The 276,954-nt window shown below is 42.8% G+C and overlaps 7 protein-coding genes and 1 pseudogene across 20 annotated transcripts; 3 read left to right on the top strand and 5 right to left on the bottom strand.

Annotated features, from left to right (window-relative positions):
- The first annotated feature begins 20,932 nt into the window (after window positions 1–20,932).
- On the top strand, window positions 20,933–78,207 carry LOC123994814 (calpain-5-like). The gene is made up of 12 exons (XM_046297827.1): window positions 20,933–21,515; window positions 43,824–43,955; window positions 55,538–55,746; window positions 58,768–58,960; window positions 73,267–73,460; window positions 74,709–74,786; window positions 75,095–75,290; window positions 75,468–75,590; window positions 75,682–75,878; window positions 76,342–76,463; window positions 77,453–77,589; window positions 77,786–78,207. Exons 1-12 carry the CDS (start codon window positions 21,249–21,251, stop codon window positions 77,966–77,968), a joined length of 2,031 nt encoding a protein of 676 aa, XP_046153783.1. The 5' UTR covers window positions 20,933–21,248; the 3' UTR covers window positions 77,969–78,207.
- On the bottom strand, window positions 51,731–52,636 carry LOC123994823 (annotated as a pseudogene).
- Window positions 78,208–86,647: 8,440 nt separating the features above from the next.
- LOC124012624 (unconventional myosin-VIIa-like) lies at window positions 86,648–178,154 on the top strand. Of its 4 annotated transcripts, XM_046326462.1 has the most exons (51): window positions 86,648–86,930; window positions 96,250–96,318; window positions 114,685–114,798; window positions 115,174–115,326; window positions 116,268–116,285; window positions 116,914–117,098; window positions 117,630–117,751; window positions 118,599–118,741; window positions 121,516–121,629; window positions 122,060–122,213; window positions 123,276–123,352; window positions 123,476–123,595; window positions 123,838–123,980; window positions 124,442–124,652; window positions 125,195–125,330; window positions 127,511–127,617; window positions 128,114–128,155; window positions 130,195–130,332; window positions 130,582–130,740; window positions 130,921–131,013; window positions 131,186–131,280; window positions 131,704–131,788; window positions 132,041–132,259; window positions 132,613–132,810; window positions 133,064–133,183; window positions 133,388–133,594; window positions 143,514–143,693; window positions 145,435–145,533; window positions 145,868–145,995; window positions 146,319–146,445; window positions 146,699–146,818; window positions 147,204–147,377; window positions 147,526–147,753; window positions 148,070–148,240; window positions 148,611–148,728; window positions 148,875–149,001; window positions 151,044–151,213; window positions 153,793–153,986; window positions 154,553–154,677; window positions 154,831–154,988; window positions 155,391–155,544; window positions 155,842–155,997; window positions 157,931–158,036; window positions 158,190–158,303; window positions 171,919–172,006; window positions 172,639–172,745; window positions 172,826–173,011; window positions 174,208–174,324; window positions 174,766–174,849; window positions 174,968–175,087; window positions 176,434–178,154. In XM_046326462.1, the coding sequence occupies exons 2-51, from the start codon at window positions 96,301–96,303 to the stop codon at window positions 176,524–176,526; spliced, it is 6,615 nt and encodes a 2,204-aa protein (XP_046182418.1). In that variant the 5' UTR covers window positions 86,648–86,930; window positions 96,250–96,300; the 3' UTR covers window positions 176,527–178,154. The 4 variants fall into 4 exon arrangements, with proteins under 4 accessions (XP_046182418.1, XP_046182426.1, XP_046182434.1 ...); XM_046326470.1 differs by lacking the exon at window positions 116,268–116,285; XM_046326478.1 differs by lacking the exon at window positions 128,114–128,155.
- An 11-nt stretch (window positions 178,155–178,165) lies between these two features.
- Window positions 178,166–212,768, bottom strand: LOC124012646 (glycerophosphodiester phosphodiesterase domain-containing protein 5-like). Of its 5 annotated transcripts, none has more exons than XM_046326498.1 (16): window positions 212,370–212,768; window positions 208,666–208,835; window positions 207,284–207,387; window positions 202,417–202,510; window positions 199,485–199,544; window positions 199,014–199,112; window positions 198,829–198,922; window positions 194,274–194,419; window positions 193,738–193,820; window positions 188,560–188,710; window positions 187,986–188,210; window positions 187,332–187,489; window positions 187,064–187,211; window positions 186,202–186,284; window positions 185,940–186,019; window positions 178,166–182,390 (listed from the first exon to the last, which is right to left on the bottom strand). In XM_046326498.1, the coding sequence occupies exons 2-16, from the start codon at window positions 208,831–208,833 to the stop codon at window positions 182,314–182,316; spliced, it is 1,770 nt and encodes a 589-aa protein (XP_046182454.1). In that variant the 5' UTR covers window positions 208,834–208,835; window positions 212,370–212,768; the 3' UTR covers window positions 178,166–182,313. The 5 variants fall into 5 exon arrangements, with proteins under 5 accessions (XP_046182454.1, XP_046182463.1, XP_046182473.1 ...); XM_046326507.1 differs by having other exon boundaries at window positions 199,101–199,112; XM_046326517.1 differs by lacking the exon at window positions 199,014–199,112.
- Window positions 212,769–228,720: 15,952 nt separating this feature from the next.
- Window positions 228,721–231,299, top strand: LOC124012609 (aquaporin-11-like). Its single transcript, XM_046326427.1, has 3 exons — window positions 228,721–229,435; window positions 229,739–229,855; window positions 230,656–231,299. The coding sequence occupies exons 1-3, from the start codon at window positions 228,841–228,843 to the stop codon at window positions 230,760–230,762; spliced, it is 819 nt and encodes a 272-aa protein (XP_046182383.1). The 5' UTR covers window positions 228,721–228,840; the 3' UTR covers window positions 230,763–231,299.
- Window positions 231,300–236,346: 5,047 nt separating this feature from the next.
- LOC124012613 (methylosome subunit pICln-like) lies at window positions 236,347–246,174 on the bottom strand. 2 transcript variants are annotated; one of them, XM_046326442.1, is made up of 7 exons: window positions 245,628–246,174; window positions 245,347–245,483; window positions 241,598–241,714; window positions 241,257–241,361; window positions 240,536–240,715; window positions 237,629–237,683; window positions 236,347–236,687 (listed from the first exon to the last, which is right to left on the bottom strand). In XM_046326442.1, coding segments are annotated over exons 1-7 (759 nt in total). In that variant the 5' UTR covers window positions 245,792–246,174; the 3' UTR covers window positions 236,347–236,686. The 2 variants fall into 2 exon arrangements, with proteins under 2 accessions (XP_046182398.1, XP_046182407.1); XM_046326451.1 differs by having other exon boundaries at window positions 240,573–240,715; window positions 245,628–246,030.
- Window positions 246,175–246,701: 527 nt separating this feature from the next.
- LOC124012604 (remodeling and spacing factor 1-like) lies at window positions 246,702–262,783 on the bottom strand. The gene is made up of 17 exons (XM_046326412.1): window positions 262,406–262,783; window positions 260,296–260,387; window positions 260,015–260,107; window positions 259,456–259,661; window positions 259,145–259,263; window positions 256,634–258,940; window positions 254,502–256,069; window positions 254,014–254,280; window positions 253,545–253,649; window positions 253,324–253,403; window positions 253,164–253,218; window positions 252,857–252,966; window positions 252,662–252,729; window positions 252,042–252,267; window positions 251,544–251,758; window positions 251,002–251,187; window positions 246,702–250,789 (listed from the first exon to the last, which is right to left on the bottom strand). The coding sequence occupies exons 1-17, from the start codon at window positions 262,557–262,559 to the stop codon at window positions 250,278–250,280; spliced, it is 6,363 nt and encodes a 2,120-aa protein (XP_046182368.1). The 5' UTR covers window positions 262,560–262,783; the 3' UTR covers window positions 246,702–250,277.
- Window positions 262,784–270,726: 7,943 nt separating this feature from the next.
- LOC124012592 (40S ribosomal protein S3) lies at window positions 270,727–275,598 on the bottom strand. Of its 6 annotated transcripts, XR_006834745.1 has the most exons (10): window positions 275,525–275,598; window positions 274,696–274,826; window positions 274,080–274,173; window positions 273,693–273,787; window positions 272,994–273,181; window positions 272,332–272,569; window positions 271,933–272,022; window positions 271,559–271,605; window positions 271,118–271,213; window positions 270,727–270,798 (listed from the first exon to the last, which is right to left on the bottom strand). XR_006834745.1 is itself a non-coding variant. In XM_046326377.1 (6 exons), the coding sequence occupies exons 1-6, from the start codon at window positions 275,552–275,554 to the stop codon at window positions 272,370–272,372; spliced, it is 738 nt and encodes a 245-aa protein (XP_046182333.1). In that variant the 5' UTR covers window positions 275,555–275,598; the 3' UTR covers window positions 272,071–272,369. The 6 variants fall into 6 exon arrangements, 1 of the variants encoding a protein (XP_046182333.1); XR_006834747.1 differs by having other exon boundaries at window positions 271,559–272,067; XR_006834743.1 differs by having other exon boundaries at window positions 271,559–272,022.
- Window positions 275,599–276,954: the final 1,356 nt, after the last annotated feature.

The raw sequence follows: 276,954 nt of genomic DNA, 5'->3' as shown, positions 1-276,954 counted from the left end.
AGCTCCGCCTGCTGCTCCTCGTAGGCTCCTCCCTGGCGTGCGCGAGAGGAGACCGAGATCCGCAAGCGGTTCAGAGGGGGGGTGCGTCGCGCAGGCAGGACCGAGGAGGAATCACCACAGCCCCGGCCGGGACTGCCAGACCCGACCCGCTGGATCCCTGGAGGAACGGAGAGAACACGTCGCCCAAGGGAGAGGAGCTCTGTTCAGGTAACAGTGGAAAACAACACCGCCTCAGTCGCATTAGGGACCTCAGGTGCCGCTGTTGTAATCCGCGCAAACGCGTTGACGGCTGTGTGGTGATGAGGAGACTGCGACTGGTTGGAAAGAAAATACAGTAGGTTAGGCATGCGAGCTGCTGTCGCGACGTGTGTTGTCCTTAAAGCACGGGAGACACGCGAGACATGATCATATTTACGCCTCGCCGAGCCACATTCAGTTCACTAAGCGTTCCGCTCGAGGGGGCAATTTGACCGGTCGCGTGTTGTGGGCTACCGCGCGTGACGGAAGCAGTGCATGATGTGCTTACCAGCCAGGGTTTGCGCTGCCCACAATAGGCGACAGAATAACAACATATTATCCCATAAATAATAGCCAATCTCTCTTGTTGAAGTAGCCTACTGCAACCGTGATTTCTAGCTACAATTTGTCATTGCTGCTGTAAAACCCTATTTTCTTATTTATGCCATCCAGCAGGGTTCGCGCCGGAGTGGCGCTTTATTTGACAATCGAGTTATTTCGGAAGATTGCATTGCTAGCTTGCTACTCCGGAGATGCGAACACCCACGCGCATCCCGTCGTCTCCCTTAGCTACCAGGAGCAGCTGCTCCCAAATTATAAACGTATTGTTATAATGTTAATGGTCTACACCGATAATCTCAAACCGGAACAGTTACATACAGATTTGAGTAAATGCCCTACTGTTATTGGCAGATTTATATCAATGGCCAGATCTAACGCAGAACACCAACAGTACTTTGAAAAATAAGAAATATCTACTATAAACCTGACTTTCTGAAATTGTCATATGCTAGCCATTTGTCAAACCATATGTCATCTGACAGGTGTTGAATAACATACAACTAACTCCCTTGCTGATTCTTATATGTAGGTCTATGTGAAACCATATGTCATCTGACAGGTGTTGAATAACATACAACTAACTCCCTTGCTGATTCTTATATGTAGGTCTATGTGAAACCATATACTGGATGAAAGCGCTATCTCATGTAAGTATCCAATCTTTCCAATAATGCACTCTTTTACTCATGAATCATATAGGCAAGCCTTTTAGTTACAGACAATTATGATGCCTTAGTTACAAGGTAATCCCATGGCTGGTGGTTTAGGAGTGACTGTTGAGGAAACAGAACGTTCAGATAGAAATGTGTTATGTAGAGCATAAATGATTGTCTTTCAGATTGAAATAGGGAACCATGTCTGCTCGATTCATTCTTTTTCTATCTGCAACCTTCAGAGCATTTAACATCACTGAATAAAACCCTGGTGTCAGATGCATGGATTGGCCAGCTAGTGGCTGGCTAAAGGATACTGCAGAGAGGAAGAAAGAATGGCATGATGCTGCTGGCTGGGATAGCCCTCCTCATAACACATTCATGGAGAGGGAGGGGCGAGGGGGAAGGCCCTGCCTGCCTGTGGTGCACCCCTCCACCAGCCAACCAGTGCAGATATCCTATTAGTTGTTTTATTTATTTCTCTCTGCGCTACCACAGTCAGGGATGGAAAGAGAGATTCCCCTATTTCTATCTCTCTGTACATTACCACACCACCAAAGAGAAAGAGGGGGATCTCCCTTCCCATTTCTCTTGCTCTCTCTCGTCCCACCCCTCTGTCTGTCTTTTTCGGACTTGATGTTCTAGTAGTCTATCAAATTAACCCTTGCAACGAGAAACTATATATGTGCGTTTTTAATTTTCACAGGATTACTGATTCTTTTGTATCAGGAGTTTATTGTAAAATAGAAATGTTCTGTACATGTCAGTTCATAGTTGTATCTAATATCACAATTCTGAATGATTCATTTTGACAACTCAAAATATCAAGCGTATGGGACGATTTGCCAGAAGATGATTCTGCGATAATTGGCTTTAAAGTTCAATCTTGTATTCTCTTTAATTTAACAACATGATTTGGGGTATTTAGACTACTATGGTAGAGCACATGGAACAGAACAAGGCTATGCTAATGACTACACTTAGACAAAAATGCAGATAGAATCTTATAGTCCCAAGCTCTCTGTCATCACCAACATTTCCAAAACGGAGATAGGACTATGCGGTTTTTCTTTGCAAAAACAAGATGGTACTTTGAAAAAAGTGTTTCTGCATGAAGGTTAAATATAATAAATAAATTATAGTATTATAGTATAGGCCTAGTCCAGTTTGGAGGGATTTAGATGTTTTTTTTTCATCTAGTTCTCAAATCAAATTTGATTTGTCACATACACATGGTTAGCAAGATGTTAATGCGAGTGTAGCGAAATGCTTGTGCTTCTAATTCCGACAATGCAGTAATAACCAACGAGTAATCTAACCTAACAATTTCACAACAGCTACATTATACTAACAAGGGTAACAGGATGAAGAATATGTACATAAAGATATATGAAGTCCTTTGTACAGCTGTGTGTCATCTGCATAGCAGTGAAAGTTAAGATTATGTTTTTGAATGACATCCACAAGAGGTAAAATATATAGTGAAAACAATAGTGGTCCTAAAACGGAACCTTGGAACACCGAAATGTATAGTTGATTTTTCAGAGGACAAACTATTCACAGAGATTTGATACACTGCCGATTTTGCAGGTTTTCCTACTTACAAAGCATGTAGAGGTCTGTCATTTTTATCATAGGTGCACTTCAAATGTGAGAGACGGAATCTAAAACAAAAATCCAGAAAATCACATTGTATGATTTTTAAGTAATTAATTTGCATTTTATTGCATGACATAAGTATTTGATACATCAGAAAAGCAGAACTTAATATTTGGTATAGAAACCTTTGTTTGCAATTACAGAGATCATACGATTCCTGTAGTTCTTGACCAGGTTTGCACAAGCTGCAGCAGGGATTTTGAACCACTCCTCCATACAGACCTTCTCCAGGTCCTTCAGGTTTTGGGGCTGTCGCTGGGCAATACGGACTTTCAGCTCCCTCCAAAGATTTTCTACATACATGGCCCCATCCATCCTCCCCTCCATACGGTGCAGTCATCCTGTCACCTTTGCAGAAAAGCATCCCCAAAGAATGATGTTTCCACCTCAATGCTTCACGGTTGGGATGGTGTTCTTGGGGTTGTACTCATCTTTCTTCTTCCTCCAAACACGGCGAGTGGAGTTTAGACCGTCAGGGTAGCCTAATGGTTCGAGCGTTGGACTAGTAACCGAAAGGTTGCAAATTCATATCCCGAGCTGACAAGGTACAAATCTGTTGTTCTGCCCCTGAACAGGCAGTTAACCCACTGTTCCTAGGCCGTCATTGAAAATAAGAATTTGTTCTTAACTGACTTGCCTAGTTAAATAATGGTAAAAAGACCAAAAAGCTCTATTTTTGTCTCATCAGACCACATGACCCTCTCCCATTCCTCCTCTGGATCATCCAGATGGTCATTGGCAAATTTCAGACGGGCCTGGACATGCCTGGCTTGAGCAAGGGGACCTTGCGTGCGCTGCAGGATTTTAATCCATGACGGCGTAGTGTGTCACTAATGGTTTTCTTTGGGACTGTGGTTCCAGCTCTCTTCAGGTCATTGACCAGGTCTTGCCGTGTAGTTCTGGGCTGATCACTCACCTTCCTCATGATCATTGATGCCACACAAGGTGAGATCTTGCATGGAGCCCCAGACCGAGGGTGATCGGCCGTCATCGTGAACATCTTCCATTTTCTAATAATTGCGCCAACAGTTGTTGCCTTCTCACCAAGCTGCTTGCCTATTGTCCTGTAGCCCATCCCAGCCTTGTGCAGGTCTACAATTTTATCCCTTATGTCCTTACATAGCTCTCTGGTCTTGGCCATTGTGGAGAGGTTGGAGTCTGTTTGAGTGTGTGGACAGGTGTCTTTTATACAGGTAACGAGTTCAAACAGGTAATGAGTGGAGAACAAGAGGGCTTCTTAAAGAAAAACTAACAGTTCTGTGAGAGCCGGAATTCTTACTGGTTGGTAGGTGATCAAATACTTATGTCATGCAATAAAATGCAAATTAATTACTTAAAAATCATACAATGTGATTTTCTGGATTTTTGTTTTAGATTCCATCTCTCACAGTTGAAGTGTACCTATGATAAAAAATTGACAGACCTCTACATGCTTTGTAAGTAGGAAAACCTGCAAAATCGCCAGTGTATCAAATATTTGTTCTCCCCACTGTACATATGAGATGAGTAATGTAGGGTATGTAAACATTATATCAAGTGGCATTGTTTAAAGTGGCTAGTGATACATTTTTTACATGTATGGCAGCAGCCACTCAATGTTAGTGGTGGCTGTTTAACAGTCTGAATGCCTTGAGATGGAAGCTGTTTTTCAGTCTCTCGGTCCCTGCTTTGATGCACCTGTACTGACCTTGCATTCTGGATGATAGCGGGGTGAACAGGCAGTGGCGCGGGCGGTTGTTGTCCTTGATGATCTTTATGGCCTTCCTGTGACATCGGGTGGTGTAGGTGTTCTGGAGGGCAGGTAGTTTTCCCCCAGTGATGAGTTGTGCAGACCTCACTACCCTCTGGAAAGCCTTACGGTTGTGGGCGGAGCAGTTGCCGTACCAGGTGGTGATACAGCCCGACAGGATGCTCTCCATTGTGCATCTGTAAAAGTTTGTGTGCTTTTGGCTACATGCCAAATTTCTTCAGCCTCCTGAGGTTGAAGAGGTGCTGCTGTTGTACTGTCTTCACCACACTGTCTGTGTGGGTGGACCAATATCAGTTTGTCCGTGATGTGTACACCGAGGAACTTAAAACTTAGTACCTTCTCCACCACTGTCCCGTCAATGTAGATAGGAGGGTGCTCCCTCTGCTGTTTCCTGAAGTCCACAATCATCGCCTTTGTTTTGTTGACATTGAGTGTGAGGTTATTTTCCTGACACCACTCTCCTAGGACCCTCACCTGCTCCCTGTAAGCCGTCTCGTCGTTGTTGGTAATCAAGCCTACCACTGTAGTGTCGTCTGCAAACTTGATGAATGAGTTGGAGGCGTGCATGTCCACGCAGCCGAGGGTGAACAGGGAGTACAGGAGAGGGCTCAAAACGCACCCTTGTGGGGCCCCAGTGTTGAGGATCAGCGGGGTGGAGATGTTGTTACCTACCCTCACCACCTGGGTGAGGCCCGACAGGAAGTCCAGGACCCAGTTGCACAGGGGGGGGTCTCGAGCTTGATGACGAGTTTGGAAGATACTATGGTGTTAAATGCTGAGCTGTAGTTGATGAACAGCATTCTCACATAGGTATTCCTCTTGTCCAGATGGGTTAGGGCAGTGTGCAGTGTGGTTGTGATTGCGTCGTCTGTGGACCTATTGAGGCGGTAAGCAAATTGGAGTGGGTCTAGGGTGTCAGGTAGGGTGGAGGTGATATGGTCCTTGACTAGTCTCTCCAAGCACTTTATGACGACGGAAGTGAGTGCTATGGGGTGGTAGTCGTTTAGCTCAGTTACCTTAGCTTTCTTGGGAACAGGAACAATGGTGGCCCTCTTGAAGCATGTGAGAACAGCAGACTGTGATAAGGATTGATTTAATATGTCCGTAATCACACCAGCCATCTGGTCTGCGCATGCTCTGAGGACGTGGCTGGGGATGCCGTCTGGGCCTGCAGCCTTGCGAGGGTTAACACGTTTAAATGTTTTACTTACGTTGGCTGCAGTGAAGAAGAGGCCGCAGGTTTTGGTAGCGGGCCGTGTCAGTGGCATTGTATTGTCCTCAAAGCGAGCAAAGAAGTTGTTTAGTCTGTCTGGAAGCAAGACATCCTGGTCCGCGACGGGGCTGGTTTTCTTTTTGTAATCTGTGATTGACTGTAGACCCTGCCACATACCTCTCGTGCCTGAGCCGTTGAATTGTGACTCCATAATGACGCTTTGCTTGTTTGATTGCCTTGCGGAGGGAATAGCTACACTGTTTGTATTTGGTCATGTTTCCGGTCACCTTGCCCTGGTTAAAAGCAGTGGTTCGCGCTTTCAGTTTCGAGCAAATGCTGCCATCAATCCATGGTTTCTGGTTGGGGAATGTTTTAATAGTTGAAGTGGGTACGACATCGCCAATGCACTTGCTAATGAACTCGCTCACCGAATCAGCGTATTCGTCAATGTTGTTTGACGCAATGCAGCGTGGAATCAGGTTGGTCGGACCAGCGTTAAACAGATCTGAGAGCGGGATCTTCCTGTTTTAGTTTCTGTCTATAGGCTGGAAGAAGCAAGAAAATGGAGTTGTGGTCAGCTTTTCTGAAAGGAGGGCGGGGGAGGGCCTTATATGCGTCGCGGAAGTTAGAATAACAATGATCCAGGGTTTTACCAGCCCTGGTAGCACAATCGATATGCTGATAGAATTTAGGGAGTCTAGTTTTCAGATTAGCCTTGTTAAAATCTTCAGCTACAATGGAGCAGTTCTAAATCTGTTCTAAAATTGTTAAAATCACATGCGCCATACACAACAGGTTACAACAGGTTACCTTACAGTGAAATGTTTAATTACAAGCCCTTAAAACCTCTATAGTTGAGCTAATGTAGGCTAATGTGATTAGCATTAGGTTGTAAGGAACCCCAAAAAATCCCAGGACATAGACATATCTGATATGGGCAGAAAGCTTAAAAACTTGTTAGTCTAACTGCACTGTTCAATTTACAGTAGGTATTACAGTGAAATAATACCAATCTATTGTTTGAGGAGAGTGCACAATTATGAACTTGAAAATGTATGAATAAACCAATTAGGCACATTTGGGCAGTCTTGATACAACAGTTTAAAAATACATTCAATGGTTCAGTCTAAAACTGTGCACATTCACTGGAATAATACATTAGGGCCTTTCTCTAGCCTTCAAAAGATGAAGGTACAATTATTTTTTTAAACGCATGTTTTTCTCTTAGTATCTTTTTACCAGATCTAATGTATTATTCTCCTACATTCATTTCACATTTCCACACACTTCAAAGTGTTTTCTTTCAAATGATATCAAGAACATGCATATTCTTGCTTCAGGTCCTGAGCTACAGGCATTTAGATTTGGGTGTCATTTAAGCGGAAACTTGAAAAAAGGGGAAAATCCTTTAAGAAAAATAAACTGTATTCTGGGTAGGCATTTGATTAGCTGTTCAGAAGTCTTATGGCTTGGGGGTAGAAACTGTAACCTCTCTGGGATATGTGGAATGCTAGCGTCCCACCTGGCCAAAAGCCAGGGAAAATGCAGAGCGCCAAATTCAAATAAATTACTATAAAAAATCTAACTTTCATTAAATCAAACATGCAAGATAGCAAATTAATGCTACACTTGTTGTGAATCCAGCCCAACATTTCAGATTTCAAAAAGGCTTTTCGGCGAAAGCAAACGATGCTATTATCTGAGGATAGCACCTCCCTAAACAAAGAGAGAAACCATATTTCAACCCTGCAGGCGCGACACAAAACGCAGAAGTACAAATATAATTCATGCCTTACCTTTGACAAGCTTCTTTTGTTGGCACTCCAATATGTCCCATAAACATCACAAATGGTCCTTTTGTTCGATTAATTAAGTCGGTATATATCTAAAATGTCAATTTATTTGGTGTACTTGATCCAGAAAAACACCGGTTCCAACTTGTGTAACGTGACTACAAAATATCTCAAAAGATACCTGTAAACTTTGCCAAAACATTTCAAACTACTTTTGTAACACAACTTATATTAGGTATTAGGTATTTTTTAACGTAAATAATCGATACAATTGAAGACTGGATGATCTGTGTTCAATACAGGAGGAAAACAAACTGTAGCTAGCTTTCTGGTCACGCGCCTCTATCTAACAGTACACTTCAAGTGACCCTCGTTCAAGATGACCATACTTCTTCATTACACAAAGGAAAAACCTCAACCAATTTCTATAGACTGTTGAAATCCAGTGCAAGCGATAGGAACTGCAAGAAGGTCCCTGAGAAATCGTGATTCCCAATGAAACCCATTGAAAAGAGAGTGATCTCAAAAACAAAATCTAAATGGTTTGTCCTCGGGGTTTTGCCTGCTAAATAAGTTATGTTATACTCACAGACATGATTCAAACAGTTTTAGAAACTTCAGTGTTTTCTATCCAAATCTACTAATAATATGCATATCTTCTCTTCTGGGGATGAGTAGCAGGCAGTGGATTTTGGGCATGCATTTCATTCGGACGTGAAAATACTGCCCCGTCACCAAGAAGTTAAGAAACCTTTTGGACCTAGACTTGGCACTCCTGTACCGCCTGCCGTGCGGTAGCAGAGAGAACAGCCTATGACTAGGGTGGAGTCTTTGACAATATTTAGGGCCTTCCTCTGGGCCATACGCATTACTCTCTAATGCCTTGTGGTCAGAGGCCGAACAGTTGCCATATCAAGCAGAGATGCAACCAGTCCGGATGCTCTCGATAGTGCAGCTGTAGAACTTTTTGAGGATCTGAGGACCCATGCCAAATCATTTCAGTCTCCTGAGGGGGAATAGGTTTTGTCGTGCCCTCTCCACGACTGTCTTGGTGTGTTGAACTATGATAGTTTGTTGGTGTTGTGGACACCAAGAACTTGAAGCTCTCGACCTGCTCCACTGCAGCCCCATTAATATTGGTGGCATGCTCATTCCTCCTTTTCCTGTTGTCCACAATCATCTCCTTTGTCTTGGTCACTTTGAGAGGTTGTTATCCTGGCACCACACAGCCAGGTCTCTGACCTGCTCCCTATAGGCTGTCTCATACTTGTCGGTGATCAGTCCTACCACTGTTGTATCGTCTGCAAACATAATGATTGGTGTCGGAGTCGTGCCTGGCCATGCAGTCATGAGTGAACAAGGAGTACAGGAGGGGACTGAGTACACAACCCTGAGGGGCCCCGTGTTGAGGATCAGTGTGGCGGATGTGTTGTTACCTAACCTTACCACCTAGGGGTGGTCCGTCAAGAAGTCCTGAATCCAGTTACAGAGGGAGGTGTTTAGTCCCAGGTTCCTTAGCTTAGTGATGAGCTTTGAGGGCACTATGGTGTTGAACGCTGAGCTGTAGTCAATGAATAGCATTCTCATGTAGGTGTTCATTTTGTCCAGGTGGGAAAGGGCAGTGTGGAGTGCAATAGAGATTGCATGATTTGTTGGGGCGGTATGCAAATTGGAGTGGGTCTAGGGTTTCTGAGATAATGTTGTTGATGTGTGCCATGAGCAGCCTTTCAAAGCACTTCATGGCTACAGACGTGAGTGCTTTGGGTCGATAGTGATTTAGTTAGGTTACCTTAGTGTTCTTGGGACTATGGTGGTCTGCTTGAAACATGTTGGTATTACAGACTCAGACAGGGACAGGTTGAAAATGTCAGTGTAGGCACTTGCCCGTTTGTCAGCGCATGCTCGGAGTGCACGTCCTGGTAATCCGTCTGGCCCTGCGGCCTTGTGAATGTTGACCTGTTTTAAGGTCTTACTCACATCGGCTAAAGAGAGTGGGATCACAGTCGTCCGGAACAGCTGATGCTCTCATGCATGCGTCTGTGTTGCTTACCTTGTGCGAGCATAGAAGTAATTTAGCTCGTCTGGAAGTCTCATGTCACTGGGCAGCTAGCAGCTGTGCCTCCCTTTTGTAGTCTGTAATAGGTTGCAAGCCCTGCCACATCCGACGAGCGTCGGAGCCGGTGTAGTATGATTCAATCTTAGTCCTGTATTGACGCTTTGCCTGTTTGATGGTTCGTCGGAGGGCATAGCAGGATTTCTTATAAGCATCCCGCTTCTTGAAAGCAGCAGCTCTACCCTTTAGCTCAGTGCGGCCTACCTGTAATCCATGGATTCTGGTTCGGGTATGTACGTACAGTCACTGTGGGGACGATGTCCTTGATGCACTTATTGATGAAGCCAGTAAATGATGTGGTATACTACTCAATGTCATCAGAAGAATCCTGAAACATATTCCAGTTTGTGCTAGCAAAACAGTCCTTTAGCTTAGCATCTGTGTCATCTGAACACTTATTTATTGACCGAGTCACTGGTGCTTCCTGCTTTAGTTTTAGCTTGTAAGCACGAATCAGGAGGATATAATTATGGTCAGATTTGCCAAATGGAGGGCGATGGAGAGCTTTGTATGCGTCACTGTGTGTGATCTTGAGTTTATTTTCTCCTCTGGTTGCACATTTAACATGCTGATAGAAATTTGGTAAAACAGATTTAAGTTTCCCTGCATTAAAGTCCCTGGCCACTAGGAACATCACCTCGGGATAAGTGTTTTCCTGTTTGCTTATGGCTTTACACAGCTCATTGAGTGTGGTTTTAGTGCCAGCATACATATGTGGGAGTAAATAGTCAGCTACGGAAAATAGTGTGGTCTACAGCTTATCATGAGATACTCTACCTCAGGCGAGGAAAACCTCGAGACTTCCTTAATATTAGATTTTGTGCACCAGCTGTTGTTTACAAATATACACAGACCGCCAACCCTGGTCTTAATGGAGGTGGCTGTTCTATCTTGCCAATGCAGCGTTGACCCCGCCAGCTGAATGTCATTCATTTCGTCGTTCAGCCACAACTCATGAAACATAAGTTATTACAGTTTTTAATGTCCCTTTGGTAGGTAATTTGGGATCGTAACTCGTCTATTTTGATATTCAATGATTGTACGTTGGCTAATAGGACTTATGGTAGAGGCAGTTTACCCACTCGCCGTTGGATCCTTACAAGGAACCCTGACTTACGTCCCCGATATCTCCGTCTCTTTGATGGGGATGTGGGCCTTGTCATGTGTCTGAAGTAAATCCTTTGTGTCCGACTCGTTAAAGAAAAATCTTTGTCCAGTATGAGGTGAGTAATTGCAGTCCTGATATCTAGAAGCCCGTTTGGTCGTACAGAAACATTATGTACAAAATAAGTTACAAATAACGCAAAAAGCACAATTGGCTGCAGTTTTACGGTCTCCTAACCATTTCCTCCGGTGCCATGGGAATGTTTTGACAATGTTGAAACTGGTGATGTATGTTGCGGGACAGAAAATAGGCTTGTGGGCTAGCAGACTAAAGAGGTTCATTGTAGCTTGGCTAGGTAAGGGACTTCGCTGCATGGTCTGTGTATCTTTATTACAAGGTTCTGTAATATTACTGCAAACCAGTAACTTTCATATTTTTAAACAAATGTCTTTCTCATAATAGTCTCGCCATGAAGGTGATCATCACTGAGGGGAGAGGATGTAGTAGGCATGGTACTGTCTGACACTGTACTGCTGGTATGCATCTGATTTGAGCCAACAGATAAATGAGATGGATTGGAATAATAATGCAGGTAGAGTAGCTTCCAGTCTTTACCAAAATATTACAGGTGATATTTTGTGGTGTTGGAGACTGTCTTGCTTAGATGTGGAGAGGGAGGAGTGTGAAGGAGAGAGGGATTTTCACTCTATAGCTGAATGTTCCAATATCCTCTTGTATATGTATTCTAAGAGCTCAGTGGGTCTGGGCAACTTAACCTTGCTCCTCCACAGTCTGAAGACTTGATTCGAAACAACCCCTGCTGAATGTTGACCAAAATCTTCCCAAGGCTGATTCATTATGTTTACTGGTCATTGCAGTGTAAGACATGTCTTTATCGAACTCTGCAGCAGTGGTAGACGCTAATAGAAACCGATCAGATCATTTTCTTAGGACCTTACACACGTTGAACAGCTTTGATTTGAAACTCATGACTAGAGAGTTTTTGAAGGCTCTTGTTTGAAAGACTATGTGAAGATACAATAAAAACGTGTGGACTTCACATGGTGATGGGAACACTGATAAGGAAATATCTTTCAGCTGAGAAAGAATGCCACCTACAAACTGGCTGACCTTAACGAGTATATCAGATCTTCTCCTTCCAGCTGTGGAGGAGCAAGGTTCATTTGACGTCTCACCTCACATGAGTTCTGGATCATTGAATTACTTCTCAGTTTCTAGTGATCATAAGAGCATCCCCTCTTTTAGCCCAGAGAAGTTGGATTTGTTGCTGGCACCCCTTCATAGAGTTTCTTCATCACTGGAACTTGGCAAGTGAAGTTCACTGGATGGTGTTGGAACTAGATGCCTGCATACAATCATTAGCTTGTGCACTAGTTACGTTACTGATGGACTTAACCAGGAATCCACTCACTGTTTGTGTGGCATTTCTCTTGATGTCTTCACTAGATATTGTTTTGATAGACAGATTGGTCAAAGATACTTTGGCCTTACTGGATAATGTCACTGGGACTTCGAGCTGACAACCATGACTTTACTTGGTGATGGGACTCTGGAGAAATTAGTCTCTAAAATATTGTCTGCTCTCATGTTTGCTTATCAGGGCCTCAAGCTCTTCAACCATGCGATATCCACCCCAAAAATGATCATCTCAGTGAACGGTTGAGTTTCTAATTATAGTCATTTCAGCAAAATAACAGATTGCTGTTCTATTATGCACCTGAATGTTTCCTTTTTTTGTACAATTTTCTTATAACATTTGAGTTTACAATACAACACATACGAACGACAATATCACACAAAGGTCAATTAAATTACATCTGCCCAGACCCACATGTGCACACCCCCATCTCCAGTGCCTGCATCCCTCTCTGCCACATGGCCTCAAACTGCACCCTTTTGTTTCTCTCCGCCGCTCACGTACTTTGAACATTTAGATAATAATACATTTGTCCTTTCCATTGTGTTAATGACAGAGGATTGGTTGATTAAAAAAAAAAAAAATGATGTGAAAAGTATCGTCCAACCAATCGGGTATTTAACTGCACCCTCGTATGCCATGTCTTGAAATATGCAGACAGACGGATTCAAAGTAAATTGACATTGTATTACTTCTCACACCCAACTTTTTAACTCCACCCATAACTTTTGGACTATATAACATTCCCAGAAGGCATGGATTATAGAGTCATTGTTAGTTTTACACTTAAGATATGACTCTGCCGTTGTGCTGTAGAATTTGTGAATTTTGTCTCTTGTCTAATACATTCTATACGTGAGCTTATACTGGGTTAAGCGTATATATTTTAGTGAACTGTAATTTGGTTATGTTCCAACATTCCCTCAGTCTTGTGCCAATATCCATTATTTTTAAGTCTTGGTTCTAATAGTAGACAGTTGGATAAACTCTCTGCAAGGTTTCTTATAGCTTACCTATCATTTGAATATACTTTTCTGATTGAAATAGGATTCCCTCAAGATTGCTGTGATGTCCAAAGATTTCGAATCAAAATTGTGATATATAACTTTTAAGTTGCTTGTTTTTAAAAATATCTGCATTGGTCAATCCAAAATAGCTTTTTAATGCTTTCATGGAAATAAGTATTTCCTATTACCAAGTCATTTACCCTTTTTATGCCTTTAGTTTTCCATGTGAATTCTGAAAAGCTAACCAAGGATTGTTCCATAGGGGGTTTTAGGGAGGGATATTGGTTCTTGTAGAATACGTCAAATGTTCAATGTTATAGTGTTCTTAACTTTGAAGTTGATAATGTTCTTAGCTTTATCCTTTGAAAAAACATAAAAAGAGAATGTGCATAAAGCGTTTTCAAAATGTACCCATTGTTCCTCTTTAGTGCATGTAACACTAATACAATTGCAAGTCTGGAAGGTTAAAACCACCCTCAGACATAGGAAGATGTAAAACTTTATTTTTTGTTTGATGATTTTTATTTGCCCATATAAAGTCTTATGACCGTTTATACTTCTTTTAAAGAATGTTTTTGGTGGGGTAATTGGTCTTACCTAGAATAATTATAGAAACTTTGGGAGCCATGCCATTCTTAAGGGATGCATTCTACCTGTTAGATTTATGGGAAGATTTGTTCACATTGTTGAGTAATGGGATTGCTGTAGATCAAGGAGTATTCTCTTATTCTTATTGCCATTATTATTATTTTTTTTCTCACGTTAATTTTATATCCTGAGATTTTAGAGTATTCTGAAAATAGTTTTAGCTGGGGTGCATTGAGGTTTCAATATTGGTCAGGTATATCAAGAGATTGTCTGCAAATAAGTTGACTTTATGTTCCCCCATACTGATACCTGTTTATATTTGGATCCTGTCTAATTCTTTCTGCAAGCGCTTCAATTTCACCTGAACATTTTCCACTGACGTTTATAGAAAACGTGTTGATTAATTCATTATTAAGAAATGATTCAGATGTGATGTTTAATGCAATTACAAGGTAAAATAACTTGAATGCTTCAGATGACGAGGTCACTCAGAACACAGACGGGCAGATGTGGAGACTGGGAGAAGTTAGGATCAGAAGAGAAAGATCTGAGCATTCATAATAGCAGGATCTAACCATATGTTCTAGTCTCATTTAAGGAGTGAATAAATATCCACAAGTAACTGGGGATTCAATGACTAGATCAGTGACTAGATCTATCTCTAATTCACACACACACAACTAGAACATATTTCCAGAAGTATATGTGTGCTTGTTTAGGTGTCTAAAAGTATTTTATGCTAGTGGAAGAAGTAAGCACATTAATGATTTGCTCCATTAGAAGTGTCTGCCAGAAGGCTATCCAGTAAAACAAACACTTATTACAAAGTAAAGATAATGATAATGATACGAATATTGTTAAATAGAAACATGTTTAGTATGCCTAACATTAGCCTATAGACCTGTTATTCAGATTCATCAACTTCTCTCCAATCAATTACATTTAGGCTTTAGGCCTATTAGCTGTTGATTGCAGCTCAACCATATACATGTCCGTGTAAGTTCTTGAACCTGATCTCCGAGCTCCAGCCATCTACCCATTTGTGCTTGTGTAGTGTGGGAGAGAGTAGGCGTGTGCCAGCATGGGGGTTTTCCACTGCAGTCACGATCGAGACCCCTCTGCACCATCTGTGTCACATTCGGCCTCCAACTGCAACCTCATCATTTCCACAGGTATTCAGCTGATAAAAGTAATCAGTGAGTCTGAATTTAATCAGTTGCCTTCATCAATATTAGGGGTAGGCTATTTATTTCATTATGACAATATCAAATGTAGGTTTATCCATCAGTGAATAGGCTATTGATGGCAGCTGTTGGTGATGGTCTCTATGTGAAGTAGATTTTTAGCAGATGTGAACACCTCTAAAAAGCTAAATTAAAATAAATAAAAATTGTGATTAAGCATCGACAATTTTTTCCAAAGGTCTGTATACTGTAGGTCAGGATCCATATTTATCAAGCATCTCAGAGTAGGAGTGCAGATCTAGGATCAGGTTCCCCCTGTGCATGTAGTCTTTATTATTGTGATATAAAAGCCAAAACTGACCCTGAACCAGCACTCTTACTCTGAGACGCTTGATGCACATGGCTATTGGAAAGGTTCACAGCTCTGAGGGCATAAGCCCTATGAGTCTGAAGGCTGTGGGTGCATCCTAAATGTCTCCCTATTCCCGATATAGTGTACCTTTTATTGACCAGAGCCCATAGGGACTCTATAGAGAATAGGGTGCTGCTTAAGATGCACACTGAGTCCATAATTGTCCATTCATATTATGAATAAATGGAGGGAAGCAGAGTGTGGGTATGAATCATTCACTGGTTTACGGTCAGATCTAGAAGTTGGGAGCTTTGATTGACAGCTCAGGTGTTGTGCAGCTTATTCAGGTGTTGTACAGCTTGTTTTTCGTAATTTTTGCAAATGTATTAAATGATATACATGAATATCTAATTGACATAAGCATTCACACTCCTGAGTCAATACAGAGAATTCAGAAAGTATTCAGACCCCTAGACTTTTTGCACATTATGTTATATAACATGCTTATTGTAAAATGTATTATTGTTTTTTTCCCTCATCAATCTATACACAACACACCATAATGACACAGTAAATGCCAAGAGTGTGCAAAGCTGCCATGCAGGCAAAGGGTGGCTATTTGAAGAATCTCAAATCTCAAATATATTTAGATTTGTTTAACTTTTTTTGGTTACTACATGATTCCATATGTGTTATTTCATAGTGTTGATGTCTTCACTATTATTCTACAATGTAGAAAATAGAAAAAAAGTAAAGAAAAACCCTTGAATGAGTAGGTGTTCTAAAACCTTTTACCGGTAGTGTGTATAAAATATTACATGACATTACATTTCATAACATTTTACCAAATGCATTTTGTGTGTTCCCTCAGGCCACTACACCACTATCACATATTTACAATACAACATCCATGTGTAAGTGTGTGTGTTGAATGCGTGTCTTATCGCGTCTGTGCCTGTGTGTCTCTTCACAGTCCCCGCTGTTCCATAAGGTTTTTCATATCTAATTTTACTGCTGACATCAGTTGTGGAGTAGAGTTCCATGTAGTCATGGCTCTATGTAGTACTGTGCACCTCCCATAGTCTATTCTGGACTTGGGGACTGTGAAGACCTCTTGTGGCCATGTCTTGTGGGGTGCATGGGTGTCCAAACGGTGTGCTGGTAGTTTAAACGGACACCTTGGTGCATTCAGCATTTCAACACTGCTTACAAAAACAAGTAGTGATGAAGTCAATCTCTCCTCCACTTTGAGCTATGAGATATTTACATGCATATTATTGTTAGCTCTCCGTGTACATTTAAGGGCCAGAACAGTAGTCCAGGTGCGACAAAACTAGAGCCTAGTTGATAATGATGTTAAAATGGCAGAGCAGCTCTGTATTATGGACAGGCTTCTCCCAATTTGACCTACTGTTGTATCAACATGTTTTGACCATGACAGTTTACAATCCATGGTTACTCCAAGCAGTTTAGTCACCTCAACTCAATTTCCACATGATTTATTACAAGATTTAGTTGATGTTTAGGGTTTAGTGAATTATTTGTCCCAAATACAATGCTTTTAGTTTTTAAAATATTTAGGACTAACTTATTCCTTCCCTGCCATTCATTTTGAAACTAACTCCAGCTTTTTGTTAAGTGTTGCAGTCATTTCAATCGCTGTAGTAGCTGACTTATATACCTGTAGACACATTTGCTTTACTCAAGGCCAGTGGCATGTCATTAGTAAAGATAGAAAAAGTAAGGGGTCTAGACCTGATTCCACCTGGATTATGTTGGAGAGGCTTCCATTAAAAAACACCCTCTGTGTTCTGTTAGTCACGTAACTCTTAATCCACAATATAGCTTTGTTTAGGGTTGTAAAGCCATAAGAATACGTTTTTCCATCAGCAGATTGATCTATAATGTCAAAAGTCACACTGAAGTCTAATTTAAAAAACAGCCCCCACAATCTTGTTTATGCACCTGGATTGCACAACATTTGCCCATTTATCCTATAAAAAATTCAAGCTCTGTCAAATTGGTTGTTGATCATTGCTAGACAACCATTTTTCAGGTCTTGCAATACATTTTCAAGTAGATTTAAGCCAAAATTTTAACTCAACCATTCGTGAACATTAATTGTCTTCTTGGTAAGCAAGTGTAGATTTGACCTTTTGAAGGTTATTGTCCTGCTGAAAGGTGAATTCATCTCCTAGCGTTTGGAGAAAAGCAGACTGAATCAGGTTTTCCTCTAGGATTTTGCATGTAATTAGCTCCATTCCGTTTATTTTTTGTCCAGAAAAATGTCCCGGTCCTTAACAATTACAAGCATAACAATAACATGATGCAGCCACCACTACTACTACCAACAGGATGGATGTTTTTGAAATATTTGTATTCTGTACAGGCCTCCTTCTTTTCACTGTCAGTTAGGTTAGTAATTGTGGAGTAACTACAATGTTGTTGATCCACCCTCAGTTATCTCCCATCACAGCCATTAAACTGTAACTGTTTTAAAGTCACCATTGGCCTCATGGTGAAATCCCTGAGCGGTTTCGTGATTTGTTATAATTGATACCCGATCCAAAGTGTAATGAATAACTTCACCATGCTCAAAGGGATATTCACTGTACGCTTTTTTTACCCATCAACTTAAAGGTGCCTTTGAGGCATTGGAAAACCTCCCTGGTCTTTGTGGTTGAATCTGTGTTTGAAATTCACTGCTCGACTGATGGATCTTACAGATAATTGTACGTGTGGGGTACAGAGATGAAGTAATCATTCACAAAACATGTTAAACACAATTATTGCACACAGAGTGAGTCTATGCAGTTTATCCTGAACAAAAAAATAAACTCAACATTTAACGTGCTGGTGCCATATTTCATCAAATAAAAGATCCCTGAAATGGTCCATATGGACAAAAAGCTTATTTCTCTCATTTTGTGCACAAATGTGTTTACCTCCCTGTTAGTGATTATTTCTCCTTTACCAAGATAACATTTTTTTTTAAATGGAACCTTTAACTAGGCAAGTCAGTTAAGAACAAATTCTTATTTACAATGACGGCCTACCTTGGGTAAACTGCCTTGTTCTGCCTTGTTCAGGGGCAGAATGACAGATTTTTACCTTGTCAGCTTAGGGATTCGATTTAGCAACCTTTGGGATACTGGCCCAACGCTCTAAACACTAGGCTACCTGCCACCCCAAAATAATGCCGCCAAGATAATATATCCACCTGACAGGTGTGGCATATCAAGAAGCTGATTAAACAGCATGATCATTACAAAGGTGCACCTTGTGTTGGTTACGATAAAAGGCCACTAAAATGCCACAGAGGTCTCAAGTTTTAATGGAGCATGCAATTGGCACGCTGACTGCAGGAATGTCCGCCAGAGCTGTTGCAAGATAATTGAATGTTCATTTCTCTACCATAAGCCGCCCCCCAACATCGTATTAGACAATTTGGCAGTACGTCCAACCGGCCTCACAACCGCAGAACACTTGTAACCTCTGTGGTGGCAATTCTAACCAAAAGGAGAGAGACTGTATTCTTCAAAACAACTTTTATGAAAAGATTTGCAAAAATGGTGCAGTTAACTATACACTTCAACAGTTGTGCAGTTTAAGGCCCAACGAACAGTGTCGGCTCTCAACTTTTAGAGAGAAGTACATCCTTTTTGTATACATGACAGTCAGCAGATAGTGTGTAAAAGACAATTAGTTGTCTGTGCAGATTTCGGATGGCTTCAGGGTTCAACCGTTAAACTGCATTCACAACAGTAAACACTATAATATGCTCCTTTCTGCAAGTTTCCATACGTGTGACTTCCTGTACGTAGTAAACCCATGGGATGTCACATGCTATGGTCGCATCCAAACGGATCTGGGCTATATGCCCAGTCTTATGACTAAGTCACACAAAGACAAGTTTGTGTCAGGTTGGAAAAAACACTAGCATATAATAAGACACTGTTCTTTAAGCAGTAAAACACGGGATAGCATGACTAATTGTGTAATTTTCCACGCCACCTCGCAAGCCCAGGACTTCCACATCCGGCTTCTTCACCTGCAGGATCATCTGAGACTGAGATCTTCTGGCTGCACCCCTGCCAAGTCATGTGAAATCCATAGATTAGGGCCTAATGAATTGATTTGAGTTGACTGATTTCCTAAAATGAACTGTAATTCAGTAAAATCTTTGACATTGTTGCTTATTGCGTTTACATTTTTCTTCAGTATATTATGTGAGATGTTAAGCAAATTTTTACTCTATAGGCAGATGTGTGTAGGCTACTGTAGTTAAAATGTCCAAATGTCTAGCCTAAATCTGCATTATTAAATTGGGTTAAATTTAAAATAATTCCTTATTCCTCTGGGAGATTATGTATTCATCCCTTGATATGAAAGGCTTACTTCACTCATCAAAGTTAATATGATTTTAAAACCTTTTTAGAGATTTGATTTGGCATTCCTCCATTTTCTATTTTTCTGTGATCATTTCCTGTGATCTCATGTCTCCGGAGACCACTTCAAGATCAGCACAAGAAAATGCCGTAAAGCTTTTTTATTATGGAAAAAGGATTTGGTTGATTGACTTGACATTTTGACGGCCTGTATTTCCTTTGATTAAATGTTGTATTTAATTTTTTATGAAACGCTGACTTTTTCTTGTGCTGCTGTTGCATTTACAAGCCCTTGTCAGAAAAGAGAAGTTGAAAGAAGACAGGTCAGACTGAGCTTAGAGTACTGTAGGGTGAAGTTGACCCTAGACGCTGATCTCGGGTAAGTGTTTAGCATTTTCTCCACTAATGGTTAAGGTTAAGATAAGGGGATGGGAAGCTGATCCTACATCTGTGCCTAGGTTAAACTTCACCCTGGAGCGAGGTTCAAAGCTAAAAACCATAAGGATGGGGAAAAATAAACTGGATGGTCTATGTGCTTCTGTATTCAACTTCCATTATTCTTATCGTGTCTCATTTTATATTGCTGTTGGTGTTTCTGGATGACTTTTGGCTGGTATTGAAGTGTGCGGTGTGTTTGGTTGACAGTTTGCCTCTAAAAGGCTTCTGGCATCTATCTTTTCCATGCTCCTGTAGTGAACGATCTGTCTGCAGTTCAGTTCTGCCAGTGTATTCCTGGGACATTTGAGATTGAATCGACATCAGACAGACAATGTTACGTGATTTTAAAGAGAAGTAGCCTAACTACCCTCACCTCACCTCTCCACACACACATACACACACTCCTCCTCTTCCCTTTCTGGCCCTCTATAAGATCTCATTACATATCCTGCTCCCAATTCAAAAGAGCAGTGTGCCTTATTTAACCGAGTTGCTATGCAGAAATTCATCCCATTGGTTTATTTCCCAATGGCCTTTAGATTGTCTTTGTAGGATTAAGCGCGATTAAAAAAAATAAAGAAACCACCTGTGTAGCTAACAGATAAGCCTTTTGATTAATCATCTCATTCTATACAAGCCTGTTGGAACTGTATGTACTCTGTAGGCAATTTGGTAGCCATTTTGTTGTGTCATTGGCCAGTAGCAAATCTGAAGTGTCAAATTAACCTTGAAGAGAACATCCTGCTTCGTCTCCATGGTGATTTGTTGAGTCCTTGATCTCCTGTCACATCGTATGGCGAGGTCCTCAACAGCTCGTTGCGCTGGGACAACAAGTAGAATAGCTTGTTTCCTCAACAGCTCTGTCTATCTATCTATGTTTATTTTCTGCTATTATGGACTCTTGTATCACAACTTTTGATACATGTGTGTGTGTGTATTTGTCCTTAGTGTAGCCTACCCAAAAGGTAAAATGTAATAACATTGACACATGCTAATCTTCAAGGATATAAGAGACCTGTTGGTAGGAGACCAATTCCAGGTCACTAACAGAGCCCCCTGTCTCCTGCGTGTGGTCCCTACGGGCTGTAGGATGTTCTCGTCTGTGAAAGCCTTCGAGGGGCAGCAGTACTCCACCCTGAAGAGGCAGTGCCTTGCCAGCGGCCTGCTGTTCGAGGACCTGCGCTTCCCCGCAGTGGATGACACCCTCTTTTACCAGGGCAACAGGATCGGACGTGTGCACTGGAAGAGACCCCGGGTGAGTGAGCTACTTCTACTACTACTACAACTTCTTCCACTACCATACAACTTTTTTTTTAAGACTGCTGAAGCAAGCACACCATTTTTCTTTCGAAAATGTATTCATGGTTTATTTGGACAGAGACATAAACACCTTTTCAATACGTTGCACTATAGTGTGTATAGCTCATGCACATTTTCTACACCTGTCCCTAGATGATCTTTTCTCCTCACGTTTACACTTACATATCCTTTTCACACTACTGAGGCGGGCTGTGTTGGGCTGGCATGGTCAGCAAATGTTGTGCTATTTAGGTTCATGCTTGGTAGACTGGAGCTAAACACACACACACTCACTTCCTGTGTAAAACCACAGACTATGAAGAAGGAGAAGATAGTAGCCAAAATATCGAAATGTATATTGTTTTTTGGGATTTTTATTGATTGATACAGGGTATAAGTAGACTGAGATGGGGACATAGAGAAGATGGACACAACACCGAAAATGGCACAGTCGTGGATCGAACCCCTGCCTCCCGGGGAAATTTGTAATCAAGGGACAGCAGCACTACCACTAGACAAATATATTTCATGTTAAATCATGTTATTTTATAAGGACCCCTAGTCCCATATTGGGCACCTCTGTAGTCCTTAACGGGAGCTGCATTTTTTACCATATAATTTGCTGAACAGCTTCACTCACTCAGAATAGCAAAGTGTGTGTGTGTGTGTGTGTGTGTGTGTGTGTGTGTGTGTGTGTGTGTGTGTGTGTGTGTGTGTGTGTGTGTGTGTGTGTGTGTGTGTGTGTGTGTGTGTGTGTGTGTGTGTGTGTGTGTGTGTGTGTGTGTGGAGAGATGTGGAGTCAGATGTTCCCACGGGGGGACCAAACCAACACCAGCTAAAAAAAACAACAAGCTAAGCTGGTGCCTAGGGCCAGACAAAGTGTTAGGAAGTGTCCAAGTCAATTATCCCTCCCTCTCTCCTCCTTCCCAAACCCCTCTCCTCTCTTTCCGCCCAGAGTGCCGCTCATTCCAGAGTCCCAGAGCAGCTAGCTAGACATGAGAAGTGTGGTGCGGCAGGCAGCATTCATTACGGTGATATCTGGGTCACACAGATGGCCTGTTTGGGTCTATGTGGCGATGTCAGCCTGTCATTTTACAGCGTTTTGGTGGTTGGCGTGGGGTCGCTTAATGACTCAGCAGAGAGACATGGAGAATTGAAAGGTGGAAGGAGGAGAGCTATTTCCACCTCAATCTCTCTGACACAGGATATTCCAATTTCTTTCTCTCACTTTTTATGGTGATTGTTTGTAAGTGAGGACTTGGTGGACTGTATATTCTTTAGGTTAGGTTTTACTTTATGTGTTCGCTCCCGTGTGCTGGTTAGGGCACAGATGACAGACATGTATCAAATCAAATTGTATTGTCACATACACATGTTTAGCAGATCTTATTGCGGGTGCAGCGAAATGCTTGTGTTTCTAGCTACAACAGCGCAGTAATATCTAACAAGTAATATCTAACAAATTTCAAAACCACACACACAATTCACACAAATCTAAAGTAAATGAATGGAATTAAGAATATATAAATATTTGGACGAGCAATGTCAGAGTGGCATTGACTAAAATACAGTAGAATAGAATACAGTACATATATATGAAATGAGTAATGCAAAATATGTAAACATTATTTTAGGTAGGATTCCAGTTGAGGTGGTTTAATAACGCCGAAGATGCACAGGCACGGAACAGCACCACACAGTGTATGGAGGGTCTAAGGCACTTAGTGTTCTGAAAACCTGCCTCAACCAAAGAGAGAGTGTGTGTGTGTGTGTGTGTGTGTGTGTGTGTGTGTGTGTGTGTGTGTGTGTGTGTGTGTGTGTGTGTGTGTGTGTGTGTGTGTGTGTGTGTGTGTGTGTGTGTGTGTGTGTGTGTGTGTGTGTGTGTGGTCTGCAAGTAAAGAGATAAATAAATATACAATAGTGACTGACAGAATACAATCTCCAATTCACATCTCTTATAAACAATATGCAATGCTATAACATGCCTATGATGACTTAATGCTATACAGGACCATACAGCGCAATTAAAGTGATTCTGACTGTATTCATTTGAGATCAAAGGGGTGCTGCCACACTACAAAGCATAGCACCATCCTCTTCAGTACAGGGCTACAACTGCACAATGAATTTGAATAGCTCTAAACAGTGAAATACGATGTAATACCCATGTGTTAATGTACCATGAACCTACATTACCATTCAAAACTTTGGACACACCTACTTACTTCGTTATTTTTACTATGTTCTACATTGTAGAATAATAGTGAAGACATCAAAACTATGAGATAACACACATGGAATCATGTAGTAACCAAAAAAGTGTTAAACAAATCAAATTTGAGATTCTTCCAGGAAGCCACCCTTTGCCTTGTTGACAACGTTGCACACTCTTGGCATCATCTCAACCAGCTTCATGAGGTAGTCACCTGGAATGCATTTCAATTAACAGGTGTGCCTTGTTAAAAGTTCATTTGTGGAATTGATTTCCTTCTTAATGCATTTGTTGTGACACAAGGTATGGGTGGTTAACTGAAGATATCCCAATTTGGTGAAAGACCAAGTCCATATTATGGAAAGAACAGCTCAAATAAGCTAAAATTAAACAACAGTCCATCATTACTCTAAGACATGAGGTGCAGTCAACACAGAAATATTTCAAGAACTTTCAAGAAGTTTCTTCAAGGGCAGTCGCAGAAACCATTAAGCTCTATAATGAAACTAGCTCTCATGAGAACCGCCACAGGAAAGGAAGACCCAGAGTTACCTCTGCTGCAGAGGATAAGTTCATTAGAGTTACCAGCCTCGGAAATTGCAGCCCAAATAAAAGCTTCACAGAGTTCAAGTAACAGACACATCTCAACATCAACTGTTCAGAGGAGACTGTGTGAATCAGGCCTTCATGGTCTAATTGCTGCAAAGAAACTTGCTTGGGCCAAGAAACACGACCGGTGGAAATCTGTCCTTTGGTCTGATGAGTCCAAATTTGAGATTTTTGGTTCCAACCACCATGTCTTTGTGAGACGCAGAGTAGGTGAATGGATGATCTCCACATGTGTGGTCCCCACAGTGAAGCATGGAGGAGATGGTATGATGGTGTGGGGGCTTTGCTGGTGACACTGTCAGTGATTTATTTAGAATTCAAGGCAAACTTAACCAGAATGGCTACAACAGCATGCTGCAGCGATACGCCATCCCATCTGGTTTGTGCTTAATGGGACTCATCATTTGTTTTTCAACAGGACAATGATCCAACACACCTACATGCTGTGAAGGGCTATTTAACCAAGAAAGAGAGTGATGGAGTGCTGTGTCAGATGACCTGGCCTCCACAATCACCCAACCTCAACCCAATTGAGATGTTTGGGATGAGTTGGACTGCAGAATGAATGAAAAGCAGCCAACAAGTGCCCAGCATATGTGGGAACTCCTTCAAGACTGTTGGAAAACTCTTTTTTGGTTACTACATGATTCCTTATGTTTCATTTAATAGTTTTGATATCTTCACTATTATTCTACAATGTAAAAGAAATAGAAAAAATCCTTGAATTAGTAGGTGTGTCAACTTCTGACTGTTACTATAAACAATTACAGGGCATATAAACAACGCACTGGGGGACATTATCCTATACAAATAGTTAAATGTCCGAAATGATATGACAACCAAAATAGAGCTAGGCAGCTCACAATAGCTAGCTCGCAGTAGAAACTACTACTATGACGTTATCGTCGTAGAGTGCATCTTCAGATATTAACACCTAAAAGATACTGTATAATATATTTACATACATGTCAACAAAGATGCACACTGGCCTTGGCTCACACAATGATCGCTAACTGGTGAGAACACAAGGATGGCTTGAACTTTCTCTCAATTTACATTTCTCAAGTTGATCTTCTTCTCTGAGCTGGCAATCGCCCAGCATGCTCTGCTCCACTTCCCTCGCGGGCAGAGCTACAGCTCTGATGTGATGAACTAACATTACTGATATGATTTAACTGCAATTACTTCACAGCCTTTTGTACATTGCTTTCCTTTGATGGTTTTTATGCTTTTTTGTGTTTCTCGTTCTCCCAGGTCAATTTCAGTTGAGGTATTTCAGTATTGAGGTATTCTAGTTGAAGTATTTCAGTATGCAGGTGTTTCAGTATTGAGGTATTCCAGTTGAAGTATTTCAGTATGGAGGCATTTTAGTATGCAGTATGCATTTCAGTTGCAGTATTGAGGTATTTCAGGCAAGATGCTACAGCTCAGCCTTTACACCATAGTACCCTCCAAGCTCATCATTAAGCTCGGGGCCCAGGATCTGAACCCCGCCCTGTACAACTGGGTCTTGGATTTCCTTATGGGCCACCCCCTGGTGGTGAAGGTAGGAAACAACACCTCCACTACACTGATCCTCAAGACGGGCCCCTTGTGTACTCCCTGTATACCCATGACTGTGTGACCACGCACGCTTCTAGCTCAATCATCAAGTTTGCAGACGACACAACAGTGGTAGGCCAGATTACCAACAATGACGAGACAGCCTAGGTGAGGGCCCTGACAGAGTGGTGCCAGGAAAATAACCTCTCCCTCAACATCAACAAAATTAAGAAGCTGATGGTGGACTTTGGGAGACAGCAGAGGGAGCACGCCTCCATCCACATTGACGGGGCTGCAGTGGGGAAGGTGAAAAGCTTCAAATTTCTCGGCGTACACTTCACTGACAATCTGAAATGGTCCACCCACACAGACAGAGTGCTGAAGAAGGTGCAACAGCGCCTCTTCAACCTCAGGAGGCCGAAGAAATGCACCATTGAGAGCATCATGTCGGGCTGTATCGCCGCCTAGTACGGCAACTGCACCGTCCGCGACCGCAGGGCTCTCCAGAGGGTGTTGCGGTCTGCCCAACGCATCACCAGAGTACCCTGCCTGACATCTACAGCACCTGGTGTCATAGAAAGGCCAAGAAGATTATCAAGGACCTCAGCCAGTCAAGCCACGGCCTGTTCACCCCGGTTTCATCCAGAAGACGATGTCAATACAGGTGCATCAAAGCTGGGACCGAGAGACTGAAAAACAGCTTCTATCTGAAGGCCATCAGACTGTTAAATAGCCATCACTAGCCAGCCTCCACCCAGTACTCTGTCACTAGCCGGCTACCATCCGGTTACTCATCCCTGCACCTTAGAGGCTTCTGCCCTATGTACATAGACATGGAACACTGGTCACTTTATAATGTTTACATACTGTTTTACCCATTTCATATGTGTATATATATACTGTATTCTCGTCAAGGCTCATCCTATTCAACTATTGCTGTACATATACTATTCTATCCTACGTATTCTTCAGATACTTATTATATGCTTATTATAGCAAGTACAGTCTGCATGTGTAGGTGCTTATTGAGGTGTCCCGATATCTTTTCCATCTGTTCAGTTATCTGGTTTTAATATCCATTCTAGAATACCCTTCTAACCAATCAGAAACTAGTATTCAACAATGCAGTGGTATAAATATATTTATGCTCCAGACTCTGACATTGCTCGTCCTAATATTTCTGTATTTCTTCATTCCGTTCTTTCACTTTTAGATTTGTGTGTATTGTTGTGCATTGTTAGATATTACTGCACTGTTGGAGCTAGGAACACAAGCATTTCGCCACACCCGCAAAAACATCTGCTAAATACTGTATGTGATACGACCAATAACATTTTATTTGATTTGAATGGTCTGAAATAGGCCTTCCTCAATATTAAAATACCTATCATTATTGAGGAAGGCCTATTTCAGGCAATTTGAGTCATAATTTCACTTGAGGTATTGATGTTTTAATGTGTAACAGACAGAAGAGGTGGGTTCTTGTCACGCCCTGAACATAGAGAGTCTTTTTATTCTCTATTTTGGTTAGGTCGGGGTGTGACTAGGGTGGGTGATCTAGTGTGTTAATATCTATGTTGGCCTGGTATGGTTCCTAATCAGAGGCAGCTGTTTATCATTGTATTTAGGCAGCCTTTTCCCCATTGTGCTTTGTGAGATCTTGTTTTTGTGTAGTACCTGTGAGCACTGCATTTGCTTCACGTTTCATTGTTCTGTATTGTTTTAGTGAGTTTCATTTATTTAACATGTGGAAGTCTACGCACGCTGCGCCTTGGTCCGTTGATTCTTACAACAACGTTCGTGACACTTCTAGTGAGTTAGATATTAGAGTACACAGTGTTTAGTGCTTCGCTTGTTTAAATAGCACTTGGGTATGTTTATGGCTGCAAGTCAAGACAGAGCAGGCAGGCATAAATAAGGGGCGCTATAAAATTCTCCCCATCTCTCTCACTCTCTCTCTCTTTCTCCTTCTCTCTTTCTCTTTCTCTTTCACTCTCTCTCTCTCTCTCTCTCTTAGCTCTGTACCTCTCTCTCTCTCTCTCTCTCTCTCTCTCTCTCTCTCTCTCTCTCTCTCTCTCTCTCTCTCATTAGCTCTGTACCTCTCTCTCTCTCTCATTAGCTCTGTACCTCTCTCTCTCTCTCTCTCTCTCTCTCTCTCTCTCTCTCTCTCTCTCTCTCTCTCTCTCTCTCTCTCTCTCTCTCTCTCTCTCTCTCTCTCTCTCTCTCTCTCTTAGCTCTGTACTCTCTCTCTCTCTCTCATTAGCTCTGTACCTCTCTCTCTCTCTTAGCTCTCTCTCTCTCTCTCTCTCTCTCTCTCTCTCTCTCTCTCTCTCTCTCTCTCTCTCTCTCTCTCTCTCTCTCTCTCTCTCTCTCTCATTAGCTCTCTCTCTCTCTCTCTCTCTCTCATTAGCTCTGTACCTATCACCCTGTCTTTCTTTCTCCTGCCATCCCTGTCAGCCTTCTCTCCCTACTACAACCACTCCTTGGCCTCCAGATTAGTTGTGGTTATTTATGACATGACTGACAAGCAATAAAATGTCAGTGCCCATTTGGAAAGTATTCAGACCCCTTGACTTTTTCCACATTTTTTTGTTACGGCCTTATTCTAAAACGGATTAAATATGTTTTTTTCTCTCATCAATCCACACAAAATAGCCCATAATGACAGAGTAAAAACAGGTTTAAGATTTGTTTTGCAAAAATAATACAATTAAAAAATGAAATACCTTATTTACATACGTTTTCAGACCATTTGCTATGAGACTGAATATTGAGCTCAAGGTGCATCCTGTTTCCATTGATCATCCTTTAGATGGTTCTAAAACTTGATTGGAGTCCATCTGTGGTAAATACAATTGATTGGACATGATTTGAAAAGGCACACACCTGTCTATTTAAGGTCCCATGGTTGACAGTGCATGTCAGAGGGATAATCAAACCATGAAGTCAAAGGAATTCTCTGTAGAGCTCCGTGAAAGGAGTGTGTTGAGACTCAGATCTGGGGAAAGGTACCAAAAAAATGATACTGCATTAAAGGTCCCCAAGAACCTCCATCATTCTTAAATGGAAGAAGTTTGAAACCACCAAGACTCTTCCTGGAGCTGACCGCCCGGCCAAACTGAGCAATCGGGGATAAGGGCCTTTGTCAGGGAGATGACCAAGAACATGATGGTCACTCTGACAGAGCTCCATTGTTCCTCTGTGGAGATGGGAGAACCTTCCAGAAGGACAACCATCTCTGCAGCCCCCCACCAATCAGGCCTTTATGGTAGAGTGGCCAGATGGAAAACCACTTAGTAAAAGGCATATGACAGCCCACTTGGAGTTTGCCAAAAGGCACCTAAAGGACTCTCAGACCATGAGAAACAAGATTCTCTGGTCTGATGAATCCAAGATTGAACTATTTGGCCTGAATGCCAAGCGTCACATCTGGAGGAAACCTGGAACCATCCCTACGGCGAAGCATGGTGGTGGCAAAAATCATGCTGTGTGGATGTTTTTAGCGGCAGGGACTGGGAGACTAGTCAGGATCGAGGGAAAGATGAATGGCGCAAAGTACAGAGAGATCCTTGATGAAAACCTGCTCAGATCCCTCAGAACCTCAGACTGGGGCGAAGGTTCCGCTTCCAACAGGACAATGACACCAAGCACACAGCAAAGACAACGCAGGAGTGGCTTCGGGACAAGTCTCTGAATGTCCTTGACTGGCCCAGCCAGAGCCCGTACTTGAACCCGATCGAACATCTCTGGAGAGACCTGAAAATAGCTGTTCAGCGACGCTCCCCATCCAACCTGACAGAGCTTGAGAGGATTTTCAAAGAAGAATTGGAGAAACTTCCCAAATACAGGTGTGCCAAGCTTGTAGTGTCATACCCAAGAAGACTTGAGGCTGTAATCACTGCCAAAGGTACTTCAACAAAGTATTGAGTAAAGTACTGAGTTCAGTTTTTTTATTTCTAAAAACCTGCTTTTGCTTTGTCATTATGGGGTATAGATTGATGAGGGGGACATTTAAAAAATATATATATTTTGGATAAGCCTGCAACGTAACAAAATGTGGGGAAAAATCAAGGTGTCTGAATATTTTCCGAATGCACTGTATCTGTTTATCTGGGATAGCTTTGCTGTCCACCCAAGCCAAACCCATCTGGACTAAATGAGCTCCCCAATCAGTATGGCAGTTTGGTTGGTGTTTTCTGACCGTCAGTTGTATCGACTAGCCTGGTGCTAGGACTCTGGCGGCTGGGTGGCAACTGATTTGGTCACAGATGTAGGCATACTATGACGTGTTATGGCAGGTCTTCAGTATAAGGTAAATGATTTGGTTAACTAGCATTAGCCAGCGTTAGCCATGACACCATTATTTCTTACCCTGTAGGGAGACAGATGGATCAATAGGCTATTTATTTTACAGCCTAGCCAATCCACCCAGCAGATATTGGGAGTGAATATTGGAAATGAAAAGAGTGTGTGTGCGTTTGCGACTTTGTAAAATGGCCCTCTTAAGCTTTAGGCAGAGGGGGAAAATGGCAGAGAGAGAAAGGTGGGATGGACAGTGACAGATCAATATGCACAGTTCCAGTCAAAAGTTACACCTATTTTCTTTATTTTTGCTATTTTCTACATTGTAGAATAATAGTGAAGACATCAAAACTATGAAATAAAACATATGGAATCATGTAGTAACCAAAAAAGTGTTAAACGATTCTTCAAAGTAGCCACCCTTTGCCTTGATGACAGCTTTGCAAACTCTTGGCATTCTCTCAACCAGCTTCACCTGGAATGCTTTTCCAACATTCTTGAAGGAGTTCCCACATATGCTGAGTACTTGTTGGCTACTTTTCCTTCACTCTGCAGTACAACTCATCCCAAACCATCTCAATTGGTTTGAGGTTGGGTGATTGTGGAGGCCAGGTCATCTGATGCAATACTCCATCACTCTCTTTCTTGGTCAAATAGCCCTTACACAGCCTGGAGGTGTGTTGGGTCATTGTCCTGTTGAAAAACAAATGATAGTCCCTCTAAGCGCAAACAAAATGGGATGGCGTATTGCTGCAGCATGCTGTACTAGCCATTCTGGTTAAGTTTGCCTTGAATTATAAATACATTACTGACAGTGTCACCAGCAAAACCCCCACACCATAATACCTTCTCCACCATGCTTCACGGTGGGAAACACAAATGCAGAGATCATCCGTTCAGCTACTCTGCGTCTCACAAAGACGGGTTGGAACCAAAGGTCTCAAATTTGGACTCATCAGACCAAAGGACAGTTTTCCACCGGTCTAATGTCCATTGCTCGTGTGACTTGGCCCAAGCAAGTCTCTTATTATTATTGGCGTCCTTTAGTACTGGTTTCTTTGCTGCAATTTGACCATGAAGGCCTGATTCACACAGTCTCCTTAGGCTGGTAACTCTAATGAACTTATCCTCTGCAGCAGAGGTAACTGGGTATTCCTTTCCTGTTACGGTCCTCATAAGAGCCAGTTTCATCATAGCGCTTGATGGTTTCTGCGACTGCACTTGAAGAAACTTTATTAAAGTTATTTTCAAACCTCATTAGAGGTAACTCTGTGAGTTGTTCTTTCCATAATATGGACTTGGTCGTTTACCAAATAGGGCAATCTTCTGTTTACCATCACTAACTTGTCATAACACAACTGATTGGCTCATTACGAAGGAAAGACACGAACTTTTAACACGGCACACCTGTTAATTTAAATTAATTCCAGGTGACTACCTCATGAATGTGGTTGAAAAAATGCCAAGAGTGTGCAAAGGGTGGTTACTTTGAAGAATCTCAAAAAGGAAATAATTTTTCCGTATGTGTTATTTCGTAGTTTTGATGTCTTCGTCATTTTTCCACAATGTAGAAAATAGTTTTTTTAAAATAAAAAAACTAGAATGAGTAGGTGTGTCCAAACTTTTGACTGGTATTGTACAGCTGAAGTCGGTAGTTTACATTCACCTTAGCCAAATACATTTAAACTCAGTTTTTCACAATTCCCTGTCTTAGGTCAGTTAGGATCACAACGTTTTATTTTAAGAATGTGAAATGCCAGAATGATAGAAGAGAGAATGATTTATTTCAGCTTTTATTTCTTTCATCACATTTCCAGTGAGTCAGAAGTTTACATTAGTATTTGGTAGCATTGCCTTTAAATTGTTTAACTTGGGTCAAATGTTTCGAGTAGCCTTCCACAAGCTTCCCACAATAAGTTGGGTGAATTTTGTCTCATTCCTCCTGACAGAGCTGGTGTAACTGAGTCAGGTTGTAGGCCTCCTTGCTCGCACATGCTTTTTCAGTTCTGCCCACAAATGTTCTATGGGATAGAGGTCAGGGCTTTGTGATGGCCACTCCAATACCTTGACTTTGTTATCCTTAAGCCATTTTGCCACAACTTTGGAAGTATGCTTGGGGTCATTGTCCATTTGGAAGACCCATTTGCGACCAAGTTTTAACTTCTTGACTGATGTCTTGAGATGTTGCTTCAATATATCCACATAATTTTCCTTCCACATGTATCCATCTATTTTGTGAAGTGCACCAGTCTCTTCTGCAGCAAAGCATCCCCACAACATGATACTGCCACCCCCGTGCTTCACGTTTGTTATAGTGTTCTTCGGCTTGCAAGCCTCCCCCTTTTTCCTCCAAACATAATGATGGTCATTATGGCCAAACAGTTCTATTTTGGTTTCATTAGATCAGAATACATTTCTCCCAACAGTACGATCATTGTCCCCATGTGCAGTTGCAAGCCATAGTCTTGTCTTTTTTATGGCGGTTTTTGAGCAGTGGCTTCCTCCTTGCTGAGCGGCCTTTCTGGTTTCTGAGCGGCTGACTCGTTTAACTGTGGCTATAACTACTTTTGTAGCTGTTTCCCCCAGCATCTTCACAAGGTCCTTTGATGTTGTTCTGAGATTGATTTGCACTTTTCGCACCAAAGTACATTCATCTGTAGGAGACAGAACACGTCTTCTTCCTGAGCGGTATGAAGACTGCGTGGTCCCATGGTGTTTATACTTGCCTACTATTGTTTATACAGATGAACTTGGTTCCTTCAGGTGTTTGGAAATTGCTCCCAATGATGAACCAGACTTCTGGAGGTCCACAATTTATTTTCTGCGGCCTTGGCTGATTTCTTTAGATTTTCCAATGATGTCGAGCAAAGAGGCACTGAGTTTGAAGGTAGGCCTTGAAATACATCCACAGGTTCATCTCCAATTGACTCAAATGATGTCAATTAGCCAATCACAAACTTCTAAAGTCATTACATAATTTTCTGGAATTTTCCAAGCTGTTTAAAGGCACAGTCAACTTAGTGTATGTAAACTTGTGATGCAATGAATTTTATACGTGAAATCATCTATCTGTGAACAATTGTTGGAAAAATTACTTGTGTCATGTTTTAAGTAGATGTCCTAACCAACTTGCCAAAACTATAGTTTGTTAACAAGAAATTTGTGGAGTGATTGAAAAACAAGTTTTAATGACTCTAACCTAAGTGTACGTAAACTTCCGACTACAACTGTATGTTGAACGAGAGCTGTGATTTGAAATATTCATTCTGCTCACGTAATCTGATTGCACGTGCACTCACATGCAAGCAAGCCAGCAAGCAAGCCCGGACACACAAACACACACACTAATTGCACATGGACACTTCCATAGTGGCCTTTGAGTAATAGGAGCGGTGCAGAGGCGAATGGGATATTGAAGAGGTCTCCAGGGGACTCTGCAGTGGCAGTGCAGTGGTGGGCTTCTCCTCTCCGCTGACCAAAAGTTGGCTTTGCAGCAACCTGCTTTTGTCGGCACTAGCAAATTACTGACCTTGGGCGTGGTGTGTGTGTGTGTCCTCCTTGGACACACACACACATGCACACATACAAACTGTATTCAGACTAAATGTTTCATCGCTGATGAAATGTGCATGTCTGCCCAATTCCATCTGTCTCCATGTTCTTCCACTGCCGGCCACTGGTGCTTCCTCTCCTCACCATATTTGGTGGGGGGTGGAACTTCAAACCGGAAGGTTCAGATTCATACATCTGGTGAAACATATGGCTCCTTGTTCTATCTGTGGTTATACTGCATCTAAAGTTAATCTGATGACATCACAATGATGACAAAAGGTTTTCCTACTCATTATTTGCCTCCTTTAGAAATGATGTCGTATTTCCAAGCCACTATAACGCACTTTCAACTAAATCTTCATCAACTCCAATTAACAATGCATTGAGTAAAACATTGACTCAGGAGTCAATAGATCTTACATAATAATATTGTGAGGAAACATGCAACCCATGAACACCTGGAGGTTTTTGTTGCTGTTGTTGTTTGCTTGTCTTCACTCTGATTTATTTTCCTTTCTTTTTGAATGGCTTCACTGTATTGTGGATGGATGATGACTGTGTACTTGGTGGACATAGAACTGCATCTCCCATAAATCACCTCTCCGATTCCCCCTTTAACTGTGTGTGTGTGTGTGTGAGACTTTGTCAAATTACCCTGTGCTGTGTGTTAGGCTTTAGGCAGAGGGGGGAAATGGCAGAGAGAGAGAAGTTGGATGGACGGAGACAGATCCATATGTATGTAGACTGAGAAATATGATTTGAAATATTCATTCTGCTCACGTAATCTGATTGCACGTGCATTTGCATGTATGCAAGCCAGCAAGCAAGCCTGTACACACAAACACACACGCACACACTAATTGCACATTGACACTTCCATAGTGGCCTTTGAGTAATAGGAGCGGTGCTGAGGCGGATGGGATATTGAAGAGGTCTCCAGGGGACTCTGCAGTGGCAGTGCAGTGGTGGGCTTCTCCTCTCCGCTGACAAAAAGTTGGCTTTTGCAGCAACCTGCTTTCGTCTGCATCAAAAAATGACTGACCTTGGGCGTGGTGTGTATCCTCTGGACACAGATATACACACACATGCACACATTGGGGTACCAGTACAATATGGAATCATGTATTAACCAAAAACAAATCAAAATATATTTGAGATTCTTCAAATAGTCATCCTTTGCCTTGATGACTCTTGGCATTCTCTCAACCAGCTTCACCTGGCAGCAATTCGACCATGAAGGCTTGATTCACACAGTCTCCTCTGAACAGTTGATGTTGATGTGTCTGTTACTTGAACTCTGTGAAGCATTTATTTGGAGCAAAGGGTGGCTACTTTGAATAATCTCAAATATAACATATATTTTGATTTAACATGTTTTTGTTTACTGCATGATTCCATATGTCTTATTTCATATTTTTGATGTCTTCACTATTATTCTACAAAGTAGAAAAAGAAAGAAAGAAAGAAAAACCCTGTTATGAATAGGTGTGTCCAAACATTTCACTGGTATTGTACATGCATATATTGCACACACATTCTCTCTCTCTCTCACCCCAAACATATGCATGCAGGGCGGCAGGTAGCCTAGTGGTTAGAGCGTTGAACTAGTAACCGAAAGGTTGCAAGATCATAAAAGGTCCAAATCCGTCGTTCTGCTACTGAACAAGGCAGTTAACACACTGTTCCTAGGCCGTCATTGAAAATAAGAATTTGTTCTTAACTGACTTGCCTAGTTAAATAAAGGTAAAAAATTTTAAATGCATCCACTGCGCACATTTTTTAAATTAATTGTGTTAATTATGTCAAATGAAGAGGCTCCCTAATAGCTCCAGCTGAGTAACGACTGAGCATCTCCATCGACCCTCTCTTAGGTAAGTGGGTGTGTTGTGTTTGTGTGTTTGGTTAACACGTCTCCCTAGGCTGGTTTAATTTACAGTACGGGGTGGAGATGGGGCTCATTAAAGCGGCCAGTTCTCGCTATCTTCTCAGTCCATCTCTCCCATCTCTCTCTCACACACGCCGACACGTCAGAGTACAAATAGCCTCACGTAAACATTGGACTGTATTTACGACCTCTTATCTAAACCCATTTCAGTACAGTTGGATTGGACAAAATAGAGACCCCGCACACTGTCGAAAAAATAAATAGATCCAAAACTGAGGCTTGAATGCAAAATGTTTATTGAAACATCATAGTGCCCAAAGAATATTGCATAATGAAAGAAAGTGCATAAATTAAAGATGATAACAAAACAAAACACAACATTTCGGCCTCAGGCTATCACCAGTGTAAAAGATATTTGTATTGAAATGACGATTCGCAAGCAAACTACAAGCATGTTGGCCGGCAGGCAATGAGGTTTGTGGATAAGAAGATCAATAGACTTTCATATTACAGCAGAATTATCAGACTATGTTTAAGATACATTGCTAGCACATTGTTATAGACATTTCTGTCATTGGCAGACACGACTGTTTATGTGAATAAGGTCTATGGTGTGGAAATTGTAGTCTTTCCCTCCGGTTGGGGCAGTGAGGCGGTCACCTCCCTGGAGCTCCAGTGCAATCTACCAATGGGCTGATCTATTGGGCGGGGGAGTGAGAGGGTGGGGGGGGGGGGGGGGGGGTATTTTATACATGGTCTGGGGTAATCTACCTTTGGCCTAATGAGCAGGAACCCAGGCTTCATCAAGAAATTGGAAATACAGACAATGTCATCCTACAAGAAACATGGTATTGAGGAGACTGACCCACTGGTTTCCCTCTAGGTTACAGAGAGCTGTCAGTCCCATCCACCAAACTACCAGGTGTGAATAGACTCAGGGAGTAGGCTCATTTGGTATAGAGCAGATCTAACCCACTCTATTAATTTAGTCAAAACAGGAACATTTTACATCTGTCTAGAAATGTATAAGGAAATTATCTCAACAGAGAAAAATGTACTCATGTATGCTACCTATATCCATGCAATAGAATTCCTATACTTTAACGATGACAGCTTCTCCATCCTAGAGCGGGAGAGAAACAATTTCCAGGCCCAGGGACATGTCCTAGTCTGTGTCGACCTAAATGCCAGAACTGGACAAGAACCTGACACTTTTAGCACATGGGGGAACCTAACAGCATCCCCTCCCAAATATGCCCCCCTAGACACAACTATGACAAAACAACCAACAGAAACGGGTCACAACTCCTGCAGCTCTGTCACTCGCTAGGTCTGTACTCAATGGTAGGCTTCGAGGGGATTCTTTAAGGTAGGTACACTTACAGATCATCCCTTGGCGGCAGTACTGTAGATTACTTTATCACTGACCTCAACACAGAGTCTCCCATAGAGTGTTCACAGTCAGCCCACTGAAACCCTTATCAGATCACAGCAACATCAGTCTACTTGAACAGAGCAATACTCTATCATGAGGCATCAAAGCCAAAGGAACTACATAATATTAAGAAATGCTATAGATGGAAGGAATGTAGTGTGGAATCCCTTTTGGACAACTTCCTGGGTAAAACATTTCACTGTAATAGTGAAGGTGTAAACTAGACAGTAGAAAACCTAAACAGTATATTTGACCTCTCATCTTCCATATCAAATTTTAAAAATTCAAGCAGACAACCTAAGAAAATGAACAACAATGACAAATAATTTGATGAAGAATGCAAAACCGAAGAAAGAAATTAAGAAACCTATCCAACCAAAAAACATAGTGATCCAGAAAATCTGAACCTACGCCTTCACTATGGTGAATCACTAAAACAATACAGAAATACACTACGGAAAAAGAAGGAACAGCACGTCAGAAGTCAGCTCAATGTAATTGAAGAATCCATAGAATCTAACCACTTCTGAAAATTGGAACACTCTAAACAAACATGAAGAGTTACCTATCCAAAATGGAGATGTATGGATAAACCACTTTTCCAATCTTTTTGGCTCTATAACAAAGAATAAATAGCATAAACATATATACATGATCAAATACAAATCTTAGAATCAACTATTAAACACTATCAGAACCCACTGGATTCTCCAATTCCATTGAATGAACTACAGAACAAAATACAAACCTTCTAACCCAAAAAGGCCTGTGGTGTTGATGGTATCCGAAATTAAATGATAAAATATACACATTCCAATTGGCTATACTTCAACTTTTTAACATCATCCTCAGCTCTGGCATCTTCCCCAATATTTGGACCAAGGACTGAACACCCCAATCCACAAAAGTAGAGACATATTCACCCCAATAACTATCGTGGAATATGCGTCAACAGCAATCTTGGGAAAATCCTCTGCATTATCATTAACAGCAGACTTGTACATTTCCTCAATGAAAACAATGTACTGTGCGAATGCCAAATTATTTTTATACCAAATTACCGTACGACATACCACGTATTCACCCTGCGCACCGTAATTGATAAAGGCAAAGTCTTCTCATGCTAAGTTGATTTCAAAAAAGCTTTTGACTCAATTTGGCATGAGGGTCTGCTACACAAATTGATGGAAAGCAGTGTTGGGGGAAAAACATATGACATTATAAAATCCATGTACACAAACAACTAGTGTGTGGTTAAAATTGGAGAAAAAAAAATTCCTCAGGGCCGTGGAGTGAGACAGGGATGCAGCTTGAGCCCCACCCACTTCAACGTGTGTGTGTGTGTGTGTGTGTGTGTGTGTGTGTGTGTATATATATATATATATATATATGAAGACAAAAAAAATATGTTGTTCCAAAAAAAGGTCCAGTTGCCAGGACCACAAATACAAATTCCATCTAGACACTGTTGCCCTAGAGCACACAACAAACTATACATACAGTACCAGTCAACAGTTTGGACACACAATTTCTTTCCTTTTTAATGAGTTTGAGCAAATCAGTTTTGTTGTGACAAAGTAAGGGTGGTATACAGACTATAGCCCTATTGGGTAAGATACCAAGTCCATATTATGGCAAGAACAGCTCAAATAAGCAAAGAGAAATGACAGTCCATCATTACTTTAAGGCATGAAGGTCAGTCAATATGGAACATTTTAAGATCCCACTGTTACCTCTACTGCAGAGTATAAATTCATTAGAGTTAACTGCACCTCAGATTGTAACTTTGCGGACGACACTACAGTGGTAGGCTTGATTACCAACAACAATGAGACGGCCTACAGGGAGGAGGTGAGGGCCCTCGGAGTGTGGTGTCAGGAAAATAACCTCACACTCAACGTCAACAAAACAAAGGAGATGATTGTGGACTCCACATCGACGGGATAGTAGTGGAGAGGGTAGTAAGTTTTAAGTTCCTCGGCGTACACATCACGGACTAACTTAATTGGTCCACCCACCCAGACAGCTTTGTGAAGAAGGCGCATCAGCGCCTCTTCTACCTCAGGAGGCTGAAGAAATTTGGCTTTTCACCAAAAGCACTCACAAACTTTTACAGATGCACAATCGAGAGCATCATGTCGGACTGTATCACCGCCTGGTACGGCAACTGCTCCGCCCACAACCGTAAGGCTTTCCAGAGGGTAGTGAGGTCTGCACAACGCATCACCGGGGGCAAACTACCTGCCCTCCAGGACACCTACACCACCCGATGTCACAGGAAGGCCATAAAGATCATTAAGGACAACAACCACCCGAGCCACTGCCTGTTAACATTGAGTGGCTGCTGCCAGCATACTGACTCAACTCCAGCCACTTTAATAATGGAAATTGATGTAAAAAATGTATCACTAGCCACTTTAAACAATGCCACTTAATATAATGTTTACATACCCTACATTACTCATCTCATATGTATATGTACAGTGCCTTGCGAAAGTATTCGGCCCCCTTGAACTTTGTGACCTTTTGCCACATTTCAGGCTTCAAACATAAAGATATAAAACTGTATTTTTTTTGTGAAGAATCATCAACAAGTGGGACACAATCATGAAGTGGAACGACATTTATTGGATATTTCAAAACTTTAACAAATCAAAAACTGAAAAATTGTGCGTGCAAAATTATTCAGCCCCTTTACTTTCAGTGCAGCAAACTCTCTCCAGAAGTTCAGTGAGGATCTCTGAAAAATCCAATATTGACCTAAATGACTAATGATGATAAATACAATCCACCTGTGTGTAATCAAGTCTCTGTATAAATGCACCTGCACTGTGATAGTCTCAGAGGTCTGTTAAAAGCACAGAGAGCATCATGAAGAACAAGGAACACACCAGGCAGGCCTGAGATACTGTTGTGAAGAAGTTTAAAGCCGGATTTGGATACAAAAATATTTCCCAAGCTTTAAACATCCCAAGGAGCACTGTGCAAGCGATAATATTGAAATGGAAGGAGTATCAGACCACTGCAAATCTACCAAGACCTAGCTGTCCCTCTAAACTTTCAGCTAATACAAGGAGAAGACTGATCAGAGATGCAGCCAAGAGGCCCATGATCACTCTGGATGAACTGCAGAGATCTACAGCTGAGGTGGGAGACTCTGTCCATAGGACAACAATCAGTTGTATATTGCACAAAGCTGGCCTTTATGGAAGAGTGGCAAGAAGAAAGCCATTTCATAAAAAGTGTCGTTTAAAGTTTGCCACAAGCCACCTGGGAGACACACCAAACATGTGGAAGAAGGTGCTCTGGTCAGATGTCAGAACTGAAAACTGCTGTTCACAAATGCTCTCCATCCAACCTCACTGAGCTCGAGCTGTTTTGCAAGGAGGAATGGGAAAAAATGTCAGTCTCTCGATGTGCAAAACTGATAGAGACACATACCCCAAGCGACTTACAGCTGTAATCGCAGCAAAAGGTGGCGCTACAAAGTATTAACTTAAGGGGGCTGAATAATTTTGTACGCCCAATTCTTCAGTTTTTGATTTGTTAAAAAAGTTTGAAATATCCAATAAATGTCGTTCCACTTCATGATTGTGTCCCACTTGTTGATGATTCTTCACAAAAAAATACAGTTTTATATCTTTGTTTGAAGCCTGAAATGTGGCAAAAGGTCGCAAAGTTCAAGGGGGCCGAATACTTTCGCAAGGCACTGTATATACTGTACTCTGTATCATCTACTGCATCTTGCCATCTTTATGTAATACATGTCACTAGCCACTTTAAACTATGCCACTTATGTTTACATACATTACTCATCTCATATGTATATACTGTACTCGATACCATCTACTGCATCTTGCCTATGCCGTTCTGTACCATCACTCATTCATATATCTTTATGTACATATTCTTTATCCCTTTACACTTGTGTGTGTATAAGGTAGTAGTTGTTAGGAATTGTTAGGTTAGATTACTCGTTGGTCGGAACTAGAAGCACAAGCATTTCACTACACACTCGCATTAACATCTGCTAACCATGTGTATGTGACAAATAAAATGTGATTTTATTTGAAATAAATGCTTCACAGAGTTCAAGTAACAGACACATCTCAACATCAGCTGTTCAGAGGAGACTGTGTAAATCAGGCTTTCATGGTCGAATTGCGGCAAATAAACCACTACTAAAGGACACCAATAAGAAGAGAATTGCTTGGGCCAAGAAACACGAGCAGTGGACATTAGACCGTTGGAAATGTGTCCTTTGGTCTGATGAGTCCAAATTACATTATACCGGTGGAAATTTGTCCTTTGGTCTGATGAGTCCAAATTACATTATACCGGTGGAAATTTGTCCTTTGGTCTGATGAGTCCAAATTATATTATACCGGTGGAAATTTGTCCTTTGGTCTGATGAGTCCAAATTATATTATACCGGTGGAAATTTGTCCTTTGGTCTGATGAGTCCAAATTTGGATCCAGCTAAAAATACTTGAATCAATTATAGAACCCATTGCTTTTAATGGTTGTGAGGTCTGGGGTCCACTCCCCAAACAAGAATTCACAAAATGGGGCAAACACCAAATTGAGACTGCATACAGAATTCTGCTAAAATATCCCCTGTCTACAACGTAAAACACCAAATAATGCATGCAGAGCAGAATTAGGCCGATACCCGTTCATGATCAACATCCAGAAAGGAGACGTTTAAATTCTACAACCACCTAAAAGGAAGTGATTCCCAACCTTTCCATACCAAAGCCATCACCTACAGAGAAATTAACCTGGAGAAGAGTCCCCTAATCAAGCTGGTCCACAAACACAAAACAGACCCCACAGGACAGGACAGCAACACAATTAGACCCAACCAAATCATGACAAAACAAAAGATCATTATAATGCACATTGGAACAAATTAACAAAAAACTAGCAAACTAGAATTATATTTGGCCCTAAATAGAGACTACACAGTGGCAGAATACCTGACCACTCTGACTGACCAAAAAATAATGAAAGCTTTGACTATGTACAGACTCAATGAGCATAGCCTTGTTATTGTGAGAGGCCGCCATAGGCAGACCTGGTTCTCAAGGGAAGACAGGCTATGTGCACACTGCCTACAAAATGAGGTGGAAACTGAGGTGCACTTCCTAACCTCCTGCCAAATGTATGACCATATGAGAGACACATATTTCCCTCAGATTACACAGATCCTCAAAGAATTTGAAAACGAGTCAAGTTTTGATAAACTCCCATGTGTGAGAGAGAGAGAGAGAGAGAGAGAGAGAGAGAGAGAGAGAGAGAGAGAGAAGAGAGAGAGAGAGAGAGAGAGAGAGAGAGAGAGAGAGAGAGAGAGAGAGAGAGAGAGAGAGAGAGAGAGAGAGAGAGAGAGAGAGAGAGAGAGAGAGAGAGAGAGAGAGAGAGAGAGAGAGAGAGAGAGAGAGAGAGAGAGACGTCAGCAGGATGGCACCAGGATGGCAGGTTCGCACACTGTTGGTGGGGAGCAACACACACACTGGCTGAAAATAACACTTGTCTCACACCTGGAGGGTGTGAAACCACACATCCCACCCAAAGGGAGAGGTAGATAATAACACACTCCAAATGGTACCATGCCCCCTATATAGTTTACTACGTCAGACCAGAGCTCTAACGACCCTGTTCAAAAGTAGTGAACTATATAGGGGATATCGCTCCACGTCATTCCTGCAGTCTTCCATCCATCACTATTGACTGCAGATCACTATTGGGATCCTCTAAGGAATCTTAGTAACCTGCATCTCCATACTCAGGTCTTCTCTGCTTCAGTCACTCCTGCATTAGCTGGGTCTCCAGGAACCACATTAAGAGAGATATTTGCTAGTTAATACTTACCAGTATGGCTTAACGGTATGCTCTACAACCATGCAACTGTTGTTATCACAGCTAAAGCAGAACCAGTCTGGCACCTTGGGTTAGTTTTAATTCTGTCTGTTGGTCTGTCTTTTGTAGCTCTATGTGGGTTAGTTTAAGTGCTGTCTGTCTGTGTTGTAGGGCTGGGGTAGTTGTAGCTCTATGTGGAGTAGTTGTAGTGCTGTCTGTGTGAAGAGGTTGTTCGAGTGGGGCTCAGGTTAGCACGGCCCAGATGAAGCCATGACCCTGTAGATCCTCCTCTTGCTTCACCCATAAATCACCACAACACCTCCCAGACCTGACCCTTGTCAGGGGCTGGGTGCTCTCTGTCTCTCCTCCCTCACTCTTTCTCTCTTTCCCTCCTTGTCTGTCTGTCTGTATGTCTGTCTCTCTCTCAACTTCATTCGCTCAATCCATGGTACTCTCTCTCTCTCTCCTGTCTGCGTCGGTAAAGGCATGTTGTGTGTGAAGGATAGAAGTGGAGCGTGCCTCATCTAAATCCCCGTTGATTAGGAGCAGTAATTAAAGAGTCCCGGGCCATGCCTGGCCTGGCAACTCACTAAACCTATCTGTCTCTCTCTCTCTCTTTCTCTCTTTCTCTCTCACTCTCTCTCTCTCTCTCTCTCTCTCTCTTTCTTTCTTTCTTTCTTTCTTTCTCTCTTTCTACCCATATATTTTTTGGTCCCTAGGCCTCATGTAACCTTTCTATTTCTCCTTCCTTCCTTCCTTCCTTCCTTCCTTCCTTCCTTCCTTCCTTCCTTCCTTCCTTCCTTCCTTCCTTCCTTCCTTCCTTCCTTCCTTCCTTCCCTCTCTCTCATTCTCTTCTGTCTCTGTGTAGGAGCTCTGTGAGGACCCTCACCTGTTTGTGGATGGGATCAGTGCGCACGACCTGCACCAGGGCCAGCTGGGAAACTGCTGGTTTGTGGCGGCGTGCTCCAGCCTGGCCTCCAGAGAGTCCCTGTGGTCCAAAGTAAGTGTGGGCGTGGAGGGCTGTGTGTGTATGTGCGTGTGTGCCATGACTGTACCCCACGTACGAGTGTACCCATTAGGCCAGATTACCTGGTGAAGAAGGGGTAAACAGGGGAAAGCGCATCTTACCAGAGGCATCATTAGGCCACATCAACACCTCTCTAGAACACTCTCAGCAGAGTTGGAGTACTCTACCAAGTATCATAGTAGACTTTGCTGGTCTACTCTGTTGTGTTACAATAATGAATGTGCGGGTATCTAGCATTCTTTCATGACATCTTTTTTTAAATATTATTAATATAATATTTTTTATTATTTTTTTGTCATTCAAAATACACTGCTCAAAAAAATAAAGGGAACACTAAAATAACACATCCTAGATCTGAATGAATGAAATATTCTTATCAAATACTTTTTTCTTTACATAGTTGAATGTGCTGACAACAAAATCACACAAAAATTATCAATGGAAATCAAATTTATCAACCCATGGAGGTCTGGATTTGGAGTCACACTCAAAATTAAAGTGGAAAACCACACTACAGGCTGATCCAACATTGATGTAATGTCCTTAAAACAAGTCAAAATGAGGCTCAGTAGTGTGTGTGGCCTCCACGTGCCTGTATGACCTCCCTACAACGCCTGGGCATGCTCCTGATGAGGTGGCGGATGGTCTCCTGAGGGATCTCCTCCCAGACCTGGACTAAAGCATCCGCCAACTCCTGGACAGTCTGGTGCAACGTGGTGTTGGTGGATGGAGCGAGACATGATGTCCCAGATGTGCTCAATTGGATTTAGGTCTGGGGAACGGGTGGGCCAGTCCATAGCATCAATGCCTTCCTCTTGCAGGAACTGCTGACACACTCCAGCCACATGAGGTCTTGCATTAGGAGGAACCCAGGGCCAACTGCACCAGCATATAGTCTCACAGGGAGTCTGAGGATCTCATCTCGGTATTTAATGGCAGTCAGGCTACCTCTGGCGAGCACATGGAGGGCTGTGTGGCCCCCCAAAGAAATGACACCCCACACCATAACTGACCCACCGCCAAACCGGTCATGCTGGAGGATGTTGCAGGCAGCAGAACGTTCTCCACAGCGTCTCCAGACTCTGTCACGTCTGTCACGTGCTTAGTGTGAACCTGCTTTCATCTGTGAAGAGCACAGGGCGCCAGTGGCGAATTTGCTAATCTTGGTGTTCTCTGGCAAATGAAAAAAGTCCTGCACGGTGTTGGGCTGTAAGCACAACCCCCACCTGTGGACGTTGTGCCCTCATACCACCCTCATGGAGTCTGTTTCTGACCATTTGAGCAGACACATGCACATTTGTGGCCTGCTGGAGGTCATTTTGCAGGGCTCTGGCAGTGCTCCTCCTGCTCCTTCTTGCACAACGGCAGAGGTTATCGTTCCTGCTGCTGGGTTGTTGCCCTCCTAAGTTCTACTCCACGTCTCCTGATGTACTGGCCTGTCTCCTGGTAGCGCCCTTCCATTCTATGGACACCACGCTGACAGACACAGCAAACCTTCTTGCCACAGCTCGCATTGATGTGCCATCCTGGATGAGCTGCACTACCTGAGCCACTTGTGTGGGTTGTAGACTCCGTCTCATGCTACCACTAGAGTGAAAGCACCGCCAGCATTCAAAAGTGACCAAAGCATCAGCCAGGAAGCATGGGAACTGAGAATTGGTCTGTGGTCACCACCTGCAGAACCACTCCTTTATTGGGGGTGTCTTGCTAATTGCCTATAATTTCCACCTGTTGTCTATTCCATTTGCACAACAGCATGTGAAATGTATTGTCAATCAGTGTTGCTTCCTAAGTGGACAGTTTGAGTTCACAGAAGTGTGGATGACTTGGAGTAACATTGTGTTGTTTAAGTGTTCCCTTTATTTTCTTGAGCAGTGTATATGTAAGGCGTGAAGATATTTCAACTTAGTATTGGCCATATGGTCTATAGTTCAGAGAATGTCAAAATAATAATGCTTATCAATAAGAACCATGAACTGTAGCCTTTGAAGACATTTAATCAACTGACATATTTGTCAATAAAAAATTACTGACATGAAAGATTCGGCTGGGACAAAAATTATGGATGAAGTGATTTGTGCTTGTGGACATTATTACATTACCTGAGCTCCGCTTGTAAAAACGTATCCTGTCCAAATAGGGCTTATGCTTTGTTATAAGACATTATGAAGGCTTTTACGTGTTAATAACAACTTAAGCCCTTAGCCCTATTTGGATGGGATTTTTATTGTGGGAGTTCAGGTAATTTAATTATGTGCACAAGCACCAATCACTGTATCCGTAATTTTAGTCCCATCTGAATCTGCAATTCCGCCACATTTAAGGTCCCCAAGAACACAGTGCCCTCCATCATTCTTAAATGGAAGAAGTTTGGAACCATCAAGACTCTTTCTAGAGCTGACCGCCCGGCCAAACTGAGCAATCGGGGAAAAGGGCTTTGTCAGGGAGGTGACCAAGAACACGATGGTCACTCTGACAGAGCTCCATAGTTCCTCTGTGGAGATGGGAGAACCTTCCAGAAGGACAACCATCTCTGCAGCCCCCCACCAATCAGGCCTTTATGGTAGCGTGGCCTCAGTAAAAAGCATATGACAGTCCGCTTGGAGTTTGCCAAAAGGCACCTAAAGGACTCTCAGACCATGAGAAACAAGATTCTCTGGTCTGATGAATCCAAGATTGAACTCTTTGGCCTGAATGCCAAGCGTCACATCTGGAGGAAACCTGGCACCATCCCTACAGTGAAGCATGGTGGTGGCAGCATCATGCTGTGGGGATGATTTTTAGCGACAGGGACTGAGAAACTAGTCCGGATCGAGGGAAAGATGAACGGAGCAAAGTACAGAGAGATCCTTGATGAAAACCTGCTCCAGATCTCTCAGAACCTCAGACTGGGGCGAAGGTTCAGCTTCCAACAGGACAACGATCCCAAGCACACAGCCAAGACAATGCAGGAGTGGCTTCGGGACAAGTCTCTGAATGTCCTTGACTGGCCCAGCTAGAGCCCGGACTTGAACCCGGTCAAACATCTCTGGAGAGACCCGAAAAAAGCTGTTCAGCGACTCTCCCCATCTAACCTGACAGAGGTTCAGAGGATCTGCAGAGAAGATTTGGAGAAACTTCCCAAATACAAGTGTGCCAAGCTTGTAGTGTCATTCCCAAGAAGACTTGAGGCTGTAATCACTGCCAAAGGTACTTCAACAAAGTACTGAGTAAAGTGTCTGAATACTTATGTAAATGTGATATTTCAGTGTTTTATTTCTAAAAAACAGCTTTTGCTTTGTCATTAGGGGATATAGATTGAAGAAGGGGAAAAACCACTTGATATATTTTAGGATAAGCTTGTAACGTAACAAAATGTGGGAAAAATCAAGGTGTCTGAATATTTTCCGAATGCACTGTATCTGTTGTCCTCCCAAGCCAAATCCATCTGGACTAAATGAGCTCCCCGATCGGTATGGCAGTTTGATTGGTCTTTTCTGACTGTCAGTTGTGTCGTCAAACGTGGTGCTAGGACTCTGGCGGCTGGGCGACGACTGATTTGGTCACAGAGGTAGGCCTACTATGACATGTTGTGGCAGCTCTTCAGTATAAGGTAAATTATTTGGTTATTAATTAGCATTAACCAGCGTTAGCCATGACACCATTATTTCTTACCTTGTAGGGAGACCGATGGATCAATAGGCTATTTATTTTACAGGCTAGCCAATCCACCCAGCAGATATTGGGAGTGAATATTGGAAATGAAAAGAGTGTGTGTGTGTTTGCGTTTGTGACTTTGTAAAATGGCCCTCTTAAGCTTTAAGGGGGAAAATGGCAGAGAGAGAAAGGTGGGCTGGACAGAGACAGATCAATATGCACAGTTCCAGTCAAAAGTCTGGACACACCTACTCATTCAAGGTGTTCTACATTGTAGAATAATAGTGAAGACACCAAAACTATGAAATAACACACATGGAATCATGTAGTAACCAAAAAAGTTAAACAATTCTTCAAAGTTGCAATACTCCATCACTCTCTTTCTTGGTCAAATAGCACTTACACAGCCTGAAGTTGTGTGTTGAGTCATTGTCCTGTTGAAAAACAAATGATAGACCTAGTAAGCGCAAACCAAATGACATATTGACTGACCTTCATGTCTTAAAGTAATGGTGGACTGTCATTTCTCTTTGCATATTTGAGATGTTCTTGCCATGATATGGACTTGGTCTTTTACCAAATAGGGCAATCTGCTGTTTACCACCACTACCTTCGTCACAACACAACTGATTGACTCAAACGCATTAAGAAGGAAAGTTCCACAAATTAACTTTTAACAAGGCACACTTGTTAATTGAAATTAATTCCAGGTGTCTACCATGAATGTGGAATGAATGTGGAGAGAATGCCAAGAGTGTGCAAAGCTGTCATCAAGTCAAAGGGTGGCTACTTTGAAGAATCTCAAATATTAAATCATTTTGATTAACACTTTTTGGGGTTCTACATGATTCCATATGTGGCATTTCCTAGTTTTGATGTCTTTGTTATTATTCTACAATGTAGAAAATAGTAAAAATAAAGAAAAACCTTGGAATGAGTAGGTGTGTCCAAACGTTTGGCTGGTATTGTACAGTTGAAGTCGGTAGTTTACATACACCAAATACTTTTAAACTCAGTTTTTCACAATTCCTGACATTTAATCCAAGTAAACATTCCCTGTCTTAGGTCAGTTAGGATCACCATTTTATTTTAAGAATGTGAAATGTCAGAATAATAGAAGAGAGAATGATTTATTTAAGCTTTTATTTATTTCATCACATTTCCAGTGAGTCAGAAGTTTACATACACTCAATTAGTATTTGGTAGCATTGCCTTTAAATTGTTTAACTTGGGTCAACTTGGTTTCGGGTAGCCTTCCACAAGCTTTCCACAATAAGTTGGTTGGATTTTGTCCCATTCCCCCTGACAGAGCTGGTGTAACTAAGTCAGGTTTGTAGGCCTCCTTGCTCGCACATGCTTTTTCAGTTCTTCCCTCAAATTTTCTATGGGGTTGAAGTCAGAGCTTTGTGATGGCCACTCCAATACCTTGACTTTGTTGTCCTTAAGCCATTTTGCCACAACTTTGGAAGTATGCTTGGTATCATTGTCCATTTGGAAGACCCATTTGTGACCAAGTTTTAACTTCCTGACTGATGTAATGAGATGTTGCTTCAATATATCCACATAGTTTTCCTTCCACATGAAGCCATCTATTTTGTGAAGTGCACCATTCTGCCACCACTGTGCTTCACGTTTGGGATGGTGTTCTTCGGCTTGCAAGCCTCCCCCATTTTCCTCCAAACATAACGATGGTTATTATGGCCAAACAGTTCTATTTTTGTTTCATTAGACTAGGGGACATTTCTCCAAAAAGTATGATCTTTGTCTCCATGCGCAGTTGCAAACCAGACTTGTGGAGTTCTACAATTATTTTCTGAGGTCTTGGTTATTTTCTTTTGATTTATAAGTGAAATAATCCGTCTGTAAACAATTTTTGTAAAAAGTATTTGTGTCATGCACAAAGTAGATGTCCTAACAGACTTGACAAAAATATAGTTTGTTAACAAGAAATTTGTTGAGTGGTTGAAAAACACGTTTTAATGACTCCAACCTAAGTGTATGTAAACTTCCGACTTCAACTCTACATTATTATTTGGACTTTCTCCTTGGCCATTAGGCCAATATTAGGCATTTTAAATATATTCACGCCTAGAAGAGCCTCCATGCGTCCTATGGGAGACCTAGTCTGTAGGTCGGATTCCCAGACAATATTTGTAAGCGTGTTCCATCCAGAAGAACTTTGATTTGTGGATCACAGACCTTGTGTGTGTGTGTGTGTGTGTGTGTGTGTGTGTGTGTGTGTGTGTGTGTGTGTGTGTGTGTGTGTGTGTGTGTGTGTGTGTGTGTGTGTGTGTGTGTGTGTGTGTGTGTGTGTGTGTGTGTGTGTGTGTGTGTGTGTGTGTGTGCGTGTGCGTGAACCATGGCAGTCTGAATGTGATGGAAGCAGTGCATTGATGGTTTAGTGACACCTGGCATGGTGCAGCGATGCATACAACAACTAAGAGGTAGATCCCCCAGGATCCTGGTATGTGCACAGGCCTAGCTAATTAGTGTTGGTGCGGTGTGTGTGTGTGAGAGGCAACTGTAAGTATGAGAGGGAAAAAGTATGACTGTGAGCTGATATTATTGAATAAGGAAGAGAAGGACAGTGGAGACGCGATCAGATTGATAATTACACACTTAAGACTGCAGGCCATTCGCTTAATTGAGACTCAAGAGACTGTCACTGTACTCTGCTGCTACTGCATTTCAGTTCCACATTGTCATTACTGACAGAAGGAATGGAGATGAGATTTATTTTGGAGAAAAGTAGTCAACTGCAAAGAGTGAGACATTCGATCTAACTGGTGGGTAGTGATTTCAGGCATTCATTTGTGCCTCTGTGATGAGTGGGTGGATGAGTGGATGAGTGGGTGTGGGTGCAGCCCATCTCTCTCTCTCTCTCTCTCTTTCTTTCTGTCTCTCTCCTACATATTCTCTCTCTCCCTTCCCCTCCATCTCTTGCTCTCCACTACCTGTCTTTATCTCTGTGGAGGCTTCCCCCCCCCCCCCCCCGTGCTCGTTTGTCATCCGGGCAGGGGCCAGACGGAGATGGATGAGGTAATAGGAAGCCAGTCTGGGTCTTGTTCATTAGGGCACACCAGAGCACCAAATAAATTGCACCAGAAAACCAAAACCAAAGCGTTTCTTCTTAGACGAGTTTTGGCTGTTTTCTGGCTGTTTCCTTCCATTTGTTGTGTAATTAATAGGACCCTGTTGTCCGCTAGGGTATTATGTTTGTGCTGCCACACTACAGTACAGCATCCCATTATGTTTGTGCTGCCACACTACAGTACAGCATCCCATTATGTTTGTGCTGCCACACTACAGTACAGCATCCCATTATGTTTGTGCTGCCACACTACAGTACAGCATCCCTCTCTGCTGCCTGCCACATCAGGTGGGAGGAGAACGACTCCACACACAGCCGGAACCCCCCTCAAGGTCAGGTCATCTGTGACGAGCCTGCTCTTTTGTCAGACGGCAGTAGAGAACATGAAATTCGATAGTACACACATGCAAACAGACAGTCGTGCACACATTCACACAATCACAGCGCACACACACACACAATTTGTAATAGAAAAACATCAGAGCTGACGTTGTATTGCTAGTCTGTTAGGAATGCCACGGAGAGAATCGTTGTGTCTTTTGTTAAGATTTATTCAGATCAGTAATCCATTTCAACAGCACATAATTGACCTACAAGTAGTCATTCTCTAATTAGTTGCTTTAGTCATTTTATGGTATCAAACAAACATTACAAGTAATGAATAATCACATCTCTAGACTCGACTGACTCTACAGTATGGCTCTAAACGCTGTATCCTTCATAGTAATTTCAACATCAGACATTAAAATGCTCTGTTGTTTTGATCAGATACATATACCTGAATCTCTATGGAAAACCTACCTAAAGTAGACAGTAGAAAAGGACTTATTGCAATCCAAAACAAGGTTCCGTTACGTTTTCATGCTGGTCGTACCATGTTAAAACGGAAGACAGGGAAAAAAAGAGATGGATGAGAGTTGAAGGAAGGAAGCAATTGAGACAAGGGAGTGGTGGTGTTGAGGTGTTATCCTTCTTCCACCCCAGAGGACGTGAAGGGTTGTGGTCCCTCTGGTCGCTCGGTTTATGTGTCCTTTCCCCTGTGCTTGCAAGTACCAACTACTGCAGGCCACATTCAATCGGCCATTTGTCTCACAGGCCGCCAAATTGTGACCCCTGCCCTAACCCGAACTTTACTTCCTAATTAAGGAGAAATGTTATACTGTATTTAGAAAATGACAGTGTGAAGTTTGAAAGGAAAAACTAAATTGTGCTCCGACAAGGAAGGATGGTAATGGAAAAACATGATGAAAGACAAAAAAAAGAAAGCACTTGCTCATAATGCCAGATGACTAAAGAAAACATTTCCAAAATGGCTGCCTTGTACCTTGCCTTCCCGCCGCTATTTCCTCCTGCAGTCTTCACTTCTGGCCCACCTGGAAACTGATTCAAAGACGTCGGGACCAACACCCTCCTCAAACGCCAGCAGGAAGTACATTGTCTTCCTCACCTTTTCTCAATCAGCGATCCGCTCACCAAACTCCTGGCCGTCGGCCTCATAGTGGTGCACAGGCGTGTCGTCGCCATAGTCCTTGGCTCGCCAGAACACCCCCGCTGGGTCCAGTAGCTGGCGGTTCATCAAGTGGGTGAGGTCAGGCGTCCAGAGCTGCGAGGTGGCAATCACAGTGAGGCGGCCCGGACGTGCCAGCCACACGCCCCAGGGGTGAAGTGCAAAGCATGCAGGGAGAAGTCTAGGTGGTAAACGGCCATGTGGGGTCGGAGGAGACGCTCACCGTCCTGCCGCTTTCCGCCGCGCTGCTGCAGAGACTGGACCCTCTGGCGCATCACCTCGGTCAGATGGAGGTCGGGCTGGTTTGGGAAGCCATGTTGGTTTGGGTTCAAGAGGTCGAGCTTCAAGAGGTTGATGGTTCGAAAAGTGGGTGAAGGCTCGATCATGCTTTGACTGGCTGAGTCCTCTCACTCGCTCAGGAATCCCCTCTATCTCTCACTCTCTCTTTGTCACGTTCTCAGCATCTTTGTCTCACTCTTTCTCTCTCTCTCTCTCTTCTTTTCTTCCTCTCTCGCCGGTCAGTTAATGTGTCAGTTAGTGTGTCAGTTAACCAGTTAGTGTGTCAGTTAGTGTGTCAGTTAGTGTGTCAGTTAACCAGTTAGTGTGTCAGTTAGTGTGTCAGTTAACCAGTTAGTGTGTCAGTTAACCAGTTAGTGTGTCAGTTAACCAGTTAGTGTGTCAGTTAGTGTGTCAGTTAACCAGTTAGTGTGTCAGTTAGTGTGTCAGTTAACCAGTTAGTGTGTCAGTTGGTGTGTCAACTAGTCAGTTAGTGTGTGGAAGACTCTCGCACATGGCTTTAATACCCTCAGACGGGTGGTGGGTCTTGCCGTCTTGGTGTTCTTATTTGGCAAGATGAGCATTAGACACTAGGCAACTGGAGCTAATGACGTCTGCGGAGGATAATTTGAGATTTCCCTTGTGGAAACCAGAGACAGTTGTGTAGTTGTCACATATTTATCTCACATTTGTGCCATCGTTGTGCTTGGCTAGTGGAGGCCTGCCTCGCTCACTACATACTGTATTCTGCTAAGTATGACCGAAATCTGCTATATTTGGTGTGTCTGCCAAGTGACCCGTGGAGGGCTGGTGTCACAGGAATGGAATGGTATCAAACTGGAATGGAATGTGGTTGATACCTTTCCGTTCATTCGATTACAGCCATTACAATAAGCCAAGTCCTCTGAAATCTCCCACCACCAGCCTCCACTGCTCATAACACAAGGGGACGCATGCCTTCAACTTCAGATTGAAATGTATCAGGTAGAACAGATATATGATTGTCTGTCAGATAGAAACTGTGTTAAACATTGTATTTCTATCTGCTATGTTCAAAACATTTCCCCCCTGGGCCGTATTCATTAGCCGCAGAACAGACTGAAATAGGGAGAGACTACCTGAAATTGTCCATCAAGATGCGCTCATTTTAATTTTCTATTGCCAAATGTTTTGCTACAGTGTGCACTATTAAATATGGACCAGGTGATGGGGTAGCTCTGTGTGTCTGGTCTGATGGGCACCACTGCCTGAAAATTGTGTTATGGGATGGGAGGAGGGGACTGCAGGGGTGGATGGAGCTGCTGTTTCTGGCCACTCCATCCTTCGCAGAGTAGAGTTATTATAGAGCTTTATTGTGTTCTGGATGAAAGCCAAGATGGATATTCCTCTCTCTCTCTCTCTCTCTCTCTCTCTCTCTCTCTCTCTCTCTCTCTCTCTCTCTCTCTCTCTCTCTCTCTCTCTCTCTCGCTCTCTCTCTCGTTCTCTCTCTCTCTTTCTCTTCTCTCTCGTTCTCTCTCGTTCTCTCTTTCTCTCTCGTTCTCTCTTTCTCTCTCGTTCTCTCTCGTTCTCTCTCGTTCTCTCTTTCTCTCGTTCTCTCTCTCTCTCTCTCTCTCTCTCTCTCTCTCTCTCTCTCTCTCTCTCTCTCTCTCTCTCTCTCACTGTCGTTCTCTCTCTCTCTTACCTTCCCTTGCTCTCTCTCTCTTACCTTCCCTTGCTCTCTCTCTCTCTCTCTCTCTCTCTCTCTCTCTCTCACTGTCGTTCTCTCTCTCTCTTACCTTCCCTTGCTCTCTCTCTCTTACCTTCCCTTGCTCTCTCTCTCTCTCTCTCTCTCTCTCTCTCTCTCTCTCTCTCTCTCTCTCTCTCTCTCTCTCTCTCTCTCTCTCTCTCTCTCTCTCTCTCTCTCTCTCTCTCTCTCTCTCTCCAGGCCAAAGTCAGAGAAAAAGGAGCCAGAGAGAGCAAGGGGGGGGGGGTAGCTCCCACATGACTCGGGGTTTCCATGGTGCAGTGCTGTTTCTTTTATCCTCTCTTCTTAAAGGAGCCGCTACTACACACACACAAACACACACAGAAAAGCCTCTCAATCAGCAGAAGGAAGGGTCCATCGGAACCACACAGCTAGAACCTACCTACCGACCAGGGCTCTTAGTCCACCACTCCCCAGCATGCATCTCCAAGTACAGTGTAACTGATGTATGCAGACGCCTTAAGTGTGACCTTATTTGTGCCATACACCCCACCGCAGTCTGATGGGGAGCCACTGGGAAGGGGATGACTGGCAGGTAGTTCCATGCAGCTCGAATCGTTCCCCAGCCGTGTGTCCTGTTCCACCTGTTCTCGCTCTGGATTTATGCTAGCCAGAGCCCTGGTGATAAATTACATTAAATGTTCCCCTAAACCTCCGGAACGCATCGGCCGGCCTAGAGGGGACCAGGTGGGGGCACGAGGTATGCTGCAGCGGGGATGACAGCCTCACTCACAAGAGGGTGTGTATTTATGAGTTCGGCCGACACACAACTTGTAGGTTTGGCTTTCATAATATAACCAACACTCTCTTTTTCCTCCCTCTACTCATCTTGCATTTCCTCCACCCCTCTCCTCCCTCTCTTACCTTTCCCACACCCTTCACCCCTCTTCTCCCTCTCCCACGCCCCCTCTCCTCCCACTCCCACTCCCTCTCCCCCCCTCCACCCTCTCCTCCCCCTCCTACTTTTCCACACCCTCCACCCATCTCCTCCCACTCCCCCCTCCACCCCTCTCCTCCCTCTCCTACATTCCACCAACTCTCCTCCCTCTCCCACTCCCCCATCACCCCTCTCCTCCCTCTCCCACTCCACCCTCCACCCCTCTCCTCCCTCTCCTACTTTCCCACACCCTCCACCTCTCTCCTCCCTCTCCCACTCCACCATCCACCCCCTCCTCCCGTTGCCCACCCTTTCCCTCCCTCATTCCCAACCTCTTATCCCTCCACCTACACCTTCTCCGACCTCCTCCACTCCGTCCTCTCCACCCCCCCACACTTTCCCCTCCAACCTGCCCTCCCTTCAGGTCATCCCAGACTGGAAGGAGCAGGAGTGGGACACAGAGACGCCTGAGTCATATGCCGGAATCTTCCACTTCCGCTTCTGGCGCTTTGGCGAGTGGGTGGACGTGGTGATTGACGACCGGCTGCCCACGGTGGACAACCAGCTGGTCTACTGCCACTCAGATGACAGTAACGAGTTCTGGAGCGCACTGGTGGAGAAGGCCTATGCGAAGTTAGTCAATCAATCAATCAGTCAATGGCTTTATTGTACAAATTGGGAAATGTGTGGTACTGTCTTGGAGAAAAATGTATTATTCAATCCATGTGTCCATCAATCTATATATTGTCCCAATTTGGGAATATGATGTAAAGTCTGGGTTAAAAACAACAACATTAAAATGAAATGAACACCTATGGGACAGGGATAAAGAGAGAGTACTGTAGCAGCCCTGAGGGAATGTCATCTAATTAAAGATATGATGCTATGTTTAAGTCTCCCAATATTTGAGGTATGCAGAAAAAATCTTTAGAACGAAGACGCACTCACTCAATGTAATAAATATTTCCAATTGGTAACACTTTACTTAACGCCTGTAGGTTCAATGCTTTATAACATGTTATAAGCATGTCTTATAATAAGACCTAGTAATCTATTATGTACTTCTATCAATATTTTGACTGATTCAAAAGATGTACTATTCACTGTCCTTTTGATTAAGATGTAGAGTCACATATTAAGATTTGAAGTCAACTAAGGCTGCATTTACACTGGCAGCCCAATTCTGATCTTTTACCAATAATTGGGCAGAATATCAGAATGGGAATGCTGTTTAAGAATCTAGGCTCCTTTGTCATCCAGATGTCAACTGTGCATTGTAGACAACATTGATAGACGGATATTTGACTTCAGATGAAGAGCATGGCCCTTCCAACGCCAGGATTGGGGCGGCAGGGTAGCCTAGTGGTTAGAGCATTGGACTAGTAATCGAAAGGTTGCAAGTTCAAACCCCTGGGCTGACAAGGTACAAATCTGTCGTTCTGCCCCTGAACAGGCAGTTAACCCACTGTTCCTAAGCCATTAACCCACTGTTCCTAATAAGATTTTGTTCTTAACTGACTTGCCTAGTTAAATAAAGGTTTAAAAAAAAATTGTGGGTTTCGATTGTGGGTTCGATTCCCGGGGCCACCCATACGTAAAATTCATGTCGCATGACTAAATTTCATTAGATTAAAGTTTCTGCTAAATGGAATATATTATTTTTTATACTGAACAAAAATATAAACACAACATGTAAAGGTCCCATGTTTCATGAGCTGAAATAAAAGATCCCAGAAATGTTCCATATGCACAAAAACATATTTCTCTAAAATGTTTTGCACAAATTTGTTTACACACCTGCTAGTGAGCATTTCTCCTTTGCCAAGATAATCCATCCACCTAACAGGAGTGGCATATCAAGAATCTGCTTTAAACAGCATGATCATTACCTTGTGCTGGGGACAATAAAAGGCCACTCAAATATGTGCAGTTTTGTCACACTACACAATGCCACAGATGTCTCAAGTTTTGAGGGAGTGTGCAATTAGCATGCTGACTGCAGGATTATCCACCAGAGCTGTTGCCAGATAATTGTATATAATTTATCTACCATAAGCCGCCTCAATTCGTTGTTTTAGAGAATTTGGCAGTATGCCCAACCGGCCACACAACCGTAGACCACGTGTAACCACGCCAGCCCAGGACCTCCACATCCGGCTTCTTCACCTCCAGGATCGTCTGCACCCAGCCACCCAGACAGCTGATGAAACTGTGGGTTTGCACAACCTAAGAATTTCTGCACAAACTGTCTGAAACCGTCTCAGGGAAGATCATCTGCGTGCTTGTCATCCTCACCATGGTCTTGACCTGACTGCAGTTTGGCATCGTAACCAACTTCAGTGGGCAAATGCTCACCTTCGATGACCACTGGCACATTGAAGAAGTCTGCTCTTTACGGATGAATCCCGGTTTCAACTGTACCAGGCAGATGGCAGACAGCGTGTATGGCGTTGTGTGGTCAAGCGGTATGCTGATGTCAATATTGTGAACAGAGTGACCCATTATGGTATGGGCGGTCATAAACTATGGACAACGAACACAATTGCATTTTATCTATGGCAATTTGAATGCACAGAGATACTGTGATGAAATCCTGAGGCCCGTTGCTGTGCCATTCATCCGCCGCCATCACCTCATGTTTCAGCATGATAATGCAAGGCTCCATGTCGCAAGGATCTGTACACAATTCCTGGAAGCTGAAAATGTCCCAGTTCTTCCATGGCCTGCATACCCACCAGACATGTCTGTGCTTCTACACCTGCATTGCTTGCTGTTTGGGGTTTTAGGCTGGTTTCTGTACAGCATTTTGTGATTGAGCACCTTCGTTTGGGATGCTCTGGATTGACAGCGTGTTTCAGTTCCTGACAATATCCAGCAACTTTGCACAGCCATTGAAGAGGAGTGGGACAACATTCCACAGGCCACAATCAATAACTATGCAATGGAATAACTATGCAATGGAGATGCATGAGGCAAATGGTGGTCACACTAGATACTGGGTGTTTCTTTGTTGTTGTATTTTACCCCCATTTTCATGATATCCAATTGCGATCCAATTACAATATTTTCTCATTGCTGCAACTCCCCAACGGGCTCGGGAGAGGCGAAAGTCGAGTCATGCATCCTCCGAAACATGACCTGCCAAACCGCCCTTCTTAACACCCGCCCGCTTAACCAGGAAACAAGTCGCACCAATGTGTCGGAGGAAACTTCAACTGATGACCGAAGTCTGCAGGCGCCCGGCCCGCCACAAGGAGTCGCAAGAGCGCGATGAGGCAAGTAAAGCCCCCCGGCCAAACCCTCCCCTAACCAGGACGACGCTGGGCCAATTGTGCTCTGACCTATGGGACTCTCGGTCATGGATAGTTGTGACACAGCCTGTGATTGAAAGCGGGTCAGTAGTGACGATGCAGTGCCTTAGACTGCTGTGCCACTTGAGATCCACACTTCTATGTTTTTTTAAGGTATCTGTGACCAACAGATGCATATCTGTATTCTCAGTCATGTGAAATCTATAGATTAGGTCCTAATGAATTTATTTCTATTGACTGATTTCCTTATATGAACTGTAACTCAACAAAATATTTGTTGCATTTATATTTTTGTTCAGTGTATTTGAATTCATTCATTAAATTCCTCCTCCCGTCCCTGCAGAGTATACGGCTGCTACGAGGCCCTGGACGGTGGGAATACGGCGGATGCACTGGTTGACTTCACAGGGGGTGTGTCGGAGCCTATGGACCTGCTGGAGGGCCAGATGGCCACGGACGAGGTGGCCCGCAACCAGCTGTTTGAGAGGGTACTGAAGGTCCACAACCGGGATGGCCTCATCAGCTGTTCCATCCGGGTGAGTGATAGAGGAATTCTAAATTCCTTTATGTTTTAATTGCCAAAACCAATTTCGCACTCATTTCTAATTCATTAATGAGGTGTAAGTTCATTAATTATGCATGAAGTAGATCGAGACCAGTCTTAAAAGCCAGGTAAGAGCGTTTAATTCCAGAGAGTACTAACTACATACACAGATTTCCACAGGTTTTAAACTCAAAATGACATCATCAGTTTCCCACGATAGCCCCGTTGTTTTTTGTTTAGGTCCGGAGATGCTTTCTACTCCCCTCATAAACCAGACATTCCAATCTGTCTAAAAGATATACTTTTCTCCCACCAATGGAACATAACCCAAACATTCTTATCTTGTCTGAAAAGCTATATCATCATCTCTACCCCTAAACTTCCCAAGAGGCACAGACAATTAATTTTCAGTAACAGCTTAACCAAGAACTCATAATAGTATTAGAATAAATGGTTCTAATTAATCATGTATACATAATATATAATAATAATAATAATAATAATAATATATATGCCATTTAGCAGACGCTTTTATCCAAAGCGACTTACAGTCATGTGTGCATACATTCTACGTATGGGTGGTCCCGGGAATCGAACCCATTACCCTGGCGTTACAAGCGCCATGCTCTACCAACTGAGCTACAGAAGGACATAATTAATCATTTCAAATATAATTTCCTCTAACAGTGAGTCAGTCGGGAAGATCTGGTCGTCACCTGCTTTCATACCCACAAAGTCATAAATAAGCTCATTTCTACAATTTATCTTCTTAAAATTTTATTTCAAACCTAACCGTAACCCTAACCATACTGCTAAACTTATTAAACTAAGATCAAAACGTTTTTTAAATGATGCCAATTTTTACTTTGTGGTTGTGGAATCTGACTTTGTGGCAATAGAAGCTAGTGGAAACCGGAAGATCTGGACTAGACAGACATTTTGTATCATCGTGAGGGGGGTGCAAGGGGGTCATATCAAATTTGATGTGTCACATGTGCCAAATACAACAGGTGTAGGTAGACCTTACAGTGAAATGCTTACTTACAAGCGCTTAAAACCTTTTGTGACTAGGGGGCAGTATTTTCATTTTTGGATAAAAAATGTTCCCGTTTTAAAAGGGATATTTTGTCAGGACAAGATGCTCGACTATGCATATAATTGACAGCTTTGGATAGAAAACTCTCTGACGTTTCCAAAACTGCAAAGATATTGTCTGTGAGTGCAAGAGAACTGATGTTACAGGCGAATCCCAGGTAAAAATCCAATCAGGAAGTGCCCCATTTTTGAAAGCGCTGCATGCCAATGACTCCTTATATGGCTGTGAATGGGCTACGAATGAGCTTACGCTTTCTACGTATTCCCCAAGGTGTCTACAGCATTTTGACGTCTTTTTACGCATTTATGTTGAAGAATGGCTGTAAGGGACCACATTGAACAAGTGGTCACATGATGGCTCCCGCAGAAAATCTTGCGTAAAGTACAGAAGTAACCATTTTTCCAATTGCTTCTAATGAGAAACCAATTGTCCCGACAGATATATTATCGAATAGATATGTGAAAAACACCTTGAGGATTGATTCTAAACGACGTTTGCCATGTTTCTGTTGATATTATGGAGCTAATTTGGAAAAAAGTTTGGCGTTGTAGTGAAAATGTTGCCTGCTGCTAGCAGGGCATAATGCTATGCTAGGCTATGATAAACTTACACAAATGCTTGTCTAGCGTTGGCTGTAAAGCATATTTTGAAAATCTGAGATGACAGTGTGATTAACAAAAGGCTAAGCTGTGTCTCAATATATTTAATTTGCGATTTTCATGAATAGGAAGATTTTCCAGGGATATTTATGACCGCTGCGTTATGCTAATTAGTTTGAGGCGGTGATTACGCTCCCGGATCCGGGTTTGAGAGTCGCAAGATTAACCAACAATGCAGTTTTATGAAAAAAAGTGTTAAGAAAGTATTTACTAAATAAACTGAAGTAAACAATAAATAAAATGACAAATTAAAAAAATAAGAAAATAGAAAAATAACAAATAGTTAAAGAGCAACAATAAAATAACAGTAACGAGGGGGCACCAGTACAGAGTCAATGTGTGGTGGCTCAGGTTAGTCAGTTATGCAATCACAGTCATGTTCAGTACAAAACTTTAAGAAAATGCTTTGAAACAGGGAGGTACTACAATACCTGTACATTTTGTTTTCCATTGCAAAACGTGTTGCTGCATTGTGGGTTAATACAGCCCTGCTATTTAGGGGAAAAATAGTTTTGCAGTTGCAATATTTGGCAATCGTCATGATAATGTGCCATCCCGTCTATTTCAAAAGTTATAGTTAGTGTATCTTTGCAAGAGGAAAATGATCCATCTAACCATCCTATACTTTACTGATGATACTTAATTTGTGTGAGTGTGTACAGTATACAGGAACAGTCTCTTTATTGTCCCAATCAGGAAATGTGTGGAAAACAACATCAATAAAATCTAAGGAACACATTGGGGTAGGGTTACAGTCAGAATTATGGATTAACATGGGTAATCGGGATCCAGGGACTGTCCCTGGAACATTCTTCACATGTCCAGAAAAATGTAATGTCAGTTACAAAGTTTTTCCCCAATGTCGAACTAATGCAATTCCACAAAATACACAACATGCGCAGCATCAGATGAGCAAAAAATTCAATAGCTAATTATCCAAACAAAGCCGACTTCACACAAAGTCACCACATCTGGGGGGCGACAGGTAGCGTAGTGGTTAGAGCGTTGGACTAGTAACCGTAAGGTTGCAAGTTCAAATCCCTGAGCTGATAAGGTACAAATATGTCATTCTCCCCCTGAACAGGCAGTTAACCCACTGTTCCTAGGCTCTCATTGAAAATAAGAATTTGTTCTTAACTGACTTGCCTAGTTAAATAAATCCTGACTCCTGTCTCGCGTGAACATTCCTGAATGTAATCAATAGGTTGCATTATCAATGCACGTCTCTTGCTTATGCAAATCAAAATACAGCTCTATTCTCAAAATACAGCTCGACAACTCTCTGCTGTCTCATACTTGCTGCCCATATGAGAGCTTCACTAGAGAATGTGTGATCAACAAACGGTATGGATATTTTTAAAACAGAGTTTGTCCCCGTTAACTTCTTATGGCTGCAGGGGCACTATTGAGTAGCTTGGATGAAAGGTGCCCAGAGTAAATAGCCTGCTCCTCAGGCCCAGTTTCTAATATATGCATATTATTATTAGTATTGGATAGAAAACACTCTGAAGTTTCTAAAACTGTTTGAATGATGTCTGTTAGTATAACTCATATGGCAGGCAAAATCCTGAGAAGAAATCCAAACAGGAAGTGGGAAATCTGAGGTTGGTCGATTTTCAACCAAGCCCCTATTGAATACACAGTGGGGTGTTGGTTATGTTGCACTTCCTAAGGCTTCCACTAGGCTTCAACCGTCTTTAGAATCTTGAATGAGGCTTCTACTGGGATTTGGAGCCAGATGGGAGCTGTTTGAGTCAGTGGTCTGGCAGAGAGCCAGGTCCTGGTCACACGCATTTCACAGGTCCTTCTGTAGCTCAGTTGGTAGAGCATGGCGCTTGTAACGCCAGGGTAGTGGGTTCGATCCCCGGGACCACCCATACGTAGAATGTATGCACACATGACTGTAAGTCGCTTTGGATAAAAGCGTCTGCTAAATGGCATATATTATTATTATTATTACATGATAGCCACCTGCGTTCCATGGCTTTTCTACAGACAATGGAATTCTTTGGTTGGAACGTTATTGAATATTTATGAGAACAACATCCTAAAGATTGATTCTATACTTAGTTTGAAATGTTTCTTCGACCTGTAATATAACTTTTTGTAGTTTTCGTCCGACATTCGGCTGGACCTGCACGAGCATTTGGATTTGCATACTAAACTCGCTAACAAAAGTAGCTACTTGGACATAAATAATGGACATTATTGAACAAAACAAACATTTATTGTGGAACTAGGATTCCTGGGAGTGCATTCTGATGAAGATGATCAAAGGTAAGGGAATATTTATAATGTTATTTCTGATTTCTGTTGACTCCAACATGGCGGATAAAAAAAAATTCTGAGCGCCGTCTCAGATTATTGCATGGTTTGGCTTTTTCCGTTTTCCGTTTTTTTTTTTAATCTCAGTTTTGGAAACGTCAGAGTGTTTTCTTTCCAAAGCTGTCACTTGTATGCATAGTCGAGCATCTTTTCGTGACAAAATATCTTGTTTAAAAACGGGAACGGTTTTTTATCCAAAAATTAAAAGAGCGCCCTCTATATCCAAGAAGTCAAGGAGAGGTATTTCCATGTCTAACAATTGTATTTATCAAAATGTATTTCTGCAAAAGGATGTGGCTCTCTGCAATATCACCGGATGTTTTTGGAACTAGTGAACGCAACGCGCCAATGTATACTGAGATTTTTTATATAAATATGAACTTTATAAAAAAAACATACATGTATTGTGTAACATGAAGTCCTATGAGTGTCATCTAATGAAGATCATCAAAGGTTAGTGATTCATTTTATCTCTATTTGTGCTTTTTGTGACTCCTCTCTTTTGCTGGAAAAATGGCAGAATTTTTCTGTGAGTTGGTGATGACCTAACATAATCGTTTGTGGTGCTTTCGCTGTAAAGCCTATTTGAAATCGGACACTGTGGTGGGATTAACACCAAGATTACCTTTAAAACGGTATAAGATCATTTCGAATTTGGCGCCCTGCACTTTCACTGGCTGTTATATCGATATCGATATCAATCCTAAAAAGTTTTAAGATACCTTGATATTTAAACTATTTCCACAAATTCCACTCTTCATCTCCCCGTAATTCATGAGCTGATCTGCTATCCATACAATCAACTTGATGTTGACAAATATAGTATATTTTCTGTCATTCGTTGGAGGTTATCTAGCAAGCTTAGCAACTTGATTTAATGCCATTACAAAGTTTGTATGATTCGACAACGCTATACTCGTGGTGTGCTCTGTGGGTCCTGAGCGCACTATGTGTCAATATAGCTTACTGAAATGCGCTGAATTGATTGAGGAATATGATAACGCTCTGAATTTATGAACGTCCTGTTTTGCAATTCACAACAATGTCATTGGAGATCAAATATTACTGCATCATTACTAAATATTAGTTTAATTTGCTCTGAAATCTTTACATAGTGAGGCAGCCAATCTGATAAAATGGCGTGGTGCCCCTTTAAACGATTTAAAAGTGTCACTTTGCGGTATTTTCCGGGACTCTTGTTCCTTGTATTGAAACTTGGTTAATTTTCTGGAAAATATGAATCCAAATCAATGTAGGGTATGTAAACATATAAAAGTGGCATTGTTTAAAGTGGCTAGTGATACATGTATTACATAAAGATGGCAAGATGCAGTAGATGGTATAGAGTACAGTATATACATATGAGAAGAGTAATGTAGGGTATGTAAACATTATATTAAGTGGCATTGTTTAAAGTGGCTAGTGATACATTTTTACATCAATTCTTCCATTATTAATGTGGCTGGAGTTTAGTCAGTATGTTGGCAGCAGCCACTCAATGTTAGTGGTGGCTGTCTAACAGTCTGATGGCCTTGAGATAGGAGCTGTTTTTCAGTCTCTTGGTCTCTGCTTTGATGCACCTTTACTGACCTCGCCTTCTGGATGATAGCGGGGTGAACAGGCAGTGGCTCGGGTGGTTGTTGTCCTTGATGATCTTTATGGCCTTCCTGTGATATCGAGTGGTGTAGCTGTCCTAGAGGGCATGTAGTTTGCCCCCGGTGATGCGTTGTGCAGACCTCACTACCCTCTGGAGAGCCTTACGGTTGTGGGCGGTGATACAGGCGGTGATACAGCCCGACAGGATGCTCTCGATTGTGCATCTGTAAAAGTTTGTGAGTGCTTTTGGTGACAAGCCGAACTTATTCAGCCTCCTGAGGTTGAAGAGGTGCTGCTGCGTCTACTTCACCACGCTGTCTGTGTGGGTGGACCAATTCAGTTTGTCGGTGATGTGTACGCCGAGGAACTTAAAACTTACTTTCCTCTCCACTACTGTCCCGTCGATGTGGATAGGTGGGTGCTTCCTCTGCTGTTTCCTGAAGTCCACAATCATCTCCTTTGTTTTATTGACATTGGGTGTGAGGTTATTTTCCCGACACCAGACTCAGAGGCCCCTCACCTCCTCCCTGTAGGCCGTCTCGTCGTTGTTGGTAATCAAGCCTACCACTGTAGTGTCGTCTGCAAACTTGATGATTGAGTTGGAGGCGTGCATGGCCACGCAGTCGTGGGTAAACAGGGAGTACAGGAGAGGGCTCAGAACGCACAATTGGGGGGCTCCAGTGATGAGGATCAGCGGGGTGGAGATGTTGTTACCTACCCTCACCACCTGGGGGCGGCCCGTCAGGAAGTCCAGTAGCCAGTTGCACAGGGTGGGGTCTCGAGCTTGATGATGAGTTTGGAGGGTACTATGGTGTTAAATGCTGAGCTGTAGTCGATGAACAGCATTCTCACATAGGTGTTCCTCTTGTCCAGATGGGTTAGGGCAGTGTGCAGTGTGGTTGCGATTGCATCGTCTGTGGACCTATTGGGGTGGTAAGCAAATTGGAGTGGGTCTTGACTAGTCTCTCAAAGCACTTCATGATGACGTGAGTGCTACGGGGCAGTAGTCGTTTAGCTCAGTTACCTTACCTTTCTTGGGAACAGGAACAATGGTGGCCCTCTTGAAGCATGTGGGAACAGCAAACTGGGATAATGATTGATTGAATATGTAACATGTTAACACGTTTAAATGTTTTACTCACGTCGGCTGAAGTGAAGGAGAGTCTGCAGGTTTTGGCAGTGGGCCGTGTCAGTGGCACTGTATTGTCCTCAAAGCAAGCAAAGAAGTTGTTTAGGCTGTCTGGGAGCAAGACATCCTGGTCCGCGACAGGGCTGGTTTTCTTTTTGTAATCTGTGATTGACTGTAGACCCTGACACATACCGCTTGTGTCTGAGCCGTTGAATTGCGACTCTACTTTGTCTCTATACCGACGCTTAGCTTGTTTGATTGCCTTGCGGAGGGAATAGCTACACTGTTTGAATTCGGTCATGTTTCCGGTCACCTTGCCCTGGTTAAAAGCAGTGGTTCGCACTTTCAGTTTCGAGCGAATGCTGCCATCAATCCACGGTTTCTGGTTTGGGAATGTTTCAATAGTTGCTGTGGGTACGACATCGCCGATGCACTTGCTAATAAACTCGCTCACCGAATCAGCATATTCGGAACATATCCCAATCCACGTGATCGAAGCAATCTTGAAGTGTGGAATCAGATTGGTTGGACCAGCGTTGAATAGGCTGGGAGCAACAAAATGGAGTTGTGGTCAGCTTTTCCGAAAGGAGGGCGGGAGAGGGCCTTATATGAGCCGCGGAAGTTAAAATAACAATGATCCAGGGTTTTACCAGCCCTGGTAGCACAATCGATATGCTGATAGAATTTAGGGAGTCTTGTTTTCAGATTAGCCTTGTTAAAATCCTCAGCTACAATGAATGCAGCCTCAGGATATGTGGTTTCCAGTTTACATAGGGTCAAATAAAGTTAGTTCAGGACCGTCGATGTGTCTGCTTGGGGGGAATATATGCGGCTGTGAATATAATCGAAGAGAATTCTCTTGGTAGATAAATGCGGTCGACATTTGATTGTGAAGAATTCTAAGTCAGGTGAACAGAAGGACTTGAGTTCCTGTATGTTGTTATGATCACACCACGTCTCGTTAATCATAAAGCATACGCCCCTGCCCCTCTTCTTACCAGAAAGATGCTTGTTTCTGTCGGCGTGATGCGTGAAGAAACCAGCTGGCGGAACCGACTCCGATAGCCTGTCTCAAGTGAGCCATGTTTCCATGGAGCAAAGAACGTTACAGTTTCCTATGTCTCTCTAGAATGCTAACCTTGCTCGGATTTCATCAACCTTGTTGTCAAGAGACTGGACATTGGCGAGTACTATGCTCGGGAGTGGGCGCGATGTGCCCGTCTCCGGAACCTGACCAGAAGACCGCTTCGTCTGCCCCTTTTACGGCGACGTTGTTTTGGTTCGCCAGCTGGGATCCGATCTATTGTCCTGGGTGGTGGGCAAAACACAGGATCCACTTCGGGAAAGTCATATTATTGATCATAATGATGGTGAGTTGACGTTGCTGTTTAATCCAGTAGTGCCTCCCGACTGTATGTAATAAAACCTAAGATTACCTGGGGTACCAATGTAAGAAAAAACATGTAAAAAAAACAAAATACTGCATAGTTTCCTAGGAATGCGAAGCGAGGTGGCTATCTCTGTCGGCGCCGGAGGTTCAGAGTGGCGAGGTAATTACGATATAGCAATTAAACACTGGAGTGATAGATGTGCAGAAGATGAATGTGCAAGTAGAGATACTGGGGTGCAAAAGAGCAAAATAAATAAATAAATACAGTGTGTGAATGAGGTAGTTGGATGGGCTATTTACAGATGGGCTATTTACAGATGGGCTATGTACAGGTGCAGTGATCTGTGAGCTGCTCTGACAGCTGGTGCTTAAAGTTAGTGAGGGAGATAAGAGTCTCCAGCTTCAGCGATTTTTGCAGTTCGTTCCAGTCATTGGCAGCAGAGAACTGGAACGAAGGGCGGCCAAAGGAGGAATTGTCTTTGGGGGTGACCAGTGAGATACACCTGCTGGAGCTAGTGCTGCGGGTAGGTGCTGCTATGGTGACCAGTGAACTGAGATAAGGCAGTGCTTTACCTAGCAAAGACTTGTAGATGACCTGGAGCCAGTGGGCTTGCCGACGAGTATGAAGCGAGGGCCAGCCACGGAAGGAGAGTTGTAGTGTCCAAAGAAGGGCCAGAAGTATACAGAATGGTGTCGTCTGCGTAGAGGTGGATCAGAGAATCACCAGCAGCAAGAGCAACATCATTGATGTATACAGAGAAGAGAGTCGGCCAATGAATTGAACCCTGTGGCACCCCCATAGAGATTGCAAGAGGTCCGGACAACATGCCCTCCGATTTGACACACTGAACTCTATCAGAGAAGTAGTTGGTGAACCAGGCGAGGCAGTCATTTGAGAAACCAAGGCTGTTGAGTCTGCCGATAAGAATGTGCTGATTGACAGAGTTGAAAGCCTTGGCCAGGTCGATGAATATGGCTGCACAGTATTGTCTGTTATTGATGGCAGTTATGATATCGTTTAGGACCTTGAGTGTGGCTGAGGTGCACCCATGACCAGCTCGGAAGCCAGATTGCATAGCGGAGAAGGTACGGTGGAATCCGAAATGGTGGGTGATCTGTTTGTTAACTTGGCTTTCGACGACCTTAGAAAGGCAAGGTAAGATATGGTCCTTCTGTAGCTCAGTTGGTAGAGCATGGCGCTTGTAACGCCAGGGTAGTGGGTTTGATTCCCGGGACCACCCATACGTAGAATGTATGCACACATGACTGTAAGTCGCTTTGGATAAAAGCGTCTGCTAAATGGCATATATTATTATTATTATTATAGATATAGGTCTGTAGCAGTTTGGGTCTAGAGTGTCTCCCCCTTTGAAGAGGGGGATGTCCGTGGCATCTTTCCAATCTTTGGGGATCTCAGACGATCTGCTTGTTGTTTATCTCTCTCTTTGTATGCCACCATATAGGTCCACCCCTGCACTAGAACTTATTTACAGTCCAGCATTGTGTGATTCCGAGTCAAGTACTCTAGCTCAACTGGGAGAGATAAGTGTTTTATATTCCTGATTTTTCATGAGGATCTATTCGACGAACGGCCCCGACAGCGCTGAAAGCCAACGTCTTTAATTCCTTGGATGTGATACGTCTGGTGGCTATCGTTTGGTTATTGTTGTTAACGTCCTGGCAAAGTTACAAAGTTATATAAAAATGCTAGACTCTATTCACAGGATTTTTGTTGTGAGGAGGTCTGATTTAGGAATACAACAAAGGCATCTTAAAAGCCACTCTCATGCATCTCTCTCCCCAGACTCAAAGCCTAATTGCTTTTTGTCTCAACCCCCCCCCCCCCCCCCATTGTTTTCTATAAACTGGGTTTGAAAAATAATTTGTGTGGTTGGGAATTCTTGAAGAACATATTCCACAGAACTGATGGCCTAGACAGAATAGGTCTATCACACCTGGGTCAAAATATTATTCGTATTCTGGGATAGTCCCAAAAGTGTAAACCACCGTCAATTGTCATCGACAAGCTAAAGAAATGTCTCAAATACTGTACTCAGGCCTTCTGATTGCCCTTTTTCCTCCAAATCCCATATCGATATCATATCAGGGTTTGTAAAAGACATTGATTGCAACTGTGTGAATGTTCACTTTTCTGTTCACTCCCATTGCTCTGTGAAGTCCAGACAACTGCTTGCAGATTTCCCATTGGGCAAGGTATGAATGTTCCCTTTGGGCAAGGTATGAATGCTCCCATTGGGCAAGGTATGAATGTTCCCATTGGGCAAGTTATGAATGTTCCCATTGGGCAAGGTATGAATGTTCCCATTGGGCAAGGTATGAATGTTCCCATTGGGCAAGGTATGAATGTTCCCATTGGGCAAGGTATGAATGTTCCCATTGTATACAATGGGAAGCCCATCCACAGTTGATGGCCCATCTGCAGACAATTAAGAACGCTTAAAGTGACAATCAGTCTCCTTTTCATCTAATTTAACACCTTTACTTAATAAAAGGCACATCTCAATAGGTATTCAAGATAAGTCATGACATGGCACAGGTGTGGGGGTGGGCCTTTCCTCTTTTGTTCTCTATTCAAATCAAATGTTATTTGTCACATGCGGCGAGGTAGAGCTTACCGAATACACCTCCGCTGTCTTCAACCAGGATCTCAGCGATCACTGCCTCATTGCCTGTATCCGCCACGGAGCCGCAGTCAAACGACCACCCCTCATCACTGTCAAACGCTCCCTAAAACACTTCTGTGAGCAGGCCTTTCTAATCGACCTGGCCCGGGTATCCTGGAAGGACATTGACCTCATCCCGTCAGTTGAGGATGCCTGGTCATTCTTTAAAAGTAACTTCCTCACCATTTTAGATAAGCATGCTCCGTTCAAAAAATGCAGAACCAAGAACAGATACAGCCCTTGGTTCACTCCAGACCTGACTGCCCTCGACCAGCACAAAAACATCCTGTGGCGGACTGCAATAGCATCGAATATTCCCCGTGATATGCAACTGTTCAGGGAAGTCAGGAACCAATACACGCAGTGAGTCAGGAAAGCTAAGGCCAGCTTCTTCAGGCAGAAGTTTGCATCCTGTAGCTCCAACTCCAAAAAGTTCTGGAAAACTGTGAAGTCCATGGAGAACAAGAGCACCTCCTCCCAGCTGCCCACTGCACTGAGGCTAGGTAACACGGTCTCCACCGATAAATCCATGATTATCGAAAACTTCAATAAGCATTTCTCAACGGCTGGCCATGCCTTCCGCCTGGCTACTCCAACCTCGGCCAACAGCTCCGCCCCCCCCCGCAGCTCCTCGCCCAAGCCTCTCCAGGTTCTCCTTTACCCAAATCCAGATAGCAGATGTTCTGAAAGAGCTGCAAAACCTGGACCCGTACAAATCAGCTGGGCTTGACAATTTGGACCCTCTATTTCTCAAACTATCTGCCGCCATTGTCGCAACCCCTATTACCAGCATGTTCAACCTCTCTTTCATATCGTCTGAGATCCCCAAGGATTGGAAAGCTGCTGCAGTCATCCCCCTCTTCAAAGGGGGAGACACCCTGGACCCAAACTGTTATAGACCTATATCCATCCTGCCCTGCCTATCTAAGGTCTTCGAAAGCCAAGTCAACAAACAGGTCACTGACCATCTCGAATCCCACCGTACGTTCTCCGCTGTGCAATCTGGTTTCCGAGCCGGTCACGGGTGCACCTCAGCCACACTCAAGGTACTGAACGATATCATAACCGCCATCGATAAAAGACAGTACTGTGCAGCCGTCTTCATCGACCTTGCCAAGGCTTTCGACTCACCATATTCTTATCGGCAGACTCAATAGCCTCGGTTTTTCGGATGACTGCCTTGCCTGGTTCACCAATTACTTTGCAGACAGAGTTCAGTGTGTCAAATCGGAGGGCATGCTGTCTGGTCCTCTGGCAGTCTCTATGGGGGTGCCACAGGGTTCAATTCTCGGGCCGACTCTTTTCTCTGTATATATCAATGATGTTGCTCTTGCTGCGGGCGATTCCCTGATCCACCTCTACGCAGACGACACCATTCTATATACTTTCGGCCCGTCATTGGACACTGTGCTATCTAACCTCCAAACGAGCTTCAATGCCATACAGCACTCCTTCCGTGGCCTCCAACTGCTCTTAAACGCGAGTAAAACCAAATGCATGCTTTTCAACCGATCGCTGCCTGCACCCGCATGCCCGACTAGCATCACCACCCTGGATGGTTCCGACCTTGAATATGTGGACATCTATAAGTACCTAGGTGTCTGGCTAGACTGCAAACTCTCCTTCCAGACTCACATCAAACATCTCCAATCGAAAATCAAATCAAGAGTCTGCTTTCTATTCCGCAACAAAGCCTCCTTCACTCACGCCGCCAAGCTTACCCTAGTAAAACTGACTATCCTACCGATCCTCGACTTCGGCGATGTCATCTACAAAATTGCTTCCAACACTCTACTCAGCAAACTGGATGCAGTCTATCACAGTGCCATCCGTTTTGTCACTAAAGCACCTTATACCACCCACCACTGCGACTTGTATGCTCTAGTCGGCTGGCCCTCACTACATATTCGTCGCCAGACCCACTGGCTCCAGGTCATCTACAAGTCCATGCTAGGTAAAGCTCCGCCTTATCTCAGTTCACTGGTCACGATGGCAACACCCATCCGTAGCACGCGCTCCAGCAGGTGTATCTCGCTGATCATCCCTAAAGGCAACACCTCATTTGGCCGCCTTTCGTTCCAGTACTCTGCTGCCAGTGACTGGAACGAACTTCAAAAATCGCTGAAGTTGGAGACTTTTATCTCCCTCACCAACTTCAAACATCAGCTATCCGAGCAGCTAACCGATCGCTGCAGCTGTACATAGTCTATTGGTAAATAGCCCACCCATTTTCACCTACCTCATTCCCATACTGTTTTTATACTGTTTTTTATTTATTTACTTCTCTGCTCTTTTGCACACCAATATCTCTACCTGTACATGACCATCTGATCATTTATCACTCCAGTGTTAATCTGCAAAATTGTAATTATTCGCCTACCTCCTCATGCCTTTTGCACACATTGTATATAGACTGCCCCTTTTTTCTACTGTGTTATTGACTTGTTAATTGTTTACTCCATGTGTAACTCTGTGTTGTCTGTTCACACTGCTATGCTTTATCTTGGCCAGGTCGCAGTTGCAAATGAGAACTTGTTCTCAACTAGCCTACCTGGTTAAATAAAGGTGAAAAAAAATGACTTGGGGATAGAAGCTGTTAAGCTTCTCTGTTGTTCCTAAAGCAAGGGGAAGGCCGGTGACATCACAGATTTCCATCAGACCAATTCCTTGAATGCCCTACTCCTTGAAGTTTGCAGTTTTGTCTAAAAAACATTATTTTGCTCAGAACATTTTTTTTACCCTTTAGTGTACTTCACTGTATTTATACTTGGGATATCGCTTTTAACAGTAAAAGCAAAACAATCGCGAGTCCCCAGGGTTGTATTCATTAGGCACCAAATGGAAGAAAATGTACAAAAATGGGGAGGGACTACCAGACCTCGCCCGAAACTATACGCAATTGTTTTGTTTTCCGTTGCAAAATGTTTTGCTGCGTTGTGCACTTATGAATACGACCCTGCTTTCCCTAATTTCCTTCCTGTCTTCTCTCTCCTCATTTTTTCCTTCTCTCTCCTTAGTAGTTGTTCCCTCGCTGTCGTTGCATCACACCGTTTGTGAAACAGGCTCATTACTCAGGGCCTTTTGCTTAATTATAATTGAATGATCAAATAGCACAGGGACAGCACCGGCCGCTTGCGATGCAAGTTCAATCCAAACAAACCAACACTCAGTTCAACTTCTTTGGGCTTTATTCCTTAGGCATAAAACAGACCAAAACTGTCTGAAACAGCTGGACTTGTCCAATAAGAAATGTACATTTTAATTCTCTGTCGAAAAGACATTTGAAAATGTTTTTCTATCGCACTCCCTAATAAACACAACCCTTGTCACAACTTTGAGCTGTGTTCTGTGTATGAAATGTGCTGAACAAGTAAATAAATAATAATTAATTAATGAATTGACTATTAATTGTCTCATAGGCAACCACTGTGGAGGACATGGAGGCGCGGCTGGACTGCGGCCTGGTTAAAGGTCACGCATACGCGGTGACGGATGTGAAGAAGGTGCGTCTGGGCCAGGGCCTGCTGGCCTTCTTCAAGTCAGAGAAGCTCAACATGATCCGCATGAGGAACCCATGGGGAGAGAAGGAGTGGAGCGGGCCCTGGAGTGACAGGTAAATACACAATACTGTCCCCTTTAGGCCTGAAGGTGGTACTACACAACCATAGAATTAGCATGAGTAGAATGGGTATCCCAATTCATTCTAATTCTCATTCTAATTCTATGTACACATCATTCGTTAATTTTGGTACAGCGCATCAACTCATCTGATTATCAGCTGTCAAACACACCTGGGTACGGAAAGACGATTCTATTCTTCAATGGTGTGCAGTGAATTCTACTAGACGAAAAGCATTTTTTTATGACATCTTGACATTTAAAGCATACTCAATATTTGAAATTTCAAATACTATAAAACTTTTTTCGCATTCCCAAAATGCCCACTATTTAGAACACTAGGTACGGGTATTCGAACACGGACAGAGAATAGGCCATCTGCAAGACATTTCAAGTGTAATTTACTATCCCACCTATAGAGTCAGACAGTCTGGCTGAGACAGTCTGTGCGTAATGGAAGCTTCTCTTCAGAGAGCCTTTACTGCATCGGAAAGACTAGACCATGTAGGAGTATTGAGGTGGAAAGAGAGGTGTTCTCCCTCCACTGAAATGGGGAATGCTTTGTGTGTGTGTGTCAGTGTATGTGTGTATACTTCTTGCTTCTTGTGTCACAGACGCACACTCAAACATGTAAGCTGCACGCACACACTGACACACACCCTAACCTCTCCCCGGAGGAGAATGGAGGAGATTGAAATGAACATGATGTGATAGGATGGGGAGAAGACGAGCATCTCTCTTTCTCCTTCTGTTATGTCCTATTGTTTGTCGCTAGGTTGTGTGACACAGCAGAGATTGTAGGGCTCGCTCATGAAGACAACTGAATTATTGACTAGGTAAAGGAGAGAGATGTTAGTTCCTAAGGGGAAGTGACTGAGTGGTGATATTAAAGGAGTCGTCTCCCTTCATTCATGCAGTCACAATAATGAATAAATCATTTATCTGGGGTTTGATCAAAACTGGAGTTGAAGATTCCATTTCACTGTTTGATGAGGAAGTTGTCACATAAGTTGTGGCACTGGCAGGGATTTGAAAGAAACAAATAAAAATGTATTTTCACATGCACACAGGCGTTCACACACTCTAAGACATACACATGGTGCTGAATTTAGCAATTGAGATTATGTCGTTATCTGTCTCAGTGGTGCTCAATCTCCAATCAAATGTTTATCCCAGTGGTTCTCTGTCATTTCCTGTATGTCGTGCTGTCTAACATGAGGTAATTTCCTGTCTGTGCTCCCAGCTCAGATGAGTGGAAGAAGGTGAGCAAGAGTGAGAGAGAGAAGCTGGGTGTCACCGTGCAGGACGACGGAGAGTTTTGGTGAGGGGAACCACAATACACACAATACACAATACACACACACACACACACACACACACACACACACACACACACACACACACACACACACACACACACACACACACACACACACACACACACACACACACACACACACACACACACACACACACACACACACACACAATTTAACTATTAGTGGCCATTTCCCACACACAGATTTATCCTAGTCTCAGACTAAAAAGCACGCTCAGCGCTATGCTTAATCTGGATCCGGGAAACTAGCCATAGATCGTAAATATATCCTCCCTCCCTTTCCATCCCAGGATGACGTTTGATGACTTCTGCCAGTACTTCACAGACCTGATCCTGTGCCGCCTCATCAACACCTCCTACCTGAGCATCCACAAGACCTGGGAGGAGGAGGTGATGAGGGGCTCATGGGTCCCCCGCCAAGATCCCCTGAGGAACCGCTCTGGGGGCTGCATCAACCACAAGGCTACCTTCCTGCAGAACCCACAGGTGGGGTGCATGGGGGTGGATGGAAGTGGGGAGAGTGTGGGTGGATGGTATGAGGTTGGATGGGAGGGTGTGTGTACTGTGTACTGTGCCTTTGCATGTTTAAAATGTAAATGTACTGTATTTGATTGGAAGAGTGTTTGGATCAGTGTGTTTATGTGTGTTTGTCTCTCTCTGCAGTTTGTGTTTGATGTGAAGAAGGTAGAGGACGAGGTGTTGATCGCCCTGCAGCAGAAGGAGAGGAGAGCCACCACCAAAGAGGGCAAAGGAGATAACCTGGCCATAGGCTTTGACATTCACCGGGTACATACATACATACGCACGCACGCACTCACTCCACATGAATGTTTAATTGAACCTTTTGCCTCTTGTTATGTACCCTCCCATCCTCTAGGTGGAACTGAACAGAAAGTACCGCATGCACATGTCCCAGCAGAAAGTGGCGGGCTCCATCTACATCAACTCGCGCTGCGTCTTCCTCAGGAAGGAGCTCAAAGAGGGTCGCTACGTCATCATCCCCACGACTTTTGACCCCAGGCAGCAGGGTGACTTCCTGTTGCGGGTCTTCACCGACGTGCCTTCAGACTGCAAGTAAACCAGCCGGCCGACATGCAGCCCCACCCCCACCCCCCTGACCTCCTGACCATTACAAAGGGATAGCCAACATTAAAGGGATAGTTCACTGGGATTGTTAAATTAAATCGAACAGTATTATTTTTTTCTATGATTGCTTAATTTGAATCAGTTGAAACTGATAAAAAATATTTTTAAAATTATAGAAACGTATCAAATGTAACTGGTGTGCATGTTAAAGGGATAGTTCAATTTTTAAACTTTTTTCGTATTTTAAGACTTCAAGAAAGTGAACTTTCCCTTTAACATGCACACTAGTTGAATTTGAATATTTCTGTCAAATAATATTTGCTTTTTGATCAATTTAAACTGATTCTCTAAGTGGACCCAATACTTTTTTTTCACGTAATTTGTCATCCACTGCCATTGTACTCATCTAAATTAATAACACCCATATTCACTTTCTTTCCTTCCCCCACAGAGAGTTGAACCTAGACGAGCCCCCCCAGACGTGTTGGACGGGCATGTGTGGTTACCCCCAGCTGGTCACCCAGGTCCACGTTCTGAGTGCAGAGGGACTCCAGGGCCAGGACTCTAATGGGGGTAAGCTAGTAAGGTTACTGTAGGAAATAGTAGGCCTATAGTAAAGTAAGATATGTATGTATGTATGCACCCATGTGGTTGGGAGGTTTTGGGAGCTGACATGCATATACCCTTTTCACATTACTGGGCCGAGCTATATTAGGGGTAACTTGAGTTTTAGTGTCTTTTGTTATTGTGTGTATGGGTTTATGTGTGTGTGCCACAGATTGCATTTCAAAGTAATGCAAGGCCTAAACTTTTCTGGTCATACACAGAGCTGCACTGTCTCAATCCCAACAAGAAGAGGCACCTGGCCAAAACAGGAGGTACTTCAGCACCACCTAGTGGCTAGGGGTTTAGCTACAACTAGACATAATGCACAGTTAGTCCAATAGGCTTTGGCTCAGCCCAGAAACAACCCCTAACCCCTAGCTTCATGTAGATCTGAGAGGATTGGATAGGTATAAGCAATTTGGTAGTAGTTCTTCCTAGCACTCTGATAGGTCTAGGAAGATTTTTTGTCACATGGCTGAAACTTATGCCCTCACTTTCAGATCTACACAAGTACATATAGTCTTCAATAGTTCCCCCTCCCCATATCCTCTACCTACTTACTAGCGCAAGCAACTAAAACCCTTTTCCACCTACCTGTCAGAGACCTGTCTGATTACTGGTTGGTCTGATGGCCAGAGAAGGGTGGCACGTAGCCTAGCGGTTAGAGTATTGGGCCAGTAACCAAAAGGTCACTGGTTTGAATACACGAGCCGACAAGGTGAAAATTGTGTCGATGTGCCCTTCAGCAAGGTGCTTAACCCTAATTCTCTCCAGGGTATAACACATTTCACCTATCCGGTGTAAGGGACAATACAACAACATATTATTGATTAATTGATTGATTGATTGATTGATTTATTAGACTAGACCTAGAGTTGGTTTTGTCCTGCAAAATTGAGTACATTGACACGGTGATTGACAGCTGTCCCGCTTCCCTCCCTCCCTGTCCTTCCTAGCCTCTGACCCGTACGTCATCATCACCTGTGAGGGGGAGCGGGTGCGCTCACCGGTGCACAAGGACACACGGAGCCCCAACTTCGACGTCAAAGGCCTGTTCTACCGCAAGAAGCCAAAGGAAGGCATCCACATTGAGGTGAGCACAGACGGAGGAGAGGAACTTTTCCTTGTCTGTCCGTCTTTGTGTTCATATGTATCCCTCTATCTCTTGAATCTGTTTTGTTCAAACCTTTTTTTGTATCACTGTTTTCCTATGCTCTCTCTCTCTTTCTCTTTGTTCTCTTTCAAATCCCCCTCTCTTTCCCCTCTACATTTGGGCCATACCATAATAGATCTACAATAAGAATGTGATTGTGGATACCTTCCTGGGTCAGGTGACCCTGTCCAGTGACCCGAACGACCGGCAGGTGCAGCACACGCTCCACCTGCGCGACAAGGGCAATCGACAAGACAACGACCTCCCAGGCACAGTCACCGTGCGCCTCATCACCTGCACCACACTCATCAACATATGACGTCCCTTCCGTCTCCGCTCTCGCCATGGAATGTCGGAGCTTTACCTTTGACCTTTGTCATCATGGCAACCTTTTGCCTCCCCCTCCCCTCCCCACCACTAAACCAAGCATGGCAATTAACCTGTTAACCCTGGGATCTAGCTCCACCTGACCCAGGGCTCCCCTAAACATATACAGACACAGCTTGGTGTCTTTTTTCTCTTTCTCTTTCTCTCTCTCTCTCTCGCTCTCTTTCTCTCACACACACACACACACACACACACACACACACACACACACACACACACACACACACACACACACACACACACACACACACACACACACACACACACACACACACACACACACACACACACACACACACACACACACACACACACACACACAGTGTCTGAATACCTGTACTTGCATTCTAAATAGTAGGTAAATAGTAGTAGTATGCGAAAATATAAAGTTTCATAGTATTTGACAAACAGTATGCTTTAAAACTTAGTGTGCTTTAATTGCCAGGATGCCATACTGATTTCATTTTTTCATCTAGTATAATTTGCTGCACACTATTGAGGCAGAGAAGCATAATTTCAGACCCACGTGTGATTGACAACAGCTGATAATAATCTATTCATCAGAAAAGAGGACGGGCTGTACCAAAATGAACGAATAGCGGGAACTAACTGATTAGATGACGCATTCTCAGTGTGGGTGAGTCTAGTATGCTGATATGTTCCTTACTGCATACATATACTAAACAGTACATTCTTAATAGTATGTAGCATGATTAGCACACAGTATTTAGTTTTAGTAAGTAGTAGACAAGACAGATTTCAGAAACAACCACACACTCCTATCTCTCTACATGCCTTCAACTCTCCCACACACACACACATACCTTTTAACATGCGCCTGCACTCCCCAGTGTCACTAAGGGCTATGCATCGCCTTAAGGCTGAGTGGGTCTCTTTAGGACCCTGTGTCTTTTTAGGACCAGCCATATGTTGGGTGGGAGGGGGTCATGGTATTGGGTGGTATACTGGGACCCCTCTATCCATCCTATTCGCTGAGTGTTTTTTACTCTGTCTCTTGACTGATGTCGCAGCCCCATTGTAGTCCCAGAAAGACCATATCATCAGCCGTTACTGTTTCTTCCATCAGTAACTGGGTGTCATTTGGGATGCAACCTCTGTCTATCATCCACTTTCTATAGTCCCCACAAAACAAGCCAACTACCAAGAAAGTGACGCCAAAAGCACCGATGACCTCCCGTGTGGGGGCTGCTGGTGTTTATGTGAGTGTAGCCTTGCCTCCTCCCCCTTCCATCCCATCCATCCCCCTTTCCTCCTCCCACTCCCCTCGGACTACGCTTCGAGTTTAGCATGGCTAAAAAAGACTGCCTGCATTGCACACACACACACACACACACACACACACACACACACACACACACACACACACACACACACACACACACACACACACACACACACACACACACACACACACACACACACACACACACACACACACACACACACACACACACACACACATAGCTTAGCTGTGGAGCTCCGCCTGCCATAATCAAGTGCTTTACGGGACCAAAGACAGATCAGGCTTTCCCTTCTCTCTCTCTCTCTTGCCGGCGCCAGTCGCCACTGTGCCACGTCAATCGGTCTTCTCTATGGCAACGCCACTGCCTGACACTTCCTGAGTCCAGGGACTCCTGTCATGTGACCTGGGCTCTCGACTTGTGGGCCTTTGAATCATGTGACCCAAGAAACAGTAGCTGTTGTCCCTCTGTCTGCGTAAATCAGTTGTGTGTGTGGAGGGGGGGGGGGTGAGTGTGGGTTGGGTGTGCATGTTTGCGAACATACATTTATACGTGTGTTATGTCTGTGCCCTTGGACACATCATGCACCTCACTTAGTTCTGACTGGCTCACGGGCTTGGCTGGATATAGGGATGAGTGGAAGAAGAGAGAGAGCGAAGGACGGAGAGAAGAGCGGGAGGAAATCCGTCTGTCGACTCCTGCCATAAACAACCTGTGCCATAGCCTTGATCCTGGCTCTGACTCCGTTATGATTCTATACTGTTCCAGAAAGAAACACAGACATTTTGGATTAGCATCACTGTAAACTCAGTGCTATTTGAAATGGTAGTTTGAAAAGTGTGGCTTTTTGTCTTGCCAAGACTGAGAGAGACTATGTCTTCATACAGAACCATCACTGGTACAAACAGTTAGCATATCTTCTCATGTAGGTCATGTCGTGCTCTTTTGACCTGCTTTCCACAGGCTAATTATCTCAATCTTTGACAGTGGCAAGCGTTGGAGATAAAAGAGATGCGCTATGTTGTCATGTTGAGTATCTTTTCAAAAGTGTTATATGATTGCGGAGACTTTTGGGGAACAGGATCTGATAGTATGTCTGTGTACGTCTTTTTAAAATAATTGATTGTTTACAGCATCGTCGAGAGGATCGGTCAAGAAACAACGACAGATCAGTTGTGAATCATTCCCAAGACATTTCTTTGTTGAATGTAATGCGGAGAGCATCGACCAATCTCTCTGTTTATCAAACCATCAAGCCCTTTTACTTGTTTACTTGTGTTTTTTCCAGCGCCTTTTTTTCATTACTTGAACAACAATGGCATTTGTACATTTTTCAAAACTTTTATTGTCACATTTGTTTAATTATACTGAACAAAAATATAAACGCAAAATGCAATATAGTTCATATAAGAAAATCAGTCAACTTAAATCATTGGAGTCTGGTGGCGGGAGCTATACGAGGACGGACACATTGAAATGGAATGAATGAAATGGAGTCAAACATGTGGTTTCCATATGTTTGATGTGTTTGATACCGTTTCATTTATTCTATAGGAGCCCGTCCTCCTATAGCTCCTCCCACCAGCCTCCACTAATTTAAATACATTAATTAGGCCCTAATCTATGGAGTTCACATCTTTGCAGGGACGCAGCCATTGGTGCTCCTGGGAGGGCATAGGCCCATCCACTTAGGAGCCAGGCCCACCCACTGGGGAGTCCACAAAAGGGCTTTATTACAGACAGAAATACTCCTCAGTTTCATCAGCTGTCTGGGTGACTGGTCTCAGACGATCTCGCAGGTGAAGAAGCCAGGAGGTCCTGGGCAGGTGTACACGTGGTCTGTGGTTGTGTTGCAGGTTGGACGTACTGCCAAATTCTCTAAAACGATATTGGAGGAGGCTTATGGTTGAGAAATTAATATTAAATTATCTGGCAACATCTCTAGGGAACATTCCTGCAGTCAGCATACCAATTGTACGCTCCCTTAAAACTCGAGACATCTGTGGCATTGTGTTGTGTGACAAAACTTCACATTTTAGAGTGGCCTTTTATTGTCCCAAGCACAAGTTTCACCTGTGTAATGATCATGCTGTTTAATCAGCTTCTTGATATGCCACACCTGTCAAGTGGAAGGATTATCTGGGCAAAGGAGAAATGCTCACTAACAGGGATGTAAACAAATTTGTGCACACAATTTGAGAGAAATAAGCTTGGAACATTTCTGGGATCTTTTATTTCAGCTCATGAAACATGGGAGCAACACTTTACATGTTACGTTTAGATTTGTATTCAGTATAATGAATGTGTCTTAGATTGTTTTTAATCATATGTCTTTAATCATATGTCCGTGTCCTTGTATTGTTCTTCTATTGTTACTATTCCATACTTCTTTATTCTTTCTTTCTTCAATGTGGGAAACAAACGGTATTGTAAGAATCAGCATGTTTACACTATCGCACATCATATCAGAATCACATCAAGAGGTTTGAAATGGTCCCTTTACAGGTACTAATCAGTGACACCCACCATTCATGATGATATAAGCTTTTAGTATTAATGATCATTTGTAAGTTCAAATGACGAAAGCGCTATTTAAATGCTGTGTGACATATGTCCTTCTATTGTGTTGAGTTGCAGACTAAGGCAGAAAGACAGGTGGTTGTTTAAAAAACATTGGGTAGTGGTATGATAGATGGTTTTCGCTAATGGTTTAATTAAATTTGACAGGTATAATACTTTATTACTTGTTATAAGCGCTATGAATCTTTTAGTTTATAATTTCTTGTTATATAAGGCTTAAAATAGATTATGTCTCTATGAAGGACATTTTCAAGTTACTCATATTGACTGTAATTTATTCAGGATAATTTTGAGATGATAATAACAAGACATTATAGATGCTTATGACAAGTGTTACAATGCATTATAACCATGTTATAACGCATGACGAGGCTGTATGGAAGTTGAATTTCTTATTGTTTCCCTCAAAGTTTGGCTTTATTGTTAGCAATCAATCAATAGATAATCAATTTTAATGATATCACAATCCATTTCTTAACTCATGAAACCAAACACCCCTTCGTTTTAGGCTAAAAATATGCTTTCCCTCATGGGTGTGGGAGTGGTGTGCTCCTCTCGGTCTGATGAGGTCATTTCTGGGCAATATTTCTTCCATTTAGGGGATGCTTTTTGACTCAAGATCCCCCCTAGAGGTCAACGTTCTGTACAGTCTCTTTAAGTAATGTGTTACAGAGAGTCTAAAGCTATGGACTGTATATCATGGTAGAGAGAGGTAGAGGTAACAGTGATAGAGTGCCATAGAGCAGATGCAGGTGTGGCAGGATTAAAAGACATTGTGCCAAGCCAAGTAGATTAGTCTTTCATGGTAGGGGAAGGAGAGGTTTTCGTGCCAAAAGGGGAATGGTTAGTTGGCTGTTGCCACGATGTGGCAACGTGTGCCCATTCAGCCAGACTGGCACTCGGTTCTACTCGAATCAGGGGCACCAGTGGTGGGCAAGTTTGCAGCAGCAGCCATTTTGGTTATTTGTAAAACTCAGTTTCACAACATTGTTGTGCACCCCACATACAAACAATGTCTGAAGTTGGCTAATTAACCCAAGTCCCTATCATCAGCTAATGCTGTATTGCAAGTTCTGTTCTGACCATATCTGAACCATTTCAGGCCTCAGGACCAAGGGGTTGTATCACATAGGGTAGACCATTGCTGGTCTTTTTAACTCATGTGAAGTATGTGCCACATATGTGCCAAAATAGAACTGAGGAAAAAGACTGTTGTACTGTAGAGATGTGTTTTGATGCTTAGAGTTCTACTGTAAATGAACTTTGTTTGCTACACTGGTGGACGTACAAGTAGCTATTTCAACATTGTGAGACTTTTCAGACCTTTTACTTTCCAATATGCTTTATTTTGTGTCTTTGACAAAAATGTATGATGTTTGTGATCTCATTGCATTCTTATCATTTGCCAAAAGCAACAGTCACTCAAGGTACAATTGGTTTACCCTGGGTGGGCGGAGTTTCAATTCACTGATCTGGTTGCCTGATTAGCATTGTTGTATGGGTTTTCTGGTGGCCCATGCCAAATGTAAAAAGTACAAAAAACACATCAGAACATTCAGAACTTTGGCCAGTTTTATATCAAGCCAATAACACCGACGCATGTAGCAAACGACTTCAAATCAGCTCACACAGTTTGATTTTCAAAGATAATATATTTTTATTCAAAGTGTTGTAAACATTGTTACTACTTTGATGCAGCTTATGTTGCATAATTGCATGTATTTGACAGATTCTGAACATTTGAATTCAGCATTCTAAACAGTATGTACTGTATATGAAAGTGGCAGCAACCAAAGTGTTTGTCCACTACTGTGACAGATGTAGATATATTGTGACGAACACGAACACCCTATCACCGAACCCAATAACAATATCACATGTTAAGGATAGGATCATTACACTACTCCTTCCATTTCAGAAAACATGTCCCCTTCTGCACTATCACAAGGTCTGCGTCTTACAGGACAACGTTTCGAAGGCCATGAGCACTATCCCACTTCTGACACCAGTTTGATAAACTTGGAAGTAGTGCTAAGTCCCTAGCGGGCTGTAAACTCTGAGTTTAAAGACAAGCACCCAATCCACAATCACAATAGGGATATCCCAGTTGGGAGGGATTGTACAATATATTCCAGACATTTATTTCAGAGGTAAGAGCATAATAGAGACATTTAAGGCAATATTCCGTGACAATACTTGTAAGATGGATACTTATCTAGTTACGTTTTTAAACAAACAACGTTTCATCATTGTTGGACGTGGACAACCTGAAAAATGTGAGGAATACCGAAAACGTATGATTGCAGAGTCTTTGTGTGTTCACGATTTATTTTGATTTTGTGTTTTTATCAAAGCCTGCGTAATGGCAAAACAGTACTTTATATGTTTCAGTTGAACACATACGTCAACATGGTGCAATGATTTACATAGGTTAGCTCGTTTAGCTATCCTTGGAGCTGCCTTGAGCTCGTTTGCCTGCATACTGCTGCATGTTAAGGACATTGGTCATGAAACTTCATTAACAGTTGTGCCAGGTGTTACATCATCTTTACGATAGCATAATGTATACTGTATGACATTGCTGACTCAAATTTACCAAGACAAGTGACACCTGTGTTCTTATCATTGGCGGCCATGTTTTCCAATATGGAGTCTGATGCGTTTGACAAATGAGCTTGTGATTCTCTTGTACTTTTCTGCCAATGTTTATTAATTTGAGACTAGAATATACTGCATGGTGAAACTTACAGAAGATACTATGGTCTTTATAACAAGTGTCTTTTATTATCAATATTTTGTACTCTTGCTAATTTTATATATCCACTTAAACTTGTGTTCTCTACGCTTATATGTTTACTAATAGCTAGACATCGAAAGGCTGTATCTTATGTACTGTATGCTTGTCTGTGTGTCTTTTTTTGTTACCGTATGCGTTTGTTCGATTTGATTCTCAGTTACACTGCGGTTATTTTCTAGTTATTTTACAGTGATCTGGAAATTATTTATTTTCATTTTGTATTTTATGTCAACTTGTGGCATGACTTTCAAATAAAAGATGAAACCTTATTGCTTTTCAATTTGATCTGTCAGAAATGTATGCCAATGTGTGGTCCAGGTTTGGGATCAATTCCATTTGAATTCATTCAATTCAGGAAGTAAAAGTAATTCAGTTCACTTCCTAAATGGAAATTGAATTGACCCCAACCCTGGTGTAGTTGTCTGTCTCGTTATACAGTTACACTCCCCTCCGTATTTATTTGAACAGTGACGCTATCACTCACTCATCATTATACATGATTAATTCATGACCATTCATAATCATGGTAGTATCCAAGTTCATTTAGAACTGTTCAGAAACACCTTGTATTCTAATTTACAATAAAAGTGACACAATAGATTATTCACTATTCAGTTCCTATTGGGCAAAACATTAACCATAACACAATTGTGTGCTAGGAATATGGGACCAAATACTCAACTTTTGACTGCTTTAATACTATAAGTGAATTTGTCCAAATACATATGAAGAAAAAAACGTATTCAATTGGGAGGACTATAATATAATAATAATAATATTAGATACATAAAGTGCATTTATTTCTAAACGGTAAAACAGATACATATGAAATACCCTCAAATAAAAGGTGACATTCTGCCCTGTCGCCTCATTTGATGCTGGAGTCTAGAGCCAAATGTACAAATGTTAGCTTCACTGTCCTATATACAGAGGGGAATGTACTAGTTACATAAACATTTCACTGCATCTGCTACACCATCTGCTACACCATCTCCTACACCATCTGCTACACCATCTGCTACACCATCTGCTACACCATCTGCTACACCATCTGCTACACCATCTCCTATACCATCTGCTACACCATCTGCTACACCATCTGCTACACCATCTGCTACACCATCTGCTACACCATCTCCTACACCATCTCCTACACCATCTCCTACACCATCTCCTACACCATCTGCTACACCATCTCCTACACCATCTCCTACACCATCTGCTACACCATCTGCTACACCATCTCCTACACCATCTGCTACACCATCTCCTACACCATCTCCTACACCATCTGCTACACCATCTGCTACACCATCTCCTACACCATCTCCTACACCATCTGCTACACCATCTCCTACACCATCTGCTACACCATCTCCTACACCATCTGCTACACCATCTCCTACACCATCTGCTACACCATCTGCTACACCATCTCCCACACCATCTGCTACACCATCTGCTACACCATCTGCTACACCATCTGCTACACCATCTGCTACACCATCTCCTACACCATCTCCTACACCATCTGCTACACCATGTGCTAAACTTTGTACATGATCAATACATTTTGATTTGACTTTAGTTAAGCTGCTGTTTTAGAACAAGACCTTCAGTCTTCACATGGCATCATCACTTGCCACATACACATAGTCCCCATATGTACCCTATTCATAGGCCTGGTGGGATTACACAACTGTGTTAACCCTCCTCCTTCTCATGCATAAATATTACAGTACAATGTTTACATTTTTTGTGGGACAATAGGTGCAGGCCCTGACTAGTCCGGCACCACCTGCCACCCCATGACCTCTCAGTCCCCCTCCTCCCCCCCCTTCCTCCCTCCCCCTCCAAGTGGCTGGTCACTGTGGCTGTGTGGCGCACGTAACCTGCCTCCCTGCTAATAGGGATCAGCGGACTGACTGAATGATGAATGAGAGATCGAGAGAGAGAGAGGCTGTAGTCACTCCTCTACTGAACGCCAGGCAGCAACAGGTACCTTAGAGAGAAAGAAAGAAGAAGAGGAGGGGCAGAGCATGTGAGAGAGAGAGAGGACAAAAAGGGACAGAGACCGCAGCAAGTGGAAAGAGTGAGAGAGATTTTCTTTTGTTCATCCTGCTTCTTTACACCTTTCCGTCAATTCACCTGCTACCTGGCTGTTGCCAGTTACCTGGACTTACCAGAGTGGAAGAGCGAGGGACAAGGAAAGAGGGAAAAAGCGAGGAGACAGGAGAACCCGAGTGTCTTGAGTGGTAAGTAAGGAAGTAAATAAAGTAAAGAAAAGCAGTTGGTTGGTCAGGGCGGAGGGCTTAGCTGGCCCAGGGCTCAGTGTTGCTGCCTCTCCTCGGGCATTAGTTACCCAAAGCCTCTTACGGCTCACTCAGCGCTCACAGCCAGCACACCCCCACTGCATGCTCCCTTCGTGCCAGTCCTCAAAGGGGACCATTTATAATCTCACTTAAAGAAACAGAACGTGACTCTTTCTGTGTGTGTACCTTCAGATTTGTGTGTGTGTATATTGCCAGAATGTGTATTTAAGTGGATCTGTACCTTTTTTGAATAAACCAAGTTGGTAAATATGATTATATCAACTTAGTAAAGTACAACCTGAAATTATCATGAGTAAGAATGGAAAGTGAAGTTTGCACTTAAAGTATCAAAGTTCTAGATTTCCATGTGCGCATCGTTTTTAAGGAGAACATCTGCCACTGATCAGAGAATATTGGTGTTCACAGGGTGCTTGGAAGTCTTTTATGACCTGGTCTTGATATTGTCATCAGAGAAGCTGTTTTTCTGGTTGGTTATTAGTCCACCTACATGAGTCTTCAGCCTCCCAGGTCACCGTCTGTGCGTTTTCTTCCTGGCCTGGGTCATAGTGAGTGTAGTTGGTGAGATGCAATAATAGCTCAGGCAATGGGCCATGCTCAGGCTATTCTCCCCTTCCTATCTGGGTCGTATTCACTAGGAACCAAACAGAAGCAAACGGGCCTAAATGATTGTTTTCTTTTTCCGTTGCAAACATTTTGATGTGGTGTGCACTAATGAATATGACCCTACACTGGCCTCAACTGTTCCTGGGTCATAGTGACTCTACTTGGGTAGAATCTTCTTCCCAGATCAGAGAACAGGAAGACTACTAACCAAACTGAAGTGTAGTTCGGATTCAGCTGAAATGGCTGAATGGTAATGATGATAATATTTGTATTTTAGTAGCTTCATTGAATTAGCCCCCATTGTTCAGGGAATCTGCTGGAAATAATACCTAGCTAACCATTTCAAGAGTTTCAAAGTCACAGTCACGTACCACCTTGGTCCTAAACCTGTTGAGGAAGGATACTGTTAACAATCATAAGAATTATGTTTTGAATCATCATGAGCTTCTGAACATTTGACAAAACTACCCAGGTTACAAACAAGCTCGGATGTCTTTCTCAGGACTGTTGATGTTGAACCAAATAATATGGCCAATTTTGTACCTGCTGGGTAGGGGGTTGAGGATCATCTGAAACATCTGCTCCTCTACTTCATATAGCTCTACATATTGTACATAGATTTGACATACACACACACACACACACACACACACACACACACACACACACACACACACACACACACACACACACACACACACACACACACACACACACACACACACACACACACACACACACACACACACACACACACACACACACACACACACACAGACAGATCCATACAGTACATACTGCAGGACCAAAGTGTGGACTCTCTAATGCCCAAAGGCTCAACAGCTAATCTGAGAGTACAGTATGTTGTGTTCATATCCTATAATGCTGCTCTCAGAGGCAACTCGGTATATACAGTATGTTGTGTTCATATCCTATAATGCTGCTCTCAGAGGCAACTCGGTATATACAGTATGTTGTGTTCATATCCTATAATGCTGCTCTCAGAGGCAACTCGGTATATACAGTATGTTGTGTTCATATCCTATAATGCTGCTCTCAGAGGCAACTCGGTATATACAGTATGTTGTGTTCATATCCTATAATGCTGCTCTCAGAGGCAACTCGGTATATACAGTATGTTGTGTTCATATCCTATAATGCTGCTCTCAGAGGCAACTCGGTATATACAGTATGTTGTGTTCATATCCTATAATGCTGCTCTCAGAGGCAACTCGGTATATACAGTATGTCAATAATGAGTCACAGCTATTATAAAACGGCTATTTTGAAACAGGGTCTGCCGTAAGTTTTTGAAACAGCTAGTTTGTTTTTAGGTCCATAAAGATTCAGCATTTTCACTGAACAATGTAGGCTAAACCAACAAAGCCACATTTGTTCCACTTAGTCATAATCATTCAGCTATTTCAACTGGATCCCAGTTTGGTTCGTTTTCCTGTCCTCTGATATGGGAAGGACTAGAGTCACTGGGTATGACCAAAATTAGTTTTAGAGCTAGGTTAGAACAAAAGTCTGAGTAACCATACACAATACACCCATATAGTTCTCCAGAACCAGGGCTGGTGTCCATTGTGTTAACAAATATAGTCAGAAAGACAAACCAGCCTACAAGAGAAATAGATTAAGCTCCTACCATATTGCTGATGGCTATTGAATACTTTCAGATCGGCAAAGGTAGAGGCTAGGCCAGTATCGGTGCATTGACTGAGATTTTATTTCATATTACTGGCACAAACCAAAACAAATTGGGAATATTGTCGATTTGTGCAAAAAGAGGTTTGTAAACCAATACTGCTACAATTGTGACTGACTATACAGTAGTTTGTTAATATTTCTGCTTTTAGCATAGAAAAAATGATGCCATATACTGTAAGTATTAGCGACTGTATTCACAAAGCATCTCAGAGTAAGGGTTTAGATAATTAATTTTATTGATCAACACTCCTATTCTGAGGTGCTTTGTGGATATGGTATAAAGTACTTTTTGGTAGTTTTATGGGGTATCTGTGCTTTACTATTAATATTTTTGACTATTTTTTTTACTTCACTACATTCCTAAAGAAAATTGTGTACTTATTACTCCATACATTTTTCTTGACACCCAAAAGTACTCGTTACATTTTGAATGATTAGCAGGACAAGAAAATGGTCTATTTCACACACTAATCAAGAGAATATCCCTACTGCCTCTTATCTGGCGGACTCACGAAACACAAATCATTTGTTTGTAAATTATGTCTGAGGGGTGGCGCATGCCCCTGGCTATCCGAACATTTTTAAAACAAGTGTGTTATCTGGTTTGCTTAATATAAGGAATGTGAAATTATTTTACTTTTACTTTTGATATTTAAGTATAGTTTAACAATTGCATTTACTTTTGATACTTAAGTATATTTATACCAAATATTTTTTGACTTTTACTGGGTGACTTTCACTTTTACTTGAGTCATTTTCTATGAAGGTATCTTCACTCAAGTATGACAATTGGGTACCTTTTCCACCACTGGACTCGGGCCCTGATCCTAGATCAGCACTCCTACTCTGTGACGCTTCATGAATATGGGTCCAAAGAGGAAAGGAAGTACCTTTTGACACCCAGTAGCTGTCTTTCTGCCTGACACTGTAGTTGGGAAGGGTGAGAGCCTTATTTTTGGGCCCCGTGCTGGAATGGGTTGCCAGATTGTCCCCCTGTGGTGCTAGATAAGAGGCTCTGTTTTAGCATGAGTGTGGTGTGAGGAGCAGTACTTCCATCCAGATGGACTATAAAGCTGTTGATACAGAGGCAAAGGGCCACTATACAGTCTCCTCCATATGTATTCCGACAATGAAGCATACACATTTTTGGGGGGCTCTATACTGTAGCATTTTAGGTAGAATGTGTCATATTAGACGACACTTCAGAATATCACCTTTTATTTTAGGGAATTTTCCTACATATCTGTTTTACCATTTAGAAATGAAAGCACTTTATGTGTCTTGTTCCCCCATTTGAAGAAGTCATAAGTATTTGGACAAATTCACTTATAGTGTATTAAAGTAGTCAAAGTTAAATATTTGGTCCCATATTCCTTGCATGCAATGACTAAATCAAGCTTGTGATTCATGATGTTTGTTAATCATGGCATTATCAGGATTCATTTAGAAGTGTTCAGAAACATCTTATTACTCCAGTCATCATTCACCATTCAGTTACTATCGGGCAAAACATAACCCAAATACAACCAAAGCAAACTGCAAATGCGTCCAACAAGTTTGTAGAGTCACAAGATTGAGTAGTCATTACGTGCAAGAAATATGGGACCAAAACTAAACTTTTTAAGTGCTTTCATTGCTGAACAGTAAAACAGATATGTATGAAGAAAAAAATGACATTCTGTACTGTCGCCTCATATGAAACATTTGATCTCAAATCCAAAATGCTGGAGTATAGAGACTCATTTAAACTGTTAGCTTCACTGTCCAAATACTTATGGAGGGGAGGGTATCTAATCCTTTATTTGGATCGGATATTTTGAAATCCTCTCAAACAAATCAACCCCCAGACTTCTTACCCCCTCCTCTCTTCTTACCCCCTCCTCTCTTCTTACCCCCTCCTCTCTTCTTCCCCCTCCTCTCTTCTTCCCCCTCCTCTCTTCTTCCCCCTCCTCTCTTCTTACCCCTCCTCTCTTCTTACCCCCTCCTCTCTTCTTCCCCCTCCTCTCTTCTTCCCCCTCCTCTCTTCTTACCCCTCCTCTCTTCTTCCCCCCTCCTCTCTTCTTCCCCCTCCTCTCTTCTTACCCCCTCCTCTCTTCTTCCCCCTCCTCTCTTCTTCCCCCTCCTCTCTTCTTACCCCCTCCTCTCTTCTTACCCCTCCTCTCTTTGTACCCCCTCCTCTCTTCTTACCCCTCCTCTCTTCTTACCCCCTCCTCTCTTCTTACCCTCCTCCCCTCTTTTCCTCCTTCCCTCATTTACCTGACAACATGACGCTGCACTTATCCCAGCTGTGACTAGTCTGGACACTAATATCAAGTGTAAAGATGTCCAATGAAATGGTGCCACATATGAGGATAAACATAACCCAAAAGACTCATTTAAAATGTTAGCTTTACTGTCCAAATACATATAGATGGGAGTGTATGTCATCCTTTTTATGGATCTGCTACATTTTGCATGTTGTTTTGCAATTAAATATTTGAGTTGCATTCAATGTAGCTGTATTCAAAGCACAGCAGATCCGTACAGTATATCATTAAGCCCAATGTTAATCTACTTATTGGGCAGCAAATGGGAGGAGTCACTGGTAAACTGTACCATATGTTCCTTATGTGACAACACTCTCCTGTCACATGTAGGGAGGATGTTTCTGTTCTCCCGGTTCACCCGGTTGGCTCCGAGATCTGAGTGAAACAGATAGTTAGCAATATGTTGATGACCTAGCCTTCAGCATAGGCTACAGAGTTATGCCATATTGCTTTCCCCTATCTAGTCCTACATGAGCAGTAGACATGAAAAAGGGTAGGACCTAGGGGAAGGAGGTACAGAAATGGATCCAGGCCATGCCCCCTGTGTCCTGCTGTATGTTAGCCTATGGAGACAAAATGGCTACTGTTATTATGGATGGCTACTGTTACAAAGTCTATGATCCAAAGGCAGCCCAATGAGATCTGCCGTCAGGGAGGATATGATTCAGCAGCCAATATTAAATGATGGTTTGTATAAGCCCAGAGATTAGCCCCAGGAATCTAAATAAACCCTTAAAGGGACATTTCACAATTTATCAATTTTGTATTTATCATCTCAAGCACCAGCCCAACATACCTTCACTCATGACGCTAAAATTAACCCAGCTGTAAAGATGTCCAATAAAATGGTGTCCTATATGAGGAGAAGTATTTAGCCTACACACAGTGCTCTGTGTGAGGATCATTATTTGTACTGATATTACACAAAAGCAAGATGAGACATTTTATATAATATAGAGCATTCGGAAATGTATTCAGACCTCTTGACTTTTTCCACATGTTATGTTACAGCTTTATTCTAAAATTGATGAAAAACATTTTTTTCTCATTAATCTACACACATAACGACAAAGCAAAAAAAGTCATTTTTGAAATGTTTCCAAAATTATAAAAAATAAAACACAGAAATACCACATTTACATAAGTATTCAGACATTTTACTCAGTACTTTGTTGAAACACCTTTGGCAGCAATTACAGCCTTGTCTTATTGGGTATGACGCCACAAGCTTGGCACACCTGTATTTGGAGAGTTTCTCCCATTTCTCTCTGCAGATCCTCTCAAGCTCTGTTAGGTTGGATGGTGAGCTTCGCTGCACAGCTATTTTCAGGTCTCTGTTCGATCGGGCTCTGGCTGGGCCATTCAAGGACATTCAGAGACTTGTCCTAAAGCCACTCCTGCGTTGTCTGGGCTGTGTGCTTAGGGTCATTGTTCTGTTGGAAGTTGAACCTTCTCTATGTACTTTGCTCCATTCATCTTTCCCTCGATCCTGACTACTCTCCCAGTCCCTGCCGCTGAAAAACATCCCCACAGCATGATGCTGCCACCACCATGCTTCACCGTAAGGATGGTGCCAGGGTTCCTCTTGACAAGATGCTTGGCATTCGGGCCAAAGAGTTCAATCTTGGTTTCATCTGACCAGAGAATCTTGTTTCTCATAGTCTGAGAATTTTTATGTGTCTTTTGGCAAACTCCAAGCGGGTTGTCATGTGCCTTTTTACTGAGGAGTGGCTTCCGTCTGGCCACTCTAACATAAAGGCCTGATTGGTGGAGTGCTGCAGAGATGGTTGTCCTTCTGGAAAGTTCTCCCATCTCCACAGAGGAACTCTAGAGCTCTGTCAGTGTGACCATTGGGTTTGTGGTCACCTCCCTGACCAAGGTCCTTCTCCCCCGATTGCTCAGCTCTAGGAAGAGTCTTGGTGGATCTAAACTTCTTCCATTTAAGAATGATGGAGGCCACTGTGTTCTTGGGGACCTTTAATGCTGCAAAAAAACATTGGTACACTTCCCCAGATCTGTGCCTCGACACAATCCTGTCTCGGAGCTCTACAGATAATTCCTTTGACCTCATGGCTTGGTTTTTGCTCTGACATGCACTGTCAACTGTCGGACCTTATATAGACAGGACTGTGCCTTTCCAAATCAGGTCCAATCAATTTAATATACCACAGGTGGACTCCAATCAATTGAATTTACCACAGGTGGACTCCAAGTTGTAGAAACATCTCAAGGATGATTAATTAATGGAAAAAGGATGCCCCTGAGCTCCGTTTTTAGTCTCATAACGAAGGGTCTGAATACTTGTAAATAAAGTATTTCTCTTTTTAAATTTGTAATAATTTAGAAAAACCTTTAAAAACCTGTTTTCACTTTGTCATTATAAGGTAATGTGTGTAGATTGCTGATGGGAAAAAAGTTATCAATTTTAAAACAAGACTGTAACTCAACAAAATGTGGAAAAAGTCAAGGGGTCTGAATACTTTACGAAGGCACTGTAAGTACCTGTACAGGTCATTTTGGGTCGGCAGGTAGCCTAGTGGTTTGAGTGTTGGGCCAGTAACCAAAGGATGCTAGATCGAATCCCCGAGCTGACAAGGTAAAAATCTGTCGTTATGCCCCTGAACAAGGCAGTTAACCCACTGTTCCTGGGCCATCATTGTAAACAAGAATTTGTTCTTAACTGACTTGCCTTGTTAAATAAAGTTTAAAAAATAAATGGTAATTACAGTTAAATTAATGGTTCCTTATGGCACAGTTGCTTCAGTGCAATTTTAGAGACACATACAGTACTTGATGTTTAATGTATATGTTTTGTGTAACCTATACATTCTTAAGGAGTTTCATTATGCGTTGCATAGATATACCCCCCCCCCCGGTCTCTCTCTCTCTCCTCATTTTCTCTTGTGCAGCTGGCTATGATCATTGTGGGCAAGTTATTTTGTAGTGGTCTCCCTAGCAGCAGCTGACACTGGGAATGACATGCCCAGAATACCCATGGTCCAAAGTCAAAGCATCTTAGAGTATGAATGCTCATTTATGATCTGGGCCTGTAACCACAAAACATCTCAGAGTAGGAGCACTGATCTCAGATCAGTTTATCCTTTTAGATAATAATGAATAATATTATATGGACACATACTAGATCAGCACTCTGAGATGCTTTGCGGATAAGGCCCCAGGTCCATATAACAATTTTGATTCTGATCTAAAAGGCTAAATTGATCCTAGATGAGAACTCTTACTCTGAGATGCTTTATGAATACTGACCCACAGCTACTGTACTTTAATCATGTCAATGTGTCTCTAGCCTGGTTCCAGATCTGGTTGCAGATCAGTTTTACATGCCAATGCACATAAGAGTTGGCTATACAGCACAAACGGATCTTAGACCAGGCAAATGTGTCTCTACATTGGATATCAAAGTAAACACTTGCATTCTGCTGCCTCATATTTATTGTGATTGGTTGAAATGTATTTTTGGATAATCCACTGCAGATTTTGTTATATTCGTTGATTATTTCTTAGTGGGTGTGTCATTCCTACTTTGTCAGACCCATAGTAACTACAACTGGAGAAAGTTAGTACTTCTACTAGGGTCTTGAAAGGTTAGTCAGAGACTTTGTTGTGTGTGTGCGCATGTGTGATAGTCAGTAACGGGGGAGCTAACTGTAGTCATGGAGATTTGAAATAAGACAGCCTGATCAAACTCTCTCAGCCAGAGCTTAATTTCATTAGACCATTTATTTGTGGATTACAATGGTGGTGAGTGTTTGTTGGTTTATTGTGTGTGGCGTATGTATGTGTGAGATCAGGGAACTGTCTTCGTTCCAATTCTCTCCCCTTCTCCATGACGTGCACTTGGTCACTCATGGATTTAAAGTTCAAAGGTGGAAGATATATATCCCTCTAGCCCATGGAGGCAACAATACAATGCTTTTAAATCCATGATTAGGAGTGAACGAGTGCACATTTAAGAGAAGGGAAGTGAATCGGACAAGAGCACAGGTCTAAAAGCCCCTGTGCAAATCAGTCCAGAAACATCTGCAAAAGTCACAGTCTGAAATGGCACCCTATTCTCTATATAATGTTCTACCTTATGGGCTCGGGCCAAAGGTAATGCACTATATGGGGAATAGGGTGCCATGCCATTTCGGATATACCCACACTACACATTAGATCCAATGACAACTGCTTTGGGGGACATTCTGATTTACAGTAATGCCTTTAATCTCACAAAGTAATGGAGACTCTGAAAACAAGCTTATGTGTGTATCCTCACTCTCCGGGGGTAGAAATGTTTATCATTTTATACACATTAATTCCACCTAATTAAAGTGGGATTCCTCTTGGCTCAGACAGTATGAGGTCTGGTCCACCAGTCACCAATGGACTCAGCTTTAAGCCATCTGTCCAGCGAAAACCACGGTATAGAGAGAACCCCTGTGGTGAATCTTTACCATTAGTAAGACTGTGCCGGATGTTGGTCTAGTGGTCAACACAGCCGCTGCATATGCCCCCCAACAGTGGTAGTTTGAATCCCTGTTGGGCCAGTTTCTGAGTGTGCAAATATGTATGTTTGATATGTTCTGTATGTCTAATAGGACTTTTCTCTATTCCAGGAGCCTCACATGGTGACTTCTAATGTCCTGGAATAAACCAGAAGCTGAACCATGGTCATTCTGCAACAGGTAGAATACTTGATTTCTCACTTCTTCTCTCTCTCTCTCTCTCACACACACACGCACGCACGCACGCACGCACACACACACACACACACACACACACACCCTGTGCAAGTCAGACACAATTTAAATGCTAATAAGATAGGGGCTATGGTGTGTTATCAGCTGGACCACCAGAGGACACAGTGACACGTAGCATGAGATAACATGCACCCTCATTCTCCGATCATCAACCCCCCCCCACACTATCAATATATTTTCATCTGGGCCCATGGTTCTGGAGAAGCTTTGTGGGGCTTTGAAGGTCACTTCATCTGGGTTTTTAAAGGGATAGTTCATCGATTACATTTTTGGGGTATGGAGTGGGTAGTTTAACAAAAATAAAGTGTGAATTGCAGTCACTTCTTGTCCATAGACTGATTTCAAGGTAAGGAAACAAATATATAAATATGTAAAATCTCTAAACTATCCCTTTAAGGAGTACCTCAATGTCAAGAGACTAGTCATGAATCATGCATCTCATTCCATCAGCAAGGCATCTGTGTTGTCAGACTAGTAAAGCCTCTGTAATGCCTGAGTCTAGACAGGGAGGGATAGTGACATGGACGTTTCACCTCAACCTGAATTAGAAATGGATACTTTTTTCTTGCTGAAGTTTTTGAGTGCTAACTGCATCCTTTTCTAACAAAGCTGGTACCTGGGTTTTGGGTTGTCAAAATCATTCTTATTGCACTTCAATGCACATTTGATTTAATTTACTGAATGAAACGATGATTACAATTTTGGAAAAGAAAGTTGACTCCATATAAACTTGTTTTTGTGTAGAGCAAAACTCATACTTTTGACTTTTTTTGATTGGTTCAGTCCTAAATATGTTGTTGTTGTCCGGTTTATTGCATATATATGTGGTTAGGTGGTTTGTGAGAGATTGAATAACAGCACGGTCAAAGTGTGTCCAGCGTGTTAGAACAAAACAAAAACAACATGGCAGCTTAACACTGGGAAGTGACAAAGCCCATTCTCTGGCTGGGCTGACTTCCTGAATCTCACCTTGATTGACAGCAAGGATTTCCAATAGGCTCCTCCTCTTATAAAGATCTGTTTACTTTGACTCCCCAACATTGGAGTAATTACTGATTTTGGCAAGGCAGGTTTATAAAGTGGCGTAGGCCTTGTTTTCACCGGTCATCATTTAGAGTCGTGATAACAAGGACAGAAGAAGGGAATGATGCATTTTCTTAATATTCAAACATTCTTGAAATAGCACCACCTCCTAGCAACAAGTGACAAGTTACATCACTTCCTATAAAGTCTGCAGTTGGACGAGGCTAAGCCTACATCAACCTAATTCCCCTTATTGGATGGACTGGCAGCCTTCAAAGTAGCCAACTTATTTCATGCATAACAATATGTGCCTTTTTTATATCGATTGAACATCACATTTTTAATTGTTTTAGGAAGTGCACAGAACATAGTTTTAATGTAATAAAAATACTATTGTGTCAGGAGGAATTATGAAGTGTATTAATTGTGAATTCTGCTCCACTAGTATAATTATCTTGACCTTAGACCCGACTGTAGTCTTTTGGCAGAGTGAGATTTTATTGCATTACTATTGTGTTTGAGAAAGAAGATGAGTAGGCGGCCAGTACGTTGCAATAAACTTTAGTGAACTATTAACATAATATATTTTCCAAAGAGTACATATAGGAGCAGTCAGCATAGCATACCAGGACGCACAACTGCAACGCATTTCGACTATTAGAGTTATCCTCAGGCAGCTGCAATTTAGGGGCCTACCTTCCTACTGCCCTCATTACTATTGTTGCAATGTAATTCCTGCCAAGTTTGTACTTCAGCAAACACAAATAAAGCTGGTTTGAAATGCATTTTCAATTTTCAAGTATATTGATGGCAGGTCCAGGGTGTAACGTGAGTCTTTAAAAAAATAAGCACATCACGTCCTGGACCTAATGGACAATATATTGAAATCATGTGCTTAACATATTGGAATGGCAAATGTAATGTACTACTAGTAAGTAAGAAAGTGGTAACACTTCATTTTATGGGGTCCTTATTACATGTGTAATTACACTAACAAGCATTGTCGTTAATTGTAATAACTCATAGTTAGACTGTAACAACATGTAACCGGTGGTAATTGCAGTCTGTAATTACAGAAGTGTAACAACAAATGTTTGTTACCATGCTTCTTACAAACGGGCAAGCTCCCACTAAATTCACAAATTTAGTGTTTTGGTTCTTCTCAGCACATCCAATTCAATACAAACTATCACAAGGTAATAATCTCTTGTGGACAGATGCACTGGGTGTCCCGAGATTACATAGGCTCTAATGAGTAGGCAGTCATTTTAAATAAGAATTTGTTAGGGGCTAGGCCCCTTTTTTCTCAATTTCTGCCTGAATGACATGCCCAAAGTAAACTGTGTGTTGCTCAGGCCCTGAAGCCAGGATATGCATATAATTGGTACAATTGGAAAGAAAACACTTTGAAGTTTGTATAAATGTTTAAATAGTGTAGGAGAATATAACACAGTAGATATTGTAATAGAAAATCCAAAGAAAAATCAAACAGATTTTTTTTTTGAGAGACCATCCTCTTAGAAATGCAAGTATAAGGTCATAATGAAAATTAGCTCCCTGTGTGCAATTCCTTTAGCTTCCACAGGGTGTCAACAGTCTATGTTTCAGGTTTGTAACTTCAAAAACAAATAAGAAATATCAGCTTTAGTCTTGGAAATTCATGTTTGTGCGCGCCATGAAGACAGGACACACCTGCTAAAATCAGTTTCCTACTTCCTTCTGTAAGAAATATTATAGTTTGATTACATTTTAGGGTATCTGAGGAGTAAATAGAAACATATTTTCACTTGTTGAAACAAAGTTTAGGGGTAGATTTTCGGATTCCTTTTTCTGCATGTTGTATGAGTGGATTACTCAAATCAATGTCGCCAACAGACTTTTTGGAATATAAAGAAGTATTTTATCTAACAAAACAACACTACGTGTTATAACTGGGACCCTTTGGATGACAATTTAGAGGAAGTTTTTCAAAAGTAAATGAATATTTAATCGTTATTTGTGAATGTATGAAACCTGTGCCGGTGGAAAAATATATTGATGTGGGGCGCTGTCCTCAAACAATCGCATGGCATGTTTTCACTTTAAATGCTACTATCAATCATACAGTGCAGTTAGATTAACAATAATTTAAGCCTTCAGAAGATATAAGACACTTATATCCTCTATAGGCTAAGGGGCGGTATTTTGACATCCGGATGAAAAGCATGCCCAAAGTAAACTACCTGCTACTCAGGCCCAGAAGCTAGGATATGCATATTATTAGTAGATTTGGATAGAAAACACTCTGGTTTCTAAAACTGTTTGAATGTTGTCTGTGAGTTTAACATAACTTATTTGGCAGGTGAAACCCCCGAGGACAAACCATCCAGGAAAAAACATTTGAGGTCACTCTCTTTTCAATGGCCGTTGCTTGCAGTTCCTATCGCTTCCACTGGATGTCAACAGTCTTTAGAAATTGGTTGATGTTTTTCCTTTGTGTAATGAAGAAGTAGCCCTGTTCAGAAAGAGGGTCGAGTGAAGTGTACTGTTTGTTAGAGGTGCGTGACCTGACAGCACTCTCCACTTTGTTTTCGTCCGGTATTGAACGCAGTTTATGCCTTCTTACATTTTTTGATTATTTACGTAAAAAAATACCTACAGTTGTATTAGGAAAGTTGTTTGAAATGTTTGGACAAAGATTACAGGTAATTTATGAGATATTTTGTAGTCATGTTGCGCGAGTTGGAACCGGTGTTTTTCTGGATCAAACGCACCAAATAAATGGACATTTTGAATATATAACGACGGAATGAATCGAACAAAAGGACCATTTGTGATGTTTATGGGACATATTGGAGTGCCAACAGAAGAAGCTCGTCAAAGGTAAGGCATGAATTATATCTTTATTTCTGAGTTTCGTGTCGCGCCTGGTTGATGGTTATGATTGTCTGTGTTTGTTTGTTGGGGTGCTATCCTCAGATAATCGCAGGGTTTGCTTTCGCCGTAAAAGCCTTTTTGAAATCTGACACGTTGGCTGGATTAACAACAAGTGTAGTTGTTAATTTAATTTGAATTTGGCGCTCTGCCATTTCACCGGATGTTGTCAAATCGATCCTGCTAAAGGGATTTGATCCCTAAGAAGATACATGTTCCCGAAATGTTTAAAATCCATCATTTTTATGATTATTTATTTGAAATGCGCGCCCTCCAGTTTCACCGGAAGTTGTCCCGCTAGCAAGACGCCCAAATGGGAACTGACTTGCCTAGTTAAATCAAATAAAATATTATTTTTTTAACCTTTATTTAACTAGGCAAGTCAGTTAAGAACAAATTCTTATTTTCAATGACGGCCTAATAATAATCATTACCTACCTATGAATGCGCACTTCAACCTCACTGATTGGGGTCTTCCATACGAGTGTCATCTTCAAGTGGGTGTCATCCTCAAGTGGGAGGATAAACAAAGTACACCACAGAGTACATGTACAATTTGCATAAATTGTAAAAACTTGATTACTAGGTGTTACACAGGATTAAATTATTTAAAATCAAGTGTATCTTGAGGGGTACTTACTTGTCATTAATGTGTACTTCAATAGTACATTACCCATCCTGACAACCTGACCCTAATTGCAAAGCTTCTGAAAGCACCATCCAAGTGAGAGAAAAAAACACACTAGTACACTACAGAGTACATGTAATATCTGCATAAGTACAATGTAATTACTAGGTGTTACACAGGATTAAGCGAGTTCAAATTAAGTGTATCTTGAGGCGTACTTAATTGTAATTGTGTACCTATAAAGTGGGTTACCCATCCTGACAATATGATCATCAGCTAATAAAAGTGCCATCTAAGTGAGAAGATAAACACACTAATACATCACAGAGTACATATCTGTAATTGTAACACAGGAGTTTGCTATTTAAAGTTGTGTAACTTTAAATTTACCTATGAGTAATTTCAATATAATTACTAACAGCTCATTATCAAGTGGAAATAGCTACAAACAAAAGATGAGCTTTTCTTTTAGTCAACTTTATTGCAACATGTAAAAAGGACTTACACTTCTTACACAATTACAACCATTTTTATAGTTACATTAATAATGTGATTACTTAGATTAAACAAAGATATAGGCTTATTCAATAACGTAAAAATAACTATTCTAGTGCTGGTGAGTACTAGTCTAGACAGCCAATTTAGAAAAACATGATTCTCTTTTTCTTCCCTTTTAACATTACAAGTAGCAATGGAAATCTGTAAGCATCAACTCTGTAAGCATTTTCTCCACCCTGGAGCAGACAAGGTAAGGACAAAGATTCAGCAGGAGGCAGGCAGGTAGAGGTGCAAATGAGTGTTGGATTTATTTACACAGTACTGGTGTTTCAAAGATGACGCTGATATTTACAAATATAAATACAAAGTTCTGACTTCAAAATGTCAGCATTCAAAAGAAAAGGCCTCTCATCAAAATTCTATGCATTTTCAGCCATTCCTGAACCTGAGACCAGAAACAGGCTACCTGAGGGCAATACCAAAATAAATGATCTGTTGATTCAGTTTCCTCACAACAAAATCTGCAGAGCTTCGATGATTTTATGCCCCAAATATTCAACATTTTGTTGGTGGCAATAATTCTGTATAATAATTTTAGCTGAAAAGCACGAAGTCTTGAATCTTGCGTTGTTTTATATATCAACTCATACTTTTATAAATCAACTCGGTACATCAAAAATCTCTTCCCAACTATTTTGTCATCTGTGTGGCACAATTGTCAACATCCTGGTCCTCAAATGAAACTGGTATACTTTCCTATTTATACTATTTTTATTCCTCTGCCGGTTTTGATCCTTTATATTGGGCAGACAGACCAGTTCCCTAACTCCTCCCGCTGCCACCTGCCTCTTCCATTTTTGGGGTAATGCTGTAATCTTGGATTGAGCAGACCTTTCCGTACAATTCTGATAACTCCATGAAGGACATAACTCTACCATTCCAATTTACAATATAATTTAAGAACAAAATACCCTTTTCAAACATCTTTCCCATAAATACAGGTATTTTATCAACCAACACATTTGAGTTCAGCCATAATATTTATTGTAATATTTGTTCTATCTTTTCAGGGGGATGAATTTGAAATTGTAGCCAGCTCTGCAATGTTTGCAATGCGGACTTAATATAAAACTTGAGTCATCGGCATACATGGACACCTTTGTTTTTAAGCCTTGGATTTCTAATCCTCTAATGTTGTTATTGGATTTGATTTTAATAGCTAGCATTTAGATGGTGTCACGACTTCCACCGAAGGTGGTTCCTCTCCCTGTTCGGGCGGTGCTCGGGGGTCGGCGTTGCCGGCCTACTAGCCGTAACCGATCAGACATCTCTGCTCTCCTGTGCTTGACTCCTTCACCTACCTCTAAACACAATCACATAACAGATGGCCATAACGAATAGATATGGTGACAGTGGACACCCTTGTTTAACTCCTCTTGACAATTCAAAACTCTCTGAGAAGTATCCGTTATTTACCATGGCCTTATTTCTATTACAGCATATTGGCTGACTGCCATTCATATTTCATTCACCCAGCTCGATAGGTTTAGGCTACGACATGATACTCAAATTTCCCTATACCCATCATGAAGTTGCTACAACCTAGGCTACGAATTAACCTTTCTAGCGCAGGGGTTCCGCTAGCGGAACAACATTCCCCTCGACAACATTCCGCTGAAAAGGCAGCGTGGGAAATTCAAAAATATTTTTTTGAAATATGTAACTTTCACACATTAACAAGTCCAATACAGCAAATGAAAGATAAACGTCTTGTTAATCTACCCATCGTGTCCGATTTCAAAAATGCTTTACAGCTAAAGCACAACATATGATTGTTAGATCACCGCCAAGTTGAAAAAACACACAGCCATTTTTCCAGCCAAAGATAGGAGTCACAAAAAGCAGAAATATAGATAAAATTAATCACTAACCTTTGATGATCTTCATCAGATGACACTCATAGGACATCATGTTACACAACAAATGTATGTTTTGTTCGATAATGTGCATATTTATACCCAAATATCTCAGTTTACATTGGCGCCTTACGTGCAGTAATGTTTTGATCCCAAAACATCCGGTGATTTTGCAGAAATATCCATAATAAACATTGATAAAAGATACTAGTGTTATTCATATAATTAAAGATAGACTTCTCCTTAATGCAACCGCTGTGTCAGATAATAAATATTCACTTACCTTTGATGATCTTCATCAGAAGGCACTCCCAGGAATCGCAGTTCGACAATAAATGACGGATTTGTTCCATAAAGTTCCATCATTTATGTCCAAATAGCCACTTGTTGTTAGCGTGTTCAGCCCAGTAATCCATCTTCATGAGGCGCAAGCACTTCATCCAGACAAAAACATTCCATTACAGTCCTTTAGAAACAAACGATGTATGGAATCAATCGTTAGGATGTTTTTAACATAAAACATCAATAATGTTCCAACCAGAGAAGTTCTTTGTCTTCAGAAAAGCACTGGAACGACAGGTAACTCTGTCGGGAGCGTCATGAGACCAATGCTGTCTTCCAGACGACTGACTCAAAGAGGTCTCATGAGCCCCTCCTTTATAGTAGAATCCTCAAACCAGTTTCTAAAGACGGTTGACATCTAGTGGAAGCCCTAGGAAGTGCAACCTCATCCATATCTCAATGTGTATTCGGTAGGCCAAGCTTTGAACAACTACAAACCTTTTTGGTTTTCTTAGGTTTTCGCCTGCCATATGAGTTCTGTTATCCTCACAGACATCATTCAAACAGTTTTAGAAACTTCAGAGTGTTTTCTATTAAATGGTAATACTAATATGCATATATTAGCATCTGGGACAGAGTAGGACGCAGTTCACTCTGGGAACGCTATTCATCCAAAAGTGAAAATGCTGCCCCCTATCCCAAAAAGGTTCAAGTTTACAACATAGGTGCACAGGTCGAGAGGAAAGTTTTAGTAATCAAGGTGACAGACACACTCTTGCCAGACACGCTCTTGCCTGCATCTAGCTGACCTAGGGTGTAATCATTAGTTCAAACCGTTGCAAACAAGAGTTTCTATTGGAGAAATTCAGGTATGTTTATCCCTGTTTCATTTGCTACTGCTTAAGAAACGTTTTTCAACATAATCGGCAGAATGAATACACCCCTGATCACCCACACATAGTTCACTTTCATAGCAGCCACATACAAACAGCATAATCACTTTACTTGTTGTATAATTAATTCTAGCATCCACACGGAATCAGGAATCAAGGTAAGACCCAGAGGCAGACACATCAAATTGACAATGGTTTAATATTCCAACAGGGGCAGGCAATAGACAGTACAAGGCAGGCAGAGGTCAGTAAACCAGAGGTGGGGCAATGGTACCAGAGGGCAGGCAGGCTCAGGATCAGGATAAGTGGTCAGGTAGGCGGGCACAGAGTCAGGACAGACAGGGGTCAAAACCAGGAGGCAAAAAAAGAGAGACTGGGAAAAGCAGGAGCTGAGAACAAAAACTCTGGTTGACTTGACAAACAAGATGAACTGGCAACGGACAAACAGAGATCACATGTATAAATACACAGGGGATAATGGGGAAGATGGGCGACTCCTGGAGGGGGGTGGAGACAATCACAAGGAAAGGTGAAACAGATCAGGGTGTGACACACAGCCTGCCATCATTTACTTTGAACTGGACTGTGTGTTTACAGGCAGTTGCAACAGTATGAGTTTAGATCATTAGAAAGCCATTTCCAAAAGCCACAAAATACTTCTGAATGGATTTCTGCAAACATGTAAATACTTACATAAGTAAAAATGTAAATACTTACATATGTAAAAATGTCAATATTTACATTTTGGAACTTTACAGTCCTATGGATCAAACAACCATGTTTTTTTTATTTGTTCAATGTTTGAAACATGGTGTCCTAGTAGTAGCCTAAGCAGAGAGCTCCTGTATTTTCTGGTGGTTTTGACCCACATATTTGCAGATGGACTGGCAAGCTAGCTGGCTTGTTGTTTTTGTTTGAATGATGCATCTGGACACTACCAGCTTTTTTATTTCAACTGGCTGCTAGTTCCTGATCTTTTGAAACCATCAATTGAGGTGTTACCTAAAGTTTGAGAGGAATGGGAGATGCAGTAGAGGAATGCAGTGCTGAGGCAGAGGGCTCGTAGTGAGGATGACTGGCTAATACTCTGAACTGTGTGTGGTGAGCTTTCCTGGTGCCCAGAGCTGCTGATGCATCACCCAAGTGGGTGCTACACATTGTGAAGGAGGAGAAGCCCAGAGGTTACACGATTCAGGCTGGTTCCCAGAGTAGCCCTCTACATGATCGTCACTAGACTCTTCATCAATGTTCTCCCTGACCACCTTCTTCTGATAAAGCCATGAACTATCCCGCTTCATATTTGGAGGATGCACTCAAAGACTTGTCCTCAATTGGTTGACCTATCTGTAGTCATAGTGATGTAATACTTGTTTGTTTTTTGCTTTTGAAGTGCTTTGAGAGTCTTATGAAAAGCGCTATAAAAATGTAATTATTATTATTATTAACCATGAAAAGGTAGGCTATCGCACCCTCAGTTGCCTTTATACATCAACAAGATCAACAACTAATGTTGGCCAGAGCGAGATGAGCTAAAATCCAATGAGGGAACAGTTGATAAACCCTCTCAAACTTTTTCATCTAGTTGCCATCAAAATTGCACTGATAAACGATGGGGAATAGTAGCCTGCTGGCCTTTTTGCAGCTTGCCTGCTAATGGATGCTTTTCCTAACCCACATTTTGACAACTGAATGTAAACTTGCATCCTGCCTGCCCGTCTATTTGATTGATGCTAAATTAATTTGATTGACAAGTAACGTACTCACCTCATTCCGTACAAATGTGCACAACCGCAACATTCAAATGAGGCCACAAAGAAAGCTAATGGGACTGTAGCGACTGTGTTGACGTCAAAATCGGGGGTGTGAACTAGGTTTCTATTCAAGCGTTGATCGACATGGTAATGACTCTATAGTATTGGAGAAAAGTTGAAAAAACGGACACTCCGTTACATCTTGACGTGTCATGTCGTAATGTACAGCACGCATAAAGCAAGTATTTCTGTCTTACAATCTCTTAACACCAGGTGTAGCACTTCTATCATCCTTTAAAAACAAGAAATGGACAGTGACGGGGGTAAGGGGGGATACCTAGTCATTTTTTGCGTCATCATTGCATGCGACCATCATTCTCAAAGCCGCTGTTTACTTCTAAGATCACTTTAGCACCGCCCTAAAAACCCGATTCAAATTCGGCACAAACCTTCAAATAGGCACATTATATAAACTCTTTATAGTGTTTTATTTACATTGTCGAGGCAGTAAGGTGATAAGTTGGACAGATCGAGTGAAAAAAAGCAATTTTCCTACACAACATCTCTCCTTCTCACTATAGCGCATTAGTTTCGCTTCCCCACCTGCCATTTTTAAAAAGACCGGACGGGGCTCATTGCCTGCTTGAAATATGCAGAAACGGGCAGTGTTTAGGTCATGTAATTGATTCTGTTGGAAAGGGGAGAAAATGTGCTTTACAATTTTATTGACATTACAGTTGATCTGGAAGTATTATGTTTTTGGGGCGCTAAAATAAGGGCAATTGTACGGACCAAGGTGATGTACGAGTTTACGTGAGTTTACGTTAAGAGATATGCTGACAGTCATTCAAGTTCAGCATAACTAGCTAGCAAAGTGATTCACATTTCTTACTAGTTAACCAAATGACACCTGCCTCTCTAGCTGTAGCCACAGAAAAACAATATGGGTGGGAAAAGTCATCCACTCAACCTCTCCTTCGTACAATGACAACATCCTCCCATCAGCTAGCTAGCTAACGTTAGGCTCAGTGATTTTGTCTTGTTAAATAAATAGCTACATAAATAGATAAGCGAGCTTATTAACCATGTTATGACTGGCAATTGATCATAGCCTTTGCTAGTTTGGTTGTATTGACACTCCCACTCTTGGTTACATTCGTCTGTTTTTTTCCAAAATATTGAGTCAAAACTGAAACAGTGCATCCCGAATGGCTGGAGGAAACAAATGTATCAGGCCAGCTGTGATGTACAACCTGATAGCAATATTTGTTGGACTACCAATAAATGTATTGGTGAATTATATGAGTCATGCATTGAACTGCATCCATCTATTCTGCCAACAATGTCATCCTTTCAAATAGAACCTATTTTTAAACAATCTCATGAAGTTGGTTTTGTAGCATGAACTGAGAGTTTGATAGTTTTTACTGATATTATGATATTGTCTGTTTACTTCATATCTGCAAAGTAGTTAAAACGCTATCAGTTCCACTTTAAATGGACGATAGGTAGCCTAGTGATTAGAGCATTGGGCTAGTAACCGAAAGGTTGCAAGATCAAATCCCCGAGCTGACAAGGTCAAAATCTGTCGTTCAGCCTCTGAACAAGGCAGTTAACCCACTGTTCCTAGGCCGTCATTGAAAATAAGAATTTGTTCTTAATTGACTTGCCTAGTTAAATAAGGGTAAAATAAATACAAAATATTATAATAAACCACAAGTGTTGCTCGGTTTGTGAATTCTCCAAACAATGTTTCCACTTGGAAAATTAGAATAGTATGAATGTATATTATAATTTTCTGTAACCAAACATTCTAAATTAATGGGGGAATATGTTGTAATTACAGTAACTCCACTGATAAACATTGACAAACAATTTACACAATGAAGCAAATAGTGTGCACGAATTGGCAGGAGTCAGTGGTAGTAGTGGAGAGAGATGTACAGCGCGTCTTGGCCACACATCCCTCCCCTTATTTGTGGTCTCTGCATTTGAAATTAAGCTCAAGACACGTTCGTTCCACATAAACAGCAACCTCATAAACATTGTCAGGACGTAGCAGTCGTCTCTTCAACTGAAATCATCACGGTTCAGTACTTCTGCTCACCCCCCTTAAACGCACACAGTACCCAAACTAATGGCAGAATGGCACATCAAATCAAATTGTATTTGTCACATACACATGGTTAGCAGATGTTAATGTGAGTGTAGCGAAATGCTTATGCTTCTAGTTCCAACAATGCAGTAATAACCAACGAGTAATCTAACCTAACAATTCCACAACTACTATCTTATACACACAAGTGTAAAGGGATAAAGAATATGTACATAAAGATATATGAATGAGTGATGGTACAGAACGGCATAGGCAAGATGCAGTAGATGGTATCGAGTACAGTATATACATATGAGATGAGTAACGTAGGGTATGTATACATAAAAGTGGCATAGTTTAAAGTAGCTAGTGATGCATGTATTAAGTATGTAAAGATGGCAAGATGCAGGTGATGATATAGAGTACAGTATATACATATACATATGAGATGAGTAATGTAGGGTATGTAAACATTATATTAAGTGGCATTGTTTAAAGTGGCTAGTGATACATTACATTACATCAATTTCCATTATTAAAGTGGCTGGAGTTGAGTCAGTATGTTGACAGGAGCCACTCAATGTTAGTGGTGGCTGTTTAACAGTCTGATGGCCTTTGAGATAGAAGCTGTTTTTCAGTCTCTCGGTCCCTGCTTTGATGCACCTGTACTGACCTCGCCTTCTGGATGATAGCGGGGTGACAGGCAGTGGCTCGGGTGGTTGTTGTCCTTGATGGAGGGCAGGTAGTTTGCCCCCGGTGATGCGGTGTGCAGACCTCACTACCCTCTGGAGAGCCTTACGGTTGTGGGCGGAGCAGTTGCCGTACCAGGCGGTGATACAGCCCGACAGGATGCTCTCGATTGTGCATCTGTAGAAGTTTGTGAGTGTTTTTGGTGACAAGCCGAATTTCTTCAGCTCCCTGAGGTTGAAGAGGCGCTGCTGTGTGGGTGGACAAATTCAGTTTGTCCGTGATGTCTACGCCGAGGAACATAAAACTTACTACCCTACTACTGTCCCGTCGATGTGGATAGGGGGGTGCTCCCTCTGCTGTTTCCTGAAGTCCACAATCATCTCCTTTGTTTTGTTGACGTTGAGTGTGAGGTTATTTTCCTGACACCACACTCCGAGGGCCCTCACCTCCTCCCTGTAGGCCGCCTCGTCGTTGTTGCTATTCAAGCCTACCACTGCAGTTTCGTCCGCAAACTTGATGATTGAGTTGGAGGCGTGCATGGCCATGCAGTCATGGGTGAACAGGGAGTACAGGAGAGGGCACAGAACGCACCATTGTGGGGCCCCAGTGTTGAGGATCAACCTGGGGGCGGCCCGTCAGGAAGTCCAGTACCCAGTTGCACAGGGCGGGGTCGAGACCCAGGGTTTGGAGGGTACTATGGTTTTAAATGCTGAGCTGTAGTCGATGAACAGCATTCTCACATAGGTATTCCTCTTGTCCAGATGGGTTAGGGCAGTGTGCAGTGTGGTTGCGATTGCGTCGTCTGTTGACCTATTGGGGTGGTAAGCAAATTGGAGTGGGTCTAGGGTGTCAGGTAGGGTAGAGGTGATATGGTCCTTGACTAGTCTCTCAAAGCACTTCATGATGACGGAAGTGAGTGCTATGGGGCGGTAGTCGTTTAGCTCAGTTACCTTAGCTTTCTTGGGAACAGGAACAATGGTGGTCCTCTTGAAGCACGTGGGAACAGCAGACTGGGATAAGGATTGATTGAATATGTCTGTAAACACACCAGCCAGCTGGTCTGCGCATGCTCTGAGGATGCGGCTGGGGATGCAGTCTGGGCCTGCAGCCTTGCGAGGGTTAACACTTTTAAATGTTTTACTCACGTCGGCTGAAGTGAAGGAGAGTCCGCAGGTTTTGGTAGTGGGCCGTGTCAATGGCACTGTATTGTCCTCAAAGCGAGCAAAGAAGTTATTTTGTTTGTCTGGGAGCAAGACATCCTGGTCCGCGACGGGGCTAGTTTTCTTTTTGTAATCCGTGATTGACTGTAGACCCTGCCACATACCTCTTGTGTCTGAGCCGTTGAATTGCAACTCTAATTTGTCTCTATACTGCGCTTAGCTTGTTTGATTGCCTTGCGGAGGAAATAGCTACACTGTTTGTATTTAGGTCATGTTTCCGGTCACCTTGCCCTGGTTAAAAGCAGTGGTTTGCGCTTTCAGTTTGCGCGAATGCTGCCATCAGTCCACGGTTTCTGGTTTGGGAACGAGCACTGACTACATGATACATACTGTATTGACCAACATCTTATGTCCATTTGTTAAATGTAGATTGGCGGAGAAAATAAAGGAAAATCCAGTGGAGGCTCCTAAGAGGAGGAAGGGGCAGACCATCCTCCTCAGTGTATTTCAGATAAATGTAAATTGTTCCACATTAAAAAAAGTTATCATTTTTAGATAAAACTATACTAAATATATTCACGTCACCAAATAATTTGTTAAAACGCACTGTTTTGCAATGAAGGTCTACAGTAGCCTCAGCAGCACTCTTTGGGGTAGCACCATGGTGTAGCCAGAGGACCGCTAGTTTCCGTCCTCCTCTGGGTACATTGAGTTCAATACAAAACCTAGGAAGCTCATGGTTCTCACCCCCTTCCATAGACTTACACAGTAATTATGACGACTTCCGGAGGGCATCCTCCAACCTATCAGAGCTCTTGCAGCATGAACTGACATGTTGTCCACCCAATCAAAGGATCAGAGAATAAAGAAAGTACTGAAAGCATAAGTTACAGCTAGCTAGCAGTGCAGTGCATAAAACGTGGTGCGTAATTGACTCAAAGAGAGAGAAAGACAATAGTTGAACAGTTTTGATCAAATTAATTTCTTAAATTAAATTGAAGAGAAAGCTAGCTATATTTCTTTAATCTTTCACTTTCACTTACTTAGCTAGCTAATGAAGCTCAAACAACCAGCTCAACCAGAGAGGTATGCTATGTTAGCTAGCTGGCTAAGGCTATCCAACACTAGAACTCTTCCAAGTCAAAGTAAGCTTTCGGTTTTATTAATTTATTGACACCGGGGCTCGCCGGTGTAAACTGCTTGCTGTACACTGTACTGCATGATTGTAGTGGGTTTACTAACGCGTTAGTTCTAGTAGCCATGTTGACTATGACGTTAGCTAATATGGAAACAGTGATGTAGGCTGTGTGTAGCGTTTATGGTATGAAGGTTTGGCTTGGAAAGATTTTTTCACCTTGTCACAGCCAGCTGTTATGTTGTGCACTGAAGTCCACAAGCGAAGGGAGAAGGTGAGAGGAGGAGAGTGTGTAGATGTGAGAATTAATTATACAACAAGTAAAATGATCATGCTGTTTGTATGTGGCTGCTCTGAAAGAGATCTGTGTGTGCGGGTGATTAGGGGTGTATTCATTCTGTCGATTATGTTGAAAAAAAAATCTTAAATGGAAGCACATGAAACATGGATAAACATACCTGAATTTCTCCAATAGAAACTCTCGTTTGCAACGGTTTGGACTAATGATTACACCCTAGGTCAGCTAGATGCAGGCAAGAGTGTGCAAGGTGGTTTTGAATGTATCACTCTCTGTCACCTTGATTACTAAAACTTTCCTCTCGACCTGTGCACCTACGTTGTAAACTTTAATTTGTAGGTTGTAGCAACCTCATGATAGGTATAGGGAAATTTGAGTGTCATGTAGTAGCCTAAACCTATCGAGCTAGGTGAATGAAATATGAATGACAGTCATCCAGTATGCTGTAATAGAAATAAGGCCATGCTCATAAAATGGCCTTTGTTGAAGCAGGTAAGGGAGCATTCTCTCCCGGACAATGCACAGTGGACACCAGGGTGGTTTCCAGACCTTTGCGGTGCAGTCATTTTCTCTCCAAGCCTACGGAAAGGGTCAGAGCACATGTTCTCCTCTCCAGGCTCCGGAGAGAGCTCTGTCATAGTCAATTTAGTGCGAGTCAATGTCAGAATGAAAACCTCTCACACGCCATCATAGGGAAGACACTCCTGCAGAGTGCGCCCATAGGAACCGCAGAGGAGCAAGAAGGAGACAGTTCGGCCTCCAACACGGTGTCCTCACCAGGGCCCGACTGGTAAACTGGACCCCACACTTATAAATCCAAATCAAACATTACAAGCGGAGGTTTATCATGTTATTCACTTAGTCTTCCACAAATATGAGAAATGCTTTTTCCTGATTTTTATGGGAACCCAAAGGAGTCATACCTAACCGCCCCAGTGGCTTTCCATAGCTTCCTTAAACACACCACGACGCACTCTGTCCATTGTGTTGACACAGCGCAGTGGAGATACAGATTTCTTTTTGCACCAACCTGTCACTCAGTCATTTGAACTTTTTTGCTATTTTTATATAGGGACCTAAAACTAAGGTGGCACAAGTCTCAACTGAGGGGGCTAAGACCCCTTTAGCCCCCTCGTGGAGCCGGGTACATCTTGAAGTCTGAGACCTTGTGGGAATCTGTATTAGAGAAAAAGTATATAGCTATAACTATTTACATTACCCTATACTAGTTATCATCATGATTTCTATAGTTTAGGCCTGTTATCTAGCTAGTTGTTGTCTTGTCCAGCTAACAATAATAGTGCTTGCTAACACTAAGTTAGCTAGTGTTTAGCTACATTGAAAAGGAACTAATATTCTTCATAGTCTGTTGACACAAGTGGCTAGCTAGCTAGATAACGTTAACATGCTGGATGTTTCTCATGTAATACCCTTGAGGTATGGATACCTTGAGGACAAGGTTCAGGGAAGATAAGACCATCGAGCCCAGCTAACATTAGCTAGCATGCAAAACATACTTTCTATCTCCTGTGTTGATGTTTTTGTCTTGTTCACAATACTCTTTCATGGCAGTCTCTCATGTCTGCACACTGACCTTCTCGACATGTTCTTTGCGCACTGTCACATGATGTTAGTCTCAACAAACCCCTCTGAGTGTATTGTGCAGACGGGTAGATGTTGACATGATGCCTTAATTTCTGTGATAAATAAATCATTTCACTGATCCAACAGTGGAACCCTTGCAAGGTTACATGATGGAATAACAGTTTGTCCTATGAACATGTCATGTTTTGTCTTATATTGTCTTCTCATTTTGCTTTCCCTTCTGTTCGTTTTCCCCCTGCTGGTCTTTTTAGGTTCGTTCCCTTTTTTCTCTCTCCCTCCCTCTCTCTCTTCTCTCTATCGTTCCGTTCCTGCTCCCAGCTGTTCCTATTCCCCTAATCAATCATCTAATCTTTTCACACCTGTTCCGTATCTTGCCCTCTGATTAGAGTCCCTATTTCTCCCCTTGTCTTCCGTTTCTGTCCTGTCGGATCCTTGTATATTGTTCACCGTGCTGTGTCTTTGTCTCGCCCTGTCGTGTCTTGTTTCCCTCAGATGCTGCGTGTGAGCAGGTGTCTGAGTCTGCTACGGTCGGTGCCTTCCCGAGGCAACCTACAGTTTATGGTCGAGTCTCCAGTCTGTCCTCGTCACTACGAGTGGAATTAGTTTTTTATGCTTTGTTTTCTGCTCCGATTTGTCTAGGAGTATTGCCTATTTCCTTTACTGGAATAAAGACTCTGTTTTCGCCAAGTCGCTTTTGGGTCCTCATTCACCTGCATAACAGAACATTTTAAGTGCATTTATAAACCATTATTTAACCAAGATTAATAGGCTTACAATTTGTCAAGCATGAATGACTATCTCACAATTTTAACCATAACTGTTTATTAATGTGTCTAATAATGTTTAATTTATGGTTAAGTAAATGCATGGTTCATTTATTTAACAATTGAAAGTATTTTTTGATGTCAACCATTTGTGAACTCGTTCATGCCATCGGGCCTGGGCATCAGACTCCAGAGCCCTTTATTACAGAATTGTGTCAATGAGGTGGTCGGTTTTATTAAATTAACTAACACTTTTCACGTGGTTTGTGCAGGCTGAAATGTGCAGGCTGAAATATGGTGCGTTGGGATATGGTTGGGAAGCTATTGGAAACTTTAACATTTTTAACAAGCATGGTAACAAGCATTTGTTGTTACACCTCTGTAATTAGACTGTAGTTACCTCCAGTAACATGTTGTTATTACAGTTTAACTATGTATTATTACAATTAATTACAATACTTGATACAGGGTCATTCCATATGGAATTACACTGTAATAAGGCCCCTTAAAATTAAACATTATCGAGAAAATCTTTGTATGGGACTGCAGCTCTTGAAAGAAAACTAGCACATTAACTTGCTGAAGGAGTTTTCTGAGAATTCCTTCCTGATTGCTGATTGTGTTTGTGGTTGCTTTCTAGGGGGACTATGTCTGGTTGGACCTTAAGACGGGCCGGGAGTTCGATGTCCCAGTGGGAGCCGTGCTTAAGCTCTGTGACTCGGGACAGATCCAGGTGCTGGATGACGAGGGGAGGGTAAGTCCACTCGAGATGAGACGTTGACAGGACGTTGACACTACTTTGACAAGACGACGAGACATTAACAAGATTTTGATGAACAAGACTTTGGCCCTGTTCAAATGCATCCCTCCTTCCTCCCGTCCTTCAAGTAATCATTACATGACATTATTGGTAAAAGCAATGCCATGGAAAGCTTGCCTACACCTATCCATTCATGTTTTTATCAGTGATTACTTAATGGAAGGAAGAAAGCAAGGAAGGGGAAGGAAAGGAGGATGCATTCAAACAGGGCCTTAAGCTTACTCTAACAAGCCCACATGGACGCACAGTAGCCTACGACACCATAGTTCCTCAATGGCTGTGACTGTACTGTAACTGTTCTCCCATCAGGAGCACTGGATCTCACCCCAGAATGCCACCAACATTAAGCCCATGCACCCCACCTCCATCCACGGTGTGGAGGATATGATCCGCCTGGGAGACCTCAACGAGGCTGGCATCCTGCGGAACTTGCTCATCCGCTACAACGAGCGTGTCATCTATGTGAGTCCCCCCCTGCAATACTGGCTGCTCGCTTTGGTACCACTACAAGACCATCATTTTCAGTGGTGTAAAGTACTTATGTAAAAATACTTTAAAGTACTACTTAAGTATTTGAAAATGGTCCAATTCACAAATGTATCAAGAGAACATCCCTGGTCATCCGTATTGCCTCTGATCTGGTGGACTCACTAAACACAAATGCTTCATTTGTAAATTGAGTATGCCCCTGACTGTCCGCAAAAAAAATATATAAAGTTATGACATCTGGTTTGCCTAATAAAAGAAATATGAAATGATTTATGCTTTTACTTTTACTTTTGATATTTAAGTATATTTTTGCAATTACTATACACTTACTTTTGATACTTAAGTATACTTGAAACCAAATACTTTTAGACCTTTACTCAAGTAATATTTTACTGGATGATTTCTAATTTTACTTGAGTAATTTTATATCTTTACAATTGTATGACAAATGGATACTTTTCCACCATTGATAATTTTACAGCATAGTGACCTTGTTTAGTGACATGTAGCTCATGTTGTTGATTGACTGTTATAGGGTTTTCCTTGTCTGTGTGGTTATTTTACTTACTTTCTTGGTTATACTGGCATGTTAGTTCCCTTGGCCTCCACAACCCCCCCAACACCACTGGTTCCTTATCTTCCCTGCCTGGCTGTGGCTCAATAGTTTGAACCAGCTTCTTCTCCTCATATCCTTTCCTCAGTATCACTGCTCTGGCAGGACACATGATGGAAACGTGTTCAGTCTGTTGTGATATATGTGGTACAGGTGGTTAAGGAAGCTGTTATAGAGTATTGAGACCAAGCCCCTGTATGTCCTCCCCAGTCGGTCCCTCATCAACTTGTGCCTGTTTTGTGCTTTTTCCTTATACCTCTTTCCTCTCCCTCTTCATCCCCCTCCCTATCTCTCTGTATAGACAAATTGTGGGGGAAGGGTGAGTACAAACTACAGAGACAAGCATGCTCTTTCCTATTTATTTTTTTAAAAGCTGAAAAGGAACATGCTAACAAGCTAGCCCATGACATTAATGCTAGCACTTCTACTACTTTCATTTTCTTTGCTGTCACTGAATGAATGGCTATATATAATCTCTGCTAGGCTGAAGGCCAAGCTCTGCTTCGTGCTTAACCTTTGATCCAGCTTGTTACATGTGCTTTGACCATCAAAGCGGAAATGTTCAACACACGTGAACTTTTAGAACACACCACAGCTTTGGCCTGCAGGCTTGGAAGTACAACAAATCATGGGTTATTATGACTGATTATTATGTTTAGATTATGCACAATTAAGGGGACTTTCAATCTCAACTTCCAATGATTTTGTAGTTCTGAATTGAAATGATCAATCTTCATCAGGTTCACAATACATTATCTCAGTGATCACGAACCTAGTGACTAGCCTAATCACAAAGAAAGTGACAAATTGTGCTATCGCTAGCAACAAAACATGCTAAAACTAGCGACAAATCAAGTTATCGCCAAATCCTCAGGGAGAACATGGTTGCCCTCATCTTGGCATGAACCTTGACCATTTCACCTTTTGACTTTTACCTCTCCCTGCAGACTTACACAGGGTCGATTCTGGTGGCGGTAAACCCTTACCAGCTGCTGCCCATCTACACTCCAGACCAGATCCGCCTGTACACCAATAAGAAGATTGGGGAGATGCCACCTCACATCTTTGCCATAGCAGACAACTGCTACTTCAACATGCAGAGGAACAACAAGGACCAGTGCTGCATCATCAGGTTAGTGTATTTGTGTGTGCGTGTGTGCGTGCGTGCGTGTGTGTGTGTGTGTGTGTGTGTGTGTGTGTGTGTGTGTGTGTGTGTGTGTGTGTGTGTGTGTGTGTGTGTGTGTGTGTGTGTGTGTGTGTGTGTGAGTGTGAGTGTGAGTGTGCGCATTTGGGTTTCACTATTTAAGTGAGCATGTGTTTGAGTTGCTGTATTTACGTGTGCGTGCGTGTCTGTCTGTCTGTCTGTCTGTCTGTCTGTCTGTCTGTCTGTCTGTCTGTCTGTCTGTCTGTCTGTCTGTCTGTCTGTCTGTCTGTCTGTCTGTCTGTCTGTCTGTCTGTCTGTCTGTCTGTCTGTCTGTCTGTCTGTCTGTCTGTCTGTCTGTCTGTCTGTCTGTCTGTCTGTCTGTCTGTCTGTCTGTCTGTCTGTCTGTCTGTCTGTCTGTCTGTCTGTCTGTCTGTCTGTCTGTCTGTCTGTCTGTCTGTCTGTCTGTCTGTCTGTCTGCTTCTATACATAAAATATTGCATCTCCTCCTGTGTTCCTCAGTGGTGAGTCTGGGGCAGGTAAGACAGAGAGCACCAAGTTGATCCTGCAGTTCCTGGCAGCCATCAGTGGACAACATTCCTGGATTGAGCAACAGGTCCTGGAGGCCAACCCCATACTGGAAGGTCAGACTCAACATTGAGATGAGACACTAGAATGGGCTATGGCAGCCATCTTGGTCAAATTCCAAACCAGTTTAATTGAAAACATTTCCTGACCAAGATGGCCGTCTTATAGTTATGTTTCCATAGATGCCAATGTCCATACCAGTATTCTATTGAATTTTGTGAGACTAACCACAGTATATCCACACTGATGAAATGTAATAGCTAGGGTGCTTGCTGACTGTCGCTGCATTAGCCAACTTGCCCTCATGTTACTTGGCAAGGCAAATGTGGTGTTGTGTAGAATACAGAGATACTGTACACTTGCTCCAAGCTACCTCAGGGGCAGGTTTGTTTAAAAAAAAATGTAGGCTAGAATCACAGAAGCTGTGTAGGAAAAGCTGAACTTGGGATGCATTCTTCAAAGAGTCCTTAAAACACAGATTCATGACTTGCGTTCTTTCCCTGGAAGAAGTACAGGGGTGAAGGAAACACCCTCCAGGCCAAGAGTAGTGATCTGACAATTTGGTGTACAGCTTAAGTCAGGCAGGGCATTCATTCACCTCTCTATGCCAAGCTGGCATTAACACCTGGTGTGACCCGGAAATAACATAACAATTGGGCCTCCTATCCATGTCTAAAGCCTCATTTGCCCGTTCTGAAGTTTCCGTCTGTGTATTCTACATGTGGACTGTATTAGCTATGTCTCTCTAAGCTAATGTGACTATCTGACCAGGGTTGGAAACCCTGGTGTACTGCATGCCACAATACTCTTCAGGTCTCAGGCAAGGTGATTCATCATGTGAGCATTGTTCACTGAACTGCATCTGTTACACTAAGTCTGGACTTTAATCTTTCATCCCTGCAGCATTCGGGAATGCTAAGACCATCCGGAATGACAACTCCAGTCGCTTTGGGAAATACATCGACATCCACTTTAACAAGAGAGGTGCAATCGAGGGGGCAAAGATAGAACAGTATCTTCTGGAGAAGTCCCGAGTCTGCAGACAGGTAAGAGTCCAGTGGGAGGGGCTATAGGGTTTGCAGACAGGTAAGGGTCCAGGGGGGAGGGGCTATAGGGTTTGCAGACAGGTAAGGGTCCAGGGGGAGGGGCTATAGGGTTTGCAGACAGGTAAGGGCCAGGGGGAGGGGCTACAGGGTATGCAGACAGGTAAGGGTCCAGGGAGAGGGGCTATAGGGTTTGCAGACAGGTAAGGGTCCAGGGGGAGGGGCTATAGGGTTTGCAGACAGGTAAGGGTCCAGGGGGAGGGGCTATAGGGTTTGCAGACAGGTAAGGGTCCAGGGGGAGGGGCTATAGGGTTTGCAGACAGGTAAGGGTCCAGGGGGAGGGGCTATAGGGTTTGCAGACAGGTAAGGGTCCAGGGGGAGGGGCTATAGGGTTTGCAGACAGGTAAGGGTCCAGGGGGAGGGGCTATAGGGTTTGCAGACAGGTAAGGGTCCAGGGAGAGGGGCTATAGGGTTTGCAGACAGGTAAGGGTCCAGGGGGAGGGGCTATAGGGTTTGCAGACAGGTAAGGGTCCAGGGGGAGGGGCTATAGGGTTTGCAGACGGGTACGGGTCCAGGGAGAGGGGCTATAGGGTTTGCAGACAGGTACGGGTCCAGGGAGAGGGGCTATAGCGTCTGCAGACAGGTAGGGGTCCAGGGGAGGGGCTATAGGGTATGCAGACAGGTAAGGGTCCAGGGGGAGGGGCTATAGGGTTTGCAGACAGGTACGGGTCCAGGGAGAGGGGCTATAGCGTCTGCAGACAGGTAAGGGTCCAGGGGAGGGGCTATAAGGTCCAGTGGGAGGGGCTATAGGGTTTGCAGACAGGTATGGGTCCAGGGGGAGGGGGCTATAGGGTCTGCAGACAGGTAAGGGTCCAGGGAGAGGGGCTATAGGGTCTGCAGACAGGTAAGGGTCCAGGGGGAGGGCTATAGGGTCTGCAGACAGGTACGGGTCCAGGGAGAGGGGCTATAGGGTCTGCAGACAGGTATGGGTCCAGGGGGAGGGGCTATAGGGTCCAGTGAGAGGGTCTATAGGGTTTGCAGACAGGTATGGGTCCAGGGGGGAGGGGCTATAGGATCTGCAGACAGGTACGGGTCCAGGGAGAGGGGCTATAGGGTCTGTAGACAAGTAAGGGTCCAGTGGGAGGGGCTATAGGGTTTGCAGACAGGTAAGGGTCCAGTGGGAGGGGCTATAGGGTTTGCAGACAGGTACGGGTCCAGGGAGAGGGGCTATAGGGTCTGCAGACAGGTAAGGGTCCAGGGAGAGGGGCTATAGGGTCTGCAGACAGGTAAGGGTCCAGGGAGAGGGGCTATAGGGTCTGCAGACAGGTACGGGTCATGGGAGAGGGGCTATAGGGTCTGCAGACAGGTAAGGATCCAGGGAGAGGGGCTATAGGGTCTGCAGACAGGTACGGGTCCAGGGGGAGGGGCTATAGGGTCCAGTGGGAGGGGCTATAGGGTTTGCAGACAGGTATGGGTCCAGGGGGGAGGGGCTATAGGGTCTGCAGACAGGTACGGGTCCAGGGAGAGGGGCTATAGGGTCTGCAGACAGGTACGGGTCCAGGGAGAGGGGCTATAGGGTCTGCAGACAGGTACGGGTCCAGGGAGAGGGGCTATAGGGTCTGCAGACAGGTAAGGGTCCAGGGGGAGGGGCTATAGGGTCCAGTGGGAGCGGCTATAGGGTTTGCAGACAGGTATGGGTCCAGGGGGGAGGGGCTATAGGGTCTGCAGACAGGTACGGGTCCAGGGAGAGGGGCTATAGTGTCTGCAGACAGGTAAGGGTCCAGGGGAAGGGCTGTAGGGTCTGCAGACAGGTAAGGGTCCAGGGGGAGGGCTATAGGGTCTGCAGACAGGTACGGGTCCAGGGGAGGGGCTATAGGGTCTGCAGACAGGTAAGGGTCCAGGGGAGGGGCTATAGGGTCCAGTGGGAGGGGCTATAGGGTTTGCAGACAGGTATGGGTCCAGGGAGAGGGGCTATAGGGTCTGCAGACAGGTAAGGGTCCAGGGAGAAGGGCTATAGGGTTTGCAGACAGGTAAGGGTCCAGGGGGAGGGGCTATAGGGTTTGCAGACAGGTACGGGTCCAGGGAGAGGGGCTATAGCGTCTGCAGACAGGTAAGGGTCCAGGGGAGGGGCTATAGGGTTTGCAGACAGGTACGGGTCCAGGGAGAAGGGCTATAGGGTTTGCAGACAGGTAAGGGTCCAGGGGGAGGGGCTATAGGGTTTGCAGACAGGTACGGGTCCAGGGAGAGGGGCTATAGCGTCTGCAGACAGGTAAGGGTCCAGGGGGAGGGGCTATAGGGTCTGCAGACAGGTACAGGTACAGGGATAGGGGCTATAGGGTCTGCAGACAGGTAAGGGTCCAGGGGAGGGGCTATAGGGTCTGCAGACAGGTAAGGGTCCAGGGGAGGGGCTATAGGGTTTGCAGACAGGTAAGGGTCCAGGGGAGGGGCTATAGGGTCCAGTGGGAGGGGCTATAGGGTTTGCAGACAGGTATGGGTCCAGGGGAGGGGCTATAGGGTCTGCAGACAGGTACGGGTACAGGGATAGGGGCTATAGGGTCTGCAGACAGGTAAGGGTCCAGGGGGAGGGGCTATAGGGTCTGCAGACAGGTAAGGGTCCAGGGGGAGGGGCTATAGGGTCCGGGGGGAGGGGCTATAGAGTGGAATAGAACAGTACATACTGGAGAAGTCTTGAGTTTGCAGACAGTTTCCCGTTTTGACAGTTTTCTTTTGTTTTGGACCCTATGAACTCGACCCTGCTGTGTCATTCTCTCCTCCAGGCTGCGGATGAGAGGAACTATCACATCTTCTACTGTATGTTGCGGGGCATGGCCCCAGAGCTGAAGACCAAGCTGGGCCTGGGCCTAGCCACTGACTACTCCTACCTCACCATGGTGAGTAGTGGGTGTGAGCGGGGGGTGTGTGCAGCTCCTATTGTATATGTGTATACCGGTGTGTGTGTGTGTGTGCGTGCATATGTTTATGTATATAACTCACAGTATATATCAAATCCAATGTTATTTGTCACGTACACAGTTTACAGCAGGTATAAAAGGTGCAGCAAAATGCTCATGTACTAAATCCCTCAATATTGCAGTACAATAACCAATATCAATAATAAAGAGTTGAATAAAAAATAATGGCCATGATGACCTAAAGGATTCCTCCAGCATCCTGTTGGCCATGAAGGTGCTGATGTTCACAGAGACAGAGAACTGGGAGATCTCCAAACTACTGGCGTCCATCCTGCGCATGGGCAATAATGAATGTACTATACAGTATAGATAATGAATGGCTATACATTATGTGTATGTCCCTCTCTAGGGGAACTGTACAAAATGTGATGGACGTGATGACCTTAAAGATTACTCCAGCATCCTGTCGGCCATGAAGGTGCTGATGTTCACAGAGACAGAGAACTGGGAGATCTCCAAACTACTGGCGGCCATCCTGCACATGGGCAACCTGCGCTACGAGGGTGGGCAGAGGTGGCCATTTTGGAAAGAGAGTGTTGGCGCACAATACAATGCCTTCAAACTCGACACAGGAGCTGGGCAACTATATATATAAAAAGCTTATGTTCATGCACTGTTTGCTGCTCCCACAAGTCATCTTTTAAATATTGAAAGTGTTATAAAAGATCACTTGTGGGAGCAGCAAAAGTGAGGGGATTTTACCCTTGAGGAAGTTGTTAATCCCTGTCTTGTTCTCACTTGAATTTGGTTCCAGGTTTACAGAGGGGTAGTCTTCCAAAACTGACACAAAAATGCACTTGGATAATTGACTTACATAATTGACTTGGAGGGTTTAATTCCAAAACGCTATATATCCATTTTCAGAAATGTTGGTAAATTAGATTGCTTAAAGAAATGATGAAAGAGATTGGTGTTTTTCCACTAACTAATCATGGCATAGGGATGTTCAATGACAGACATGTATTTGTTCAAATCTATCACTTGATGGTTTCAATTCAGAGAGACAAATGATCAGGTTTTGTTGCAAAACACTATATATCCGCCTCACTCACAGATGAATAAGTAGTACTGCTAAGTTTTACATAGCGAAATGTGATAAATAACTACATTTGTAATAAAGAACTGTACAAATGATACATTTGTGTAATCAATCAAATGTGTTTATTTTTTATGAATCAATACAATAATATAAGATCCTTATGTAAAATATTTACAATTTAGTCGTTTAGCGGATGCTCTTATTCAGAGCAACTTACAGTAAGTGCACTCATGTTAAGATAGTTAGGTGAGACAACCACAAATCACAGTGAAATATACAGGAGACGAACATTACATTCCAGCTAAACAAGGGATATATCGCGTTTTACAACTAAAACCCATTTTAATACACATCTGAAATGTAGAAATAAGAAATCTGAAAACAGTAATATTTTACACAAACATGAAGGTACCCATAAGAAATCATTTGGGATGAAAAAATACAGATGTGGTGGATATAGCGTTTTGGAACAAAACTCTTGACTCTCCCCCTTTTCTCCCCCTTGCAAACACATACACTCCAACAGCCCATACCTATGACAACCTGGATGCCTGTGTGGTGGTGCAATCTCCAGACCTGTCCACTGCTGCATCTCTGATGGAAGTGGGTAGTAGTAACTTACCTGTACACCATCTCTGTGCTGGGCTTGTGATGTAGAGTTCATCACAGTGTCTGAGTATTGTGTTGTTGTACTCTACTACAGTATGTTGTTGTATTGTTATGTAGGTGGACCCTAAGGACGTGATGTCATGTCTGACCACACGTACCCTTATCACCCGGGGCGAGAGTGTGTCCACTCCCCTCAGCATGGAACAGGGCCTGGACGTCAGAAACGCCTTCGTCAAGGTCAGGACCCTCACACACACGCATGCAATGGAACACATACACATTTTAGTATCAAAGTGAGAACATACACACACTCTCACACACAATACTAAATCTGTTCCTTCACAGAAGGTTAATGTTCCCTCCTGTCTAATGAAAACTGTCTCTCCCAAAGTATCTATGGGAGCTTGTTTGTGTAGACACACTCACACACACAACAACAACACACACATGGCAAATGAAAATCGTCCCTCCTGTCCCAGGGTATCTATGGGAGGTTGTTTGTGTGGATCGTGGACAAGATCAACGCGGCCATCTTTAGACCTTCGTCCTGTGAGAGTAAGATCGTAAGGAGGTCCATCGGCCTGCTTGACATCTTCGGCTTTGAGAACTTTACTGTCAACAGGTGGGTCCTCTCACTGACCCAAGCTTTAGGGATGTTGTAGTCATTTGTTTCAAATTCTAAAGTCTAACAGCTTTGTTGTCCATTTAGGGTACATTAGAACTGAACATGACATGACATACCATGACATAATCATAATCATAATCATCTCTGTTGAAAAATTGGGTGACAATAGTATGTGTCCGACTAATGTCAGACTAAAGTCGACAGCCTCTTTATTTGATTTGGCGGTTGACATGCTTTTTACCAGTATAGCTGAACTTGATTGTCTGTCCAGTGACCAGCTCTGGCTACATTCCTTCCCTGTTGCTTCGAGAAGCTGTGCATCAATTTTTCCAACGATAACCACACACAACCTCACACACACTGACACGTTTTACTATCAAAAGTGAGGACGCACACACACCCCTAAATGAACTGGCTGCAGAATGACCCGCTCTCGCTATGTTCCTTCTTCCCTGAAGCTTTGAGCAGCTGTGCATCAACTTTGCCAATGAGAACCTGCAGCAGTTCTTTGTGAGGCATGTGTTCAAGCTGGAGCAGGAGGAGTACAACCTGGAGGACATCAACTGGCAACATATCGAGTTCACCGACAACCAGGATGCTCTGGATATGATCGCCAATAAACCCATGAACATCATATCTCTCATAGATGAAGAGAGCAAGTTCCCCAAGGTACAGTACCTATATGGCACCTTACAATTGTCGGTCAATTCATATGCATATTGAGTTTAGGTATTGTAAGAGGGGGTGGACAATCACAGGCACTATAAAGTTTTTTTTTAAACCATGTAACAAGGTACCGATTTTGTGACAGATTATCGCTAGGAGTCATGCAGAGAGGATTGTCGTATTGCATAGCAAGACCACGGTGCAACTAAACATTGAAATTGTAACCTGATTATGACTTTGTCCTTGAATGGGTTATAAAGTGCTATTGAATTGTATTTGTTTGTGGTCACAAACTTTAAGGGTGCGTCCGAGATAGCACCCTAATCCTTAGCACCCTAATAATATAATATATACCATTTACCAATCACTTTTATCCAAAGCAGCTTACATGCATACATTTTACGTACGGGTGGTCCTGGGAATCAAACCCACTATCCTGATGTTGCAAGCGCCATGCTCTACCAACTGAACTACATAGGACCATATAGGGAAGAGGTTATCATTTCAGACACAGCCTAAATGTTTTTTCTGTCTGTGTCTCTCAGGGAACAGACGCCACCATGTTGTATAAACTCAACTCTCAGCACAAACTCAACACCAACTACCACCCTCCTAAGAACACCTACATGACCCAGTTTGGCATCCAGCACTTTGCTGGGGTGGTCCATTACGAGACCAGAGGTAAGCCTATTCTAAGGCATTGGCTTCATACTCAACCCAATGCTTACATGTATACCTCTAAGTCATTGCAATTATATAAGAAAGTCACCAATGCTCCATGTAGTAGGATTTGGTTGGTTCATGGTCAGAAGAAAAAGTATTGAATTCCAGCAAATCTACTAGTTGGTCAAATGCTCAATATCAAATCAAACCCTAGCCCCTACACCATAGAAAAGATCTGCCAGGTGTAACCCCTAGGATCTGTCAGGAGGAACTCCTAGCCCCTATACCATAGAAGTGATCTGCCGGGTGTAATCCATAGCCCCTATACCATAGAAAGGATATGCCAGATGTAACCCATAGCCCCTATACCATAGAAGTGATATGCCAGGTGTAATCCATAGCCCCTATACCATAGAAAGGATATGCCAGGTGTAACCCATAGCCCCTATACTATAGAAAGGATATGCCAGGTGTAACCCATAGCCCCTATACTATAGAAAGGATATGCCAGGTGTAACCCATAGCCCCTATACTATAGAAAGGATATGCCAGGTGTAACCCATAGCCCCTATACTATAGAAAGGATCTGCCAGGTGTAACCCATAGCCCCTATACTATAGAAAGGATATGCCAGGTGTAACCCATAGCCCCTATACTATAGAAAGGATATGCCAGGTGTAACCCATAGCCCCTATACTATAGAAAGGATATGCCAGGTGTAACCCATAGCCCCTATACTATAGAAAGGATATGCCAGGTGTAACCCATAGCCCCTATACTATAGAAAGGATATGCCAGGTGTAACCCATAGCCCCTATACTATAGAAATAATATGCCAGGTGTAACCCATAGCCCCTATACTATAGAAAGGATATGCCTGGTGTAACCCATAGCCCCTATACTATAGAAAGGATATGCCAGGTAAAACCCATAGCCCCTATACTATAGAAAGGATATGCCAGGTGTAACCCATAGCCCCTATACTATAGAAAGGATATGCCAGGTGTAACCCATAGCCCCTATACTATAGAAAGGAGGTGTAACCCATAGCCCCTATACTATAGAAAGGATATGCCAGGTGTAACCCATAGCCCCTATACTATAGAAAGGATATGCCAGGTGTAACCCATAGCCCCTATACTATAGAAAGGATATGCCAGGTGTAACCCATAGCCCCTATACTATAGAAAGGATATGCCAGGTGTAACCCATAGCCCCTATACTATAGAAAGGATATGCCAGGTGTAACCCATAGCCCCTATACTATAGAAAGGATATGCCAGGTGTAACCCATAGCCCCTATACTATAGAAAGGATATGCCAGGTGTAACCCATAGCCCCTATACTATAGAAAGGATATGCCAGGTGTAACCCATAGCCCCTATACTATAGAAAGGATATGCCAGGTGTAACCCATAGCCCCTATACTATAGAAAGGATATGCCAGGTGTAACCCATAGCCCCTATACTATAGAAAGGATATGCCAGGTGTAACCCATAGCCCCTATACTATAGAAAGGATATGCCAGGTGTAACCCATAGCCCCTATACTATAGAAAGGATATGCCAGGTGTAACCCATAGCCCCTATACTATAGAAAGGATATGCCAGGTGTAACCCATAGCCCCTATACTATAGAAAGGATATGCCAGGTGTAACCCATAGCCCCTATACTATAGAAAGGATATGCCAGGTGTAACCCATAGCCCCTATACTATAGAAAGGATATGCCAGGTGTAACCCATAGCCCCTATACTATAGAAAGGATATGCCAGGTGTAACCCATAGCCCATATACTATAGAAAGGATCTGCCAGGTGTAACCCATAGCCCCTATACTATAGAAAGGATATGCCAGGTGTAACCCATAGCCCCTATACTATAGAAATGATATGCCAGGTGTAACCCATAGCCCTTATACTATAGAAAGGATATGCCAGGTGTAACCCATAGCCCCTATACTATAGAAAGGGTATGCCAGGTGTAACCCATAGCCCCTATACTATAGAAAGGGTATGCCAGGTGTAATCCACAGCCCCTATACCATAGAAAGGGTATGCCAGGTGTAAGCAATGTGGTAATAGCTCCCCCTCGCCCTCCGATAGACTCCATGTACAGTTTCTCCACAACTGCATAGGTAAGGGGTCGGACTAGGGGTTGTTTTGGAATTGGGCATTACTGACCCCTGTGTTCTTTCAGGCTTCTTGGAGAAGAATCGTGACAGCCTCCATACTGACATCATCCAGCTGGTACATTCCTCCAAGAACAAGTTCATCAAGCAGATCTTCCAGGCTGATGTCGCCATGGTGAGAGATAACGTGTCTGGTGGTCGCATAGTGATAATGTTATGATGACTCCTTCAATGTATTTTCCCCACTCACTCCGCCAGGCTGTGTCCACTAAGCAAGAGGGAGAAAGGCTAAGAATAGGCCATGAAAGCAAATGGTGGAATTCCAGACAAGGTTTCGACCATAGAATACAATAACTAGAATGTGCCTCCCCAGTTAAGTCAATGTGTCTGTAGTGGTTAGACCGGTGGCCATTTTATAAGTCTACACACTTCTTTCTCGATGGTAATGACATATTTTGTGGCCCATAGTCATGGGCTTCCTGTTTCCCAGTGATGATGTCATCAAGCTATCACTCTCGATTCTTTCTCTTCTTTACTATTCTTCTTTCACATACTGTAGCATTAGGCATGGCTAATACCACCACTCCCTTCTCTTCGTCTCTCAATCTTCCTCTGTCATTCTCTCCATTTCTCTCTTTGTGGTTGTGTTCTATGGTTCTGTCTGGCCTCAGTTTCTTTGTGGCTATCTGCCGCCCACCACTCCTCCTCCAAAGGTAAACAACGGCCATTCCTACTGTGGTAAAACCCAGATCCCACTGCTGCCACCAATGTCAAACCTTATGTAGCTTGTGCTTACCCCAAAACCCCCTCCATCCATCCATCCTCTGTGGAACTCAAACCTTTCTGTCCCTCTTTCTTTTCAGTCTTCACCCCAGTGGTCCTAATATTAAAACAGTGATTCTCAAATATTTTATCCTGTGGCCACCTCATTTGACACTGCGACCAAGCATGAACTGGCCACATCCCGCCAGGGGGTCCTGACCGACTATTTGAGAAACACTGTTATTTAAAGTGGCATTTAGAGTTTACACCTACATTTAAACAATCTGTAGGATTCCCTGCTGTAAAATGTTCATTTAAATGTATGGTATACTGTATAAAGTACTCATTCAAGGGTTTTTCTTTATTTTACTATTTTTTACATTGTAGAATAAAGGTGAAGACATGAAATAACACATATGGAATCATGTAGTAACCAAAAAAAGTGTTAAACAAATCAAAATATATTTTATATTTGAGATTCTTCAAAGTAGCCACCCTTTGCTTTGATGACAGCTTTGCACACTCTTAGCATTCTCTCAACCAGCTTCATGAGGTAGTCACCTGGAATACATTTCAATTAACAGGTGTGCCTTCTTAAAAGTTAATTTGTGGAATTTCTTTCCTTCTTAATATATTTGAGCCAATCAGTTGTGTTGTGACAAGGTAGGGTTGGTATACAGAAGATAGCCCTATTTGGTAAAGACCAAGTCCATATTATGGCAAAAACAGGACAAATAAGCAAAGAGAAACAACAGTCCATTACTTTAAGACATGAAGGTCAGTCAATGTGGGAAAACTTCAAGAAATTTGAATTTTTCTTCAAGTGGAGTCGCAAAAACCATCAAGCACTATGATGAAGCTGGCTTTCATGGGGACTGCTACAGGAAAAGAGGACCCAGAGTTACCTCTGCTGCAGAGGATAAGTTCATTAGAGTTACCTTCATCTCAGATTGCAGCCCAAATAAATTATTTCCAGAGTTCAAGTAACAGACACATATCAACATCAACTGTTCAAAGGAGACTGTGTGAATCAGGCCTTCATGGTCAAATTGCTGCAGAGAAACCACTACAAAAGGACACCAATAATAATGCAATGGACATTAGACCGGTGGAAATCTGGGGGGGAAGATGGGCGACACCTGGAGAGGGGTGGAGAGAAGCACAAAGACAGGTGAAACAGATCAGGGTGTGACAGTAGGAGGAGGTGTGATGGTGTGGGGGTGCTTTTCTGGTGACACTGTCAGTGATTTATTTAGAATTCAAGGCACACTTAACCAGCATGGCTACCACAGCATTCTGCAGCAATACGCCATCCCATCTGGCTTGCGCTTAGTGGGACTTTCATTTGTTTTTCAACAGGACAATGATACAAAACACCCATCCAGTCTGTATAAGGGCTATTTGAACAAGAAGGAGAGTGATGAAGTGCTGAAGTAGATGACCTGGCTTCCATAATCCCCCGACCTCAACCCAATTGAGATGGTTTGGGATGATTTGGACCACAGAGTGAAGGAAAAGCAGCCAACAAGTGCTCAGCATATGTGGGAACTCCTTCAAGACTGTTGGAAAAGTATTCATCATGAAGCTGGTTGAGAGAAAGCCAAGAGTGTGCAAAGCTTTCATCAAGGCAAAGGGAGGCTACTTTGAAGAATCTCAAATATAAAATATATTTTGATTTGTTTTTGGTTACTACATGATTCCATGTGTTATTTCATAGTTTGATGTCTTCACTACTATTCTACATTTTAGAAAATAGTACAAATAAAGAAGAACATTGAATGAGTAGGTGTGTCCAAACTTTTGACTGGTACTGTAAATGTGTGTGTGTGTGTGTGTGTGTGTGTGTGTGTGTGTGTGTGTGTGTGTGTGTGTGTGTGTGTGTGTGTGTGTGTGTGTGTGTGTGTGTGTGTGTGTGTGTGTGTGTGTGTGTGTGTGTGTGTGTGTGTGTGTGTGTGTGTGTGTGTGTGTGTGTGTGTGTGTGTTTTGGCAGGGTGTGGAGACTAGGAAGCGTTCCCCTACTCTGAGCAGCCAGTTCAAGCGTTCTCTGGAGCTGCTGATGAGAACACTCAATGCGTGTCAGCCTTTCTTCGTCCGCTGCATCAAACCCAACGAGCTCAAGAAACCCATGGTGAGTCCAACCTGAGGAACGTACTAGCATGAAATATTGTGTTTATGTGTGCGTGTGCTTGTGTGTACCTGCCTGTGTGTGTACCTGCCTTTGTGTGTACCTGCCTGTGTGTGTACATGCCTGTGTGTGTACATGCCTGTTTATCTGTGTGTGTGTTCGCATCCATGCTTGTGTGTGTAACGATGTTCGTTTACCATTCTCTTACGGCTGTTCACTTTGTTAACTCTGCCCGTCTGTCTGTCCATCTAGCTGTTTGACAGGGAGCTGTGTGTGCGTCAGCTGAGGTACTCTGGGATGATGGAGACCATTCGTATCAGGCGCGCCGGTTACCCCATCAGATACACCTTCGGAGAGTTTGTAGACCGCTACCGCGTACTCATGCCCGGAGTCAAACCTGCAAACAGACAGGTGAGCAGAGCTGGACCCTGTTCATTAGGCACCGTGAGCAGAGAAAGAAACCAGACTGAAACAGGGAGGGCCTCCTGGACTTGTCCAATAAGAAAATGATATTACTATGTTCTGTTACTCTACTTCAGGATGGCTATTGGTTGAGAGATGTGTCATTCAACCCCCGCTGTTTTCTCATAGGAGGACCTGAGAGGGACATGTCAGAAGATAGTGGAGGCAGTTCTTGGACGAGATGATGACTGGCAGATTGGGAAGACCAAGATCTTTCTCAAGGTGTCTGGATTTTATAGATTGCAAATCGACATGCTTATCTGGTTGATAAACAACATATTTTCACCTACATTATTACACAAATTACATATTACGATAAAACAATGCTCTCCCTCTTGCCTCTCACCCCTATCCTCTCTCTCTATGTCGCTCCTCCCCTCCCTCTCCATTTCAGGACCACCATGACATGCAGCTGGAGATAGAGAGGGACAAGGCCATCACCGACAAGGTCATCCTTATTCAAAAGGCTGTAAGAGGAATGAAGGAGAGGTGAGAAAGAAGGGGAGAGAGGGGAGGTTTGAGAGTGAAGGGTATAGAGAGACAGAGGGAGAGGCGGAGAGATGGAGGGGTGGGGGACAAGGGGGAAAGGACAGAGGGGAGTGAGGGAGGAGGAGAAGAAGAGGGGAACAATGGAGGAACAGAGGGTTAGGAGGGGGAGAGGGGACAGGCGGTGGGGGTGGAGAGCAGAAGTGGTGCAGTGAAGGATCCTCTTCAAGTTTATTTTGTATATCCATATTTTATGGAATAAAAAAAATAAAAAAAACTTTCTTCCTAATAGTTCTAATTCAGATACTGCCGTTGAATTGACTGGACATGTTAATGCACATCTGTATGTTGTGGTTGAGCACTACAGAATGCTATCATATGTTTTTATATGCACCTCTCCCTCTCTCACCCCTGTGTGTTTTCCAGGACTAACTTCCTGAGGGTGAGGAGGTCAGTGACACTCATTCAGAAAACATGGCGTGGCTATCGGTGCAGGAAGGACTACAGTGCAGTGAGTTCCTCTATCTCCATGGTTACTGACATTTCACAATCATCCATTTCCTGAACGGTTCACTTGGACGTATCCCTGGCAAGGAATGACATTCATTCCCTCATCGGACGTTCCTTAAAAGCATGTTCCATAATTGCTGAGTTATGTGTTGTAGTTATGTTGCTATAACATTATTGTTGTGTTATATTGGTGTAGTTATGTTGTTAGAACATTATATCTGTGTTCTATTGGTGTTTGGTGTCTCCTATCCAGATGAGGGTGGGCTTCCTGCGCCTCCAAGCCCTCTATAGGTCAAGGAAACTCTTTGTCACCTACCGATTGGCCAAAACGCGCGTCACCCAAATACAGGCCCGTTGCCGTGGTTTCATGGTGAGGCGGTCCTTTTGGCGGCAGCTGCATGCGGTGATCACCATCCAGGCATATGCCCGGGGCATGATCGCGCGGAGGGTTACCCAGAGACTCAGGGCAGAGGTAAGATATTACAATACTCACATGCATACTAATACACACAGAGGTAGACACACACACAGCAAATCAACAGGGCTAAAGTAAAGCGAGTGGGGCAAAATATAAGACTCATACTGTATGTCCTGTAGTGTAACAGCAGAAACGCAGTGACTGAAAACACACAGATATCTTTAGGTTATTGTACTTTCATGAACTCAAGGCTATTTTATCTAAGCTCCTTTGCTTCTGCTTTTTCAATTTACTGAATATTTTGTTACCTGTTTACTTCCTGTTACATTACTTTGACATCTAGGAATATTTAAAAACATTTAAGAGATATTGTAAGTAATTAAACAACTCTCTTGCCCCTTTCTCAGCACCGGCGGCGTAAAGAAGCGGAGGGCCAGCGTCTGGCTGAGGAGGAGCGCCTGATGAATCAGATGACGGCGCGGCGGGCGCGGGCTGAGGCCGAGAGGAGTCACCAGGAGCGCCTGGCCGAGCTGACCCGTCAGGAGGAGCAGAGGGAGAAGGAGGCACGGGAGGAGGCACGACGGAAGAAGGAGCTGGTGGAACAGGTATCTGAAGCAGCTAATTGGTTACTTAGAGGTGAATCTTAACTTCTACTTTAGACAAATGTTCACTTATTCATCCATTGGTGTCAATGAGCGAAAATTAGTAGTGTGACTGTAGTGTGACAATGACCATAGATGTGGCAAGACAGCACAAACAGGTCAATCTGGGACCAGGCTACACATACTGGAGCTACCTTGTGTTATATGTTTGATATTGTCCATTGTTTGTCTTAATAACTCAAACTCAACACAACAGGTGGAGCGGGAGAGGCAGCAGCCAGTGGACCACTCAGACATGGTGGACCAGATGTTTGGCTTCCTGGGGAACACAGGGGCACTGCCCAACCTGGAGGGACAGGGGCCGGCCGGCTTCGAGGTGAGTAGGGGTGTGTGTGTGCCTTGGTGTATAGGCTATGTCTGTGTGTGTGCGTGGGTGGGTGGGTGCCTGTCTGCCTGCCTCCATGCATGCCTCTATGTCTCTGTGCCTGCTTCACTCCCTCCATGCATGCCTCTGCGCCTGCTTCACTCCCTCCGTGCATGCCTCTGTGTCTCTGTGCCTACTTACATGGGTGTGTTATAGGACCTGGAGGTGGCTCCGCGGGCCGAGGGGGAGGAGGAAGACTTGGACGAGGCTCTCCCTCTGCCTGACGATGAGGAAGAAGACCTGTCGGAGTACAAGTTCTCTAAGTTTGCCGCCACCTACTTCCAGGGCACCACCACACACACCTATGTGCGGCGCCCGCTCAAACAGCCGCTGCTCTTCCACGAGGACGAGGGCGACCAGCTGGTGAGTTGACCTAACTTTTGACCTATCGTGTGTTTTCGCCGTTGGGGTCCTGAGTTTCTCATTCAACATTAACACAACCCCACAAAAGCTACCCCCCTTACAAATTAATTATTAATATCCCCCAGAATTAGCATGTTTTACATTTCCTGCACAAATCTTCATGGAATTACACAATCAATTTCAGACACTTTTAGATAAGTTAACTTTCTGGGACAAAATACAATCTGAGATCTACAGCTCAGATTCTTTTGAAACATGACCTAAAAAACGTAAACCCATGAAACATTAACCAATTAAAAACTGTTCTGTAGCAATGAGGTTTGAGCATTAGGCTATAGACCTGATACATAATCACTGCATGTTGGCTTTGCTTGAATTGCCCTGCCAATGTTGTTGTTCCAGACCATTTTGAAATTATATTTGAAATGATATCAAATTTTATTCGTCACATACACATGTTTAGCAGATGTTATAGCGGGTGTAGCGAAATGCTTGAGCTTCTTGTGCAGCTAACAAGTAATATCTAAGAATTGCACAACATATACACACAAATCTAAGTGAAGAAATGGAATTAAGAATATATAAATATTTGGACGAGCAATGTCAGAGCGGCATAGACTATGATACAGTAGAATAGTATAGAATACAGTATATACATATGAGATGAGTATTTCAAGATATGTTAACATTATTAAAGTGAGATTATTAATGTGACTAGTGTTCCATTTATTAAAGTGGCCAATGGTTTCAAGTCTGTGTGTATAGGCAGCAGCCTCTCTGTGCTAGTGATGGCTATTTAACTGTCTGATGGCCTTGAGATAGAAGCTGTTTTTCAGTCTCTCGGTCCCTGCTTTGATGCACCTGTACTGACCTCACCTTATGGATGATAGCGGGGTGAACAGGCAGTGGCTTGGGTGGTTGTTGTCCTTGATGATCTTTATAGCCTTCCTGTGACACCGGGTGCTGTAGGTTTCTTGGAGGGCAGGTAGTTTTCCCCCGGTGAAGAGTTGTGCAGACTGCACCACCCTCTGGAGAGCCCTGCGGTTGTGGGCTGTGCAGTTGCCATACCAGGTGGTGATACAGCCCAACAGAATGCTCTCAATTGTGCATCTGTAAAAGTTTGTGAGTATTTTAGGTGACAAGCCGAATTTCTTCAGCCTCCTGAGGTTCTTCACCACACTGTCTGTGTGGGTGGACCATTTCAGTTTGTACGGGTTTGTGTACGCCAAGGAACTTAAAACTTTCCACCTTCTCCACTGCTGTCCCGTTGATGTGGATAGGGAGTGCTCCCTCTGCTGTTTCCTGAAGTCCTCCTTTGTTTTGTTGACGTTGAGTGAGAGGTTGTTTTCCTGGCACCACATTCCCAGAGCCCGCACCTCCTCCCTATAGGCTGTCTCGCTGTTGTTGGTAATCAAGCCTACTGCTGCTGTGTCATCTGCAATATTGATGATTGAGTTGGAGGCGGGCTTGGCCACAAATTCATGGGTGAACAGGAAGTACAGGAGGGGGCTGAGCACACACCCTTGTGGAGCCCCAGTGTTGAGGAACAGCGAAGTGGAGGTATTGTTTCCTACCTTCACCACCTGGGGGCAGTCCGTCAGGATGTCCAGGACCCAATTGCACAGGGCAAGGTTCAGACCCAGAGCCTCGAGCTTAATGATGAGCTTGGAGTGCACTATGGTGTTGAATGGTGAGCTGTAGTCAATGATCAGCATTCTTACATAGGTATTCCTCTTGTCCAGATGGGATAGGGCAGTGTGCAGTGTGATGGCGATTACATCGTCTGTGGACCTGTTGGGGCTTTAAGCGAATTGAAGTGGGTCTAGGGTGACATGTAAGGTGATATAATCCTTGAATAGTCTCTCAAAGCATTTCATGATGACAGAAGTGTGCGCTACAGGGCAATAATCATTTAGTTCAGTTACCAATTCTTTGGTACAGCAACAATGGTGGCCATCTTGAAGCATGTGGGGACAGCAGACTGGGATAGTGAGCGATTGAATATGTCCATAAAAACACCAGCCAGCTGGTCTGCTGATGCTCTGAGGATGCAGCTAGGGATGCCGTCTAGATTAACACGTTTAAATGTCTTACTCACGTCGGCCTCAGAGAAGGAGAGCCCACATTCCTTAGTAGTGGGCTGCGTCAGTGGCACTGTGTTATCCTCAAAGTGGGCAAAGAAGGTGTCCAGAAGCAAGACATCGGTGTCCGCGACGTGGCTGGTTTTCCTTTTGTAGACCGGGATTGCCACATGCGTCTTGTGTCTGAGCCGTTGAATTGCAACTCCACCTTGTCTCTATACTGATGTTTTGCCTGTTTGATCACACTTGTAATAGATCATGTGTTGTATTACTTGTGAGGCACAGCAGAGTGAGCATAATATATATATTTTTTTTTACTGGACTGATAGCCTGCATCTGATGGTCAGTCTCAGGGGAGGGAGCAGCGTGAGGCCGCCTCTAACCTGACTCACCTTCCCTCCTCTTTCCCTCCCTCTGCTGAGAAAAGGGGACACAGTCTTCCAGCTGGTGGCACTGCATTATTTCAGACTCATGCACCAATTCATGTTGTTACTCCTATGATCAGAGAAAAGTAAATATTCCATGATTTTAAAAAAAAGACACAACCTGCAAATAATAACAACGCAAGCTTATTGAAACCCTGCAGTACTGGTTGTTGCAGCCAGTGTGAGTGGAAGTAGGGAGAAAGTGCATTTTTTGGCTTTATAAAAGTGTTGAACAAGGTGTTGACAGTGCTGAATAACAACTTGAACTTACTGATAACAACAGCTCTTTGCTGTGTTCGTTTAGTCTCTCTCTAGTCATGGTTTTGAAATCTTAAATGATCACTTTGCTGTGTTCGTTTAGTCTCTCTGTAGTCATGGTTTTGAAATCTTAAATGATCACTTTGCTGTGTTCGTTTAGTCTCTCTCTAGTCATGGTTTTGAAATCTTAAATGATCACTTTGCTGTGTTCGTTTTAAATGATCACTTTGCTGTGTTCGTTTAGTCTCTCTCTAGTCATGGTTTTGAAATCTTAAATGATCACTTTGCTGTGTTCGTTTAGTCTCTCTCTAGTCATGGTTTTGAAATCTTAAATGATCACTTTGCTGTGTTCGTTTAGTCTCTCTCTAGTCATGGTTTTGAAATCTTAAATGATCACTTTGCTGTGTTCGTTTAGTCTCTCTCTAGTCATGGTTTTGAAATCTTAAATGATCACTTTGCTGTGTTCGTTTAGTCTCTCTCTAGTCATGGTTTTGAAATCTTAAATGATCACTTTGCTGTGCATTCGAGGATTCTTTTTACAGCCTATGATAGGGGTGTCAAACTCATTCCATGGAGGATCTAGTGTCTGCAGGTTTTTGTTTTTTCCTTTTAATTAAGTCCTAGAAAACCAGATGTGGGGAGTTCCTAACGAATTAGTGACCTTAATTCATCAGTCAAGTACATGGGAGGAGCAAAAACCTGCAGACACTCGGCCCTCTGTGGAATGAGTTTTACACGTGGTCTATGGCGCTAGAAAACTGTGTAGTCACGGTGATCTAAGCCATCTTATTGTCTGGCGATAGGCCTATAAATGCACTTTGATTTGCTCTATGGGCCTGCCGGATAGACAGAGTTCTAGCATCAGACATATGAAATGGTTGAAAATGGGAACACTTTGCATTCCCGTTGCTAGAGCTGCTCAATCAAGTGCACCTACCACCAACAGTGCAAAACAAATAAAGAAAAATAAGAACGCAAGGCTTTATCGTTGGGTTTTTTACAGAAATGTTTGGTGATTGACTAGGAATGCCTTTGAGATCGATCAACCGCTTGGTGACCACTGTTTAAGATGATTTGGGCGGGAAAGAAGTGGAGGGCGCTCAACGAATGTGAGTCGAGATGCGACCAAAGAATTAGATTATCATTGAAAATGCGCAACACTTGCTCACCTTTAAAAACTCATAGTTTAATTTAAAGTGGAACTGACAGCGTTTTTAGCAACATTAAATCTTATTCAAATACACCCCCAGAAAGATGACCTCGTTTTACATTTTCTGACAAGCTAGCACTTGTCAGAAAATTCATAGAATGTTTGGGAATGATGTAGAGTAAGGCATTTGTGAAAATTCTGTAGCAATATAGAGTGGGTAAGCAGCCGTGCTTTTGGACAATTAATAGAAACTGCACTAATTAACATTTTATAAAAACATCAGTCTTGTCCAGGACCAGAGTCTATGCAGACCGGTGCCATAGCCAATCAGAGCTACAGTAGGCGATATGCTAATAAGCCATTCGCCACACAGGCCTGCCATCATTCACTTTAAACTGGACTGTGTTTTTACAGGCAGTAGCAACAGCACGACTTTAGAATGCATTCGCCAAAAGCCACAAAATACACCTGAATGGATTTCTGCAGACATTTGGGAACTTCACAGTCCTATTGTTCAAACAATCATGAAAAGGTAGGCTCTCTCTCCCTCAGTTGCCTAATCACATCAAAAAGATCAACAACTAAGGCTATCCATACTGAGATTAGCTAAAAATCCAACCAGGGAACATTAGATAAACCCTCTCAAACCTTTTCAGCTAGTTGGCCGTCAAAATTGCACTGATAAAAGATGGGGAATAGTAGCCGACTCATCCTTCTGCAGCTTGCCTGATAATGCATGCTTGACCCAACCCACGTTCTGACAACTGAATGGGAACCTGCCAGCCCGCACATTTGATCAATGCAAAATACATTTGATTGACAACTAAGAGATATGCTAACTGTGGATAAATCGTTCAAGTTCAGCATAGCTAACTAGCTAGGAAAGAGATTCACATTTCTTGCTAACTAACCAAATGACACCTGCATCTTTAGCTGTAGCCACCAAAAAAGCTATTTGAGGGGAAAAAGTTGGTCACTCACCCACTCCTCCAATGACATCATGATATCGTCCCAGCAGCTAGCTTGCTAACATTAGTTCCCAGCAGCTAGCTAGCTAACATTAGACTCCGTGTTTTTAGCATGCTAAATAAATAGCTAACTACATAAATAGATACGCTAGCCCAGGGGTGTCAAACTCGATCAGAGCAGGGGCCATATAAAAAAATCACATAGAGGCCAGACATAGCCTATTTGTTTTTATAAAATAACACGCCACTGCGACGCAAACTGGCCATTGTTCTGTTAGAAAAAATATAGCCCTTTATATTATCCGCCTACATAGGATTCTGTGTATAGCATTTTAACATTAAAACATTAAAACAAAATAAGATCTTTGTCCAGCTGCTATGCTATGTGTGTCCGATGCGAAATGGCTAGCTAGTTAGCGGTGGTGCGCGCTGGTAGCGTTTCAATCGGTGACGTCACTCACTCTGAGACCTTGAAGTAGTGGTTCCCCTTGTGGCTTTTGTGGAGCGATGGGTAATGATGCTTCGAGGGTGACTGTTGATGTGTGCAGAGCGTCCCTGGTTCGCGCCCAGGTCGGGCGAGGGGACGGACGTAAAGTCTATATTGTTACACTTGCAGATGTGCATAATATGCTGTGACCCTGGTCATAAGTATTTAGTAACTCCAAATAGCTATAGGTTGTTGTACCATTTAGACCTAAAACATATTTGACATTTTCTGCACATCAAATCAAATGGTATTGGTCACATACACATGGTTAGCAGATGTTATTGCGAGTGCAGCAAAATGCTTATGCTTCTAAATCCAACAGTGCAGCAGTATCTAACAGGTATATCTAACAATTCCACAACAAAACCTAATGCACACAATCTAATAAAGGAATGGGATAAGAATATATAAATATAAAATATATGGATGAGCAGTTACAGAGCAGCTAAAATGCAACAGATAGTATAGAATAGATAGTGTAGTGTACATGTAGCGTGGTTCATTCAGGGGTTGTGTACTTTTAAATAGGACACTGCCAAAACTGGAGGTCTGCTAGTTGAATTATTTTTATTTGCCTTGCACACGAAGAGACAACACACATTATGTTAACCCTTGGCGCAGTCCTAGCTCTCAGGCACCTTGCTAGCCGAAGGTCAGGCAAAAGAGCGCCAAAAGGAGATAACAGGTGCTGCGTGCACACATTCAATGCACAACAGCACAACATACAACACAAGTAAAATGATACGGAACATAATTCGGACAAAATAAAAGACATACCTGCACACCAAGAGACAACGCACATTATGTTAACCCTTGACCCAGTCCTAGCTCTCAGGCACCTGCGCAAGCACATGGACACTCACTCAAACACTGTCCCAAGTACTCACAAATTACAATAGATACCCTAGTTAGCGAGCTTTGTGAAACTTGTTAACATAAATATTTTTATTATCCACATTGTAACAAACTTATGGTTGCATAACAGTACATTGTGTAACATTATGACGGTTTTATATTAAACCATTTGGGAGCCAAGGACAACATACCTTGCTAGCCGAAGGTCCGGCAAAAGAGAACAATAAGGGGGTATGGAAATACAGATAACCCGCGATGGGACAAACCAAAACATACTCAACTTTTACAATCACATGTATGTACAATATTTGTTTGTTCACCAAAGAAAAACATTAGCTATGCAGCTGTAATTCAATTTAAAAATACTCTGAATTATTATTATTATTATCAAATGATTAACATCCCCTCTTGACCTGGCCTATTTGAATTGGTCCTTGTGTGCAACTTGGTGCATAATCTAGTGGAACAACATCACACTGCTACATACAGTATATAAATATTGTAGTATCTGGGATCTACATCTGTTTATATGAGTTACTGTGCTGTTACTAAGCAGTAATGCATTACGGCAGTGCTACGTTACTACACCTAATAGGAAATGCACATGCACACTGGGGAGCCGGGAACTGTAGAGCACGAGGGGTTTTGACTAAACGAAAACTAACTGTACTCCCGTCTCCTGCCTGGTCATTTCTCCACAACACAAATATTACACATATGAGATATGTAAACATTCTTGTAGTGCCATTATTAAAGTGACCAGTGTTCCATTTATTAAAGTGGCCAATGATGGTTCTTTAACAATCTGTATATCACGGATGACTTGTCTGGTTGAATGCACTAATTTTTTGCACTCATGTACTCATTATTTTTGTAATTGAGTAGCCAACCGAGACTACTGCTCCAACCTAGACTACTGCTCCAACCTAGACTACTGCTCCAAACTAGACAACTGCTCCAAACTAGACTACTGCTCCAAACTAGACTACTGCTCCAACCTAGACTACTGCTCCAACCTAGACTACTGCTCCAACCTAGACTACTGCTCCAAACTAGACAACTGCTCCAACCTAGACTACTGCTCCAAACTAGACTACTGCTCCAACCTAGACTACTGCTCCAACCTAGACTACTGCTCCAACCTAGACTACTGCTCCAAACTAGACTACTGCTCCAAACTAGAATACTGCTCCAACCTAGAATACTGCTCCAAACTAGACTACTGCTCCAAACTAGACTACTGCTCCAAACTAGACTACTGCTCCAAACTAGACTACTGCTCCAACCTAGACTATTGCTCCAACCTAGAATACTGCTCCAACCTAGAATACTGCTCCAAACTAGACTACTGCTCCAAACTAGACTACTGCTCCAAACTAGACTACTGCTCCAAACTAGACAACTGCTCCAACCTAGACTACTGCTCCAAACTAGACTACTGCTCCAACCTAGACTACTGCTCCAACCTAGACTACTGCTCCAACCTAGACTACTGCTCCAAACTAGACTACTGCTCCAAACTAGACTACTGCTCCAAACTAGACAACTGCTCCAACCTAGACTACTGCTCCAAACTAGACTACTGCTCCAACCTAGACTACTGCTCCAACCTAGACTACTGCTCCAACCTAGACTACTGCTCCAAACTAGACTACTGCTCCAAACTAGACAACTGCTCCAACCTAGACTACTGCTCCAAACTAGACAACTGCTCCAACCTAGACTACTGCTCCAAACTAGACTACTGCTCCAACCTAGACTATTGCTCCAACCTAGACTATTGCTCCAACCTAGACTACTGCTCCAAACTAGACTACTGCTCCAAACTAGACTACTGCTCCAAACTAGTCTACTGCTCCAAACTAGACTACTTCTCCAACCTAGACTACTGCTCCAACCTAGACTACTGCTCCAAACTAGACTACTGCTCCAAACTAGACTACTGCTCCAAACTAGACTACTGCTCCAACCTAGACTACTGCTCCAACCTAGACTACTGCTCCAAACTAGACTACTGCTCCAACCTAGACTACTGCTCCAACCTAGACTACTGCTCCAAACTAGACTACTGCTCCAAACTAGACTACTGCTCCAAACTAGTCTACTGCTCCAAACTAGACTACTTCTCCAACCTAGACTACTGCTCCAACCTAGACTACTGCTCCAAACTAGACTACTGCTCCAAACTAGACTACTGCTCCAAACTAGACTACTGCTCCAACCTAGACTACTGCTCCAACCTAGACTACTGCTCCAAACTAGACTACTGCTCCAACCTAGACTACTGCTCCAACCTAGACTACTGCTCCAAACTAGACTACTGCTCCAAACTAGACCACTGCTCCGAACTAGACTACTGCTCCAACCTAGACTACTGCTCCAACCTAGACTACTGCTCCAAACTAGACCACTGCTCCGAACTAGACTACTGCTCCAAACTAGACTACTGCTCCAAACTAGACAACTGCTCAAATGTTGCTTTAGTAGTCCTACATGTTTCTCCTTGCATGTTGTTTTGTTGCAAATTTTGATTTTTGGTTGTTCATTGTCAAGCTTCAAAAACCGAAGCCAGGCTGCAATATTTTAGTAGCCTAGCTCGGACTGTGGAATGTGTCTGTACACTTTCACTGCGAGCACAATCAGGCTGTAATTTCATAAAGTAAATTCCTCAAATGTGAACTCATTTATACTCGCTTGTGGGTCCTACTCGGCCGGCAAGCCTTGTGTTTGACACATGTGCGCTAGCTTATTAGCCACGTTATGACTGACTTGTGATCATTATCCTTGCTAGTTTGATTGTATTGACATTCCTGGCCTTAGTTACAAGTCATCCATTCTTGTTCAACATATTGAGTCATTGAAACTGAAACAGTGCATCCAGAATGGATGGAGACAGCAAACAATGCACCAGACCAGTTGTGATTTACAACCTGATAGCAATATTGTTTTAACTACCAAGAAATATATTGGTGAATTATATTAATCATTCATTGAACTGCGTCCATCTATTCTGCCAACAATGCCTTACTGTATGTCATGGAATTTGAGTCCATATAACCTATTTTTAACACCTCTTATAAAGTTGGTTTTGAAGCATAAATTAGGCTCCTGTTGAGCAGCGGTCTAAGGCACTGCATCTCAGTGCTAGAGGTGTCACTACAGACCCTGGTTCCATCCCGGGCTGTAATCACAACCCGCCGTCCCATAGGGCGGCTCACAATTGGCCCAGTGTCGTCCGGGTTAGGGGAGGGTTTGGCTGGGGTAGGCCATCATTGTAAAATAAGAATTTGTTCTTAACTGACTTGCCTAGTTAAATAAAAAAATGAAAAGATAAAACGCTGTCACTTCCACTAAAGCTTCACATTTCGTCCCTCAATGGCCTTCTGATGAAGGCCGTTGATGAACGAAACATCAAGCTTTTTTCAAATACTTTGCTTAAGTAAAACTATTTGTTTTTAATGGCCAGTAAGTGTTGAGCCTTTTCCTTTTCAAAGATGATTTGGCAGAAAATTAAGAACATGCTAATTTGGGGGATATCAAATTGTTTTTTGGACAAGCATACTAATGTTAGCATGTGACCGCAGCCGGGGAAACAAAACCAAAGATTGCTGTCTGTTTTAGTCGAAAGACTGCTTACTGGAAATCAATATGTAATTTATCAACTTGGGCGAACAACCCCCCCCCCCCTCCCTCAGGCCGCGCTGGCAGTGTGGGTCACAGTCCTGAGGTTCATGGGGGACCTGCCTGAGCCCAAGTACCACATCGCCATCATTGACGGCTCTGAGAAAATACCTGTCATGACCAAGATCTACGAGACGCTGGGCAAGAGGACCTACAAGAGAGAACTACAGGAGCTCCAGACTGTGGAGGGAGAGGTGAGGGAAGGGAGAGAGGGAGGGGAGAGAGGAAGAAAAAGGTCCTACAAGAGAGAGCTGCAGGAGCTCCAGACTGTGGAGGGAGAGGTGAGGGAAGGGAGAGAGGGAGGGGAGAGAGGAAGAAAAAGGTCCTACAAGAGAGAGCTGCAGGAGCTCCAGACTGTGGAGGGAGAGGTGAGGGAAGGGAGAGAGGGAGGGGAGAGAGGAAGAAATAGGTCCTACAAGAGAGAGCTGCAGGAGCTCCAGACTGTGGAGGGAGAGGTGAGGGAAGGGAGAGAGGAAGAAAGAGGTCCTACAAGAGAGAGCTGCAGGAGCTCCAGACTGTGGAGGGAGAGGTGAGGGTAAGGAGAGAGGGAGGGGAGAGAGGAAGAAATAGGTCCTACAAGAGAGAGCTGCAGGAGCTCCAGACTGTGGAGGGAGAGGTGAGGGTAAGGAGAGAGGGAGGGGAGAGAGGAAGAAAGAGGTCCTACAAGAGAGAGCTGCAGGAGCTCGAGACTGTGGAGGGAGAGGTGAGGGAAGGAAGAGAGGGAGGGGAGAGAGGAAGAAATAGATCCTACAAGAGAGAGCTGCAGGAGCTCCAGACTGTGGAGGGAGAGGTGAGGGAAGGGAGAGAGGGAAGGGAGAGAGGAAGAAATAGGTCCTACAAGAGAGAGCTGCAGGAGCTCCAGACTGTGGAGGGAGAGGTGAGGGAAGGGAGAGAGGGAGGGAGGGGAGAGAGGAAGAAAGAGGTCCTACAAGAGAGCGCTGTAGGAGCTCCAGACTGTGGAGGGAGAGGTGAGGGGGAGCTCTGGAGTGACGTAGGTACAGATCCAGGATCAACTTCCCCTCCCCCAAACCTCGGTGAGAGAGGGGAGTAGAGAGAAGGGAAGGGATAGAATGTAGGTGGGAAGAGCAGGGGAGAAAGGGAGGACCTGAGAGGATGTGGAGTTGAGGAGTAGTAAAGTGTGCTTTTGAGGTATTCAGAGTAAAATGGGACAGAGAAGATGTGACTTGGAGGGAGAACGTATAGGAAGTGTTTGAAGTCTAATTTATACAATAACACAAATACGCAACATACGAACGCAATTAGCCACGTAAAATGGCGTAGTTGTGTTGCTAATTGCATTCTTGTATTGTGTACTTGTGTAAAGTAAAATTAGGCCTAAGTCAGTGTTTCTCAATCCTGGTCCTGGGGACCTATAGGTGTGTCCATTTTTGTTTTTGCCCTCGCACTCAGACACCCGATTCAACTTATCAAGCCTTTGACTATTGGAGTCAGGTACGTTAGTGCTACTGCAAAAAAAAAAAAAACTATGTACCCCTTTGTGTCCCCAGGACCAGGGTTTGAGAAACACTGGCCTAAGGGAGCAGTTAAGGAGATTAGAAGGAGGGTGTTGGTAGAATGTTTAGATTTTTTGTGTATGCCATCCAGGACACAGACAGACGGACAGACCAGACAGACAGACAGACAGACAGACAGACAGACAGACAGACAGACAGACAGACAGACAGACAGACAGACAGACAGACAGACAGACAGACAGACAGACAGACAGACAGACCAGACCAGACCAGACCAGACCAGACCAGACCAGACCAGACCAGACCAGACCAGACCAGACCAGACAGACAGACAGACAGACAGACAGACAGACAGACAGACAGACAGACAGACAGACAGACCAGACCAGACCAGACCAGACCAGACCAGACCAGACCAGACAACATAAAGCTCATCTACACCCCTCTCTCCCTCTTACAGAACAGCTCCATTGAAGGTGGTGGTGGGCAGAAGAAGAACAGTGTGAGACACAAGCTGGTCTCTCTCACCCTGAAGAGGAAGTCCAAAATCACTGAGGAGGTTTGTGTCTCATTATAGCGATCATCATAATATACAGTATATCATAATAATATATATCAGATAGCGGCATCATGCTACCACCAACTGAGCCACACAATCCCAAAAATAGTTGGTTAGACCAACATTTGTCTTACTGCTTATGGATATGCCCATGCTAATATTTGACAGATTATATGGGTCATCTGATTTGTTATAGGAGTGTTCAGAATCTCTGGCCACCCCTGTAATTCAAACCCCGATGCCAACTCAGCATTTACCAATACCAATAACATACAGAATGGAAGGAATCACCAATGACATGACTGTTCCCAATTGGCCTCGCCTCATCCTCTAGGTGACCCGGCGTTTGACTGACGGCGATTACAGCCTACAGGGGAACAGCATGCTGGAGGACCGTCCCACATCCAACCTGGAGAAGCTGCACTTCATCATTGGCAACGGCATCCTAAGGCCTGCCCTCAGGTGACCTACAACCCTTTGATTTATTCCACCAAATACTCAGAAAGACTCTTTCGCTTTCTCAATCTGTCCTCTCCATGCTCCCCTCCTTCATTTATGATCTGAGCTTCCACCATTTTGTTTTCACCCATCACAAAAAAACTATTTAAGTAATGTATTGGACTTGTATTCTGAGTGGTATGCTCGTTTGGATATGGGGACACTAAACATCATCAGTATGTGTCCTGGTTCTGACTTACTACTTATGGTCCGTGTGATTGGCTTGTGGTTTTTGCTGCTCATGATCTGATGGTGGCTGTGATTGGTTGGCTGTTGTCCTTCACCAGAGATGAGATCTACTGTCAGATCTGCAAGCAGCTGACCCAGAACCCATCTAAGAGTAGCCATGCCCGTGGCTGGATCCTGCTCTCTCTCTGCGCTGGCTGCTTCGCTCCCTCTGAGAAGTTTGTCAAAGTAAGATCCTCGTCTTTTTGATACACATGTGTGCAAACACATGCACACTTACACACACGCACATACACACACACTTACAAACACACATACACACACCACTCAAATCTGTCTTGGCCAATTTCTGTTGAATTCAAAGTGGATCCACTGAATATGCCCCAGAATGTCTCATTGATATTAACTTTACCCCCTGACACTCTCCCCCCTCGCTCTCCCTCTCTCTCTCCCCCCTCCACCCTTCCTTTCTTTCTTTCAGTATTTGCGTACATTCATGATCAGTGGTCCGCCGGGCTACGCTCCATACTGCGAGGAGAGGTTGAGGAGGACCTTTGTGAATCGCACCAGGACCCAGCCGCCATCTTGGCTCGAGCTGCAGGTACGCAGAGATCTACGATAATTGAACCATGGGGGAAGTTCTAAACCTGATTATTAGGGACAAAACTGACCTTAAATCAGTGTCTAGGCCTCTAGGGGAAGCTTCTTTCCAGTCACGTGTCTGCCGTTATTCCTCCTCCATCATATTCTGCTTTCGACTGCTATGACGTCTTGGCCCGAGACCTAAATACAGATAATACCTTCGGGGAGGGGCACAGATTTTTTGTTAATCCAAATCAATTTGCATGCCAGAAAAAGGGCAGTTATTATCAGATATACAGTCTAGGTCATTTTTACATACTTTCTATCTCGTATCTTCTATCTTAGACTTTCAAGTGTAGCCTGGAGTTGTTTTTTAGTCCAAAATAATCATCCCTCGCTTTCAGGCCACTAAGTCGAAGAAGCCCATCATGTTACCGGTAACCTTCATGGATGGTACCACTAAGACCCTGCTGACCGACTCAGCCACCACGGCCAGCGAGCTGTGTAATGCCCTGGCAGACAAAATCAGCCTCCAAGACCGCTTCGGTTTCTCCCTCTACATCGCCCTGTTCGATAAGGTACTTGACTGGACCTCACACATATGTATGCATGCAGCCACGCATTCACTCACTCACTCACTCTCGCTCATTCATACATACACACACGGTCACAAACCTGTTTGAGAAGCTATCGAGGCCAATGTCAAATGTCAATCCATCCCCCCAGGTATCCTCATTGGGGAGCAGCAGCGACCATGTGATGGATGCCGTGTCGCAGTGTGAGCAGTACGCCAAGGAGCAGGGAGCCCAGGAGAGGAATGCACCCTGGCGCCTGTTCTTCAGGAAAGAGATCTTCACTCCCTGGCACAATCCTGGCGAAGACAGCGTGGCCACCAACCTCATCTACCAGCAGACTGTCCGTGGGGTCAAGTTCGGCGAGTACCGCTGCGAGAGGGTTAGTGGGGCATAAGGGCAGAGGGATGAAGGCATGTATGAGGAGAGAGATTAACGTGGGGTTCAGATTTAGGGAATTTCAGAACTATAGTTATTTTTAGTCTCTTGATCTATTTTCCACTAGTCCTCTGTGCTAGGTTGATGAATTTACGTGAGATGGCGTTTTTATGTGAATTTCATTTCATCCTGATGTACAATATGAAAGCACATTCATGCCTAATGTTTTTGTCAAATATAAAAGTATTAAAGCTCCTTCCCCTTCTCTCCCACTCCATCTACCCAATCTCCCTTTCTCAATTTCCCTCTCTCTCGCTCAGGATGAGGATCTGGCGGAACTGGCATCCCAGCAGTACTACATAGACTATGGCTCTGGGATTCTCCAGGAGCGCCTCCTCAACCTCATCCCATCCTACATCCCTGACCGCGAAATCAGCTCTGCCAAGACCAATGACAAGTGGGCCCAGCTAGTTGTCGCCGCCCACAAAAAGGTATGTGTACCCCAAGGATCAGTTTCAGCGCCTTTCACTTTCGGACCCAAAATCAGTTTCAGTGCCTGTCTCGTGCTCTTTGTCCTATGAACTATTTATCATTATATTCAGGGATGTAGTGGAGGATAAACATGCATAAATGCTGTTTCCACAGCTTTGTCTTTAGTGAATAGCATTTAAGCATCTACTGAGCAAAATTACAGTTTCTGAATACGCTTTTATGTTAACCGCCACCTGTCATCTCAATCGGCATTCAGTGTTTACCCACCTTTGTTTTTTACCACTACAACGACTATACTGTCTTATGAACAGTACACACCCTCACACACACAGTTCTCAAACAGTCTCACTAACACCTCCACTCCCCAAGGGAGTCTACACCCAGAAGAGGTTGGACCCTCAGAGGGTCAAGGAAGATGTGGTTGACTTTGCTCGTTTCAAGTGGCCTTTACTCTTCTCACGCTTCTACGAGGCCTTCAAATTTTCAGGTAAGTCTACTGTTGATATTTATGGTCAATGTACTGCAATGGATGTAACACTAATGATATTTCTGAAGAAGACCTGTATCGTATCCATAATATCATGACTAAATGTAGGTTGAAATGACCTCTAAGTCACTTTTTGAACCCGTCAGGGCCCAGCCTGCCTAAGAATGACGTCATTGTGGCGGTGAACTGGACCGGGGTCTACTTTGTGGATGAGCAGGAGCAGGTCCTTTTGGAACTCTCTTTCCCAGAGATCACTGCTGTGTCCAGTAGCAGGTAATGCTGCTACGATTCCTCTCTCCCAATAGACTGTAGTCATTATTTGTCAATTATAATTAGATATGTTTTCATTCACCTGGTTGTTCATTGATATCTTGTAATTATTTAAAACATCATTCAATACTTTTTATAGTTTTTCCACAGTTGTAATGTACACAGCAACTGAATATATATATATTTATGTATTTATTGTGGCAGACCAGGGGGTTTCATGTAGATGTTTACACAGATCAGACATTGACACACCTCAGTTAAAGGTGTTTATTTTAAAAAATAAAGAAAAAAGGAACAGGTCTCCTCCAGGAGACCTCTTCCGGGTTACCGCCTTCTGGGCTCTGGGGAATGCTGTCTCCTCTGGGGTAGAACGCTGAGCCCCTCAATTATAGCAGACTTTGAGTAAGTCTATCTGGTAGCAACCTCTCACTACCTACAACCCTCCTCTGGTTGTTTACCAGGTGCGGTTGGTTCCGGCGCCCCTCGGACCCCAACTTCGGGTCCGTAGACACGGGGTTGGCAACCGCTTGCTTCCGGGCCGCGTGCAACGGTCTGTCCCGCTCTCGTCGGTCACCGGCGTTTGTACGAGCGCTACCACACTCCCGGAATCCAACAGAGTGTGGGGGTCATGACCAGCGACTTTCACCAGGACCGTGGGTGCTGGTCGTTCGCTGTGGGCCCAACAGAAGATGACATAGTTTACTCCTACGCCCAGCTCATCTTCTGGGCCAGCTGATGGCATCAACTCTTCTCGACCCGGGCAACTCCATGTGAGGTGTCCACGGGGGCCACACTCAAATCACCTCCTTTGGTCTCCGTCCACCTAAGGTTGACTGCAGCAGGTGGACTCTGCCTTGGCTGTCTCTATTTGGGTCTGCAGTCCTTTAGCCCGGCTGACTGTCAGATTGGGGAGTACGTGGTGGGGTTGTCCTTTCGTCCCCACTGACGGCTCTCAGACTCGACCTCTGTTCCCTTCAGCAGGGCCTCAGTATTCTGGTGCATCGCCACGGCTCCCAAGAGGTCGTCCAAGGTCTGGGGCATACGTAGGATTGCCGCCCTCTTCATGTCGTGAGGTAGCGCCCGTCAGAAGCGATCCATGACCACTTTGTCAATAATGAGGAGGGTGGCTACGTTTGTTAGGAGCCAGTTGGAGTTAGCCGCCTGTTCGGTGTTGAGGTCATAATATGCCGTTTGAGCATCTCCAGACAGGAACGGGGCCAGTAGACTTGCCAACTTCACGTTGGGCCATCCTTCCCGAAGTGCTGTCCGTTTGTGCAGAAGTAGGTCTCGATGTCATCAACCTCCATTAGCTTGATGTGACTCGGTCTGCGTTTCTCCTCACAGCTTGCATACATTCTTTAGACGCTGTCCTTCCAATGTTGGTTCCTGCATGTCCTGTTGTGCTTGTTGGGCCCAAACAAACTGAGCTATCAACTCATCCATGCTGATACTGCGTAAATGTCAACCCTGGTCTGACCACATTGTCAGATTGCCCGCATTCTCCACCACTTGTGGAATACCAAGGAGTTTGATCTAGACATTTACACAGATCCGACACGGAGACAAGTGTGATATCTCAGTTTCAAGGGTGTTTATTTAAAACAACAAAGAAAAAGAAAAGGAACAGGTCTCCTCCAGGAGACCTCTTCCGGGTTACCGCCTTCTGGGCTCCGGGGAATGCTGTCTCCTCTGGGGTAGAACGCCGAGCCCCTCAATTATAGCAGACTGTGAGTAAGTCTATCTGGTAGCAACCTCTCACGACCTACAACCCTCCCGTGTGTTGCCCTCCGGGCAGCTTTATGGGCCCCATACAGCTGGTGAGCAATCAGGCCTTGATTACTCACCAGCCTCAATCAACCCCAATTAGTCCTGGCCTGGCACGTCCAGCAGAGGGAGACACGTGATGAGTCTCCCCCTGGTGGCTTGTCCGTGGTACACCACAATATATACACATGTAAAGACCTAAATAAGATATAAAATATATATCAAATTATATTTTAATTGTGACATCGTTTTGATATTGTAAGAATCATTTCCCTTGACAGAGGTGGTAAGCTCCAGGGCCAGAGCTTCTCGCTGGCCACCATCAAAGGAGACGAGTACACGTTCACCTCCAATAATGCCGAGGACATACGCGACCTCGTCGTGACCTTCCTGGAGGGCCTCAGGAAGAGGTCAAAGTTTGTGGTGGCGCTGCTGGACTGCCCCAACCCCGGTAAGTAACCTACTAGCTCTTATTAACTTTATCTTATTAGGTTAATGAACAGTGGCAATGGACATTGGTCCACATTGGCAACACTTTTCAATTAAGAACAGGTAATGTCTTCCAAGTATGGTAAATGACTGTGATCTTGTAGGTGTTTTGTTATACAGGCCACCATATGAGAAGCAACTCTGTGTCATTTTTTGCAATGTATGTCTCTTTTTCAACGAGGGAATGACTCCATTTCATGTTTTATCTTCTAAACCACAGCAGTGAAAAAAAGCTATATTAATTGTGTTGTAATCGTGTGTTGATATTGATGTTTTAGGGTAGAATCTGCTCTAACCCGCTGTATTTTTATATATATACAGTACCAGTCAAAAGTTTTAGAACACCTACTAATTCAAAGGCTTTTCTTTATTTTTACTATTTTCTACATTGTAGAATAAAGTTGAAGACATCAAAACTATGAAATAAAACACATGGAATCATGTAGTAACCAAAAAAGTGTTAAACGATTCTTCAAAGTAGCCACTCTTTGCCTTGATGACAGCTTTGCACACTCTTGGCATTCTCTCAACCGGCTTCATGAGGTAACCTGGAATGCATTTCAATTAACAGGTGTGCCTTCTTAAAAGTTCATTTGTGGAATTTCTTTCCTTCTAAATGCGTTTGAGCCAATCAGTTGTGTTGTGACAAGGTAGGGGGGGTATTCAGAAGATAGAGCTATTTGGTAAAAGACCATGTCAATATTATGGCAAGAACCGCTTAAATAAGCAAAGAGAAATGACTGTCCATCCTTATTTAAGACATGAAGGTCAGTCAATATGGAAAATGTCAAGAACTTTGAAAGTTTCTTCAAGTGCAGTCGCAATAACAATCAAGTGCTATGATGAAACTGGTTCTCATGAGTACCGCCACAGGAAAGGAAGACCCAGAGTTGCCTCTGCTGCAGAGTTCATTAGATTTACCAGCCCCAGAAATTGCAGCCCAAATTAATCCTTCCCAGAGTTATTTTGTCTGGAGTCCAAATTAGAGATTTTTGGTTCCAACCGTCGTGTCTTTGTGAGATGTGGTGTGGGTGAATGGATGATCGCCGCATGTGTATTTCCCACCGTAAAGCATGGATGAGTAGGTGTTATGGTGTGTGGGTGCTTTGCTGGTGACACCGTCTGTGATTTATTTAGAATTCAAGGCACATTTAACCAGCATGGCTACCACAGTATTCTGCAGCGACACGCCATCCCATTTGGTTTGGGCTTAGTGGGACTATAATTGTTGAGTTGATTAGTTGGACCGGGGAGTGAAGGAAAACCTGCCAACAAGTGCTCAGCATATGTGGGAACTCCTTCAAGACAGTTGGAAAAGCATTTCAGGTGAAGCTGGTTGAGAGAATGCCAAGAGTGTGCAAAGCTGTCATCTAGGCAAATGGTGGCTATTTGAAGAATCTCAAATATAACATATATTTTGATTTGTTTAACACTTTTTGGTTACTACACGATTCCATATGTTATTTCATAGTTTTGATGTCTTCTCAAAATAAAGAAAAACCCTTGAATGAGTAGGTGTTCTAAAACCTTTGACCAGTAATGTATATATATTTTGTATTCTTTTTTTTATTTTACCCCCTTTTTCTCCCCAATTTCGATCTTGTCTCATCACTGCAACTCCCCAATGGGCTTGGAAGGCAAAGGTCGAGTCATGTGTCCTCCAAAACTTGACCCGTAAAACCATGCTTCTTAACACCCGCCCGCTTAACCCAGAAGCCAGCTGCATAAATGTGTCGAAGGAAACACCGTTCACCTGACGACCGAGGTCAGCCTGCAGGCGCCCGGTCGGCCTGCAGGCGCCCGGCCTGCCACAAGTAGTCGCCAGAACACGATGAGCAAAGTAAAGCCTCCCGGCCAAACGCTCCCCTAACCCGGGTGATGCTGGGCCAATTGTGTACCACCCTATAGGATTCACGGGTCTGAAGTGATGCCTCTAGCACTACAAGGCAGTGCCTTAGAGTGCTGCGCCACTTGGGAGCCCCTAACCTGCTATGTTTTACCATTTAATGGACTGTTTTTAACTTTGGAATTGGCTTATTGACCATTTTATACAACGGTTGCGTTTTATTCTGAATGCTGATTGGTTAAAACCGCATTACAGCCGCTGTCTATCCACAAGTTACCACTGGCTAAATCTATGACATTAAAATGCCTATTTACTCTGGGCCATCTGATTGCGCAATCCACTGTCTCATCAGCCCAGCCAGTCAATTTCTTAACTTGATCTCCACTATAAAAACCATCTCGACATTACCTCAGATTTCTTTTAAACTAAGATTTAGTTTTAAACAGCAGAGACTTGTATAATCTTTGCTGTCTGTCTCTCTGACTTTTGCAACATTGTTTCAGTATTCAAATTCGATCTCGAGCTGTCCACTAGTCATGAATGTGTGTCTTGCATTTACCATTGTAGATAAATCTAACTTTTATAACTCCCGCACACGCAATACCTCCTTAAGTTGTATTTACCAACCACCACACATGAAAGTTCCATCACAGGAGACATTAAGGTACATTGAATTGAATGTTGTGCTCCTGTAGCGGGCGGCGAGGACTCCACCTTCCTCAGTTTTTCCAAGGGCGACCTGATCCTATTGGACGAGCACTGTGGCGAGCAGGTCATGACCTCAGGGTGGGCCCACGGGGTCAATGACAGGACCAAGCAACAGGGGGACTTCCCGGCCGACTGTGTCTACGTCCTGCCCACCATAACCCGGCCGCAGTATGACATCGTAGTGAGTGACCTCATAGGGTTACAAAATTCTCTGTACATTTCCAAAGTTCCAGGATCTTTTAGAAACTACGGTCATTAATGGGTAATTTTGGAAATCTATGGAATCTTGAAGAATTTATACCACAGTATGACAATATGGTGGTGGTGATGATGTTGATGATGTCCTCAGGCATTCATGCTTCATACTGTCTTTACTGCTCTCATTCTGTAGTTTACTAAAGTTCTTTTTTTGTGACTGTATGTCTTTCTTTCTCTCTCCCCTCTCCCAACGTGTCTCTTTCATCCTCTCTACTCCCTTCCCTCTCCATTTCCCCTCCCTTTTCTCTCTCTCACTCTCTCCCTCTCTCGTTTTCTTCCTTCACTCTCTCATTCTCCTACTTCCTTACCTCTACATCTCTCTTCCTCCCTCCCTCCCTCCCTCCCTCCCTCCCTCCCTCCCTCCCTCCCTCCCTCCTCCCTCCCTCCCTCCCTCCCTCCCTCCCTCCCCTCCCTCACTCCCTCCCTCCCTCACTCCCTCCCTCCCTCCCTCCCTCCCTCCCTCCCTCCCTCCCTCTCTCTCTCTGCTAGGCTCTGGTGACTATGACTCCAGACCAGAGAAGAGAGTCCATAAACCTGTCCCAGCTGGCCCTTGCTGAGAGTGAGGACAAGGTCAAGCCCTACACCCTAGAGGAGTTCTCCTATGATTACTTCAGGTAGCCACTCACTCACTCACTCACACACACACGCACGCACGCATGCACGCACGCACGCACGCACACACATTCTGTTCCACTCATCCCTCTCTGTTCCCTTCATCCATCTTCCCCCATCCCTTCTTCCTATCCACCCCTACTCCACCCATCCAGATCCCCTCCCAAGAGCACTCTGAGCAGGGTAATGATCACTAAGGGCCGCGGGAAGGAGCGTCTGTGGTGCTGCGCCAGGGAGCCCCTCAAACAGCCCCTACTGAAGAAGGTGCTGGCCCACGAGGAGCTCTCCCAGGAGGCTCAACTGGCCTTCATCGATATCTTTACTGTCTTGCAGCCATTGTGTATAAATTACTTTTTCACGCTTCATGTCCAAATAATCTTAAAGTAACTTTATTTTGAACACTGTAGGATGATTTAAACATAAAATGCGAAATATGCTAATATCAGGGATATGAACTTGCATAGATTTTTTTACAAAAATGCAAAATAAAACAAAGCATGGACTGCTGTCTTACTTTAGCCATAGATTACTTATGGGTAAGGAAACTATTGTGTAATTTGGGTAAACAATCACTTTAAATGTTATGCCAACTTCAACATGTCAAATTTAGCATTATGTATATTATGTTGTACTGCATCATAGAATTATGTCTGTGTTTAACGTGCGTAGTCTTGAGGTTAATGTCTGGTCATGGTCCTTGACCACTCCCCTGCACCCTTGTTGAAGTATATGGGTGACTACCCATCCAAGAGAGCGCGTTCGGTCAACGAGCTGACCGACCAGATCTTTGAGGGAGCGCTGAAGGCAGAGCCACTCAAAGATGAGATCTACTGTCAGATCCTCAAACAGCTCACTGAGAATCACATCAAGTATGTCTGAGACTACAGTCGACATACACATCTACATTCCCAGGGAAGTTGTGGTCATATGGGGATTGACCATGTTGTGCTGTGTGTTTGCGATTTTGTGTGTGTGTGTGTGTGTGTTTGCGATTTTGTGTGTGTGTGTGTGTGTGTGTGTGTGTGTGTGTGTGTGTGTGTGTGTGTGTGTGTGTGTGTGTGTGTGTGTGTGTGTGTGTGTGTGTGTGTGTGCGTGCGTGCGTGCGTGCGTGCGTGCGTGCGTGCGTGCGTGCGTGCGTGCGTGCGCGTGCGCGTGTGTGTGTGCAGGTACAGCGAGGAGAAGGGCTGGGAGCTGCTGTGGCTGTGTGCAGGTCTTTTCCCCCCCAGTAACATTCTGCTACCCCACGTCCAGAAGTTCCTCCAGGCCAAGAAGCACCACCCCCTCGCCCCTGACTGCATGCAGAGACTCCAGAAGGCATTACGGTAGCTAACCCACTTGTAAAGGGTATTTACTTTAAGTGTTCCGCCATTACGTTTTTTACCATTTGGGTATAAGTATTTTTGCCATTTACAGTGGGGCAAAAAAGTATTTAGTCAGCCACCAATTGTGCACGTTCTCCCACTTAAAAAGTTGAGAGAGGCCTATAATTTTCATCATAGGTACACTTCAACTATGACAGACAAAATGAGAAAAAAAATCCAGAAAATCACATTGTATGATTTTTAATGAATTTATTTGCAAATTATGGTGGAAAATAAGTATTTGGTCAATAACAAAAGTTTATCTCAATACTTTGTTATATACCCTTTGTTGGCAATGACAGAGGTCAAACGTTTTCTGTAAGTCTTCACAAGGTTTTCACACACTGTTGCTGGTATTTTGGCCCATTCCTCCATGCAGATCTCCTCTAGAGCAGTGATGATTTGGGGCTGTTGCTGGGCAACACAGACTTTGAACTCCCTCCAAAGATTTTCAATGGAGTTGAGATCTGGAGACTGGTTAGGCCACTCCAGGACCTTGAAATGCTTCTTGCGAAGCCACTGCTTCGTTGCCCAGGCGGTGTGTCTGAAAGACCCAGCCACGTTTCATCTTCAATGCCCTTGCTGACGGAAGGAGGTTTTCACTCAAAATCTCACGATACATGGCCCCATTCATTCTTTCCTTTACACGGATCAGTCGTCCTGGTCCCTTTGCAGAAAAACAGCCCCAAAGCATGATGTTTCCACCTCCATTCTTCACAGTAGGTATGGTGTTCTTTGGATGCAACTCAGCATTCTTTGTCCTCCAAACACGACGAGTTGAGTTTTTACCAAAAAGTTATATTTTGGTTTCATCTGACCATGACATTCTCCCAATCTTCTTCTGGATCATCCAAATGCTCTCTAGCAAACTTCAGATGGGCCTGGACATGTACTGGCTTAAGCAGGGGGACACGTCTGGCACTGCAGGATTTGAGTCCCTGGCGGCGTAGTGTGTTGCTGATGGTAGGCTTTGTTACTTTGGTCCCAGCTCTCTGCAGGTCATTCACCCCGTGTGGTTCTGGGATTTTTGCTCACTGTTCTTGTTATCAATTTGACCCCACGGGGTGAGATCTTGTGTGGAGCCCCAGATCAAGGGAGATTATCAGTGGTCTTGTATGTCTTCCATTTCCTAATAATTGCTCCCACAGTTGATTTCTTCAAACCAAGCTGCTTACCAATTGCAGATTCAGTCTTCCCAGCATGGTGCAGGTCTACAATTTTGTTTCTGGTGTCCTTTGACAGCTCTTTGGTCTTGGCCATAGTGGAGTTTGGAGTGTGACTGTTTGAGGTTGTGGACAGGTGTCTTTTATACTGATAACAAGTTCAAACAGGTGCCATAATACAGGTAAAGAGTGGAGGACAGAGGAGCCTCTTAAAGAAGAAGTTGCAGGTCTGTGAGAGCCAGAAATCTTGCTTGTTTGTAGGTGACCAAATACATATTTTCCACCATAATTTGCAAATAAATTCATAAAAAATCCTACAATGTGATTTTTCTCATTTTGTCTGTCATAGTTGAAGTGTACCTATGGTGAAAATTACAGGCCTCTCTCATCTTTTTAAGTGGGAGAACTTGCACAATTCATGGCTGACTAAATACTTTTTTGCCCCACTGTATAAGAGTTTCTCAGCCATGTAAACAGAGAAAATAAATGCTGACATTTAGGCAATAGGGCTGAATCCTAATTTGAGATCCATGCCAGATTTAGGCAAACGTTTGAGTTACTTGTGTGGATTCAGGTCCTAACCAGAGATCCACCCTAGATCCGTGCCTCCTTACTCATATTCCTTCCTTTGTCTATCTCTTGTCTTCCCCTGGGTGAAATAACAGTCCAACAGTAATTGTAGTATGATGTACTACAGTACCCATAATGTTCTGTACCCATAATGCTCACAGTAATGGATCCAGGAAGTACCCACCTCACCTGGTGGAGGTGGAGGCCATCCAGCACAAGACCACACAAATCTTTCACAAAGTGTACTTCCCCGATGACACAGACGAGGTGAGAGGTCATTACAAAGTAGCAATGGCTCGTTGAGGCCCAAAACGTTGAGTCAAAGGGTCAAACCAGCACACACGCTGACATTAAAATCTGGAACATTTTATGTGGTCACTTTATAGCAAATTGTGTAAATATGACAGTTTTCCCCCACAGGCTTTCGAAGTGGAGTCGAGTACCAAGGCCAAAGATTTCTGTCTGAACATCTCAGGCAGACTGCTCCTCAAGTCCTCCGAGGGCTTCAGCCTGTTTGTCAAGATCACTGACAAGGTATAGTACACTTCTAGGATATGGTTTCAATGAGGTCATTAGGACATGCTTTGTGACGTCATGGTCAAGTTGTATACTGGTTGTTAAAGGATGTCTTTTAAACATGACATATTAAACTGGTTGTAATCTGCTTATATGACCAGATAACAACCAAAATATGACATATTTCCCTGAATTGTTTATGACTTCATGAAAAAAGACTTCACCTGGTTGTAATCCGATCGTATCTGGTTGTATGATGTCTCTGAGAAAAGTACAATTTTACACACAAATAGTGGTACCCATAAGTACTCATTTCTGATGAAAAAACACAAATGTGAAAAATTGGTGGATATACAGATGTAGGATGTTAATTTCAGCTAGTTTGCGACAGCAGGAAAATAATCCTGCAGCAACAGGAAATGTAAATTATTAGGTGGATTAAAATTAATGGACATTTTTGTAGGGGTTGATACATTTTTCGTAAGGGAAAATCAAGTCTGAAATTTCAAAGTGGAAATTACAAATCAAATCAAATGTATTTATGAGGTCCTTTTTACATCCGCCGATGTCACAAAGTGCTATACAGAAACCCACCCTAAAACCCCAAACATCAAGCAATGCAGATGTAAACTCCCTAGAAAGGCAGGAACCTAGGAAGAAACCTAGAGAGGAAACAGGCTCTGAGGGGTGGCCAGTCCTCTTCTGGTTGTGCCGGGTGGAGATTATAACAGTACATGGCCAAGATGTTCAAACGTTCATAGTAATAATAATCACAGTGGTTGTAGAGGGTGCAACAGGTCAGCACCACTTTAAATTGAATCCGCTTGGTCTGGGCATCTCTCATAGGGAGGAGCGTATGTGGTACTATTATGTTTGTTACCTCCATGCCCCCCCCCCATACGGCCTTCAGGTCCTTACAAGTTCCATTAAATGCACCTATAAGGTGGTTATATATAAGCCCTGTAGTATGTGGTAATTTGCATAGGATTTCTGTCTTAATGCTTATATCGGAATGTCCTGGGAATTTGTTGTTGTTTAATTCTACCTTAAGCCAACAATCTATTCGATGGAGATACATCCAAAAGTATTGTTTCTTTAAAGTATACTTGGACCTTAACTCTTCATAAGAGGTAGAAGTGTTTTCTTGATAGAGACAACCAATGTTCTTTTTTCCCCTTTCTATACCAATCTTTCCAGAAAGCCATGTGTCCCCCTATTTTCAATTTAGGGTTGTTCCATAACGAAGCATAGCTTATCAAGAAAGGTAAAGATCTTGCTCTCTCTCATGAATCTGGCTCCATATATTTTTAGTATGGGACATTATTGGATCCTGGAGTCCCACCTTTTGTTGACTCAAATAATCTGATGCTCTGAATGGGACATTAAATTCCTCTTCCATGTCCCTCCCAGCACTTAAACTGGAGATGGATTTTGTTCAATAGTGGGTCTATATTTTCAGAAATCATGTTCTCTAGACCAGGATGTAACGCCATCCCCGGGTACCTCAAGTTTTTAGGGACCCATTGAAACCTCCAGGTGAGGAGGTAATTTCTCAGACAATGTTATGATAGAGGCATTACTTCAGATGTGGTCCAGTTGACTTTATAGCTCGATATCTCTGAGAATGCATTTACAAGGTCCAGTAAAGGCAGTATGGAGAGTTGGGGGTCTGATATTAATAGTAATATGTCGTCTGCATAATGCAGTAGTTTATTCCACCATATGAATCCCTTTGATTGACTGATGCAGTCTAATGGCTTCGGCTAATGGTTCTAATGCTATAATAAATAGGAGGGGCGAGAGACAGTCACCTTGTTTCGTGCCTCGTCCCACAGAAAATGGAGATGATCGTAGTCCGTTAGTGACTACTGGATGTGGGGTCGTTGTACAGAAGTGTAATAATATTCTGAAAGCCCTGTCCGAAACCATTAGTATTTCTAGTATAATGCAGGTCGTCCCAGCCCACCCTATCAAAGGCTTTCTCTGCGTCTGGGGAGAAGGCTGCCACTGAAGTATCCAAATCTATCAATTCCTCCAAACTAATAGGTCTGTCGAGCCAGTTCCTGTCTTCCTCTGCTTGTTTAGGAAGGTTCAGATTCTGAAAGAATGCCTCTGCTTTCTACGTATCTAAAGGACCATCTGAAGTAGAAAGTTCCTGATAGAAGTCTCTAAATATATTGTTTATTTCTTTATGATTGGCAATCACCTTGCCTGTCTCATTTCTGATTCCACCTACACTTTAAGGTCTGTTTCAATTTGAACCATTTTCTGTTTATCTCGTTTGATAATAGTAGCTGATTGTTGTATCATTACTCCGCGTATGTAATCTTTAAAAGCTTCCCAGACATGTACCTGTTTCACACTATTGTTGTTTGTTTCAAAGAATATCGTAATGTGTGTTTTAAGGAATTATTCTCCTATTCCAACAGTCAGATCATTGGGTGCATGATCTGTCATAGCTATCGTGCCCACATTGCAAGCACCCACTTTATCTATGAGAGAGTGTGAGATCAGAATGTAGTCAATGCGTGAATAAACAGTGTGCCTATTTGAAAAGAATGTGTAATCGCAAGCGGTTCGATTGATATCATAAAGACCTTTACACAGTGTAAAGGTCCTTTACAGTCTTTACACAGAGTTTTAATTGCTTCTTGAGTTTGAGGCCCTGGTTAGACCAGTTTTGCATTTCTCTAAAAAAGCATCAGGGACCTGATTATAATCCCCTCCCTAGTACCAGAGGAAAATCACAGACATCTAGTATTATTATAAGTCTTGGGTCCTCTTCATTTGGAGCATAAATATTTCTGAATATTATATTTTGTCCTGAAATCTTTACAAGTAAAATCAAGATTCATCTATCTTTGTCCTTAGCTCTTTGTCCATTTGAATCAAATCAAATCAAATGTATTTATTTATTTTTTCAAATTCAAATCAAATCAAATGTATTTATATAGCCCTTCGTACATCAGCTGATATCTCAAAGTGCTGTACAGAAACCCAGCCTAAAACCCCAAACAGCAAGCAATGCAGGTGTAGAAGCACGGTGGCTAGGAAAAACTCCCTAGAAAGGCCAAAACCTAGGAAGAAACCTAGAGAGGAACCAGGCTATGTGGGGTGGCCAGACCTCTTCTGGCTGTGCCGGGTAGAGATTATAACAGAACATGGCCAAGATGTTCAAATGTTCATAAATGACCAGCATGGTCGAATAATAATAAGGCAGAACAGTTGAAACTGGAGCAGCAGCACAGTCAGGTGGACTGGGGACAGCAAGGAGTGTCATCATGTCAGGTAGTCCTGGGGCATGGTCCTAGGGCTCAGGTCCTCCGAGAGAGAAAAAGAAAGAGAGAATTAGATAGAGCATATGTGGGGTGGACAGTCCTCTTCTGGCTGTGCCGGGTGGAGATTATAACAGAACATGGCCAAGATGTTCAAATGTTCATAAATGACCAGCATGGTCAAATAATAATAAGGCAGAACAGTTGAAACTGGAGCAGCAGCACAGCAAGGAGTCATCATGTCAGGTAGTCCTGGGGCATGGTCCTAGGCCTCAGGTCCTCCGAGAGAGAGAAAGAGAGAAGGAGAGAATTAGAGAACGCACACTTAGATTCACACAGGACACCGAATAGGACAGGAGAAGTACTCCAGATATAACAAACTGACCCTAGCCCCCCGAAACATAAACTACTGCAGCATAAATACTGGAGGCTGAGACAGGAGGGGTCAGGAGACACTGTGGCCCCATCCGAGGACACCCCCGGACAGGGCCAAACAGGAAGGATATAACCCCACCCACTTTGCCAAAGCACAGCCCCCACACCACTAGAGGGATATCTTCAACCACCAACTTACCATCCTGAATATAGCCCACAAAGATCTCCGCCATGGCACAACACAAGGGGCGGTGCCAACCCAGACAGGATGACCACATCAGTGAATCAACCCACTCAGGTGACGCACCCCTTCCAGGGACGGCATGAGAGAGCCCCAGTAAGCCAGTGACTCAGCCCCTGTAATAGGGTTAGAGGCAGAGAATCCCAGTGGAAAGAGGGGAACCGGCCAGGCAGAGACAGCAAGGGCGGTTCGTTGCTCCAGAGCCTTTCCGTTCACCTTCCCACTCCTGGGCTAGACTACACTCAATCATATGACCCACTGAAGAGATGAGTCTTCAGTAAGGACTTGAAGGTTGAGACCGAGTTTGCGTCTCTGACATGGGTAGGCAGACCGTTCCATAAAAATGGAGCTCTATAGGAGAAAGCCCTGCCTCCAGCTGTTTGCTTAGAAATTCTAGGTACAATTAGGAGGCCTGCGTCTTGTGACTGTAGTGTACGTGTAGGTATGTACGGCAGGACCAAATCAGAGAGATAGGTAGGAGCAAGCCCATGTAATGCTTTGTAGGTTAGCAGTAAAACCTTGAAATCAGCCCTTGCTTTGACAGGAAGCCAGTGTAGAGAGGCTAGCACTGGAGTAATATGATCAAATTTTTTGGTTCTAGTCAGGATTCTAGCAGCCGTATTTAGCACCAACTGAAGTTTATTTAGTGCTTTATCCGGGTAGCCGGAAAGTAGAGCATTGCAGTAGTCTAACCTAGAAGTAACAAAAGCATGGATTAATTTTTCTGCATCATTTTTGGACAGAACGTTTCTGATTTGTGCAATGTTACGTAGATGGAAAAACGCTGTCCTTGAAATGGTCTTGATATGTTCTTCAAAAGAGAGATCAGGGTCCAGAGTAACGCCGAGGTCCTTCACAGTTTTATTTGAGACGACTGTACAACCATTAAGATTAATTGTCAGATTCAACAGAAGATCTCTTTGTTTCTTGGGACCTAGAACAAGCATCTCTGTTTTGTCCGAGTTTAAAAGTAGAAAGTTTGCAGCCATCCACTTCCTTATGACTGAAACACATGCTTCTAGCAAGGGCAATTTTGGGGCTTCACCATGTTTCATTGAAATGTACAGCTGTGTGTCATCCGCATAGCAGTGAAAGTTAACATTATGTTTTCGAATAACATCCCCAAGAGGTAAAATATATAGTGAAAACAATTGTGGTCCTAAAACGGAACCTTGAGGAACACCGAAATTTACAGTTGATTTGTCAGAGGACAAACCATTCACAGAGACAAACTGATATCTTTCCGACAGATAAGATCTAAACCAGGCCAGAACTTGTCCGTGTAGACCAATTTGGGTTTCCAATCTCTCCAAACTTGAACTTGTATACCTTTGGAAAATAGAATAGAGACACCTCTTTTTGGGGGGTTGAATGTATTATGGTAAGCACTACCCGCCCATCTGTCTCCCACCCTAGGAGCATCCTTTTCAAGTAGGTGGGTCTCTTGGAGCATAATCACGTCTGAGTGTTTTTGTTTAAGATAATTCAATAACTTATGTCTTTTTAAATATGAACCTAGTCTGTTCACATTCCACGACGTAACTTTAATCACATTGGTCGTTATATCTGAAAGGTTGTAAATATATTATTACCACAACATAAACATAACTAGTGTTAGAATATTTTAAATCAATGCATTTCTGATAGGCACTGCTTAGCGGATCAATGAAAGTGAACAACTGGTAGTACCCCTGGTAGTACCCCTGGTAGTACCCCCCACCTCGAACACTGAACTTTCCATGTAACAAATATGTCATAAACACCCCCCAACCACGCAAGATACAAAAAAATTCACATATAAAATAAAAATCTCCCTCCCCCAAACCAGGCCTTCATCCGTGTAAAGTGTCCCGAGTGCTGACGATCCAACTAGAATTAGCACGTTTTACCAACGCCAAATATAGGCATGACCATATACATTTTGAAATGACAGATATGACATGTCATAGAGATTACATCAAAACATAGAACATAAAAGGCTGATCATTACCCCTTGGGGAACCTGTACCGTTAACACGATAAGTCATAATGATCAAATAAAATAAGCTGACTAACACTTTAGCTTGTGTCCATCACTCATGGCACGAACACGCCTGTTGTGGTCTATATTGACCCACTATTGCTGTTATTAGAATGAAAACGTAAAATAATATATATCATAAATATGATATACTTGGACTATAGTCCTGCTTAATCTAGTACTATAATGATGTCAGCTGTAAACCAGAAAGACAAATTATAGGCAGCATTTGTAGTATAAACACTCGATGAGACTGTTACTCACAACATGGGAAGTTCTATCGCCTTAGAGAAAAATGTTAGTCCATCTGTGATGAACCATTGCCACCATGTGGAACTTCCATAGCCATACCACGCTATTCAATTTGTTTTGCTTCTCAAAGTAACCAGGAACACGGCAGGATATTGCAAAGAGTATTTCAGTCCCCGTTTCATGCACCTACTGTATGCCTCACCTCCGTGAACGCATTTCTCTTGTCTTGAACCTCTTTGGAAAAGTCAGGGGAAAACTCCACCATTGAAAAGTCCTAAGCTTTTTGGCTCTGAGCCGGACCTTCTCCCTGTCAGTATATCGTAAGAATTTCACCAGGATAGGCCGGGGGTTGCGTGGGGCTGTTCCTGGGTTCAGTGTCCGATGTGTTCTCTCGATGGGCATGCTGTTTAACACCCTCCAGTGTGTTATCAAATAGGTTGCGTAAAATGTCTTTCACACAATCTTCCGTATTTATGTGGATTTTGGGAACCCCTCTAATCCGAAATGTGTTTCTCCGACTGTAATTTTCCTGTTTTTTGATCAGTCTCCATTTTTTCAACAGTGTTGTTTAGGTGGTTGTTCTTGTCCTCCAAGGTTGATATCCTCTCTTCTGCGTGTGTAACTTGGTTGTCGAGTGTGTCCACCTTTGATTTCAGTGCACCCACTGTATGTTTTATTTCAGCCAAATCTTAGCCCACTTTCGCAATTTTCTCTTCTAAATTTTTGCTCATTTTGCGAATCTCATTTGGAACTGGGTCATCAGGTTGTTCTTCTCCGCCATTTTCCTTGCTAGCTGCAGGTAGAGACGACATTTGTGGTTTTTGTTGTGACTGCTTATGTGTGTTTCTAAGTTGTTTTTCCATGTAACCGATATTTTGGACAATTAGTTAACAAAATGTGTAACTAGGCGTTGAATAATTAGTTAAAATATAGTTGGAGCTACACAGACTCTATAGTTAGCTGCTGCTCCTCGCCACATTTTTTTATAATAACTGTCACGAACCGGCTCAAAGCCCGTAACAAAAGGGAGACAACAAGGAACAAAATATATATTGATTAAATAAAGTAACTAAGTATAATATACACTGGTGTGTGTAATCAGTAGTGTAAGTGAGTGTTTTGCATGCATGATTGTGATAATGCAGGGTGTTGAAAGGTGCTTAAGCAAACAACCCAAAAAACCACCAAGAAACACAACAAAATCCATAAAGGTGTCTGCATGGAGAGAGTCTCTTCCATGAATGGGGAAGTGGTGTATTTATCCTAGGACACACCGGGCCCAGGTGTTTCCCATGTAGCTGACGACCCTCCCAACTCCGCCCACCGGCATCCTAATAAGGAAAACAAGAGGAAAGAGAGAATACGACAGAAAGAGTGGGAGAGTAGTCACATAACATCAAATTGATCAGAAATACAGCGTAGACATTGCTAATGTTGTAAATGACTTTTGTAGCTGGAAACGGCTGATTTTTAATGGAATATCTACATAGGCGTACAGAGGCCCATTATCGGCAACCATCACTCCTGTGTTTCAATGGCACGTTGTGTTAGCTAATCCAAGTTTATCATTTTAAAAGGCTAATTGATCATTAGAAAACCCTTTTACAATTATGTTAGCGCAGCTGAAAATTGTTTTTCTGATTAATGAAGCAATAAAACTGGCCTTGTTTAGACTAGTTGAGTATCTAGAGCATCAGCATTTGTGTGTTCGATTACAGGCTCAAAATGGCCAGAAACAAAGAACTTTCTTCTGAAACTCGTCAGTCTATTCTTGTTCTGAGAAATGAAGGCTATTTCATGCAAGAAATTGCCAAGAAACTGAAGATCTCGTACAACGCTGTGTACTAATCCCTTCACAGAACAGCGCAAACTGTCTCGAACCAGAATAGAAAGAGGAGTGGGAGGCCCCAGTGCACAACTGAGCAAGAGGACAAATACATTAAAGAAGCAATAAAACTGGCCTTCTTTAGACTAGTTGAGAATTTGGAGCATCAGCATTTGTGTGTTCGATTACAGGCTCAAAATGGCCAGAAACAAAGACCTTGCAGAGATGGCGCCAAAGAACATGGCTGACGTTTTACATTCTCCCAACCAATTGTGCTATTTTATATATTTTTTTGCGTTTTGTGTAACTTATTTTTGTTACTTATTGCGTACATAATGTTGCAGCTACTGTCTCTTATGACCGAACATAACTTCTGGACATCAGAAAAGTACTCCCACTCTTTCTGCCGAGGCTATAAAAGTAGCGAGGCTTACATACAGACACCGGTTAGTCAGGCTGATTGAGGTAGTATGTACATGTAGATATGGTTAAAGTGACTATGCATACCTGTATATGATGAACAGAGACTAGCAGTAGCGTAAAAGAGGGGTTGGTGGTAGCACTGGTTGGTCGGCCCAATTGAGGTAGTATGTACAGTCGTGACCAAAGGTTTTGAGAATGACACAAATATTAATTTCCACAAAGTTTGCTGCTTCAGTGTCTTTAGATATTTTTGTCAGATTTTTACTATGGAATACTGAAGTATAATTACAAGCATTTCACAAGTGTCAAAGGCTTTTATTGACATTTACATGAAGTTGATGCAAAGAGTCAATATTTGCAGTGTTGACCCTTGTTTTTCAAGACCCTACATATCGCCATGGCATGCTATCAAGTAACTTCTGGGCCACATCCTGACTGTTGGAAGCCTATTCTTGCATAATCAATGCTTGGAGTTTGTCCACCCGCCTCTTGAGGATTAACCACATGTTCTCAATGGGATTAAGGTCTGGGGAGTTTCCTGGCCATGGACCCAAAATATCGATGTTTTGTTCCCCAAGCCTCTTAGTTATCACTTTTGCCTTATGGCAAGGTGCTCCATCATGCTGAAAAAAGGCATTGTTCATCACCAAACTGTTCCTGGATGGTTGGAGAAGTTGCTCTCGGAGGATGTGTTGGTACCATTCTTTATTCATGGCTGTGTTCTTAGGCAAAATTGTGAGTGAGCCCACTCCCTTGGCTGAGAAGCAACCCCACACATGAATGGTCTCAGGATGCTTTACTGTTGGCATGATACAGGACTGATGGTAGAGCTCACCTTGTCTTCTCTGGACAAGCTTTTTTCTGGATGCCCCAAACAATCGTAAAGGGGATTCATCAGATAAAATTCCTTTACCCCAGTCCTTAGCAGTCCAAATCCTGTACAATTTGCAGAATATCAGTCTGTCCCTGATGTTTTCCTAGAGAGAAGTGGCTTCTTTGCTGCCCTTCTTGACACCAGGCCATCCTCCAAAGGTCTTCGCCTCACTGTGAGTGCAGATGCACTCACACCTGCCTGCTGTCATTCCTGAGCAACTCTGTACTGTTGGTGCCTCGATCCCGCAGCTGAATCAACTTTAGGACACGGTCCTGGCGCTTGCTGGACTTTCTTGGGCGCCCTGAAGCCTTCTTCAGAACAATTGAACCGCTTTCCTTGAAGTTCTTGATGATCCAATAAATGGTTGATTTAGGTGCCATCTTACTGGAAACAATATCCTTGCCTGTGAATCCCTTTCTGTGCAAAGCAATGATGTCAAAACGTGTTTCCTTGCAGGTAACCATGATTGACAGAGGAAGACCAATGATTCCAAGCACCGTCCTCCTTTTGAATCTTCCAGTCTCTTATTCAAACTCAATCAGCATGACGGAGTGATCTCCAGCCTTGTCCTCATCAACACTCACACCTCTGTTAATGAGAGAATCACTGACATGATGTCAGCTGGTCCTTTTGTGGCAGGGCTGAAATCCAGTGGAAATGTTTTTGGGGAATTCAGTTATTTGCATGGCAAAGGGGACTTTGCTATTATTTGCAATTCATCTGATCACTCTCCATAACATTCTGGAGTATATGCAAATTGCCATCATACAAACTGAGGCAGCAGACTTTGGGAAAATGTATATTTGTGTCATTCTCAAAACTTTTGGCCACGACTGTACATGAATGTATAGTTAAAGTGACGATGCATAGATGATAAACAGAGAGTCGCAGCAGCGTAAAAGGAGGGGTTGGGGTTGAGGGGCACACAAAGTGTTTTTAGTTTGAATAACAGACGCCTCACAAGTCCTCAACTGGCAACTTCATTAAATAGTACCTGCAAAAATACAGTCGCAACGTCAACAGTGAAGACATGACTCCAGGACGCTGGCCTTCAAGGCAGAGTTGTAAAGAAAAAGCCATATTTCAGTCTGGCCAATGAAAATAAAATATTAAGATTGGCAAAAGAATACAGGCACTGGACAGAGGAATTCTGCAAAAAGGCCTGGAGTCTCCTCTTCACTGTTAACGTTGAGACTGGTGTTTTGTGGGTACTATTTAATGAAGCTGCCTGTTGAGGACTTGTGAGGCGTCTGTTTCTCAAAATAGACGCTATAATGTACTTGGGGCCTCCCACTCCTCTTTCTATTCTGGTTAGTGCCAATTTGCGCTGAAGGGAGTAGTACACAGCGTTGTATGAGAACCTCTCAGAACAAGAATAGACTGACGAGTTTCAGAATAAAGGTCTTTGTTTCTGGCCATTTTAAGCCTGTAATCAAACACACAAATGCTGATGCTCCAGATACTCAACTATTCTAAATAAGGCCAATTTTATTGCCTCTTTAATCAGGTCAACAGTTTTCAGCTGTGCTAACATAATTGCAAAAGGGTTTTTCTAATGATCAATAAGCCTTTTAAAATGATAAACTTGGATTAGCTAACACAACGTGCCATTGGAACACAGGAGTGATGGTTGATGATAATAGGCCTCTGTACGCCTATGTAGATTATTTTTATTTTTTTAATCTGCCGTTTCCAGCTACAATAGTCATTTACAACATTAACAATGTCTACACTGTCTACAATGTATTTCTGATCAATTTTAATGGATGAAAAATGTGCTTTTCTTTCAAAAACAAGGACATTTCTAAGTGACCCCAAACTTTTGAACGGTAGTGTATATATTTTAATAAAATGTTACAATTTAATAATATTCATTCAAATAATATATTACTACAGTGTGAGATGCAGATCTTAATAGTTTAAAGATACCACTCTACTCTATCCATCCTCCTCTATAACTCCTGCACACCAATTTATGTTATTTTAGTAAGATTTCGCTACTGTCACAGAATATAATCTGAATGTGAGGATGATTCAACTGATTCTAGATTACAGTGCATTCGGAAAGTATTCAGACCCCTTGACTTTTTCCACATTGTCTATGTTACAGCCTTTTTCTAAAATTGATTAATTGTTATTTTCCCTCACCAATCTACACACAATACCCCATAATGACAAAGCAAAAACAGCTTTTAAGACATAACATTTTTGCAAACTGAAATATCACATTTACATACATAAATATTCAGACTTTGCTATGAGACTCGAAATTGAGCTCAGGTCCATCCTGTTTCCATTGATCATCCTTGAGATGTTTCTACAACTTGATTGGAGTCCACCTGTGGTAAATTCAATTGATTGGACATGATTTGAAAAGGCACACCTGTCTACATTAGGTCCCACAGTTGACAGTGCATGTCAGAGCAAGCCATGAGTTCGAAGGAATTATCCGTAGAGATCCGTGACAGGATTGTGTCGAGGCACAGATCTGGGTAAGGGTACAAAAAAAATGCTGCAGAATTGAAGGTCCCCAAGATCACGGAGCTGTGAGGGGAACGGCACCTCAGTACCTCCAGGCTCTGATCAGGCCCTACACCCAAATAAGGGCACTGCGTTCATCCACCTCTGGCCTGCTCGCCTCCCTACCACTGAGGAAGTACAGTTCCCGCTCAGCTCAGTCAAAACTGTTCGCTGCTCTGGCTCCCCAATGGTGGAACAAACTCCCTCACGACGCCAGGACAGCGGAGTCAATCACCACCTTCCGGAGACACCTGAAACCCCACCTCTTTAAGGAATACCTAGGATAGGATAAAGTAATCCTTCTCACCCCCCCTCCCCCCCCTTAAAATATTTAGATGCACTATTGTAAAGTGGTTGTTCCACTGGATGTCATAAGGTGAATGCACTAATTTGTAAGTCGCTCTGGATAAGAGCGTCTGCTAAATGACTTAAATGTAAATGTAAATGTAAATCACAGTGGTCTCCATCATTCTTAAATGGAAGAAGTTTAGAACCACCAAGACTCTTCCTAGAGCTGGCTGCCCGGCCAAACTGAGCAATCGGGGGGAGAAGGGCCTCAGGGTGACCAAGAACCTGATGGTCACTGACAGAGCTCCAGAGTTCCTCTGGAGATGGGAGAACCTTCCAAAGGACAATCATCTCTGCAGCACTCCACCAATCAGGCCTTTATGGTAGAGTGCCCAGACGGGAGCCACTCCTCAGTAAAAGGCACATGACTGACCGCTTGGAGTTTGCTAAAAGGCACCTAAAGGATTCTCAGACCATGAGAAACAATATTCTCTGGTCTGATGAAAATAAGATTGAACTCTTTGGCCTGAATGCCAAGCGTCACTTCTGGAGGAAACCTGGCACCATCCCTACGGTGAAGCATGGTGATGGTGGCAGCAGCATCATGCTGTGGGGATGTTTTTCAGTGTCAGAGACTGGGAGACTAGTCAGGATCAAGAGAAAGATGTACAGAACAAAGTACAGAGAGATCCCCTGTTGAAAACCTGCTCCAGAGTGCTCAGGACCTCAGACTGGGGCAAAGGTTCACCTTCCAACAGGACAACGACCCTAAGCACACAACCAGGACAACACAGGAGTGGCTTCGGGACAAGTCTCTGTATGTCCCAGCCATAGCCCGGTCTTGAACTTGATCAAACATCTCTGGAGAGACCTGAAAATAGCTGTGCAGCTCCCCATCCAACCTGACAGAACTTGAGAGGATCTGCAGTGAAGAATGGGAGAAACTCCCCAAATACAGGTGTGCCAAGCTTATAGCATCATACCCAAGAAGACTCGAGGCTGTAATCGCTGCCAAAGGTGCTTCAACAAAGTACTGAGTAAAGGGTCTGAATACTCATATAAATGTGTTATTTCAATTTTTCTAAAAAATGACAACAAAAAAAATTAAAATCTAAAAACCTGTTTTTGCTTTGTAATTATGGGGTATTGTGTGTAGAATAATGAGAACATTTAATATATATATATATATATATATATATATATATATATATATATATATATATATATATATATATATATATATATAGGCAAGTCAGTTAAGAACAAATTATTATTTTCAATGATGGCCTAGGAACCATGTTGGGTTAACTGCCTTATTCAGGGGCAGAATGACAGATTTTTACCTCGGCAGCTCAGGGATTTGATCTTGCAACCTTTCGGTTACTAGTTCAACTCTCTAACCACTAGGCTACCTGTCGCCCCTTTATAGAATAAGGCTATAATGTAACAAAATGTGGGAAAAGTCCAGGGGTCTGAATACTTTCCGAGTGCACTGTAACTGTATTGATATTTGTGTTTGACCTTTGCTGGTTGTTTCCAGGTCATCAGTGTGCCTGAGGGGGATTTCTTCTTTGACTTTGTGAGACATCTGACCGACTGGATCAAAAAAGCCAGACCTGCAAAGGACGGTAAAGACATCTGTTGACTGTAGAGGGCCCTAGTAGAAAGGTTACCCGTAGGAACGGAAAATCCAAGCTGAGATCTCTTCTTTATCACCTTTAATTCTCCCATACAAAAATTAGCTTTATTCAACCCTGAAAAAAAGGATTGCTTATTTTCTCATACTTCTCTTCTCAAATTTTGCTCCAGAGAAACAACCATATATCATCTCAGATCTGTCTCACTCTGATCAAAATATCATTTTTATAAAGTCTCTCAAATTGAAAGGATGGAATAAAACACCTTTAGGCTATGACCCAAAATGACCCAAGTTGTTAGTTTGAGGGTTAAATAAGTCTATTTCCAACTTTCATGTAGGCATCCAACATTATTGGGGTCAGAAAGAAAGAATGACGCACCATATTAATCCTAAGGATTTATTGATGACCCAAATTTCAGCACCTAGTGTAGCCTTCAGGAGTGGGCCACATAAATATTTGATCAAACATGGTGTTTCATGTTATAGGACTGTCAACATGTTGTGGTTAAAGCTAGATGAAAATAATATGAAGGTTAAGCTTGGGTTGGGGAACTTGCCATCTATGTTGATGTATTAATATGATAGGTACGTCCTGAATCTCTCGGTATCATCCATCTGCAGGTGTAGTGCCTTCACTGACCTATCAGGTGTTCTTCATGAAGAAATTGTGGACCAATACCATACCAGGGAAAGACTCCATGGCTGACTACATCTTTCACTACTACCAGGTGTGTGTGCGTGTGGGTGTGCGAGTGCTCGTGCGTATTTGTGTAACTGGTATTGACCCTCCTCACTGCTCTTTCTTCAGGAGCTTCCAAAGTATCTCCGTGGTTACCACCAGTGTTCCCGGGAAGAGGTTTTCCAGCTGGGAGCGCTGATCTACAGGGTGAAGTTTGAGGAGGACAAATCCCAGTTTCCAAACATTCCCAAGATGTTGAAGGAGCTGATCCCTCAGGACCAGATCAGACACCTCTCGCCTGACGACTGGAAACGGGTGAGTCAGAAAATTTGAATTTCTGTCGGCATAAATAGTGTTTAACATGATTTTTGAACTACCTTGTCACTGTACCCCATACATACAATTATATGTAAGGTCCCTCAGTCGAGCAGTGAATTTCAAACAGATTCAACCACAAAGACCAGGTAGGTTTTCCAATGCCTCGCAAAGAAGGGCACCCTTTGAGCATGATGAAGTTATTAATTACACTTTGGATGGTGTATCAATACACCCAATCACTACAAAGATACAGGCGTCCTTCCTAACTTAGTTGCTGGAGAGGAATGAACCTGCTTAGTGATTTCACCATGAGTCCAATGGTGATTTTAAAACAGTCACAGAGTTTAATGGCTGTGATAGGAGAAAACGGAGGATGGAACAACAACCTTGTAGTTACTCCACTGTACTAAACTAAATGACAGAGTGAAAAGAAGGAAGCCTGTTATGGGTATGCTTGTCATCGGTAAGGACTAGGGAGTTTTTTTAGGATGAAAAGAAACAGAGTACAGATAAGCACAGGCAAAATCCTAGAGGAAAACCTGGTTCAGTTTGCTTTCCAACAAACACTGAGAGACAAATTCAGGAAAAAAAAACTAAAACGCAAAGCCAAATATACACTGACGACAACATTGAATGTTCCTGAGTTTTGACTTAAATTGGCTTGAAAATCTATGGAAAGACTTGAAAATGACTGTCTAGCAATGATCAACAAACAACTTGACAGAGCTTGAAGAACTTTAAAAAGCATAATGTGCAAATATTGTAGAATGCAGGTGTGCAAAGCTCTTAGAGACTTACCCAGAAAGACTCCCAGCTTTAATCGCTGCAAAAGGTGATTCTAACATGTATTGACTCATTCTTCAATAAAATAGCAAATATGTCAAAAAGCATTGTTTTCACATTGTCAATGTGTTTAGATGGGTGAGACAATCAATTTTGAATTCAAGCTGTAACACAACAAAATGTGAAATGATTCATGAGGTATGAATACTTTCTGAATGCACTGTAATTCAGGGAACCACACTTGCACGATGAGTAACCTTGCCTTAGACCTGGAGACTAGTGTTAGCTCCCAGAGTGAATGCCTAGGCTTTAGCTTAATGGGCTAACACAGTTTTGTAGCGTATATAGGAATCCGGGGGGTTAAATCATATTTGGTCACACACTCTGCTGCTTGTTTTTTTGTCTTGCAGTCTATAGTGGCGTTTTTCAACAAGCAGTCGGGGAAGACTCGAGAGGAGGCCAAGCTCTCATTCCTCAAAGTCATCTTCAAGTGGCCTACGTTTGGTTCGGCCTTCTTTGAAGTCAAGGTAAAGATTTCTATATGAATTCATGTTCTTGTGCAAGCGGTACAGAATGATCATTGTTTGTGTTTTTTCTTTTTGTTAACATTTGAGTCACCATGTGTATCTGAGTGCTGATTAGTACTTCGGGAGGTTTTTGTTCAAATGAATGTTCTTGATCAATGGTGTAAATTTCAGAATAGTTCATTCAATCTCAATCGTGGACTATTATTATTGACCTGGTCAAAGAGTTGTTGTGCATTCCTTGCTACTTTTTAATTTTTTAAAACTTGTTTTATAAATGTATTATCTCGGTCAGTTTATCTGTGGTAAGGGCCTATTGTCTGCCTCAAACCCAGTATCTATTTAGTTATTTAATTCATTTTAAAAACATCACAAACTCAAGTTGTTTGTTATAGGTTTGTGAGATACCAATTGTGACTAAACTGATGTTTTCCTATTCAACAGCAAACCAGTGATCCAAACTTCCCAGAGATCCTCTTGATAGCAATCAACAAACATGGTGTCAGCCTGATCGACCCCAAGTCAAAGGTGAGTGTGTGCCTACATGCATGGGTGTGTGTGCACATTTTCTTGCGCACACATGTGTGTTATGGAAGTTGTGTATGTGTGTGTTGACTGTGTAATTCTCTTATTCCCACCTCAACAGGACATCTTGACCACACACCCATTCACTAAGATCTCCAACTGGAGCAGTGGCAACACCTACTTCCACATCACCATCGGAAACCTGGTCCGAGGCACCAAGCTGCTGTGTGAGACCTCACTGGTGAGCTACTGGACGTTTCAACATACACAACATGACATGACATGACATGACATATGACATAAAATGACATTATACACACTGTATCGAAGTATTCTAAAGATGTGGACCAAACAAAGCACTTGTCTTTTCCTACAAGCATTGACTTTGCTGATAATTACTTAATTGAGGAAATATTGACTTACTACTATAACCAATTTCACATCCACAGTTTTTATGCAAGTAATGTCATACCGTATAAAAAAAAAATCACAACAGCTGTGATGGGAACAGGGAGCTTTGGTACGATATTATAAATGCCAAAAGATAATTATTTTGTTTGTAATTTGTTTGTTTGACATGGTGGGATCTTTTTGTGTCTGTAAAATTAATTATGCAAGAAATGGCGGTGGAAATGCCTTTATGCATAAATATTGATATAATAACAATTATATTGAAGTAAACTTGGGAGTCACACAATGATACAATGATACGGTGTGTGGTTCTCCTACTACGACTTGGGAAAACATGCAGTTTATTAGGCTACAGATTAAATGGTCCTTCTGTAGCTCAGTTGGTAGAGCATGGCGCTTGTAACGCCAGGGTAGTGGGTTCGATCCCCGGGACCACCCATACGTAGAATGTATGCACACATGACTGTAAGTCGCTTTGGATAAAAGCGTCTGCTAAATGGCATATATTATTATTATTAAATAAGTTATGATGAACTTCACAGAGTGGTGAAAGTGCACAGTGATTTTGATGCTACTTTCCAATAAATATTGAGGGTCTAAAATGTATAGTAAATGTAGGCGAAATATCGGCTTTTATATATTAAGGGTTTATTGAATAATTTGTTCATTTCATTTCGTAGGCTACAGATTCCGTTTCAACGGAGTGTGTCTGCTCATGGAGGAGACTGGTGCTTCTGGCAACCCACTGCAGTTAGACTAGATCATTTGATGATGGTGATGCCAGACTTGATAAGAGTGCAAGTGTCCTGTGATCAAAAGTCGCAGTCATGGTCTTAGCCTGAAATTAGCCTGAATGCAGATAGAAAAGCCTTTTCCATGGTATACATGTGTTGTTCTGTAGCTTTGTCGAACTTTTAAATAATAAATGCTAGCAGACCTGGGTTCAAATGCTGAGTGTTTGATAGGGCCTGTTTGGAGTGACAGTTGGGCAGATTTTCACTTTTGGGAATCCTCCGTTGGCTCCATTGCACCAGGCAAGCTCAATCAAGCACACTCTAAAGTATTTGACAGAAGACAAATACTACTATTTGAACACGTCTGATTCATATTCTGCAATGAAATATTGCAAGGCATTAATGTACCTTTAAACTGGTTTGTTTGTCTGTGTGACCACAGGGCTACAAGATGGACGACCTCCTGACCTCTTACATCAGCCAGATGCTGACCACCATGACCAAACAGCGCAGTTCCCGTGGCAACATCAAGTGATCTGGAAAGTAATCGATCCCGCTGTTGAGTGTATTAGTGTAGGCCTCGAGGGCTTTGTGATCTATCACATGGTTTCATTAAAACATAGAGGGATAAATACAACCCTTCCTCCATAACATGCTAAATCAATTACATGCATACATACACACACAAACTCGCACACATACATACATGTGCACGTACACACACTCACTCACTCACTCACTCACTCACTCACTCACTCACTCACTCACTCACTCACTCACTCACTCACTCACTCACTCACTCACTCACTCACTCACTCACTCACTCACTCACTCACTCACTGAAATGTATACATACACACACGCATATACACACTTGACAGATTCTCCCTAAGATGTAGATGAAAGAGAGTGGGGAGGACAGGAGCTTGAGAACCTCTGGTCTAATAGTCTGTTGTACAGATACTGTTAATCTCACTACAGACACAACGTTGATGCAACATCTCGCAGCAAAGTCTGAGAGACATTGGAAATCATGCATCTCCACACACTATTGTGTTACAGAAATGTATATAGATCGTTGGTTATAGGGATGGAGGCATGATAGCAGTATTACGACAAGAATACTCTTTTTTCATTGTCAGTAGATATGGTGATGATTTAAATGTTTGATTTATGTTTTGGCCATGACAATGTTTTGACTTATCGTCAGATGTTGGTATATGTCTTGGGTCCTGTCTTAACAATCACCAATTGCCTTTACTTGACCCAAATGCACAACCAACGATTGCAACTTTTTACATGGCAACTAATCAAGAGCTTTATTTAGAAAATGTTTTTATGCAAAGCATTTGATCGTAAAATGTCCAGTAATGTGATTTATAAATGTTGGGCCTAAACCTATACAACTATGGCTTGTCCATACTATAGATATCATGTGTAATCATTGCATTATATTGTTTTAGAGTTTAATTCAAAATTGGCCCTCATTGTCGCAGGCAGGCTAAATACTTTCTTTAAATACCCGATCAGTGTTATTGGTACATTTGATGTATTAATGAAGTTTATTTGAAGTACATTTGATGAGAACAGTCAGATTGATCTCTGGACATTAGCTGGCTCTAGGACTTTGCATACAGTGTGTATACCACATCACTGGAAAAACATTTAGTGGAAAGTTGACAATATTTAATAATGTGATATTTCTAACAAGCACATATTTAGCTGTTTGCCTAATGAATTAATCATTGAAGAAAATGTATTCTGTAAATAAAGACCCCCGGTCCATATGACTTGTCTTTAAAAAAAAATTGTGGATCAAATCAAGGATTTTTAAGTATTAAAGGTCAACTCTGTTACGACATCGTCATAGACAAAATATAATCTACATACAGAAATGAACAACAAAAATGTCAGGACTGACATTATTGGCTCTTAATGGTGGCAGGTTTGGCATATTAAAGTTATTGTTGATGTCTGTAAACAGGAAGTCACCCCACTGTGTATGGTGATGTCAAATTGCTTAGTCTACCTTAAAAAGTAATCTCAGTGACATTAATGTTCTGCACCTGTTCTGTATAGTGGATATTCATTTAGGTCAAATTGTTCCTGTTTTTTAAATGTTGGTCCATAACACCTAATATTTTGGTATTAATAAAGAAATTACAAATATTTCCTTTCATGCCTAATGTTCATTATCCCAAAAGATGAATGAGCCTATTTCACTATCACAACATTTCATAATGAGAAAACATGTGCATATTACGACTCAAAGCAACAAAAATTTCATAATGAGAAAACATGTGCATATTACGACTCAAAGCAACAAAAATTTCATAATGAGAAAACATGTGCATATTACGACTCAAAGCAACAAAAATTTAACAAAACAGTTCAGTTAACTTCTGATAATGTTTATGCAAAAGAAATCCCATAGTTTACAATGATGTCATAGCGAAATGGGCTCATACAAAATACAATGGCTTTCACCACCAACTGAGCTCTACTTTTAGACTATCATTTTAATATAATACTCTTCTGATTGGAACAGAATGACAGAACTGTAAACAACAGATGATTCTTTCTATAACGATCTTACAACCAAGATAACATTACAGGTGTCGTACACAGATGACAAATCAGACTGGTATCTTATACTGTGATTCTTTCTATAACGATCTTACAACCAAGATAACATTACAAGTGTCATACACAGATGACAAATCAGACTGGTATCTTATACTGTGATTCTTTCTATAACGATCTTTACAACCAAGATAACATTACAGCTGTCATACACAGATGACAAATCAGACTGGTATCTTATACTGTGATTCTTTCTATAACGATCTTACAACCAAGATAACATTACAGGTGTCGTACACAGATGACAAATCAGACTGGTATCTTATACTGTGATTCTTTCTATAACGATCTTACAACCAAGATAACATTACAGGTGTTGTACACAGATGACAAATCAGACTGGTATCTTATACTGTGATTCTTTCTATAACGATCTTACAACCAAGATAACATTACAGGTGTCATACACAGATGACAAATCAGACTGGTATCTTATACTGTGATTCTTTCTATAATGATCTTACAACCAAGATAACATTACAGGTGTTGTACACAGATGACAAATCTGACTGGTATCTTATACTGTGATTCTTTCTATAACGATCTTACAACCAAGATAACATTACAGGTGTCGTACACAGATGACGAATCAGACTGGTATCTTATACTGTGATTCTTTCTATAACGATCTTACAACCAAGATAACATTACAGGTGTCCTACACAGATGACAAATCAGACTGGTATCTTATACTGTGATTCTTTGGCTAAACATACTTTTTATTCCTAGGTATTCCTAAGGCTTTGTATAGTGATTTAAAGGCTGCCCCTTATCACAATGCTGCGGTGGCGCTGAGTTACTCATCAATATGTTGTCAGTCATAAAGAAATCTAACAGGTTTCATAACCATTACTAGAAAAACTGTCTTTCAGCTACCAGAGCTGAAGTTGGTATTCTTCACATTGATTAGACAACACTGCACAGTAAAGCTGAGGCACAATCAACTGAAGAGAGATGTAAGAGTTCTGCTATAATTTGGCTAAAATGACTAAATATTGTACAACATTAGCTTTTTTTTTTATCCTTGCCAGAAGGATTTTCATTTGTGTTGAAAACAATTTTGTTGAAAACAATGACGTCAATATGGACCATATAAAATATATAGATATGGACCATATAAAATATATAGATATGGACCATATAAAATATATAGATATGGACCATATAAAATATATAGATATGGACCATATAAAATATATAGATATGGACCATATAAAATATATAGATATGGACCATATAAAATATATAGATATGGACCATATAAAATATATAGATATGAACCATATAAAATATATAGATATGGACCATGGAAATACAGTGTGATTGTTCTCTGTAGGTCACTTATGTCATTGCAGTGATTATATGCTACAACGTTCTATGGACTTCACCTCGTTACAATGCCTTATGCTCAATAAAGTGATAAGTACTTATAAACATTGAACACAACCAATCAAACACATTCATTTATCTCCAGACACAAACAGAGGATTATCATGTCATATCCAAACCGGAGTTCTAATAGTACTAATTTTTCTTTGTGATATTTCAGCGCTGTTTATACCTGGTTCCAACATGCGTCCTTTGTTCTGATCTTCTCCATATTCTGATTGTGTCCACATTTTTAATCAGGTGTAGACAATCAAAATACATTGTGATCAGATGTTCCTGCCGACCTCCGGAGGTAGTCAGGTCGTGTCTACACGACACTTACATGACTTCTGCTATCAGAATAGGAAGATCGCATTGAAAAGATGGGTCTCTAGACGCACAAATGTCGCTTTGTGGTCTGATTGTGTTCAGATCTGGCTGACCACTTCAGGAGGCGGATTTCTCCTCAGTCTGGACGAATCAGGCAGCTGAAAGTGCATACAATGAGTAACGTCATCAGCACTCCTCCCGCAAGTCTCCAGAAAACGTGTGTTTTGGGACCGAGAGGAACATTTTCATTATAACGTTGTTTTTTTGGCTAGAGTTATGCTAATCCGTTTGCAATTCATTTTGCGTTGCTTGCTGGCTAGCTAGCTACAGTAGATAACACAACAACGTCTGATGGCAGTAGCTATCAGATTATCCCTATTTCACCGTTTGTAGAATGAATACTGGCAGTTGAATATAGCGCGGGAAAAGGGAATCCGGACATGGTAGACGCATTTCAATTTAGGTGCAGACGCATGACGCGTTTGGAATTCCATGATCAGAAAACTAAACCTGCATGAACTGTCCGGCCTAGTCACGGCCTCGGGCACGCAGGTTGCATTTAGATAGGCGGCCCAATTCTGAAATGTTGCCCAATTATAGGCAAAGTAGCTTATCTGATCGGTCAAAACACCAATTAGTGGAAAAAAAGATCCGATTTGGCTTCCTGTCTAAACGCAGCCTTACAAGTGTAGACGGATCTGGACAGTGAAATAATTTACAAATCGTCATTACCCCACCCTCTAAAACCATTCACAGGTGGGACCATTGCTTTATGGCATCAATATGTGAATAAAAATGAATGAATAAACTATTCTGAAAGAATATCTGTCAAATTATTGATTTACAGGGAATGACCAGGAAATCTGGTCACAATGAGGACACATAAGATACATTTTAATAGCATGTGTAGACTGAAAATGTGGTCACAATCTGATCTGAATGTGGACAAGATCAGGACACAGGATGCCTGTAAACTGCAGGTATAAACGAAGCTTGAGACAGTTTGATTGGAGTGCCAGATCCCAGATTGGCAAAGTGCACTTTTTGGGACTACTTCATTGGTTCCCTTATGACAGGAAAGGGCAATTAAGCACAGCTAAAGTATATATATATATATATATATATATATATATTTATATATTTTAAACATACTAATTGAACCCCGGCCTGGACATATTCACACATCTTATCGACCACTACTCACACACTAACAAAATGGTCAAGCATTTGTGGTTCACGTAACTCAACACTGCAGTGGCTGCTGAAATGGAAAGGAACCTATGGACAATGGAGGGTAATACAAGTTGAGAATATCTACAGCGGACGGTCACTTTTCTTGTTGTATTAATTCAGTGAGTAAGTAATCCACCTCAAAGGACCTGGTTAAACAGTGTAGTAATCTCTTCCCACCACCAGATGGTGTCTGTAGTATGAACTATGAGCTGGTTGGTCCTTGAGGTTGTCTGGGCTGTTCTTCAGTCACATTTGACTTAAATTAATTAAGGCAGGGCTACCCAACCCTCTTCCTGGAGATCTACTGTCCTTTATGTTTTCAGTCAAACCCTACTTTAGCATATCTGATTGAGCTAGTTAAGGTCTTGTTGAGCAGCTAATTAGTAGAATCAAGTGTGTTAAATTAGGGTTGAACTTAAAACCCAACCTCCAGGAAGAGAGTTGGGCAGCCCGGTCTTAAGGATTAATATCTATCCAATGAAATCCCTTCTGCACGTGACACATCAGCTCCGATAGGCCTCACTCACATCATTTAACTATTTCTAATTCTCTTTGGTTCTCATTCTCTCACACAAATTTACAGGGGGTTGCCAGGTTGTGCTCTCGGTTTCCAGTAGGGTCCTGGGTTTCCAGGTTGGGTCGATTCTGGTGAATTGCCCGTTTGGGGTCCGGGAAGTTGCCAAGTTGAAAAGGAGAGTGAGGAGTGGTTTGCTTCAACTGAGCCCCACAGAGGTTGGTTGATTGGTTATCAGTGCTCTGAGACGGTTGCCAAGTTTGGCTCAGCGGGCTCTCCCAGGATGTTGACACTGGAGACGGACCACACATCTGTCAGGGGGTGAGGTCAGGGTTTAGTGGTTGACAAAGGTCATTGATATATATGATATACACTACCGTTAAAAAGTTTGGGGTCACTTAAAATGACCTTGTTTTTGAAAGAAAAGCATTTTTTGTCCATTAAAATAACATCAAATTGACCAGAAATACAGCGTAGACATTGTTAATGTTGTAAATGACTGATAGCTGGAAACGGCATATTTTTTATGTAATATCTACATAGGCGTACAGAGGCTCATTATCAAGAAACATCACTCCTGTGTTTCAATGGCACGTTGTGTTAGCTAATCCAAGTTTATAATTTTAAAAGGCTAATTAATCATTAGAATAACCCTTTTGCAATGTTAGCACAGCTGAAAACTGTTGTGGTGATGAAAGAAGCAATAAAACTAGCCTTCTTTAAACTAGTTGAGTATCTGGAGCATTTGTGTGTTCGATTACAGGTTCAAAATGGCCAGAAACAACATACTTTCTCCTGAAACCCATCAGTCTATTCTTGTTCTGAGAAATGAAGGCTATTCAATGTGAGAACTTGCCAAGAAACTGAAGATCTCGTACAACGCTGTGTACTATTCCCTTCCCAGAACAAATCAAATCAAATCAAATCAAATTTTATTTGTCACATACACATGGTTAGCAGATGTTAATGCGAGTGTAGCGAAATGCTTGTGCTTCTAGTTCCGACAATGCAGTGATAACCAACAAGTAATCTAAATAACAATTCCAAAACTACTGTCTTATACACAGTGTAAGGGGATAAGGAACATGTACATAAGGATATATGAATGAGTGATGGTACAGAGCAGCATACAGTAGATGGTATCGAGTACAGTATATACATATGAGATGAGTGTGTAGACAAAGTAAACAAAGTGGCATAGTTAAAGTGGCTAGTGATACATGTGTTACATAAGGATGCAGTCGATGTTGTAGAGTACAGTATATACATATGCATATGAGATGAATAATGTAGGGTAAGTAACATTATATAAGGTAGCATTGTTTAAAGTGGCTAGTGATATATTTACATCATTTCCATCAATTCCCATTATTAAAATGGCTGGAGTTGGGTCAGTGTCAATGACAGTGTGTTGGCAGCAGCCACTCAATGTTAGTGGTGGCTATTTAACAGTCTGATGGCCTTGAGATAGAAGCTGTTTTTTAGTCTCTCGGTCCCAGCTTTGATGCACCTGTACTGACCTCGCCTTCTGGATGATAGCGGGGTGAACAGGCAGTGGTTCGGGTGGTTGATGTCCTTGATGATCTTTATGGCCTTCCTGTAACAACGGGTGGTGTAGGTGTCCTGGAGGGCAGGTAGTTTGCCCCCGGTGATGCGTTGTGCAGTCCTCACTACCCTCTGGAGAGCCTTACGGTTGAGGGCGGAGCAGTTGCCGTACCAGGCGGTGATACAGCCCGCCAGGATGCTCTCGATTGTGCATCTGTAGAAGTTTGTGAGTGCTTTTGGTGACAAGCCGAATTTTTCAGCCTCCTGAGGTTGAATAGGCGCTGCTGCGCCTTCTTCACGACGCTGTCAGTGTGAGTGGACCAATTCAGTTTGTCTGTGATGTGTATGCCGAGGAACTTAAAACTAGCTACCCTCTCCACTACTGTTCCATCGATGTGGATAGGGGTGTTCCCTCTGCTGTTTCCTGAAGTCCACAATCATCTCCTTAGTTTTGTTGACGTTGAGTGTGAGGTTATTTTCCTGACACCACACTCCAAGGGCCCTCACCTCCTCCCTGTAGGCCGTCTCGTCGTTGTTGGTAATCAAGCCTACCACTGTTGTGTCGTCCGCAAACTTGATGATTGAGTTGGAGGCGTGCGTGGCCACGCAGTCGTGGGTGAACAGGGAGTACAGGAGAGGGCTCAGAACGCACCCTTGTGGGGCCCCCGTGTTGAGGATCAGCGGGGAGGAGATGTTGTTGCCTACCCTCACCACCTGGGGGCGGCCCGTCAGGAAGTCCAGTACCCAGTTGCACAGGGCGGGGTCGAGACCCAGGGTCTCGAGCTTGATGACGAGCTTGGAGGGTACTATGGTGTTGAATGCCGAGCTGTAGTCGATGAACAGCATTCTCACATAGGTATTCCTCTTGTCCAGGTGGGTTAGGGCAGTGTGCAGTGTGGTTGAGATTGCATCGTCTGTGGACCTATTTGGGCGGTAAGCAAATTGGAGTGGGTCTAGGGTGTCAGGTAGGGTGGAGGTGATATGGTCCTTGACTAGTCTCTCAAAGCACTTCATGATGACGGAAGTGAGTGCTACGGGCGGTAGTCGTTTAGCTCAGTTACCTTAGCTTTCTTGGGAACAGGAACAATGGTGGCCCTCTTGAAGCATGTGGGAACAGCAGACTGGTATAGGGATTGATTGAATATGTCCGTAAACACACCGGCCAGCTGGTCTGCGCATGCTCGGAGGGCGCGGCTGGGGATGCCGTCTGGGCCTGCAGCCTTGCGAGGGTTAACACGTTTAAATGTCTTACTCACCTCGGCTGCAGTGAAGGAGAGACTGCATGTTTCCGTTGCAGGCCGTGTCAGTGGCACTGTATTGTCCTCAAAGCGGGCAAAAAGTTATTTAGTCTGCCTGGGAGCAAGACATCCTGGTCCGTGACTGGGCTGGATTTCATCTTGTAGTCCGTGATTGACTGTAGACCCTGCCACATGCCTCTTGTGTCTGAGCCATTGAATTGAGATTCCACTTTGTCTCTGTACTGACGCTTAGCTTGTTTGATAGCCTTACGGAGGGAATAGCTGCACTGTTTGTATTCAGTCATGTTGCCAGACACCTTGCCCTGATTAAAAGCAGTGGTTCGCGCTTTCAGTTTCACGCGAATGCTGCCATCAATCCACGGTTTCTGGTTAGGGAATGTTTTTATCGTTGCTATGGGAACGACATCTTCGACGCACGTTCTAATGAACTCGCACACCGAATCAGCGTATTCGTCAATATTCCCATCTGACGCAATACGAAACATGTCCCAGTCCACGTGATGGAAGCAGTCTTGGAGTGTAGAGTCAGCGCAAACTGTCTCGAACCAGAATAGAAAGAGGAGTCGGAGGCCTCGGTGCACAATTGAGCAAGTGGACAAGTACATTAGTGTCTAGTTTTGAGATACAGACGCATCACAGGTCCTCAACTGGCAGCTTCATTAAATAGTACCCGCAAAACACCAGTCTCAACGTCAACAGTGAAGAGGCAAATCTGGGATGCTGGCCTATTTGGTAGAATTCCCCTGTCCAGTGTCTGTTCTTTTGTTAATCTTTTATTTTTATTGGCCCGTCTGAAATATGGCTTTTTCTTTGCAACTCTGCCTAGAAAGCCAGCATCCCAGAGTTGCCTCTTCACTGTTGACGTACTATTTAATGAATCTGCCAATTGAGGACTTGTGAGTCGTCCGTTTCTCAAACTAGACACTCTAATGTACTTGTCCTCTTGCTCAGTCTCTGTTTTAAGCCTATATAGGGTATGTGCGTATGTGTATCATGTTATCAAAGCTGGCCATGGGAAAGAAACAGGGTGACTCCTAGAGACAACTTCTAACTCACCTGTCCTGAACTTGATGTAGGTGCCATGTTCTAGTGTGGGTTTGCTGCCCGAACAGAAAGCCAGGCTTTGTTCTCGCCACCTGTCATCAACACAGTTACAGTCATCACCACAGGAAGTGACATCACCATTCAATACAAAACAGACTGACGTTCATCCGAAGCTTCAATTTGACACATAATCAATCTACGTTTTGTATGTAGACATATAAAAAATACACCTTACGTCGACCTTCGCACTCTGCATTCTAGTGGGCTCACTCACCAGTGGAAGATGAAGATGATGATGATGATGGTGATGGACACCACGTCGGTGAGGACCCACATCAGATTGTACTCATCTGGAGTCTGAAAGAGAAAGACAGACAACCATTGTGTCTAGGAGTATTCCTTTCACCAATCAAATCAATTTCAGTAAGGCTGCATTTGGGCCCGGTGTCACAATAAATCGTTTATTTCTCCCAAAGCGTGCACTTGTTCACATCCCTTCATAGATTTAAAAGAAAATTACTGGGAAAATAAATACCAGTATGGTGGAAACTCCCTGTAGCTCATGCTTACATCAAGCCAATGCTTTTACATTTGTGGAGAGTAGAGAACAAGTGCAATACTTCCAGAGGAAGGAAAGATTATTGGGATGCAGTGGTATTGGTCCTAGGTTGTTGTTCTCACCATAAGGAAGAGGGGTCTGGTGAGGTTATTCTCACCATAAGGAAGAAGGGTCTGGTGAGGTTGTTCTCACCATAAGGAAGAGGGGTCTGGTGAGGTTGTTCTCACCATAAGGAAGAGGGGTCTGGTGAGGTTGTTCTCACCATAAGGAAGAGGGGTCTGGTGAGGTTGTTCTCACCATAAGGAAGAGGGGTCTGGTGAGGTTGTTCTCACCATATGGAAGAGGGGTCTGGTGAGGTTGTTCTCACCATAAGGAAGAGGGGTCTGGTGAGGTTGTTCTCACCATAAGGAAGAGGGGTCTGGTGAGGTTGTTCTCACCATAAGGAAGAGGGGTCTGGTGAGGTTGTTCTCACCATAAGGAAGAGGGGTCTGGTGAGGTTGTTCTCACCATAAGGAAAAGGGGTCTGGTGAGGTTGTTCTCACCATAAGGAAGAGGGGTCTGGTGAGGTTGTTCTCACCATAAGGAAGAGGGGTCTACTGAGGTTGTTGAGGAACTGTAGAGCATTGGTGGTGACAGACTGGGCCCCAGTGCACCAGGCCAGAGAGTAGAGCCACGACTGGCTGATCACATACAGGTTGGTGCTGATGTTGGCTGCTGCATACTCACTGAGGGAGGAATACAACCCACACACACACACACAATTGACACACCTACAGCCAGTTAATATGTGCACACATACACACACCATTTAATGCAAAGACACACACACTACCACACACACACACATTATCATCTCTGTGGACATGGAGCTATAGTGTAGGTTGAGTTGGACAATGTGATTCTGATGGAGCTCCTCAACTGGAGCCCGGGACGCTGAGGTATGCTGGAGGTCAGGGTCCAGCTGCTGGACCAGGCTCCGCAGGTCTGAGGGCAGCCACAACACCTGACACAGACACACACACACACACCATTAACTCTAAACACTAACCTCAACATTACAACATTTTGTATTTACAATGTAATCAAAATATCCCATAAACAGATTCATTCCCAAGTCAAAAAAAGGAACCTATGACATATAAAATAGATAATCCCAGCTTCCCCTCCCACAAACCTAACCTTAACCATTAGTAGAGACAATGTAAAACTGACCCAAGATCAGTTTCTAGGGTCATCTTCACCCTACTGCTATTTATAATATGCAGATGGACACCACGTCAGTGAGGACACACATCAGGATGGCAGGTAGCCTAGCAGTTAAAAGAGCTTGAGAGTGTTGGACCAGTAACCAAAAGGTCGCTGGTTCAAATCCCAAGCTGACTAGTTGAAAAAACTGCCGATGTGCCATTGAGCAAGGCATGTAACCCTAATTGCTCCTCTAAATCGCCCTGGATAAGAGTGTCTGCTAAATAATAAAAATGTTATAACATCTCCCTCACTTGGTGTGAGTGGATGGAAGACTCGTTCTGGATGACCTCCAGGGTGCGTGTGATCCAGGTGTCCCTGTAGGGGTGTCCCTCAGGGGGCCGGTAGAGGTCAAAGATAACCTGTTTTTCTCTCTGCGAAGCCAGCTCCAGAAAGTCCCTGAAGGTGCAAATAGACTGGTTCTGCGCCTGCGCCCGGTCCTCGGCACTCAGAGACCAAGCCGTGCTGAACGGATCACGCTGCAGAACCACCAGGGGCAGAGAGACTGTCAGTATACGGAATGCTTTGGCAGAATGGTAAATCATATTGACAATGTTATATCACATTGTATTCCATAAAGCAGGGGGTTGTGCAATTGATAACCTCCCATCGATAGTACGTTGATGTATTGTCAAAATGTCAATAACTTCCCTATCCGTCATCTTATTATGTTGTCCTAGCTACTGTCATTGGACACAAACATGCCCTGGTTTCCCATCATGCCATGTCCATTAAAAAAATCTGTTCAAGACCAGGCTTAATTTCCGTTTCTCTGTAGCACCCCCTGAGTTTTTCTGAGGTGCGGTGCAGTGGCAGTTGGTGACTCACATGGAGGAACCAGGCCCCAGCGTTGAGGGTCTCCAGCTCCCCCCAGGTGAACATGGCCGCAGGGGCGTCCGTCCGGTTGGGGAACACCTCCTGCACGTTGGTGGTCCTCCTCAGGGTGTGGTCGTGCATCAGGAAGGGCACCCCGTCATAGCTATGGCAACGAGAGAAGGCTTTGGCAGTTACAAAGTTGACAGTTAAAGAAGTTGGTGGTTAAGGAATTGTAGGTTAAGGAGTTGACGGAAGTGCATTAAGATGACTGTAAAACTCAAAGAGCCAGGTACTTCATTTATGTATTTATTCATTCAGGTATGTTCATACAAATATTTACACATGTTAAGTTTGATTAAAAATAAGACCAGTTGACATTGAGAGGACGATTCTTTTTTTGTTGAGTTTATATACTGTGACTTCAGAAAGTATTCAGACCCCTTGACTTTTCCCACAATTTGTTACGTTACAGCCTTATTCTAAAATGGATTAAATAAATAAATAAATCCCTCAGCAATCTACACACAATACCCCATAATGACAAAGCAAAAACAGCAGGTTTTTAGAACTGTTCGCAAATTTATTTAAAAAAATAAAAAACAGAAATACCTTATTTATATACGCATCAGACCCTTAGCTATTACACTCGCAATTGAGATCAGATGCATCTTGTTTCCATTGATCATCCTTGAGAAGTTTCTACAACTTGGAGTCCACCTGTGGTAAATTAAATTGATTGGACATGATTTGGAAAGGCACACCCCTGTCTATATAAGGTCCCACAGTTGACAATGCATGTCAGAGCAAAATCCAAGCCATGAAGTCGAAGGAATTGTTCGTAGCGCTCTGAGACAGGATTGTGTCGAGGCACAGCTCTGGGGAAGGGTACAACATTTCTGCAGCATTGAAGGTCCCCAAGAACACAGAGGCCTTCGTTCTTAAATGGAAGTCGTTTAGAACCACCAAGACTCTTCCTAGAGTACTGCACTGCATCTCAGTGCAATAGGTGTCACTACAGTCCCAGGTTCGAATCTAGGCTATATCACATCAGGACATGATTTGGAGTCCCATAGGGCTGCGCACAATTGGCCCAGCGACGTATGGGTTTGGCCAGGGTAGGCTGTCATTGTAAATAAGAATTTGTTCTTAACTGACTTGCCTAGTTAAATAAAGGTTTCATTTAAATGTTTTAAAGTCTCAGAATGTCCTTGAGTGGCCCAGCCAGAACACAGACTTGAACCCGATCTAACAGCTCTGGAGAGACCTGAAAATAGCTGTGCAGCAAAGCTCCCCATCCAACCTGACAGAGCTTGAGAGGATCTGTAGAGAAGAATGGGAGAAACTCCACAAATACAGGTGTGGCAAGCTTGTAGCGTCACACCCAAGAAAACACGATGCTGTAATCACTGCCAAAGGTGCTTCAACAAAGTACCGAGTAAAGGGTTGGACGTCAGTCTCAACATCACCAGTCTCAACGTCAACAGTGAATAGGCGACTCCGGGATGCTGGCCTTCTAGGTAGAGTTCCTATGTCCAGTGTGTGTTCTTTTGCTCATCTTAATATTTTATTTTTATTGAGCAGTCGGAGATATGTATTATTCTTTGCAACTCTGCCAAGAAGGCCAGCATCCCGGAGTCACCTCTTCACTGTTGACGTTGAGACTGATGTTTTGCGGGTACTATTTAATGAAGCTGCCAGTTGAGGACTTGTGAAGCATCTGTTTCTCAAACTAGACACTAATGTACTTGTCCTCTTTACTCTCCTCTTTCTATTCTGGTTAGAACCAGTTTGCGCTGTTCTGTGAAGGGAGTAGTATACAACATTGTTCGAGATCTTCAGTTTCTTTGCATTTTCTCGCATGGAATAACCTTCATTTCTCAGAACAAGAAGAGACTGACGGGTTTCAGAAGAAAGTACTTTGTTTCTGGCCATTTTGAGCTTGTAATCGAACCCACAAATGCTGATGCTCCATATATTCAACTAGTCTCAACAAGGCCAGCTTTATTGCTTCTTTAATCAGAACAACAGTTTTCAGCTGTGCTAACATACAGTTGAAGTCGGAAGTTTACATAAACTTAGTTTGGAGTCATTACAACTCGTTTTTCAACCACTTCACAATTTTTTGATAACAAACTATAGTTTTTGCAAGTCGGTTAGGACATGTACTTTGTGCATGACAAGTAATTTTTCCAACAATTGTTTACAGACAGATTATTTCACTGTATCACAATTCCAGTGGGTCAGAAGTTAACATACACTAAGTTGACTGTCCCTTTAATAAGCTTGGAAAATTCCAGAAAATTATGTCATGGCTTTAGAAGATTCTGATAGGCTAATTGACATCATTTGAGTCAATTGGAGGTGTACCTGTGGATGTATTTCAAGGCCAACCTTCAAACTCAGTGCCTCTTTGCTTGACATCATGGGGGAAAAAATAAAATAAATTGTAGACCTCCACAAGTCTGGTTCATCCTTGGGCGAATTTCCAAACGCCTGAAGGTACCACGTTCATCTGTACAAACAATAGTACGCATGTATAAACACCATGGAACCACACAGCCGTCATACCACAGGAAGGAGATGCGTTCTGTCTCCTAGAGATGAATGTACTTTGGTGCGAAAAGCGCAAATCAATCCCAGAACAACAACAACAAAGGACCAGATTCTGGAGGAAACAGGTACAAAAGTATCTATATCCACAGTAAAACAAGTCCTTTATCGACATAACCTAAAAGGCCACTCAGCAAGGAAGACACCACTGCTCCAAAACTGCCATAAAAAAGACAGACTACGGTTTGCAACTGCACATGGGGACAAAGATCGTACTTTTGGAGAAATGTCCTCTGGTCTGATGAAACAAAAATAGAACTGTTTGGCCATAATGACCATTGTTATGTTTAGAGGAAAAAGGGAGAGGCTTGCAAGCCGAAGAACACCATCCCAACCGTGAAGCACGGGGTGGCTGCATCATGTTGTGGGGGTGCTTTGCTGCAAGAGGGACTGGTGCACTTCACAAAATAGATGGCATCATGAGGTAGGAAAATTATGTGGATATATTGAAGCAACATCTCAAGACATGAGTCAGGAAGTTAAAGCTTGTTCGCAAATGGGTCTTCCAAATGGACAATGACCCCAAGCATACTTCCAAAGTTGTGGCAAAATGGCTTAAGGACAAAGTCAAGGTATTGGTCTGGCCATCACAAAGCCCTGACCTCAATCCCATAGAAGATTTGTGGGCAGAACTGAAAAAGCGTGTGCGAGCAAGGAGGCCTACAAACCTGACTCAGTTACACCAGCTCTGTCAGGAGGAACGGGACAAAATTCACCCAACTTATTGTGTGGAGCTTGTGGAAGGCTACCCGAAACGTTTGACCCAAGTTAAACCATTTAAAAAGGCAATGCTACCAAATACTAATTGAGTGTATGTAAACTTCTGTCAAACTGGGAATGTGATGAAAGAAATAAAAGCTGAAATAAATCACTCTCCTATTATTCTGAAATTTCACATTCTTAAAATAAAATGGTCAGTGTAAATGAAGGTGAGGAGACCGGTTAAATAAGAATTTTTAAGCCTTGAGACATGGATTGTGTACTGTATGTGTGCCATTCAGTGAGTGAAGATTTAAGTGTCTTTGAATGGGGTATGGTACTAGGTGCCAGGCATACTGGTATGTGTCAAGAACTGCAGCGTTGCTGGGTTTTTCACGCTCAACAGTTTCCCGTGTTTATCAACAATGGTCCACCACCCAAATGACATCCAGCCAACTTAACACAAGCGTGGGATGTATTGGAGTCAACATGGGCCAGCATCCATGTGGAAAGCTTTCAACGTCTTGTAGACTCTGACAAATTGAGGCTGTTCTGTGGGCAAAGGCAACTCAATATTAGGAAAGTGTTCTTCATGTTTTGTACACTTATTCTTTAGATGTAAATACTGTAAAACCACCAGCAACTGGGCTCCACATGGTTTTAATTTAGGAAATCTGATCCAAAGTATTCCCATTCATAATATAATATGTGATTGTACACAAATGTAAGCAAGGTTTGAAATGGTTGTTTTATTCAAATATTATATCTGTTTGAGCTTCTTGTGGTCAATTATTTGTAATTACAACACCAGCAAATGTATTTCAAATGGTCATTTTTTGTCAATGATCTACAGAAAATACTCTAATGTCAAAGTAGAATAAACATTCTAACATTTATAAAAAATTTATGAAAAATAAAATAATAATATATATTGATTACATAAGTATTCAACCCCATTGATCATTGCTAGACAGACATTTTTAGGTCTTGCCATAGATTTTCAAGCCAATTTAAGTCAAAACTGTCTTCATGGTAAGCTTCAGTGTATATTTGGCCTTGTGTTTTAGATTTTTGTCCTACTGAAAGGTGAATGTCTCCCAGTGTCTGTTGGAAAAGCAGAATGTACCAAGATTTCCTCTAGGACTTTGCCTGTGCTTATCCCTATTCCTTTTCTTTTAATCCAAAAAGACTCCCTAGCCCTTGCCAATGACAAGCATACCCATAACATGATGCAGCCACCACCATGCTTGAAAATATGAAGAGTGGATTTTCACTCACATCAGGGATGTGTTCTGTTGGATTTGCCCCAAACATAACGCTTTGTATTCAGGACATAAAGAGAATTTCTTTACTTTTTTTACAGTATTACTTTAGTGCCTTATTACAAACAGGATGCATATTTTTGAATATTTGTATTATGTACAGGCTTCCACCTTTTCACTCTATCATTTAGGTTAGTTTTGTGGAGTAACTACAAAATGTTGTTCATCCATCCTCAGTTCTCTCCTATCACAACCATTAAACTAACTGTTTTAAAGTCACTATTGGCCTCATGGTGATTCATTGTTGCATACAGAGTGAGTCCATTTAAATTATAATGTGATTCGTTAAGCACATTTTTACTCCTGAACTTATTTAAGCCATTACAAAAGGGTTGAATACTTATTGACTCAACACATTTATGCTTTTCATTTTTAATTAATAGGTAAACGTGTCTAACATAATTCCACTTTGACATTATGGGGTATTGTGTGTAGGCTAGTGACAACTATCCACTCAAGCAAAAAACTAACCGGCCTGCAGCTGAATGTAGTTGATTATCCCCGAACTAGATGGAAACGGAACATTAAGGTGTGAGGAGGGTGGACAACCACCACTGACCTGATGGTGACGTCAGTCTCTAGACCTTGCCCTCCAGCCTCCACCGCCTTCTCAAAGGACATGAGAGTGTTCTCTGGCGCAAGCTGGGGTATAACACACATACAAATGACTTGAACATATGGTTACCCTAAACAAACAGAGGTACTACTGACACAGATGATAAATACCAGACATTTCAGTTCAAACAGTTCAGCTAATAACATAGCCCAAAGGTTTTGACTTATACTGACAACGGTAATAAATGATCAAACTACCACACTTCTACTACTCCATCACGTGTTGTTTACAGGGTAGTATGGCCTTGCTCAAGTCAAAATCGGCACATTTTTCACCTCGTCGCTGGGATTTTCAAACTAGCAACCTTTCAGTTACTGGCCCAAAGCTCCAACCACTAGGCTACCTGCAGGCAGTTAGTATTGAAAAGTGTTGATGAGAATGGGTTAGTGTTGATGAGAATGGGTTAGTGTTGATGAGAATGAGTTAGTGTTGATGAGAATGGGTTGGCATTAATGGTGTTGCTGATGAGGCCTACCCACCATGGGTGCCCCTCTGTGCCCGATGAGGGCTGGTGACAGGCACAGAGTGCCCTCCTCTTTAAGACAGGGTGAGTACATGCCCAGGGGCACCAGGTAGAGGGCACACAGCACCGCCAGGTACAGCCCCATGATGAGCGCCTGCCCAACTAGAACACACAGACACACTGTTTACAAAGGGATACAGTTATTCATTTGTTGTTGATATGTGTAATCTGAAGGGAATTTCCTCAAGACTAAAGAAAGAATAAAAATGATAAGTAAAACAAACAATTATATTTAAACAGAACAAAACATGAATATCTACAGATGTAATTCAGATGTATTATATGTAGACATCACTGTTGAGATAGAAAACCTCCCTAAAGTTTCACACATCAGAGATGTTCACTGTTGAGATAGAAAACCTCCCTAAAGTTTCACACATCAGAGATGTTCACTGTTGAGATAGAAAACCTCCCTAAAGTTTCACACATCAGAGATGTTCACTGTTGAGATAGAAAACCTCCCTAAAGTTTCACACATCAGAGATGTTCACTGTTGAGATAGAAAACCTCCCTAAAGTTTCACACATCAGAGATGTTCACTGTTGAGATAGAAAACCTCCCTAAAGTTTCACACATCAGAGATGTTCACTGTTGAAATAAAAAACCTCTGAAGTTTCCTTCCTTGCCCTAGTTTTGAATCAAATCAAATGTATTTGCCACATACACATGGTTAGCGGATGTTAATGCGAGTGGAGCGAAATGCTTGTGCTTCTAGTTCCAACCACCAGTAATATCTAACAAGTAATATAACCTAACCATTTCACAACAAATACATTAAGTGTAAAGGAGTGAATACGAATATGTACATAAAAATATATGAATGAGTGATGCCCGAATGGCATAGGCAAGATGCAGTAGATGGTATAGAGTACAGTATATACATTTGAGATGATTAATGTAGGGTATAAAAACATTATATAAAGTGGCTAGTGATAAATTGATTACATCAATTCTTCCATTATTAAAGTAGCTAGAGTTGAGTCAGTATGTTGGCAGCAGCCACTCAATGTTAGTGATGGCTGTTTAACAGTCTGATGGTCTTGAGATAGAAGCTGTTTTTCAATCTCTCGGTCCCAGATTTGATGCACCTGTACTAACCTCGCCTTCTGGATGATAGCGGGGTGAACAGGCAGTGGCTCAGGTGGTTGTTGTCCTTGATGATCTTTATGGCCTTCCTGTGACATCGGGTGCTGTAGGTGTCCTGGAGGGCAGGTAGGTTGCACCCGGTAATGTGTTGTGCAGACCTCACGACCCTCTGGAGAGCCTTACGGTTATGGGCTGCGCAGTTGCCGTACCAGGCGGTGATACAGCCCGACGGGATGCTCTCGATTGTGCCTCTGTAAAAGTTTGTGAGTGTTTTTGGTGGTGACAAGCCAAATTTCATCAGCCTCCTGAGGTTGAAGAGGCACTGCTGCACCTTCTTCACCACGCTGTCTGTGTGGGTGGACCAATTCAGTTTGTCCGTGATGTGTCCGCCGAGGAACTGAAAACTTTCCACCCTCTCCACTACTGTCCCGTTAATGTAGATAGAGGGTTGCTCCCTCTGCTGTTTCCTGAAGTCCACGATCATCTCCTTTGTTTTGTTGACATTAATTGTGAGGTTATTTTCCTGACACCACACTCCGAGGGCCCTCACCTCCTCCCTGTAGGCCGTCTCGTCGTTGTTGGTAATCAAGCCTACCACTGTTGTGTCGTCTGCAAACTTGATGATTGAGTTGGAGGCGTGCATGGCCACGCAGTCGTAGGTGAACAGGGAGTACAGGAGAGGACTGAGAACGCACCCTTGTGGGGCCCCAGTGTTGAGGATCAGCGGGGTGGAGATGTTGTTAACTACCCTCACCACCTGGGGGCGGCCCGTCAGGAAGTACAGGACCCAGTTGCACAGGGCGGGGTCGAGACCCAGGGTCTTGGGCTTAATGACGAGTTTCAAGGTTACTATGGTGTAAAATGCTGAGCTGTAGTCGATGAACAGCATTCTTACATAGGTATTCCTCTTGTCCAGATGGGTTAGGGCAGTGTGCAGTGTAATGGAGTTGTCTGTGGTCCTATTAGGGCGGTAAGCAAATTGGAGTGGGTCTAGGGTGTCAGGTAGGGTGGAGGTGATAAGGTCCTTGACTAGTCTCTCAAAGCACTTCATGATGACGGAAGTGAGTGCTACAGAGCGGTAGTCATTTAGCTCAGTTACCTTAGCTTTCTTGGGAACAGGAACAATTGTGGCCCTCTTGAAGCATGTGGGAACAGCAGACTGGGATAAGGATTGATTGAATATGTCCGTAAACACACCAGCCAGCTGGTCTGCGCATGCTCTGAGGACGCGGCTGGGGATGCCGTCTGGGCCTGCAGCCTTGCGAGGGTTAACACGTTTAAATGTTTTACTCACGTTGGCTACAGTGAAGGAGAGCCCACAGGTTTTGGTAGCGGGCCATGTCAGTGGCACTGTATTGTCCTCAAAGAGAGCGAAAGTTGATTAGTCTGTCTGGGAGCAAGACATCGTGGTCCGCGACGGGGCTGGTTTTTCTTTTGTAGTCCGTGATTGACTGTAGACCCTGCCACACACCTCTCGTGTCTGAGCCGTTGAATTGCGACTCCACTTTGTCTCTATACTGACGCTTAGCTTGTTTGATTGCCTTGCGGAGGGAATAGCTACACTGTTTGTATTCGGTCATGTTTCCGGTCACCTTGCCCTTATTAAAAGCAGTGGTTTGCGCTTTCACTTTTGCACGACTGCTGCCATCAATCCACATTTTCTGGTTGGGGAATGTTTTAATAGACGCTGTGGGTACGACATCACCAATGCACTTGTTAATAAACTCGCTCACAGAATTAGCGTATTCGTCAATGTTGTTGTTCGTCGCAATGCGGAACATATCCCAGTCTACGTGATCGAAGCAATCTTGAAGCGTGGAATCCAATTGATCGGACCAGCGTTGAGCACGTGAGCTTCCTGTTTTCGTTTCTGTCTATAGGCTGGGAGCAACAAAATGGAGTCGTGGTCACCTTTTCCAAAGGGAGTGCGGGGGAGGGCCTTATATGCGTCAGGGAAGTTAGAATAACAGTGGTCTAGGGTTTTTCCAGCCCTGGTAGCACAATCGATATGCTGATAGAATTTGGAGCCTAGTTTTCAGATTATCCTTGTTAAAATCCCCAGCTACAATAAATGCAGCCTCAGGATATGTGGATCCAGTTTACATAGAGTCGAATGAAGTTCTTTCAGGGCCATCGATGTGTCTGCTTAGGGAGGGGAATATACATGACTGTGATTATGATTGAAGAGAATTCTCTTGGTAGATAATGCGGTCGGCATTTGATTGTGAGGAATTCTAAGTCAGGTGAACAGAAGGACTTGAGTTCCTGTATGTTATGATCACACCACGTCTCGTTAATCAAAAGGCATACACACCCGCCCTTCTTCTTACCAGAGAGATGCTTGTTTCTGTCGGTACGATGCGTGAAGAAACCAGGTGGTTGTATCGACGCAGATAGTGTGTCTCGAGTGAGCCATGTTTCCGTGAAGCAAAGAACGTTACAGTCTCTGATGTTTCTCTGGAATGCTACCCTTGCTCGGATTTCGTCTACCTTGTTTTCAAGAGACTGGACATTGGCGAGTAGTATGCTCTGGAGCGGTGCGTGATGTGCCCGTCTACGGAGCCTGACCAGAAGACCGCTCCGTCTGTCCGTCGCTGGCTCGGTCTAATCCATTGTCCTGGGTGGTAGGCCAAACAGAGGATCCGCTTCGGGAAAGTCGTATTCCTGGTCGTAGTGCTGGTGAGTTGACGTTGCTCTTATATCCAATAGTTCCTCCTGACTGTATGTAATAAAACCTAAGATTTTCTGGGGTAACATTGTAAGAAATAACACATAAAAAACGAAATACTGCATAGTTTCCTAGGAATGCGAAGCGAGGCGGCCATCTCTGTCGCGCCAGAAGTCAACAATCGAAGTCAGTATTTGCCTTATTCTTGTCAGGACCCGGTAACGAACCCGGGTCTCCGGAGTGAGAAACAGTCACTTAGCCAACTGAGCCACGAATAGTGTAATAATGAAGTAAAAAGTGAAGTTCTTCAGGAAAACATGTAACTCCACAACCTCAGAAGGAATTCCACAAGAACAAAGGTAATCCTCCAAGACAAAAAGGTAAATTCACAAGGTGGAAGGTATAGCACAAAAAGTCTCAAAATATACTCAAAAAACAAACAAACAAGAACAAAAAACAGAATTCCACAAGAGAGTCCACCGGGATCACAGAGTACTAGGGCTGGGTGCTAACATACAAACACAGAGCAAAGGACTGAGGAAAACAAAGGGTTTAAATACAATCAGGGGAAACGAGGCACAGGTGCAAATAATAATGGGGATCAAGGGAAAACAAAAGGTCAAAAGGCACAATGGGGGCATCTAGTGACCAAAAACCGGAACAACCCTGGCCAAATCCTGACAATTCTACTCTGTAATTAGCATATTATGTATACAGCTGCTCAAACAAGCCCCACCTACTCAATCACAAGTCTCACCTTTCCTATTGATGTGGTAGAAATGCAAGGCTATTGGCCAGGAAAGGAGTGTCATCAGCAAGACTCCTCCCACGTGTAAATATGGTGCCGTCACCTATTAAGAACAAACATATTGCAGGAGGTGAAGTAAAGAGAAAATAAAGAGAGAGATATGACCATAATAGAAGAAAGAAGGGAGGCCCCACCTGGAAAGAGAGGAGAAGAGTGGTCCACTCTTTGCTACATAGGTCAGACAGCACTGCTATGGCAAGAATGGAGAAGGCTAGACTCACCAGGACCCCAATCTGGCAACACATCCGGAGGATTAGTACAGTTAGGACAACAGACAACCATTGGCACCTTACCCTTTTCACACTAATGAGCATTTAATTTTGCACTGAGCTGAGCACAATTAATTTTCACTTAATTTTTTCAGGATCTATCCATAAATCTGCAGCATTCAGCATTTCATCAGTCTTTTCTTCTACCAGGCAGTCAGCAATTTAATCTAGCTAAAGTCATTCATTTCATCTAGACATGGAAAAATGGATGGGATGATTCTAAAGCTTATAAGAGCAAAGAGGATGTCTAGGAGAGACAGGGAGGATAGGAAACACGATATAGAGAAGTAGGCAGAGGAAGTTGAAATTGGGCAAGGGAAGGCATGTGGACGTTACCTTGTGGCCCCAGTGTAGGTACAGCTTCTGTCCCTCTGACAGCAGACATACAGCCAACAGCTAGAAATTAAAACACACCCACACACACCATCAGAGAGCTAAGTACAGTATAACCCTGGTACTGTATAGTACAGTATAACCCTGGTACAGTATATTCCTGGCACAGTAAAGCTCTGGTTCAATACAGTATATCCCTGGTACAGTACAGTATAGCTCTGGTTCAGTACAGTATATCCCTGGTACAGTACAGTATAGCTCTGGTTCAGTACAGTATATCCCTGGTACAGTACAGTATAGCCCTGGTACTGTATAGTACAGTATATCCCTGGTAGGGTATATTCCTGGTACAGTATAGCTTTGGTTCAGTACAGTACAACTCTGGTTCAGTACAGTACATTCCTGGTACAGTACAGTATAGCTCTGGTTTAGTACAGTGTATCCCTGGTACAGTACAGTATAGCTCTGGTTCAGTACAGTATATCCCTGGTACAGTACAGCTCTGGTTCAGTACAGTATATCCCTGGTACAGTACAGTATAGCCCTGGTACTGTATAATACAGTATATCCCTGGTAGGGTATATTCCTGGTACAGTAAAGCTCTGGTTCAGTACAGTATATCCCTGGTACAGTACAGTATAGCTCTGTTTCAGTGCAGTATAGCTCTGGTTCAGTACAGTACATTCCTGGTACAGTACAGTATAGCTCTGGTTCACTACAGTACATTCCTGTTACAGTACAGTATAACTCTGGTTCAGTTCAGTACATTCCTGGTACAGTACAGTATAGCTCTGGTTCACTACAGTACATTCCTGTTACAGTACAGTATAGCTCTGGTTCAGTTCATTACATTCCTGGTACAGTACAGTATAGCTCTGGTTCAGTTCATTACATTCCTGGTACAGTACAGTATAGCTCTGGTTCAGTACAGTACATTCCTGTTACAGTACAGTATAGCTCTGGTTCAGTTCATTACATTCCTGGTACAGTACAGTATAGCTCTGGTTCAGTTCAGTACAGTATATTCCTGGTACAGTACAGCTCTGTTTCAGTACAGTAAAGCTCTGGTTCAGTACAGTATATTCCTGGTACAGTACAGCTCTGTTTCAGTACAGTAAAGCTCTGGTTCAGTACAGTATAGCCCTGGTACAGTACAGTATATGCCTAGTACAGTATAGTACAGTATATTCATGGTAGAGTACAATATAACTCTGGTTTAGTACAGTACAGTACAGTACAGTAAAGCCCTGGTAAAGTACAGCTATGGTTCAGTATAGTACAGTATATTCCTGTTACAGTACAGCTCTGGTATAGTATAGTATAGTATAGTATAGTATAGTATAGTATAGTATAGTATAGTATAGTATATTCCTGTTACAGTACAGCTCTGGCTCAGTACATTAAAGTATATTCGTGGTACAGTACAGTATACAGTACAGTTCTCATCACTAAGGACTCTGGGACTAATAACCTCCCTCTGCAACTGGATCCTGGACCGACCCCAGGATCACGGGCAGACCCCAGGTAGTAACTCTAGGTAACAACACAATCGCCACTCTGATCCTCAACATGGAGGCCCCTCATGTGTGCGTGCTCAGTCCCCTCCTGTACTCCCTATTCACTCATGACTGCATGTCCAGGCACGACTCAAACGTCATCATTAAGTTGGCCAATGACACAACAGTGGTAAGCATGATCAGCGACAACGATGAGACATCCTATAGGGAGGAGGTCAGAGACCTGACCATGTGGTGCAAGGACAACAACCTCTCCATCAATGTGATCAAGACAAAGGAAATGATTGTGGACTACAGGAAAAGGAGGACCGAGCACACCCCCATTCTCATAGACGGGACTGTAGTGGAGCAGGTTGAGAGCTTCATGTTCCTTTCCGTCCACATCACCAACAAACTAACATGGTTCAAGCACACCAAGACAGTCATGAAGAGGGCACAACAAAACCTATTCCCCCTCAGGAGACTGAAAAGATTTGGCATGGGTCCTCAGATCCTCAAAAGGTTCTACAGGTGCACCATTGAGAGCATCCTGACTGGTTGCATCGCTGCCTAGTATGGCAACTGCTCGGCCTCCGACTGCAAGGCACTGCAGAGGGTAGTGCGTACGACCCAGTATATATATATATATATATATATATATATATATATATATATATATATATATATATATATATATATATATATATATATATATATATATATATATATATATATATATATATGCCATTTAGCACATCACCGGGGCCAAGCTTCCTGCCATCCGGACCTCTATACCAGGCGGTGTCGGAGACGAAAAAAATTGTCAAAGACTCCAGCCACCCTAGTCATAGACTGTTCTCTCTGCAATCATGGCAGGCGGTACTAGAGTGCCAAGTCCAGGTCCAAGAGGCTTCTAAACAGCTTCTAACCCCCCAAGCCATAAGACTCCTGAACATCTAATCAAATGACTATTGCCCCCCCTTCTACACTGCTGCTACTCTCTGTTGTTATCTATGCATAGTCACTTTAATAAACTACATGTACATATTACCTTAATTACCTCGACAACGGTGACCCCTCACATTGACTCTGTACCGGTACCGGTAGTCCTGCTATTGTTTTGTATTTATTTTTTATCTCTTACTTTTAGGTATTTTAAGTATTTTCTTAAAACTGCATTATTGGTTAGGGGCTTGTAAGTAAGCATTTCACTGTAAGGTCTACTGCACCTGTTATATTCAGCACGTGACAAATACAATTTGATTTGATATATAGCTCTGGTTCAATACAGTATATCCCTGGTGGTACCGTACAGTATAGCTCTGGTTCAGTATAGTACAGTATATTCCTGGGGGGATCCCCAGATTGATCTGTGACTGATTTATGCTTGTCCCCCAAACCCCCTTGGGGAGCCCCACAAACAAACACACACCCCTCACCAGAAGCAGAGTGATGTAGCTGAAGAAGGCGGCAGCGATGACCAGCAACACCACAGACCAGGGGAACCAGAAACCCAGGTTCCCAAAGTTAAACCTGGAGAAAGAGAGAGAAAATCGGAAGGAAGCGAGCGAGAGAGCGAGAGCAAGGATGGCGATGAGAGTGGGGATGTGTGTGTGTGGGGTACTCAGGGCTCTATTGTCCCTCTAAACACTCTGACATCAATGCAAATGTAATCAAAAATCATCATCATTAAACACTTATCAACAGTATCATGTTTTTAAATTCACTGTTAGGCTACATTTTTTGACCTCGCTGAGATGATCAATTTGAAGAATGAAGTTCAACAACAGGTTGAAACTGGAAAACATTGTCCTCATGGATGTTGTTCCAAACAACACAATTGATGTTGTTTCAAAGCCAAATAATGAAATTGACAGCGCTTTCTAAGGTGATGATTAATTTAAAGAATTTAAGAGTTGTATAAATCACTTATACACATATTAGAGCTTATGCATATGCCTTTGCTGTGCTTTCAGAAAATATTCATACCCCTTGACTTATTCCACATTTTGTTTTGTTACAGCCTGAATTCTAAATGGATTAAACATAATTGTTTTCACCCATCTAAAAACACACACACAATACCCCATAATGACAAAGTGAAAACATATTTTTAGAAATGTTTGCACATTTATTGAAAATGAAATAAAGAAATATTTCATTTACATACAGTGGGGCAAAAAAGTATTTAGTCAGCCACCAATTGTGCAAGTTCTCCCACTTAAAAAGATGAGAGAGGCCTGTAATTTTCATCATAGGTACACTTCAACTATGACAGACAAAATGAGAAAAGATATCCTGAAAATAACATTGGAGGATTGTTTATGAATTTATTTGCAAATTATGGTGGAAAATAAGTATTTGGTCACCTACAAACAAGCAAGATTTCTGGCACTCACAGACCTGTAACTTCTTCTTTAAGAGGCTCCTCTGTCCTCCACTCGTTACCTGTATTAATGGCACCTGTTTGAACTTGTTAGTATTCACACCTAAGTCAATACTTTGTAGAAGCACCTTTGGCAGCGATTACAGCTGTAACTCTTTCTGGGTATGTCTCTAAGAGCTTTCCACACCTGGATTGTGCAACATTTGCCCATTATTATTTTCAAAATTCTTCAAGTTCTGTCAAATTGTTTCTTGATAATTGCTAGACATGGCCTCCCGGGTGGCGCAGTGGTCTAGGGCACTGCATCGCAGCACTAGCTGTGCCACCAGAGACTCTGGGTTTGCACCCAGGCTCTGTCGCAGCCGGCCGCAACTGGGAGGTCTGTGGGGCGACGCACAATTGGCCTAGCGTCGTCCGGATTAGGGAGGGTTTGGCCAGTAGGGATATCCTTGTCTCATCGCGCACCAGCGACTCCTGTGGCAGGCCAGGTGCACTGTGTTTCCTCCGACACATTGGTGCGGCTGGCTTCCGGGTTTGAGGCGCGCTGTGTTAAGAAGCAGTGCGGCTTGGTTGGGTTGTGTTTCGGAGGACACATGGCTTTCGACCTTCGTTCTCTCCCGAGCCTGTACGGGAGTTGTAGCGATGAGACAAGATAGTAATTACTAACAATTGGATACCACGAAATTGGGGAGAAAAAGGGGGTAAAATGAAAAATAAAAATGTTTAAAGATAATTGCTAGGGCGCTGAACTGCAGCGCCAGCTGTGCCACCAGAGACTCTGGGTTCGCGCCCAGGCTCTGTCATAACTGGCCGCGACCGGGAGGTCCGTGGGGCGACGCACAATTGGCATAGCGTCGCCCGGGTTAGGGAGGGTTTGGCCGGTATGGACATCCTTGTCTCATTGCGCACCAGCGACTCCTGTGGCGGGCCGGGCGCAGTGCACGCTAACCAAGGTTCACAGATGCACGGTGTTTCCTCCGACACATTGGTGCGGCTGGCTTCCGGGTTGGATGCGTGCTGTGTTAAGAAGCAGTGCGGCTTGGTTGGGTTGTGTATCGGAGGACGCATGACTTTCAACCTTCGTCTCTCCCGAGCCCGTACGGGAGTTGTAGCAATGAGACAAGATAGTAGCTACTAACAATTGGATACCACGAAATTGGGGAGAAAAAGGGGGTAAAATTCAACAACAAAAAATAAATAAAAAATAAAAAAGATAATTGCTAGACATAATTTTCAGATCTTGCCATAGATTTTCAAGTAGAGTTAGTCAAAACTGTAACTCGGTCACTCAGGAACATTCATTGTCTTTTGATAAGCAACTCCGGTATAGATTTGGCCTTGTATTTTAGCTTATTGTCCTGCTGAAAGGTGAATTAATCTCCCAGAGTCTGGTGGAAAGCAGACAACCAGATTTTCCCCTAGGATTTTGCCTGTGCTTAGCTCTATTCCATGTATTTTTATCCTAAAAAAAACTCCCTAGTCCTTAACGATTACAAGCATACCCATAACATGATGCAGCCACCACTATGCTTGACAATATAGAGAGTGGTACTCAGTAATGTGTTGTATTGGATTTTCCCCAAACATAAAACGTCTTATTCAGGACAAAAAGTGAATTGTTTTGCCACATTTTTTTGCAGTATTACTTTAGTGCCTTGTTGCAAACAGGATGCATATTTTGGATTTTCTTTTTCTTTTGTACAGGCTTCCTTCTTTTCACTCTGTCAATTAAGTTAGTATTGTGGAGTAGCTACGTTGTTGATCCATTTTCAGTTTTCTCCTATCAGCCATTAAACACTGTAACTGTTGTAAAGTCACCATTGGCCTCATTGTGAAATCCCTGAGCAGTTTCCTTCCTCTCTGGCAGGAAGTACGCCTGTATCTTTGTAGTGACTGGGTGTATTGATACACCATCCAAAGTGTAATTCATAATTTCACCATGCTCTAAAGGATAGTCAATGTCTGCTTTTGTATTTTTACCCATCTACCAATGGGGCCTTTCTTTGCGAGGCATTGGAAAACCTCCCTCGACTTTGTGGTTGAATCTGTGTTCGAAATTCACTGCTCGACTGAGGGACCCAACAAAAAAATTGTATGTGTGTGGTACAGAGATGAAGTAGTCATTCAAAAATCATGTTATGCACTATTATTGCACACAGAGTGAGTCATTTACTTTTTAAGCAAATTTGTAACTCCTGAACTTAGGCTTGCAAATTGCCATAACAAAGGGTTTGAATACTTTTGACTCAAGACATTTCAGTGTACATTTGTAATTAATTTATAAACATTTAAAAAAACATAATTCCACTTTTACATTATAGGGTATTGTGTGTAGGAAAGTGACAAATACTAAATGTTATCAATTTTAAATTCAGTCTGTAACACAAGTCAAGGGGTGTGAATACTTTCTCAAGGCACTGTATATGAGCACAAAAAAAGATTTAAAAAATAATGATTGTGCGGTTATACAATACATAACCTAATAGCCTACCGCATATTACGCATGCCAGAAAAACATAACAAAATACACAGATTTAAGATGTCTTTGGTTCAGAATTGGTCTAGCCTATACTCCAAAACAAAAAAAAGATAGTAATAGCCTTTGAGTGTGGACTGTATTATTAGGCATACTGGATGGACTGGTTACCTTGTGCTACGCTCCAATCTTTCTATCCATGCGTCTGGGAGAGAATGTATAGGCCTAGGTGATGCTGTTGGTTCATTGATTGTGCAGGTTGGTTTACCGAGTTAGCCTACAATTATAGTGCATTTTGTATTTGATTTTGAATAGCCTAGTAATAGGGCCTTTTTTATAGTTTTATAATTAATAGGCTGACAATACCTTTAGCCACAGAATATCTCCTCCTCTCTCGTCTTATTCCTTTCTCAAGCGTGCAGAGATGGGGCCTGTCAACAGTTTAATTAAATATGTTTTGTTGTTACTATCAATGTTCCTGTACAGATTTATCTTGGTTTGGTCCCAAATGAAGCACTAGGTAGCTTTAGAAACATGGTTGGAGAGCCCATGACATAGAGTTTGGACGGAATATCACCTGTCGCACAGCGAGAGGCTGCATGCTCCTCAAACAGTGGTTAATGTGTGAAATGAAAGAAGTGTTCTTATTTTCCCAGACATTTCCACAATCCTGTGTGAATGCAGACTTTTGATGGTTGCCACTAAAAAGAGAAGAATCCCAGCTGCTACTGTAAGTCCATTTCTAAGCTGCTCCACTATGTTAGAAAACCGGAGGAGCCTACCCAGTATAATTTAAACTAAGGGAAAGCAGCCTCCATTCACTATTCCAGTGCATACGGATGACATGTCTTTTCCTCCCTGCCCCTGTTCCCTTGTTCCTGCCCATTTGATAATGCACCATTCCAAAACGAAACAAATGTTACATATTAGTAAAGACAAGATTACATTTAGAATAGTTCAATGGGTGAAAATATGATTGCTTGATGAGAGAACATTGTATGCAGACTGATTGAAAGAACAGGGCAAGCTTTTTATAACTTTTTCAAATAGTCAATAGCAAGAGTTGTGGCTATACAGTAGGAGGTAATGTTGTTAATGTGATGCAGGAGAGGAGATTCTCCTGACAGGAACAACACTGAAACTCAATGACATACTCCTGCTGCTACCACAGAGTTGTGGTCTGGCCTTGGTGTGTGTGTGTGTGTGTGTGTGTGTGTGTGTGTGTGTGTGTGTGTGTGTGTGTGTGTGTGTGTGTGTGTGTGTGTGTGTGTGTGTGTGTGTGTGTGTGTGTGTGTGTGTGTGTGTGTGTGTGTGTGTGTGTGTGTGTGTGTGTGTGTGTGTGTGTGTGTGTGTGTGTGTGTGTGTGTGTGTATATATTTGAATGCTTGTTCATACTTAGATGTGTGTTTACGTTACATTGTGAACATGTAATAGTCAGACCTACCAGTCAAAATCATTGTAGTCATTCTGAGCTTCACTCCAGAAGTAGAGGAAGACCAGTGTGAGACAGAATGTCACGATGAGGAGTGCAAAGCTGGCACATTCCAACTGCAGGGGAGAGAGAAACAATAAATCCCACATAGTGACTTCATAACAAGTGCACAACCCATATACTGTTGGCATGGAAATGTACACTAACAAGTAATTACCAGTGATGAGGATTGAACCCACAACATATTGGTGGCAAGGCAGGGATTCATGGCCAGAGCCACTACCTTCGCAAACCTTTTTCACTTCTATTTGTGTTTTCCCCTGACATATGAGGTAAACAACTCAAGCCTGGGCTAACATTAGTCAATGGATTGTCACACAAGAAGTTGTTGTTTTGCAGCATTTAAAGGAAAACTCCACCCAGAAACTATTAGTCCATTGTTGCTATAGTCCCAAAAATGTTTAGCATGTCAGCAATCAAGTTTTCAAGATATATAACTTTCAAAATACAGCCGGTATTTCTGTATTTTGAAAGTTATATATCTTGAAAAGTTGATTGCTGACATGCAAAACATTTTTGGGACTATATCAACAGTGGAACAATGAAACAAATACCAAAAGATGGGTGGAATTTTCCAATAAATGCTCTTACAAAACATAAGAGAGTGCTATTCTTTGAAAGGGCTGAATGTATGCATTTATTGCCTAGAATGCTTCCCATACAGTTGAGGGAGTGCACTTTGAACTCTGAGGAGAGGGAGCAATGTGAAGAAAAGCTCCTTACTGGCTAAACAGTGATTGTAAAACTGTGACAGTAAAAATGATGTAAGCCATGAAAGATATTGACAGAGTGAGGGAGAAAAAGAAACAGATAACTTGTGTGTGGGCACGCATGCATGTTGTGCATGTGAGGAAGAGAGAGTACAGTGTAGTAGTAGTGTGTGTGGGCACGCATGCATGTTGTGCATGTGAGTGAGAGAGAGTACAGTGTAGTAGTAGTGTGTGTGGGCACGCATGCATGTTGTGCATGTGAGTGAGAGAGAGTACAGTGTAGTAGTAGTGTGTGTGGGCACGCATGCATGTTGTGCATGTGAGTGAGAGAGAGTACAGTGTAGTAGTAGTGTGTGTGGGCACGCATGCATGCTGTGCATGTGAGTGAGAGAGAGTACAGTGTAGTAGTAGTGTGTGTGGGCACGCATGCATGTTGTGCATGTGAGTGAGAGAGAGTACAGTGTAGTAGTAGTGTGTGTGAGTATAGTCTCTGTCAGGGGTATAAAACCATCCTGTGAAATGACCAGATATTCAACAAACAAAAACAGCTTTTCCCATCAAATGATCTCACTTAGGAACTCAATCCCCCCATCCCGTCCCTGCTTGACCCCTGACATCCCTGACCTTGCTGCAGCAGCAGTCTCCCGGCGTGGCGCGGGTCCTCTGGTAGCGTCTCCATTGACAGCCGTAGAGTCCGGCCAGGCATGAGACAAAGGGCTGGTGCTCGTAGCGCTGCAGCAGCCGACAGCGCACCACAGGCAGCTTCCCCAGGGTGGTCAGAGAGGGGGCCATGGCTCACACACACAACGCCATCACGATCACACACACGAGAGAGAGTGAGAGAGAGAGAGAGAGAGAGAGAGAGAGAGAGAGAGAGAGAGAGAGAGAGAGAGAGAGAGAGAGAGAGAGAGAGAGAGAGAGAGAGAGAGAGAGAGAGAGAGAGAGAGAGAGAGAGAGAGAGAGAGAGAGAGAGAGGTCTACACCAGTTGTATTCAGTGCATGTGACAAATAAAATTGGATTTGATCTTGTCAGGGGGTTTCAGATTTCTCCCGGATTCAAGCCCCACTTGGGCCTTCAAGCCCCGCCTTCATCACAAAAGGTAGAGATGGTGGAGAAGGACAATGAGTAAAAAGAAGTCGTGTCTAACCTTAAACCTGGCTCCCAAACATTTAACAACTGCTGTAGGCCTAGATTATGAATCAATCAAACCATACTAGGTATGTGATTACAGGCTAGGTGAAGGACAAGCCCCATTCTGACACACATCGTAATTTTCACAATGCTTCAGTTTGGGATGGTTACCGTCTCTGAATTTGGGGATTTCCCTCTGAGGGATCCACAACTCACTAACTTCTACCTTGATTGTGGGCTAGTGGGCTACTATGTGTTAGTTGACCACCAGTATGTTTACTGTTAAATGACAAAGAAAGAGATTAGTCATGGATTACTGGAATAGCACTGTATAACAATGTATCCAAAAACAAATCATTTTGACTGTCAAATGTTTTCTCTCACAATATCAAAATAGAAACATCTCCTTGCTTTAAAGTCAAAACATATTTTTGTTCATATGCTGAGCTAGCCATTAAAAAAAGTATGGTCAACAGATCTAATTGAATCTGAAAAACCCTTTAACTAGAACATAATATGGAAAAATAAGACCATGGCATCCCCTAATCCGAACCATAAATGTATACATCGATGTGTTCACAGACTGTGTATTTAACACCAAGGAAACGTTTTATGATGAAATTGGTCCCAACTCCCAACTATTCACTGTGTCCCCTAAATCAGGTAGGCACATTCCTTCATATGATGTGGGAGTGCCCTGCACTTAAAATTACTTCTGGGGCAAAGTTACAACATTCATTTCGAAGTGCATGAATTTAAATATTCAAAGCTTTGCACCTATTATTTTATCTGACAATGATAGCACCTTGAATCTCTCAATCAATCAGAGAAAAGTATTGCTGGCAGGCCTTACTGCAGCGAGTTTTGGGGGGTCTAAATGGTACCTCTTTCTTTCCCATTTAACCAGGGGATTCAGTTACTACTAGAAGTTATAACAATAAAATGATCGACAACGAGAATGAATGTGCAAGTCAAGGAACAATTGAGACTCTGGGGATGGATGGGTGGGAGTGGGACTGATAAGCAACCTCGTTTGGTGGGTGGAATGGGAAGGAGTGAGAGGCATGGTTTCATTGGGTAGGGTAAGTGGGGCATGGTTTCTGGATGGGGAGGATGCAGGAGGGTGGATGGGGAATGGATTGGCGTTATTTTGTATGCATTTCTTTGCTTGTTTTTGTACCTGTAATCCCCCTCTGTAAAATGACTCAATTAAATTAAAGAAATTTCACAAAAAAGAAACTATTGTTGGTATTAATTTTTTTAATGTTCTTATTAATATACAGTTGAAGTTGGAAGTTTACATACAATTAGGTCGGAATCATAAAAAATTGTTTTTCAATCACTCCACAAATGTCTTGTTAACAAACTATAGTTTGGGAAAGTTGGTTAGGAGATCTACTTTGTGCATGACAAGTAATATTTCCAACAATTGTTTACAGACAGATTATTTAGCTTATAACTCACTGTATCACAATTCCAGTGGGTCAGAAGTTTACATACACTAAGTTGACTGTGCCTTTAAACAGCCTGGAAAATCCCTTGGCTTTAGAAGCTTCCATGGCTTTAGAAGCTTCTGATAGGCTAATTGACATCATTTGAGTCAATTGGAGGTGTCCCTGTGGATGTATTCAAACTCAGTGCCTTCAAACTCAGTGCCTCTTTGCTTGACATCATGGGAAAATCAAAAGAAATCAGCCAAGACCTCAGAAAAAAAATTGTAGACCTCCACAAGTCTGGTTCATCCTTGGGAGCAATATCCAAATGCCTGAAAGTACCACATTCATCTGTACAAACAACATCGACATAACCTGAAAGGCTTCTCAGCAAGGAAGAGACCACTGCTCCAAAACCGCCATAAAAAAGCCAGACTGCGGTTTGCAACTGCACATGGGGACAAAGATCGTACTTTTGGAGAAATGTCCTCTGGCCTGATGAAACAAAAATAGAACTGTTTGGCCATCATGACCATCGTTATGTTTGGAGGAAAAAGGGGGAGGCTTGCAAACCGAAGAACACCATCCCAACCGTGAAGCATGGGGGTGGCAGCATCATGTTGGGGGGGTGCTTTGCTGCAAGAGGGACTTCATAAAATGGATGGCATCATGAAGATAGAAAATTATGTGGATATATTGAAGCAACATCTCAAGACATCACTCAGGAAGCTAAATAGGTCTTCCAAATGGACAATCACCACAAGCATACTTCCCAAGCATAGGTTGTGGCAAAATGGCTTAAGGACAACAAAGTCAAGGTATTGGAGTGGCCATCACAAAGCCCTGACCTCAATCCTATAGAAAATGTGTGGGCAGAACTGAAAAAGCGTGTGCGAGCGAGGATGCCTGCAAACCTGACTCAGTTACACCAGCACTGTCAGGAGGAATGGGCCAAAATTCACCCAACACCCAAGTTAAACAACTTAAAGACAATGCTACCAAATACTAATTGAGTGTATGTAAACTTCTGACCCACTGGGAATGTGATGAAAGAAATAAAAGCTGAAATAAATAATTATCTCCTATTATTCTGACATTTCACATTCTTAAAATAAAGTGGTGTCCTAACTGACCTGAATTTTTACTAGGATTAAATGTCAGGAATTGTGAAAAACTGAATTTAAATGTATTTGGCTAAAGTGTATGTAAACTTCTGACTTCAACTGTATAATCTGTTGTTGGTGCCTAAACTACATAACGCGATCGTTATCTGACAACAAATGACATTATGCACACATGCCATGCACTATGCTGAAAATGACAAATGTTTCTATGTTATTGGAAACAATACTTGCATATGAATTGTAGCCCATAGGCTGCAGACGTTAACGCCTTGATGTAGCTTGTATAGCCTAAGTAGGTCTATAGTTGCTGCCCTATGGCGCGGAAATTTCCTCTGGGAACAACAGTGTTTACCTGATACAATAGGCTAGCCTACGTGGACGGTTGTTCAAGTTCCAGCTAAAAGCACCCTATGATGCAGAGTCGTCGTGCAGGAAATCGTAAATCCCCTAACATATTGACGAATTGGACACATTGTCTGTTTAGGGAACGAGTCAGAGATACGTCTATCCTGTAAGACTGAAGTTATTCAAATGCTAAGAATCTCCATATGTAATATGCAATGCTCATAAATGGCATACATGCAAGTTATTCCCCATCTAAATCCTTTATCCGATACTTTACTCCTTCAAATAACCTACCTCTGAAAAGAGTTCCGTTAGATTTCCAGAATTTCCGAAATCCTTAATGTGATGGTTACTCCAGGGGAAGCCGCAGTACGTATAGGTCCTCTTCTCGGTAATGCACGCCGACCAGGTAAAGGATACCGTGCTATGTCTAATTAACATAGACTGCCGCCTGTTGCAAATGGAGATATGCTTCCGTGTACAGTAAGTTGCGCTATTTCTTTCATCCGGACATCCTCCCTCTAGTGCACGGTCCTTTGATGTTGAATAATGATGGATACAATGTTACAATTTCCCAACTATGTAGGCTACTCTTATCACATGACAGTGTGTGTAGTAGGCTATAGACTATTTTAGTTACGGACAATATTGTAATCAGAGTTTCAATATCAGCTGACTATATTTCGTATGAAAAAAACGTGTGTTATGCAGGGTGGAAACTGTTCATTTGAATGTGTATTGTGAAAGCGAGGGTAGGGGAATTAAACTGTAATCAAGTTCTTCAGTCTTACGTAACGTAAATCTTACAGCTGCAAATGTACAGTTTTACCAAAGATGTTTTATAACTACCCCAAGAGAGACTGCATCCTGTCGTTTCCAATGGGAGCAAATTAATCACAGTAGGCAGAACAAGGAGGTGGGCAGAGCCAAGCACGAGCTAGCGAGATCGTATTGGCGCGTTGTGCATTCCTGTCAGGGAACACCTACTTTGAAGTGTGCGTGTACAATAACGCAATTCACCCTTGCACTCCTTCTAAATAATGCCATTTTTAAAAACTTTGGCAAAGGGTAAAGTTTACAAAACGGAGTCCACTCTGTCCGTAACAGATGGTAGTGTTGGGAAGAGAAAGTGTAATGAGATTAAATGTTCTATCGATGACAAAATTATCAGAATGTCAAAATCCATCTCAATTTTCCCCCCACTGCCAGACACAGGGCTTTACCATATCTGGTAGTCGTTGTAAAACGCAAACCGGATGCTTCAGATTTACACATCAGGTGAAACATCTGGCCCATTTGTGGCTTTACTGTGTGACATAATCAAGTTTCAAAATAAAGGGCCCTGGGAAGTATTTCAAACTGGGGGGGGGGGGCACAAACCATTCTAAAAGCATCTCTCTGTGTGTCCCTTTTTTCTTACACACTCAATTTGGTCACAATGAATTCTCAACAATAGTCTAATTTACAAAATAAACCATGATATTGTAGGGATTTCTGCTAACTGCGACAGTGTAACCCCCCCTCTCGGGCCTCCAACCCGGGTCTTCAACAGGCTGACCTGCTAACCACTGCTCAAACAACGGTTTAACCCTTTTGGGGGGGACTATAACAGGCCTAAGGCAAGGTTTGTTACACTATCCCCTCCTTTCGGGCGAGCGTGTCTCTATGCTTCTCCATACCAAGTACATCACATGTGCACGCCTCTCCGATGGTCCCCAAGGCAGCATTCCACCGCTGCCACCAATGTAGCAATTTTTGCTAACGGCAACATTGTAATCCCCATTGCAGGTCTCGAACTCAGTAATTATTTTATTGACAGGACACCTCTTGAACAAAACGTCCTGCATATTCTCAGTAATATACATGTCTGGTACATATTGTAAATCAAATGAAAGACATAAAAATAGAAACGGATCCATGTTTTGAAAGATGCCATTTACTGGGTGGATTACCCAGATAATCCAATATTATAGTCCATAATCTCATAAAAGTCCTCTCCATTGCAAAGCCGATGCTGGGTGTGTTTTAGACTCTAACCATGAAAAAAGGGGTAGAACAAAGGGCATGTTTCATGTTAGACAGCGCCATAGGAGTCTACTGCTACGTCTGCTGTTTCCTGAAGTCCATGATCATCTCCTTTGTTTTGTTGACATGTTAGACAGCGCCATAGGAGTCTACTGTCATCTCAGGGAAAGCCCTGTTGGAAATCTGGCTGTTCTCTGCTGGTGTCTGAAGTATATTAGGTTGCATTCAAAGTTGTTTGAAGCTGTGACACCAGCAGGTACCTGTTCCTTTTTTTTCTCCCCTTTTTTTCCCAAATTTCGTGGTTTCCAATTGTTGTTGTCATGTTTGTCATTTATTATCATATCTTGTCCCTGTGCTCCCCATTCTGTTCGTTTCCCTCTGCTGGTCTTATTGGGTTCTTTCCCTCTTTCTATCCCTCTCTCTCCCCCTCCCCCTCTCACTCTCTCGCTCTCTCTTCTCTCTATCGTTCCGTTCCTGCTCCCAGCTGTTCCTATTCCCCTAATCATCATTTAGTCTTCCCACACCTGTTCCCGATCCTTTCCCCTGATTAGAGTCCCTATTTATTCCTTTGTGTTCCGTTCCTGTCCCGTCGGTTCCTTGTTTTGTATTCACCATGCTGTGATTGTGTTTCGCCCTGTCCTGTCGTGTTTTTTTGCCTTCATCAGATGCTGCGTGTGAGCAGGTGTCTCTGTCTACTACGGCCTGCGCCTACCCGAAGCGACCTGCAGTCTGTGGCCGCTTCTCTTGTTATTCCCCTCTACAGACTAGAGGATTTCTGTTATTCCCTGTTTGGACTTGAATAAACTCTGTTTCTGTTAAGTCGCTTTTGGGTCCTCTATCACCTGCATGACAGAAGGAACCGACCAAGGAATGGACCCAGCGACTTCAGACGCTCGTTACACTGCCGTCAAGATCCAAGGAGCTATGCTCGGCAGACACGAGCAGGAATTGTCTGCTGCTCGCCATGCCGTGGAGAACCTGGCCGCTCAGGTTTCCGACCTCTCTGGACAGTTCCAGAGTCTACGTCTCGTGCCACCTGTTACTTCCTGGCCTGCCGAGTCTCCAGAACCTAGGGTTAATAACCCACCTTGCTACTCCGGGCAGCCTACTGAGTGCCGCTCCTTTCTCACGCAGTGTGAGATTGTGTTCTCTCTCCAACCCAACACATACTCTAGAGAGAGAGCTCGGGTTGCTTACGTCATTTCTCTCCTTACTGGCCGGGCTCGAGAATGGGGCACAGCTATCTGGGAGGCAAGGGCTGATTGCTCTAACAAGTTCCAGAACTTTAAAGGAGATGATTCGGGTTTTTGACCGTTCAGTTTTTGGTAGGGAGGCTTCTAGGGCCCTGGCTTCATTATGCCAAGGTGAACGGTCCATAACGGATTATTCTATTGAGTTTCGCACTCTTGCTGCCTCTAGTGAGTGGAACGAGCCGGCGCTGCTCGCTCGTTTTCTGGAGGGACTCCACGCAGTGGTTAAGGATGAGATTCTCTCCCGGGAGGTTCCTTCAGATGTGGACTCTTTGATTGCTCTCGCCATCCGCATAGAACGACGGGTAGATCTTCGTCACCGGGCTCGTGGAAGAGAGCTCGCATCAACGGTGTTTCCCTGCTCCGCATCGCAACCATCTCCCTCCTCTGGCTTTGAGACTGAGCCCATGCAGCTGGGAGGGATTCGCATCTCGACTAAGGAGAGGGAACGGAGGATCACCAACCGCCTGTGCCTCTATTGCGGAGTTGCTGGACATTTTGTTAATTCATGTCCAGTAAGAGGCCAGAGCCCATCAGTAAGCGGAGGGCTACTGGTGAGCGCTACTACTCAGGTCTCTTCATCTAGATCTTGTACTACTATGTCGGTCCATCTACGCTGGACCGGTTCGGGTGCTACATGCAGTGCCTTGATTGACTCTGGGGCTGAGGGTTGTTTCATGGACGAAGCATTGGTTCGGAAACATAACATTCCTTTCAGACCGTTAGACAAGCCTACGCCCATGTTTGCCTTAGATGGTAGTCATCTTCCCAGTATCAAATTTGAGACACTACCTTTAACTCTCACAGTATCTGGTAACCACAGTGAGACTATTTCTTTTTTGATTTTCCGTTCACCGTTTACACCTGTTGTTTTGGGTCATCCCTGGCTAGTATGTCATAATCCTTCTATTAATTGGTCTAGTAATTCTATCCTATCCTGGAACGTTTCTTGTCATGTGAAGTGTTTAATGTCTGCCATCCCTCCCGTTTCTTCTGTCCCTACTTCTCAGGAGGAACCTGGCGATTTGACAGGAGTGCCGGAGGAATATCATGATCTGCGCACGGTCTTCAGTCGGTCCCGAGCCAACTCCCTTCCTCCTCACCGGTCGTATGATTGTAGTATTGATCTCCTTCCGGGGACCACTCCTCCTCGAGGTAGACTATACTCTCTGTCGGCTCCCGAACGTAAGGCTCTCGAGGATTATTTGTCTGTGTCTCTTGACGCCGGTACCATAGTGCCTTCTTCCTCTCCGGCCGGGGCGGGGTTCTTTTTGTTAAGAAGAAGGACGGTACTCTGCGCCCCTGCGTGGATTATCGAGGCTGAATGACATAACGGTTAAGAATCGTTATCCGCTTCCCCTTATGTCATCAGCCTTCGAGATTCTGCAGGGAGCCAGGTGCTTTACTAAGTTGGACCTTCGTAACGCTTACCATCTCGTGCGCATCAGAGAGGGGGACGAGTGGAAAACGGCGTTTAACACTCCGTTAGGGCATTTTGAGTACCGGGTTCTGCCGTTCGGTCTCGCCAATGCGCCAGCTGTTTTTCAGGCATTAGTTAATGATGTTCTGAGAGACATGCTGAACATCTTTGTTTTTGTCTATCTTGACGATATCCTGATTTTTTCTCCGTCACTCGAGATTCATGTTCAGCACGTTCGACGTGTTCTACAGCGCCTTTTAGAGAATTGTCTCTACGTAAAGGCTGAGAAGTGCTCTTTTCATGTCTCCTCCGTTACTTTTCTCGGTTCCGTTATTTCCGCTGAAGGCATTCAGATGGATTCCGCTAAGGTCCAAGCTGTCAGTGATTGGCCCGTTCCAAGGTCACGTGTCGAGTTGCAGCGCTTTTTAGGTTTCGCTAATTTCTATCGGCGTTTCATTCGTAATTTCGGTCAAGTTGCTGCCCCTCTCACAGCTCTTACTTCTGTCAAGACGTGTTTTAAGTGGTCCGGTTCCGCCCAGGGAGCTTTTGATCTTCTAAAAGAACGTTTTACGTCCGCTCCTATCCTCGTTACTCCTGACGTCACTAGACAATTCATTGTCGAGGTTGACGCTTCAGAGGTAGGCGTGGGAGCCATTCTATCCCAGCGCTTCCAGTCTGACGATAAGGTTCATCCTTGCGCTTATTTTTCTCATCGCCTGTCGCCATCTGAGCGCAACTATGATGTGGGTAACCGTGAACTGCTCGCCATCCGCTTAGCCCTAGGCGAATGGCGACAGTGGTTGGAGGGGCGACCGTTCCTTTTGTCGTTTGGACAGACCATAAGAACCTTGAGTACATCCGTTCTGCCAAACGACTTAATGCCCGTCAAGCTCGTTGGGCGTTGTTTTTCGCTCGTTTCGAGTTTGTGATTTCTTACCGTCCGGGTAGCAAGAACACCAAGCCTGATGCCTTATCCCGTCTGTTTAGTTCTTCTGTGGCTTCTACTGATCCCGAGGGGATTCTTCCTTATGGGCGTGTTGTCGGGTTAACAGTCTGGGGAATTGAAAGACAGGTTAAGCAAGCACTCACGCACACTGCGTCGCCGCGCGCTTGTCCTAGTAACCTCCTTTTCGTTCCTGTTTCCACTCGTCTGGCTGTTCTTCAGTGGGCTCACTCTGCCAAGTTAGCTGGTCATCCCGGTGTTCGAGGCACTTTTGCGTCTATTCGCCAGCGCTTTTGGTGGCCGACTCAGGAGCGTGACACGCGCCGTTTCGTGGCTGCTTGTTCGGACTGCGCGCAGACTAAGTCGGGTAACTCTCCTCCTGCCGGTCGTCTCAGACCGCTCCCCATTCCTTCTCGACCATGGTCTCACATCGCCTTAGACTTCATTACCGGTCTGCCTTTGTCTGCGGGGAAGACTGTGAGAGCCGCCAATAAACGCAGGATTAAGAGTCCAAGGTATTGTTGCGGCCAGAGAGTGTGGCTTTCCACTCGCAACCTTCCTCTTACGACAGCTTCTCGTAAGTTGACTCCGCGGTTCATTGGTCCGTTCCGTGTCTCCCAGGTCGTCAATCCTGTCGCTGTGCGACTGCTTCTTCCGCGACATCTTCGTCGCGTCCATCCTGTCTTCCATGTCTCCTGTGTTAAGCCCTTTCTTCGCACCCCCGTTCGTCTTCCCTCCCCCTCCCGTCCTTGTCGAGAGCGCACCTATTTACAAGGTACATAAGATCATGGACATGCGTTCTCGGGGACGGGGTCACCAATACTTAGTGGATTGGGAGGGTTACGGTCCTGAGGAGAGGAGTTGGGTTCCGTCTCGGGACGTGCTGGACCGTTCACTCATCGATGATTTCCTCCGTTGCCGCCAGGATTCCTCCTCGAGTGCGCCAGGAGGCGCTCGGTGAGTGGGGGGTACTGTCATGTTTGTCATTTATTATCATGTCTTGTCCCTGTGCTCCCCATTCTGTTCGTTTCCCTCTGCTGGTCTTATTGGGTTCTTTCCCTCTTTCTATCCCTCTCTCTCCCCCTCCCCTCTCACTCTCTCGCTCTCTCTTCTCTCTATCGTTCCGTTCCTGCTCCCAGCTGTTCCTATTCCCCTAATCATCATTTAGTCTTCCCACACCTGTTCCCGATCCTTTCCCCTGATTAGAGTCCCTATTTATTCCTTTGTGTTCCGTTCCTGTCCCGTCGGTTCCTTGTTTTGTATTCACCATGCTGTGATTGTGTTTCGCCCTGTCCTGTCGTGTTTTTTGCCTTCATCAGATGCTGCGTGTGAGCAGGTGTCTCTGTCTACTACGGCCTGCGCCTACCCGAAGCGACCTGCAGTCTGTGGCCGCTTCTCTTGTTATTCCCCTCTACAGACTAGAGGATTTCTGTTATTCCCTGTTTGGACTTGAATAAACTCTGTTTCTGTTAAGTCGCTTTTGGGTCCTCTATCACCTGCATGACAGTTGTAGTAGCTACTATCTTGTCTCATCGCTACAACTCCCGTACGGGCTCGGGAGAGACGAAGGTTGAAAGTCATGCATCCCCTGATACACAACCCAACCAGCCGTACTGCTTCTTAACACAGCGTGCATCCAACCCGGAAGCCAGCCGCACCAATGTGTCGGAGGGTACACTGTGCACCTGGCAACCTTGGTTAGCGCTCACTGTGCCCGGCCCGCCACAAGAGTCGCTGGTGTGCGATGAGACAAGGACATTCCTACCGACTAAGCCCTCCCTAACCCAGACGACGCTAGGCCAATTGTGCGTCGCCCCACGGACCTCCCGGTCGCGGCCGGTTACGACAGAGCCTGGGCGCGAACCCAGGGACTCTGATGGCACAGCTGGCACTGCAGTAGCGCCCTTAACCACTGCGCCACCCGGGAGGCAGGTACCTGTTCCTTGTATAGCTTTCCTTCTCTCAATCCTAACCTTTAACCATTAGTGGGGAAAATTCTAAACTGACCCAAGATCAGCATCTATGGGCAATTTAACCCTACTCTGTTTGATCCACAACAGCAAACTACACTCAAATCAAATAAAATTGTATTGGTCACATACACATGGTTAGGAGATGTTAATGTGAGTGTAGCGAAATGCAGTAATATCTAACAAGTAATCTAATAATTCCCCAACAATTACCTATCCCTTTAAACTTGTGTGTATAAGGTAGTAGTTTTGGAATTGTTAGGTTAGATTACTCGTTGGTTATTACTGCATTGTCGGAACTAGAAGCACAAGCATTTAGCTACACCCGCATTAACATCTGCTAACCATGTGTATGTGACAAATAAATTTGATTTGATTTGATACACCCAAATCTAAAGGAGTGAATGAGAATATGTACATATAAATATATGGATGAGCGATAGCCGAGCGGCATAGGCAAGGTGCAATAGATGATGTAAAATACATTATATACATGTGATATGAGTAATGTAAGACATGTAAACATTATTAAAGTGGCATTGTTTAAAGTGACTAGTGATCCATTTATTAAAGTGGTCAGTCATTGGGTCTCAATGCAGGCAGCAGCCTCTCTGAGTTAGTGATTGCTGTTTAGCAGTCTGATGGCCTTGAGATAGAAGCTGTTTTTCAGTCTCTCGGTCCCCGCTTTGATGCATCTGTACTGACCTCGCCTTCTGAATGGTAGCGGTGTGAACAGGCAGTGAATCGGGTGGTTGTTGTCCTGGATTATCTTTTTGGCCTCCCTGTGACATTGGGTGCTGTAGGTGTCATGGAGGGCAGGTAGTTTGCCCCCGGTGATGCGTTGTGCAGACCGCACCACCCTCTGGAGAGCCTTGTGGTTGAGGGTGGTGCAGTTTCTTTACCAGGCTGTGATTCAGCCCTACAGGATGCTCTCAATTGTGCATCTGTAAAAGTTTGTCAGGGTTTTGGGTGACAAGCCAAATTTCTTCAGCCTCCTGAGGTTGAAGAGGCGCTGTCGCGCCTTCACCACACTGTCTGTGTAGTTGGGCCATTTCAATTTGTCTGTGATGGTTACGCTGAGGAACTTAACTTTCCACCTTCTCCACTACTGTCCCTTCGATGTGGATAGGGGGGTGCTCCATCTGCTGTTTCCTGAAGTCCATGATCATCTCCTTTGTTTTGTTGACGTTGAGTGAGAGGTTGTTTTCCTGACACTACACTCCGAGTACCCTCACCTTCTTCCTGTAGGCTGTTTTGTCGTTGTTGGTAATTAAGTCTACTACTGTTGTGTCGTCTGCAAACCAGATGATTGAGTTGGAGGCATGCATGGCCATGCAGTCGTGGGTGAACAGGGAGTACAGGAGGGGGCTGAGCACGCACCCTTGTGGGGCCCCAGTTTTGAGGGTCAGCGAAGTGGAGATATTGTTTCCTACCTTCACCACCTGGGGGCGGCCCATCAGAAAGTCCAGGACCCAATTGCACAGGGCAGGGTCGAGCACCAGGGCCTCCAGCTTGATGATGAGCTTGGAGGGTACTATGGTGTTGAATGCTGAGCTGTAGTCAATGAACAGCATTCATACATGGGTATTCCTCTTGTCCAGATGGGATAGGGCAGAGTGCAGTGTGATGGCGATTGCATCGTCTGTGGTCCTATTGGGGCAAACTGTATGTAAACTGAAGTGGGTCTAGTGTGGCCAGCAAGGTGCAGGTGATATGGTCCTTGACTAGTCTCTCAAAGCACTTCATTATGACAGAAGTGAGTGCTACGGGGCGGTAGTCATTTAGTTCAGTTATCTTTGCCTTCTTGGGTACAGGAACAATGGTGGCCATCATGAAGCATGTGGGCACAGCAGACTATGATAGGGAGCGATTGAATATGTCCGTAAACACACCATCTAGGTGGTCTGCGCATGCTATGAGGACGCGGCTAGGGATGCCGTCTGAGCCATTAACCTTGAGAGGGTTAACACGTTTAAATGTTTTACTCACGTCGGCTACGGAGAAGGAGGGTGGGGCACAGTCCTTGTTAGCGGGCCGTGACGGTGGCACTGTATTATCCTCAAAGTGGGCAAAGAAGGTGTTTAGTTTGTCTGGAAGCATGACTTCAGTGTCCAGGACGTGGCTGGTTTTCTTTTTGTAGTCCGTGATTTCCTGTAGACCCTGCCACATACGTTTCGTGTCTGAGCCGTTGCGACTCCACTTTGTCCCTGTAGCAACATTTCGCTTGTTTGATTGCCTTGCGGAGGGAATAACTACATTGTTTATATTCAGCCATATTCCCAAACCTCTTTCCATGGTTAAATTATGTGGTTTGCGCTTTCAGTTTTGCGCAAATGCTGCCATCCATCCACGGTTTCTGGTTAGGGTAGGTTTTAATATTCACAGTGGGTACAACATCTCCAATGCACTTCCTTGTAAACTTACTCACCGAGACAGTGTATAGATTGATGTTGTTCTCTGAGGCTGACGGGAACATACCCCAGTCCACCTGATCAAAACAATCTTGAAGTGTGGATTCCGATTGGTCAGCATTGAATGGTTCTAGTCACTGGTACATCCTGTTTGAGTTTCTGCCTATAAGACGGTAGGAGCAATATGGCGTCGTGGTCGGATTTGCCGAAGGGAGGGCGGGCGAGGTATTTGTATGCATCGCAGAAGTTAGAGTAGCAGTAAATTGAGTGTGTTACCCCCACGAGTACTGCAATCAATATGCTGATAGAAGATTTTAGGTAGCATTGTTCTCAAACTTGCTTTGTTAAAAATCCCCAGCTACAAGGAATGCAGCCTCAGGATATATGGTTTCCAGTTTACATAGAGTCCAGTGAAGTTTCCTGAGGGCTGTCATGGTGTCTGCTTGAGGGGGAATGTACACAGCCGTGATGATAACTGACGAGAATTCTCTTGGGAGGTAATATGGCCGCCATTTGAGTGTAAGGAATTCTAAGTCGGGTGAGCAGAAGGACTTGAGTTCCTGTATGTTGTTATGATTACACCATGAGTCATTAATCATGAAGCATACACCCCCGCCCTTCCTCTTCACAGAGAGGGGTTTATTTCTGTTGGCGCGATGCATGGAGAAGCCCTGTGGCTGAACCGATACCGACAACATATTCCGAGAGAGCCATGTTTCCGTGAAACAGAGAATGTTACAATCTCTGATGCGATTTGTAAGTCGCTCTGGATAAGAGCGTCTGCTAAATGACTTAAATGTAATGTAAATGTGTCTCTGGAAGGCAACCCTTGCTCGAATTTCATCTACCTTGTCAAGAGACTGGACATTGGTGAGTAGTATACTCGGGAGCGGTGGGTGATGTGCACGTCTTCGGAGCCTGACCATGAGGCCACTCCCTGCCCCTTCTGCGGCGTCGTTGTTTTGATTTGGTTTCTAGGATTAGATCCATTGTCCTGGGGTGGTGGTCCAAAACAGAAGATCCGCTTCGGGAAAGTCTTATTCCTGGTCGTAATGGAGGTAAATTGACGTCACTCTTATATCCAATAGTTCTTCCTGGCTGTATGTAAAAAGACTTAAGATTTCCTGGGGTAACAATGTAATAAATAATACAGTGGAAGTCTTAAGTTTACATACACCTTAGCCAAATACTAGTAGTAAAAGTAAATAAAAATTCCCTGTCTTAGGTCAGTTAGGATCACAACTTATTTTAAGAATGTGAAATGTCAGAATAATAGTAGAGTGATTTATTTCAGCTTTTATTTCTTTCATCACATTTCCAGTGGGTCAGAGGTTTACATACACTCAATTAGTATTCGGTAGCATTGCCTTTAAATTGTTTAACTTGGATCAAACGTTTCAGGTAGCCTTCCACAAGCTTCCCACAATAAGTTGGGTGAATTTTGGCCCATTCCTTCTGACAGAGCTGATGTAACTGAGTCAGGTTTGTAGGCATCCTCGCTCGCACACGCTTTTTCAGTTCTGCCCACAGATTTTCAAAAGAATTGAGGTCACGACTTTGTAATGGCCGCTCCAATACCTTGACTTTGTTGTCCTTAAGCAATTTTGCCACATCTTTGGAAGTATGCTTGGGGTTATTGTCCATTTGGAAGACCCATTTGCGACCAAGCTTTAACTTCCTGACTGATGTCTTGAGATATTGCTTCAATATATCCACATAACTGTCCTTCATAATGATGCCATCTATTTTGTGAAGTGCACCAGTCCCTCCTGCAGCAAAGCACCCCCACAACATGATTCTGCCACCCCCGTGCTTCATATTTGGGATGGTGTTCTTCGGCTTGCAAGCCTCCCCCTTTTTCCTCCAAACATAACGATGGTCATTATGGCCAAACAGTTTTATTTTTGTTTCATCAGAACAGAGGACATTTCTCCAAAAGTACGATCCATGTCCCCATGTGCAGTTGCAAACCATAGTCTGGCTTTTTTATGGCAGGTTTAGAGCAGTAGCTTCTTCTTTGCTGAGTGGCCTTTCAGGTTATGTCGATGTAGGACTTGTTTTACTGTGGATTTAGATACTTTTGTAGCTGTTTCCTCCAGCATCTTCACAAGGTCCTTTGCTATTGTTCTGGGATTGATTTGCATGTTTTGCACCAAAGTAGGTTCATCTCTAGGAGACAGAACACGTCTCCTTCCTGAGCGGTATGACGGCTGCGTGGTCCCATGGTGTTTATATTTGCATACTATTGTTTGCACAGATGAACGTGGTACCTTCAGGCATTTGGAAATCGCTCCCAAGGATGAACCAGACTTGTGGAGGTCTACAATTTATTTTCTGAGGTCTTGGCTGATTGCTTTTGATTATTATCCCATGATTTCAAGCAAAGAGGCACTGAATTTGAATGTAGGCCTTGAAATACATTCACAGGTACACCTCCAATTCACTCAAATTATGTCAATTAGCCTATCAGAAGCTTCTAAAGCCATGACATCATTTTCTGGAATTTTCCAAGCTGTTTAAAGGCACAGCCAACTTAGTGCATGTAAACTTCTGACCCACTGGAATTGTGATACAGTGAATTATAAGTGAAATAATCTGTCTGCAAACAATTGTTAGAAAAGTAACTTGTGTCATGCACAAAGTAGATGTCCTAACCGACTTGCCAAAACTATAGTTTGTTAACAAGGAATTTGTGGAGTGGTTGAAAAACGAGTTTTAATGATTCCAACCTAAGTGTATGTAAACTTCCGACCTCAACTGTACATACAAAAAAATAAAATATTGCATAGTTTCCTAAGGACTCGAAGCGAGGCGACCATCTCTATTAGCGCCACACCTTGATTCAGAGAAACAGTAAAATGAAGAATGATTATATCTGATAGAAGTCATAACCAACCAATCACAGCAACTCCAAAGTGTGATATAATACAGGTTATGCAACGGGTGGGTCTAATCCTGGACGCTGATTGGTTAAAACCGCATTCCAGCCGCTGTCTATTCCACAAAGCTACCACCGGGTAAAGCTATGACATTGATATAATAAAATAATAATATATGCCATTTAGCAGACGCTTTTATCCAAAGCGACTTACAGTCATGTGTGCATACAGAAATTCTTATTTATTCTGTTCCATCTCACTGCACAATCCACTGTCTCATCAGCCCAGCAAGACAATTCACAAACTTGTTCTCCACTGTAAAAAGCATCTAGACATTATCTCCAATTTACTTTAGACTAGCAATTGGTTTTCAATAGCAGTGACTTGCATAAACCTTGCTGTCTATCCCTCTTACATTTGCAACATTGTTTCAATATTGAAATTCGAGCTCCAGCTGTCCCATAGTAATGAACGTGTAGGGGTCGGGAGTCAGGACGAGACAGACAGACAGGCAGCTTTTCTCAGCCAGTCATGAATCCGCATTTTTATGAATATATACAAAGAAACTTCATTAGAAAACAGCTTAAACAAATGAAAATGCAGATACTTTGATATTATTCTTGCTGCACTGTTTGATGTGACTGTATGTTAGCCGTAGTTGGCTAGCTAGCAAGCAAGGGATAAGAACATTGCCAGCCAGTATTGCAATAGAACATTTAGAACAAACGACTGGGTTGCGTCCATAGATATAGAACAAAAAGACTTAACGACTGGGTCGCGTCTCTGGCAACCGAACCGATAGAACCAGTAGTAACCCTAAATGTGTGTCAGGACTAGATCTCATTGAAGGATGAAATATTATGAATAAAATCATCAAAATTTAAATTTAAAAAATTAAAATATGTCAATCATTATTTGATTATGTTGGTAACTCGTTGAATAAAAGTGATAATGCCCTCGAAGTTGGTGTTTGGAGGATATAATATCGGCAAGGTTTGCCTACCCTTGACTTCATCTCGGGCCTAACAACACCTGTGCCAATATATCCTCCAAACACCGGCTTCATGGGCATTATCGCTTAATTATAATTAAATACTGTCTTTGTTCATGTGATAGAAGGCAATGCAATACCCAATTACAGAAGCCAACTGGCGACTATGTTTCAGCCAATTACTGGATACAATGCTAGTTTCATAACAAAGGCTATGTTACCTAACCTGCACTTGTGTCATACACTCAGGAGAAAGTGTCTTAGCACAAACTTACAGGCTGTGGCCACCCAATTGAAAGGCAAAATACACACAAAGTAATCCTCCAAAGCGATTAAAAGCTGTGATTGTCTCTAATTGTCCTAATGAGGCCATGACCTCACACAATAACACCAATGTACTGCCCAGTGCCCACCCATTCTCTCTCTGAAGAGAAAAACTAAACTAACAATGCGATCAGTTTAGATGTAATCAACTTCCAAATGGTTTATTTAATAGATTCACACACTTATACAGTACTGTATGTTGGTCTATGTATGGGCACTCAAAAGTACTGTCATGAGTTACCGGTACTGGGTTACCAATGATTCCAAGGAGCATCAGTATCAATTGTGCCTACTGTATGTCATACTAAACTTACTTCATTTGTGTAAATTTAACTCCTAAATAATGAATGTTGTCATTTTTATGAGCTACATTGATAACATTTGACTCCTAAACATTTTCACACCATCGTGGCACTTTTGTTTTATTCTGTGTTGTTGCAGCATTCAACTCACGTAATGTATTGTGCATTTAATGTTTTTAAATATTGAAAACCAAAAATCCATAATAATTTTGTAATAATCGAACCGAAACCAACCAACCTCAAAAAGCAATAATCACTCAGCACTACTAAAGTCACTGATGCAGAGAGCAGACTGGATTTTCTTGAGGTAATGGATTTTCCTGATAGCACGGCGGAGGATCAAAGCACTTTAATAGTCTCCAGTTGGCTAAATGCCCAGAGGCCACTATGTCCACGATCAAACCGTAACACACAAAACACAATTTTAACTCTTGCCATATATTTTGTGCGTTTTCCACAGTTGCATCCTGTCAGAGCTAATAGTGGTGGAGTCCACACCATGAATTGCTCCACAGGGTGGTTGTTGAGGCACTGTCTTTTTCACAGTGTGTCTGACTGGAACATAACAGTTGCTTGCTCACAGCTCAGCCTGATACAGTGACAGCAGAACATCAAGTCCCTCACTGATGCTTCTCTCCTTTGTGTACTAGACTTCTTGGTCAATGATGTTCATGATGTTCTGCTGACAGTGAGGAATCATTTGTGAAGGAGAGTGTATTCTGGGAGATTGTGTGTGTGTGTGTGTGTGTGTGTGTGTGTGTCATATCGCGCACACACTGAACTAATCTGAAACACTTGAACTTGTAGTAAAGCCTTCATAGCGCTGTAGTAAAACCTAATAACGAACTAAAACTATGAATGACAACATGAATTAATCAGAAACACTGTCACGACACAAACATTTCAGGTAGGCATGATCTGCCAGTATTGACTTAGCCTACAGTATACTTGTTTACTCAGTGTTTGCTAACTGTTTGCTAATCCACACAGCATCACATGATACAGTTTGGGCAGTCAATAGTGTTACACAACTAACACCACTGCCTTCATTAGGCCCTGACAAAATACCTAGGAATGAATGGTGTATTTCATCCAGTATGGGGCAAATCCTAGCTTCCACTTACAGATTGAATAGAGCCCTAAATTAAAACGTATTGCAGATTGCAGTATAGAAATGTAAAGGTAATGTTATGATCTGATTGGTCAAAAGACCAATTATTGAAAAAAAGATCAGAATTGGGCCGCTGTTTAAACGCAGCCTGTGTCTCAAATTGACACCAATGCATGACTAAGTTCAATTTTGTCTTACATGGAATTTAGAATTTGCCTCTTTATCAGTAGATTCTATCATGAATACATTAGCAGGGCCAACTATCTTTAGTTAGTGAGGGGTTAGTGAGGGGAAGGAATGAGAAACTTCATAGTTCTTCATACTTAAAACAAGAGGGGTCACTCTTGTTCAAGCAACATACATAAGTAGCTTGTAAAGGATACATTGTATTCTTTACAGAATAGGAATGTATTCCTTTTCTGAACGTTGAATGGAGTTGAGTGTAGCTGTTACATATTATCTGATAGCAAGTAAGCTATCATACTTTTGCAACTCTGGAACATAGTAATTTGAAAAGAGAACAAAAAACGAAACATTGGGTAATACAACAACCGTATAGGCTAAGGCATGTATAAGTTATTTTCTTCAAGAATCAATTTATTTAACTAGGCAAGTCAGTTAAGAACAAATTCCTATTTACAATGACGGTCTAGGAACAGTGGGTTAACTGCCTTGTTCAGGGGAAGAACGACAGATTTTAACCTTGACAGCTCGGGGATTCGATTTAGCAACTTTTCGGGTTAATGGCCAAGCGTTCTAACCACAAAGTTACCTGCCACCCCAATATCAATGGGTATATCATTAATTGAAATTCCATTGAACAGCAGAAAATATCCCAGTCTGTGCTTTAATTATGGGCTAAAAAAAGCCCCTGGAATGGATACAACCTAATAAATAAATCATAGTTGAATTGTGATATGTGGCATGGCTACTTTAATTGTGTGTGTAGTGCGCCCTCTGCTGTTCTTCCGGACACAAATAGTGAAAGCAACTTCCGTTTGTCAAGCTAGCCATTCGGCTCGCGGCGGAGGACTTTGACACATGTGGTCACTGACTACACAGAGAGGTACATTAAGTTACCCAGATGTACGGTTGTTGAGAGAAGCGGAAAAATAAAGAAAAAAAATATTTCTGCGAGAATGACAGACTTGGGGATTTCACTGGCACTATTGGCCACAACAGTACTTCTCTGCGAGGCGACGCGCATACTGATCTCGCGCCTGTTCTCTGGCAAGGATTATGCGATTTACCTAGTGGAAATTGTCTCGACCTACCAGCTCTGTGCATGTACGCACGAACTCAAAGTCCTGGGCGAAGTTGGCAGAATCGAACCGCATATAGCACTCACACTGACTTTCATAATCACGGTGGTCCACGTAATAACTTTTCACGGGGCGTTCGCCAACCCAAATGGTGCTATCGAGAACGTTTACCGCAAGAATATCACAGGGAAAACCGCGGTGGCGCGCATAACTTGTATGTTTATAGGTGGGAAAGCAGCGCAGCTCCTCGTGCCCCACATTTGGTCCTTGGGTCTATCCGACCACCACCTCACGCACAAAAGGTTCGGATTTAAATGCTTCAGTCCCATCAATGGGTCCCTGTTGGAGGCCGCTGGTGTGGAGCTGGCTTGCACTTTCGCTGTCCAAGCCGCAGTCCTCCACATTCATAAACTAGACGAGAGATTCCACGCCCCTGTCATCGCTGCTGTCATTACGTCACTGGTTTACTCAGGTTTGTCAAATTGATTTTCATTATGATCATCGCCACACTGTTTACTAACTCAAAGTATAATAGCCTAGTTATGCTTGTGCCCTCATGTCATCTATACTTTAATTAAACTAATTTAATTTGTTTGCCATTACTAGACTTGGGACTGGGAATGGAATAGAAATGGAGACTTGGATTGTGTGTTAGTGTGCAAGCAGAGAAGGGGGGCATGGGTGTATGTATTTACACTAAACTATATGAATAGGAGAGGAACTATCCTACTGAGATGTCAATTAACTTTCACCCTTTGCTCCCCCCCAATCTCAGGGGGTCATATTTCAGGGGCTGTTTTCAACCCAATCATGGCCTTCTCCGTCCAGTTCCCCTGCAGTGGACACACCTTCCCGGAATATGCTTTTGTCTACTGGCTGGGACCAGTCACAGGTAAAGTACTTGTGCTATTTGCCTACCAGCTGTAAAGGAAATGGAAGCCTGGACAATCAGACTGACAGCAGCGCTCACACTTTGTTCCACTTCGTCATACGTGAAGTGAAACAGAATGTGAGTTGTCGTGATATCGTTCTGTTTCCACTAGAATAGAGAAATGGTAGCCTGGTCCCAGAACGGTTTGTGCTGTACAGACAATATTTGTATTTTACCAGGTAAGTTGCCTGAGAACACATTCTCATTTACAGCAATGACCTGGGGAATAGTTACGGGGAGGTGAATGATCCAATTGGAAGCCTGAGATGATTAGGTGGCCATGATGGTATGAGGGCCAGATTGGGAATTTAGCCCGGACACAGTGGTGAATACACTTTCTCTTACAATAAGTGCCATGGGCTCTTTAGTGACCACAGTGAGTCAGGACGGACACCAGTTTAACATCCCATCTGAAAGACCGTATCCTACACAGGGCAAGGTCCCCAATCACTGCCCAGGGGCATTGGGATATGTTTTTAGACCAGAGGAAAGAGGGCCTCCAACACCATTTCCAGCAGCATCTAGTCTCCCATCCAGGGACCAACCCTGCTTAGCTTCAGGGTGGGATGATGCTGGCTCGTATGCTGCTAGTTCAAAGTCTTTGGTCATTTGCGTGGCAATTAGGGACCAGGCTAGAAAAATGGGTTCTTGTGTAAGACAACTGAGTTTCACCCTGCCCTGGGGTTTGGGACAGGGCTGGACAGAGGAAAAACTTGCTCCCAAGTGTATCTTGTATAATCTCTATCTATCTATATTCACAGGCATGGCAATGTGCATTCTGCTGTTTGACAAAATCATCCCACTCCTCTCTGGGAAAAGCGAAATGGGCGTGGGCATCCCTGTTCTCCAGAAGAAGAAGATACAGTAACATGAGATTATGGCTTTAGTCCTCTGAGTAGGCTCCTTTATATATGATGGTGCCAGGGCGGCCATTAGTATTTGATTATTATGATCACCTTAACATGACTAGGTCTAAGAGCGTTCACACATACTAAGTCTTAACTTTGTGGTTACTGATCACAGCACAAGTTCAATTTATGCTGCCCTAAAAAAAGGGCCATAATATCAGCTGTTGATCAGTAAAACATTTTTACTTAAATTGAAGATTTGATGAAAAATATGCTGAGAAAAGGCTCCCTGGACTTTGTCATTGTGCAATATTTTAGTTATTAGTGCAGGGTTACCTCTAATGGCATAACATGTTCCTGTATGAACCTATCCAAAACTGTCATGACCTCATGAATTTAAATGAACCTTATACTCTGGATGACTACAGCAATGGCATACAGTGCATTCAGAAAGTATTCAGACCCCTTGACTTTTTCCATTGTTACGCTAACCTTTTTCTAAAATGTATTAAAATTGTTTTTCCTCCCCTCAAATCTAAAACACAACACCCCATAATGACAAATCAAAAAACAGGTAGACATTTTTGCAAATGTATAAAAATAGGGAAATATGACATTTACATAACTATTCAGACCCTTTACTCAGTACTTTGTTGAAGCACCTTCAGCAGCGATTACAGCCTCGAGTCTTCTTGGATATAACGTTACAAGCTTGGCACACCTGTATTTGGGGAGTTTCTTCCATTCTTATCTGCAGATCCTCTCAAGTTGTCAGGTTGGACGGGGAGTGTTGCGGCACAGCTATTTTCAGGTCTCCAGAGATGTTCAATCAGGTTCAAGTCTGGGCTGCTCAATGACGTCCAGAGACTTGTTCCAAATCCACTCGTACGTTGTCTTGGCTGTGTGCGTAGTCATTGTCCTGTTGGAATGTGAACCTTCGTCCCAGTCTGACGTCCTGAGCGCTTTGGAGCAGGTTTTCATCAAGGATCTTTATACTTTGCTCCGTTCATCTTTCCCTCGATCCTGACTCGTCTCCCAGTCCCTGCCTCTGAAAAACATCCCCACTGCATGATGCTGTGTTCATCTTTCCCTCGATCCTGACTTGTCTCCCAGTCCCTGCCTCTGAAAAACATCCCCACTGCATGATGCTGTGTTCATCTTTCCCTCGATCCTGACTCGTCTCCCAGTCCCTGCCTCTGAAAAACATCCCCACTGCATGATGCTGTGTTGTGGAAATTAACGTATACTGAGAGAGATTTGGACAATTATTCAAACAATCAATCTTTAACATCGATTCATTATTGCAATAATGAAGCTGGTCGACAGCACACTCTGAAATGTGTGTTGCATAGTGCTTAACCTTCCAGAGGAATCCTGGTTCTTATATAGCTGACACTAAAATGCTTAGTCATGGCTGGTTCCACCCCTCCCATGCAGATCAGAAAACTCAGACACTTTGGGTTCATCTTGTGATTATCTGCACCTGGTGCCGTTTTAACCCACAACCCAGCTTCGTTTCTAATCATCCTTGTATTTGGGCAACTATGAGGGATTTTGTTCTACTCCTCCAGGCTCTCTCAGTTACACCCTCCACATCTTGTCTATGGAATGCAGTCTTTAGGTTTTATCACCAAGTCAAACGGTCATCTCAAGCTCTCTCTAGTTACCATACGCTTATATTAGCTGCAGGGAGCTAGAGTGTAGACTATAAATACATATCATTAGAACATACATGTCCCACTCTTTCAAATATATAATTGTTAAATATCAAATAAATCATGTAAACATGTAATTTCTCACAGCTGCCACCACGCTTCACCGTAGGGATGGTGCCTGGTTTCCACCAGACATAATGCCTGGCATTCAGGCCAGAGTTCAATATCGGTTTCTTCAGACCAGTGTCCTTTAGGTGCCTTTTGGCAAACTCCAAGCGGGCTGTCATATGCCTTTTACTAAGGAATGGTTTCCATCTGGCCACTACCATAAAAAGGCCTGATTGGTGGTGTGCTGCAGAGATGGGAGAACCTTTCCAGAAGGACAACCATCTCCACAGAGGAACTCTGGAGCTCTGTCAGAGTGACCATCGGGTTCTTGGTCACCTCCCTGACCAAGGCCCTTCTCCCCCGATTGTGCAGTTTGGCCCGGCGGCCAGCTCTAGGAAGAGTCTTGGTGGTTCCAAACATCTTCCATTTAGTAATGGAGGCCACTGTGTTCTTGGTCTGAGCTTTTGCTCTGACATGCACTGCCAACTGTGGGACCTTATATATAGACAGGTGTGTGGCTTTCCATTTGAATTCACCACAGGTGGACTCCAAGTTGTAGTCACATCAAGGATGATCAATGGAAACAGGATGCACCTGAGCTCAATTTTAAGTCTCATAGCTCTGTTAGTGTGTAGATTGGAGTACATTTTTATTTAATCCATTTTAGATTAAGACTGTAATGAAACCAAATGTATAAAAAGTTAAGGGGTCTGAATACTTTCCAAATGCACTGTACCATGTTGTTGCTGTGTGACTCTTATACCCTGGATGACTACACCAGTACAACATACTCAATATGAGCAGAATGAAAAGACATGTCCCTAAGGGAAAGGCTATACAGACACACTGGTGCCCAAATTGATGACTTTTGTCTCGCAGCAAGAGCAGTGGCGACAAACATTTGGTTCAGTCCGAAACCTGGTCTCAGACTAGATGTAACATAGTAAATGAAAATCCGAGACACTCAGTATGATAAGTACTTAGCCACCTGGCTAGAATTTGTTTCATACATTTTGCAAATTCAGTGTTTTAGCAAATTATTAACTTAAGAATTGAAATTCATAACATACAAAATTGGTAATGGACATTCAAACATAACATATACTAAAATGCAGCGTCTCGGCTTTACACACAGAATAATAAGAAATTCTGACCACAGCTCAGCAGCAGCTAGTCGTCCTGAGCCCTTCAGCTAGTTTAATGATTGTGGCTAGTAACTTAAGCTAGAATTGGAAACTTGTCTGACTAAGTTAGGACTTGGGAGTTTTCAGAAGCATCCAGTTAAAGAGGAGTAATAGTTTAATAAAAACATTTGAACGTTAGATATTCACTACAATAAAAATTTGCTTTAGTGTAGCCAATCAGGCCAGGGTGACTGTTATCTAGTGAGCAGTGTAGGTAGACTGTTTCACGGTAACATCAAGATGGTTACGACAAATATTACAAGTTAATTCTCACGTAGGCTGCCATCCTCCTCAAAATAAAATCAAGTGTGAGGAAACAAATTGGAGATCGTGACCAAAACAAGTTATTTCTCCCTCGTCCATTGACAAAACAGCACATTCGTTTACAAGGGCTTATCACTACGACTGACAACCAAACCCATGTCTCTACACTCAACTCTCAGCTGCGTGACATACAGTGCAATGCAAAAATAATTCACCCCTTTGGTGTTTTTCCTATTTTGTTGCATTACGACCTATCATTTAAATGGATTTTTATTTGGATTTCATGTAATGGACATACACAAAAATAGTCAATTGGCGAAGTGAAAATTCACTTGATTAAAAAAATGTCTAAAAAAAATTAAACAGAAGAGTAGTGCATGCATATGCATTCACCCCCTTTGATATGAATCCCCTAAATAAGATCTGGTGTAAACAATTACCTTCAGAAGTCACAATTAAATAAAGTCCACCTGTGTGCAATCTAAGTGTCACATTATAACTGCAAAGGTCAGTTTGCTCTTTGGCAGAAAGAGAGAACTCAAAATGTTTAGGCAGACCCGGGCATTACCTTACTGCAGTTACATAACAGTGAGTCTTTGAAATGGCATCCTATTCCCTATATATAGTGCACTACTTTTGACCACAGCCCTATAAGCCCTGGTCAAAAGTAGTGCACCACACACACTAGTGAATAGGGTGCAGTTTAGACAGTCACAGAAAACAAAACAAAAATTCCTCTACTCAATCACTACTCCACTTCTATACATGTTGATTGTAGAATGAATTCTACAATGCTGTTTGGCCAGCAGTACCTCAGTAGCTTTTCAGGCCAAAGAAGAGTATTCCATTTGTTAAATGATGCATGGAGATTGTTTTGTTCTTTAAGAGAGCCGTCTTGCTCTCAGTGGTGATTGTGCTACATAATTTAAAAATAAACTCTTTTTTTTAAAGGACATGAGGATTAGGGCAGCATTTAAAATTTGTCTTTGTATTTCTCGGTATGTCTAGATTTTTATCGGTATGTCTAGATTTTTATCCTAGTATTCGGTCTACGAGCTGCCTCCATTTGTGCTCTGCTACAACTCAGATGGGCAAATGGTACTTCAAATCTTACATAAAATACATTTCAGCTTGTAGGTAGTTATGGAGACAAAGACACTTTTTGCTTTAGCTGAACAGCAGCTTATTTAGTTGAAGAATTGCTAAAGGGGAGGGGGGGGTTGTTCAAAATAAAATGTTAAGATTTAATCAAATCTGATATGGGGATTATCTCAGAATACACCATCACAATATTACCACATATCCCAAAGTCCCAACAGCCATAAGGAGTAATGCTAAAGGATATTGCTTAAAATTATATTGGGCATTTTCACCACTAGAAAACTGTTTGTATAACCATGTTATCGTATAAATTAGTATTTTAATCTCTGGGGAAGGCGGTAAACTGGGTGGAGTGTCCGTCCAGTACAGTTGGCTTTCGAGATTCAATCTCCATAATTGATCATTACAAACTAAATAAACAGTCAACACCGCACAACTTCCTTTACTGTAGAACTTGTTAGCTCAGAATCTGATCCTGAAGATGACAAAAGTATTTTAAGTGAACTCACTTTTGAAGTATGAATTTAAAACAGTTTAAATTGTTAGCTGGTTGTTCAGCAGCCTCCACATTATCCTGCATTTTTTAGAACTAGTGGAAACAGATATCCGTTAGCAGTACATTCCAAAGCAGGATCAAAAAAACACATTGGGATCCAGTAGCCTAAATGCAATTTTTCATGAAGTAATTCTACATTTTTAAATTCAACAATGCCTTCCCTCTGATTAAAATGCACACTGTGCAGAAAGTCTAGAGAAGTCTATTTCTCTTCTGATGGAGAAGGAACCAATCAAAAGAGCAGAGGGCTGGGATGGTGTTTGGGTGCCGAGTGGCCACTGTATTTTAGCATAAACCCTCTCCCTCTGAATCCATTCTCTCTGTGTCAGTTGTCAGTAGTCAGTCGCCCCCCCCCACACAAAGCTGCCTCTTTCAACAACTGAGGGGGGTGTAGAGTGGCTGGGCAGTGTGGGCATCAACCCATCCGGAAGAGAAGCAGTCCTACAGAAATCCACACCATGCCACTGAACCAGGGTGCCAGTTGGCAAACAAAGTATTTTCAGCAAACAAATGTTGTTAAGGCTCTAGAGCTGGTCTGTGGCAGCCAACTGAACATCCCACCAGCATTACATCTCAAATCCTTATCCTGCAATTTATCACTTGTTACACGCAGGTTGATAAGATTTACAAGTTGCTGTTTGAAAGTCTCTGCTCATTTCGGATGACAGATTATTTTCGACTACCAATGCATCCACTCTCGCCCTCTCTCTCACACACACACACACACACACACACCTTGCTTTATACAAAACCAAGTTTTATTATTTGAACATACAAAAGCTCAAAATAAATCTGCTGGCTGGTCTTTTGTCAGTAACAAAAATGAAAACACTTCAAAAAAGTGACAGTTGTTATTTCTACTTCGAGGCCTATTGTGACGTGCCAGTAGAGATTAGCCTTGTGAGACTTAAAATTATTTATCTGTACTCATTCAGAGACCCAGTGCCTTGGCACTGCCTGCATCTGTGTTACGCAATCAGACCTTTAGGCCCCCCCACACTGCGATTCCACCCTAATGCCCCCGTTTTCAAAAAGCTTTCGGTCAGGAGGGTGCAAACAAGGGCCTCTCTGTTCCATCTGCAACACAAGATCACATTTCACATGGCTGATTAGTGGCCAGCAACTGGACCTGACAATGGTGACATCATGGCTCATTATTAGTCCAAACAAAGCTAAAGAAAATGACTGCTTAAAAACATGTTATAGGTGGCCTTTAGGTAAGGGACTGGAGCGTGTGTCAATGATTAAATCACACTGTAAAGTCTAGCGGGAACCTGTGCCACGGGTGAATGGAAGGTGGAATTTATCAGTTGCAGGCTAAACTAGGCAGTCTGCCAACGAGCATATTAGAACTACCCAGCTTGATTACAGTACAGGGATCGTTAGCACGACGCACGGGAACAGAGCCGTTCATAATCACACTAAATCATTTACAACAGCATGGGAGTAGAGCCAATTATGAGCCCAAATAATTGAGGCATAATAGCAGTGTTTCCCTAACCGCTGTTCAAGGACAACCAGTCGTTCCACTTAGTCTATTCCAATACTAGCACACCTGACACAGCTAATAACAGAGCTTTGACTAGTTGAAGCAGGTGTGCTAGGGATGGAAACACTGAATTATATGAGTCAACCAGCTGGAGAAGTCTTCCATGTACAGTACCGGTCAAAAGGTCAGACACTCATTATATGTGGGAACTCCTTCAAGACTGTTTGAAAATAATTGCAGGTGAAGTTGGTTGAGAGAATGCCAAGAGTGTGCAAAACTGACATCAAGGCAAAGGGTGGCTACTTTGAAGAATCTAAAATATATTTTGATTTCACTTTTCTTTGGTTACTACATTATTCCATGTGTGTTAATAGTTTGTCTTCACTTATTCTACAATGTAGAAAATAGTAAAAAAATAAAGAAATCCCCTGGAATGAGTAGGTGTCCAAACTTGACTGGTACTGTACTTTTAATTGTCCAATAAAAATCGAATCACTATAACCTATTCCAAGGAGGGTGAAAGTCTTACCAATGATCAACGTTGGCATCTTCAAACTGTCCTGAGACCCCTACTGCACCAGACTCTGGAGGTGGAGAGGAAAGGTAGAAGTCAGAAGTATTTCATGAAACTTGCCCTTCTGGACACCTGGGTCATGTTCAGAAGTGCAAATTGTAGCAAAATGTTTTGCAATGGAAAGGGAAAATGTGTTCATTGGATAAGGCCGTACCTCCCCGTTTCGCTCCATTCAAAAATCTTTCCCTACTGAAAATGACACTTGCCTAACATTAGGAACACCTTCCTAAAATTGAGTTGCGCAAACCCCCCTTTTGCCCTCAACGCGGCCTCAGTTTGTTGGGGCATTTACTTTACAAGGTGTCGAAAGTATTCCACATGGATGCTGGCCCATGTTGACTCCAATGCTTCGTACAGTTGTGTCAAATTGGCTGGATGTCCTTTGCGTTATGGACCATACTTGATACAAAGGAAACTGGAGAGTTAAAAACCCAGCAGTGTTGCAGTTCTTAACAAACCGGTGCACCTGGCAACTACTACCATACCCCGTTCAAAGGCACTTAAAATCTTTTGTCTTGCCAATTTACCCTCAACATACACAATCCAGTAACATCAATAAGGGATCATAGCTTTCACCTGGATTCACCTAGTCAGTCTGCCATGTAAAGACAGTGTATGAGGTACTGCAGATATAGAGGGAATAGTGTGGCTCAGTTGGTAGAGCATGGTACTTGCAACGCCAGGGTTGTGGGTTTGATTCCCATGGGGGACGAGTACGAACAAATAGTCAAACGTATGCACTCACTACTTTAAGTTGCTCTGGATAAGAGCCCCAGCTAAAATGTAAATGTAATAGGAACAATGAAATATCCCTGGAACAATTTGAAAATATCCCATAGTAAATAGGATGTAATTACTGTATTTTTCCCCAGAGGAAACTTCCGTTATACCCTAGTTCAGTGTTTAATAAACTTGAGTACCAGTACCCCAAACCAGTTTCACTTCATTTGAAGTTATTCCAGCATGAGAACTGGTCAACAAATGTAGTTGATAACGCAAGTTCAACAAAAGTAAGGCAGTCTGAATGGCTTCCTTCTTTAATGTCATCAGTAAGCAAATACATTCACATTACTTCCTCCATGGTCATAGTGGGAATCAATGCGTGTTTACAAACTATCATATCTACTCCTTTCAATTTGCCAAGTGTGGAATGTCGTACACCTATTTACCTTATAGCCTATGAGCACGGCACAATAATGCACATTCCTCACTCTTGCTGTTTAACCTATGGGCTCAAGCTTGCAATTATCACCTTTCACGCTCTCAACCAAATCGTGGGATACGTTTGTCAACTTACCCTTTGATCTCCTCTCACTTCCTGTTTTTCAGTAACAGTTTTACAACCATCCACACACCCCAAGGATAATTCCTGAGACGAGGCTATGACCAAAACTATTTTAATAAATATTCCTATTTCACTTTGTCACTGTTCATTCAGTTATGCAGTTCATTTGAGGAAAGGCTAATTAATCAAAGGCTTGACGATTAGTTGACCAGTTCATGGTATCAGATCAGCCATGCTAGAACTGGAATAGTTCAAATAAGTGGAATATAATCAAGAATAGGCTGAGGATACACTAGCTACCCTAAGGTCACAGACCAAAAAGGTTAGTGTCGGGTGTCAATTGCACTCCGATTCAGAAAAGACAGGCAGCAGCATAGCAAAGCTAAGCTTTGTGGAACCAGCAGCATTGACCTATAGAATTGATGGAATCCATGCAACACAAGTGCGCTCCGCCATCATGTTTCAAACGCCTCAGTCACAACTTATAAATGTATATAGGACATTCGCTGTAGCATAACCATGACACTACACCCCGCCCGAAACGGAATGGAAGCTTGTGTGCCAAGCTTGTAGCGTCATACCCAAGAAGACTCGAGGCTGTAATCTCTGCCAAAGGCGCTTCAACAAAGTACTGACTAAACGGTCTGAATACTTATGTAAATGTAATGTTTTTTATTAAATGTGCAAAAATGTCAAACTTGTTGCTTTGTCATTATGGGGTAGTGTGTGTAGATTTGGGGGGGGGGGGGGACAATTGAATCAGTTTTAAAATAAGGCTGTAACAAAATGTGAAAGATCAAGAGGTCTGAATACTTTCCCGAATGCACTGTACATTAATAGTTGTACTTGTGTGCTAGTGCTTTAGCTTCTATTTTATTTTTACTGGACTGCTGAACAAGCCTTGAAAACAGCTGAATTATGCTGCTTTTCTTAACCCTTAACACTCATGAGAATTGGCCAAAATCATGGACAATTAAAATGTTTCTTACAGTAGAAATATGAAAAGCATATGCATAACCATGGTAGAAATTTAAAGTGAACCGTCTGGAGATTATTAGGAAATTAATAGATCAAAAGTTGAGGACAACTGTCCAGCTGACTAGACAATCCAAATATTACTTAATTTTGTGCATTTTCAAATCTGTACTTTCTGCAGGATTTGTTGATAACGAAATTAATACATTCAGTAACATAAGGGCTACTTCAAACAATAGTGAAATGAGTCGCTATTCCTTTTGGAATTCGAGGCTAGCCTACTGATGGGGTGCTTAGTACTGTTTAACTAAAACGCTGGCAGGAGGTTCAGGACGGCAAATTGATTCCCTTCAATAATCTAATGCTGATGTGTGTCGCTGATGTTTCATGTATCTTCAGAGCATCTTGCATTGTTCCAGTCCTACCACAATGTCCACCCCCTAGGACCTACTGTTACCCAAATCAAGTCTTCATTAGGCACCAAACAGAAAGACTGAAATGTTGGACTCATCTCCTTTTTCCATTGCATACCCTAATGAACACGACCCATGTACGTATACAAAGCAATGCAGACCCCATTCCAATGTATTTCAAGCTCATACCATTGCAGCATCCCGTTGGGGTGTTCTCGGGCCTTACCCCGGCCATGCAGTGGTGTTTCTGGGATGCAGAGTCGGCCAGCATCCCCTCCAGTCTTTCCAGGGTGGCCTGGCCCTCCAGGGTGAGCTGGGACAGACCCTCCTCAAAGTTGTAAAATGTGGGCAGGTCTATCTGACCCTGTTCTGTGGGTGGGGAGACAGGAGACTGAAAGGATAGTCAAATGCCCACATAGTTGACATTGGGCGCCCCAATTAAAGTATTGTGGGACTGTAAAGTTGTGGTTTTCAAAAAAACAATTTTTAAGAAAAAATTATTTGGGGGGGGGGGTAACAGTTACTTTATGCGTTAAGGCATGGTATTATACAGAAGATATATACTTTGGTGAAAGTTAGCCAACTTGAATTAATCTTTTAGCACTGACAGTCCAACAACCGGAATGAGAAATTAATGTGTATCCTTATACGGATCTCAGAACAGTTGTCAAGGTGTCGATGAGGTGCACTGAGGACATTTGGGCATGAAATATCAAGTCTAGATGACAAATTAACTTATTTCTTGACGGCAAGAAAGATGGGTTGTGTTCATTAGTCGCCAAAACGGCAAGAAGACTAAAGCAGGGAGGGACTACCTTGACTTGTCCAATGGGAAAGGTTCAATTGTTTCCAGTGCAAAACATTCTGTTGTGTGCCCTAATGAATACTGAACATGGTCAGGCTCACTCACCAGCTTCTTCAACGTCGTACTCATCTCCCTCAAAGTCAGAGTCGGAGTCTTCAGGGTCAGGGTGCAGGGCCTGGCATTCAGAGATGGCTGAGAACATGGGCTCCACTGGAGGGTGGAAAACCAACTCAAGGTATTTTGGAAAGTTGTCCAAACCAACCCTTTCCCCAAACCATACATTTATAGCTGTAAATCTGACCATCAGTTTGGTCCGATCTAAGTAACGTTCATTTTTCAAATTTAGCTCAGGCCAAAATAATATCTATTACGAGTCCAAATATGTGCTGATATAGCTCACTATACGGTGAAGTATGCATGAATGGTATTCCAAAGTACCCACTTACAGGTAGCCTTATCACTGGGCACAAAACGGATCTCTGTAACAGGACTTATGGAATCAGCGTCGCAGTCATCATCAGTACTCTCATTATCCTCTTCCTCCGCACACTTCTCACAGTTACCTGGGGGGGGGGGGGGGGGATTGTTAGTCTACATTTACACAGGGAGCCCAGTTCAGATTTTTATCCCTTAATTTGTCTCTTGACCAATCAAAACAGACAGATCTTTTGCTACTAAAAATTGGGCAAAAGATCAGAATTGGGCTGCCAGTATAAACGCAGCTATAGAGTCAGAAGTGGAACAGAGCTCAGTTGCAATTTCATGACACTCACATTGTGGCACACTTGCATATACAACTAGGGCTACTTGTGAGTGTATTCTCCCACACAGAGCAGTGGAAATGTGTTCTCTAGCGTGATGAATTACGCTTTACCATCTGGCAGTCCAACGGACGAATCTGGGTTTTGCGGATTCCAGCAGAAAATACAGTGCCAACTAAAGTTTAGTTGAGAGGCTGTTTTTATATGGTTCAGGCTAGGTCCCTTAATTCCATTGAAGGGAAATCTTAACACTACAGCATACAATGACATTCTAGACAATTCTGTGCTTCTGACTTTGTGGAAGGCCCTTTCCTGTTTCAGCATTACAATGCCCCTGTGCACAAAGCGATGTCCATACAGAAATGGTTTGTAGAGAACAGTGTGGAAGAACTTGACTTGCACAAAGCCCTGACCTCAACCCCATCGAAAACCTTTGGGATGAATTGGAACGCAAACTGTGAGCCAGGCCTAATCGCCCAACATCAGTGCCCGACCTCACGAATGCTTGTGGCTGAATGGAAGCAAGTCCCTGCAGCAATGTTCAAACATCTAGTGGAAAGCCTGCCCAGAAGAGGAGAGGCTGTTATAGCAGCAAAGGGGGGGGGGGTACCAACTCCATATTAATGCCCATGATTTTGAAATGAGATGTTTAAAGAGCAGGTGTCCATATACACTACATGACCAAATGTATGTATATGGGTAAGGTGACTAGACATCAGGATATTTGAAAGAGTAGCAGCAATGTAAATTAAGATTTTATGCCAGTGTGTTTGCATAGTCAGTATAAATGTGTGTGCGTGTTGTGTGTTGAGTGAGTGTGTAGAGTTCTACAAATGTGCATAGAGAGTGTAAAAATAAAATTCAAGGGTCAACTCAGAGAATGGCTACACGGACTGTTCGCTATTTAGCAGTTTTATGGCTTGGGGATAGAAGCGGTTTGTGTCAGACTTGAGGCACCAATAATGCTTGCTGTGCAGAAGCAGAGAAGTCTTTGTTTGGGTGGCTGGAGTGTAACGTTTTTTTCTGACCTTCTTGTCACACTGCCTGATAGAGGTCCTGGATGGCAGGGAGCTTGGCCCCGGTGATGTACTGGGCTGTCCGCACCACCCTCTGTAGCACCATGCAATTGAGGATGGTGCTGTTGCCATACCAAGCAGTGATGCAGCCAGTCAAGATTGCACTCAATGGTGCAGTTGTAATTTAAGGATTTGAGGGCCCTTGCCAAATCTTTTCAATTTCAAACTTGGGGGAGGGGGGTGTCATCGCATGCGAGTCCTTAGTGATTTGGACACTGAGGAACTTCCCCTGCAGCCCTGTCGATGTGAACGTGCTGCCCCCGTTTCCTGTAGTCCACGATCAGCTCCTTGGTCTCACTGATGTTGATCGAGAGCTTGATGTCCTGGCACCATACGGTCAGGTCACTAACCTCCTCCCTGTAGGCGGTCTCATCGCCAGTGATCAGGCCTACCACCATCAGTAAACTTGGTGGTGCTGGAGTCATGTGTAGACCGCACAGTCGTGGGTGACTGCTTATAGCTTATTCTTTCAGTAGTAAATTACAGAGGTGGGACCAAGTCATTGTTTTACAAGTCACAAATCCCAAGTCCTAAACTTTGAGTTTGAGTCCTAAACAAGTCATGTGCTCCACAAAGCGCAACTCAAAGAAAATGTATTTCATTTTGATCTTACACTACCTATACAACCAAGTGTCCAACATGCAAATGGAACAATATTTTACATACATTTAAAACCATTTTCCCTAACAAACAAGTGTTAAGGTGGCCAAGCGGATTATGAATCTAAGAGCACTACAATCAGAGTTACCTGGCATTAATAAAATGAAGTTTCATTTAAAGTTCCACATTTTATTAGTCGTATGTACAGGATACACATGGTATACACAGTCCAATAGAATGCAGGTTCCTTCGACAATGCAACATTTGGCACAACAAATTGGCATAAGTGAGCAAATGAAATCTAATGACCTTGGCATGACCTGAGACATGAAGCAAAAACACTGCTTATTGTTTAGTCTCAGCAGCAACTCAGATGTAAATAAGCTCTCAAGAGCATCGGATGTCCGAGCAACCGTGACTGGCAGCTCGCCCATCCGCAACATGACAATGAGCCTCTCTAGGGGGTTAAAACGGGCCATTCAGCATCGGGTGAGTATGTGTGGGATGAATGGTGGCTGTTCCTGACAGGACAACCTGGGCTCAAGAGTATTTTCTATTATTCTTGACGGAAATCTAAGGGATTCCATTTAGTGTGACACATTTCGTATGGTATGTATTAAATGTGTGGTTGTCCATCACCCATTTCATATGATATGTTAAAAATTTGCTAAACGTAAAATATTTTACACATTTTCCTAAATGTTTGATATATTACGAATTCTAGCTAGCTGGCAAATATTAGCTAGGCTTTATTGTTAAGGTTAGGAGTTAGGTTAAAGGGTTAAAATGCTAAAGTTTTCCGTGATAAAATTTGAATTCACAACCTTTGGGTTGCTTGGAGTCTGCTTTATACGCCCACCCATCCACCCTAATTTTGTTTCTGTGTAACAGTATAACTTCAGACCGTCCCCTCGCCCATACCCGGGCGCGAACCAGGGACCCTCTGCACACATCAACAACTGACACCCACGAAGCATCGTTACCCATCGCTCCACAAAAGCCTTGAAGAGCAAGGGGTACTACTACTTCAAGGTCTCAGAGCAAGTGACATCACCGATTGAAACGCTATTTAGCACGCACCACCGCTAATTAAGCTAGCAGTTTCACATCCGTTACATCTGCATTAAGTAACCAATATGTCTTATGTAACCATACCAAACTAATGTAGGTATCCCGGGTTCACGTTTACTATGCTACGTCTAGTCTGAGACCAGGCAGGACAGGAGGCATGCCAGTGTGACTCAGATGTTATTATGGTGAACGATAAATGCTTTTGTATGTCATTTGGGATGTTTTGAGAGTTGCTTTTATGAAAAAGCATTAGTCAAATTAAGTTGCAAAACGTTTTGGCTGTTGCAAAATCGTGTGCAATGGAAACTGGTTATGTTAACTTTAGGAACCAAAGAGAAAGAAACTGAGTACCCTTCCTGAATTTGTCTTTACTCCAAAAGTAAAACGCTTTGTAACTTAAGGGTTTGTTGCAAAACGTTTTGAAACGAAATAAGAATAAATTAATACACCCTTACGTGTGTGTACAAAATGTAGGCAATACAGTCTGTGTTTGCATGCACCCGACTGAAAAACCGCAACGTTTTCGAGCATAATTGTATACAATAATAAGGTCTATGTACAGGCTCAACTTCTCATAACATGCCACTCGCTTCAAACTGGCATGGCCTCATTGCACTTCGGAAAGTGAGACTATTCTGAATACACTGGAATTGAGAGAAAGACAAAGTATATTTGGAGAAACCTCACCGTTGAGATTGGTGTTGACCATGACGTACAGGTGCTCTCCTGGGTACGCGGTAAAATCGCATGAGATTGCATGGAGACTGATTGACGGGTATTTCAAATTAAACCCCATTCCAGACCCATCGAACCATGATACACATCTGGGGAGAGATTAGACAATGTAATTAAAAATACATTTTACGCACTTTAGGTAGCCAATATGAGGAAAGGCCTTTGTCAAACACATACTATTCGATTTCAATCAAATCGCGCAGTTTATTGATGAATAATCTGAAAACACTCACGTTTCTGCAATGTACAGAGTTCCTGGTCCAAGCCCTTCGCCATTCCAAACAGCGGTGATTTCACCTTGATTGTACCGTATTCCTTCACTTGGAGGAGATACGTTTTTCAGATTCACCATCGTGGCTTCCCTGTCCTCCCAACCCGCATGGAGTGAATTAAACATGTTGATCGGATAGTTTCCACCTATCTGCAGATTTATAAACAAAGATGTATGATGTCCGGAGAATTTTGAGGTTACTTGGACAATTCGGTTACGAGAATGACACTGCGCTCCTTTAATTGCCTTGCTGTGTTCTGAAAGTCTTTTCAGACCCCTTTCCGACGGTTGTTTCGGCTTTTCCACACCCGTTTCTGTAGTTGGCGGAGCGTAGTCTAATTAAGATTTGGGCGGGGCAGCCGATTTATCCTATGAGCGCTGTAATTTGGTTGTTTATAAAGTGGGCTAGTTCGTTTGAAAATGCCCAGTGCTCCGGGTATGCGGAGTGTGTGTAGACCATTCCATTGGTACGTAAAAGACCTCTCCAATCAACCCGGGGCACCCGACCATGCAAAACAAATTCGCAAATAAACTATACGGAACTTTAATAACAACAAGGGGTGCACTTGAGTCAACAATCCACCTAAAATAGACAAGTATTTTCCAGAATTGACCTAATTTGACAGAAAGAGGCACACCGATTAGCAACAAAAAAAACTACCTAAAATATTGTTTTCATGTGTTAAGACGTGTAAATAAACCATACATCAACCACACAAGTCAACATTTCTGGAGAAACCAATAGCAACTAAACTTTAATTAATACATCTTTAAGGAAACATGCCCCCTCAACACTTTCACCAGATGTTCTCAAATCAAATCAAATGTATTATAAAACCCTTCTTACATCAGCTGATATCTCAAAGTGCTGTACAGAAACCCAGCCTAAAACCCCAAACAGCAAGCAATGCAGGTGTAGAAGCACAGTTCTCAAGTGGACATGCCTGCATTAGTCAGAAAGATGATTGTATCAATATTTCACACCATCATGCTGTCCTCTCCCTTTTCAAGAGACAGAAAACAAGTCGGCCTACCATTCCTTGTTTAAAAAAGCTTTTTATTATGACAAATGTACAGATCGTATTAATATGAAAGAAAATAGAGTGAAGTTAACAAAAAGGTATTGAAGAGTAACAGACAAAACATAGAAAACCAATCTACAAGCTAATGTTGATATACCAGACCTACAGTATAAGTTGTCTCCCCAGTCTTCCAATTCTACCTGTAATAAACAATAATAAGGAACAAACACTTTTGAATCATTGGCACCAACTTCCCCCTGGCAGAGGACTGCCTGTGTGTCAGACTGCCCCTCCCAACTAGTGTACCTTTATATGATAATTTGCTCCAACAGATGTGTCATTTAAAATGAAGTAGGTCCACCATGTCATACTCATGAAATACAGGTGATAAACATAATCTCTTGAAAACATTACATCAGAAATCAGACATTTTTTTCATCTCAAAACGATGGTAAACTAACCCAAGTCATTTGCATATGATTCCCACAATGCAACTGCCAGTAGACGCTTTGGGGCAGTCCAACTAATGGTGCGGTAATTCAAGTCAATATTATCATGTTCGTGGAGTGCATTGCAGGCAGCTCAGAAATGATTTGTAATTAACCTTCCTTCACACAGAAGTATTAAAAACATTGTGTGATTAACCAAGACTAATAAGAAGTTTACCATTGGTGATGAACACATGCCAACACTTCTTTACAAAAGACAAATTTACAAGTAGGCTTAATTTCTTAATTAGAGCGCATTTATCTTGAACTTTTCCCATGATTCTGACGATGGCCACCTTTGTGTCCAGGGTCATGTTCATTGGGGCACAACTGAAAATTAAAACAAGGGCTTCATATTGGACAAGTTCAGTTAGCACCTCCCCATTTCACTCTGTTTTCTACCATTTTATGCTTACTGAACACAACTCATCAGTCCTGCCAGGTGTCGTCCGTGCCTCCAGTGGTTGGTTCATGCTCTCTTGTTCAGTGGCAAGACACAAGGAACACTGCTGAGCAAAAGAGTTTGTGACTATTGAACCTTGTAAATCCTTAAGGTGGCCAACGCATCTGCACATAACAAAATAACATCCAACAAACATGCCAGATATCCAATGAATTCATTACAAAACAGTGGTGCCAATATCACAACCCCTCTACAAGGAAAACTATTATAAACAATGCAATCATAAATGCAATCATAAATAATTGCCAAATATATTTATTTCCATAAAAGAAAATGCCTCTAAATATACATTACAGCAAAAACTTGATATACACACTAACATTAGAGGTCAATTTATGGTCTAAACCATTTCCCCCAAACAAGTTGCATTCTGGTATATCATTCCCTAACAAAGATTAATCCAGCATGCCGTTTATCCATAATCTTCTTTTGATTCAAGGCCAGAGCCTGTATTCAGTCTCAGAGTAGGAGTGCTGATATAGGATCAGTTGCATTTTAGATCATTATGAATAATATGGACAGCAGTCCTACTCTGAGAAACTGTTTGAACATAGGCCCAGAAAGGCAGTGATTTAACCTGACCTCAAAATGGAACCCTAAAACCAAAATGAGCTCATATTTGAGAACAGACAAAGGATAGGCATTCTGAGATCGGAGACGTTTATTTAGTCTCCAGTTGATGCAGTAAGATGTAGAGGGAAGACTAGAGCGAGGGTAGTGTTCTCTACAATCAACACTGGTGGTGGCAGAGGGTTCCGAAAAGACCAGGGGACATTTTAAAAAATGTAAAAAAATATTTAAAATAGTCGATGAACAACGACAGGTAGTTAGGTGTATACTCAGTAAGTACCTTTACTTCAAGGTTTTGAACCTACATACAGTATCGACAAGAAGGTACATAGGAAACAGTATGCCACTTGGTTTGCTAAGGAGGAAAACAATAAGTGGATGATTTGATATACAAAGAAATACATTATAAAAACACAACATACGTAAAATAATGGTTAAAATGCTGACATGGTTATTGAGAGGAACAGAGAAAGTTGGCAGAAAATTCTGTACATAACAAATCCCTTCAAATATTAGCATATAAAAAAAGTCTAAAACGTGGGCATTTAATCCATTGATAGTGTTGGCAGCACACACTAAAATTATATTTATACGTACACAAAAACTAAACTAGGGTTTTTAGAAACATATGCACAGAGGTGAGAAGATCAGGGTTGGTCTACTCTAGTTGGTGACATTAAATACACTCAAACCTCCATTTAAAGGAAAGTCTTGTCAATGTGGTGGTAGTTAACACATTTTAATGTTGATTAAATGACACCTGTAATTTGGCGTGATGCACTGAGGAACTAGCTGCCTTAATAGTGTTTGTAACAATAATTAAAAATACCACTTGATGGGAAAGTTTGATAAAAATAAAAACGGGATATAGGCTGCAGTACAACATTTCAATACTTTGAGTAAAACAATTAACCAAATCCATGAGAAACACTCTTTTGGAGATTGTATTTTCTAGAAAGTATGGGATCGGTTGTGGGTCTGGTCTCCCAGTCTGTCAGTTAAAAAAAGCTGTTTCTAGCATGATGATGACGATGGTTCTGTGTCATGTTTTCCTATGGGAATTCTGACTTAAACTGTTATGCTCATGCTTTTTCATCCAGTGCTTGTTTTAAATGGTGTATAAAAGAAAGTGGGAAACCTGTGTAATGGTTTAGCTTATCAAACAAATGACTAATAAAATTGAACACATCAAAACAAAGAATAAGAGCGTCTGCTAAATGACTTAAATGTAAAATGTAATGATAAATAGTTTGATCGATGTAAGAGGATTAAAATGTGGAATTCAAATATCAAAAAAGTGAAAGACATTCATATTTAAAGTTTGGGGTAAAGAGCAGGGGGATAAAAACAACGATTGGTTTCCAGCAGTTGATCCACAAAACTATGTTAATTTAAGTCGTAAATGGAATGCAGTTTGACCCCTGACATCTATTCTCATAAGAATGTTGAACAACAATACACATTTACATCCTACCAACAAACAATTAATGTCATACAAGAAAATGTCCTTTGCCAGGCAGGAATACTGAGAGGTGCCTCTCAGAACAGGAAGTCATGGGTCATGTTCATTAGGTCACACAACAGAAAATCAGCGTTTCTTAAATGGACAAGGCAAGGTAGTCCCTCTCGGTCTGTCGGTTTTCAACCGTTTGGGGCCTAATGAACACAACCAAGAATTGGGGAGATGGACTCTTTGTATGTGGGGGTAGTGGATGGACCCCTGAGTAGAAGTTGGCTGGAGAAACAGGTAGGTTGATTTGTGTGTCATTTACTGTCAAGTATCTGACCCACATGTCCATCGGTGACCGAGTACAGAGGATAAGACAATGCAATGTAACGTGCCACTTAACAACCTTTGGAGTTAGTGCTCTCAATGACTGTACAATCACACTGCGAAAGGTGTGAAGACAATGAACTTTCCCCCCGTAAGATGTCCAGTTCATACGGATGGATGGGGTCATACTAATGGGGGGGGACAAGGAGGATGAATAAAACAGTTTTATAATAAGGACAGGACAGAAACATTTTTTAAAATACTACAGAAAAGAACAAATGTACAACTTGGGTTTTTACAACATATCACTGTTGCAGACAAAGTCCACCAGGTCTGTGACCCCCAGCAGGTCATCCTCATCATCATCCTGTGGTGCCAACTCCAGTCCATTGGGCGCTATGGCGACAGCTGTGGCCCCAGGTTTTTGGGGCCCAATGTGAGCCAGGCCCTCTAGGGCCTTGATGGGACTCTGTCCATTGGTGGGGGGATGCAGCTCCACCAGGCCATAGTCCAACGGGCTGGCTCCCTTCCCCAGCACTCCCCCTTCCTCCTCTTCCCTGGTTTCTTTCGTCTCCTTCTCCTCCTCCTTGTCAGAGTCGTCCGAGTCGATGCGGTTCACACGCTTGCGGACAGGACGTTCTCCCTCCGATGATTCATCGGAATCGTGGTCGTCATCGTCCTCCTCAGAGGCTCGCCGCCGTTTCAGCGAAAGTCGTCTGCGGTGCTGCTGGGATTCCTTTTTGGACGAGTCGGCCCTCCTCTTTAACCTAGTCCTCTCCCGCTCGTCTGAGCCTCTGGAGGAGCTCGCTGAAAGAGCCAAGTACATGGACACAATGGACATTAGATAAAACCATATTATTGTTAATATCAGTTAAAGTGACGGCAAGTGATGACACGTTAAATAAACATATTAATTAGCCAACTAACTACAGTTTACACACATCCTACAGAGAACCTATGCTAATAGCGGGGTCGGTGAGGCAAAGAAAGCGCATTTAGAAAAAAAATGTCTGCCTGACCTTCGCTGTCTGAACTGGCGAGGCGCCGCCACGGTTTGACTTTGTCACGGTTTGTGTTGGCCTTGGAGCCGTCAGAGTCTCCGGACGACTCGCAGTAGTTGACCTGCTTCGTCGTCTGACTCCGGCGGGATCGGCGTCGGCTACAGTCCAGGTCGCTATCGCTGAACTCGCTGGAGCCCTCCGACACTAGTTACACAGGTCAACACAGAAAGAGAGCCACATCACATACCTATAGGTTTTCAAAAGGACAATTACAAAATCAACACAGAAGTTCAGACATTAAAATCAAAAGATGGATCCACATCTGACACAATTGGCTGTGTCTAACCAGTGCACTGAAGGCCTCAACTCCAAATGAATGGAACCATCAGGACCTTTTCCATTAATTATGGATTACGGCATAAACCTGAATCAACAAAACAGATGGCCTGGAACTTGTCCCAAGAGAAGACCACTTTTGACATCTGAAAACATCTAACAAAGTTTGATTCTGGAGTGTAATGACCTTTCAAACCACAGAGGAAATGACGATGCCAACGTACCCATTTCTTCCTCACTCGTCTCCTCTTCATCGTCTGAGTACCTTCGTGGTGTGCGGCGCCGTCGCAGCTGAGCACTCCTCTGACGTTTGGCTGGCCTCCTTGTCCTGGCGGTTCTGCGTTGTGTGCTGCCGAAGTCGCTGTCGTCATTGGAGTCGACTGCCACTTCGCTCTCTGCATCGCTCTTGTCCGACGCCACAAACTCCTCTTCCTCCGTACTACATGAAAAAGTGTGCAGTGGAGAGAGAAAAAAAAAAAATTCAACACCCCTTTGTGTCACACCTTTCTGGATGTAATAGCCATCAATGAAGTGGAACCTTGGCTTGTGTTCATTATGGCACACAATGGGAAATGTTTAAAAACATTTTGCAGTGGAAAACAAAAAAAGTCCAGGTAGTCCCTCCGCGTTTCAGTCCGTTGTCTTCCATTTGGTGCCTTATGGACACAACCTCCCTGTTCTGATTCATGAACCCCTACCTCCCACTTTCCTAATGAACCTACCTGTCACTGAGACGGAACTCGTCCTCGCTCTCTTCCTCCTCCATAGTGCTGTCGCTGTCCAGGTCGTTGAGACGCCGGCGCTTCCTCCTGCGCTGGCTGGCGTTGGGCCGCGGCAGGCACCCATTCTCCTTGCCCTCGCCACCCTCTCCTGCCGCCAGGATAGTGGACATGTCCTTCCCTCTGCTATGGCCTGTGATGTTGGCCATGTCCTTCCCTCGACCAGCTCCTGTAGAGGGCAGCACATGATAACATTTAGACCCAATCCAACAGGCACAAAGATTGTTTGCAGGCTACACAAGTTCAAAAACTCTGAGGCTGCATTTCATTCAGGGAAAATCCCTCTTTTACTCCTCCTGACAGAACCGATAGGAGTGGATATGTATACGAGGGCAGAGAGGGAACATCTATCTTAGGATGAAATACAGCCTCAGACTTGACTCTTCATAACCCTTATTAAAGGAGTGCACAATTATTAGGGAATCTGAGCAAGCACCATGTTTGCACAGATGAAATGACGCAGCCAAAAATGATTTCAGAACATCAATAAAATGCAGCATAAACTATTGAATAAAAGTCATAATTCTGGGATTTGGTTGCCATATTCCATAATGTTCTCCTACCTCCACCATCAGCCTCTCTGATGTCTTCTTCAATTGCCTCCTCAATAGCCTCATCAAATTCATCAAACCTGCAAACAAGACATTGAAATTATTCAGGGAATTTATCTGCCACAATACTGAAACAATAAATAAAGACCAGCCACACACAGCACATACAATGTTCTGATAACCATGAGTTCAGTACAGACGTCATACCTGTAGCTTATGCTTTTCTTTGCCCTTGTGGACCTTCGACCCCAGCTCTTGGTTCGCTCCTTCTTCTCCTTCTTTACCACCTCTTCCTCCCTTTCTTCCTCTACCTCCAACTAAAAATGACAGTTGGCAATGTGTCAGTTCACAGTACAATATAGGAAGCAAACATTTATGCTGACATCAGTCTTGGCTAGGCAATGAACAGTGTGACAGACCATCTTACACAGACGTCCTACAAACACACTGATTTCTGGATGTGTTGCAATTGACTTCCATGATGGTATAACCATAGCAACCAAATGCTGCCTACCGAGGGAGTGATGATGTTTTCAACACTGATTCCAACATAGACCAACCGCTCTTTTCTGGAGGGAGAAAATAAAATCATTTAAAACAACTTTATGAGCTACATTATCTTCCTGTTGTCATTTGCTGTTTTACACCAAGGGTCATGGTTCAGAGGTTGATACCGTCGCTCAGCGCGCTCCCTCTTTTTCAGGGAAGCATCGAGATTAGTAAGCTGCTCATCAAGCTTGTCACAGAGCAGCTTCTGCAGGGGTCACACGGAGAGAGGGGTAAGATTGTCAAATAATACCACACATAAAGCAAGCCATTAGTTTAAAACAATAATGTGGCTATCATCCAAACTGTAGTGCAACTACCAATTGTTTACCATCTGGCGGTTACTTACATGTTGGCAGGGTGGGCAGAACCACTCCCCGTCTGGGATGATCATGAGAGGGGGTCTGAGGCAGGCCGTGTGGTAGCCGCTATCACACGAGTCACACAGCAAAATCTGTGAGGAGAACACGAAGGTGTATTAGCTGGAACACATTATTTTGTAGTCTTATCAGTCAGTTTAGATACATATTATGACTATAGTATAACCACTGACAGCCCACCAGAGCTGGGGTCAATTCCATTTCAATTCAGAAAGTACACTGAAATTCCTATTTTAATTCTATTCAATGCATTTAAAATAACAAACACGTGGAATTGGAATTTGATTTACATTCTGCATTGACTGAAACTTATGTGGAATTGACCAGAACCCTGCAGCCCACCATGTGGGCAATTCCATTATTATTATCACAACTATATGCTACCCATTGTGCCATTTATTGAGCTGAGAAAATAAGGATCACATTTTCAGGACCCACCAGCTCAGGATGGTTGGGGAGGCCGCAGTGTTTGCAGGGGTCATCGTTAGGAGGGAGGTCATCATCTGAGGAGGTGTCAGAGTCATCGCTGTGCCTCTCTCTGTTCCTCTTCCTCCTCTTGCCCCTCTCCACCTTAAAGCTCTCATCACTGTTGTCCTCCTCGCTCTCCTCTTCACTCGACTCACTTTCATCGTCTTCACCAGAATCATTATTTTTGCGCCTTTGTGTTCGAGTGTTGGACCACCGGGTCTTTCTCCTCCGTCGTCCCTGAAAACATATGTCATCTTGACAGCCAAATCATAAAACACAGACATTCTAACTTTTGGGTTACATAAAGCTAATGTAAGACAGCATACACATAAGTTCCTGATGGCTGACAATGTGTGAATCCCTGATATAAAAGACACTGTTGATCCAAAAACATGCATTCACAATCCAACATATGAATGTAGAAATATCTGCAGTTACTGAAAAAAAAAAAAACTTACCTTAGATTTGTACAGTCCATCTTGATCAACCTTCTCTCTCGGTTTCCTCTGAACAGTTTTCTCCTCATCACCCTTCTCTACAGGGGGTGTGGCCTCTTTCTTCTCCATCCTCCTGTCCTGGAACTCCACCCCCTTAGCGGTCGGCCTGCAGATCCTGGGTGACCTCCTCAGGGATCTCCCAGTCTCACCAGTATCTGACCCAGAGTCCCTCTCCTTTCTCTGGAGCTCAGCTCTCCTCCGGTGGGTAATCCCGCGTATTTTCAGGCGAATTCCCTCCTCTTGGATCTCTGATGTTGTTCCCGCATCCTTTTTTTCACCCTTGTCCTCATCCTCTTTGTCATCATCTTCCTCAGACCCCTCACTTGCTTTTGCCTGAACCAATTTCTCTTCTACCGTTGAATTTTTGTCATCTTTCTCAGTTCCATCATCCTCCATTTTGTCATTTTTCTTAGGATGATCAGGCTTACTCCCATCCTCTTTTGGGGGGCATCCCTGTGTTGTGGCATCTTCCTTGATTACTTTGTCCGTCTCACCCTCAGTGAGAGATGATGCCTTCTTACTAATAGCCTGTTTTTCTGATGATGCATCACAGTTCATGGGCTTTGGGTCTTTGATAGGGTTGGTCTCAGACTTCACTCCACTTTTAACAGCCTTTTTAGGCCAGCCTTTTTCAGCATGTCCCTTGATCTTTATGTTGTCATGTGTTGACTTTTCCGAACACATTTCCATAGGCTCCTCCTGTTTCACCTCCACTGGGACAGACTTTTTGAGAGAGGGTAATTGCTTGGCGTCCTGAAAGGTGACAAGTTTCTCTCCTTTTTCTGCAACTGGCTTTGTGTCTGCCAGTTTCTCAGTTTCTTCAGTGTCTGGTTTCTGTCCCCTAGAAGATAGAACAATCTTTTTAGAGATCGTCTCTGTGTTTTTAGCCGATTTCTCTGCAACTTTAGGGGTAGGTGTAGCAGACTTCTCTGCATCTTTAGGGGTAGGTGTGGCAGACTTCTCTGCATCTTTAGGGGTAGGTGTAGCAGACTTCTCTGCATCTTTAGGGGTAGGTGTGGCAGACTTCTCTGCATCTTTAGGGGTAGGTGTGGCAGACTTCTCTGCATCTTTAGGGGTAGGTGTGGCAGACTTCTCTGCATCTTTAGGGGTAGGTGTGGCAGACTTCTCTGCATCTTTAGGGGTAGGTGTGGCAGACTTCTCTGCATCTTTAGGGGTAGGTGTGGCAGACTTCTCTGCATCTTTAGGGGTAGGTGTAGCAGACTTCTCTGCATCTTTAGGGGTAGGTGTAGCAGACTTCTCTGCATCTTTAGGGGTAGGTGTAGCAGACTTCTCTGCATCTTTAGGGGTAGGTGTAGCAGACTTCTCTGCATCTTTAGGGGTAGGTGTAGCGGACTTCTCTGCATCTTTAGGGGTAGGTGTAGCGGACTTCTCTGCATCTTTAGGGGTAGGTGTAGCAGACTTCTCTGCATCTTTAGGGGTAGGTGTAGCAGACTTCTCTGCATCTTTAGGGGTAGGTGTAGCAGACTTCTCTGCATCTTTAGGGGTAGGTGTAGCAGACTTCTCTGCATCTTTAGGGGTAGGTGTAGCAGACTTCTCTGCATCTTTATCTTTAGGGGTAGGTGTAGCAGACTTCTCTGCATCTTTAGGGGTAGGTGTAGCAGACTTCTCTGCATCTTTAGGGGTAGGTGTAGCAGACTTCTCTGCATCTTTAGGGGTAGGTGTAGCGGATTTAGCAGACTTCTCTGCATCTTTAGGGGTAGGTGTAGCGGATTTAGCAGACTTCTCTGCATCTTTAGGGGTAGGTGTAGCAGACTTCTCTGCATCTTTAGGGGTAGGTGTAGCGGATTTAGCAGACTTCTCTGCATCTTTAGGGGTAGGTGTAGCGGATTTAGCAGACTTCTCTGCATCTTTAGGGGTAGGTGTAGCGGATTTAGCAGACTTCTCTGCATCTTTAGGGGTAGGTGTAGCGGATTTAGCAGACTTCTCTGCATCTTTAGGGGTAGGTGTAGCGGACTTCTCTGCATCTTTAGGGGTAGGTGTAGCGGACTTCTCTGCATCTTTAGGGGTAGGTGTAGCAGACTTCTCTGCATCTTTAGGGGTAGGTGTAGCGGATTTAGCAGACTTCTCTGCATCTTTAGGGGTAGGTGTAGCGGATTTAGCAGACTTCTCTGCATCTTTAGGGGTAGGTGTAGCGGATTTAGCAGACTTCTCTGCATCTTTAGGGGTAGGTGTAGCTGATTTAGCAGACTTCTCTGCATCTTTAGGTGTAGGTGTAGCGGATTTAGCAGTCTTCTCTGCATCTTTAGGGGTAGGTGTAGCAGATTTAGCAGACTTCTCTGTATCTTTAGAGGTAGCCAATTTCTCTGCGTCTTTAAGTGCTGCCGATTTAGCATATTTCACTGTATCTTTAGGCATTGCTGATTTCTCTGTGTCTTTTGGGGTAGCCAATTTCCCACCTTTAGGGGTAACCAATTTAGTAGATTTCTCTGCATCTTTAGGGGTAGCACATTTCTCTGCATCTTTAGGGGTAACCGATTTCCCAATATCTTTAGGGGTAGCTGATTTCTCTACCTTTTTGGGTTCACCCAGTTGTGATTGGGTTGTTTTCTCAGAGACGTCTGCCATCTCCATGTCTTTTGGTCCAGATTGTGTCTTCGTCGCTTTAGCAACCGTTCTCATTTCATCTTTACAGATAGACGCTGAGAAAACTTCCTCCAGGACAGCTTTTTTCTTCACCTCAGAGGCAGCCTTTGCATCTGTGCCTACAGCAGGTTTCTCCTTAGTGACAGCTGACATTTTATTGTCTTTAGGGTTATCACATTTCTCTGTATGTTTAGATGCCTCTGGTTTCACTGTCATTTTAATGACCAACGATTTAGTCTCTTTAATGCTCTCCAGTTTCTCTGCTTCTTTATTGGAAACTGGTTTGTCTGCCTTTTTAAGGAATGAGGACGTATTGGTCTCTTGAGAGATGACCAGGTTCTCAGCATCTTTACTCTTTTCTGAAATCTCTGTCTTTTTAATTACAGAAGTTTTGATATCTTTAGAAACATCACATTTCTCTACACCCTCTTTGTCGGGTGGTTTCTCTGTATTTTTTACGACAGTTGGCATCTTTATGCATTTAGAGTGGTCTTGTTTCTCTGTAATTGGGTCAGGTCTCCCGGTTTGTTTAGTAATGACTGAGGTTTCTGGGTTTTTAGGGTTTGACCACTTTTCTGTACCTTTTGTGCAGGGTGGTTTTTCCATATCTTTCACGACAGAAAGGGGATAATCGTCCTTATTCACAACTGTTTTGTCTGTTTCCTTAGAGACAGCTGACTTGACCTCTTGAGAGGTAATGGATGAATCTGTTCCTTTAGTTTCATCTGGTTTCTGTGACTTACTAGACAAAGGGTTTTCATCGGTTTCTATTGATGTATAGGTCGTGTGTTCTGTACGACACACTTTTACATCCCACTTGGATACCTTGACATTTTGTTCCTCTTTACAATCAGAGTGCTTCTCCGGTGGGCTTGTTGCATCCTTAGATGAAGTCAATGGCTTTGTCATTAGAGGAGACGGAGATTTAGCCTCTTTTAAGGCAGATTTTTTTACTTCCTCTGAATCTTCAGTGCTTTCCTTTTCTGCTGGAACCATTTTCTGTAGACTTGTTTCATTGGCCATGGCCACCTCAGTGTTGCTTGCCATCTCCTCTTTCTCCTTGTCCAGGTTTATTTTCTCTTTTGCACTAGCTTCTGCTGCTTTACGTTCTTCCCCAGCAGCAGCTTTTGTTTGCTGTTTTTTGCCATCAACAGAGTCTCTTAAACCATTATTGACACTTGTTTCTGTTGTAGGCTGAGCATCACCATTCATTTGATCACTTATACACTCTATCGTCCCCACCGGGGCATCAGAGATCTCTTTACTTGTCTCCTCAACTTCAGGAGCTTCTTTGACAGGAGCAACAGATGGGTTTCGCACAAAGATACTACTGCCACCGCCACTATTATTATCAAAATTTTCACAAAGTTTCATCTCTCTCTTTTTCAATGGGATTTTGGCCTGCTGGTCATTCTTCATGGCCCTTTGGAGTTCATTTGCAGTCTTCCTCTTGGCTTCATCTGTCTGTTCTGTTTGTGGCGTCAGACAAGGTTTCTCTGCAAGAGGCTCTGTAGCATTTGTGGCTGTGCTCTCCTTGGATTCTGACACCTCCATTGGCTCTTCTTTGATGGCCCGGGTGTTTATGGTGACCTTGTCATACACCATAGGCTCCTCTGATTGGCTTTTTGACTCGGACTCATCTTTGAGGCCATTCAATGAAGATTTGGCATCTGATTCGTCTAGTTGTGAGTCCTTTTTTTCTGTAATCTCGGTTTTTGGAGAGACTAAGGAAGTTGTTCCCTTGGAGGGTTTGTCCTCTTCATCCTCTGAGGTATCCTCTGTCTTTTTAACTTCCCCTATAGGAGAAAAGGTAGAAATAGGAATTGCAGTTACAACAGAATGATACGTTCATAGAAAATAAAAGTACAAGATTTAGAACTGCATCTATCAGGGAAATAAGTTTACCTTTGACAATATCAATATCATGAAAATGTTTGAGAGTAAACAACAAATAACAGACAACATTATTGGTGTAACAAGCCTTATTGGTATAACACTACCTTCTCCCCCAGTATTATTTTTCGCCTCATCTTCCTCCTCTCCTTCTTTCTTTGTCAACAGTGCTGGGTCGATTTGAGTCTTTAGCAGTGCCAGGATCTCAGCCAAGCTGTTTCTGTCTCTGTATAGAGATGGATAATTCAAATAACTATTTCCAGTTTCGTAATCTTGTCGTAAAATTACATATAAACCAAGTAATCTATGATCCACCTGGAATACAAGACCTTTGACATCTAGGCTCTGCAGTACAACAGTATGCATCTTTCCTCCCCTGAATCACATCCGGCCCGTTATTCCAATGGTTCCACAGTACCTGACAATGCACTTCCAGGAAGACCCGTCCAGGTCGTCCTGCTCCTCCACATAGACCCTCACATTCTTGTCCTGGTCAAGTTGGAACCAGTACATCAGGCCATCTTTGTCCTTGCCAATGGGGAGAAGCCGCATCTTATCAGGATCCTCCTCATTGATTGCTGTCTTGAACTTTACATTGTCATCAAACTGGCATTCACACAAATGCTGGATAGAAAAGAGAGAAAGTATGAGAATGTTGCACTTAGGGGGAAATAATTATGTTAGTAGGGCTGCATGATATGGCCAAATATATTTCTATATTTTTAATGGAATATTGCAACAGCAATATGACTTGCAATACAACAACACACTTGGGTGAACTGCACAAGTTATGTCCCGCCACCACTGGCATTACTATTTTCAGAGAATTTACTTTTGTACCATACAGAAGAAAGGCCTTATTTAAGAACGTGAAAAACGGTGTAATTTTTACTACCTGCATCTTGTTTGGAAATATGTTGCATGTCTTTGCATAATTATAGCTATATTGCAACTACACAGCTATATTGCAACCTTACTTTGAGGATTCCAGTCTTGTACTCCACAGACATGTCCTTGTATCCTTTATTTTCAAGCTCCCATGCCCAAGTACTGTTGAACTCATGGCACACCTGTAAGAAAGCACATTCCATCAGCCTTTGGTTAACCTCAATACTATCATCATTCAGAATGCCCAGACTCATTCCACTGTCTGTATTTGACAAAAATCGAATATATTTAAATGTGATTCATCTATAAAGCTACGCCTAACTGTATGAGTGTGCAGAAAATGTCCAGCCTTGTTCTGAGATCTATTTACCTTCACAAGGTACTTCTCCCATCTGTCTGCGGACACTGACTTGCCAATCTTCCTCAACAACTTCACGTGAAGGTCCACCAAGATCTTTGGAACTGAGGGGAGAGGTGGGATAATGACACCATTTGGTAAACATCAATGTTTCTCAACCACATATAACCTATTGTATAGGCCAATAAATAGCTACAGCATGTATATCTTGAATATGAATCCCACTCACACACTGTCACGAATCCATATCCTACGACATTTCATAATATGTATAGGTATTGGTCCATTAGCACTTCAAATGAATTAGTTTTGCACTAGTTAATATCAAATGGAGACAAAGGAATTTAAATATGTTTTGATGAGAGTGGGGAATAAGAAAATAAAAATTTCTTCACATATTAAAAACAAAACTCCTGTGCACAGTTGCCCCAGTATCTGTGCGTTAAAGATGTCGCCAATGAGTCTCCTCTCGAACGCCCAGAATGCTCTGATTCGACAGCTCTGCAAGCTTTATAATGTAAAAAAATCGAAATAAATGAGTTATTCACCAAATATGGAATTTCGCTGAGCAACTATCTTCATTTACTCCTGTTATGGCAGGTATGTACATCCAAAAAAGGTCTAAATAAACATTTACAACAACCAAAATAAATTAATCTTGGAGAACTCATTGACCTGTTGTAGACTTCCGACCTGTGCTTGGCAGTAAAGCCAGATATTGGAGGTGCCAATAGGCATTTTTTTCAGTGGGTTGTACATTTTTATTTAAACCTTTTTTGAAAGTACATACCGGACGTAACGAAGTAAATGAAGAACATTGCTCAGCGAAACTCCATATTTGCTGAGTAACGAACGTATTTTGACATTATAACGCTTGCAGAGATGTCTATTTGGAGTTTGAATTGGAACTTCCTGGGCGTTGGAGAGGAGACAAGTCATACATCTCTAAAGTGGAGACACTGGGACAGTGCACAATACCAAAATTAAAGGCGTGCATGATGCAACGTGGTTTTATTTATTAAAACAATGCATTCAAAATAGATATTTGCCAATTTCCTAACAATATAAAACAAAAACGTAACATGACTAATACAATAATATGGAAGTATGGAATAACAATGTAGTATGTGTGATACAAACAACCAAAATCCGCCAAAATAGTTTGAATAAAGCAGACCATTCTTTGCGCATAATCTAATTACCGCAGGACACCATTGAGCAGGAAGTTCTTGCGTGAGTGTGTCAATGAGATAACAATAGAATGTGTTACAGATTGCATGTCAAGCTGGGAACAACATGATTCAATTGAAGATGAAACATACTTGAGAGAGACTAGTATAATGGGTTACATTACTTAAGGAAAATAGTGAAACCAAAAGACACACTGGAAGTTGGATGCTAACCATGGTGCATTTGATTGCACTTTGTTTTCTCAAATACGATCCATCTAGAGTCTAGACTGATGGAAATGTTTGAAACTACAGCATTAGATGTCTAAAGTGATGTACATAATGCTATATGTCTGTCTAATGCATTTCATCCTAACAACTACCAATATAAAAAGTGCTCCATAACCTTGATAAAAAAATATTACTATTATTATTTTTAACCATTGAGCAGGAAGCCCAGAAGATGAGCATGCGCATGCGCAATACAGCGCGAGCGAACCACTATGCCAAAACATTACTTAACTGTAAACACAGTGGACAATGTTGTCCTTAACGCAACACACTCAATCCTAAACCGAATAATAGGAGTGCCCAATATACTTTAATAAATGTTAAAAACAGATCACCTTGGAACAAAAGTTCAAAGCACAATATTTACTGTAGGCTGTGTGGTGAAGTGGATTTCAGTTCCTTGAAGGCTGGCTTGGCTGGAAAATAAATAGTAATTTAAAGCCCCAAATTTCACCGAAGCCCTTCGATCTTCGGTCGGTTCACGGTTAAACAATGCATCTATTTCACCCTGTTTCCTAATAATACATCTGAGACAACAATACATGTATATAAAATGGGTTGTTTGGAAATCACACAATAACACAACTAGTACGAACGACATAGAACACTATGCAATGTGGAGTCCCATCTTCCCACAGTAGCTCGCGCTTTTCAAACTATACCTGAGATTGTGTCTTGGAGATATCGCTCCAACTGTGGAAATGTAAGCTCCGGTAAATCAAGCAAGGTTCCATACCGCTCTAGAAAAGAGCATATCACGGCGTAGCTTGGGCAAAAACCGGGGGTAGAACCCGCCGATGCTGCCGAGGCAGCCATCTTTTCCGATGGAAGAGCAGCAGACAGTAACAAAGATGGTGGATAAATGAAGATAGTTCACACAAGCCGTTTACCATTGAAACAAATGATCAGTTCCGGTCTACTTAACTGGGTGCGTCTCTCAGACTCCAATGCGATTGCAGCTGGGCCTGGTCGGGTCTACTTAGTTCATTGACGTTAATTGAACCAGGAAAATACAGCGAGTGGGGTGTCTCTTTTCCTCTTCTGTCTCTGACAGTACGTCTCGGAGGACCAATGACTGCCCACAATTCACCGCGTCAAATAAATTAGTGGCCCAGAGGTCTTTGCGGTAAAAAAATAAATAATAATAATAATCCAAATGACTAATGTAAACAAATGAGAACGCGTGGGGAATGATAATGTCTGCACTGGTGGTGTGAACATTTTCATATTCTTCAATAGATCATTTAACGCCAATTAACTAATGTAAAGTCGGCTATACAGTGGCTCGGACCACTGAGCAGCTGCCATTTTGTAGCGTTTAGGACTGGCAATTTGATTTTGATGCGAAAGCTTGCTGAATTTGTACAACGTGATCGATCCAATGTTGCACAGTCCATTTTTTTGTAGTTGTATCAATTCGCTATTTGTAACAATTTCAACACCAACAACGCTACAATATTAGTGGAAATATAATTTTGGGGAAACAGCAGAATTATATTAATTATCTTGAAATAATTTTAACAAAATAATCTGAAACATGATTTTGTTAATGATTCAGAAGTCAATTCAGAAGACTAGATTTGTAAAATACAAAGCCAATGAGTGACGGTAAATACTGACAAATGGAATGTGATAAAAGTGGTTACATTTCAGCATTACACATGGGTCTTTCTATAAACTACCTTCACAAGTGAGCATTACTTGCAGTAGACAACTTTTTAGGAGCGGTTACAAAGCCATTAATACTGTGGCTTTTTTGCCCTTCAGTGTAATTACACATTGACCTTGATCCTGTGAAAATCCTGGATATTGCTGTCGGATTCTTTTTTTTGTATGGAAATGTCGGAAGTGTACTGTAACCTTGCAACATTTCGTATCTCCCTATGTTAAGGTGTGAAATCAGTTTTCATGGGCACATATATCCAACATAATACAGTGCCTTGCGAAAGTATTCGGCCCCCTTGAACTTTGCGACCTTTTGCCACATTTCAGGCTTCAAACATAAAGATATAAAACTATTTTTTTGTGAAGAATCAACAACAAGTGGGACACAATCATGAAGTGGAACGACATTTATTGGATATTTCAAACTTTTTTAACAAATCAAAAACTGAAAAATTGGGCGTGCAAAATTATTCAGCCCCCTTAAGTTAATACTTTGTAGCGCCACCTTTTTGCTGTGATTACAGCTGTAAGTCGCTTGGGGTATGTCTCTATCAGTTTTGCACATCGAGAGACTGAATTTTTTTCCCATTCCTCCTTGCAAAACAGCGCGAGCTCAGTGAGGTTGGATGGAGAGCATTTGTGAACAGCAGTTTTCAGTTCTTTCCACAGATTCTCGATTGGATTCAGGTCTGGACTTTGACTTGGCCATTCTAACACCTGGATATGTTTATTTTTGAACCATTCCATTGTAGATTTTGCTTTATGTTTTGGATCATTGTCTTATTGGAAGACAAATCTCCGTCCCAGTCTCAGGTCTTTCGCAGACTCCATCGGGTTTTCTTCCAGAATGGTCCTGTATTTGGCTCCATCCATCTTCCCATCAATTTTAACCATCTTCCCTGTACCTGCTGAAGAAAAGCAAGCCCAAACCATGATGCTGCCACCACCATGCTTGACAGTGGGGATGGTGTGTTCAGGGTGATGAGCTGTGTTGCTTTTACGCCAAACATAAAGTTTTGCATTGTTGCCAAAAAGTTCAATTTTGGTTTCATCTGACCAGAGCACCTTCTTCCACATGTTTGGTGTGTCTCCCAGGTGGCTTGTGGCAAACATTAAACAACACTTTTTATGGATATCTTTTCCATAAAGGCCAGATTTGTGCAATATACGACTGATTGTTGTCCTATGGACAGAGTCTCCCACCTCAGCTGTAGATCTCTGCAGTTCATCCAGAGTGATCATGGGCCTCTTGGCTGCATCTCTGATCAGTCTTCTCCTTTTATGAGCTGAAAGTTTAGAGGGACGGCCAGGTCTTGGTAGATTTTCAGTGGTCTGATACTCCTTCCATTTCAATATTATCGCTTGCACAGTGCTCCTTGGGATGTTTAAAGCTCCGGGAAATCTTTTTGTATCCAAATCCGGCTTTAAACTTCTTCACAACAGTATCTCGGACCTGCCTGGTGTGTTCCATGTTCTTCATGATGCTCTCTGCGCTTTTAACGGAACTCTGAGACTATCACAGTGCAGGTGCATTCATATGGAGACTTGATTACACACAGGTGGATTGTATTTATCATCATTAGTCATTTAGGTCAAATTTGGATCATTCAGAGATCCTCACTGAACTTCTGGAGAGAGTTTGCTGCACTGAAAGTAAAGGGGCTGAATAATTTTGCACGCCCCATTTTTCAGTTTTTGATGTGTTAAAAAAGTTTGAAATATCCAATAAATGTCGTTCCACTTCATGATTGTGTCCCACTTGTTGTTGATTCTTCACAAAAAAATACAGTTTTATATCTTTATGTTTGAAGCCTGAAATGTGGCAAAAGGTCGCAAAGTTCGAGGGGGCCGAATACTTTCGCAAGGCACTGTATATGTGCTTGAAAAATCCAACGCTTCAAGCAGAAAGAGTAACTTTAATATGTTTAATACAACTAAAATCTATAATGTCATTCAATAATTAGACATAATATTTGTTTGATGTGTGTTTGATGTCTAGCTGTTTAGGTACACGCGGACATTATCGCGCGCAACATCAACTGATTCAGGAAAGGATTTCATGAATGACAGGCAAGTGATGAAGAGCTTGTGTGATACTGCGCGCGATTTAACAACAGACAAAATGCGGGAATTATGTTGATCTTGAGGATTGACAGAACATTTTGGTGTATATGTTGTCAAGATAATAAGCATACTTAGTGGATAATATGTACGTTTTGATCCTTTGTTTCTCGACTTAAAACGGAGCAATTGGGAACGTGAAAACGGGTTGTTTGTTCGTTCTTAAAAGGAAATCGAAAAAAAAAGATTTTTGCATATAAAACAAAAAAGACTTGTGGGTGGGATTAAATGTCGAATATCTGGTCAAGTGCACTGCCAACACTTCCTGTTCTTTCAAAGTAGGAGGTCACCCTTCTAATTCCATTATGTTATCTATTATCTATTAATTAATTAATGAACTGCTGTTACTGTAAATGGTTAGCTAACTGATATATTTTAGCTACCAAGATAACCATTGGTAATCTTAAATTATGCTATACAGACAAAACATATAGTCAGTGGTTGCACATCTAATTAGCTGAAATTAAGCTTGGGTGTGAATAGTAGACATGTAAATATTATTTCACAGTTTACAGCAGGTCTCCAGCTACCCAGACCTGTCTATTCAGCCTGATAGGGTGCCGTGGGTGTGTCCAGTTTACCCCTGTGCAAATCTATGTGTGTGTAACGGATGTGAAACGGCTAGTTTAGTTAGCGGTGGTGCGCTCTAAATAGCATTTCAATCGGTGACGTCCTTGCTCTGAGACCTTGAAGTAGTAATTCCCCTTGCTCTGCAAGGGCCCGGGTTTTGTGGAGCGATGGGTAATGATGCTTCGTGGGTGACTGTTGTTGATGTGTGCAGAGGGTCCCTGGTTTGCGCCTGGGTATGGCCGAGGGGACGGTCTAAAGTTATACTGTGTGTATAGAAATGTAATTAAACATCCAATCAATGCTTTAAGTGTTGTGCAGTAGGTCCACACCTAAAGGATTGTGGGTTCCTGTCCAGAAACAACCCCTACCCCTAGACACTTCTGGGGATCTGAGAGAATTGCACAGGTTTAAGCAATACCTGCAAAATTCCACCATGCCTATCAGAGGGTAAGGTGGAGCTGTGACCGTGTCACCAGCCATCAATCCCTCTCAGATCTATTATTATTATTATTATATTATAGATCTTCACATATGTCCCGACTCTGGGCAGTAGGGGCTGTTTCTGTACAGGCCATTGGTGTTATGGTAGCTCAGTCAGCCAGGCACTGTCAAAAAAATGTATTAGCTGTCACAAACTTGATTCCTTTGTCCTTGAGAGAATCTCAATTGCGTTTCCTTGATTCGTTGCATTTTCTCTCCTCAAAACCCACTGGATGAAAAGGTCAGAGGTCTCTCCCCTCTGCCCTTCTCATACAATGGGTTTTGTGAAGGAAGTGAGGAGAGGGGATGTGATGAATAAAGGAAATTTAATTGAGATTCTCCCCTTGTTTCCACCATTCCTCATCTCCCTCTCAAAGCACATTGGTTGGAGAGGAGTGAAAGTTCCTCCCCTCAGGCTCCAATGCACTTTCAAGGAGAGGCTAAGAGTGAAGGAAAAAGGACAGAGGATGCAAGAATGTGATGTATAGTTTTCACACACACTGCTTGAAGAGTTTACTGATTATGATTTAATTGTCGGTTATTATTGTCAATGATTTTGTCGACAGAACCCATGCTATTATATTACTGAATTAAATTATATGAACTATAGAAACATAGAATTGCAGTAGTTTATCTTTTTCTTTCTTCTGGAATGTTTAGCATGGTTATAAATGATAGAGAAGTTGACTAAAGCACAAACAGACCTGGCTACTAGGCATGACAAAAAAACATGCAGTGTCCTTGTTTATGTGACATGGGCTGTTACGGTGACCATATTACCGCAGTCAAATTTCCCATGACCATTTAGTCACGGTAACTAGGCTTCTCCAAAACGTATTAGTAGCATACAAAACTGGCTAGCTTCCAGTCACTAATGCCCTGGTACTCAGTGATCTATTGTCCCTCTAATCACTCGGATATCAATGCAAATGCTATCATAAAATGACCTCATAAACACTTCATGATTTGGTAGCCAGCCTAGTGGTCAGTGCATTGGGCTAGTAACCGAAAGGTTGCAAGATCGAATCCCCGATCTGACAAGGTAAACAATCTGTCGTTCTGCCCCTGAACATGGCAGTTAACCCACCTTTCCTAGGCCATCATTGAAAATAATAATTTGTTCTTAACTGACTTGCCTAGTTAAATAAAGGTGAAATCAAATAAATACATAAAAAATAGCGTAGGCCTACTCTATGCTATACGAGCTCAGCCATGCTTTGAACTGTCTTTTTTTTGTTGCCTAAATTACGACTATCCAATCTACTCATCACATTATGAATAGTAGGCTATCTTACATAAGTCTGCAAATGCAAGGATGCATGGAATGCTTTATTATAAATATGCATTTTTATGGTGAAAATTAGCTTCCCCAAACTTGAAACACATGCGCCGCCTATGTATGCTGGTTGTAAAACAGATTAATGTGCTTAATTGTAAGAATTTAGCAATAAATCTAGCAGCACGAGAAAGCTGGTATCCTGTTTTAAATAGTGGCCAGTCAAAACTCTGTTCTCACATGCGATTGCAAAATGACTGGGTTTATAAGAACACGTTTCACTTGGCTTTCTAGACTATGTGCTCTCAAACCGTGTTCCAGGGGTTGTAGGCCTGTAGGCTACGTTTGCAGTTATTTGGTGACTTTAGTTGTGATACAAACCTTATCAAAACATATAGGTCTATGGGCTAGGCTACATGATGTGTGTGACTATGATTTGAAAAAGTTGCAAAAAAAAAGACATGCTGTTTCTTGCCTTACTGCACATGCTGGGCATCATTCACAAGTGATAATATTGTCATTCATCAGACTATTCTTAATTTAATCTAGTTTCTACATACACTAAATAATATATGTGTGAAATTGGTTTTGATTTAGAATGGACCATTATCATGCACCTGCTGGAACAAGGGCAGGGGAAAAATACCTGTCATCTATGCACTTAAATAGTGAATGCGGCAAAAAGCATTTAGTGATGCTTTTGCCCACAGGTCATTTTCATGCCAGCCAGACTATACTCATGTTGTAAAGCGAAGCAATGTGCTTAATATTAGGAACATTGAGAAATAAATATAGTAGGCCTAGCCTATAGAAAGCTGATGGGATCCTCTTATTTTTAATAAGGCCATCAACATTCTGCTTTCTCACAAAATGACATAGCCTATAGAAATGTTGCACAACATGAGCTCAAATTTTGTATTACCTTTATTTAACCAGGTAGGCCAGTTGAGAACAAGTTCTCATTAACAACTGTGACCTGACCAAGATAAAGCAAAACAGTACGACAAAAACAACAACACAGAGTCACACATAAACAAACATAGTCAATAACACAATAGGAGAGAAAAATAGACAAATCTATTTACAGTGTGTACAAATGTAGAAGAGTAGGGAGGTAGGCAATAAATAGGCCATGGAGGTGGGAAAAAATGACAATTTAGCATTAATACTGGAGTGATAGATGTGCAAGTAGAGATACTGTTGTGCAAAAGAGCAAGAGGGTATGTAATAATATGGGGATGAGGTAGTTGGGTGTGCTATTTAGATTGGCTGTGTACAGGTACAGTGATCGGTAAGCTGCTCTGACAGCTGATGCTTAAAGTTAGAGAGGGAGATATGACTCCAGCTACAGAAATTTTTGCAATTTGTTCCAGTAATTGGCAGGTGAGAACTGGAAAAGGAAAGGCGGCTAAAGGAAGTGTTGGCTTTTGGGGATGACCAGTGCAATATACAGTTGAAGTCAGACGTTTACATACACCGTATCCAAATACAGCTAATCTCAGTTTTCACAATTCCTGACAATTAATCATAGTACAAATTCTCTGTCTTAGGTCAGTTAGGATCACCACTTTATTTTAAGAATGTGAAATGTGAGAATAGTAGTAGAAAGAATGATTTCTTTCATCACATTCCCAGTGTTGGAATGTGAACCCAGTCTGAGGTCCTGAGCGCTTTGGAGCAGATTTCCGTCAAGGGTCTCTGTACTTTGTTCCGTTCATCTTTCCCCCGATCCTGACGTCTCCCAGTCCCTGCCACTGAAAAACTCCACAGCATGACGCTGCCAGGTTTCCTCCAGATGTGACACTTGGCATTCCAGTTTAATCTTAACTCACTAGACCAGATCATTTCGTTTCTCATGGTCAGAGTCCTATAGGTTCCTTTTACTGAATGGCTTCCATCTGGTCACTCTACCACAAAGGCCTGATTGGTGCAGTGCTGTAGAGATGCTTGTCCTTCTGGAAGGTTCTTCCATCGCCACAGAGGAACTCTGGAGCCGTCAGTGACCATTGGGTTCTTGGTCACGTCCCCGACCAAGGCCCTTCTCCACCGATTGCGGTTTGGCCGGGCAGCCAGCTACAGGAAGTTTCGGATTTTCTAAACTTCTTACATTTAATGATGTAGATCAGTGATCTTGGGGGCCTCCAATTCTGAAGAAATGTTCTGGTACCCATGACACAATCCTGTTTCTGAGTTTAATAGACAATTCCATCAACCCCATGGCTTGGTTTTTGCCTTTTCAAATCATGTCCAATCAATGAAATTTACCACAGGTGGACTCCAAACAAGTTGAAGAAACATCTCAAAACAGGACACACCTGAGCTCAGTTAAGTCTCATAGCGAAGGGTCTGAATACTTATGTAAATAAGGTATGGTAAATACATATGCATAAAATGTTTGCCTCATTATGGGGTATTGTGTGTAGACTAAAATTTGTTTATTGAATCCCTTTTGAATAAGGCTGTAACACAACAAAATGTGGAAATAGTTAAAGGGACTGAATGCTTTCCGAACGTACTGCATTTGTATGATAGTGTCTAGACAATGGACAGTCTGAATAGAAAAGGTGTGCTGCAGTAGTTTAATAGGATGAGCCTTGACTGGAATACAGTATATACACACACATGAAATGGGTAAAATAGTATGTAAATATTAAAGTGACCAGTGAGTTTTCAATGACTATGTACATAGGGCAGCAGTCTAAAGGTGCAGAGTTGGGCGACTTGTAAATCAAATCAAATGTTATTTGTCACATACACATGGTTAGCAGATGTTAATGCGAGTGCATCAAGGTAACAGAAGTTACTTCGAAAGGATTTTAAAAGGCAAAGGCTCAACATTAATAGTAAGGGAATTTGGTCAATAATTAAGACGACATTTAAATATTTTATTTGTTTCTTGAAAAACAAAAAGGTATTTGGGGAATTTCCTCCACTCACGATGACCTGGAAAAGAACAAAGGGACATCATTGACATTTCACCACCTTTAAACTAAGGGTCAGCAACAGGCGGTCTGGCCCGCTGGCCCCCGAAAGTTCAGTAGAAGATGGGGAGGCTAAATTGTAACAATTACACAGATGTAATCAAGGTATGATTTTTTTTCAAATACAATATCTTAGTTCTGGTCAATGTGCAGTGTACAAACCATTATGTTCCGGCCACCTGACAAAAATCACTCCTGAATCTAGTTGCCTACTCTTGCTTTAAACCCTTCTACGACTCTTTAAAAAGACATTATGCAGTTCAAACAAAACGGTACCCCACCATTGTTTCAGTAGACAGCTGAGGGATGGGCAGGAGAAATGCAATCACCCCCAAATTCATAGACATATGGATGAGGGCTATTGTCTGGTCGATAATCTGTTGATAAAAAAAAAAAAGAGTTCTTTAGTGCAGAAGTCACAAGCAACAATTTTGGTACAAGACCCCAAATTATACATATAGAAGTAGGTCCGGGCTACTTGGCCTGTACTTAAATGTGCAAATTTGGGCCCATTTTGATAGTATTTCTGACTGTCTTAACTCACCAGCTGTAGAGTTTCTCCTCAAAACAGCAAGATAAAGCTTTTTTTTTATCCACTGAGAATGACAATAGTAACTCAATATGACAAGTAATTCAATCTCTCCCTTTCGATAACCACTTGACATGAAAGGTTAAAGTGTAATGCTCCTATCCACTGGAAATGTCATAAAATAACTGATTACCTCTTATCCCTCGCACATAAAGCCTACAGCCGTCTGTCCCGAGCTCACTGGCGCAGGAAACAATAATCAATAATAATCCAGAATATTTTACACAAAGTAAACTGGCTAGCGCCAGCTTAGGGACAGACACAGTTGATACCGTTTCTCAAGTTCGTTGCAGACAGCCACGTGCAGCCAATGTGATTTCTTAGATTATTTTGAAAATCAGGTTTTTTTTTTTTATCCCTGCAGGCTGCAGTGTTTATATTTCAGCTTTATGTAGGCTATTTTTATAGCTGGCAATAACAATAGTTACTTTAAGATTTAGATCATTTTGATTGAATTTATAGTAACCACATGACAATGACAGATCCAAAGATATTATTTCTACTGACCTGCGTGCCGTGCCAGTTAGGAATTGTAAGATAAATTGGCACTCCAGATGGAAAGGTTTGCTGACGCCTGGTGTAGCCCATTACCAGGAACTTCAGGAGCGTAGCAGCAGGAGAGGGTCAAAAGAACATACTACTCTGTCAACCAAGATAACTCATTTATTTATTTTTTCTGGGACAACCCTAATGGTATACACAATCAAATTTGATGTATCGCAGATTTCAATTTTAACAAAATGTATATATTAGTATGTCAATGGGTGACGTGTGTTATGATGCAAAGCGTCCCTGCCAGAAGAGTGATGCAGACAGGGATAGTAGGAAATAGTTTGTGTGCAGGGGGAAAGTCAAATCAGCGCCGTAACTTATCCTGCCTTTAACACGTCATTAAACCAGTCTTACATTGAAAATGTGAGACGCTGGCGTGGGGTCCCTCATGGTTATGCTGTTGGGACGGGTGTGGCAGGTGCGACGACAGCGGCCTCCGGCTTGGCTCCCTTCTGCTCAGAGATGGGCGTTGAGGGGACCTGCTCGTCCTTGGGCTCCACGATGCTCACGTGGTCAGGGAGAGGTTTCTTGGGGCCAATCTTACCGCTGGGATCCCAGGGCAGCATGATTTTCACCTTAATCCCCAGCACACCTTTGGATAGGCAGAACAGAGTGCACCCCAAGTATGTCACCATTTCATCACTTATTATTTCGTTACTGTTGCATAACACATCCTCGTGGTCATGGTCTGGCCCATCACTAATGCTAGATTCACACCATAGGGCAGACCAGAACCACGCAGAGCTAGCTTGGATCATTTCTCACCGTGCTTTCCTGTAATATCACCCTTTGTCCTGAAGTGTACACTTCAGGACATTTCCCACAAATCTAAACAACATTGGAATGGAGGCATGGGCTATTGGGAATTTCAAACATATTTTTTGTCTGTTTTTGAATTTTTACCCCCTTTTTTCTGAAATCAGGCTGTAACAAAATGTGGATTATGTCAAGGGGTATAAATACTTTGAGGGCACCGTATAGTGTGAATCAAGCATAAAACCCCTGGGTGAACTCACCTTGGCGGAGGAGCACGTGGCGGACAGCGGTGTCGACGTAGTAGTTAACGGGGTCTCCACTGTGGATCATGAGGCCATCCACGAACTTCATGGACTTGGCCCTCTGGCCCCTGAGTTTTCCAGAGACCACCACCTCGCAACCCTTGGACCCGCTCTCCATGATGAACCGTAGGACACCATAGCAGGCCCTGCAACACAAAAACAAGCAGAATTAGAAAATACATATCTTACAAGTCCCGTGTCTTCAACTTGCCCCTAAACACTAGTCATTCCACAATTTAGAAGTGTAAAATATTGACTTTAACAGGATCTTCCAGTTCCAACGAAGGAATAACTATTCACAAGAGGTGTAACACTACATCACTTCACTATCTTCTCATTTGCGTATTCATGATAATTATTAATTAGCGTTGTAAAGGTCAATTGTGGCTGAAGGCAAAGAGTTTACAGTACGCCGGTTGTTCCAATGAATGGTTGTTCTAATACACAACTGAAAACTAAGCTTACCATTTTCACTGCACTTGACATACTCCACAAACATCTTGAGGTTTTAAATGTCAGTGCATATACATTTAACATGCTACAGAGTTGCATTTCCACATTCAAAGTACTTGTATTCCATATCAGCAATCAAACAATAATGAATCAAGTATAATACCTAGGCAGCATAAAAAATAAAAACAGGTAAAAGATCCTCACCTGCGGACAGCGAGACCCCCGAGAAGCTTGTAGCGCAGAGACTCTGCCTGGGCAATGGCACAAAGACCACGAGTGGCAACCTTCTCAGCATACAGCTGATGGCAAGAGAAACAGACATGGAAAGTTACAAAACACACTCACAGTATGGTGCAAACCTTTCATAGCACAGAGACCCCCCCCCCCAGGGATGTTTTGGGGACAATGAGACAATGGTAGAACTGCTGTTATTATTTGACAAGGAACAAGCAAATATAAACTTTAAAGTCACCCACCAACCTCAAAAAGGTTGCTGTATGCAGGTGGGAAGAACAATACTGCGCAAGCGTCACTGTAAATTATCCTGCAGTCGGCTGTTCCTACATTGATATGATCTGAAATGTAATTTACCTCCACACTGCCCTCGGGGAAGCCAAACCTCTTCTGGACCACTGCAGTCAGCTCACGTATACGACGCCCCTTCTCACCAAGCACGTTCTGTGTCCTGGAGAAAGACCGTGGTCTGTTAGCGCCTCATCAGTTTGATTCAACTCACCGACTCACTTTCAGCAGTAGTTACCAGAATACACATAAAAATAAATAAAAAAAGGGTTTGTCAGATATTCAGACATAAGTGGTCATACGTTGAGAAAAGTCTAGATTACCCAGCTGTTGCAGAAAATGCATTGAAAATATTGGGAACATTGTAGCTTTCACTGCAAACAGCAATCCCTTGTTTAAAAAAAATAGTCACTAAATACAGCTATATGCCACAATTCAAAATGAAGGGAACAGATTAGCATCATGTATCTTCCAGATTTGCTGTGTTAAACTATTCTATTAATTTTGAGTTGAGGCATATTGCTGGTCATGCACAACCAATGGATTAATCTTTACATGACTACTTTTGAGGTCAAAATATCCAACAAACTTTGATTTTGGAGTGGAAAATGCTTTCAAGATATAATAAATCAAGTGGTCAGTCACTAGTCCTCTGTGGTCTTCGTGTCTGGGGTTTTGGTCTCACCTGGTAGCCAAGATGATGATTTCAGTTCTAGTTGGGGTGACACGAACCTCCACACCTGAGTAGCCATCCTCAGCCAGCTCTCTTGTGAGGAACTCGTTCAGTTCAGCTTTGAAGATACCATCAGCGACAAACTAAAAATATGAGACAAACTGTACAAATATGAGGACAGGCGGAGAGCGGGGTTATCAGCAGGGAACTTAGTAAGCCATATTAACCTGGTGTGACAGCAACATGGCAACTTGTTGCAACAATCAGTAGACTAACCATTGTTACACTAACATGTCAAAAAAAAGTAAGGATGAAATATAACTTAAATGTAACATGCCAATAATATTAGAAAAAAACTTGAACCACCCTCTATCCGGTGTAACATTTACATTAAATAGCTTAACTAAGGTTAATCGTTTTTTCGAAAGCACCTGGTCTTTAGCCTCGCGGTGACATTGATGTTTTATGTAAAACTGAAAATACTGTAACGTTATAAGAAACATGCATGACCAGGATCATACCCATCAAGGCGCGGATTGCGTGAAATCGAGGCTGCGCGTATAAAAGGTAACGGTGGGTTAGGAAAGTAGTTAAGCTTTCGCTAGTTAGCTACCTACACTAGTCAATTAGGAATATATTTCGGCACGCTTCAGCATGGGATCATGTGCGCGTGCTGGCTAGCATGCTAAAGAATTAGCTACCGGCAATGACTTCAAAGTTACAGAATATGTTAAATTCTACTCACGTGACATGTGCCGCAGAAATTAACTGCCTAACTATAAGAAAGGTTTCTATTTAGGTGAACTCAAAACTGTAATCCTAAAGATAAATCGACACAAACCTTTCTCTTCTTGGAAATTTGCACCGCCATCTTGGGATGTGTCGTTAACCGGAAAGACTGATCTGTTTCCCGGAAATGCTAATATGCAAACGTTTTCATATCAACACATGTGCGCGCATTCCCCTGGTTGGCAACCATGAATAACTAGAATATTAACATAAAACATCTCAATACAGGTCTGACCATTTTATTTCCGTCTGAGATATGCGTGTGTGTGTGTGTGTGATTTTATATATATATATATATATAAAAAAAATATATATATATATATATATATACTGTTACTGCTTGTTATATGTATAGATATATATACGGCTATTGTACCAACCAGGTACAAACCTAAATCCGTAACCATGGGCACTCTCTTAGATATCATCCTGACCAACTTGCCCTCTAAATACACCTCTGCTGTCTTCAACCAAGATCTCAGCGATCACTGCCTCATTGCCTGCATGCATAATGGGTCCGCGGTCAAACGACCACCCCTCATCACTGTCAAACGCTCCCTAAAACACTTCAGTGAGCAGGCCTTTCTAATCGACCTGGTCCGGGTATCCTGGAAGGATATAGACCTCATCCCGTAAGTAGATAATGCCTGGTTATTCTTTAAAAGTGCTCCTCGCCATCTTAAATAAGCATGCCCCATTCAAAAAATGTAGAACTAAGAACATATATAGCCCTTGGTTCACTCCAGACTTGACTGCCCTTGACCAGCACAAAAACATCCTATGGCGTACTGCATAAGCATCGAATAGCCCCTGCAATATGCAACTTTTCAGGGAAGTCAGGAACCAATATAAACAGGCAGTTAGGAAAGCAAAGGCTAGCTTTTTCTAACATAAATGTGCATCCTGTAGCACAAAGGCCAAAAAGTTATGGGACACTGTAAAGTCCATGGAGAATAAGAACACCTCCTCCCAGCTGCCCACTGCACTGAGGCTAGGAAACACTGTCACCACCGATAAATCTACGATAATCGAGAATTTCAATAAGCATTTTTCTACGGCTGGCCATGCTTTCCACCTGGCTACACCTACCCTGGTCAACAGCTCTGTGCCCCCCACAGCAACTTGCCAAAGCCCCATTTCTCCTTCACTCAAATCTAGATAGCTGATGTTCTGAAAGAGCTGCAAAATCTGGACCCCTACAAATGAGCTGGGCTAGACAATCTGGACCCTCTCTTTCTAAAATTATCCGCCGCAATTGTTGCAACCCCTATTACTAGCCTGTTCAACCTCTCTTCCGTATTGTCTGAGATCCCCAAAGATTGGAAAGCTGCCGTGGTCATACCCCTCTTCAAAGGGGGAGATACTCTAGATCCAAACTGTTACAGACCTACAGTTGAAGTCGGAAGTTTACATACACTTACAGTGGGGAGAACAAGTATTTGACACACTGCCAATTTTGTAGGTTTTCCCACTTACAAAGCA

The sequence above is a fragment of the Oncorhynchus gorbuscha genome, linkage group LG02 (genome assembly GCF_021184085.1).
Source record: "Oncorhynchus gorbuscha isolate QuinsamMale2020 ecotype Even-year linkage group LG02, OgorEven_v1.0, whole genome shotgun sequence".
Lineage (NCBI taxonomy): Eukaryota > Metazoa > Chordata > Actinopteri > Salmoniformes > Salmonidae > Oncorhynchus > Oncorhynchus gorbuscha.
Note: the sequence above shows the minus strand (reverse complement) of the source record. Positions and strands in the feature narration are given on the sequence as shown.

Bases quoted from the DNA above. Each gene is read 5' to 3' on its own strand.
- LOC124012604 (XM_046326412.1), bottom strand. From the start codon at position 262,559: ATGGCTGCCTCGGCAGCATCGGCGGGTTCTACCCCCGGTTTTTGCCCA. The intron at 260,108-260,295 runs GTAAATAGATCT...GCTTTCTTACAG, and splicing joins GGGAGAAGTACCTTGTGAAG to GTGTGCCATGAGTTCAACAG. The intron at 253,650-254,013 runs GTGGGTCCTGAA...TTCTCCTCACAG, and splicing joins TCCCCAACCATCCTGAGCTG to ATTTTGCTGTGTGACTCGTG.
- LOC123994814 (XM_046297827.1), top strand. From the start codon at position 21,249: ATGCTAATCTTCAAGGATATAAGAGACCTGTTGGTAGGAGACCAATTC. The intron at 75,879-76,341 runs GTAAACCAGCCG...CTTCCCCCACAG, and splicing joins GACGTGCCTTCAGACTGCAA to AGAGTTGAACCTAGACGAGC. The intron at 76,464-77,452 runs GTAAGCTAGTAA...TGTCCTTCCTAG, and splicing joins GGGCCAGGACTCTAATGGGG to CCTCTGACCCGTACGTCATC.
- LOC124012592 (XM_046326377.1), bottom strand. From the start codon at position 275,554: ATGGCGGTGCAAATTTCCAAGAAGAGAAAG. The intron at 274,827-275,524 runs GTTTGTGTCGAT...TCATATTTTTAG, and splicing joins AAATTTCCAAGAAGAGAAAG to TTTGTCGCTGATGGTATCTT. The intron at 273,182-273,692 runs GTGAGGATCTTT...TTTGTGTTGCAG, and splicing joins GGGGGTCTCGCTGTCCGCAG to GGCCTGCTATGGTGTCCTAC.
- LOC124012624 (XM_046326462.1), top strand. The intron at 148,241-148,610 runs GTATGTGTACCC...CCACTCCCCAAG, and splicing joins TTGTCGCCGCCCACAAAAAG to GGAGTCTACACCCAGAAGAG. The intron at 172,746-172,825 runs GTGTGTGTGCGT...CTCTTTCTTCAG, and splicing joins ACATCTTTCACTACTACCAG to GAGCTTCCAAAGTATCTCCG.
- LOC124012609 (XM_046326427.1), top strand. From the start codon at position 228,841: ATGACAGACTTGGGGATTTCACTGGCACTATTGGCCACAACAGTACTT. The intron at 229,436-229,738 runs GTTTGTCAAATT...CCCCAATCTCAG, and splicing joins TACGTCACTGGTTTACTCAG to GGGGTCATATTTCAGGGGCT. The intron at 229,856-230,655 runs GTAAAGTACTTG...CTATATTCACAG, and splicing joins CTGGCTGGGACCAGTCACAG to GCATGGCAATGTGCATTCTG.
- LOC124012646 (XM_046326498.1), bottom strand. From the start codon at position 208,833: ATGGCCCCCTCTCTGACCACCCTGGGGAAGCTGCCTGTGGTGCGCTGT. The intron at 199,545-202,416 runs GTGAGGGGTGTG...TTTAATTTCTAG, and splicing joins GCTACATCACTCTGCTTCTG to CTGTTGGCTGTATGTCTGCT. The intron at 187,212-187,331 runs GTGTGTGTGTGT...TTCCTCCCTCAG, and splicing joins ATGTCCACAGAGATGATAAT to TGAGTATGCAGCAGCCAACA.
- LOC124012613 (XM_046326442.1), bottom strand. From the start codon at position 245,791: ATGTTTAATTCACTCCATGCGGGTTGGGAGGACAGGGAAGCCACGATG. The intron at 241,362-241,597 runs GTAAGTGGGTAC...TCCACCCTCCAG, and splicing joins GCCCAGTGATAAGGCTACCT to TGGAGCCCATGTTCTCAGCC. The intron at 240,716-241,256 runs GTGAGTGAGCCT...CCCCACCCACAG, and splicing joins GTACGACGTTGAAGAAGCTG to AACAGGGTCAGATAGACCTG.